At 47.4% G+C, this 265,798-nt stretch overlaps 3 protein-coding genes and 1 non-coding gene across 8 annotated transcripts; 2 read left to right on the top strand and 2 right to left on the bottom strand.

Moving 5' to 3' along the window:
- Nucleotides 1-35,972: 35,972 nt before the first annotated feature.
- On the top strand, nt 35,973-151,521 carry FGD5 (FYVE, RhoGEF and PH domain containing 5). The gene is made up of 21 exons (XM_060023110.1): nt 35,973-36,071; nt 44,184-46,869; nt 84,910-85,042; nt 100,776-100,834; nt 100,947-100,977; nt 119,066-119,226; nt 119,497-119,653; nt 120,270-120,357; nt 122,015-122,065; nt 122,650-122,708; nt 129,754-129,825; nt 131,349-131,417; nt 135,176-135,259; nt 136,767-136,846; nt 139,077-139,176; nt 139,493-139,630; nt 140,650-140,779; nt 141,525-141,655; nt 144,194-144,322; nt 149,156-149,310; nt 150,232-151,521. Exons 1-21 carry the CDS (start codon nt 36,059-36,061, stop codon nt 150,266-150,268), a joined length of 4,563 nt encoding a protein of 1,520 aa, XP_059879093.1. The 5' UTR covers nt 35,973-36,058; the 3' UTR covers nt 150,269-151,521.
- On the bottom strand, nt 148,243-148,345 carry LOC132433047 (U6 spliceosomal RNA). The gene has a single exon (XR_009521085.1). It is a non-coding gene; the product is annotated as a U6 spliceosomal RNA (small nuclear RNA).
- An 11,653-nt stretch (nt 151,522-163,174) lies between the features above and the next one.
- NR2C2 (nuclear receptor subfamily 2 group C member 2) lies at nt 163,175-240,533 on the top strand. Of its 4 annotated transcripts, none has more exons than XM_060023107.1 (14): nt 163,175-163,412; nt 213,679-213,789; nt 221,558-221,758; nt 223,832-223,934; nt 226,193-226,372; nt 227,255-227,402; nt 228,156-228,249; nt 231,208-231,341; nt 232,295-232,472; nt 233,565-233,686; nt 234,370-234,509; nt 235,766-235,903; nt 237,285-237,390; nt 240,359-240,533. In XM_060023107.1, the coding sequence occupies exons 2-14, from the start codon at nt 213,718-213,720 to the stop codon at nt 240,531-240,533; spliced, it is 1,791 nt and encodes a 596-aa protein (XP_059879090.1). In that variant the 5' UTR covers nt 163,175-163,412; nt 213,679-213,717. The 4 variants fall into 4 exon arrangements, with proteins under 4 accessions (XP_059879090.1, XP_059879087.1, XP_059879089.1 ...); XM_060023104.1 differs by lacking the exon at nt 163,175-163,412 and adding an exon at nt 177,200-177,285; XM_060023106.1 differs by lacking the exon at nt 163,175-163,412 and adding an exon at nt 178,240-178,703.
- Nucleotides 239,455-262,302, bottom strand: MRPS25 (mitochondrial ribosomal protein S25). 2 transcript variants are annotated; one of them, XR_009520935.1, is made up of 6 exons: nt 262,047-262,302; nt 257,387-257,493; nt 249,521-249,608; nt 246,557-248,887; nt 242,996-243,059; nt 239,455-241,886 (listed from the first exon to the last, which is right to left on the bottom strand). XR_009520935.1 is itself a non-coding variant. In XM_060023108.1 (4 exons), the coding sequence occupies exons 1-4, from the start codon at nt 262,178-262,180 to the stop codon at nt 248,695-248,697; spliced, it is 522 nt and encodes a 173-aa protein (XP_059879091.1). In that variant the 5' UTR covers nt 262,181-262,302; the 3' UTR covers nt 246,171-248,694. The 2 variants fall into 2 exon arrangements, 1 of the variants encoding a protein (XP_059879091.1); XM_060023108.1 differs by lacking the exons at nt 239,455-241,886; nt 242,996-243,059 and having other exon boundaries at nt 246,171-248,887.
- Between the last annotated feature and the right edge of the window lie 3,496 nt (nt 262,303-265,798).

Genomic DNA, 265,798 nt, shown 5'->3' with positions numbered 1-265,798 from the left:
TATATTTTCCATCCTTTGTACTTTAGTCTATATTCTACTGACCTGACTTTCAGTTTACTAATGTTCTTGTTAACTGTGTCTAATATGCTGATAAAACTTATCCCTTGAGTTCTTGATTTCATTTATTCTATTTTTAAATTCTAGAATGTCTAATTGATTATTTTAGAATTTTATTCTCTGCTGAAATTCTTCATCTTATCTCCCATTTTCTTGTATATATTAATCATGGCTACTTTGATGTCTGTATCAGATATCTCCAATATCTATATCCCTGTAGATGTTTCTCATAGTTTTCAGTTAGTCCTTGACTTTTAAAATATTTGATGTTTTGTGCATGCCACACATTGTATATGAGAAAGTATAGAGATTATTTGAGGCTCTGGATGATGTAATGTTCCTTAAGATAAGATTTACCTTTGTTTTCAACTGTCAGTTCAGGGTCTTTTGTGGTCCCATATGAATTTCAGGATTATTTGTTCTAGTTCTGTGAAAAATGCTATGAGTATTTTGATAGGGATTGCATTAAATCTGTAGATTGCTTTGGGTAGTATGTCCATTTTAATATCAGTTCTTCCAATCTAAGCACACAGAATATCTTTTCATTTCTTTGTATCATCTTCAGTTTTCTTTATCAGTATTTTATTGTTTTCAGAGTATAGGTCTTTCACCTCTTTGGTTAAGTTTATTCCTAGGTATTTTATTCTTTTTGATGTGATTTTAAATGGGATTGCTTTTTTACTTTCTCTTTCTGTTATCTCATTATTAGTGTATAAAAAATCAACAGATTTCTGTATATTGATCTTGTATTGTACAACTTTACTGAATTCATTTATTAGTTCTAATAGTTTTTTGATGGGGACTTTAGGATTTTCTTTATATAGTATCATGTCATCTGTTCCAGTTTGGATGCCTTTTATTTCTTTTTCTTATCAGATTGCTGTGGCTAGGACTTCCAATGTTATGTTAAATACAAGTGGTGAGAGTGGGCATCTTCTCTTTTTCCTGAATTTAGAGGAAAGACTTTCAGCTTTTCACTGTTGAGTATGATGATAGCTGTGGGTTGTCATAAATGGCCTTTATTATATTGAGATATGTTCCCTCTATACCCACTTTGATGAGAGTTTTTATCATGAATGGATATTGTATTTTGTCAAAATGTTTTTTCTGAATCTATTGAGACGATCATGTGATTTTTGTCCTTACTTTTGTTAATGTGGTGTATCACATTGTTTGATTTGTGAATGTTGAACCATCCTTGCATCCTTAGAATAAATCCAACATGATCATGGTGTATGATCCTTTTTACATATTGTTGGATTTGGTTTGCTAATATTTTGTTGTGGATTTTTGCATCTATATTGATCAAAGATATTGGCCTGTAATTTTCTCTATTTTGTAACATCTTTGTCTGGTTTGGTATCAGGGTAATGGTGGCCTCATAGAACGAATTTGGGAGTGTTCCATCCACTTCCATTTTTTTTTGGAATAGTTTGAGAAGGATAGGTATTAGTTCTTTATGTGTTTAATAGAATTCACTTGTGAAGCTGTCCAGACCTGGACTTTTGTTTGCTGGGAATTTTTTAAATTACAAATTCAATTTTACTACTAGTGATCGGTCTGTTCGAAGTGTGTTTCTTCTTGATTCTGTCTTGGCAGGTTGTATCTTTCTAGAAATTTTCCCACTTAGAAGATTCAATATTGTTACATGTCAGTTATTTTCAGATTGATGTATGGCTTCAGTGCAGTCCCAATCTAAACTTCAGTAGGCTCTTTTAGTAGAAATTGACTAGCTGATTAGAAAATTTATATGGAAATGCAAAAGACCTAGAATAGCCAAAATTTTTTGAAAAATAGCAAAATTGGAGAACTTTACTTGATTTCAAGATTTTCTATAAATTTACAGTAATTAAGACTAGTTTATTATCAGCAGAAAGACAGACATATAGATAACTGGAACGGAATAGAGTCCAGGATCAGAATCATGTGCATATAGTCAGTTGATGTTCAACAAAAGACAGGGTAATTCAATTTGGAGGGGTAGTCATTTCAACAAATGGTGCTGGAACAACTGAATATCCATATGGGGAAAACATAGAATTGATCTTTGCAGCAACAATAATTAATTAACAATAATTAATTCAAAATGGAGCATAGATGTTAACTTAAACACTTCTAGAAGAAAACATAGGAGAGGAAATATTTGTGATTTTTGAGGCAGACACAGATTTCCTATAACAATAAGAAATAATGAAAATAAAAATAGAAGAAAAAATAATGGACTGTCCTTCACCTAATTTAAAAACTTCTGTTCTTTGGGGGGGAAAAAACTTTAAGAAAAAACACATAAACTTGTAGAAAAATATATAAATTTCTAGAATAACTAAAGAACTCTTACAACTCAAGAAGAAGAAGACAAACAACCCTATTTTTTTTAATGGACAAAATATTTAAATAGATATTTTACAAAATAAGATATATAGATGGTAAAAAAAAGCACATGAAAAGATGCCTAATATCATTAGTCTTTAAGGAAATGCAAATAAAACCCACAAATGAGATACTACTAGACACCTCCTAGAATGACCAAAAAAAATTTTTAACTGAAAATACCAGGTACTGACAAGTATATGGAGCAACCAGAGCTGTCATACTGGGTGGGCCAAAAGGTTCGTTCGTTTTTTTTCCTGTAAGATGGCTCTAGTAGCACTTAGTTGTCCTTAACTTCATTCAAAACAATTTTGTTAGATTGTATGTGACAGCCATGATTGTATGTGACAGCATTTACAAAAAGACATCAAAATTGGTGAATTTTTTATTTTATGCACATAATGTAACTTATGCCTCATTTGCTACTGAGAATCTTTCTTTTAGTTAAGCACCAATCTGGCAGTACCATATGCAGCTTTGGTAGGAAGTGGACAGAGAGGGAGGGCGGCATACAGTGAAAAGAGTGAATGAAAAAGGAAAAGGAAAGAGTTAGAGGAAAAGTTGTAGTCATTATTGGCATTTAGAGACTTACTGCAGGCCCCTCAAAAAACAAATTGGTGAATTTTTGTGTAGCCATTTTAATATTGAAGATGGGGGGAAAAAAGCAACATTTTCGGCATATTATGCTTCATTATTTCAAGAAAGGTAAAAACGCAACTGAAACACGTGAAAAGATTTGTACAGTGTATGGAGAAGGTGCTGTGACTGATCGAACGTGTCAAAAATGGTTTGTGAAGTTGCCTGCTGGAGATTTCTCGCTGGACTTTGCTCCACGGTCGGGTAGACCTGTTGAAGTTGATAGCGATCAAATCGAAACAATAATTGAGAACAATTAACGTTATACCATGCAGGAGATAGCTGACATACTCAAAATATCCAAATCAAGCAATGAAAATCATTTGCACCAGCCTGGTTATGTGAATCGCTTTGATGTTTGTGTTCCACATAAGTTAAGCAAAAAAACCTTCTTGATGGTATTTCCACATGCGATTCCCTACTGAAACATAATGAAAACGTTCCGTTTTTAAAACAAATTGTGACAGATGATGAAAAGTGGATACTGTACAACAATGTAGAATGGTAGAGATCATGGGGCAAGCAAAACGAACCACCACCAACCACACCAAAGGCTGGTCTTCATCCAAAGAAGGTGATGTTGTGTATATGGTGGGATTGGAAGGGAGTCCTCTATTATGAGCTCCTTCCGGAAAACGAAACGATTAATTCCACAAGTACTGCTCCCAATTAGACCAACTGAAAGCAGCACTCGATGAAAAGCGTCCAGAATTAGTCAACAGAAAATGCATAATCTTCCATCAGGATAACGCAAGACTGCATGTTTCTTTGATGACCAGGTGAAAACGGTTAAAGCTTGGCTGGGACGTTCTGATTCATCCGCCGTATTCACCAGACATTGCACCTTCGGATTTCCATTTATTTCAGTCTTTACAAAATTCTTTTAATGGAAAAAGTTTCAGTTCCCTGGAAGACTGTAAAAGGCACTTGGAACAGTTCTTTGCTCAAAAAGATAAAAAGTTTTGGGAAGATGAAATTATGAAGTTGCCTGAAAAATGGCAGAAGGTAGTGGAACAAAAGTATGAATACGTTGTTCAGTAAAGTTCTTGGTGAAAATGAAAAATGTCTTTTATTTTTACTTAAAAAAACAAAGGCACTTTTTGGCCCACTCAATACATTGCTCGTGGGATTGTCAAATGGTACAAGAACTTTGGGAGTCACTTTATTGAAAAGATTTCTCATAAAGTCACACTTTTTTTTTTTAACATCCCTATTGGAGTATAATTGCTTTACAATGGTTTGTTAGTTTCTGCTTTATAACAAAGTGGATCAGATATACATATACATATGTTCCCATACCTCTTCCCTCTTGCGTCTCCCTCCCTCCCACCCTCCCTATCCCACCCCTCTAGGTGGTCACAAACCACCTAGGTGATCTCCCTGTGCTATGCGGCTGCTTCCCACTAGCTATCTATTTTACGTTTGGTAGTGTATATATGTCCATGCCACTCTCTCACTTTGTCACAGCTTACCCTTCCCCCTCCCCATATCCTCAAGTCCATGCTCTAGTAGGTCTGTGTCTTTATTCTCGTCTTACCCCTACGTTCTTCATGACCTTTTTTTTTCCTTAGATTCCATATATATATGTGTGTTAACATACGGTATTTGTTTCTCTCTTTCTGACTTACTTCACTCTGTATGACAGACTCTAGGTCCATCCACCTCACTACAAATAACTCAATTTCATTTCTTTTTATGGCTGAGTAATATTCCATGAATGGATAAAGAAGATGTGGCACATATAAGTCACACTTTTTATATGACCAGAGGAAGGAGCCAGGTTGAGGAGTGGGCTGCAGACCCCAATCTGTGAGGAGTGGCTGGAGGGCCTGGGATGGTTCATCCTGAACCCAAAGCCTCAAGGAAGCTCATCACTGTCTCCATCTCAGCAGGGCTGTCCCAGGGCCTGAGACCGTAAAAGAGAAGTCAGACAGTTTTCAGCACCTTTCCATTGAAATAAGGTGGTGTTTCTTAGGCTGAAACCCAAAAACATAGTGAGAAATCTGCCTCTTTGTCCAAAGACCAATGGGAGCAGAGGTAGAGCCAGCAAGGTGTCCACTCCTCAAGATATAAACATCCACTGAGAGCAATTCTGGTTCTTGTCAACATGGCAAACTGGCATGGACTGCTGGCTGCTTCCCTGCAAATCAACCCCAGAGAAACTGTGGAAGCAAAAGAAAAGCATGGATACCAAGACCTAAATCCTTTGAGAAAACCCCAGAAGGCTAAACATGTTTTGCAGTGGTTTATGTGGGTAATGTGGGTGGCTGCAGCCTGAGGAGGACAGGAGGTGGAGGTGGCAATGGAAGATAGTGTGGAATCCTTTCAGCTCTGTCCTGCGTCTCCTCAACATAGCTTTGGGACAGTCTTCACCTGCTTCTTCACTGTAGCAACAACAGCAATAGGCCAGGCCACTAGTACAGGTGCAGGTGGTGATATTGAAGGAGTGTAAAGGCCTTGTCCGTTAGGATGTTGATGAAAGCTGGTGCTAACTGGCCAGGTGTCAGATGCTGACTGACCAGGTACCTTTGGTCATTCATGCCTTCTCCCGTTCCCCTCTAGACTTCAGGGGCTTCTGGTTACAAGGCAAGGAAAAGCCCCCTTAGATGGTGCTGCTTCCCCCAGGGGTTTTTAAGGTCATAACTTATCCAGAGGATTTGCCTGGTGGGGCAACAGCAAATCTGAGTATTGAAGTTCTGTGGCATGTGTGGCTCATCCCTCTACAACTCTGACGTAATGGGACCTGTCCTTTTATACTTCCCAAAACACATAATCAGAGTAGCTGACATGATCGAGGAAATTTGAGCTCAAAGGCCAAGATAACTAAATACATAAAAAGAATCATTTACTGCAAAAGAAGATGAGAAACTGGACAAGAAATACCATTTGAAGCAGGACTGTTGGTAAGACCAGAAAAAAGTAAGCACAGTCAGTATACCTAAGTACATAGGGAAATGTATTAGCAATATGAAATAAGTAAAAGAAATCACACAAAAAAAGTGTAAATTCTAAGTTTAAAAAGTATGATAGTTTGGGCTTCCCTGGTGGCACAGTGGTTGAGAGTCTGCCTGCCAGTGCAGGGGACATGGATTCATGCCCCGGTCCAGGAAGATCCCACATGCCGTGGAGCGGCTGGGCCCGTGAGCCATGGCCGCTGAGCCTGCGCGTCTGGAGCCTGTGCTCCGCAACGGGAGAGGCCACAACAGTGAGAGGCTCGCGTACCGCAAAAAAAAAAAAAAAAAAAAAAAGTATGATAGTTAAAATAAAGAACATGTATAAGATAAATGGTGAAGAACCAATTAACAGGTTGGAAGATCAAACTGAGGAACTCTCCAAGAAAGCATCAGGAAAGGCTGATGATATATATATATATATAAAACCCTTCGAAAAGATGTGGAGGATAAAAGTGCCAAAACCCAGATTATAAGAGAAAGTAACATGAGAAAACCATAATTCAAAAAGAGTCACGTACCACAATGAAATGTTCATTGCAGCTCTATTTACAATAGCCAGGACATGGAAGCAACCTAAGTGTCCATCAACAGATGAATGGATAAAGAAGATGTGGCACATATATACAATGGAATATTACTCAGCCATAAAAAGGAACAAAACTGAGTGAGGTGGATGGACCTAGAGACCGTCATACAGAGTGAAGTGAGTCAGAAAGAGAAAAACAAATACCATATGCTAACACATATATATGGTATCTAAAAAAAAAAAAGTCATGAAGAACCTAGGGGCAAGATGGGAATAAAGATGCAGACCTACTAGAGAATGGACTTGAGGATACAGGGAGCGGGAAGGGTAAGCTGTGACAAAATGAGAGAGTGGCATGGACATATATACACTACCAAACATAAAATAGAGAGCTAGTGGGAAGCAGCTACATAGCACAGGGAGATCAGCTCAGTGCTTTGTGACCACCTAGAGGGGTGGGATAGGGAGGGTGGGAGGGAGGGAGATGCAAGAGGGAAGAGATATGGGAACATATGTATATGAATAACTGATTCACTTTGTTAGAAAGCAGAAACTAGCACACCATTGTAAAGCAATTATACTCCAATAAAGATGTTAAAAAATAAGAGAAAATAACAGAAAATAAAAGTTGAGAGGAGGGACTGTTTGAAGAAATAATGAAGATTAATATACCATCTTTAAGAAAAATGAAAGACTTTAGAATGAAAGGAATAAGAGTACCAAATGGAAGAGATGAGGAAAATCCCAGACAGAAACATATCAGAGTGAAATTTGAGAAAATAAAATTCTAAAAGAAACCAGGTAGAGAAGGAAGACCACCTACAAAGGAGTAAGGATCAGACTGACATCAGATTTTTCACAGCAACACGAGATGCAAGAAGAATGAAGTGATATTTTTTAAAGACTTGAAGGTAAAGTACTTAAGGGTAAGAGTAGATGAACTAAAGGGACATGCTCATGTGACAAAATATTTAGCTGTTTAGGAGGTAGAGTAGGTAAGTATACTGATAAGGTAAGAATTAATAGGAGACACAAATGGAAGGAGGCCGAGTAGGAAGAACCATGAATCTGTCTCCCCACCTGGACCACAATTGCCCTGGACCTGATGGCTTCAGTGGTGAATTCTGTCACACATTTAAAGAATCAATAGTTCTCAAACTTTCCCCAAAATCTGAAAAGGGAACACTTTCTGACTCATTCTATAAGGCCAGCATTACCCTAATACCAAAGCCAGACAAAGAAATGACAAGAAAAAAAATCCTTATGAACATCAATGCAAATCCTCAACAAAACACTAGCAACAAAAAGTTTAGCAGCATAGCAAAAGGATTATACACCATGACACCAAATGGGATTTATTCCTGGAATGCAAGGATGGTTTGACATATAAAACTCAATCAATGTAATACACCACATTAACAGAATGAAGGAGAGGGAAACCCACATGATCATCTCAATTGATGCAGAGAAAACATTTGTCAAAATTCAACACCCTTTCATGATAAAAACACTCAGCAAGGGCTTCCCTGGTGGCGCAGTGGTTGAGAGTCCGCCTGCTGATGCAGGGGACACGGGTTTGTGCCCCAGTCCGGGAAGATCCCACATGCCGCGGAGCGGCTGGGCCTGTGAGCCATGGCCGCTGAGCCTGCGCATCCGGAGCCTGTGCTCCGCAACGGGAGAGGCCACAACAGTGAGAGGCCCGCGTACTGCAAAAAAAAAAAACAAAAAAAAACACTCAGCAAACTAAGAATAGAAGGAGACTACCTCCACATAATGAAAGTCATATGTACAGAAAACATATTCAATAGTGAAAGATTGATAGCTTTTCCTCTAAGGTCAGGAACAAGGCAAGGATGTCTGCTCTCACCACTTGTATTCAACATAGTACTAGAAGTTCTAACCAGAGCAATTTGGCAAGAAAAATAAATAAAGAGCATCTAAATTGGAAAAGAAGAGATAAAATGATCTCTGTTCACAAATGATATGATCTTGTATGTAGAAAATCCTAAAGCTTCTACCAGAAAAAAAAACCTTTCAGAACTAATTAATGAATTTATCAAAGGAATGGGATACAGTCAAAATGCAAAAGTGTTGCATTTCTATACACTAACAATGAACAATCTGAAAAGGAAATTATAAAATCAATTCCATTTACAATAGCATTAAAAAGAATAACATGCAGCACTTAGGAATTAACTTAACCAAAGAGGCGAAAGACCTATACAATGAAAACTATAAAGCCTTGCTGAAAGAAACTAAAGACATAAATACATGAAAACACATTCCATGTTCATGGATTGGAAGACTTAATATGTCAGTGCTACCCAAAGTAATGTAAGATTTAGTGCAATTCCTATTACCCCAATGACATTTTTCCAGAAATAGAACAACCCATCCTAAAATTCATATGGAATCTCAAAGGACCCCTGAATATCCAAAACAATCTTGAAAAAGAACAAAACTGGAGGACTCACACTTCATGATTTCAAAACTTACTATAAAACTACAGTCATCAGAACAGTGTGGTACTGGCATAATGATAGACATATAGACCAATGGAATAGAGTAGAAATCCCAGAAGTAAACCCTCACATATATGGTCAAATGATTTTTAATGAGGGTGCGAAGACCATTCAATGGGGAAAGAACAGTCTTTTCAGCAAATGGTGCTGGGAAAACTGGGTATCCACATGCAAAAGAATGAAGTTGGACCATTCCATAACACCATACTAAAAAATTAACTCAAAATGGATCAAGGACCTAAATGTAAGGCCTAAAAAAATAAAACTCTTAGAAGAAAACACAGGACAAAAGCATCATGATATTGGACTTGGCACTGATTTCATAGATACGGCACCAAAGGCACACGTAACAAAAGCAAAAATAGACAAATCGGACTTCATGAAAATTTTTAAAACTTTGTGCATCAAAAGACAGTATTCACAGAGTAAAAAGTCAGTACACAGAATGGGAGAAAATATTTGAAAATCATCTATCCGATAAGGGATTAATATCCAGAATATATAGAGAATATCTAAGAGAACCTCATTCAAAATTGAACCAAGGACCTGAATAGTCATTTTTCCAAAGAAGGCATACAAATGTCCAATAAGCACATGAAAAGATGCTCAACTTACTAATCACTAGGGAAATGCAAATCAAAACTACAACAAGATACCACCTCACACCCAGTAGGAGAGGTCCTATCAAAAAGCCAGAAAACAGCAAGTGTTGGTGAGGATGTGGAAGCATTGAAATCCTTGTTTACTCTTGTTGAGAATGTCAAAGGGTACAGCTGCTATGGGATAGTATAGTGGTGCCTCAAAAAATTAAAAATAGAATTATATATTCCAGCAATTCCACTTCTAGGTACATACCCAACAGAATTGAAAGCAGGGTCTCCAAAAAACACCTGTACACCCATGTTCATAGTAGCATTATTCACAATAGCTGAAATGTGGCAGCAACCCCAGGGCCCATTGACAGGTGATGGATAATCAAAGTTGTGGTCTGTACACATGATGGAATATCATTCAGCCTTAAAAAGGAAGGAAATTTTGCAATATGCTACAGCATGGATGAACCTTGAGGACATTAAGCTGAGTGAAATGAACCAGTCACAAAAACACAAATATTGCATGATTCCGCTTATATGAGGTACTCAGAGAAATCAAAATGGTAGAGACAGAAAGTAGAGTGGTGGTTGCCAGGGGCTGTGGGGAGGGCAATGGAGAGTTAGTGTTTAACGGGGACAGTTTCAGTTTTACAAGGTGAAGAGAGTTATGAGCATGGATGGTGAAAATGGCTGCACAACAATGTGAAAGTATTCAATACCACTGAGCTGTACACTTAAAAATGCCTAGGATGGCAACTTTTATGTGTATTTTACCTCAAAAAATTATTTTTAATCCTGCAGCAAACATTTTTCTTAGTGGAGACACTGTAATGCATTCTCCATAAAGTTAGGAACAAGATAAGGATACTACAGTCAACAGCACTGTATTAGAAATCCTGAACGCTATGTGGAAAGAAAGAGAAATAAGAGTGTCATAGTCAGTTCAGGCTGCTCTTACAAAATACCGCAGAGAGTATGGCTTAAACAACAGACATTTATTTCTCATCCTCTGGAGCCTGGAAGTCCAAGGTCAGGGTGCCAACATGGTTGGGTTCTTAGTGAGGGCCCTCTTCCTGGGCTTGGCCTTACTTGGTGTGTGCGCACAGAGAGAGATCGCTGGTCTCTTCCTCTCACAGGGGCCCCAATCTCCTTAGGGGACTCCACCCTCATGACCCCATCTAAACCTGCTTACCTCTAAAAGGCCCACCTCCAAATACCATTGCATTGTGGGTTAGGGCTCCAGGGTATAAACTTTGGGGAGAAACACAAATGTCCATAGCAAAGAGATACAAGAATGTGAAAGGAAATTATAAAAACATCCATTATTTGCAGGTGATTCAGTCATCTGCATGGAACAACCAACCAAGAATCAATAGACAAATAACAACTAATATGGATTCACCAAGATGCTGGACACAGGAACAACACATAAAGTCAACTTCTCACAGTGAGAAGCAGTGGGCCAGGTTGCACGCACAGCGACGTGGGGGTCATAAACACACAGCTCGAGTGGATGAGAACCAGCATGAGATGCACAGCACAGCGGCATTAATGCCAGGAATAAACTGAGGCAGGAGAAAGACAGAGCAGGGGGTTTACATGAGAGAGGATGGGGCGTCTCTGCTGAGAGCCCAGGAGTTCTCTGGAAGATGCAGGATAAATCCAAGGCTCCCAGTTGCTGAGGCCCCTGACATCCTTCCCCCAGAACCTGAAAGTGTCTCCCCCTTCAAAAAACAAAACCCTGTGCTCCTCCCGTGCAAGCCTTTGGACAGTGGGCAAGCAACTTTGGTCCCTGGGCCTCCACTTCCCCCTCTGTAAAGTGGGGATAATTACAGTAACAACCTTCCAGGTCTGTGGATGGATTCTGTATGATAATGCAGAGGAAAGACTCAGCTCATGCTCAGCAAACGTGAATGAGAATAACTATTTATTAATAACTAGGTGATTGAAGAGCCCCCACCCCATGCCAAGCTCCAGTGCAAGGCCCACTGCTGGCTGTCTCCCAGTCTCCAGCTCCATCAAGGGTTAAGGAGCTTGGCTGGCTGCTGGGGAGCACGAATAAAGCACCAGCCCAGCAGCAGCTCCCTATCTCTGAGCCATCTCCTCCCGCCCCACAGCTCGAGACTGCGGAAATGAAAGCCCCTCTAGGCAGAAGCTCCTTCGCCAGCTGCATCACAATGACATTCCCCACCAGGGAGATGGGGATAGGCGCCCTCCCTGGCTTCCCCAGTTCTGGGGCTACAGGGACGGTGAGCTGCCCTGGAGCTGTCAGCTCACATGTGGGAGAGAAGTTGGGTCGTTCTGTTCCTGGCCCTGTGGGGTTGGAGGAAAGCGAAGTGGGGAGGCGGGAGCTGGGAGGGGTGCTGACAGGTTGGGGAGGACCCAGTGGGTGCACCCCAGGCACTTGGGGTCTCAGAGAACCAACACATGCTGCCAAGGACCTGCAGGTGAACACCCACTAGTGAGCTGTGAAAGCCATTTAATGAGTTGTGTTCTGCATTTTTAAAAAGAGAACTGGAATAGAAAATAGGGTGCATTGCAGATAATAAAGCCACAAGCTTTATTTCAGTCACCTTGAGTGCAGTGGCCAAAAACTGCACTCAAGGTGGGCCTTGGGCCAGAGCCCACTTGCCCGGGCCCGTGACCTCGGATGCATTGTGCCACCTTCCAGGCCTCTGTTTCCTTATCTGTTCGTGGAGAAGAGTAGCACCCACACCTCGGTCATTGTGAGAGACGAAGGAGGGGTTCGGGAGAGCTCAGGGAATGTGGAGCCGCCATGGCTGTTGGCTCTTTTAATCCTCATGTAAAATGTCTTTCTTCCCTGGGAGATGGGTCACAAAAAGCTGAAAGCCACTGGATTTGAAGACTGGGACAGGACCTGTCTACAGCAAGAATTCGGGGTGCAGGGGGGCTGCTCTTAGTAAATCAGAAAAGAGGATCCTGAGGGGAAAAGGAAAAGCCAGAGTCCCCAGAGGCAGGTCCGTGTGTGCACAGCCCTCCACAGCCTACACCTCCCGCCATATGTTGAGGATGACTTTGCCCAATCAGAAGCCCTCACCCTGTGTTTCCTTTGGTCTCCAAATTAATGAACTTCTTGCAGACTCTGCACTGGGAGCCGTCCTCATATGCCCCCGTTAAGACCTGACATTAGGCCCAGGAGGAAGGGGCTCTCATTCTCTCCAATTTTTAAAAAAATAGACTCTGTCTTTTAGAGCAGTTTTAGGTTGACAGCAAAACTGAGCCCAAAGTACAGAGAGTTCCCATTTACTCCCTATTCCCACCCGGTCCCCACCACACACACAAGCACAGCCTTCTTCACCATCAACATCGGCCCCCAGAGTGGTGTATTTGTTACAATTGGTGAACCTACACTTACGCATCTTTATCACCCAAAGCCAGTAGTTTACATTAGGGTTCACTCTCAATGATGCACATTCTGTCGGTTTGGACAAAGATGTAATGATGTGTATCCACCATTATAGTGTCACACAGTGTAGTTTCATTGCCCTAAAAATCCTCTGTGCTCCACCTGTTCATCCCTCCCTCCCCTCAAGCCCTGCTGTCCGGGGGTTTTCCTTTTCCAAAATGTCATATAGTTGGAATCATACAGTTTGTAACATTTTCAGATTGGCTTCTTTCACTTAATAATATGCATTTAAGGTTCCTCCATGGCTTGGTAGCTCATTTCTTTTCTTTTTACTCTTTGTTATGTCAGTGACCCTGCTGTTCAGAGTTTAACTATGGTATTAATGCTATAATGTACTAATGCTTTTTATTTTTTAAATTTATTTTTAAAAAATATTTATTTGGCTGCGTCAGGTCTTAGTTGTGGCATGTGGGATCTTTGTTGCTGTGTGTGGGAGCTTTGCTGTGACATGCAGGATCTTTTACTTGTGGCGTGCAGGATCTTTAGTTGTGTCATGCAAGATTTTTCTTTTTTTTCTTTTTAGTTGCAGTATGCGGGATCTTTAGTTGCGGCATGTGTTCCCTAACCAGGGATCAAACCTTAGCCCTCTGAGTTGGGTGTGTGGAGTCGTAGCCATTGGACCACCAGGTAAGTCCTGTAGCTCATTTCTTTTTAGCACTGAATAATATTCCATTGTCTGGATGGACCACAGTTTATTCATTCACCCAAGAAGGACTTAGTTGCTTCCAAGTTTTGGCAGTTATGAATAAAGCTGCTATAAATATCCATGTGAAGGTTTTCATTTATGTTTTGAAAATATAAGTTTTCAACTCATTTGTGAAAATACCAAGGAGTGTGATTGCTAATTCATATGGTAAAAGTATGTTTAGTTTTGTAAGAAACCACCAAACTATCTTACAAACTGGCTGTACCGTTTTGCATTCCTACCAGCAATGAATGAGCGTTCCTGTTGCTCCATATTCAGTGGAGCATTTGGTCTTGTCAGTGTTCTGCATTTTGGCCATTCTAACAGGCGTGAAGTGTTATCTCATTATTGTTGCTGTTTTTTAATAATTTCCTTCATATAATCATAATCTAGTATTTATTTATTTATTTATTTTGGGCTGTGTTGGGTCTTCGTTGCTGCGTGCAGGCTTTCTCTAGTTGCTGCGAGTGGGGGCTACTCTTCGTTGCGGTGTGCGGGCTTCTCATTGTGGTGGCTTCTCTTGTTGCAGAGCACAGGCTTTAGGCTCTTGGGCTTCAGTAGTTGTGCCACACGGGCTCAGTAGTTCTGGCTCATGGGCTCTAGAGCGCAGGCTCAGTAGTTGTGGCACACAGGCTTAGTTGCCCCGCGGCATGTGGGATCTTCTTGGACCAGAACTCAAACCCGTGTCCCCTGCATTGGCAGGAGGATTCTTAACTACTGCGCCACCAGGGAAGTCCCTGTTGTTTTAGTTTACGCTTTCATAATTTCATATAATTTGCATATAATTTTGAGCGTCTTTTCATATGCTTATTTGCCATCTGTATATCATTTTTGGTGAGGTGTCTGTTCAGGTCTTTTGCCTATTTTTTAATCAGGTTGTTCATTTTGTTGTTACATTTTAAGAGTTATTCGTGTATTTTGGATAACAGTCCTTTATGTGTCTTTTGCAAATATTTTCTCCAGTGTGACTTGTCTTTTCATTTCTCTTGACATTGTCTTTTGCAGAGCAGAAGTTTTTAATTTTAATGAAGTCTAGCCTATCAGTTATTTCTTTCATGAATAGTGCCTTTAGTGTTGTATCTAGAAAGGTATCACCATACCCAAGGTCATCTAGATTTTCTCCTGTGTTATCTTCTAGGAGTTGTATAGTTTGCAGTTTACATTAGGTCAGTGATCCATTTTGAGTCAATTTTTATAGAAGGGTGTAAGATCTGTGTATAGATTTTTTTTTTTTTTTGCACATAGATGCCCAGTTGTCCCAGCACCATTTGTTGAAAAGACGGTCTTTTCCCCATTGTGCTGCCTTTGCTCTTTTGTCAAAGATCAGTTTATTATATCTTTGTGGGTCTGTTCCTGGGCTCTCTTTTCTGTTCCACCGATCTGTCTGTTCTTTTGCCAGTACCATCCTGTCTTGATTACTGTAGCTTTAGAATAAGTATTGACCTTGGGTAGTATCTCTGACTTTGCTTTTCTATTCTCTTCATTTTTTAGAAGTGGAAATTGAGACACCAAAAAGTCAAGTAACTTGCCCCAAAATGCACAGTAAATGGCAGAGCCAGGATTTGAACTCAAGCCTTTTGACTATAAAGCTTGTGCTTAGGACAGAGATTAAAACACTGGAAATGGGAAAAGAGAGACAGAGGGGAAAAGAAAAAAACAGGGAAGGAGAGGAGAATGTCAGAAAAAATAAAAAACAACAATTTTCCCCACAAATACTAACCTGGGTCTCTCCTCCTCCAAAGCTGGGAAGAACAGTCTGGGGGCAAGGTGGGTGCAGGGAGAGTGTGGATGTGTTTTGAAGATCTGGAAGCCAACAGGATTTCCTAACAGATTGGATTTGGGCTGAGGAGAGAAGAGGGACAGTGGACATGACTCCAGTGTTCCGGAAGGATGGAGATGCTATTGCAGTTGGGGAGGCTGCAAGAGGAGCCTGCCTGGGGGTGGGGATTAGGAACTGGTTAGGTTTGTGTTCATTAGAGACGCCCTGTAGTCACCCAGGTGGAGAGGACTGATGCCACCTCCCCCAGGTTCCCGTGTGGCATGTCACCTGTGCAGGTGAAAGAAGGAGGAAGGAGACCTCTTTGCTCAGGGAGGAGCTTTCGGAGACGTGAGACACTGGAGGTGCAAGCTGTAAAGGAGGTTCCAGAAAGGATCACATACCTTGACAGTTGGGGTATGATCAGATCCTGGGGTTTCCCAGCCTGAGACCCGGGACCCTTCTGCAAGCTGGCCTGGGGGTTGTGTGGGGAGGGAGGTCAGGAGGGGACTCCCCGAGGATGGCTGGGATTCTCACCTCGCTAGTACTTTCAAGGACACTTGTCAGCTGTGTCACCAGTTGTAAGCAATTCATTTTAGGTGGAAGCAGACAGGGCACAGGGTGAGAAAGGTACTCCTTCCATCCTCTTCCTGCCCTCCCGTTACATCAAGGAGAGTCTTGGGTGGGTGCTACGCCATCTTTAAAACCTCTCTGACACTTGCTAATCTCCCTTCTTAACCAAGGGACGGGGTCTGAAGCTCAGGGCCTTTGCAGGCAACAGTGTTTGGCTAGAATTTAGCAATGTCGCTTTACGTTCTGTCTCTCCAGTCTACTGTGACCTTGTACGTATGGCAAATTAAACAGTGATCGAAGTTTCTTTTAAATACATCTAAGTTGAAAATGTGAATGGGTCTAGTAATGGACATTCAATAAATAAACGTGGCAAACATCATTGAGGTGATGTGTAAATACCCAGCAATTGGGAAACGTCTCTTAATTAGTGTGTTTGTAGGGTTGCTGTGAGGTTTGTCATTTTGTTTGGGGCACGTGCTGTGTCTGCCTCTGTCTGTGATATTTGCTCCCTTCTTCCTTCTCATCACCTGGCCGTTTCCTCTAGGAAGTAGGAACAGGTGGGATCCAACCTTTGCTCCCCCCACCGCCAACTTCGCTGGGCTCTGGACCTTCTGAGAGCCTCAGGTCCGTGTCCTGTGGTCCCCAGTCCACTGGGGGGCGTCTCCACATGGCGCGACCTGCCCACACTCACACTGACCTCACTCCTTCCACCCTGGTGCTTAGGGGTCCGGAGCAGCGCTGCGTAGTTGCCCGTCTGCCAGGGCTTCCCGCGTCGAGGCCCCCCTCTGCGGGCCATCTGTCTGCCCTCTGCCGCTCAGCAGCCCTGGGATATGGGGACCGACACTGAGAGGTGACAGGGCTGGTGAGGTCCCCTGGCAGACGGGCAGCTGATCCAGGGTGACACTGATAGTGGTGCCGGGCTGGGCCCCCAGGCCTCAAGAAAGAACCACGTGGGAAGGGCGGGGGAGATGAACGGAGGTGGGGGCCTCAGAACTGTGCCTTTCCCAACCCCGTGGCTACGGGGGTGCCATGCCCCTTCTGCTTGCAACCCCCAGTGGTAAGGGGCTCACTCCTCCTGGCCGCCTGTGCCCTCCCTGCTCCACTCTGCCTGAGACAAAGCTCCTCTTCCTCACCCTGTGAATCCAACGCCTGGCGAGGTCTGACGCTGCCCTGTGGACCCCCAGACCTGCCTGCTGCCCTGCTCTGGGATAGCACCTGGGGCCTCTCTGACCTCTACAGAACCAGGAGGCTTTTCTGAACTCCAAGGTCTGTGACTGTAGCTGGAGAAGCTCTAAGGTGGTTTGCAGAATAAAATGAGGACAGGGCTGCGGCCACTTGTCGATGTGTATATTTCAGGCTGGTGGGCTCTGCGTCTACTTAGCCTCCCCCCACTCTGCCCCTACAGCGAGGCCAGCCCGGGGCACTGTTTCCAAGGTCTGGCTCTTTTAAATTTAGCTGCAGGAAAAAGCAGTTTGTGCGGGCCTGGACCACGGAGACAATCAGCAACAGGAAAAAGTCATCCGAGGGGAGTTTTCAGTGAATTATGGAGGCATTGTTCCTGCGCCCAAGGAGCCGGGGCTGCTGGTCCAGCCTCGCTGACCCAGCCCAGGCCTCTGGGGCCAAACACTGCCTGAGCTGCGTCAGGACAACACAATGTAAGAGTCTGAAGGCCAAAAAAAAAAAAAAGAGCAGAGGAAGAAAAATACTGGAAATTCCCTGTGTCCCAGCGATGGAAGAGCCTTTCTTGAAAATCAACAGCGAGGGAAAGGTTGCTGCCCGCCCAGGCGGGGGGCCTCAGGAACAGGAGGAAGTCACAAGCGATATTTTGAGATATTTTCAGTCTGGTGTGATGCCGGTCGATTTTCCAAAACATGAGGGCCTCATGCTGGGGGGGAGAGTTGAGGTTGGACAGGGGTTGACCGGGGGTGGGGCCAGGCTCAGGATGGGCCAGGACGAGGACATAAACAGAAGCTGACCCAGTTGGAGAGCTCTGGTGTCCCAGCTGGCTGACATGCAGGCCCCTCGAAGCCCTGGGAGACCCAGGGGGTCTCCCATTGATCTAGAGGCCCTTTTGGCTCTCACCTTGATGAGAGGATCACAGATGAATACTGGGATCCCCTACACAGAAAGCCTGATAGGTGGCCAGGCAGATTCCACTTGCTCACCTCTTCCGATGGGGCGCTCACTACCTAATATCAGCCTAACCCACTTCTGCATGGCTCAGCCTGGGAGAAACAATAGCAATGCTTCTGGAGGAGACACAGTGGTGAACAAAATAGACAAAAATGTGTGTGCTCATGGAGCTGACATTCTAGTGAGGAGACATAGACAATATACAAAATTAATAATGTTTATAGCATGTTAGAAATCATAAGCACCATGAGAAGATAAAGCAGGGAAAGGAGCAGGAGGTGCTTGAGATACAATTTGAAAAAATAGGGGGTTAAAGAGAAAATTCCTCTTCACTCTCAGCTGGGACCAGCCCCCACCCTGCCCCTGGGCCCATAGCCCATCTGCTCCTTGAGTCCTGGGATAGCCTTGCTCTGCTCCAGGCTGAGCAGGGCCAGCTACTCATGGGAAGGGAGCTCCAGCCCCCTCCTCCCCCCTCTGCAGCGGGTCAGAGCTGAATGCCTTCCCCAGAAGTGGGAACAGCACTTTAAATCCCTTCCCTCTATGAATGCACCTCTGTCCCAATTTAGCTGTTTTAGAAGCTGTCCCCCGTTACCTCCCTCTGAGCCCCCCGACTTCTGACGCCGTGAGCGGCCAAGAAGCCGTGCCTCCTCTGTCCAAGGTGCTGTGCGTGTGCCCACCCAAGATGAAGGATTTGCATTTATTCCTCTTGCTTCCTCTTGTGGAATTCTTTTTGGCACAGAGGTGGACCACTTATGAGGCAAAGAGTTAATAGTAACATACAAAGAGTGCCTAAAAATACACAACAAAAATAGAGGAAGGAATACAGGCAAAGACTCTGACCAGGCAATTCGCTCCAGAAATGCAAATGGCCAATAAATAAATGAATGCAGAGCCGCTCCGCGCTCAGGCAGTGGTGGAGACACAAACAAAAAGAACAGTGAGATGCCATTTCTCTCCCATCAGACTGGAAAACAATATTAAATATTGATAACATCCAGTGCCAGCAAGGCGGGGGGCAGTCAAGCAGTTTTGACACTGCTGGTGGGAGTGTGAGTTGCCACAGTCTTTTGGGACAGTAATCTGCAGTTTCTATTAAACTTTAAAATGTGTGTGCCCTTTGATCCAGCAAAACCATACAGACACATAGGTGTTAGGTACAAGGGTATTTGTTCGAAAAAAGGCACGTACTAAGTGTTGATCAATAGGGCAATGCTTGAATGAATCCTGGGACATTCATTCTATAAAATATTTGGCAGCCATATGTATGGACCTGGAACCGTGTTTGTGTATATTACTGGACAAAAAACAAGTTGCAAAGTCAGGTACATGGTGTGATCTATTTTTGTAAACATGTTTTGAAAGAGCAAAGAGTAAAATGGAAAGAACTATTCACCAAACTGCTAACATTGTTTACCCCAGGGCAAGAGGATCGTTAAGGGCAAGATTGTTATATTTTTATGTCACTTCTGTATTGTTTGACTTTCACAGTCAGTTTTTATAGCTCCAATAATTTAAGTAGTAAATACTTTTTCTTAAAAGCCATTTTGAGAGGTTCTTATGAAGGTCTGCCCATAAGAGGAGGTCATCGTCTCTCTGCCGAGCTGGGAGTCTGGCAGACCCTCCAAGGAGTATTCCGGTGTCCACGCCTCACCTCACATGAGCAGGCATCCCGCTGCTCACTGAGCCTTGTGGGTTCTCCCTGCCTCAGTTTCCCATATCTGCCTCTTCCGTGCCTCATGCTACCTTCCCTATTCTGTGAATAGTGCTGGTTCCAGAAACTGTGTCGAAGGGACTGGGCTGGGTTTCCTGATCCTGGTTAAAGATTTGGGAGACCAGGACAACAACTAGTTTCCACCTTGCATGCCAGCTCTGAGCAGTGGCAGAGGCTGCTATGCAGAAAGGGATTCTGAGGCCGTTTCTAGGCTCCACTGGCAAGGGTGCTGTGATTGATTAGCAATGTCTGCTCTTGTCAGGGGACTGGTCAATGGAAGCACCAAAGTCACTGATGGTCCATGCTTGGTCTAGGCCAGTGATTCCCAGCCTGAAACATGAACAGGAATCACAAGGGATCTCGTTAACACGCAGATTCAGGTCCAACAGGTCTGGGGCAGGATCCAAGAGTCTGCATTTCTAGCAAGCCCCCAGGAGATTCGGGGCTGCTGGTCCGAGGACCGCCCTTTGGGGAGTGTAGGTCAAGGATCTTTGCAATCTCCATTCACAGCTACCTGATCTTCTCCCCCAAGTTTTCACACATTTGCAAACAGAAGTGATCAAACCCACCCCCACTGTCCAGCACTTTATTTATTATTTATTTATTTATTTATTTATTTATTTATTTATTTATTTATTTTTGGCTGTGTTGGGTCTTCGTTTCTGTGCGAGGGCTTTCTCTAGTTGCGGCAAGCGGGGGCCACTCTTCATCGCGGTGTGCGGGCCTCTCTTTGTCGTGGCCTCTCTTGTTGCAGTGCACAGGCTCCAGACGCGTAGGCTCAGTAATTGCGGCTCACGGGCCTAGTTGCTCCGCGGCATGTGGGATCTTCCCAGACCAGATCTCGAAGCCGTGTCCCCTGTATTAGCAGGCAGATTCCCAACCACTGCGCCACCAGGGAAGCCCTGTCCAGCACTTTTTATATCCATCACATCTCTGATTCTTGGAACAGCCCAGGTTATTATTATCTTCCTTGACGGACGAGGAACAGGAGGCCCGGGAGGGGAAAGAAGTCACCCATGGTCCCCCAGCCACTGGTGGCAGATTGATCGCCCACCTCCCTCACCCCCAGCCATCTCCTTTCTGGAGCCAGAAACCACCCAGAAAGACCCTGCTGCTCCCTGAAAGCCCTGTGTTCCGTGCCATAAATAAGTCCCCGGCTGCACCCAGGTCCCTCCCCTTCCCTGGGCAATGTTTCACAGCAGGCTGGGGCTGGATGGGAGGCTTGCCGACAGCATGAGTTATGGGCTCCGGGAAGCCCATTCGTCACTGAAGGGAGAGAAGTTAACTCGAGCTTATTAAGTCTACAAGTTTATTATTCACATTGATCACCCAGCAGACAGCACCTGCCACCCCACCCTGGAACCGCAGTGCATTCTGATCACAGGATGGTGTTGTGGCTAGGGAGACTCCCGAGTCCCCAGGAAATGCAGGTGGAGCACAGCCACCTCCGCTGCCCCTTCAAGAGGCAAGGAGGGTTTCTCATCAGTGGCTTGTCACTCGTCTGCTCCCCACACATCTGCCAGCCCGTGTTTTGGGCCAGGCTCTGAGCCGGGAGCTGGGACGCCAGGGATGCACAATCTGACCCCGTCTCCACCATCACGGCAAAGGAGGCAAAGGAGGTGGGACAACCTGGTGGTTGGGAGCCCAGCCTTGTGGTCTGCCCGGTTTGATCTCCAGTTCTGCCACTCAGCAGCAGGTGACCTTTCATTTAAGTCCTGTGACTTTTCAGAGACTCCATTTGTCATCTGTAAAGTGAGGACATGCTCATTCATTAGACTAATATTTATTGAGTCCCTACAGAAGCGAAAGACTTGCTGCCCTCAGAGAATTTGTGTTTGGAGATGGAGACAGGCATAAAGCAATTGAGGAACATAAATAGAGTCATTTCAGATAGTGGTGAGTGCCAGGAAGAAAATAACCTGGGTCGCCCGGTGGAGAGTCACTAGCAGCGTTGAGGGGATATGGGTGGGGTGCCCTGGCCTCTCCAAGAAGGTGGCGTTTGAGCTGAGACCTGAATGACGGGCAGGAGGCAGCCAGGGAGAGAGCTGGGCCAAGGGAGAGGGAGAAAACTGCAAAGACACTAGCCGTGCTCGGGCAAAGATGTGCACGGGGACAAGAGAAGAGGCCGGGGTACCTGGGAGTTCAGTGAGACGGTGGGGAGGAGAGAGACGGGGGCCAGCAGCTGATGTAAGGACTTCAGATTTCATTCCACTGGCTGGTTTTAGGTTAAAAGAGTTGTTAGGGATATACCCATACTTGACCTCCCTCCATGGCTGTTATGAAGTCCAGTGGACACTGGGTGCCACGGTCTGATCCCTGTTTCAGGACAGTGCCCCCTGTCCCTCAGCTGCAGTGATAATGGCTCCTAATGGCTGACAGCTGCTGCCCCTCTCCTGGGCATTGCCCTTGGCTGCCACCCTTCTCCAGGGCCCCCTCCCCTCAAGGTGGGGCTAACTCTGTGGTGCTCTTGGCACTCCAGAGCTGCGCCGAGGCCAGTCTCCAGCCAGGGCCACAGCCTCGCTTGGCGTTTTGCCTTTGCCCTCCCTGTATCCCTCACTCCTGCTGAGAGCACTTCTTCAATAATTCACATACACCTGGATCCCTGACTTGGGCTCTGCTTCTAGGGGCCCCAACCTAAGACACGAGGATAGATCCAGCAGTGACTGTAAAGGCTGGACCCAAGGCCTGCCATGCGGTGGTAACTCAGGGTGAGCACCTTGTCTGGTTTCACCAAGTCATCCATGGTTTTAGCACTGAAAGTCCTGCCTTCCAGGAAACTCCTTGGTCCTGGGCAAACCAGGATGGTTGGTGGCTGGTAACTGCTTGATAAGGTTCATTCATCCATTCAGCAAATACCACTTGCTGTGAGCGTGTGCCTGGTTCTGTCAGTGGAGCCATGGCAAGGTCCAGCCTCACGGAGCTCACGGTCCAGCTGCAGGAGGCTGGCAACATCATCAGAGGCTTACTCAGGCCTGCAGGTCAGGAGATCAGTCCTTAAAGGGGGAGGAGTTGCCACCCAATGAATGGGGAGGGGTGTTCAGGAGAGCACCCACCTCGGGGAGCTGATGGTCAGGAAAGCCCAGAGCTTCAGATCTCCAAATGCAGAGAGAGGCCACGAGAAGCAGGTTCTGGGGTGCCACCAGCCATGCCCTCAGCTGCTCCAGGAAACAGGAAAGCCCAGAATGCCTGCAAATCAAAAACTTCTTTGGGGAGAGCCCTCTGGGGCCACTGAGGCTCCTGGGCCATCAGTCAAGGCAGTTAAGACAGGACTGGGAACCTCCCGTGAGCCCCACGATAGCCCAGACAAGTGGACCTAGTATCTCCATTTTACGGACAGGGAAACCGAGGCTTAAAGAGGAGTCATCACTTGCCCAAAGTCACCCAGCCAGTGAGTGGTGCAGCCTGGGAGGGGTCCCAGGGCTCTCAGGCTCCACAGCCACTAGGCCACCTCATTAATTCCAGAAGACGAGGAAGGCATTACAGCCTACATTTGATTCATCCCTTTCAACACTCCCCTTTCATCCACTCTCTGATTCTAGGGGGAAGTGGATGAAAGTGCAGGTCCCAGAGCCAGCCTTTCTGGGTCCAGACTCCAGCCCCATCATCCCTCTCTGCGCCACAAGGGCCTTGTCTCTCAAAGACGGGATCACAAGAGCACCTCCCTCCAAGGCTTGTTGTGAAGATTAAACGAGTTAATATATGGACAGCACTTAGAGCAGAGACTGGCACACTGTCTCAGCTATTATTGCTATTTTTATTACCATGATTTAGTACAAGCAAGTCATAAAAATAAAACATTGGAAACAACCTAAATGTTCAGTAGTAGAGGAGTTATTAAGCAAACCATGATTATCTATTTCAGTGGACACAACATTGATTAAGACAGGTGGCCTTGGCACAGAAATAGACAACTAGACTAAGAGAACAGAATAGAAAGTCCAGAACTAGACCAACATGGGTGGCATCACCAGATTTATGACAACGGAGACACTGCAGTGGAGTGGAATAAGGATGATGAATTTTAAATAAATGCTGCTGGATTGGTTGAATATGCACATGAGGGAGAAAAGATCCTTGACCCCTACCTCACACCATACACCCATATCTGCTTCAGTGAACTCCAGGCAGCCATCATCTTGACCAGAACATTGGATCTGTGTAAGTTTCCCTAGTCCTGCACTTTGAAGAAGGTAACCTTATGAGAAAATGTGAGAACTTGGAATAATAAAGCCACTTCAAGAGCATGCACAGACACTGATGAGGAAGGCAAGGTGAATTTCGGTGGCATCAGTGGCTTCATGTGAATGAAAATTTTGGTTGTGATGGTTGTCCTTTCAGTAAAGTGACAGACAGTCCTTTATTTTGAAGTTTTCTCACAAAATTCACCCAGTCCAAGGTAATCACAGGAGTAGGAAGATGAAATTTAGGCAACAAGTAGTCAATAAGAAAGTTCCGATTTCCTTTGGAGAAAAAGGAAAACATGTTTTGTTGTCCCCCGACAGCGAGATGGAAAAAAAATAAAATAACCAAGGGAAAAGTCACCCCACGCTTTCCTTGTGGCCGTGGGCCCCCACCACCGTTGGCGCCGCGAGGAAGTCGAAGGTTGAGTGAGCAAAACATGTTTTCCTTCGGCAGGACGTCTGTAGGAACTGTTGGAATCAATTATTGGGAAACACAAAAATAAAATAAACTTCAGCCTGTGGTAAACATTACCCCTTCTTTCAGGGATCAGGAAAACAAAGGTCAGGATTGGGGTCAACATGGAACAGTGGGCCAGCACGCCAAGCAGGAAGCCACGACCTGGGCTTTGGTGAGGCCTGGCAAGGCGGGAGCCTTCCTGAGCCTCAGTTTACCCAGCTGCAAATTCATGATCAGGTGTCCATCTCACAGAGCTGGGAGAACTCACTGCTCAATGAATGTGTACTTGGCTCCTACTCTGTGCCAGGCTGTGGGCTGGGCACTCGGAGGTGCTGTTTTTGCAGTGCTGGTGTGCACAGGGCCAGCTTCACGAGTGTGTGGCCATCACAGCCACATGGGGACCCACACTCAGGAGGGCCCCGTGCTTGGTTTAAACCCCCATGTTCTACTGTCACCATTTGGAATTCTTAATTTTTAGACGAGAGGCACTGCATTTTCGCTTTGCACTTGGCCCCACAATTGCACGGCCGGTCCTAGCTGTGATGCTTTTCGCTTGCTCCCTGAGTGTGTCTGACCCCCCAGGTTCCCTCCAAGGCTTGGCACAAAAAGGGTGCCCATAAATGGGGTTGAAATGAATGTCAGAGGAAAGGCCGGGGGTTATAAATACTGCTCTACCACCCGCCCCACATGTGCCCTGGTCACAGGGAACCCCTCAAACCCTCATCAGTGCTGCGACTGCCACTGTTTGGGGGGAAATCATCTCCATTTTGGTTGGGGAGATCCTGAGTTAAGTGCAATGGGAAAAGCACCAGCCGTGTGGTTACGACAGACCTGGGATCACAACCGTCTGCTGCTCGATGCCTATGTATTCCCAGGCAAATTTCTGGGCCTCAGTTTCCTCATCTGTAAAATGAGTATAATCATACCTGCCACACAGAGTGCCTGTGGTGATTAAACATAACATGTCAAGCACCACAGCTCCACCAGTTTGAGGAGGCACCGAGCCCACATCTATGTAGGCAGGAGTGTCTGCAACCTGAGGGAGGCAAATCATCCTCGGACTTTAAGAGTTTGAGTGGACCCCAGAGCAAAGTCTGGATGCTGCTGCCTGTTCATTAGTAAAGTGTGAACAAATTTTATTTATAGTTAAACATTAAACTGTCAAGTCAGTGAGGTTAGACCTTCACAAACAATAAAAGACATCAAATTCTAACTGATGGCCTGCTTTGTGCCAGATACTTCTTCACTAGTAATACTTAGGAATAATATCTAACATTCTGAGCGCATGTTACATAACAGACACCGGGCTAAGCACTGCAGGGTCATCATCTTACTTCATCTCCCCTAGTGGGCACGTGCAGTAGCTGCTAGAAATGCCCCATCTTATAAATGAGGGGGATACCCAGCGGGACAAGGACTTGCCAGGAGCTCAGGGCTGAGAGACGGGGCGGGGGTTGGGGCTCAAACCCCAGTGTGTAGTCCACACCTTCGTCCCAAGCTCTGAGCTGTCAGGCTCTGTCCCCAGTTCACACTGTGAGATCATCAGAATTTGTCAGACCATGTGCTGAAGGTCCCCTCCCTCACACGCTGTCCCCTCCCTAGGGGCTCCCCTGAGCTGGAGAGGATCAGGCTCCAGCCTGTAGCCCCCCTGCCAGAAGGCAGCTAGGAGGCAGCTCCCGCGGGGTACCATGCGTGCTGACTGCAGCCTCTTCTAGAAGGATGGAGACCCCCAGTTGTGGGGCAGTGCACTGGTGCCCAGGGTGCTGAGTGTTTTCATGGTGTCGGATTCATTTCTCTAAGTGTCTGGATTTCAGGTAGAGGAAGCTCACCCCAGAAGTTGATGGTGTCCATGACAGGCGGTCACATTGCCTCTGGGTCCCTCCGCACGGGTGCACACGCGCTTATTGAGCTAATTAACATGGTCCTTGCAGAGCCACTCCCCCCACCTCTGCCACCAGCCGGCAGAGGGGCAGAGCTCCATTCCGGAAAATAAATCAGGAGTCAGGCCTGGTGGCTCATCCAAATGCCTGTTTTAAAATCGCCAGCCTTGCTGGTGCATCCTGGAAGGTGACATTGCCACCCGCATTCCGCAAAGATGTCTCACAAGGGGAGGAGAGCCCTGTGAGGACATGAGCTCCCTGTCCCTGGGGTAAGTCAAGAGCAGGTAGGAGGTCAGAGGTCAGAGAATGGAATCGACTGCCTGGCAGGCCTTCCCAGGGCTGCCCCAGCTTGGCAGGGCAGGGTGTGGACATGCTCATGCCCCCTCAGACACTCCTCCACACCCTGAGATTATCAATGGACAGGCTCTCAGCTGATGACCCAGTTGGAACTTCAGGCTTTTTGGCTGGAAAGGATCCCTGTGCTCCTCCCAGCCCAGTCTCCACTCACAGTGCGGCCTCCACAGCCTCAATCCCGTGTTTTCCAAAATGAAGACTCTCCACCTCGACCTCAGGGAGGCTTAACTCACTGGGCCTGGAATGGGGTTTTGAAGTTCGCGCTTTAACCAGTGCAGAGGGTGCTTCAGTCCAGGAAGTTTGTGTTCACCTACGTTAACCCAATGATGTGGCCGATGGCAGTGGCCTTGACAAAGCCTTGGAGATTTTTCAGAAAGTCAATCACCTTTTCTCATCTGTGTGCGAGGCCCCTTTCAGCTCTTCGGAAGACTAAGGAGAAAGGCACAGGCCCCTGGGTTTCCCCTCAACTCCGCCCCCTCCCAGCCGTGTGGTCTTGGGCTCAAGACTTTGCTTCTCTGCGCCTCAGTTACCTCATCTGAAAAATGCGGATAATGATACATCCCTCCCCGTGCACGAGTCCCCTACACAGTTCTTGGTGATTGTTAACATTCGTGAACAAAACTAGTTCCTTACAGGGCAGGCATTTAACCCTTGCTCCCCTCACCTCCAACCAACTCCTCTTGAGAGCTGCCTTCCTGGCCGAGAGACCACATCTCTTCAGACTGTGGAAGTGAGCAGGGGTTTGGTGATAAGGCCCAGGAAGGGGGGCCTCTGTCAGTATCGTCCCTTCGGTACGCAGCAGATATTAGAGTGGCTCTCACTGTGTGCCAGGCTCTGCTCCGGGCGCCCTGCCCTCCCTGAGCTGTCGTACTAGGTGGGGAGACGGACATCACATAGGGAAACAGATAAATCCTGAGACGATCTCAGATATAGGTAAGTGCAGGTGAAGAAGAGACACTGGGTGAGGGGATGCTGAGGGACTGGAGGGGTGGGGTTGCCTCTGAGAATAGGTGACATTGGAGACCTGGCGGATGAGGGGGTCAGCCCAGCCACGTGAGCATTTGGGAAGGCATTTTAGAGAGCAGGACAAGTCCCAGGGGCCGGAGGGAGCCGGGCAGGGTCTGGGATGGAGAGGAAGGCCGGTGTGGCCGGAGCCCAGGGTGGTGGGAGATGGGGTGGGGAGGGGGCGTGGTGAGGCAGGGAGTGTGGGATCTTGGAGGCCACAGCGAGGAGAGCAGCCTCTGCCACAGTGCGGGAGCTGCGTCCACCGCATCCTCCTCGCAGCAGCCCTTGGGCGTCGGAGGGAGGGAGGCTGGGTGTGTCCTGGTGCGCCGTCAAGGAAAAGGCTGGGCCCCTGAACAGTGGCAGCACTGGGGGCAGGTCATGGAGTCCCCGCCCTGCCCTGCTCCCCAGCACCAGCACAGATGGTGTCTCCCCATGACTTAGGTCTCTCCAGGGTCCTGGGCAAGGTCCCCCCAGGAAACACACCATTCAGAGTCCCTGTCACTCTGCATGTCCGCACAGCCAGAGGCAGGTCTTTAAACATGCGAATCAGAACATGTCCGGCCTGCCTCACCCTCCTTGGCTCCGCCTTGCTCTGAGGATAGACCCAAAGGCTCTCTGCTCCCCCCCTCGCCCGCCCCTGTGCCTCGCTGATCCCCAGATAGCACACCTGCCGCCCCGCTGCCCGAATGCTCCCCTCCCCCACCCGCAGCCCTTGCAGGTCATTCCCTGCAAGTCTCTAGTCTGCACGGACATGTGGGCCTATTGACCTCCTGACCCCCATCTACACACTCAGCCCATGAGGCAGGAGGTTGTCGTTCGTGTCGTTGTCGCTGCCATCAGGGCATAGAACAGCTCATAGCACAAGCGAGTACGCGCTGGACGAGCGGTGAACTCAGCGGACGCTCACAACAGCCCCGCGCTGTTTCCTGTTTCACAGGTAGAGAAACTGAGGCTGGAAGGTTCAGTCACCTGCCCCAGGTACACAGCCAGCACAGCCAAGATTTCAACGGAGACAGCTGACCTCAGACCCCACCGTGTGCTCGCGGTGTGGCCACGCCTTTGCCCTCGGAGTTGAACTCCACGTTGACATCCATCCGATGGGTATGAAGTCCCCAACCTGCCCTGCCCTCAGAATGGTGGTGAGACTTGGAGGATGTCACCTGTACAGTGCCACACCCACGAGGGGCTGGTAAGAAAGGGCCTCAGCCAGGCCTGACCTCAGAAGGGTTAACATGGCCTCTTTGTCCCATGGTTGCCATGGGGACAGTTCCTGTCCTTCAGGAAGCAGGGAGAGCAGTTTCCTGTTTTGAAGAAGGCTCGAGGGCTGTTTTCCTCCAATCAGCCTGCCCAAAGAGGGACAGGAAGCCTAGCGCCGGGCCACCCCTAATGCTGGGTGTGTGGTGGAGCCATGCCCACGCCCAGCCAGCCAGGAGGGGCCGTTGTGGAAATGCGGCCTCAGGAAAAAGCCAAACGGGCAGCAGAAGGAAAAAAAATGGCTGGCCGGAAGAGGGCGGTCACTTCCTCCACAGACCCTGGATCCCACCCAGTGGTGATAAAAACTCCGAGTGGCCCTGCCCAGCCTCAGACTCCCCTCCCCCAGAGCTCAGCCCTTCCTTGGGGAGTCAAAGGCCTGCTGCACAAAGGCTTTTGAGGCCCCTGCCTGTCCCTCTCACCCATCCCTGCACACTGGACACATCAGCCTACTGGGCCACTGACCCCCAGTTCCCACTCCCACCCGCTGTGTGGCAGGCCCTTTCCTGCTCCCCTCTGCTTGTGTGATTTTTTTCCAGGGTGCAGAGCAAAGCTTGCCTCCTCCTGGAAGCCTTCCTAGCATGCGTTTGAGCCCTGCGATCGTGGGTCAGGAACATTCATAAATTTAGACCTAATCTCTCTTGGGGTCCCTGCCCCAGCCTCCTTGGGCCATCCTACCTCTGGACTTGTCCCTCTGGCTCCCCTCCCACTCCGGCTACAACACGGGTCTGGCCATGTCACTCCCTCCCCCAGAAACACTCTAAGGCTCCCCATCACCAGCAGGGTAAAGTCCAAACTCTTTGGCCAGCCATTGGAGAGCTTGTCCAGAGCACACTTCTCACCTTGCCCCAATCCTGCCCTCCTCTTCCATCCCCACGGGCTGTACCCTCACCTGGAACGGCAACCCTACCCCTCCACCTGTAAATGACACTGTAAAGCCCAGCCCAATGAGCCCATTCAATCTTCTGCCTTCACCCCTAGCTCTACTGTGTCACTGTTAGCTGACCCAGACCCGTTTCTCAGACCAAGCCATGAGCTCTTCAAGGACAGGAAAGGGAAGAGAGAGGGGAAATAACATCCTTTCATCCTCACCATGACCCCGAGAGAAAGGTCTCATTGTTCCCATTTTACAGAGGACAAAATTGAGGTGCACAGTGGCAAAGTGTCCCTGCCCCCAAGGCCACAGAGCCAGTGACTGGTGAAACCCCCCCCCTCAAGGCCACAGAACCAGTGACTGGTGAAACCAGGGGCCTTCAGGACCCCCGCTTCTCCCTCTGCTCGTGCCTGGCCCGGTGTGTGCAGTGGGGTGGGGGTGAGGGCCCGGTCTTTGGGGCACAGGAAGGGAGGGGCGGCCTTGCTAAGCCGAGTCCACCCCGGCAGGTGTCTGGCTCAGATCTGCCCACCCCTGGAGCCAGGAAGGCAACTCAATTACTTTCCAGGGGGAGATAAGCCCTGAAGCTGATGATGTCGCAGCCGTGGCGTTGTGGGGTGAGCAGTCCAAAAGCACAAAGAGGCTGCAGAGCCGGGGTCATTTCCGTTTTCGTAACATGCATTTTATCCCCGGAGACAAAAGGCATAGAGCTGCTCCTCGTGGAAACCGGGAAACCAGGGGGACTCTGCTATAGAGAGGGATGCGAAGGTAGCTGGTCTTGGGCCCCAGCTTTATGGAAGCGCCCCCATCTCAGCGGTAAACAAAACCCCGATCGTTCCCCCACCCCGGGGCCAGGAAGCAGGGTCCAGGCTGCCTCCCCGTGCTCCTGAGGGGTTCCCCTGTTGCCCCCTCTCACCCATCCCAGTATACAGAGGCTGCTCAGTAAATGCTCTCTCCCATCCCTCTCCTGCTCTGATCGTGGGGTGTGCGTGGCCCAGTTCCCGGTGTACTTTGTTTGTAAGCATTTATTGAACACCAACTCTGTACTAGATGTTTAAATGATAATGATCATTTCTTGAGCACCTCCTGTCTTCCCCTCTCCCTTCCTGGATGCTTTAGATAATTCATCTCATTTAATGAGCAGACACTATTATCATATCCTTGACAGGGCAGCAGCGTGTTGAAGTGGGTAAGAAAGCCAGCCCCAGAGCCAGGGTGGAATCCCCACTGTTCACTAGCTATGTATCCCTGGGCGAATGCCTCAGCCTCTCTGTGCCTTGGTAGCCTTGTCTGTAACACAGGGGTAATAACATTGCCTACTTCAGGGGCAGGAGGAGTTTGTTTGTTGGGAGGAGTAAATGAGCTAATATATGCAAAAGACTTACTGAATGCACCAAATAAGCGCTCAGCAAATACTAGCTACCAATGGGGAAGCTGAGGCTGGGACCTGCCCTCCCGCCCAGGTCACACCCAGGTCAGTGTGGCTCCTGACCACTGCACTCTACCGCTTGTCTGGGAGGCTTGGCCGGGGAGCTCACAGAGCCTGGGCGCTCTCTGTTTCTGGAGATCACATCCAGCTTTGGTGCTGGCTCTGCACTTTGCCGAGGCTTCAGGCAGGCGGGAACAGGGAGCTGAATTTCAGTGGTTTTGATCTGAGGTGACTTAAGTTGTATGCAGAGCTCCACATCATTCCGACTTGGGCCTGGATGTCAGGGGGTGTGGATCCCAGCACTGGAATCCCCTGACTTACCGTAGGATCCCAGGCCAGTTATTTTTCCCTCTGGACTCAGTTTCCGTGTCTGTCAAGTGGGCATAACACCTACCCTGGGTGGCTCATGTCTGCTGAGAGGAGCAAGTAAGATGGTGAGTGATTTGGAAAGCATGAAATCTAGGCAGACTTTGTGCCCATCACAGAGAAATCAGTGTAGCCTGGTAGTTAAGAACATGTTCTCAGAGTGAAGGGGGGGTGAGTCCTGGCTGGGCTGGAAGGGCAAGTCACTTCCCCAGTCTGGGCCTCAGTTTTCCCAAGTGTGAAATGGGGAGATAAGAAACACTTTATAGGGTTCTTGGGAAGAGTATGTGTGTGAAAGGCTCAAACCCAGAGAGATGATGGGTCATCACCCCCCACATGGTTATTGACCGCATCCCTGAGCTCAGTGAGTGGTTATAGCTCAGTTCCATAAGGACTAAGCAAGTCCAACCACCAGTATCAGATCCTAATGTTTGGAAAGCCCTCTGGTCTTTCCCATCCATTTTCTCGTATTGGGAAAAGCAAACAAAGGAATAAGCGTTTCAGCTTCATGGCCCATCACTCCACACCACCGTGTGGTTTCAGCTAAACAAGTTCAGACCTGGGTTTTTTTTTCCCAACTGCCCTTGGTGCTATGATCTTTTAAAGTAGACTTTGCTTAGCCTCAAATCCCAAATTCAACAGTCATGGCAAGGTCTTAGCCAAGCACTGAGGTCCCTTCCTGCCCTCCCTGCTTCTTTCCACAGGCCCTACAGCAAAGGGTAAGCTGGCCGTTGATTGAATTATCTGAGCCTCCCTCTCCTGCTCCTGCCTTGGGGGTCCTAGGTTCTTTGGGTTTTATTGCTAATTCCCGGAAATGATCTCAACTCTTAAAACATATTTTCTTTTTGCATCAAATATTGAAATGATTGACCCACTCACTCATTTGTACCCATATTCAAACGGACACCTCCCACCCTCTGTACCTCCACCTCTGTCACCTCCTCCAAGGCCACCATCTCCACCACATCCATCAAATCCATAACCTCCATGCACCTCGTCCTCCACCACCTCCGACTACATCACGCCTTCCACCCTAACCATGATGTTCACAGCTACTTCTATCCTGTCACCACCTCCCCCTCCCCCTCGTCCTTCGCCTCCAACACGACCTTTCCTACCTCCGCCATCACCTCCATCATCTTCTCCACCGCTTCCACGCAGGGATCCATAAAGTTTATGAAGGGCCTAAGTAACACAAATTCTGCCATTGATTTCCTATTTCAGAGGCAAAAGGTTTTCCCCGCAAAAGGCTGGACGCTTAAGGACTCTGTAGCGGTTCAGAGACGCATAAGTCCTTTGAAAGGATCAAATTCATTTCTGAATTTGGAGAAACTGAGGTACACCCTAGGCCCTTGCCTGAAATGCACATAATCTGATTCTATACTGTGGGCATTAAAAGATAAAAACAAGACAAAACCTACAAACTTGGTTAGGTATATGGAAGTGCTTGGTGAGTGTGAAAACATAAGATTTTTCATAATGACGGGGAACAAGAGTTTCACCTCCCCAGAGCCTTTCCACATTATCTAACTGAAATGTATTGATTCCTGTCTTCAGTATGTGTGCATTGAACATCCTCTGTGTCAGGCACCAACTGGCTCATGAAACAATTCAAATCAGACCTTCATACAAGTTTTATAGTTTTAGTGAGTACCTAATATGCACCAGGAGTTCTGCTGGGTGCAGGCCCCCAGATATCCAGAAACCTACCCACCTTCCAATAATGTATTAATAAGGAGACAGAGGTCAGAGGATTAAGTTCTCACCCCAGTGAGAACCTGGGGAAGTCTCTTCTCTACTTCTTTGGACTTTGGCAGCACATCTGGCCAAAAAGTAATGGGGTGAGTTATCCAGGGCAGTGTTTCTCCAGATGTATAAACAGATCACCTGGAGGTCTTGTTAAAATGCAGGTTCTAGTTCAGTAGGACTGGGGTGGGGCCTGGGATTCTGCATTCTTAAGAAGCCTCTGAGTGCTGCTGTTGCTGGGCTCCACAGACGATGCTCAGAGAAGTGTTTCATCTGTGCAATGAAAACATATGGTTGTCTGGGACTGCCTGGACCAAATGCTGGACCGAAGGCATCTAGGTTCAGGGAGGACAGCCAAGGCTGCGAAATGTCTCGTGGCCATTTGGAATTCTGCCTCCTCACAAGCTCCCAGCACAACTGGTCAAAGTCACAAAAATTCTAGCCTCTGCCACCTTCAGTCCCAGAAAACCAAAGTGATCCCAAACAATAGTCTGAACCTCTGTCCCAGGCCTTTATTTTTGTGGACAACACATATTTTTTGAAGACCTACTAAGTGCTGGGTTCTTTATTAGATGCCAGGGCTGCAGCGGTAAGCAGAGCAGACACAGCCCCTGCCCTGGAGTCATCACCCTGGCATGGGGCCATTTCTGGGCCTCTTGTCCCCAAATGAGGGACAGGAAGGGATGGTGGTGGTGCAGGGGGATATGTTCCATGTCCCCCCCACACCTACTCCCACATAGTAGATACATTGGCTGAATCGCCTGAATGAATTGAGATGCCCCAGCCCCACACCCTCCCACAGAGTGCTGGCGTTGCTGCGAGCCTACACCCTGGCACGTAGTGGGCTCACAACCAAACTACTAAATGACCAAGCCACACCTTGAGCTGGGTCCTGGAGATGCAGACATGGGACAGCCAGGGCAAGAACAGTCAGGAAAGCTCATGTGAACTCTTAGTTTACTCGGTTTCCTCAAATGTAAAATGGGAAGAATTTTGATACCAGCTTCATAAAGTTGTGGTGAGGCTTAAATGAGTAAATATGCAGGTACAGAGCTTAACACCTTGCCAGGCACACAGTAGGTGCTCTATAAGTATTGGCTGCCAGTTATAGATGAGAGACATGACCCTTGCCCTCAGCCTTCAATAGCTGATGGAAGGAAGCCCTTGGTATGGCTTTCAAAGCACGCCTCACCCCAACCTTCTGTGCCTCTTATCAGATGTTGCCACCCTCTATTTCCCTGCCTTGCCAAACCCCTCACGGCTCTTCCATCAGGCCATGCCTTTTCACACATCTAAGTCTCTGCCCAAGCTACTCCCTCCATCTGAAAGGCCTTTTTTTTTTTTTTTTTGCTGGAACCCTCTCCACTCAGGGGCCACCTCTTGAGTTCCCACAAGCTCCTGTCCCCATCCCAGCACTTGTCCAGGGAAGCAGAACTGCCTATGTTTGCGTGGCCAATCCAACGGGTGCTCAAGGGTGAAGGCTTGAGTCATCCATGTCACCCAGCACCAGGCCTGGTCCCAGCGAGGTGCTGGCTGGTGAGCGCTGAGTGGACAAAGGCTCCTCATCTACCAGGTCTCCCTTTCAATGTCACCTCCTCAGGGAGACCTTCCTTGATCACCTGTTCTCTACTCCAGAGGTTCTCAAACTAGCTTGCATCGGAAGGACCTGAAGGATTTGTTAAACATGGGATTTCTGATTCAGTTAAGTCTGGGGCGGGCCCTGAGAATTTGCATTTTTAAAAATTACTCTGCCCCACGACCCTGTTTTATCTCCCTCAAGGCACCCATCGCTCTCTGAAACGATGTTTATTGCTTATTTGTCTTGTGTCTCCACTGACATCCCATTTAAGCTCCACTAGGGCAAGAATTTGGGGCTGTCTTGTTCTGCGCTCAGCACGGTGCTGGGCCCAGGACTGAATGAACGCCCGAGGTTGAAAATAAAGTGATAGACGGTCCGCTGGGCGAAGGGACCAGGAAGTCCCCAGAAGCCCAACTCGCCAGCTTCACCCCGCCCCTCCCACCCTCGTGCCTTGAACCTCGTGCAGCTCCCTGAGTCCCCGCGGCCATGGCCCCTTTAAATGTGCGCGGGGACGCCTCGCCCCTCGGCTCCCTCGATCCCTGACAGAGCAGAAAGGGGAGAGAAAAAAAAAAAAGTCTTCCTCTCCGGGAGCAGGAGGAAACGTCTAGGAGGGGGCGGAGGGGCAGCGGCGGCAACGGCGGCACGGGCAGCGGCGCGGCGACCAGAGCGCAGCGCGCGCGGAGCTGGGAGCCAGGAGCGGACGCAACACCGCGCGCTGTCCCGGCCGCTGCCCCCGGCCCCGCCCCCGGAGGCTCGCGCCCTGCGTTCGCGCCCCTTCCCCTCCCTGCCCCCGCCCAGCCCCGCCCAGCCCCGGAGGCTCGCACCCCCCAAGCCCCCACTTGCCCTGCGCGCTGCGCGAAGTCCGGCGCGCGCCGGGGGCGGGGCAGGCGCCACGGGGTGCGGGCCCCGCGGGGCGGCCATGGAGTGAGGCGGCGCGCGGACTCGTGCTCGGAAGGACGGACGCACCGACGGGCGGTCCCTGGCTCCGCGCGCTGGAAGATGAACAGAGCAGGTAGGAGGCTCCGCGCGACCTCAGGCGCCGAGGGACGCGCGCGAGGGGCCCCCGCCAGGCGCTCCAAGTTGTAGCCCGCGGGGCGCCGGGAGCGAGCTGCCGAGAAACCCCCGACCTTCCCACTCTGCTCTGCCTCGGCCGAGGTATGGGCGGGTCACGAGTGCCCTCGCCGAGGAGGACGAGAACATCGGGGGCCGCTGCCCCTGTCCGAGACGCCCAGCCTCGGGGACGCACCCTCGGTCTCGGCGAGGCCGCACCCTGGCCACGTACGGCCGTATCCCGCTCCCACCGCGGTCCCGGTATTGAGGGTCCCCTCGCAGCGGGGAATGACGCTCCGTTCGCAAAGGCGACTTGGTCGCGACCCTAAATTCTCACTCCTGCTCCTCGGGGTCCCCGCCAGGCCCTCGCTGGCCCCTCAGAGGCCCCTCCTGGCCCACGGGAACCGTCTGAGGTCTTCCCCACTGCGGGGTCTATTCCTGGTCCCTCGCTACTCCGAGGCGCGCCCTTAGCGGATTCTTGCTCCCTTCTCTCTTCTAGACGCCCAGACTTGGAGCTCGCTCTCCGAAGGAACTAAAAAGCCCTAGGTTATCACACACACACACACACACACCCGCAGCGCACCCCAACCTCCTGCAGTGCTGTGGCCCGGGGCCGCCTTTGTGCCTCCCCCAGGGGACCGAACGCCTAGGGGACGCCAAGGCTGAGCCGCACTCCAGGCGTTCCCTCCCAAGCCCTTGCTTCTCTGCTCTCCATATCTGCCTTTGCTAGGCCAGGGATTCCGTGAAGTCCAGAACGCGTTTGACAGTAGATAATGATCCCTCCAGAGGAGTGCCATTTAACAGGTTTATTAACGGAGAGTCAGAGATGGGCGGTGCCTGGAACCCAGTTCTCGGGTTCCTGACTCCTCCGCGGGGAGGGCAGAAAGTTTCCTCCTAGAGGTGAGTTTGCAAGGCAGCAGCCCCAGCTAACTTCATTTGCCTGACAGGGAGCGATTACTGCTCTTTTAATATTTTTCTCTTAGAATTTAGCAGAAGGCAGCTCTCTCTCCGACCAACACCCTTGTCCGAATCCGTACTCCAAAACACACATCCCTGAAGAAACAGGAAGCCACCATTTTGGCTGTCTTAGAACCATATCCTGCTGCCCTGAGTATGTGTAAAAAGTGTGTGTTTGTGTGTGTGTTGTGGGCTTTTTCTTTGTATAATCTTTTTGATGAAAAAAGTCATTGTCTTAGGAGTGAGGTGCAGATGGGAGACGTTTGGCTGGATTGAGCTGACAAAGGAGAGACTTGGGGGCCTGGGAGTGTGGTAGCCACCTCCCTGTGTCCAGGCCCTGTTTTGCTGGGCGTGTACGCACCTGGACAGTGAGTGAGTGTTGGTCGCAGGGTAGGAGGTGGGAGTGGGAGCAGGGATTCCCCTTTTGAGTAGTGGAAAAGGCTGGGGCAGGGTCTCAGCGCCCAGCAAGCCACTCCTTGTAGGAAGGAGGTGGACTGCTGCCTGATCTGGCACAGCCTGGACAGAGCCAGGCTAGCTCTTTCCTACACTCCTAATAAAACTCGCTTAAAACAATGGTGAGAGCCGATCCGGTATTCCCACGTTTCCCTGCATGAGGCTTGGGCAAGCCCTCCCTTCTCTGAGAATCTGGGGGATGGAGTGAGCCGGAATACACGTAAAGGCAGGTTTGGTCCCAGGAAATCTGCCATCCAGTCATTTGCCTCCAGCATAAACCTGGTTACTTTTGCAGTGTGACGGCAGTCCTAGACCTCATATAATGATTTCTGTGTGCCAGGCTCTGAAGTTCCCGATCATGCAGCATAGTGGTTCATAGACTCCATGGGACTGAATCTCGTAACCACCATCCTCTTAGTTATTGTGACACAGCTAGTGTGTGGCAGAGCTGGGGTTGGAGTCCAGGTCTGTCTGAGCTGGGGACCCATGCTCTTCCCGCGCTGTCGTGCATCACTGGACTAGCCTAACAGCAGCCTAATTAGAAATCATCAGGCTTCGCTGGGACATTCCAGCAGGCACCCAGCAATGAAAGTTAAATTAAGATGCAATTGGAAGGTGAAATTGGAAGATAATTACTCTTGGAACATACGGTTATGAGAGTTCCAGGGGGAGTATGGTGAACTGCAGTTGAAACAGACACAGGGGCTGAAGATGGGAATGTCAGGGGACGTCATCAGAAAAGCCATGAGTTTAAAAGGCTGTTGTCGGCCAGAGCAAGCAGAAGGCACTTACTGACTGGTTGGTGCAGTCCCCTCACTCTGCACATGTGGAAACTGAGGCTCAAAGAGGGGAGGGGACTTGCCCAAGGTCTCCCCTTCAGTTAAAGGCAGAGCCAGGAGTGGAGATCAGAGCTCTGACTCCCAGTCCAGTGCCCCTCTCGGTACCTCTTCTGATTTAAACTCTGCAGAGCCGGCAAGGGAACAGCAACATGGATGTGTGAGTGGCAGATATTTAATTAAAATGGAGAGAGAAAATATAAACTGGTACCAGGGGCCTGGCTGGGGATGATTTCTATCACCAGAAGCTCTTAAAAATCTCTTCCTCCTGTCACTGTGACTCCCCACCCCCAGTTAACTCTTGGCCTCTTGGCTCAAAGGGTATTCTGCATTCGAGTCATCCTCAGGTGTAGCAAATTGCCAGGAGGTTTTGGGAGTTGGTACCTCAGGGTGGGGAGGCTGTGCCCCCCCAGGCTCTGTGTTACAGAGAGAGAGAAGGTTCATGCAGCAGCCAGAGGGTCCAGCAGTTCCGTCCATGCTGGGTTCTGGACAGTCAGAAAGTTAAGCTCAGCCCAGAGGAGGAAAGCCCTGCTCTGATTTATCCTGTAATTGCCCCATCCCTGCCATTCTCTAAAGCTCAGCCAAACTGGACTCTTTACTCCCAAAGGGCTTGCATCTAACTGTCTCTGGGCCTCTGCACATTCTGTTCCTTCTGCCTGGAACACCCAACCTCTTGTTTTAAAATGTTTTTAATTTAATTTTTATTTTATATTGGAGTATAGTTGATTTACAGCGTTGTGTTAGTTTCAGGTGTACAGCAAGGCAGTTCAGTTATACAATATATATGTATCTATTCTTTTTCAGATTCTTTTCCCATATAGGTTATTGCAGAATATTGAGTAGAGTTTCCTGTGCTATACAGTAGGTCCTTGTTGGTTATATATTTTATATATAGTAGTGTGTATATGCTAATCCCAAACTCCTAATTTATTTTTTCCCACACTTTTCCCCTTTAGTAACCTTAAATTTGTTTTCTGTGAGTCTGTTTCTGTTTTGTAAATAAGTTCATTTGTATCATTTTTTTTGGATTCCACATATAAATGATACCATACAATATTTGTCTTTCCCTGTCCTACTTACTTCACTTGGTATGATCATGTCTAGGTCCATCCATGTTGCTGCAAATGGCATTATTTCATTCTTTTTCGTGGCTGAGTAATAGTCCATTGTATACATGTACCACATCTCCTTTATCCACTCCTCTGTCGATGGACATTTTGGTTGCTTCCATGTCTTGGCTATTGTAAATAGTGCTGCAGTGAACGTTGGGGTGCATGTATCTTTTCAAATTAGGTTTTCTCTGGATATATGCTGAGGAAGTGGGATTGCTGGATCATATCCAACCTCTTTTTTGATTATTAAAATCCTCCCTGTCCTTCAGCATGCACCCTGGTGCTATCTGTCCCCTGGGTCTTCTCTGGGCAGAACTGGTCTGAGACCCTTGTACTGAGGGCAGGGGCTCTATGTGGTTCCTCTTTGTGAGGGAAGCAGGGAGGGAGCAGACCTGGAAGCTCTCACACTTTTCATTTTCTCTCCTCCCTCTTCTGTCTCTCTTGCTGGCTCCTTCTCATAACCTTTGGGCCACTGGGGCTCCCTCCTGGGCCCTGCTCTTGTCTCTGCCCCCGCTCAGTCACTTGGTGGGCTCACCCAGCTCATGCCTTAATCCTGTCTCTGTGATGGCTGCCTCCAGGCCTCTCCCGGGAACCCAGGCTGGTCCATCCGAGAGCCCACTGACAGTTCCTCCCGGGGCTGTGATAGGCAACTCAGATGTTACACGTGCCAATCGAAATTCTGGTTTCCTCCCCTGGCACCTGCAGCCTTCCCCAGTTCAGTTGGTAACAAATTCACTTTTCTGGTTGCTGTGACTCAAAACCTTCGTGTTGTCCTTTATTATTCTTTCTCTTACACCCCAAATCCAAACTGTCTGTAAATCCTTTTCTTTCTTTCTTTCTTTTTTTTTTTTTTTTTTTTTACCACTTCCACTGCTACAGCCTGGTCCAGGCCTCCATCTTCTCTGGCCTGGATTATCTCAGGCGCCTCCTCCCTGCTCTCCCTCCTTCCATCCTCACCACTTCTAGTTTGTTCATCACACTAGCTGGAGTGTGCATGGCCTTCTGCTCAAGGCTAAGCAGCATCTACACAGTGTTTTGTTTATTGATGTATCTAAAGAGTCTAGATGAGTGTCTGGCAAATAGTAGGTGCTCGATAAATACCTATTTAATGGAGTTGGATTAAAGAAAAGTGGATAGGAGCAAAGGAAAGCCAGTCATTCACTTTATGGTCACAGTTAGTCCTTCTAACTCAGCCTTATGTGAATTTCTCACCTGGTTAGCGGTCCCTGGTCTCCCTGGCCTCAGTTTTCCTGCGTTTTGCCCTTCTCTGCTGGGAGCCCTGAGTCTGCATTGTAGAAGAAATGCTCAGTGGCAGAAAGGTGAAGGCAGAGGTTCAAGGGAGTGGACCAGGAAGCAAGAAACCCCCAATTCTGGGACTTCCCTCGTGGTCCAGTGGTTAGGACTCCACGCTCCCAGTGTAGGGGGCCTGGCTTCGACCCCGGGTCGGGAACTAGATCCCACATGCCGCAACTAAAGATCCTGCATGCCACAAGGAAGATCTTGCATGCTGCAACTAAGACCCGGCGCAGCCAAATAAATAAGTATATATAAAAAATCCTATTATTAAAAAAAAAAAAACCCATTCTCCTGGGGCCCTGCTCTGGACTCGCTGAGTATTCCAGGCCAGTCACCCACCCTTTCTGTGCCTCAGTTTCCTCATCTTTCAATGAGTTGTCAGACGAGGCCTTTCTGACTCTGGCATCCTTTGATCTCAGAGGGGATGTGGATGAAACGCCCTGAGCTCTAGAGCTGGGAGCAGGGCATGGACACTGTGTACCTGTCACTCCTTAGGGGCTCCTGTGGGGAAGGCATTTTCTTTCAGGATCACGCCTCAGACACCCACTGTAATCTTTTCCGAGGAGATGGCGCCCACAGATCAATAGCTTGATTGGATGAAGGATGGGGGGCGGTGGGAGCGATGCAGCCTAGGTGACGGTCATTTTCCATGACCTCTGTCAGGTCTCGTGGTGCCCATGTGAAATACCACCTGTTAAGGATGAGAAGTGAGAGTCCCCACCCCCAAAGAATAATTTCATGCCAATGCCTGACACCTGATGTTGAGAGCGTGAAGCTCGTATACATCATATATCTGTGTAGAGCAAGACTTATACCAGGGGAAGATGTGGGGTAGGGAAGGACTGACTTTATTAGAACAATAATAGCTACTGCTTATTGAGAACACCTGTCTATGCGAAGTCCTGCTAATATATATCTTTTACTCTTCATAACAACCTCTTCATAATAGGTGTTACTGTTGAACCCATTTTACAGATGAGGAATCTGAGAGTCAGTTTCATAGCTTATATGTGGCAACGGCGGAATTTGAACCCAGACCACCAGGCTCCAAAGGCCCCTGTTACTCCACATTGACAGGTAGCTCTTTAAGCTCCAAATATTCGAGTTTGTTTTAAACTAAATTGGACAGAAATTTTTCTAAATTAGGATATATTTGATTGCGTATGGAAACAAAAAGTTGGGAAGTCATTTCTTTTATCTTGAAGACTCTGGGTTATTATCCGGATGCCAGTGGCTGGCCTGGGCGTTGGTGCGGATGAATGTAGGTGTGGGTTAGGGCGTTGATGCAGTGGTTGCTTTAGCCTTTAAAGTCTTGACAGCTGTGCCTCTTCTCTCCATTTCTTGCTGTTTGCTACCACATCTTACAACTGGCAGTGTTGCTGCTCTCCCTGCACCTCCACCCCCCACTAATTAGCTGTGTCCTGGGAAACCATACAACTAGGTTCATTAGATTTATGAGCAATGTACAGAGGCTCTGGAATCAGGCCCTTCCAGGACCAGAGTGCATGGGCTTTATAACCCTATTTATTGCTGTCCTGGGCCTTTTTTATTTCCTTTGGGGCTCCTCAGCTGAATTTTGCATAGCTGTGCCAGTTTCGGGGGGATGATACTGACTTTGGCCTCAGATATACTGAAACTGAGGGGCCAGTGGGACAATCCCATGGAGATGGGGTAAAATCAGTTAGAGCTGTGCTAGCTGGCCCCATAGCCACCACCCTCGCGTGGCCACTGAGCACTTGCAGTGTGGCTGGTCTGAATCGTGATGTGTTGCAAGTGTGAAATATACCTTAGATTTTGAGGACTTAGGACAAACAAGAGTGTCACATACCTTGTTAATGACTTTTGTGTATTGATTACATGTTGATGCAAACATGGTTCATTGATCACATGATAATGTCCAAAATGATAATATTTGGGATATATTGAGTTGAAAAATGTACTGTTAAAATTAATTTCACCTGTTTCTTTTTGACTCTTTAATGTGGCTGTGAGAAAATTAAAAATTACGTGTGTGATGATAAATGGGGCTCACGTTTATATTTGTCAGACAGCCCTGGATTAGAGATGACCAGGGTTAGATGCTGCAAGGATTGAGCTGGGAGTCAAATGTGTGGGGAGGAGGAGAGTTTGCTGACAGACCTCCAGACCCTGTGCTCAGTCTTCCTTCTGTCACAAGCCGGGCTGGCATGCTGGGGCTGCTTTGTATCACACCCAAGGCTTAGTGGGGATGGAACTGGGAGTTGAGAGTGGACTGAAGGAGGGACCTGTACATCCTAAACCTGGGCAGTGAACAGCCAGGCAGTGCTTTTGAAGTGAAGTTGGCAGGATGGAGTTGCATTTCATGAAAATCTGCATTCCTCACCCTGCCTGCAGTGTGGACAGGGGCTCGGAGGCACGGCAGGAGGTGTGAAGGCATGGGCTGGCTGTGGCAGGAGAGGTGCTGAACTTGGAAGTGGGCGACTCCTCCCTTACTCCTTCCGCTTGTCCAGGTCCCTCCAGTCCTGCAAAAGTGAGCTGAAATTTCACCTTCTCCGAGAGGTCTTCCCTAGCCATGGCAACTCGTGCTTCCCTAACTCCTGTCACACGTGCATGTTGTGCGACATCTTTTATTCTGCCATGGCTGATAGATCCTCAACATCCACAGGGGATAAGGCCTTTTGCAAATATCCCATGTTGGAAAATACCATATAATTTCTCCTGTGAAATTTGGAGGCAGGGCAGTTAGCTGGAAACCAGTCTTGAAGCATGTAGAATTCAGAGGTGACCCTCAGAAGAATCATATGCCACCATCCCAAGCCTGTGGTGTATCATTCTGGAGGGAGGGAAATATTCAGTCATCATATTCCAAGGGTCTGTGGCTCAGTCCTCCACTTGTTCTGTTAGTGTTGTCTCCCTGATTCAATTGTGAGTCTTCAGCAGAGGTGTTCTTCTCTTCTTGGTCCTAGAAGCCTCTGCCATCTGCAGTGCTGCGTATATAGATAGAAGAATGAATGAATGGTGGAATGACTGTGGGCTCCACGAGGGCAGCAGGGATCTGACTGTTGGGACCAGCAGTGTCTCATGGGCCGGTGCACATCGAAAGCATTTACTGCGTCGTTGTTGAGTGGATGAGTGCAACGACCTGGACACCTTTATTTGAGGAGCACAGGGTGTCATTCAGTTGGGCTCTGTTAGCTGGCCTGTGCATAGAAGAAAGATCTCTTCACCTTGTTTACAGAATGAATCTTTATTGGAAGGTCGAGGGATTTTAAAGATGTTGGTGGAGGGTGTAAACCTGACAGAACATGGTAGATTGGGTTCACGTGGGTTGGGAAACCATCTTCGGTGTTCTCTTGTGAATGGTAAGTAGGAGACTCTGAGTGGAAGGAAATAATGGTAACTGTACCTTCTCTCTCTCCTTTTCTTATTCTCATCCTTTAGATTCACCCAAACCACCAGTTGCTCCTAAGCCGAAGGCTGCCAGTTCCCTCACGCCAGTGACGGCACCCAAATTCTCCTCGTCACCCCGGCGCGAGTGTCTTCACAGTCCCAACTCCATGTCCAGGGGGCCGAAACCCCCCATCGCCCCAAAGCCCAGGCTGGCTACCCCCAGTGAGTGGAGGGCCAGCATCTACATGATCAACAGCTTGAACAAATGCAGCAATGGGAAGCTGCCCTGCGTAGACAGGGGGCTCTACGACGAGCACCGGTCCACCCCGGAATGCTCCGAGCCCGAGGCAGACGAGGATTACATCGTGGCCCCCGGGGCTCCGGCAGCAGAGGACGGACCCAGGGATGGGGGCTCCGTGGAGAATGCAGTCACGGTGCCTCCAGAGGCCAGCGGTGGGGAGGAGTGCCAAGAGAGAGGCAAGGAGTGTGAGCAGGAAGGGGCAGCAGCTGCAGAGGACTGGGCAGCCCCGGCTGAAGCGGTGCTGGGTGGAGAGGACGATGGAGGCGTCACCCCCACTCCTGAGAACATGGAGGTGGAGGACTGTGCCTGTGCCCCGGGGGCAGAGGAGCAGAAGTTCACAAGTGACGATGAGGAGAAGCAGGTGGAAGAACACAGCGTGTACAGCCTGGAGGACGGGGGTGCTGGGGATGGAGAGGCGGTCCTTCCAAGCGATATCATTCTAACTCACCTAGATGCAGAGGACCCAGCAGCTCGTGGTGAGGAGCCCAGGCTGCCTGTGACACCCGGGGAGTCAGAGGAGGATGGTGAGGAAGGCCGCACCAACACAGAACTGGGGGCATCAGACGAGTGTGTGGGCTCTGACGGGCCCCCTGAGCGGGACGCTGCCGATGGCAGCGAGGAGCCCCCAGAGAACGAGGGGTTGGCCCCCGGTGTCCCGGAGGCGGAGGTGGCGACAGACAGCCCTGACGTCTCCCAGGAGGCGTGTGAAGATGCCCCAGGAGGTGGTGGCCAGGATGGTCAGGATGAGCCAGCTGATCAGAAAGAGAAACCTGACACAGAAGCAACAGCAGTGGTCACCCAGGAGGCAGGAGGGGACCCTCAAGAAGGTGAGGACCCTGTGCAGGATGAAGGAGCTGAGGAGAGCTGCCAGATCATTCCTTTCGAGAGGGACTGTGTGGACGACTTTGTGGCTCCACTCTTAGGACGTCCCTACGAGTTCTTCCCAAGCGAGAGCACCTCTTTCTGTAGCGAGAGCTGCTCTCCTTATTCCGAGTCAGCACAAAGCTTAGAGTCCGAGCAGGAGCCGCGGTCAGGGGAACGGGCGCAGCAGGACCCCGTGGCTGGGCCTGGATGTGGCTGGCGTGGCTCCCTGCAGGGTGGCGCCGGGGAGGGACCCTCTGTCCCTGACGTGGTGGTCATGCCAGAGGAGGAGGATGCCGTGGACGACGCACTCGCCAACCCCTATGAGATGGGCGTTGGCCTGGCGTGCGGGGTGGACCCTGGGGAGGAGGAGAAGCCTGAGGCACAGGCTGCCTCGGGCACCGCGAATGGCTGTGGATTGAAGGAAGAGGTGAGCTCTGATGCGGAGGGCAGCCTGGTCCCCATCGACAGGAAGAATGTCACCACGAGGGCCAGGCCCCACTCCGGGAAGATGGCTGGCTACGTCCCAGAAACTGTCCCGGAAGAAACGGGACCGGAAGCTGGCTCATCAGCCATTGGCATTGGGGGTGTCACCAAGGAGGCGAGGAAGGCGGTCCTGTCATTGGAGGGGAAGCCGCTGGACGTCGGCAGGGCCTTGCCAGCAAAGCCCAGAGCCTTCACTCTGTACCCGCGATCGTTTTCCGTGGAAGGCCGAGAGATCCCCATGTCCCTGTGCCGGGAGCCCGAGGCGTGTGGCCTAGACGGCCACGGGATCAAGAGGAAGGACGACAACCTCTCTCTGCCCTGCGTGATTGGCTCCTCTGGCAGCTTCTCTCAGAGGGGCCACCTCCCATCCAGCGGCACCTCCACCCCGTCTTCCGTGGTTGACATCCCGCCCCCTTTTGACCTGGCCTGCATCACCAAAAAGCCCATCACAAAGAGCTCCCCCTCGCTCCTGGTGGAGAGTGAGCCCCCGGACAAGCACACCAAGAAGAAGAAGCCGTCCTTTAAGCGGTTCCTGGCACTGACGTTTAAGAAGAAGACAGAGAGCAAGGTGCACGTGGACGTCAACGTGTCTTCATCCAGGTCCTCCTCAGAGTCCAGCTACCATGGGCCGGCCCGGCTCCTGGAGATGGACCGGAGGAGCCTCAGCAACTCCCCGCAGCTCAGAGCGAGGACCGGCAAGCTCCGGGCTTGCGACTCGCCCTCCTCCCTCATCTTCTACAGGGACGGCAAGAGGAAGGGCGTCCCCTTCAGCAGGACGGTGTCCAGGGTGGAGTCCTTCGAGGACCGCTCCCGGCCTCCTTTTCTGCCCCTGCCCCTGACCAAGCCGCGCTCCATCTCGTTCCCCAACGCTGACACTTCGGACTACGAGAACATCCCGGCCATGAACTCGGACTATGAAAATATCCAGATTCCACCTCGGAGGCCCCCAAGGGCCGGGACGTTTACGAAGCTGTTTGAAGATCAGAGCAGAGCCCTGTCCACAGCAAACGAGAATGACGGCTATGTGGACATGAGCAGCTTCAACGCCTTCGAGAGCAAACAGCAGAGTGCAGACCAGGAGGCAGAAAGGTACCGTGAAATGACATTTCCTTTGCTGTTCGCCAGGTGTAACTATCCGAGAGGCAAGCTTAGGCGTAGGGGACAGAACGGACTTGCTTTTTAGCCTCAGGCTCTGTTTCTCTCTAGCTTTGTGGCTTGGGGTGAGTGGCTTCAGTTACTTCATCTGGGAAATGGATTTGTGCTACCTCTAGGCAGAGTGTTTGAAAAGATGAGAGTACCTAATCTGTTTGAAAGTATTTGGCTAAGATGCCAAATATAGTGCCCATGTGAGTGTATGTATTTCTATTATTTGGGGTACATTTCTCATCTCCTAGGTAGATGGCTTTACTAGTCCCTTCTGGGAAAGTCACCAAAAGAGAAGGTTCTGGAATCTTGTCAAACTAAACATCTTTCACCATCAGGAAAATACCCTAAATTGAGATTGAGACCTTTTTATTGTGTCAATATATACTCTGTTCAAAGGAACTAGAAAAGACAATTTATTTAAATTGTTTAAAGAGCTAAGGGTGCCCTGAGCTAAATTTCTGAATAGAGGTCTTTAAGAGGTACGTCCAGGCTGATTTTTTTTTTTTTTTTTTTTTGGACTCAGTCACCTTGGAAGTGAGCGTGAAACACTGCAATTATTGACAACAGTGGCGGTTTTCTGACCCCACCTTCCCGAGACTGACTGAATGTCCTGTTGACCATCCCAGGTGGATAATTGCCAAATCTTGCTGTTTTTTATGCACCATGGATGCAACTTAAAGGCACTGCGATTCAGCCTCAACCATTTACACGCTTGGGGGCACCTGATCTGAATTAATGAAAAGTCAGAATGGTGGTGATTTTAAAGGAAACCCTGATTCTTTCCCCTCGTGTGCAGTAACTCATCGCAGCTGGGTACAGCTGTTGCTGCTCGGAATTCCCAGGGGACCTGCAGTAATGAATAGATAAGAATGATTTGCAATTAGCATTAGCTTTCTCTGGAGTGTAGACACTAGAAGTGTTTGTGTGGTTTATTCTCCTGAATTTTTCACGTGGTTCCCCACACTGGCTCCATCTTCTCCCTGCCCCAAGTCTGGGTAAGGCTATGAATTGGTTCTTCCTAGGTTTGTTTGCCAGAGCAAAGGTAGACATCAGTGCCACCGGAGGGATCCAATTTAATTTGGAGAATGTGGATGTGTGCGAACTTTAAGAGGGTGGGAGCGGGAGAGCAGACAAATTCATTGCGTTAATAGTTATCAGCGGGGTTTGACAAGACCCAACCCTAGCTGAATGCTTCCAGCACTAATGAAAATAGAACCAGGCTTTGAAACCATGAAATCTCCATGCTGGGAAGGACCTCAAAGAGCGTACGGTCAAACCTCCCATGTCTGATAGGTCCCTCTCTTAACTGGGTCTGTGCTTGAATTCCTCAAGCCACAGGGAACTCACCACCTCCCAGAAGTGCCTCGTCTGTTGCTAGGTACTCTGATTAAGTTTTTCTTTCTGCCTGAGGCAAAAGCTATCTCTCCCTAATGTCCCTATCCCACTGAGACAGAAGCTATTCTCTCTAATATCCCTACACCACTCATGCTGGCTCTTTCCCCTCAAGCCAGGCAGCTGAGCTCATTTCCTCTTTTGTATGACTGTCCTTCGGAAATTGAAACCTGCTTCTGTTGAATCACAGAATTTCATAGCTGGAAGGGAACTTCAGCCAACATTTGGTCCCGTTACAGAGGAGGAAACTGAGGCACAGAGAGGGAAAGAGACTTGCCTAAAATCTCTAAGCAATTTAGTGGAGAAATCAGTGTCAGGACTCAGATTTCCTGACTCTTGGTTCAGGAATTTGTAGTGCATTATGCTGAAGGATGCCAGGTCTGGTTGTTCAGGCTGCCCACTGCACAACCCCAGGGTCCCACTCACCTTTTCGTCTAATATGCTGCCCCTGGGGTTGTGCAGTGCACAGGCTACTTGGCCATATGCAAAGGCCTTGTTGCCTTGATCTGTACTTAGTCCAAAAAACAAAAAAGCTCCCTTCATCCAAACTATAATGACATTAAGGGAATAAAATACCCAAGAAAATGCTAATACTTACCGTATCCTGACTGCTTACTGTGCCAGGCACCGTGCTAGTGCTTTCCCTGTATTATCTCACATTTGGTGCTACAGCCTAGGGCCTTGGCCTAGGGTCTGACTCAACCGTCAGACTCTGAATTTCAAAAGCACTGTTGCCCCACTCTGAATTTATTTCCCTGAAGGTCAGACTGACTGGGATGAATCTCCCGTGCAGGAACCACATCCTCTTGGATATCAATCAGTGAGCAAAGCTTTCTTCCGCTTCCCTGCATGAAACAGATGGAAGCAGAGGGAGAGAGACATCCCCACCCTGGGCGGGAACACGTCTGGGCAAGGGCGGCTTCAGATACACAAAATTGAGAGGCAGGGGGAACTGCCACGGGGTGAGGAGCCATGCTTCTTCGCCTGAATAAGGGCTTTGAGAACCGAGCGGAGGGGTGCCGCTGACCTGAGACACGTGCCCAGGGGTGCTTGGGGTTGGACAGGACAGGACGAGAGGGTGGGAGACAGTTCCTTCCTCCTTCCGCTGCCTGTCCTGCCCCAGACCTTGCTTCAGTGTGAAGATCAGAGGCAGAAGCCAAAATAAATACTGACAGTCCTGAAAGAGCGCAGGACAGTGCTGCAGGACATGCGGGTTCAGAGCCCACCCCGTCACTGACTTGCTGTGGGATCCTGGAGGAGGCTGGGCCCCGGTCGCTTCTCTGTAAAACGGTAGGATTGGAGCCCATCTGTACTTCTCAACCACCTGCGCTATCACTCACTGCTTGTCTTTAAATCAGTCCATGTTTTTTACATTAAAAATATTTAAAAAGGAAATTGTATGCCACTGTTGGGAAATGGAAAAGCAGTATTAGGTGTCATAAATAGAAGAAGGCAATTGTAAAAGTAGGATACAAAGAGAAATTAAAATAGCACGGGTAAAGTCTAGCTTGAGGTTATTAGTTGCCAAGGCTGTGAGCGGGAGGTTGGTCCCTTCGTTAAACAGGGAGAGGTGTTAAAGGCATCCTGGCACCACACGGAGACTTTCTACTTGGCATAATCAGAAGGATTCAGGTGGATTGAGAAGGGAATAACTCTCTCGTGGTGTGATTCAATGTTATTTAAATCCGAGTCCTTTTTCCGCTGACAGTGCCTCCCTTCAAGAAATGTTTTGAGTATGTAATAGAATTCCGAGAGCCCTTAGAGATCCCTAAATCTGAGCAGCAGCTCCGGGTCTGATGGATGATTATAAAGTTTCTTCTACACAGTTACTTCCTTTGAGATTTGTATACACAGATAATAGCATTTTCGAAGCTACAACAATATTCTTATTAACCGTTTTCTATCTCATAAAATAAAAGCGTATACATTGTTACCTATGTACAGTCCTCACTCCCCCACCCCCGTATGTAAAAGAGGTTTCGTTATCCTTTAGTTTAAAGTGCATCCCCAAAGCATTCTTTTTTTTCCTGAATTGACTCTCATACGCACAAAAAATGTTTTCAGTCCAACACTCATCCTTTTCAAATAGGGTGTTTTATGTCCTCAGTCAGGACTCTTGGTTGGGGAACCCAGTCTTTACTTCTGAATATCCCGCAGGACCTCAGTATGTTGGTTATGCACTAGGAGCTTAATAAATGCATGTCGATGAGTCGGTGATTTTGAGCTTCACTGGGGGAAAGAACTATCATTTATTAAGTATACTCTGAAACACAGTTTGGGGTGCTTTGTGTACGCTTATTCAGTATCCATTTGATGCAAAACACCACACACTGCTTTGTCCTGAGTGTCTCATTTAAATCCCCATAATTGTAAGTTTGCTTTTTGCATGATGATGAGTCCCCTTTAATCACTCAGTGTTATACCTCAACACAGATCGCTACCTCAACACAGATCCCCGAGGCCCCTTTTCCCCATTTCATCATGAAAACTTTCAGACTTACGGGAAAGTAGAAAGAGTTTAACAGTGAGTGTCCATACGCCCACCTCCTAGATTTTACATTAAGGTACTGCTGCACTGGCTTTTTCTCATCCCTTTCCAGCGCCCTCTCCAACTCTTGATGCATATTGTTGCTGATGCATTTCTGGTGGCTTATGTTTACAGATGAGGACACGGCAGCCCAGGGAGAGCCTGTGAGGACACGGTGGCTAAGCGTGCAGGCTCCTGCCAGGCTGCGTGGCTTTCAGTCTGCCCTCCACCACTTCCTGTGACTTACCTCTCTGTGCCGCAGTTTCTTTACCTGTAAAAGGCGATGATAGTAGTACTGGCCTCACAATGTCATTAAGACGAAATGAATTAATGCAGCACAGAGTGAAATGTTCACTAGGCACTAGCTGTTATCGAGTGACATGATCAAGGTCACACAGCAGTGGATGCAGGTGGGGAATCGGGTCCCTTTCACTGAGGGAGTATCTCTCTGTCTCTCTCACATACGACTGTTCTGCATGTGTTTGACTCAATGTTCAGGACCTCCCATCCATAAACCAGGACCAGGGGTGAGCTTCGGTGGTGGCGTGTGGTGTCAGCACTGCCTCTGCCTTCTGTGTGAGATGGAGTTGGGGCTGCAGGCAACAGCCTAAGCAGCCTTGAATCGGACCCAGGACCAGGGCTTTTTGATTCCGTAATCTCGCTAGCAGAGGTGCCTACTCTGTGACTCTGACTGTAGCTATTATTTCACTTGTAACTCAGGATTAGTTAGGCACCTTAGGAATTTCCAGTTCCTATTTTTCCAGATGAGAAAACTGAGGCCCAGGGAAGTGGTATAAACCATCCTCTGTCACACAGGTAGTAAGTAGCCAAACCAAGCTTCAAACCCCAGTCTTTCTGCCTCTCGACCGAATGCTCTTTCCACGTCCTATTTTCTTTGGTTGAAAAATGCCACGTTAGCTGGTGGTCTCCATCCAACCGCTGTGAAGTGTCTTTGCTTGCGGGAGTTAGGCTGGGGTAGCCTTGCTTGTTGGTCCAGAGGAGAAGCAGAAGGGCACTCTCTTTTCTCAAGGCTGGTGGGTTTACTTCTCTCTTGGCAACTCATCAAGAAGACTGACAGCCTCTCCTGGGACTTGCTAATGCAGTGCTTAGATGTCTTTCCCTCCCTCAGGGCCTCGGGGGGACCCTGGCCCTCCTGTGGCCCCTTGTGCCCGAGGAGCAGCCAGGAGGAGCTCTGGGTTAGAGCAGCTGTCTGTACCGCTCATAAGGGGAGCTTCAGACGATGCAGCCCCGAGCAGCAGTGCCTTCCAGAGAGAGCTGTGGATGGGCCGAGGCCCAGCATTTCAGGCTCTCCTCCAGAGCTGTTCCCTGTTGGAATGCAGCTCGAATTACATGCTTTGTGGAGTTTGTGGATTGGCCACGTGATACAGCGCGAGATGAGGACCCGCAGTGGGTGCATCCAGGGGATTGAATATTTTGGCTTGCCGATGACGACCATTCGAGAAATGAGCAATTCTGAATAGGAACTGTGCTAAGTGATGTGTGGGAGGAGGTGGAGAGGTGGACCCAGTACCGTCACTGGCCTCAGCGCAGGTACAGTTGGGTGGTTGGAAGAGGACTTAGACCCAAGTCCCTGAAATGCAAGATCGGAGATGCTCAGAACCCAGAGACTAGGAGTCTAGACGAGGGTGGGATAGCTTCGTGGAAAAGGGGACATTTGAACAGGCACTGAAGGAAAAGTAGGGTTTCCACATATGGAGGTAGAAGAAGGTATGAGCACAGACAGACACACGCAGGACTGTGGTTTTTAGCAGGTGAAGCTGCAGTGAAAATAACCTAACCTTAGTTCAGCATGTCCTTCGATATCTTTATTCTGGAAAACAGTTCCCATCATCTGCAGACACGGAGACTGCATCGGGGAGACTGGGTTGAAAGCCTCAAGTGCTAAGCTTGCACCATCTTTTTCTCGTCCCCAGTTGGTGGTAGAAGGTTGCACTGGCTCAGCCAATTCCCTCACTGGCCAACCACTAAACATCGGCTGCTGTTCTTAGCACTGGAGGGTGACGGTTCCTGCCCTCAGGGTGTTTCCGTCTGGCTGGGGAGAAAGGCAGACCGAGGTCCTTAGAACCTAGCGTAATAAAGGTCCTGTTAGAGGTCCATCCAGACAGCTCTGAGGAGGGGCAGCGGGGAGCCCTCACTGTCTGGGCTATCCGCGGGTATTGCCAGAGGCACAGCAAGGTGTTCATGATGGAGACACACAGTCGGGGAGGAGCACAAGCCTGGGCAGGAGTCGGGGGTAAGAAAAGACCATGAAGTGTTGAGGTGGAGTCAGTGTCCACGCCTGCGAGGTGAACTTGGGAAGGCAGCCTGGGGCCCAGCTGGGAAGTGCCTCACATTTCGGCTCCATGAGCCTGTCTGATATCCCAGGGCAGCGGGGAGACCCTGGCTGGTTTTCAGCAGGGCAGGGCCGTGGTGGGGATGCTGCATTGCACTGGACGCCTTGTTGGCAGGATAGAGAGTGGAGGGGATGAAGCAACGGGAAGCAGGGACATTAGCCAGGAGGCCATTGCGCCGGCCCCTGCAGAGGAAACGAAGACCCCGTGGGGCAGGGAGTGGGACGTGTGGTGTTCCGTCTCTAGAATGCGCACAGCAGCCCAGTCCTCCAGTGTCAGTTCACTCCAGGGCTAGCTGTATCTGCCTTTGCCTTTCTCTTCTTAATCTGTTGTTTATCTTTTACAGTCTGTCTGGTCCCAAATAGAAAGGCTGGCGCTGGTTTCCAATCGAAGACATAGCAAGAAATAATAAGAATTTAGTCCCTAAAATAAAAGTTAAAGGATACAAGCCGAGTAACAAAGGTGGGGGAGGTAATTGTACGGACAATCCAGACCAAGGACAGCGGCTGCAATTAAAATTCTGAAATCCAGCACAGACTCTAGCATGAGGGCCCCTCCTTCTTACCTCCCTGGCCCCCAGCATCTTTAGAATGCAGTAGATGTTTCGGTGAAGTGACTCCCTGAGACAGCAAAAGCTGACTTATTTTTTTACAACCGTGGACAGTGCTGCAGCAACAAAAATATGCATCCTTGTAAAACAAAGGTGATTTACGGCCTCAGCTACACATCCTTGAGTGGGTATATGGCAGAGTTGCAACCAGGCCTCCTGCTGGCTGATTGCATTGGTGCTGAGAGCTGCGTCGCTGGGCTTTGGGCACAGCCCAGCAGTGGTGTTCCTTGGTATCTTTCTATTGGTCTGCAAGCCGGGAGCTTTCCTATTATTATTACGTTTTTGACAAATGAACTCATGCAGAGCTTTCATTAAGTTTCATTGAAAGGACCTGGAAATGCCATAAAAATTATTATAATCTCAAAACCATCACATTCCTGTTGCGTGCGGCTGTGCTTCTTGTTGAAATTGACTGATGAGAATATTCAGTTTTTAATTTTCTGACTTAAAATAAGACCATCTGCAGCTGTTTCTTTTAGCAATAATTTTTAATTAAACGCAATAAAATTTACATGGAAGGACCCTAATAAGAAAATTGTGTCAGGAACACACTGATTGGAACATTTATTAGCATGAGATTAAAGCCCCAGCTATTTTTTTTTTCCTCACAGAGCTATAATGCAGATGAAATCCTGATTAAGTGTTAATCACAATGTGGTTTTACCTTCATAAAGTCAGGGTTTCCCTCTGTGGGAGGTGTGAGAATAATTCTCACTAATAGCAGACAGACTTATTGCATGGGTTCTTTGGTGAAATGTCAGCAGCTGGTCTCCTTGACCAGCTGAGCCCCAGAGGAGGCGTGGAGTCTTTGTTCCAGCCTGAGTGTAGATGGTGCTGACATCCGGGGCCTCAGTCTTCCGGCCTGTGGACTGGGGATAAGCGTACCATGCAGAGGATGCAGCCAGAGAGCAAAAGTCATCTCTGTAGTTTGTGCATTTCTTCACTGAATTCATATCAAGTGAGGTTATTCTTTTGTGAAAAAGAAGAAAAAAGAGCAGAGTGATAGAAAGTGACTGGTGGAAGGTACGGTTTAGACAGGGTGGTCAGGGAGGGCTTCTCTGAGGAGGTGACATGGAGTGAAACCTGAATGGTGATCAGGCCTCATCAGGGGGATGGGCGTTCCAGGCAGAGGAACGGCAGGGACAAAGGCCCTCAGGCTGGAGGCCCTTGGGGGTTTGTGGAGAGGCCAGGAGTCCAGCGTGGCTGGAGAGCAGAATGCAGTGGGGAGAGTGACCAGGGATGGGTGGGTAGGGGCCTTTGTAAAAGATTTGGATTTTACTTTAATAAGACGCCATTGGAAGGAAGTGTTAGGATCCAAAATGTTGGAGTTATCTGAACTCTTTAAGACTTGTATGTTTACAGTCATCAGCAAATAATTTGAAAATGCAGCAAAGAATATTTGCTATTGAGAATGGTTCTGGGAGTATAAGGAGGTTTGAATTTGGGCCCCAGCTCTGCCCCTGGCTATGTGATTTTTGAGCATCTGGGTCTTGTCTCTCTCCCACCTGTGATTGCTCTGGACCGGCTTGGAGCCAGCGGTTCTGAGTCCACACCTGCGTGCTCTTTACAGAAAATGGTGGTGGTCCAGGGAGCCGAGAGGACACGCGCCCAGCGGAGGGAGGCCGAGAGGTGATAAGGCTGGGAAAATTCCTGAAAACGAATGTGCTACATTTGGACCTGTGCTCCCTGCATAAACTGATTTGATCTGTGAGCCATAGGGAGCTATTGAAGGTTTTAGCGTAAGGGAGTGTCATCAGCTAGTTCTCTAGCACAATTATTGTCAGCCATGAGGGGTCGAATGGGGGAAGAGAAGCCCCACCAGTAAGGTGTCTGAATATCAAGGGATCGAGGCATGATGACAGGCCTCGCTCTGCAGCCTCTGTAATGTGATGGCCCCCAGTCACGGCGGCTGCACAGTCACTCAGAGTAGAGTGACCCAGGGCTCTGGCTGCCTGCATCTCCCCAGCGTGGGGGTCTCAGGGTGCCTGACGGCGTGTAGGCAACACAGCTGACAGGACCAGAGAGGCAGCAGTAGGGCCGGAAGAGAATGAGGTCGAGTCCGGCTCTGCCCCTGTCCCATCTGAGCCTCAGTCTTCTCACCGGTTCCAGGGGTATGATGGTCGCTTCATCACTGAGCTGTCCTGAGGAGTCAGAGATAATACTCACACAAGGGCTTTCTCAGGTATTAAAAAATAATACCATCAGCCTTGGCCTTTGCTGCTGGGAGCTGTGTGCACCACAGCTGATGAGGCTTTGCTGCGTGTTCACTAGATGCCAGATACTGTCTCAGACCCTTTACATGTGTTAACTCAGTTAATCCGAAACACCCACTTGCCACATAGATACTTTTTTTAAAAAAATTTCCACTCAGCAGATGAGGAAACTAAGGTACAAAGAAGTTCAATAAGGGGCCCAAGGTCATACAGCTGGTCAGCAGCAGAGCCAGCATTTTAACCCAGGCAGTTTCCAGCAACTGTGCTTTCAACTATGCTGTGAGGTTCCCTCTCACTTCGTGTGCATCACTACATTTAATTTGTTAGATGTCCCTTTGGGAGTAGTTATCCAATTTCACTTTTTTTAATAGAAGAGGAAACGGGGGTTCAGAGTGGTAACATGACTTGTAAGCCAGTAAGTGATGGAACCAGGACGGGAAGGAAGGTACCTTTAGGTATAAATTCTTCCCTTTTTCTGATTCACCCCCTTTGAGAACTTCCCAACTGGAATCGACCCCCCTCCGGATGTCAAAGGTGAGGACACACAATGGGGTATGAATCTTTAGAACGGAAATGTCCTTAGTGTAGGCATTCAGAATGGACAGTATAATGACTATCCGTTGCTTAGATCCACATGTCCAGGGGATGATGTAAAAACTATATATAAAGAGAGTAGTGCACACTGTTGCGTTAGTAGTCAAAGGGATGATATTGTGCAGAAGGTTAACGCTTCCTTAGATTGCCTAGCTGGGCTCAGGAAGGGCCATTGGGGAATTTATCATCCATGCTCACAGTACTCCAGGTGAACAGGACAAAAAACTGATAATAATTTCTGAGTGATGAACTGATGTTTCATCCGGCTCCTTGACAATGTCCCAAGACTGTCCGGCCTCCCAGATATGAAGGCAGCCACTCAGCTGCGTGCAGGGACTTCTGAGCTTGCAGCTGAGAATTGCAGTGTTTCCCTCTCTTGGAGAGGCCTCTGTCTTTGGCTGTTTTCCTGTAAAACGAATGTCTTAGGGTTGAGATTGTTTTGGGGGATGATGTGGCTGGTCTCTATGTAAACAGACCCATTCTCTACATGCGTGGGGTTGATCTGGAGCCCTGAATAGGGCCCAAGAGAAGTTTCTCTAGGTCAGGGCACGATCCGAGAACTTGACATTTCAGGCTTGCTTGCATGATTTTAATAAAGAAGACAAGATACACACATATACGCACCCCCCGCCCAAAAAAAAAAACCCAACCAAACAAAAGCAGAATCTGCTCAGAGACCTTAAGGCCTGCTGTACTGTTAGGATGAGAGTTCCCTACACTTAAAGAGGTGTCCAGCAGGGTTGTCCTGTGGGGTCGTGAGCCTTCGTCATGGTCAGTAATTAAGCATCAGTGGAAAGGATACAGGAATTGATCATGACTTACACAGGCCAGGAAATCTGAACTCTGGGGGTCATTTTTGGCTGGGCAGGTCGAGTCCCAAGGAAGCAGCTGCTAAAAGGTGTCCAGGCCCCGGGACTGGAGAGGCCCCAGAAGACTATAGGAAGACTCAATAGCAGCTCTGAGCCTGGTTCCAGAAGGCACCTCCTGTTACGGAGAAACATGTTTTTCATACCCCCTGCCCACTGCATCCGAACCCTCTGAAATGCTGAAGAGGCAGTACCTGGGGGGTGGTAGCCCTTGGGGTATGGCCTGCCTCAGGGGAAGGCAAAAGGCCCCCTCTTGGAGCCAAGGGCCCAGCTGCATTGAAGCAGATGGGAAGGTTGGTTATTTGGTGCCCCTTGGGGGGGCTCCCTCACACACTTCATCTCAGTGGTTTTCAAACTTTCTGTTGCAGCAGGATCCTTTTTTAAATGAAATCTTACTCGGAACCCCAGCATAGAAGGCAAAGCTTTATTATTATAACTCTCCTTCACAAGTTCAAAATTTTTAATACTTCATAGGAAGTTAATTTAACAAGATTGTCATAATGAATAGAAATCTTGGAAATTGGGAATTATGGATTACAGTGCTGCTCTTATGGCCTAATGAGGGGTGTTGTTTGTGCAAAGTGGTGGGTGTATCATGGGTGTAGTATGTGTTTTCTAGGGCAGATGGCTGGGTTCAAATCCCTAATCGACGAGCTACTAGCTGTGTATCCTTGGGCAAATTACTTAACCTCTCTGTGCTTTAGCAGCCTCATCTGTAAAAGCAGGGAGGGTGGTGCTGCCAACCTCAAGTGATTGTCTCAAGGTTTGAGTAAGTTAACACTTGCAAAGACTTTAGCTGGAGTCTGGTCCTTGGAAGTCCTCAGTGCACTCCAGCTGTTGATACTCTAGCAGTGTCTGTACCCATGAAATTCCAAGCAGATATTTGTGAATCCTTGCCAAAAAGGGCTTAGGGTTTCTGAGCAATGCAGTTTGAAAACCCCACCTCATCCCAGGTACTCTGGGCAGGCTTCTTTGAGTAAGTGCTATCTGTTGAATATACATAGTTATAAGTCATATTCACTGAGAATGTGATCAGTGGTTTACAGACCCCTGTGCAGGGGAGGTGGAGAAATGGTGGTTTCTGCCCACCTTTCAGAAGCAGGGCTTTTGTTTTGTTGAAGGGAAGGTGTAGCAGTTTGAGAAGCAGTTTAGGGGTAAATAACTATTGGATCATAAACTCCTGGATTATAATAACCCCCTCACCATCTGGTTTACAAGAATGGCAATGAAATTAATGATATGAGTGGGGAAAGGAGGCAACCCCCAGTGGGTTCCACTGTCTGCCAATACTTCACATACCTCTGTGCACCCCACTGCTTTATACACATTATCTCATCGATTATTGGCCCCATTTTACAGGTAAGAAAACTGAGGTGCCCAGACATCATGTGGCAGAGGAGGCAAACAGACAGGGTCTGAGAATGCAGAGCACAGAGCTAGGACCCACAGGGTGGGCACACGGAGGGGTCCCAGCTCCACTGAGCAGTGCTTGCTCCTGGCAAGAGTTGCGCCCACGTTAGGAGACTGATTCGCCCTCACTGTGGGTGTGTGCAGAGGGGCTGGCTGAGCCCCTGCCAGAGAGGCTGTCCTGCGGATTCCTTTTGTAGGTCAGAAAGCTGGACGTTCAGAAAGTCATGAAACCTCGATGTGGCAGCCACATACGTGTGCACTGCGCTTTACAGTTTACAAAGCTTTTCCAGGCCTGTTAGCTCCATCGATTCTTCCAACAACCTCTGTCTAGAGTAGGCAAGACACCAATTAAAAGCAAAATTTAAGCAAAGACCTGAAAGAGGACAGAAGGTAGTCAGGCAGAGTTGTTTTCTTTGTGGGGCTTGCGGTTAGCCATTTTCCTGGAATGTTTTCCCAGTGTCCTCGACTGAAAAATGGGGACAGTGGAGTGACAGGTATCTGATGGTAACCCACACCAAGTGCTTGTTGCAGGGCCTGGCATGAAGTTGGTTCTCAGTGAATGCAATTATGGTTATTATTATGATTGTACTGAATATGAAGAAGGGATCTGAGGAAAGGCAGGAGGAGAAGGTCCCTGTAAGACCGAGGGTCTGGAAAATGCCAGGGAAGAGCAGAAAAGGAGCTGGAGGCTGGAAGAGTATTGTACAAGGTCACGTAGCTGGCAAGTGGCAGAGCCCAGCCATAGGGCTCAGGGGTACCTGCTGCGAAGCCGCTGGCCACATGTTCCGTGATGAATTGAGCTGAGCAAGGCTGGTCCCGGCACGGACCCAGGACAGGCAGTGTCACGTCCTGGGCACACTTGGAGCTGCTCTGGGTGATGACAGGAGGAAGGAGGTGGTGTCACAGGCTAGGGATTGTTCTGGGCCTGCACTCCCCTCCTGGGAAGCTCCTTGCAGACGCTACATCTGGTTTCCAGGGAGGTCCCTAGTCCAAACCCAAGTTTCCTTGCCGGCCTGAGGCCAGAGGTCAAGGCTGGGTTTAGAGCCATGGAGTGAGTCAGTGGCTTAGCAGAGACCAGAATTTAGACAGCTGCTCAGCCTCTGTGATAAGGAGCCCCTTCCTCTCCAAACCCAGTCTCAGACCCCAGGAGGTCCTGAGGTCTCATCCAAGGCCGACCAGCAGCACTGTGCTGAAGAGACATTTGTGTGTTGCAGCCTTTGCCCCAATTTCTGGTCTTTCGTTTACCCTCCCCTGTTCCCAGTGTTGGGGAGGGAGGTCCGGGATACCACCTGGCTTTACAGAGGGGGAAGCCGAGGCCCAGAGAGGGGGCTCGGGTCCTCCATTCCTCCTTCCACTGGATCAGTTGCCACCCGCGTAAATGCATAAGGTAATGATGGAAAGGAGGACGGTGAGGGCGTGCAGGAGGGGCATGACACTCTGATGAGGGAATTTCAGACACTGTATTACGTGCTTGGATAAGATTCTGGAACAGAAAGCCTTCTTGGTGTTCCCCAAACCCCAGCAGGTAAGCACTGCCCTCCGTCCCTCCCCTCCCCAGGGCTGGTCACTTTCTCTGCTGTGCCTCTTTGTAGAGTCTGCCCACCTGTGTTGACTATGGAACTGTCTCCTTTACTAGACTGTGGGCCCCTCCAGGGCATCACCACCGCAGCTCATCCCTGTGTCCCTGGCACTTGGCATAGAGCTTGGTACCCAGATGATGCCTCAATAAGTATGTTAAATAAAGGGATGTCTTCTGGAGGCTGAAGGACACTGTTATCTCCGAGGGACACCACCAGATCCGGCTTCCCACAGATTCTTCCTGAGCCCATCAGTGCCCTGGGTGCTGGGACAACAGGAGAGACAAGGCTGGCTAACAGTCAGCTTGGGGACTCAGACAGGAAATGCCTGACTGCGCAGTTAATTACTTAAATTCACCTGTTCTGAGTGCTCCAAAGAAGTGCGGGCAATTCTGAGAGCTTCTGACAGGTGCCCTGATCTATTTGTGGCTGGAGAAGACCTCTGAGAAAATGAGACTGGGGCTTTTGAGTCCTGAACTCTGATGAGGAATTAACTTGATAGAGGAAGTTGATAGAGGGAGAGGGGCGGGGAGGATCCTGTGAGGAAGGTCATCTTGCCCATTTTACAGATGAGAAAACTGTGACTCAGAGCAGGAACCTTATTTGCCTAAGGCCACAGGGGTATCAAGAGGAGAAGCTGGGGTTTGCATGCAGGTCCGTCTAACTCCAGAGCCCTTACCCTCTCTCCTGCTGGCTCTGCTCTGAATGAGGATGCTCCAGCTGGCCGTGGTGACATCACAGTGTGCTGGGCCAAAGCCCTCACTTCCCACGGGAAGGCTGGCCTGTGCACACTCACTGCTCTCCTCCCTTCCCGCACCTGGGAACTCACCACCCCGCGGCCTCACCGCTGGCTCCTTCCTTTTCTCATTTGTTCTGCATCTCATCTGTCTTGGCATCACCTGTGTGATCCGGGTCTCTATTCCCTCCATTGTACAACGAGAGGATCAGGTAACCAACTTTCTCAGGCTCCTCCTGAGTCTGGGATTTTACTACATATAATTTTTAAAATTAATTAATTTATTTATTTATTTATTTTTGGCTGCATTGGGTCTTCGTTGCTGTGCGTGGGCTTTCTCTAGTTGCGGCGAGCGGGGGCTACTCTTCGTTGCGGTGCGTGGGCTTCTCATTTCGGTGGCTTCTTTTGTTGCGGAGCACGGGCTCTAGACGCGCGGTCTTAAGTAGTTGTGGCACGCAGGCTCAGTAGTTGTGGCTGACGGGCTCTAGAGCACAGGCTCAGTAGTTGTGGCGCATGGGCTTAGTTGCTCCGCGGCATGTGGGATCTTTCCCGACCAGGGCATGACCCTGTGTCCCCTGCATTGGCAGGCGGATTCTTAACCACCGCGCCACCAGGGAAGCCCCTAGTACATGTAATTCTGACCTTAGGAACCATTTGTGAGCCTCACGTCTGGAGAGAAATATTCATCAATTTAAGGAGCATCCACTGGTCATCTACTACGTGCAGCCCCTGCAGGATTGAGAGCTGGGGGTCACAGGTGCAGCTTTGATTGTGGTCTCAGGGTGAGGGGGGGAGCGGGATGCAGATGCATAAACAGCTGACTGAATGCGATTATAAGTGCAGTGGGAAAATGAACAATGTTCTGGCAGCACAGAAGGGGCAGCCAAGTGCATTGAAGAAAAGGCTTCCCTGAGGAGTTTGCAGGGTTCAAATTGGGCATTTGAGCTGGGCTTGAAGAGTAAGCGTTTGCAAGGTGAGGAAGTGTGGGAAGGGCTTTCCAAAGAAGGCACGGCATGTGCAAAGGCACACAGTCAGAAAGAGCCTGGAGTGTCCAAAGACAGGACACGGGCACGGTGGCCAGACTGTCTGCTCAGGGAGTGACTGAAAGCTTGAGGTTCTGAAGGGCAGCGGGTCTTGTATAAATGACATCCAGCCTGGGTGGACTCAGCTTCCCACAGAGATGGAGACAGGCTGGGACTACTTGTGGGCTGTCTGTGAATCATCACGTCAGAAGTGGTTGATCATGGTTATTCACAAAGCTGTTCACATGGTCCACAGTTTGGTTTGGGGCATAGAGTCCTGCATCTCTCCTTCTGAGAACCAGAGCCAGCCCAGGATATCTGGGCTCTTGGGCTCTCTGCCTCTTGCTGTGTAACCGTTTGTTGCTTTCTGCTCTCTAGACCTCAGTTTCCCTATTTGCAAAAATGAAGGTAATGGTGAAGTGGCTTCTGAGATGACATATATAGTTTTCTATTTCTAACTGCCATCACAATTTACCACACATCTGTTGGCTTAAAACAATGCCCATTTTTTAAATCTCACAGTTCTGTAGGTCAGAAGTCTAGTAGACTGGGCTGGGTACTCCCCTTAGGGTCTCACAAGGCCAAAACCAAGGTGTCAGCTGCCCTGGGCTTTTATTTGGAGGGTGTGGGAGAGAATTTACTTCCAAGGGCACTCAGGTTGTTGGCTGACCTCAGATCCACATAGGACCGAGGTCCCTACTCCCTGCTGGCTGTCGGCCGGGGCTTGTTTTTGCTCCTGGAGGTGGCCTGCATTCTTTCTCATGCTTTCCATGGAGCCCCCTCCAGCAACAGTGGGTTGACCCTTTCTCATACTTTGGATCTCTGACTCCAGCACAGAAAGTTTTCTGCTTTAAGGACTGCTGTGATTAGATTGGGCCAGCCAGATAACCCAGGATAATTTCCCTGTTAAAATGTCTGTACTCTTAAATGCATCTGCAAAGTCTCTTTGCCATGTAATGCAAAATATCCGTAGGTCCCAGGATTAGGAGTTGCACATTTTTTTGAGGGCCATTATTCTGCCTGTGACAGTCCACCCTCTGACCCCCAAAGATTTGTGTCCATCCCAAATGCAAAGTTCACTCCATCCCAAGGCCCCCAAAGATCTCACCCCATGACAGCATCAGCTCAGCAAATCTCATCTGAATCTCATCAGCTCAGAAATCCCAGACCTCATCATCTAAATCCTCTCATTGGGTGTGGGTGAGGCTCTGGGTATCATCCATCCTGGGGAATAATTCCTCTCCATTTGTGAACTTAGGAACCTAAAGAAGTTATCTGCTCCCCTAAAACAATGATGGGAGCAGTTATAGGTATTCCCGTTCAAACAGGGAGAGAATGGAAAATGGAATCATATGACATTCCAGGGAACCTCATATCCGTCTCCGAAAACTATGGGGAAAAACGCAACAGCACCAGCCCCCCAGACCCACACCCTCACCTCTGCAGTGGCTGACTATATTTTGGCCCTGTCTTCGGGATGTTGGGAGAATACATTTGCACAGCTTTGTGTCAGTTGGTTAGGAGCAATAGGGAATTTAGTTGAAATACAGCAAAAAGGATTTAGGTAGGACTTGAGTGATGTTTGATGTGAGAAGCGTTTGTTAACATGTGTTTCCAGCACTCCCCCTTCCCTTCCCTCAACACCAGGAAGTGGGAAACGTACAGATTCTCACATTAGATCTGTCACCTTCTAGCTGAGTAGAATGAGGACATTCATTTCACCTCTGTGCGCCTTAGTTTCCTCCGCTGTGAAGTGGCGCTATTACCATGTACCCCATAGACTTGTTGTGAAGGTCCAGTGGGAATAATATGTGAAAAGTGTTTTGTTGACTTGGAACTGTTTGCAAATAGTAGCCGTATTTGTGGTCTGGGCCCTGCTGTGCCCTGGGACCCCTGCCCCAGGGAGGTTAGACTGCCACGGACCTTCTCCTCATTTGGAATACCCCTTCCCCACCACATGCCAGTCTGATTAATTGACCGGTGGTTAGAGGACAAGAGGTGCAGGATCCCACCTTGGGTGGCTCAGCACAGGGTCACAGAGGTCACTACAATGGCCAGAATTCTGGCCACAAGGAGGAAATTGTGCTCTTGGGGTAGTCCAGTGGGAGAGAAATTTGACCAGTTCATTTTGGTTCAAAAACCATTTTTAAAATGCTTTGTAGAAGGTGACATGCACTTAAAAAAATCAGATCTGCAGCAGAAAATCAAATCTCACACCACTGAACCTGTTCTCCAGCCCCTCCCTAGATGCTTTATGGTGTGCATTCAGGGGCACGCACACACGCTCCCCCGATCCTTGACTACTTCTAGGCATAAGTGGAAGTGTATTGAACACACTCTTCCTGACCCTGGTTTGTTACTTTAGACGTTGTTCCCTATCAAGGCACATACATCTGCCCCCGTTGTTTTTAATGACTGCAGGGAGCTCCAGTATCTGGTCACCTATTGATGGATAGCTAGGTTGTTTCCAGTCTTATACGCCTCTGAAAACACTACAGTTAATAACTTTACATACACATGTGCACACTTTTACAAACATACGTGAAGGTTTAAAAAAAAATTAAACAAAGACAATCCCACAGTACTGACATAATCACTCCTAGCACTGGGTTGTACTTTGTCCTTGTCTTATGTGAATATATCTAGCGTTCAACGAGGATGTACTCATGTTGTGCGTAAACTCTCTTATCTTGCTTATTTTATTTAACTGCATATTGTGAGTATTTGCCTACATTATTAAATAACTTACTGAATTACTAAAACTGGCGAGGAGACAGTCTGTTGGGCTTTGCGGATACAGTAGTACCAAGTGATTGCACAAATGCCCCATTTGGAGCTCCATTTAGGGCCTTGGTGATATCTTGCTGCGTTGTACCGCACACTCAGGTGAATGTATTTGTAATGAAAGCTTTTTTGGCGTTTGGGGTCATTTCCATAGGAGAGACGGTCGGGGAACGGGTGTGCTGTGTTGCCTAGGTGCTGTCCAGAGGGCTGTGCCAGCGGTCGCCTGGGCCTGCCCCGTTGGTCCCATGTAAGACGGGAACTGAGGGATGGTTGTGATGATTGTTAATAAAAGCGAGACAGTGCGAGCTGGGTGGGAGGTGCCGCGTGTGCAGGAGGGGTGGCGGCCTCTGGTACCGAGTGCCCAGGCGGCTGGGTTAAACGCTGCTCTGCCCTGACTGGGATCAAATTACGGTCGGTGTGAATCATTCAAGATTCTGAGACTCAGAAGGGGCTGCTGGAGGGAGGAAGGAAATGAACAGGCTTAGTTAAGGAGAAGACATATTTTTTTAAGATAAGATTTCAGAAAAGATAGAGGAAAAGTCAGGCACCAAAGAGCATGGTTATAACCCACAACTGTCCTTTCTCCCTTATCCAGAGGACAAGGGGCGGGGGGATGGGGGCCCCCAAGTCATCTCCCATGGATCTGGTTGTGAAAGGAAACACTGTCACCAGGCACCAGACAGTGTTGACCTCATGGGTAAGATTAAGGGGTACCTGCCCCCCAAACAGCGGTCTCCTGCTGCCTTCCCACAGTTCTCAGTCACCTGAGTGTGCTTTTCCTGGGGCTTTAGAACCCCTCCCTCACCTACCCCTGCAGTGTGCCAGGGTCCCAGACATCCCCCCCACCTACCCCCACAGTCTGTTAGGGTCCCAGACCCTGGCTTTCCAGTCCTTTTCCCCAAAGAGGACTCTCAGGCGGTTGCTAAACTCTGGGCGTTTGGCTTCCATCTCTGCTTGGCGCAGCTCAGCCTGACAGTTAAGTCGGGTGAGCTTTTTTCCTGGAGAGGCATCTGGCTCGGGCAGCTGCAGCTTTCTGGGATCCAGAGAAATATCTCCACATTGTAAACCCACGTTGTCCTCAACCATGGAGCAGTGTTCGCAGCAGCCCCGCTGCCAGTTTCCCCACAGGGAGCCCCAGGGAGCTTCTCCTTTGACCTCCAGCCTCAGCATGGCAGGCAGCCCTCACCTGTCAGCTGGAGACCTGCTGCTCCCTGGGGCTGGGAAGTGCTTTCCTGGAGGGCCAGGCGTTTCTAGGAGTGGCGTCCTCCCTATCGCCAGAGCGTGGGTATGGCGGTCACAGAGGCTGGCCATGTGCACTGACCTGAGGCTTGGGAGTCCCGCGTCTCTTTCTTCGACCCGGCTCTTCCCAGCGGCCCCAGAGCCCCCTCAAGGCCCTGCACACTTGTCGGGACCCATTTCTCCCAACATCTCTCTGCTCCATCCCTCAATCGGAATTCCGTCTTGTCCCATTACATATCCTGAGCCCTTGCCCACGCTGTTGCTTTTTGCCCAGCTGTTCTGTCACTCTTTCTGCAGGTTCACATCCTTCCCAAGGGCACGGTTCAACCTGTTTTAAGTACCACCCTCTGCTTGAAGCCTTCGTTGTATCTTTTGGCAATTAGTGGTGTCTCTGATGTCATCTGAATTTTCCCAGTAGCTTCTCCCTCCTTCTCTTATGGCTCCTAGAACTTTCTGCCGCCTTCCCTGTTTTGGAGCTGTGTGCCTGTTACTGGCTGTAGCTCCCCTACAGCACGAACTCCTGGTGAGCAGGCGCTTCTCCTCCTCGTCCCGTGTCTGTCAGGAATCTGGCGTGTGCAGTACCATGTGTGGACGTGAAGATGGGTGGCTGCTGGGTGGGCAAACAGATGGGTGGGTACTTGGTAGGAGGCTGGGTGTCAAACACTGGTCCCATTGTCCATGGTGTCACCTTGTCCAAGACGGATTGCCCCCAAGACCTCTGTGCTGTTCTTTCTCCCCACCGTCTTCCTCCCCACTATTAAAATTTTTAAGAAAGAATTCTCTTTTTAAGAGTTAGTTATATTTATCAAATGCAGTCTTATGTTTCTTATTCTTAATTTAAAAATCCTGAGAATTGAATACTTGATATTTCTTCAAGAAAACAAGAATCTAAATCAAGTTGCCTTTTTCTCATGTTTGACGTTTTGCTTGATTTATTTATTTTCTTTTTAGACTCTGCCTCTCTATGAAAGGGAGGGGCCCTGTCCAGAGCTTAGCACAGCACCTGGCACACAGCAGGGTCTCTGTAAATGTGAACTGCACAAAAATGAACTGAGTTGTACTATGCTCAACAACCAAGGAACTCTTGGGGTCTCTGCAGCTTAGAGACCGTCCCCTGCATGTGCTACAAGGGAGTTTGAGCTGGGAGGAGAGTGAGGCTGATGTGCTGTGCCAGAATTCCTCCCTGCTGTGGTCTTTTCCTCTTGGCCTTGAAAGCTGGGACTGGGCTCCCCCTTCCCTTTGTAGACGCTCTCTTGAGGGCTGAGTCAGACCTGGCTGCAGACAGCCCTCCACCCCAGGGCTCTGCAGCAGGCATTGCCTGCAGAGCGCCATGTGGATGCCAAGCAGCTTGCCCGCCCTGACTGGGGATGTGCCTGGTCCACCCTGCCACCCCCAACCTCCCCGTTGATGAGGTCACAGCCAGCCCCTCTCCATCAGGACAAAGTACCAGTCGGGTGGCTGGAAGGAGCACAGGTCTCTTGGGGTCCACAGCTGTGCGTACCCAGAAAACTCTTCTAACGTCCTTTGATCCTCACAGCAACCCTGTGGGTTGGAAGGAAGGGATTCCCACCTGACAGATGGAGAAACTGAGGCTCAGGAAACAGAAGTGGCTTGTCCAGGGTCGCACAGCTAAGGGAGCTGGGATTTGAACCAGAGTCTCCTGACCCTTTTAGCTATAGCATGTCTCAACTCTTACTGTGACTTTAAAAAAAAAAATTAAAAATGCAGGTTTCCAGGACCTGCACCCTGAGATTCTGATCCACAAGGTATGGGGTGTGGCCAAGGGATCTGCATTTATAAGAGACCTTCCCCCAGGTACCCCAGTGCACCTTAGAGAAACACTCCCCTAACCGTCTGACTTCTCCTTAACTAGCTGCATGAGGAAGTCTCCTCTCCCTCCGTTAGGTCCACTCCTGAGGGCAGGCAGGCTTGGGACCTGGCTGACACTCCTGTATTTATGTAAAGGAAAGGACAAGGGAAGGGTCCCTTCGGGAGGGCCGGCCTGGACAGGTAGATACAGGTCGCAGTGCGTGAGCATCTTGCCTTTCCATGAGACAGACTTGGTTTAAAACTCTGGCTACACAGTTTCATAGCCGTGTGGTCTGAGGTTAGTGGTTTCATGTCTCTGTGCCCTAGAGCTGAGAGCCCTGCTGCATTGACTTGCTGAGGGAACTAAATGACTGTCTCTGAAGGGCTAGCACAGTGTTGTGCTTGAATACAAAATCTCCTAAATAGGCCACATGCCTGTCTCCGTGCCTTTGTTTGTGCTGTTTTTCCTTCCTGGAAAGTCCTTCCCTCATCTGTCCTCTTAACTGGATAGTGCTGGTCTGGTCAGATGCAATAGCCCGTGACTGGTGTTTCATTACCTCCTAAGGTGTGCAAGGAAGTCCCTACGCCTGAGTTTTGGAGTAGCTAGGAAAAGACAGGTGTCTGCCTCAGCCCAGGTTCCAACAGAAATTCTGCCTTAGATCAGAAGATGCCTAGAACTTTTTGTGTGTGTGTGTGTGGCGGGGGGGGTTCCTTTTCTGTCACTTGTACATGTCAACAAACCCCTCCTGATTCCCCTCATCCCACCCCAGGTCCTTTCCATGGTAAGTGTTCTGAAGGCAGACATCAACTCTCCTCCTCCACCCTGTGGATTGGGGTGGACTGCAGGAAAGGTTTCATCCAGCTGCATTCTGAAGTCATCCTCAACTTGCCAGCCACATCAACCCATAACTTATTTTACTCTGGGAAGTTTGAATTAAAACTAATGATGTTAGTCAGTTTGGGGCTGGAAAGGACTTTCAAGATGCGGACGCCCTGCTGCTCACTGGACGCTTCTGTTCTCAACAAGCTGGTGTTTGAGTACCTCCAGGAACAGGGTTCTCGTCCCCCACACAAGGCTGTGGCAACATTGCACTTTTATCTGTTAGTTCTCTTCCTGCTCTCAGAGGTTCAGGAAGTTTCTCGGAACCAGGGAGTCTGGGAACAAGCGATGCAGGTGGGATGAAGGTAGCAGGACTCCTGAGGCTGGGATGTGAGAGGGTTTATCACAATGGGTTCCCAGACCCTGGAGTGGGGTTACAAGGTGGGCTTCATATCAGAAACAGCATGGTTGAGGAAGACCATGGAGCGGCGATCACCCAGCCTGCTCTTACAGACTCTACAGTAGGAACACTGCCTTGATGCGCTTTATGTTCAGATGCTGTGGAGCTGAATGAAGTTCCCCAGCGCCTCCCTGACTAGTGGCGGAATGAATCCAGAATCTGGAGAGGCTAAGACTGAAGTTGGCAGCCAGGTGGTCCAGCAGGTAGAGAGGAAGGGTGAGGGGATGAGGAGTTGGGCTGCTCGGAGGTTGGTTTGGGGCTGGGATAGATACCGAGGACTGTCTATCGAGAACTCAGCCCGCAGGCCCTGTGGTTTCTTTAGATAAAGGCGACCGACTCTCTTTGGAAAACTCTTCCCTGGTCGATGGTACTTCTAGCTTATTTCACATAAGACTTTTCACCTGAATCACTAACTAGGGGCAAACTTATCATTGAACCTGGGTGTGCAGTTTGACCTTCATGTGGAAGAATATGTTTCAACTGGCCTGGGAGCTCAGGGCCCCTCACAGAGGACTGAAAGACCGATTCGTGAGGATGGGGCTGAGGGAGGAGGGCGCCATGCCATGCCATCCTCAAGGGTTCTGTTTTCCAGTTCATTGCCTCTTTTCCGGCCCTTTCTTTCATCCCGAGCCAGAATGGCCTGTGTGATGGTGGTTTTCCCAGCGTTCCACTGTTGTAGTGTCTGTCCTTGGCGTGTGAGGGCGAGGCTGTGCCAGCTGGCGTCGTAGCACAAATCTCAGAACCCATATTTCAGAGCAGTTACACACACACATATACACACACACACACACACACACAGAGCAAGCTTAGCTGCATGGTTCATAAATACTTCCAGACACCAGGCCACAGGCCTCTAAAACTGCTCACACGGTACCAAGGGTCTATGGGGCTGGTTCAATGTCAGGAACCACCACTGCCATCCGGGGAACAGGCGTTGTCATGCATGGGGGAGACCTTTCTCAGCCTGGGCCAGGCACACATTCTAGTCTCCATTTCTCCTCTCTACTGTGGGACCCTGGGCAGGTCACTGGGCCTCTCTGGTCCTCATTTTCTCCTCTCTTAGTTGGAGGTGATGATGCCTACCTTACAGGTTTGTGGGGAGAGTCCACTGAGATGAAAGATGCGGAGGTGTTTGTAGACTGTAAAGTGCTATGTGGATCTTAGCTGGGCCGTGAGCAAGTCCTGTGCAGCCCATTTTTAGGCATAGGGTGTTAGGTTGAAGCCTCAGTCTTGTCATCCGTGACGTGGCATGGTAACACCCACTCAGCGGCCCGTCTTTGGGAGTCAGTGGGAGGTCACGCAGGGTAGGTGCTCAGCCGGGTCCTGGTGCGCAGGAAGCTCTCGCTGTAGCCGTAACGTTAACTCTGCCCGGAAGGAGTTTTCAGAGTTTATCATCAAAGATGAGATTTGGGAACGATTTGCTTGGGAATGCCGGCTTCTGTCTTATACACCGAACATATGTCAGTTTGGTTTCCTGCCCACTGTCTTATTTGATCTCCCAGCAATCCAGGAGGTGGGCAGAGCAGGGATTTTTAATTTTTAGAGGTGAGAAAACGAAAGCACAGTGGAGGGAAGTGGCTTTCCCTAGGGTCACAGAGTGAGTTTCTGACAGAACAAGAGTCTCCTGACTCCCAGAATCGCCCTTCTAACTTTGAACTGTGTTGAAGTTGGAAATCCAACCCCAAAATGCGTCCGTGGTGGGCTGTAGCCTGGAGACGTGGGTCTGCCCTGGATGGAATGTTCAGTAAACACTTAAAAACAGCAACAGTAACATAGCTACTACGTCCCAGGCACTGTCTTGGGTGCTTTATATATATATGTCAACTCACTAAATCCTCTTAAAAACTCAATGACATCGGTACTGTTATTCTCCCCCATTTCACAGATGAGAAAACTGAGGCACAGAAAACTTGCTTGAGGTTGCAAGGCTGGTAAGTGGCAGAGAACCAGGTTTTGGAAACCCAGATGGGCTGGCTCCAGAGTCTGTGCTCCTAACCAGCTTCCTCAGTTCTAGGACTGAACACGTGGCAGTGAGGGTAGAAGGTGCTGCTATAGAGATGAGCGAGGTGCCCCTGCATTGCCCTGCAGACTTGCTGTGCGGCCAGGGGCAACCACCACCCCTAGCTTTCCTCTGCCCGCCAGTGGCAGGGGAGCGTTGGACTGTCCAGCTCTAGCCATGGATGGCATTTCTCCAGGTCCCAGGGAAGGCCTGGGGTGTGGAGTGGCCAGCCAGAGCCCCGGGCCAGCCATTGTGTGAGGGGCTGGCAGGCCACCGGGCGTGGCCCCAGCACTGCCAGCACCCCCACCCACCCACCCACCCACACCCACCCCCCGCCAGCCAGAGGAAGTGCCCGTGTTTACAGGAAATGCAGGACAAGGCCTGGGAGGTGGGTGGAGGAGGAGTGGAAGATGTGTCTTGGCCTGGCAGTGGGGCTGAGGGCGGGTGCCCCTCTTCCCGCCCCAAGGATGAGGCCTTTCATTGCTGTTGAAGGGAAAAGTCCCACTTCCCAGGCAGTCCTGCACCTCCCCTGCCTTTTTCCTCCAGGACGCCACACCCTGCAAGCCTCCAGATCCCTGGCCAGCCCACCCCTCCTCCCAAGGGAGGCTCCTGGGAGCCTGAAAAGAGCACTGAGCTGGGCGACAGGAGATCTGCCCCTAGTCCTTCTGCTCTGGACTCAGTCTCCCCACCTGTTAAATGGGTGACTTGCTGCAGCGCTAACAAAGGCACAGCAACACTCACTGCCCTGGTGTAGCCCGCAGCCCAGCTGTGAAAGGAAGGAAGGGCAGGCCAGCCCCACTCAGCCCTGTGACCCAAGAAGTGCAGGGTGGCCTCACTTTTGCCACAGAAATGTGCCTGAGAAGTGTGTGTGAATTGAAATTTTGTGAAAATGGGCCCTGGGTTGATTATACTGGAAGCACGGATTATTATTATTATTATTATTATTATTATTTTGTGGCTGTGTTGGGTCTTTGTTGCTGTGCACAGGCTTTCTTTGGTTTCGGCGAGCGGGGGCTACTCTTCATTGCGGTGCGTGGGCTTCTCATTGCGGTGGCTTCTCTTGCTGCGGAGCATGGGCTTTAGGCGCGTGGGCTTCAGTAGTTGTGGCTCGCGGGCTCAGCAGTTGTGGCTCGCAGGCTTAGTTGCTCTGTGGCATCTTCCTGGACCAGGAATGGAACCTGTGTCCCCTGCGTTGGCAGACGGATTCTTTTTTTGTTTTTTTTTTTGCGGTACGTGGGCCTCTCACTGTTGTGGCCTCCCCCGTTGTGGAGCACAGGCTCTGGACGCACAGGCTCAGCGGCCATGGCTCACGGGCCCAGCCGCCCCGCGGCACGTGGGATCTTCCTGGACCAGGGCACGAACCTGTGTCCCCTGCATCAGCAGGCGGACTCTCAACCACTGCGCCACCAGGGAATCCCCATACGGATTCTTAACCACTGTGCCACCAGAGAAGTCCCACACGGGTTATGTTTAAAAGCCTGAATAAGAACTGGAAGGGAGACTAGCATTCACTGAGTACGTGCCAGGTTTCAGGCACTGTTTTTGTTGCTTTTACATCCCCGATTTCACCCTTTGAGAGACAGGGGTTGTATTTGGGGCAGGAAGACCTGAATTGAAGTCTTGGGACTGCCTCTCACTCGCTGCGTCACCCTGAGCAAATCCCCCAGCGTCTCAGAGCCTCAGTTTTCTCATCTGTGAAATGAGGATAAGAGTTTATTGTTTCCCACACCTCCCTGTCGGGCCCATGGACTTGCCTGAGCCCACGCCTCGCCCTTCCCCCGCTCCCACTGTGTCTCCTCCCGCCGCTTCTGCCAGGTGGCCAGGGTGAACTCTCCAGGGAGCACAACTGCTCGGGTCCTTCCCCTGGCTAGAACCTTTGCTGGCCCCCATCCCGCCCAGGATACACAGTCCAGGGGCATTTGAGAGCCCGCTGCCTGGCCAGCCCCTTGTCCCAGCCCTCCTCACCCAACAGCACGCAGACCCCAACGTCTCTCCCTTCTGTGCCTTTGCGCATTTCCCGAGATCTCTCCGCTAACGTTCTTTTTCCTGTCTGTCTCGTGTTCAACCTTCAGACTGTCTCAGGTCTCCCCTGGCCTAGAACCGCCCCCCTACCCCCACACACACACCCACACGCACAAGTTTAGGGCCCCTTTCCTGTGCTCGTAGCCCTCACCACCCTTCTTGTCCGCTGCTTGTCCGTCTGTGTTCCCGCTGGGCTGTGGGTGCCTCAGGGGCAGAGAAAGGGGTATCTCCTCCCTCTCTGTGTCCCCCGCTCAGGCGTGGGGTGGACGGTCAGCACGTGTGAGGTGTGTCGGGCAAGAGAGTGCAGGCAGCAGGCGCTCCATCTGCAGGAAATTGCTGTGTCTGTGCTTGGGGGCAGCTCTGACCGGGGGATGCCCCATATCCGTGTCTACTCACAGAAGCACACACGGATGCACGCACGGATCTGGCTGGAGGTGCTTCCCCTGGAGTCCGTTGAAACCAGCAGGTTAGTTGAGCACCTGCTGTGTGCAGAGTTCAGCCCTTGGGGCTGGTGAGGTAGAGGAAACTGTGCAGAGCTAAGACCACAACCAGGTGAGGGGAGCCCCTGGGTACAGGGCCGTGTAGAGGGGAGCAGGCCCTCTGCAGGGAGGCATGTCCAAGCAGGGGCAGATTCTGAAGCTTATTAATCTGGGGAGTCTCTTTAAGATGAAGAATGTACAACGAAGGATAGAAAATAATCTGCAGAGCCTATGCAGGTGTGGGGCCTGAAGCCTAAGCCTCACTAGTTCATGGTAGACCTGCCTCAGTGGTCAGGGAAGGCTTCCTGGAGTAGGAGGTGAGGTCGGAGCTGGGTCTGGGGCGAATCCATCGGCCTGGAGACACTGGGCGTCTCCCAGGCATCTGTTCTCGGCCAGCAGCCCTGCCCTCAAGAAGCCGGGTGAATTCATAGGCTCTTACAGGCCTTTGGCAAAGGATGGCATTTCTCTGGAAATGTTTCTTCCCTGTTTGGGGGAAAGGAGGCTGGTGGAGTGGGCACAACCACAGATGAGCCATGTGACAAGAGTATGTGCGATGTTGGATGTCTGGGTCCAGGCCTGTTGCCCTTGCCTGTGTCACCTTCCCTTCTGGGTCTCAGCCTTGGGGTGTCCGTCTCTGTCTGGACTCCGTGTCCCCCATCCAGGCGTCCCACTTTGTTCCCACGTGACTCGCTTGTTCACGTGTCAGGAAGGCCCCGCCTCCTACCCGCCTTGTGCCGACTGCACTGAGGACCCCCAGTGTGTCTGGGCACGTCTTGCACGTTTTCACGTCTGTCTCCCCAGCACAGAGGGGGCAACAGTGAACCAGATGAGTGAACATGTCTCATGAGTGGGCCCAGGTGCGGATCAGCTATTTGTGGTTCTGTGTGGGAGAAGCTGAGCGAGGGGCAGAGCAGAGTGGGCTTGGGCGAGTCCTTCAGCCTCGCAGAGCCTCCGTTTCCCCAGATGCAGGATGGGGATGGTAGTGGGGCTTGTCCCACTAAGTGGCTGAGAGGGTCACAAGGGATGATCCCTGAGGCATGTGCAGCTCCTTGCCTGACACACGTTAGCTGCTCCTGCTGGTGGAAGCAGTGGTTACAAGGACAGGCTCTGAAGCCGAGGTCCCTGTGTTCAGATCAGATCCCAGCTCTGCACATATCGTGTCCCTGCTTATTTCTTCATCTATAAAATGGGCACCTTAATACCTACAGGATACAGTGATTGAGAAGCACTTCTCAAGTGCCCGTCACGTCCTGCACTCAAGATCACTGGCTTCTGCCTCTCCTACTGTTGCTGCTGCTGCTGTTGTTATTGGCTGGCTGTGTCCATGTGGCAGGGAAGGGTGGGAAAAGGGGCTTGTTTGTTTCTCAGACCACCACGCACACAAGCCGCAAACACCCTCTCTCATAGCTCCTGGCAGCTTCAGATGTGGTGTGCCATTCTAGAATTATAGCGCTCCTCATGAATCTGCAGCTGCTGGGGGTGCAGCCGTGGTTCCCCTGCCCTTCTCATCTCCCCTGTGCTCTGGCTTCTGAATCTGGAGCAGAGATGACAGGACAAAGATGTGTCCGAGTTCGCTCTTGCTTTGGGCTGTTGCTCAGGAGTGAGGGCTGTGGAGCCCATCTTACAGATGAGGAAACTGAACGCATAGAATCCGTTGAACCTGTGGGTGAACCACATCCAGCTCGTGGGGGTGCCTCTCCCAACCCCCCTCCTTCAGCTGTATTTGAAGCAATATAAAGTTACGGCCTAACTAGCAAAAAAGCTCATCTATCCATTAAGACTCCACGCCACAGCATCCTCGGTGGTCGCAGTGCCTGCCAGTGCCATTTCCACCAGAGGTGTGAGCACCTGCTGTGTGCCAGGCTCCTGCCGGATGTGCAGAAGTGGAGGGGGCCTCACTGACAGGCTGATGGAAGTCAGAAGAATAGCTGCATAGGACGGTCACTCAACACGTGCTCGTCATGTACCTACTATATGCCATTCATGGAATGCACAGAAACGCATAACGAGCCCATGATTCCTGCCCTCAGAACTGGTGGCTGACAGGGGAGCCGATACAGGGACACAGATTTCTGCAGCCTCAACATGTAAGTGGTGAGGGGAGCCCCATCCGGCTGGAGCCTTGGAAGAGGCACAGAGATGGGGAGGTACAAAGGTGTGTGAGGGTCAGGCAGGTGGTGGTTTGGCCACATGTGACGGCTGACGGCAGCAGATATGTGGCGGGAATCACCGGGACAGAACTCCTCAGGTTTGCAGGGGACCCCTTTGGACACAGACTCACAGAACATCATGGTGGAAGGGGCCTTCAGAAGTCCTCCAACTCTCTGATTTTACAGATGAGGAAACTGAGGCCCAGAGAGAGGAGAGGGCCCACACAGGGTCAACAGCAAGCTGGTGGCAGAGGTGGGATTAGAACCCAGCTCTGTGAGACCTCGAGGAGCTCTGGCTGATTAATTCGTCTCTGACCTGTAGCTCACACTGATTGTAGTCAATCTACCTGCCAGACACTGTGCTAAGCAGTCCACCCGCCTCATTCATACACACCGTCTTATAAACCCTGGGCGGGTAAGTGCTGTATCATCTCCATTTGACAGATGGGGAAACTGAGGCAGGTAAGCAGCTGACCTTGGGTCGTTGGGCTGATGAGTGGAAGAGCTGGGTCCTGACCTTAGGAGGTGGAATTCTGACACTGTGCCCTTTAACATTATCCTCTCCTGTGGCCCCAGAGAGGGCCACAGTGCTGGGGGCAGTGGTCAGAGCAGGGCCAGGGCCATGTGCCAACAGCGTGGCTGCTGCTAAGGGCCAGAAGCTCAGGACTCTTCCTCTGCTGTCCTCGCTGGTGGCCCGAGTTGCATGAGGCAGATACTGTTACTGAAGCCGGGGTCAGAGAGACCATTACACTGGGGAGACTGGGACTGTGGCTTATGGTTTTTCTCTCGTATGTTACCTCTTTATATTAGTCTGTCATTTCATGAGGCTTCTGCAGACCTCCCAAAAGTATTAATTTTTTCTCCCTGGACCTCTGAACCTCAACTGATTTTCTGAAAAGAAAGCCTTCATAGTCACAGTTATGTGACATAGTCACACTCTGAATAGGAAACAGGCAGTGTTTGTTTGGGGCGGGAGGAGGCTGAATTGTAATCAAGGAGAACAAAATTCCTCGATAATCCCTATAGAACCACTTCAAACCCACTAGGAAGGCTAAAATAACAAAGACAGACAATAGCAAGTGTTGATGAGGATATGGAGAAATCAGAACCCTCAACGCTGCCAGTGGGAATGCAAAATGGTGCGGCTGAAAATGGTCTGGCAGTTCTTCAAAATGTTAAACGTAGAGTTACCACGTGGCGCAGCCATTCCACGCCTGGGTATACCAAGAGAAATGAAGATGTATGTCCCCCCAAACACTTCTACATGAATACCCCTAGGAGCACTGTTCATACAAGCCAAAAAGTGGAAACAGTCCAACTGTCCGTCAGGAGACGGACGGATAAACAAAATGTGGCACGGCCATGCAGTGCAATATTATTTGGCCATTAAATGGAATGAAGTACTGATACATGCTAGAACACGAATGGACCTTGCAAACATTGTTCTGAGTGAAAGAAACCAGACACAAAAGGACAAATGGTGTATGATTCCATTAATATGAAATGTCTAGAATAGGCAAATCCATAGAGATAGAAAGTAATTTAGTGGTTGCCAGGGATTGGGGAGAGGGAGGAATGTGATGGATGGGTAAATGGTACATGGTTTCATTTGGGGGTGACGAAAATGTTCTAAATTAGATAGTGGTGATGGTTGCACAGCTCTGTGACTATACTAAAAAGCTCTGGATTGTACTCTTTGAAAGGGTAAATTTTATGGTATATGAATTGTATATCAGTAAAGCTATTATAACAAAAAAACAAATCCCTGTAAAAAACCATTGAGGCTGTGCTTTAAGCAGAGGGGTGTGGATGTGACAGGACAGAGAGCAGGGATGCACTTCTGTTTTTACTTAGTGAAAAATGGAAATTGAATTTTTTAAAAAGCCTCTCCTTCAGTCATGTTTCTGGGAAGCATTACAAGCACTATCCCTTGGCTGACCCTGGGTGTAAGATGCATTCTCTCCAAGAAGGAATGAAACAGAGAGGAGAAGGCTCCAGGCAGCAGCTGCTCTCAGAGCCTGGCCCCCAGGCCATCAGATGCATGTGGTCCGGTCTCAACGCGCAGTTTCACGTCTGTGGGTGTCTTGTTCTCCATCTCCACTTTACAGGTGTGGAGGCCCACCAGGAGGACCATGCAGTGGGTTAGCAGTGAATGCAGGACTCCCCCGTCTCTGACCCCCATCTTCTTGGGCAGTTTCCACTGTCTGAGATTGAAAGTTTCCAGTTACAGTGCGGGTGGTATCCAAGAAAATCTCATGTGCCTTTGAAGGAGGGGGATCTGTGGGGGGTCAGTTTTGAGTGACGAGGAAATATCAGGGCAGAAGATGCAACCTGGGGAAGGTCTGGAGGGACGTTTGAGTGACCTCTGCAGGTGCTGAGGGATGGGGGAGGAGACACAGGACAAGATGAAATGTCTGAGGATTTGGAAATCCCTGATTTCGCGCCCAGCCCTCTCCTCCATCCACTTCCGTGCTCTTCCAGCTGCCCTGCTAATTAATTAGGATAGTCATATTGACCAAGTCCGTCCTCCTGTCTCCTCCATCTCAAACTTTCCAGCTCCCAGAGATCACAGCCCCGAGGCCCCCCTGCCCCTCCCGCCGAGCTGGCGAGCTCCGGGAAGGCCCCAGCCTATCTCAGAGGAGCCAGAGGACGTTACATCTGCAATCTGGCCTCCTCCATGCATATGTCACTGCACCGGCAAGGGTGGAGCGAGGGGCCAGAGCACCCACTGAAGGGCTCCCAGTGAGGAAAGCGTTCCCTTTTTATGAGTTATGAGGCCATTTTGGCTGTGCTCAGGGTTATGGCTCCCAGTGAGTGTCACATGGGACGGCATTTAATGGGCAGAGCCGGACAGCCCTGGACCAGGTTACAAAGTTCTCTTCCCCGCATGTGGGTGCACATGTCCTTTTATGACTCTAGGCTGCTGGAAAGGACTGTGCTCATTTGGAGGGTCATTTAAGGTCACGAGCTCTGGGCAGCTGTAATTTATGTTCCCTTTAAAGCACAAGTCAACCCAGAGGGAGGGAGACCAGCTCTGTGAAGACTAGTCTGGGGGTTTAGAACTTGGCCCCTCTGCAGGCTGGCCAAAAAGGACCTACTGTGTTCTAGGCAATGGCTACTTTTACTATCATGTTCTTATTAAAGCCCACAATGAACCTATACAGTCATCCCCACTTGACAGATAAGAAACAGAGATGGTGGGTGGCTTGCCTAAGGTCACCCAGTGACTCTCCTTGATCTGATGCCAAAGTTTTATACCACTTGGTCTCTAAACCTACAGTGCTGACCACGTGGCATTTTGTCTGTTTTCCCAGCATGTGTCATTACCCTTGATTTACAGATTAAAAAAAAAAAAAACAACTGAGCCATGGAAAGTTGAAGTAACTTGCTTAAAGTGGTAGAGCTGGGATTCAAACCAAGTGTTCTGACTTCTGAGCTCATCCTCTTAACTAATACTTTGCACTGTGCTTTCTGTGAGGCCAGGAGAGTGCTTTAATCATCTTTGAGGCCTCCATGTGTTTGCACTTTGAAGTAGGTGCTAATTTGTGTTTGTTGAATGAGTGAGGGAGTGGATGGATGGGAGGAAGGATGATTGCGTAGCTGGATAGCTGAGTGGGTGGATAGAAGGCTGGCCAGATAGGTGTGTGAATGAATGGATGCAGCAATGGATGGCTAAGTAGATGGGTAATTGGATAGATGAATGGGTAGAGGAGTGGATGGAGAGGAGGGCGGTAGGGAAGAGTGGCTAAATGGGCGAGTGGATGGAAAAGTGTATAGATGGGTGAGTGAGTAGACGGGTAGGTTTTGGATCAGAGGGCTTTCTCATATGTAATCTATTGGTATATTCAAAGAAGGTGTCTAGACACACAGACGTAGAGAATGGACTTGAGGACACGGGGAGGGGGGAAGGTAAGCTGGGATGAAGTGAGAGAGTAGCATGGACATATATACACTACCAAATGTAAAATAGATAGCTAGTGGGAAGCAGCCGCATAGCACAGGGAGATCAGCTCGGTGCTTTGTAACCATAGGGAGGGTGGGAGGGAGACCTAAGAGGGAGGGGATATGGGGATATGTGTATACATATAGCTGATTCACTTTGTTGTAGAGCAGAAACTAACACACCATTGTAAAGCAATTATACTCCAATAAAGATGTTAAAAAAGAAAAAAAAAAGGTGTCTAGAGACAGCACCTCACCTAGTTATGATTATAATGGGCATTTTGACTGGAGAGGCCATAGAACAGACAATGTGTTTGTTCACCACTGTATTACCAGTACCTACAGTACAGAGTCTGGATGACCAAAAAGCAAGCAGATAGGAACCAGATAGATGAAAATACAGACCTTGCAGCCTTCCTTAGAGCATACTGTGTAGAGGACCCACCTCACAGGTCTATGTTGACAGACTAGGGCAATGGATGGGCTATGTGAGGGTTCCCAGTCTGTCCTCCGAGGGAGGAAGTGGTTACTCACCCAGGACACGAGTTCTCCAGGGCCTGGCAGAGCATTTGGGCAGAAGTTATTAAGAAAACATTTGGAGGTGTTTATCTTCCCCTGTATTTGAAGATCAGCCTGGTAGCAAATATCATCAGGGGTCTATAGAGGCAGTTCTGTCTTGATTTGCTTATTTAACAAATGACTTTGGTCCAATATAAGGTCTGTCACTACAGCTTCCACTGAATCCGTTAAGGCCTCGGATTATACTTGCTCTTTTATGTTGTGAAAGCATGTTTTTTGTTTGTTTGTTTGTCTTGCGGCACGTGGGCCTCTCACTGTTGTGGCCTCTCCCGTTGCGGAGCACAGGCTCTGGACGCGCAGGCTCAGCGGCCATGGCTCACGGGCCCAGCCGCTCCGCGGCATGTGGGATCTTCCCAGGCCGGGGCACGAACCCGTGTCCCCTGCGTCGGCAGGCGGACTCCCAACCACGGCGCCACCAGGGAAGCCCTGAAAGCATGTTTTTAATAGCAGTTTGTCCCCGTCTGCTGTGCTCACAATCCCTCAATAGGACAGTGAAATAAATGAGCCAGAATATCATCAGAGAACCCAAACCCTTGTCTCCTGACTTCCCTTTTAGATCTTTCTAGAAAACAAGTGAGAGGAAGAAGGAGAATAAAAAGAGCCTGAGCCACATTTCTAGCCAGAAGCTAAGGTTGGATTGAGGGTCAGCAGTAACCACGTTTGTCTCTAAGGTCTGTGCATCTTCAGTGGAGGGCAAGATCATTTTAGTCAAACGTGTTATAGGTTAATTATTGTATGGTTTATCTTAAAGTGTTAGAAGAATACATACTGTGACTTCATGGGTATTATCACTCAGGATGAGGTCAGAATAGTTCAGATGTTAAAAACGAGCTGACATTAGACGACAGTCGGTCAATAATGGAACAGCCGTGCACAGCCAGGCCAAGTTGGTAAGGAGGAGAGCTCACATTTATTGAGTTATTAAGTGTGGGGAACTGTTCTGAGTGTCTTGCATTATTTAATTCATTGAATCCTCCCAGCAGCTCAGTGAATTGGGCACTGCTGAGGCTTAGGGAGGTTAAACATGGCCATTAAGTGGCCGAGCCAGGGTTTGAACCCAGGCAGTCCCACCCAAGAGTGAGCTCTAACCGCTGCACTCTGCTGCTTCTCAGAAGGGAAATAAAAGAAGAGCACAGACAACAAAAGCAAAGCTCCTTTTGCCCTTGCAACCTGAGACCCAACCCTGCACGTCAGTGCACCGAGGGAACCCGACTGGGCCTCTGTTTTCATGTCTCTAAAGTGGGATCAGGCATAGGCAGGGGCATCTTCCGAAGCGATGGGTGTTGGTCCAGATTTGCCCCGTGACCTTGAGCCAGCCTCTCCGCCTCTCCGGAGGTTTGGTGTCCATGAGCTCTCTCCCCAGTGTCACCCATGGCTCTGCTCCGAGGAATCCAGCCCTTGCCTGGTTTGAGGCAGAGCCCCTGGATGCCTGGTGGAGTCTGATGCTGGGCAGACTTCATGGCAGCATCAGGGCCCAAGGATGCCCACTTCCCCAGCCCCAGGTTGAGTGGAGCCTTGCCTGGCAGGCTGGGCTGTTGGGGCCAAATCCCAACAGCACTGGAATATCCCCGAGCAATTTGAGCAAGACGGTGACAAGATCAGATTGGATTTGAGAGGGTCCCTCTGGCCGCTGGGTGAGCAGATCGGAGGGCAGTCGGGGGGAATGGGAGCCAATAGGAAGCAAGTGTTACAGACATCCAGGCAAGAGATGGCTTGGACCACAAGGCTGTCATAGAGATGCCAGCAGAGTCGGGGAAGATTTGAAGGTGAATTTGGGAGCGGTTTAATATTCAAGCAGTGGCTGGCTGTGCGAAGATGCTCGGGTTTCCAGCTTGCTGCCTGGGAGGATGGAGACACCCTTTACCCGGCGGGAGGCTTGGCTGGGAATCCTTTCCGCCTTCACAGCACGTTCTAGGAAAGGCCTGCCGTATACCTGCTTTTCCTTGATAAGGAGGAGGAATGGTCCCGGGGCTTTTCCTTGATAAGGAGGAGGAATGGTCCCGGGGCACAGTTAACTGCTCCCTGCCTCACCATTCCTGGCCATCCTTCACATGCCTAATGGGCTCCTGCTGGGGCCTAATGTGGCCATTCCTCATGGAGGGAGAGCAGGGCTCGGCTCCCTGTCTGAGGACATGCACAGCTCTGGAGGGAGGGGAGCTGTAGCTCAGTGAGACTGTCCACGCCATCACTTTCTTGAGCATGGTTCTGAGCTCCCTCAGCAGCTGCAGCGTTCCTGACCTCTGGGCCAGGGGACAGCTCCTTAGAGGAGGGAACTGGTGGCCCCAGCAGGAGGGGAGGCTCTCGCATGCCTTTGTACACCTCCATGGTATATGGCTTGTTGCAGAGTACTTGTTTGCTCTCGTAGTTTGAAAGAAAAGAACAAAGTAAATCTTGAAAAAGAGCAAGAAAGAGGAGTGGCCAGAAGGGTGTGCAGTTGGATGGCAGAGCGGGTTGTGGCGCAGCTTGGATCAGGGCTGTGCCTCTGCAGACAAGTGCACAGCTCCAAGCCCTCACCACTCTCACACACACACACACACACACACACACTCGCACTGTCACACACACACTCACACTCTCACACACACACTCGCACTGTCACACACACACTCACACTCTCACACACTCGTACTCACACACACACACACACACACACACACACTCACACACACACACATGCAGCAAGAGCCCAGGCAGGAACAGGCTGCTGATCTTTCTAGCCTCTTCGCCAGTGTGTGGACCAGGGGACGCCCATCCTGCTCCAGGCGGACCCTTGTTTCCTGGGCTCCAGGTGTTCTGGAGAGAGGTGTCCATGGTCTGGCTCCTATCATAGTCAGGAAGGAGCTCCAAGAAGGGCCTCTACTTGCACTGCAGCCCAAGACTCAGTTTCTCCTCTCCTGATGTACCCACCCCGGCCATGCTTCCCCCTGCCTGGACCAGACCTGAGGCAAGGGCCCTGCACCTGCCCGCCAAAGGCCTGGGCTAGAGTTGGCAGGGCCACTCCAGAGGATGGAGGCTCCCTCCCTGCCGCCCCTCCTCCGTCTGTCCATCCATCCATCCATCCATCCATCCATCCATCCATCCATCATTCCCAGAGGGCAGGAATCAGTATTTGATAAGAATTTAGTAAGATAAGATGCCTGGATTTTTAGCATGAAGAGAAGTTTTGTGAGAAGTTGTCTGGGACCACATTGCCAAAGGCAGGAGGGAGCCATTGAAGGTTCTTGAGTAAGAAGGGGATGTGGCCCAATTTCTGTTGCAGAACAATCACTGTGCTGTGTGGAGAGGGAGGCTGGGAGCAAGCAGCAGAGCAAGGAGGCTGTTGTGATGGGGCCAGAGCATCCTCTGTGAGGAAGGTTTAGAAGGCAGAGAAAGGAGGGTTCCTGTGCTCTAGGTCGGCTTATGTCCCATGCCAGGCTCTTTGCTGCCTCGGTGCCTTTACACGTGCTGCTTCCTGCCTGGAACACTTCCCCTCCTATCGCAAGGCTCCTTCTCCTCCTTCTGGTCTCAGCCTCAGAGGTGCCTTCCCTGACCTATCTCAACAGCCCCCCTCCTGTTACTCTCTGTGAGAGCACATCCTTCTCCTTCACGTGTCACAGTGTATGATCATATATTAGCTTTTCCCTTTTTGAGGACAGGGACCATATCTGCTTTATTCACCGGTGTTTTACCCACTGCCTAGCTGTGTGCCGGGCATAAAGCGGGCAATCAATGAATACTTATTGAATGAATGTATTATTTAATCAGTTAATGACATTGGCTACACAATAGTCATAGTTATGTAGATATGAGATTATCACACCTGAATAAGCTTTCTACATACTGATCCTCACAGCATCTGCCAAGAAAATGAGAATAGGAATCATTATTCCAGCGTAGCCTAGGTGGAAACGGATACCCTGAGCTGTGTCTTGTCCATGATCTGGCTGGCAGCAGGGCTCGGGCGAGGGGCTCGAATGCACATCCCAGACTCTGTCTGCCACATCATTGCATCCCTTCTTCAGGCCCAGAGGACACGGCCACCTTGAGGACTGACCCTGCCACCCAACCAGGCCAGTCCAGACTGCCAGACTGATCAGAATGAACATCTCTTGCCCTCATAGTAATTATTTGTACCTTCCTTCAGCATCACAGCCTACCTCGTGTCTAAGGGAGACAAGTCTGTCTTGAACAGCATGTGTAAAGGTACTGAGGCAGCAAAGAGCTTGGAATGTTCAAGGAACTAGTAGGAGAACAGACTGGCTGGAGTGAGGGCAGGAAGGAGGTTCTTATTCACTTCTGGGTCCTCATGGAAGCACAGAGCACTCATTAACGGCTCATGACATTAGTAGGGCCCCTGGCCTGTTCGCTTTCCCTTTGTTGGACAGGGAGCTCTAACCCTCTCTCTCCTCTGCTCTGACCCCAGCGCCTACACAGAGCCCTATAAGGTCTGTCCCATCTCGGCAGTGGCCCCCAAGGAGGACCTCACGTCGGATGAAGAGCGGGGAAGCTCGGAGGAGGAGGACAGTGCTCCAAGAGACCCCAGCCTCACCCACAAGGTAGGGCTCCCCACCCCAGGCCGGGGGCCGGTGGGAGGTGGGCGTCAGAGATGTGACAGTGGAGAGAGGGTCCACTCCTTCCCTTCTCCGTGCGGAGGGAGCTGTTTTCAAACAGCTGACGGCAAGGTGGATGCAGAGGCTGAGTCACAGGGCGGCTGGGGCTGCGGCCTGAAGGCACGTGGCAGACACGGGGGCGCTGATGCTGCGGGGGTGACTGCTGACATCCTCCTGGGTCCCAGGAAGCCTGGGGATGAAGCGGAATAGAGCCGCCTGATTTGAATCCAAACAGGGCTGGATTCCAATGACCTTGGTCCCCTGGGCAGCCTCAGTTACCTCGTCTGTGAAGTGGGAATTGTGAGGGTAAGATGAGTTAAAAGGGTTATGAGCAAGTTTCGTGAAGTGAAAACTTCAGAATGAGAGCTGGTGTCCCCGTTCCCTGCAGTGATGCTGAGGGGGCGGGGCTCAGAGAAGGGCTGTTACTTCTCTGGAGGCAGATGGCGAGTTGCGGCCCAAGTCACAGTGGAGGCCCAGACCTTCGCACTGGGTGTCGGGCATTGGGTGTGACGTGGTTACCTCTGCTCGGCCGATCTCGTCCTTCCCTACCCCTTCCAGGAGGCACGGGCTGTCTCCCGTGTTTCCCGTTTGCAGAAACTGTCAGAGCGGAAGAACTTGCCCAGTGCCACATGGCTGTTACTAGTGTCACCCAGGAGACAACACAAGGTGCTGGGGGCCAGGAATTCAGACCAGGAGGACACCCCAGCTGCACGGAAGGTTGAGGCCAGCCTGAAGTTCTCCCCCTCCCCCATCTCGCGGGCCCGCTCCCGTCTGCCATCTGCCAGGGAGGGGCCGGGGTGGCAGAGGAAGTGCCCTTGGGCCCCTGTTCCTGGCTGTCTCCCACTCTGGGCATCTTCCCCTCCCAGCTTAGGTGAGGTGGGCCCCTCTGATTACAGACTCTTCCTGTGGGAGCACTTGGTACAGGTGCCTGGCCCCTACCAAGCATTTTATAAATGGGCGTGTCTTTGATTTCGTTTCGTACACTCGATTTCTTTTAAAAATTCACTCTCCTGTCTGCCCATATACACAGTGCTGTGGGAGCGGTGAAGGGGGCTTTCCCACCGGCTCGTCTGCACCCGCTTCCCCTTCCCTCTCTAGATGGCGAGCTGTCTGCTGGGCACTCCCAGCTTCCTCGTCTGCTCTTTCACTCCTTACAAACACTTTGAAGCCGGTACCGTTGTCTTGTTTTGCAGTCGAGGACACAGAGGTTCAGAGAGGTTAAGTAACTTGCCCAAGGCCACACTGCTAGTGGTTGAAGGGGTTGGACTTGAAAACGGGTCTGACTCCAAACCCAGTCTTGTTTGTTTGTTTTTCCACTGCAGTCCCGGTAGCCTCCTCTTATCTCTCCACTTCCTCCCCTCACCCAAGAAGAAGCTATTGGCTCCTGGAGTGGGGAGAGGGTGACAAGGGAGGCAAGCTTTCAGTGAGTGGTGCCCATTTAGAGATGATTTTGGCTTTTCTGGGCATCCCTGGGGTCATGGAGCCTGGGAGCAGAAAGACATAGCTGTCATCGGGGATTTGGTCCTTTCTCTGAAGCTGGGAGCTGGGGCTGGATCCCAGGCCCAGAAGAGTTGAAGGGCTGAGAGGGCAGTGGGGCCCATGTGCAACTTTCTGTACCTCGTGATGATTTCCGACCAGTCACTGATTTCTCTGTTAAACCTTCCTCTGGGACCACCTGCATCTCCCCCTCCAGCTGTGTTACCACTGGCTGGTCACTTCCCATCCTGAGAAGGACGGTCCTGTCATCCTGAGAGCACAGAGGGAGAAGTGTGGGTCCAGACTCCTCACGGCAGGTCAGTCCAGTCTCGGGAGCCCAGCCTCTTCAGCTGCCGAGCGGACTGACTGCCACCCCTGACCCCCCACCATGCTCTCTTCCTCCTTATGAGGCCTTCATGATGTAGCAGAGGTAAAATGGCCTTTAGCAATCAGGTTCTCTTTGCCCGAGGCATGCTGTGCTAGATGGTCCTCATCATGTATGAAGTCATCACGGGGCAGGGTTCCGTGCCCTGGGACACTCATTCCTGGTCCTTGTGCCCTTATGGACGTAACCGGTATGCAGTTTGGTGTGTATCCTTCTAGAACTTTTTCCCTGTATTCACCTACATATATCATCATTATGCGTGGAAAATGGATGGTATTGTTTGTGGAGTTGTGATTTTTTTTTTTCTGTAAACCACATCAAACTATAAGAAACGGGGGTGGAGGGGTAACTCGGCCGGGTTCATTCACTAGTATCTTAGAGATGTTCCCACATCGGTACAGGGAGCTCTAACTTAATATTTTCCTGCCCTATAGTATTCCAGTGTCTGGATGTGCTGTCATTTACTTTGCCCTCCCCTTGCTGAGGGACATTTACAATGTCTCTTTTTTCTGCTCAGTGGACAGCACTGCAGGGCACCTGTTCATACCCCTCCTTACACACACGTTTTTGCAGAGGGTGGATCCCAGGAGGGGATCCGAGAACACTTGCAGTTTCAATCAGTCTTCATACCTGCTGCTAAATCCCCTGCCCCAGTCTGTTACAGACACTCTCTGGCAGCCCTCAGGGTGGAAGGGCTCCCAGATCGCTGGGAGCTTTCCGGACTGAGCAATCTTTCCTGGCTCCTTTCTGCTGCAGATGGTTTGGTGGGGCAGGGGTGGGGAGGAGGGGCATTTGCTTCTTATTCTTTTGCCTTCCATTCTCTCCGAAAATTCTGTTTCTCAAAAGGCAGACCTCGCCTCCGTCTTGTCCTGGGGGAAGTGGGACCCAGATTACCATCTCCAACCGTCTCAAAGGGGCAGACCTGGACCAAGTGTGCGTGATCATAGAATTGCCTCCCCGGGGCCTTGGGAGGCGTGTTTGGGGGTGTAGTGGTGAGCCCCACCCTTCTTTCAGTGTGATATGGTTTATGTAACAATAAATTAAAAGTGCTGAGCCCCACCCTTCCCAGATGTTTTGGGGTGACCGAGTCAGGAGGGGAGAGGATTTTGGAGCAGGACAGGATGCTGGGCCCAGCTGGTCCACCCACCTGTCTGACCTCTCTCTCTCCCACTCGCAGACGTACAAAGGGTGTGGGTTGAAGGAAAGAGGGGGCAAAAAAGGAGAATCAAGAGGGACCTAAAAATAGATCTAGCAATGAAAGGAGACATTCAAAGGCGGGCTGGCGAGTTGCCCCTCCCTGACAATGCGCCCGGTTTTCAGGCTGATGGCGACTTTTCAGGCGAGATACCAGCTCCCCTGAGACCAGCCCAGGAGTTGGCAGCCCCTCCTGGCTACCTCCTCCCTGGCCGGGCTCCCGCTGTCACCATGGACGTTGTTTCCTGGCCGGGTCCACCCCTGAGCCCAGCCCTGTCCCCTGGAGCAGACCCATCCTGCCTTCACGCCCTCCCTGGTTCCCGCCCACTCAGGACGTCCCCTCCCTGGCTGCACCCAAGGTCCTGGCGGCCTGGCCCGGGCCTCCTTGCTGACCTCGTGACCGTAGCCTTGCACCTGTGGCCTTGCCTGACCATCTGCCTGGGTTAAAGGATCTGCGTGGGGAATTCCCTGGCGGTCCACTCGTTAGGACTCTGTGCTTTCACTGCCGAGGGTGAAAGTTCCCTCCCTGGTCAGGGAACTGAGATTCCACCAGCTGTGTGGCACAGCCAAAAACCAAACCAAACCAAAAACAAGGATCCACTTGAACCCTGGTCATTTCCACTGGGCGAGTCTCCAGCCTGTGTTAAATGTCACACTGTGCCTTCTCCATGCTGGAGACCCTGAACCCCCGTTCCGGCTGCGCGTTGGCTCCACTGCAGACACGCGCTCCTCTGGGCCCCGGGGAGGCCATTCCAAACCTGCTGCAGCTTCCTCTCCTGCAGCCTGTTCTCCTTCCCAGAAAACACTCTCCTGTCGATGTGAACTCCCCCCCTTCTGCACCTCTTCTCTCTGTGTCCTCACCCAGTTTCACCCGTCCCTCCTCTTCTTCAACAGAATTTTATTTATTTACTGAGTACTTACTGAGCACCTACTATGTGCCAGGCACCCTTCTAAGGGCTGAAGATCAGCCACAAGTCAAGACTCTGCTAGAGTCTACATTCTAGAAGGGGATGAACAATGATCCAGAAAACTCCCAAGGTGGGCTTAGGTGGTGAAAGTGCTATAAACAACGAACAAACAAAGCAGACCAAGGTGGCGGAGGACAGAGCACTGGGGGTGAGGAGAGGGAGGAAACTTAGACAGGGAGGCTGGAGAATGCTGGGGTTTTTTTTTTTTTCCATTTTTAAAAATTTTGTGAAAATACACATAACATAAAATCTTCCATCTTGACCTTTTTTTTTTTTTTTTTGGCGATACGCAGGCCTCTCACTGTTGTGGCCTCTTCCGTTGCGGAGCCAGGCTCCGGACACGCAGGCTCAGCAGCCATGGCTCACGGGCCCAGCCGCTCCGCGGCATGTGGGATCTTCCTGGACCGGGGCACGAACCTGTGTCCCCTGCATTGGCAGGCGGACTCTCAACCACTGCGCCACCAGGGAAGCCCCATCTTGACCATTTTTAAGTATGTGGCCGTAAGAACATTCAGTGGCCTTAAGAACATTCACGTTGGGACTTCCCTGGTAGTGCAGTGGTTAAGAATCTGCCTGCCAATGCAGGGGATGTGGGTTCGATCCCTGGTCCAGGAAGATCTCACATGCCATGGAGCAACTAAGCCCATGTCCCACAAGTACTGAGCCCGCGTGCCACGACTGCTGAAGCCCTTGCGCCTAGAGCCCGTGCTCCGCAACAAGAGAAGCCACCGCAATGAGAAGCCCGCACGCTACAAAGGAGAGTAGCCCCCGCTCGCTGCAACTAGAGAAAGCCCGCGCACAGCAACGAAGACCCAACAGATCCAAATAAATAAATAAATTGAAAAAAATGAGAGAGAAAACAGTAAACTTACATTAAAAAAAAGAAAAACAAAACGTTCACCTTATTGTGCAACCATCCTCACCACCCATCTCCAGAACTTTTTCATCTTCCCAAACTGAAGCTCAGTATCCCTTAGATAGCAACTCCCCACCACAGTCCTCCTGGCACCCACCGCTCTGCTCTCTGCTTCTGTGATTTTGACTGCTCTCATGCGTGGAATCGTACAGTATTTGTCTTTTTGTGTCTGGCTTATTTCACTTAGCAGAACGTCCTCAAGGTTCACCCATGTTGTTCCAGGTGTCAGGATTTCCTTCCTTTTTAAAGCTGAATAATATTCCATTATGTGTACGTATCACATGTTGTTGCATCGATGGATGCTTGGGTTGCCTCCACTTTTCCACTGTTATGAATCAGGCTGCTGTGAACATGGGTGTACAGATATCTCTTTAAGACATTGCTTTCAATTCTTTTGTCTATGTACACAGTAGTAGAATTGCTAGATCACATAGTTAATCTATTTTTAATTTGGGGGTGGAACTGCCATACTATTTTACAGCTGCCCCATTTGACTTTCCCTCCAGAGATGCAGGTGGGTTCCAGTTTCCCAGAGAAGGCCTTTGTGATAAGGAGGCACCCTTCGAGCAGGGAGCTGAACGTTGTGAGGGAGGAGGAAACGGGAAGGTCTAGGGACAGAGCATTCCGGGCCAGGAGCAGCAGCGCAGAGGCGGGGCGGGTGGTGGGAATGAGCCTATACAGCCGAGGTCAGCGTTGGGGGAGCAGAGGAGAAGGGGGTGGGCTGGACGGGTTCTGCAGGACTTGGCTCCGCCCACAGACATGTTCCTCCCTGCTGTCCTGCCCCCCTTGCTGCAGTCATTCGCCCTGCACACTGTCCACCTCAGATCCCAAGCCCCTGCTCTGGTGGTCTCCCTTCCCGGGGAGCTGCCTCGGCTTCTCTGGCTCCGTTCTCTCCTTGTTCTCTCCCTACTCCCCTGACCATCCTCTCTGCCCACGCCTCCATGTGAGGCGTTGACGTCCCAGGGCCTGGGTTCCTCCAGCCCCGCTATCCTCCTGTGTCCTCTGCTTAGGCAGCCCCTTCCGGGCCAGCGGCCAGCCCTTCTCAGATGTGTTCCCAGAGCCGACCTTCTGCCCCACCCCTCCCTGCGACCCTGCACTCCATCTACGAACTGCTTTTTGGGGCCCTTCTTGGAAGCCCTGCAGACACCTCAAACTCAACACATCCCAAGTTGAACTCGCCATTTTCCCATGCTCCCCACCACCCGCCCGCCTTCTTCTCCACTTGAGTTTGCTATTCTGGCGGTTGGCACCAGATTTGAAAGATTTTAAATCCCTGGCATTTCATCTTCTGTTGCCATGTCTTAATTATGGATCAAATGAAATTCAGCCTCGAAGGCTACAGAACGAATCAGTCTGTTCTGTAAACCCACCCCAGGGCCTTTGCACTTGCACTTGCTTCCACTCTAGATGCTCTTCCTGCCCTTTGCACTGCTGGCTGCAGGTCTCAGATGAGATGTCACCTCCTCAAAGAGGCCTCCCCTGCTCACCCTGCTCATTCCTGTCATTTCCTTTCTCATGCTTATCCCAAGCTGTGATTATGTTCTTTATTTTTCTGCTTACTTGCATATTGTTTGCCTTCCCCTTTCACAGTAGCTCCAGGAAGGCAGAGACCATGATTGTCCTATTCACAGTTACGTCCCTGCTGCCTGGCACATAAAATAGTACTGAGTAAATATCCTCCAAAAAACGAATAAGTAAGTGAATGCATTTAGACTCAGTTCCTGCGTTTAAGTAAGGAAAACAAACTTCGATGAACGACAGTTTAATAAACAAAAACACTCGTTTGGTCCTGTACCATTTACAGTGCACAGCGAGGGATGGAGTGGGGAACCAAGCCTGCCTGTCACCAGCCCCACAGCAGCCACACAGAGGGCACAGCAGTTCAGCAGAGTAACGCAGAGACATTTTCAGGCAGTGTTGAGCGGAGGAGGACGAGGGTGCAGACTCTCAGAACCCAAAGGGGAAGGGAGAAAACAGGAGCTCAGAGGTCCGGGAGGCATCTTGGGTACCCGCCTGTCTCACACCCCTTGTTCAGGGCCCTGGAGGGCTTGAGGCTGTCAGGAGCCAAGAAGCTGGGGATGGGGGCCGTTGGGATACCCTGGTCCCGTGAGAGCTTATTCTGTGGCTGGTTTTCCTCTCTGCCAAGTCTCAGATGTGCCCCCCCTTTTTTAAAAATATTAATTAATTTATTTTTGGCTGTGTTGGGTCTTCATTTCTGTGCGAGGACTTTCTCTAGTTGCGGCAAGCGGAGGCCACTCTTCATCGCGGTGCGCTGGCCTCCCACTATCGCGGCCTCTCTTGTTGCAGAGCACAGGCTCCAGACGCGCAGGCTTCAGTAATTGTGGCGCATGGGCCTAGTTGCTCCGCGGCATATGGGATCTTTCCGGACCAGGGCTCAAACCCGTGTCCCCTGCATCGGCAGGCAGATTCTCAACCACTGCTCCACCAGGGAAGCCTTCAAACGTGCCCCTTTGACCAGTTTAGAATTCGGGCCACAGGGTCACACTCGCCCTCACTTTCTCCTTCCCAGCTTCGTGATAGTCGCTCTCTGTGCCTGGTCTACAGCCCTGCTGCTGAGAGTTGGACATGTGGACCAGCAGCACCCCAGGCCCCCCTACATTTGTCCAGTCAGGATCTGCATGTTTACAGGATCCCCCCGCGGTGGCTCATATGCTCACTCAGGTTTGAACTCTGGTCTGTATGTCAGCCGTCCAGTCTGTATGGAGCACCCACAGTGCCCCCAGCTCTCTGGGGTGCCTGACCGTGGGGACTTACTGTCAGGCTGGAGACTGAGAAAGCTCCTTATGTGATAATCTCTAAACTTTACATTTTATACACTTTTATGAGGGTTACGTCTGACAGTTTTTTACAAGACAAAGGCTGCTCGTGAGATGGAACAATTATGGGGCAGCCATGGCGGCCTCAGCTTTGTGACCTAAACCCTGAGCAGTGTGACTATCCCAAGTCTCAAAAGTCAGGACAATCAGGGAGGTTTCCAGGAGGAGGTGAGGCATAAGTGCTCTGTGAAGGAGAGTAGGATGCGGCTAAGTAGAAAGGAGAGAGAGGGTACGTGGGAGGCCAAAGCAGGCAGCACAAAGGCATGCAGCCGCGTCACCGACTGGCTTCTTGACTTGTGGCTGGTCCTTTCCCGAACTGAAGTGAGATGCTGAGGACAGGAAGCCTGTGTCTCGTACGAGCCGTGTGCTGGCCTGTTCAGTGAGAGCTGGCCTGGTCACAGTTACCACCACACTCAGGCACCTATAAGCTGAGAGAGCTGACAGAGGCATTTAGAGGTCACTTCATTTTATTTTTTTATTGTGGTAAGAACACTTAACATGAAATCTACCCTCTCAATGTCCATCGAGGGATGGATGGATAAACAAAGTGTGGTCTCCACATACAATGGAATGTTATTCAGCCTTTAAAAGGAAGGAAATCCTGTCACGTGGTACAACATGGACAGACCTGGAGGACATGGTGCTCAGTGAAGCAAGGGAGTCACAGAAAGCCAAATACTGCCTGATGCCACTTACAGGAGAGATCTAAGACAGTCAGAGTCATAGAAGCAGAGAGTAGCATGGTGGTTGCCAGGGGCCGGGGGCAGAGGGAATTGGGTGTGGAGTCTGTGATGCACAAGATCCCTTCGTCTCACGGGAGGGAAGACTGCAGCTCCTGGAGAGGCCGCTGCTCGCTCGTGGCTGTTTGGCACGTTGGCGGCAGAGTCAGGAGTAGGCGCCAGGTCTCCTGATGCCTCATGCGGGGTGTTCCAAGATAGCGTACTGTCCTCTATTACAAACTGCATCCAGAACCAAAGATTCTTTGCAACTGAAAGTTTTCTAGAGTATCTGGGCCAAACCCAGATTCACACCAGCCTGTGCTCAGGAACTAGAATAAGGCTGGATGTCAGCAGGAAGCGAAGCCTACCACTTGGTCCTGGGGGAGGAGGGGAGGAGGGGCTGTGTTTGGTCCCTCCTTCTTCCCGCCTTGTCCTGCAGGTGTTGCCTCTCCTTTGCCCTCCTCATCCCTCCTCTGCCACCTGTGGGAACAGAGGCAACAGCTGGGATGAAAGATGAGCCGTCTCTCCCTGAGCGCCTGTCTGAATTTTCGAGTGGCCGCTGAAGGCTGTGCTGCGAGCCCCGGTCTGCATTCCAAGGGGGAGGTGGCCACTGTCAGTGCAGGTGGTGCCCCGAGGGGCCTTGGAGACAAGCGTTCTCCTGGGGTCCCTGCCACCCCGTGAGTGTGGCTCTCCGAGCACGTTCCCTGCTCCAGCTGTGGCCTCGGGAGACCCCAGGAAGGCCCCTCGCTGGGACCCTCAAAGTAGCAAAGGCTCATTAGGAGTATTTCCCCAGGGCTTGAAGCAGCCCTGGACGGCAGCCCCTTCCCTCTTTGCGGATGTGCCCCTCCGCCCCGCCCACGGGATGTGCGGCTGGCAGACGTGGAGCATCGGGGGCCTGCCTTGGTGCTCTGCCTCACTGGGGTGAAGCGTGTAACCTAGAGACACTTATTCGATCACAGGGAAGTTCTGGACACAGGCATCTGTGTGAGCCAAAAGGCCCCGAGGAATGCAGGTACGTGCCTGGAAAGGGTCTTTAGGTGGAGTCACAGGTGCAGGGTAGGACTTATTTGTGCCTCAGTTTCCCCATCTGTGAAATGGAGGTAATAATAATAGTTCCTCGTAGTTTTTTGGGAAGATTCAGTGAGGTAATTCATGTAAAAAGCTCAGAGCCATGTTTAGCACATACTAAGTGGTCAAGAAACACTAGCTGTTATATTATTAAGTACGTATTGTTATTATCCCTCTTTTACCGATGGGGCCCAGAGAAGAGAAGTAACTTGTCCAAGGGCATAGGTTTAGGAAGCGCTGAAGCCCAAGACTTGAGCCCAGGTTTTCTGACCCCAGAGCGCAGGTCTCAGCATCAAGCTGAACGACAAGTTCTTTCTGTAAGTCCTGGAGAGCCACTTGGGACTGCAAGTGACAGCAGGAGGCAGTTCCCACAACCTTGTGTGGATTGGAGTAGGTCCAAGGCTGCAGCTGTCGTGAGCTAAGAGGGGAGTTCAGCTGAGGGTGGAGGGGAGCTCGGGAGCTTAGGTCCCCACCACCTCAGAGCAGGGCACTGAGCGGGGACGAGGCCCAGGTGGGTGGAGCAGACATACAAGTAGGTGAAAGTCGTCTGAGAGGGAAGGGAGTCTCAAGGAGGTGAGAGGCTGAGGGTTATGGCGTGGAGGGTGGAGTTCCCAGGTGACCACAGGCCAGGGTACAGGTGTGAACTAGGGAGGGGGCACTGAGCCAGGCACCAAGATGTCAGGACATGGGGCTTGGCCCGGAGCTGGCAGAGATGAGGGTGAAAGGAAAGAGGCAGCTGTTTAAAGGCAGAGCAGGTATCAACCCAGGAGGCCTGCAAGCAGGGAGAGAGGTGACAAAACAGGAGCTTTGGAGGTGGCTTCTTCCTCTTCTGCAGGACAGGACGCTGTGGAGAGATGGTGTGACCCCTGGGAATACATAGGGCCATGCTGAGGGCCAGGCCATACAGCCTGGGGCTCATTACCCTACTTCTCACAATAACCGTAACGGTGATTGTTATTATAATACAGTGGCAGTGATGCCTCCTCTTCGGATCTTCACTGAGAATGAAGAGCTTTTCCGTCCACAATCCTACATAATCAGGGTGACAGCCTCTAAAACAGCGGTTCTCAAAACCTTTTGGTCTGAGACCCCTCTAACCTCATAAAAATAATTGAAGACCCCTAAGAGTTTTTATTTCTATAAGTTATATCTATCCATAGTTACCACGTGAGAAAGTAACGCTGAGAAAAACTTAAAACATCTATCTTTTAATTCATTTAAAAATAACAACAATAGACCATTATATGTTAACATAGATAGCACTTATTATGAAAAATAGTTGTTTTGCAAAATATTGAGCGACAAGAGTGACCAGGTTTCACATTTTTGCGAACAGTGTTAACTTCCGGCTTCATAGGGGACGCCTGGATTCTTCTCGGGTTCCGTCTGTTGAAAATGCTGTTTTGGTCAAGTTTAGTGAAAATCCAGGCTCACACAGATAACGTAGTTGGGAAGGGGAGGCAGAACCCTGGGACTTCTCAGAACAGACTTGGGGAACCGCTGTTCTAGAAGGGGCCTAGGAAGCCCCGTCTTATAGCTGGAGAAACTGAGTCCCAGGCAGAGGACCAGGACTCCTAGCTCTTTCTGGGGTCTGTTCAGCCAGGGGGGTCCCTAAGGGAGGACTGTTCCTCCCGCCCTGCGCTGCTCCCAGAATAGCCAGCACTGAGCCGGCAGGTTTGCCTGGGGCCTGGGGAGGAAGTGCGGCTGGGCGGCCCAGGGGAACAGGGGAGATAAGCCGCTTGGGCTTGGACCTCGGACAGAAGGGCGGCTACCTGATGTAACCCTCACAGCGCCAGCCTGAGAAACGCGATAGCACGGGCCCAGCCCCCACACACCGGGGAGGAACCCTGTTCCCAGAAGTCTGTCCCTGGACACTGCCGTCAACCGCGGAGTTCATTTCCTGGTTAAACAAACATCTATATTAAATGGCCCGGCTGGGCAACGCCCAGGAGCAGCTTCTGAGGAGAGCCCCAGGCACATGGCCCGCCAGGCCTTCTTCTCTGGCTGGCGAAGACACATCCATCATCAGCAGAGTCACTAAAGCGGGACAGCCTGTGCATCCTGCCCAGAGTCTGCCCGTCTGGCTGGAGGGCCTGGGAGGGACGTGCAGAGTGGCCCGTGCACAGAAGTCCCTCCCGACAGCTTCAAGATTGTGACAGTGGTAATGAGGACAACTTCAGAAGTTCGGAGGGGTGGGGCGGGGACACTCCATCCATCGTCTCATCATCTGGTCCTTGCAGTGGGGGAACACTGACCCCCATCTTCCCGATGAGAAGACAGGCGTCAGAGGAGGGCTTGCACTCGGTCAGATAGGTGCTCGTGGCCTGGCTGGGGTGTGGATCCACGCGTCCTCGCTTCCGGCACCGCTCCCGTTGCTGTGTGCCGTGGTGGGTGCTGCTCTGCGGGCTGGGAATCAGAAAGGGCTGTGGCGGGAGGACTAGCCTGGGTGCCCTGGAGTGCTGGACTCCTGCTGCCTCCTTCACAGTGAAGGTGAAGAGCAGTAGGTGTCTCCCAGCTTGAAAGCCCACCTCCTCCAATGAGCAGAGACACGATTTACTGAGCACTTGCCCAGTGCCAGGCACGCTGCCAAGTGCTTCAAGGTTGGAGCTGACGACCTGGCTTTGAATCTTGGCTCTGCCACTTACTAGCAGTGACTCTGGGCAAAGGGTAGGACTTAACTTGTTGCTCAGTTTCCTCATCTGTAAAATGGAGATCATAATAATAGCATCTACCTCCTAGGTTGTTGGGAAAATTCAGTGAGATAATACATGTGAAAATCCTAGAGCCATACTTAGCACAAACTAAGTGTTCAATAAATGCTAGCTCGTATATTATTAGGTAGGTATTATTATAATTATCATCATCATCCATGTTTTACAGAGGGAGCTCAGAAGAGAAATAACTTGTCCAAGGGCATAAGCGTAGGAAGGGGTGGAGCCCAGGACTTGAACCCAGGCCTTCCGACCCCAGAGCACAGGTCTCAGCATCAAGCTGGATGACAAACGAGATTTGACTCACAGGCCCCTGGAAGATTGGACGTCATCTTGATTCTCGTCTTCATCTTATAGGGCCAATTTCCTGACCCCGGTCCTTTCTCTACAAAGTAATTCTCTTTACGGGAGCTTGACCACAGGGTTTTCTTAACTGTTGAGGCCTGTCCTGGCAGAATACGTTTCCGTTGTGAGGGTTTTCTTTACGAAGTCTTTTTGCGTGTGGTACTCTGCAGGAATCCCTGCTTGGGAAGTGAGCTGCTCTTGCCTGCAGAGCCCCACGCTAGCCCTGTGGATGCACAAGGCAGACCGGGAGTCATGATGCGGTACCCGTGGGAGGGTGAGAGGCCAGGTGAGGCTGGAGGCCTCTGCAGGCCTCACAAGTTTCCCTCCTGCTCTGTGGATGGTGTAACAGCATCACCCACCACAGAGGCGGCAGTGAGAGGCAGGAGGAAGACTGACCGTAGGCCCAAGTTTTGCTGAATTTGGGTGGCCTTGGAGAGACTGAAATCTCCAAAACACTGTGCTCTTAGCCAAGAAGCTATTAGGGACACACCAGCTAGGGAAGGGAACTCGTTTATTGAGCACCTACTATGTGCTGGGCACTGTATCTCAATTCCATCCGTTTATTCAAACGTTTCTTGAACATCTCCCGTGTACAAGGGTAACATTAGGTAGTGTGACTGCTATAAAGAAAAGTACAGCAAGAAACAGGGTTCGAGCAGAGGTTCTCATCCAAGGTGAGCTCTTGCCCCCCAGGGGACATTTGGCAATGTCTGGAGACACATTCAGTTGTCACAACTTGGAGTGGGGCTACAGCTGTCATCCAGCGGGTAGAGGCCATAGATGCTGTTAACAGTCGTGAAGCATGTGGGACAGCCCTTGCAGCGAAAGCTGTGTGGCCCAAAATGTCAGTGGTGCCAAGGCTGAGAACCCCGGAGTAAGACTGACTCTGGGAGTTCTCTGGGTCGGGTGGTCATGGATGGCCACGTTGAGGATGTGACTTTTGAGCAGAGACCTGAAAACGTCAGAAAGTAAGAATGAGAAGAAGGGGCTTCCCTGCTGGCGCAGTGGTTGAGAGTCCGCCTGCGGATGCGGGGGACGTGGGTTCGTGCCCCGGTCCGGGAAGATCCCACATGCCGCGGAGCGGCTGGGCCCATGAGCCATGGCCGCTGAGCCTGCACGTCCGGAGCCTGTGCTCCGCAACGGGAGAGGCCACAAGAGTGAGAGGCCCGCGTGCCGCCAAAAAAAAAAAAGAATGAGAAGAAGATCTGGGCAAGAGCATCACAGGCAGAGGGAACAGCAAATGCAAAGCCTGAGTTAAGAGTGCATCATCCCAGACAGCAGTGTGTGAGACCGGGTTGGTCATTCTCCATGTATTTCAGGTGAAAAAGCTGAGGCTCAGAGGTCATGGTTTGCCAGCCGTGACACAATTACACGATGCTGGAGCCAGGATTGGTACTTAGGTGTGCTTGATTCCACGGTCCATTTGCTTTCCTCTGCCTCAACACTCCTCAATCAGAGGAGTGGCTCAGCCTCTACTCTGCAGTTGAGGCCTTTCCCTACTTGACCCTGTAAATTATTTGTTCTTATTCCATCCCTGGGCACCTGGTTCTGTTCCTCAGGGTACAAAAAGCACAAGCATAATGATAGCGGTTAGCTGTGTACTGTTTACTGTGTGCCAGACACTGTTCCAAGTGTGAGATGCAGATATGGATACAGATACAGAGAGGTCTCTATCTGTATATATACACACTCATGTAATCTTCACAATATGCGTGTGTGTGAGATACCATTATACTGCTGTGCCCATTTTACAGGTAAGGAAATTGAGGTACAGAAAGGTTAAGTGACTTGTTTAACTAGTACAAGGGAGAAGCAGGATTTGAGCCCAGACTGCCTGGTTTCCGGAGTCCGTGCTCTTAGCCACAGCCCCATGCAGCTGCTCCCTCAAGAGGCAGTGCGTTTCTGGCCACTGGAGTAGATCATCGCATCTCAAGTTTAATAACACACAGGTTCAGCAGAGAACGGCCTTCAGAGGTCACTCTACTCACACCTGGGAAGCTAAGGCCCGACCTCGGAAAGTGACTTATGCAGGGTTGCACGGGAAGGTGGCAGGAGACCGGAAACCAGGAGCCATGCGTCCCGTCAGTGCCCTCTTCTCCGCGGCGGCCACCCCGCCCAGCCTCGCCTGCACAGGCCCAGTGTCTTTCCCCATCTGTCCTGTCACTGCCCCATAGTGTCTCTGCTCTTCCGGATACACCGCGGTGTGTCTGATATCCGGCAGGTTTGGGGCCACAAGGGTTGCTCGTGGCGGAAGGCCCGGGCCTCTGCCTCGGCCCCCACTCATCCTTCCTGTTTATAGACAAAATCTCAGTTATTGTCGAATCTCACAGGTGCGGAGGCTGGGGTTCAGATGGGTTAAATGGCTCACCTTCTGAGGTTAGCCAGGAGAGTCAGTGCTTCCCAAGTGGTATGAACATTCATTCATTCATTCATTCCCTCGTTCATTCTTTCAGTAACAAAAGAGGACCAACCCCAGGCTGGGCACTGTCCTGCAGAGGTGCACTTCCCGGTGCCTGCCTGCAGGGGGAGATGTAATCGGTGTCCTGAGAGGGGGCTGCCCAGAAAAGACACCTAATCCCGCCTGTTCGGGGAGGGGATCAGGAGTGCTCCTCGGAGGAAGTGATAGACATCATGGCTAAGTCTCCAAGGATAACTGGGAGGTGGCCAGGCAGAGAAAGGAAGAGTACACTGAGGTGACAGCATGTAAAAAAGCAAGGAGAGCTCGCTTGGCACAGAGAACCGCAGGTTGTTCAAAACCTGCCGGGCTGTGGGCAGAGTCTGCGTGGGTGTGAGGGCGGCCGAGCATGCAGGCCGCAGCAGGCACTGGGCTGAGCACTAGATGCTGTTAATGTCCACATTACAGATGAGGCAGCCGGGGTGCGGCGAGGCTGAAGATCACACAGGTAGTGAGTGCCGGGGTGGCCTGAGAAGCCTGTGGAATTCACCTCCGGCAGCGTGATGGTCCTTCTATAAACCTGACTGAAGCTTGTGGAGCTGGGATTCCCCTTCTACTGCCCCCATGGGTACCGTCCCTCCTGATGGCTCTGTTTCCTCCCACAGGTGGACGGACAGTCCAGAGCCCACGTCATAGCACAGGAACTGCTGTCTTCAGAGAAAGCGTGAGTCCCCAAGCAGCTGCCTGTGGCCTTGAGCTTGTTAACAGAACATCACCCCTCCCCGGCTTCTACAGAATGAGAATTAATGCACACTCAAACCTCTTTCCCCCTGCAGATACGTGGAGATGCTCCAGCACCTACATCTGGTGAGTTAATCACTTTAATTGTCCAAAACGAATCGCCCTTTTACAAGGCTGTGATATAAGGGGCAGAAAAGCAATGAGGAGACAGAGGTGCTTTCCACAAGCAGAGGCACCTGTGCACCGAAGCTTTTCAGGGAAGTCTGTCTCCTGCTTCGTGTGCTTCAGGGGGCGAAGAGCACACTCTTTCCATGGAGCTACCCTCTGCCTGAGTGGAGGGTACATAGGGGACGTGCTGAGGTTTCTGGAAGGATGTTTGCGGTCTCCTCGACCCTCTCATTGAAGAAGACAGAAGGAGGACAGATGTAGTTCTGGGTCATAGCTGTGTGTGTGCAAGTTCAGGTGTGTGGGGTGGGGACATGCATGTGCGTGTGTGTGTGTACAGGTGTGTGCGCTCATTGTATGTTTAGGTCTATGTGGAGAAGGTGGTGTGTTTGCACAAGGACCAGGCAGCTGGGGTATCAAGAGACTTTCTCAGTCACCTTGGTATTGGGACAATAACACCTGAGCCGGTGGGGTCAGGGGAATCCTCTGGATTTTCAGAGGAAAAGAGGCCAGACTGGGGACTGCCTGGATTTCTGGCACTGCCACCCTTCACAACCTGCCAGACTGCCTGGAAGGTCTCCCTGTGCAGTCAGTTCAATTCAGTTCAGTGAACGTTTTTTGGACACTTGCTGTGTGACAAGAGCTGGGGATGGAAAGTCGGATCAGACAGGTCCCTTCTGCAGGGGCAATCTGGCCAGCGAAGGAGACAGATTGGTGAATGAGTAATTATCCAGAGCAAAGGGGAGTGACTGACAACCTCAGGGAATGTAGGCAGGCTTCCCGGAGGGGGTGACTTTGGGGCTGAGTCATAAGGAAGGGCAAGGGAAGAGGGTGCAGCAAAGATGTGGGAAGTGAGGGCATCTGTCCCATAAAGGCCCTCGTGACCGCTCCCTGCTCGGCTGGGCTGTCTAAGCCATCTGCAGTCTCCTCGTAGGCTGGCACCTGGTCCCGTGCTGCTTTGATTCGTCTTTGTGTCTTTCCAAGAATGTCAGAACTGGGAATGTCCATGCTGAGCGTTTTGTCGGTGGTGATGCAAAGGCCAGTGCCCCTCGGTGGCTGAGCCAGGAGGAAGCCCCAGGTCTCCTGACTCCTGCTGCGCTGCCGTCCTGTGTTAGTCACGTGTCCCCTCTGCCTTTGGAGCTCTTCGGGGCAGGGGCCTTCCTGCCGGCAGCGGAGCACCAGCACCAAGCCAGGTCTTTGGTCGAATCCTGCTGAGGTCCCTCTCGGTGACATCACCCTGGTGTCGTGTTGCCATGTGAACAGAGGCACCCAGGTCCCCGGGAGAGGGGGGCTAGAGCACTGCTCTGGCCCTGCACTCCCAGCCCCTCATTTTTGCCCTTCAGGCTGAGAACTTTGTGTGGGTGATTAAACCCAAAAGCCCTCAGGTGTGAAGCGCAGTGGCCCCAGCACGGCAGGAAGCATCACTCTCCCTTTTGTAATGCTTCTCCCTTGCTTCTGAGCTGGCAGCTTGACAGAGGGGCTGCGCCTTTTTGTTTTATGACTTTGTTAAGAGGGTTCTAACTGGGAAACTTCCATCTCTGTTTGCACTGCTTCCTGCCAGTTGGAAAGATGCTGAAGCCGCTGGTAATCCATAATAATATCCTGAGGAGGGGAAAAAAAGAGCCCATAAAAAAAAAAAATCGCAACTCAGAAGCTAGTTGTGGGAAATTGTGGCCTGGAGCTACATTGTGATGTTAGTGCTTATGGGGATAGAAGTGGCAGAAATGCCCCAATGTGACTCCAAGTCCTAGCCAGGGACACTAGTCCAAAGGAGACCACAGACTTTGGGACGTTCTCCACCACTCCCCTCCCTGGGTCTGTGTCTGATTGCTAAGGTTGGCAGGTACTCTCAGAATTTCTCTGTGGAGATCCGCTGCTTTTGAAATTCCAAGGCTGTCCGGTGGTGGGAAGGGTCCAGCTGTGCATTTTAAACCTCCCCAGCTAGAACAGTCCTCGACTCCATCGTGCTTTTGTTGAGAGGGCGACAGAGATGGCCTCTGGCCTTCTGTGTTAGGGATTCAACTTTGTGTTTGTCATATGGTAGATAGCGCTACCTCAGGGATTCATAAAATTTCTGGTCATCCAGAAGTGCATTCTCATGGTCAAGATCTTGTTTTTCTACAGCCTATTAACTAAGAATGGATTTTACATATTTTAAACACTTGTGAAAAAAAAGGCAAAGAAGAGTATATGACTGAGACCATATGTGGCTCACAAAGCCTGAAATACTTATCATGTCTTTACAGGAAATTTTGCTGACTTCTGGTTTAAAGACTTGCTCTATCCTTCCTTGAACCCAGTCATAAATGTATTCATCCACCTGCCCACCTGTGTGTATGATCAATCTCTCATCCACTCATCTAGCCAGGCTTTCACCCACTCATCTGTTCTTCCATCTGTCCATGCATCTAATGATATGTCCATCCACCCATCCAGCCAGCCAGTCATTCATCAAACTCCCTGTCCACCTATTCATCCATTTGTCCGTTCATCCGTTCATCCATCCATCCATCTATCTATCTGACTTACCCGTTCCTTCTGGACAGAACATCACAGGATGTTTACAACACCGTAGACACTGAGATAGGCCTTGGATCCCCAAAGAGGGAAAAGGCCCCCAACCTGCCCTTGAGTAGGTCTCCTTTTTCTGTTGAGGGAAAGGTTGGAGGTGGGGAGGAGAACTATATATGTGAACAGTTGTGCTACTCTGTGGTAAGTATAATTTGTGCAAAAGTCTGCACGAGCATGGGGGGCAGAGAGGCTTATTCCCCTTTGGGGTATCCAGGAAAGTTGGCGGAAGAGGTGCCACTGACATGGACTTTGAGGGAGCCACCAGGCCAAGGTGGTAGAGGAGGGCAGGTCGTCAGCATAAGAACACTCACAGGCCTAAAGGAACGTGATATGTGTGGAGAACAGGGCACCATCACACGTCGTTAGAACATGGATACGTTTGGAAAGGCAGGTTTCCAAGTGGGTCAAGTGATGGGTCCAAAACCAAGGTTAGGACCAAACTGAGATGTACCTAAAATGCCAAGCTAGAAGCCTCCTGCTTTTCCTTGCATATAATGAGTCATTGGAGATTTTAAACTGGTGTGGCCCCTAGACACCTTTAATTCTCTTGTTTTGTCATCTAAAACAAATCCCTCTCCTAGTGTAACCAAAAGTGCGGTCTGGCTGCTCGCCACTCAAAAGCCAATTAAGAGGCCGCGTTGGTGGAAAGTTTGCTTTATTTTGGATGCTGGCAACTGGGGTGGGCAGTGGCACAGTGCGGACGCCTATCCAAAGGCCGACTACCCACCACTGACAGTCGGGGGCAAGAGCTTTTATAGACACAGGGAGGGGGCTACACGCAGAAACAGCACAGTCAGCTCTGACAGTCATCTTGAAATTGGTCTTCAGTGGTCTGACCAGCAGCATCTTGATTGTATTAGGTACAGTTAATCTTCAGTTCCAGGTTCGGTTTGTTTCCATCTCTTTGAGGCCAGTTTTCGGAATTGTGGCAGCTTATGTCATGGCTACAGCCTGGTCATGATGTAATTCACTTCTTCCACCTGGTGGGCATTTTAGTATCTATAAGACAGCTCACAGGATATGGCTCAGGATATTATCTATAGCCCTTAAGGAACTAAAGGTCCTTGACTATGTTTAATGACTAAACTATTATTATTTGGTCTCCTTTGACTGTTTTCATTTGTTTCTGCATTTTCTCATTTCTCTGATTAAACTTATTCTTTGGCCAAAATTTTTCCACAGACAAAAGGCAGACTGAGGACGTGGGGTAGGGGGTGGGCAAGGACCATAGGGTCCTGCTCCGTGTCACTAGCAGTTGCAGAAAATTCCTACCATGGGTCCCTCCTTTGGGCCGAAGCATTGTAGACCTGTGCATAAGCCAGTCTGCTGACTGGGAGAGGTGACTGTGGAAGCTGTCGCCATCTGAGACCCCAGGAGGAGGTTCCTCACCCAAGAGGCCCTATGCGATCTGATCCTCATCCACGTCTGCGCCCTTTCCTCTGACCACTTTCTCCTTCCTGCACCCCAGCCTCACTGGCCTTCTTGTTGTCCTTCAGGTGCTACAAACGCAGTCACATTGCATGGGTTTTGCACTTGTCCTTTCCTCCACTGGCATGTCCTGCCCCTGCTCTTCTCACAGCCAAGTTCTTCCTTCTCATTCTGGTCTCAGTTCAAGTGTCAGCTTCTCAAAGGTGGTGCCCAAAACTTAGTGGCATAAAACAACCATGTTATGATGTTCACAGATTTTCCGGGCCAGGAATTTGGACAGGGCAAGGTGGGGAGAGTGTGTCTGTCCTCCATGATGTCTGGAGAAGACTAAAATCAAGGAGTGACTTGATGACCAGGGGCTGGAATCAACCAGAGGTGCCTTCACACCAGCAGCTGCTGCTCGGTGCTGGCTATTGTCTGGGACCCCAGCTGGGCTGGCGGCCAGAACACTTACTGGTAGTCTCTCTGCCTGGGCAGGTTTTGGCTTCCTCACAGCATGGTGGTTAGATTCCAAGAATGAGTGTCCCAAGAGGGAGCCAGGAGGAAGTACGTGACATTTCTATGATGTAGCCTTGGACAAAGCCAGGTCATAAAAGTAGCACCACTACTACCACACTCTGTTAGTTGAGACAGTCACAAAAGTCCACCTTCGCTCAAGGGGAGGGAACATAGTCTTCACCATTCAGTGGGAGGAGTATCATGAATACAGGATGGCTGCTGTATTCTAGCCATCACATCTATGTCCCAGGCAGGAAGAAGGAAATGGGGGGAATCAAAAGGTTATGCTCCTGGCTGAGTTAGTCTACTTGAGACCAATTTCCTGAAAGCCTCGCTGGACAACTTCTGCTTTCATCTCATTTGGCACTCCTAGTTGCAAGGGAAACTGGGTCAACTGGGAGTCATTCGGTCAAAGTTGGGTTCAAGTCAGCAGCTGTATTTCTTGTGTGTTTATTCTGGGGCCCAGTCTGAAGGTACAGCAGGTTCTTCGGGGGAGGCTATTCCCAGAGTGATGGTAGGAGAGCAAGTAGAAACACCAGAGGGCTCCTAAAATTCACGCTCACAACTGGCGCATCGTTGCTTTTTCCCACGTGGCTTTGGACAGAGCAAGTGTCATGGCCAGGCCCAGAGGCAAGGGACAGGGATGTGCTCTCCCCTGCGATGAGGCCGTGACAAGGGTGGGGATGCAGAGAGGGCAGGGAACCGCAGCTCTCCTGTCTTCTGTGCTCCCTCCTGCTTCATTTTCTTTTCTTTACTGCACCTTTTACTATCTGAAATGATCGAATTTATCTGTTTGTTTACTTGTTATATTGTGGTTTTGTTTTCATTCACTTTCACATACTTTCTAATTCCCTTTGTGCTTTCTTCTTTGACCCATGGGTTATTTAAAATTATTTAGTGTCCACATATTTGTGAATTTCCCCCGTTTCCTTCTGCTTCTGATTTCTAATTCCGTTGTGGTTGGAGAATGTGCTTTGTGTGGTTTCAGCCCTTTTAAATTTATTGAGACTTGTTTTATGGCCTGACATATAGTATATCCTGGAGAATGTTCCGTGTGTACTTGAAAAGGATGTGTGTGGGGGGTGTTCTGTAGATGTCACTGAGGTCAGGGTGATGGTAGCGCTCTTCAAGTCTGCTGCACCCTGTGATTCTCTGTCTCGTCTTCCGTCCGTCCCGGAGAGTGGGATGTTGAAGTCTCCACCTGTGGGTGTTGAGTCCTCCATGTCTCCCTTCAGTTCTGTCTGCTTCGCTTCGTGCATTTCAGGGCTTTTAGGTGCTTGCTTATTGTCTGCCTCTCTCACTAGACTTGGAGCTGCTTGAGGGCAAAGCTCTTGTCAGATCTCATCCCCAGTGGTTTGTGATGCCTGGGATGCTGTCAGTGCTCAGTAAATGCCTGATGAATAAATGATGGCGGGGTCAGTTCTTACCATTTCTTCAATCAAAATTATTTCCTGAGCAACCTCCTGTGGGGTGGGTACGGGGGACTTATGGAGGAATGACAAGCGGGAGGGCCCTGCCCTCCAGGAACTGACAGTCCAGGAGGGAAGTGGGCATGAAGGAAACAATATTAATACAGTGGTGGGGGGCACCCAAAGGCTGCAGGGGCTCAGGGGAGGTACCCGCCCCAGGCCTCTGGGGGTCCAAGAAGGATTCCCAGAGGAAACGTGTCTAAGCTGAGACTTGAAGGATGGGGATGAGTTAGCTGGGTGGGGAGCAGTGAGGAAGGCTTGCACCTGGCAAAGGGATCAGCATGTACAAAGGCCCAGAGGCCAGCTGGAGAATGGTGTGATTGGGAACGGAAAGAAGTTCAGCCTGGCTGGAGCGTTGTGAGTAAGAGAGCGGTGAGCGCTGAGGCCAGCACAGCCGGGGCAGAGCCCGGAGAGCCCGCGAGGCATGCTTGGGGTTTGGGTTTGATCCGCTGAAGGTCCGTGGGAGGCCGTTGGGTGATTCTAGCAAGAGTGAGAGTGGGCTGCGGTGCTGCAGGCAGATTTGAGGACTGTGTGCCTGGGACTGGTGGGCCGTCGAGTGTGGGAGGGGGAGGGCAGGCTCCAGGCTGACCCCAGATTTCTGGCTTGCTGACTTGCTGACTCACTAAGACAGCAAGTGCTGGAGGGGGTCAGGCTAGGCTTGGGGGCAGATGATGGGTTAAGTCGAGGGAGGGGGTCTTGGGGAAGGACGTGCTAGTGGTCAGCTGGGTGCAGGATGTGCACCAGAAGCGGTCAAGTGTAGAGAAGTTAACTGAAGCTCCAGGAGAGGCTCAGATTTCCCCGAGGGAGGGTGCAGTGTCAGGAGAGGGCTCTCAGGGATCCTGGGAGGAAGGAGGTGCCCTGGAGGGGGGAGCCTGCCGACTGGCAGGCTTTTATGAAGGGGTGAAAGGACTTTGGGAGGGGTATTAGGCAGACATGGTACAGAAGGGCAGGGAGAGGCTCATGGATCCTCCCTGTGCCCCTCCCACTGACAGCACCGCCTGCTTTTCTCAGCGGTGGTAACCGCTGGAAAGGGTGTCAGGGGCGTAAGGAGCACCCCAGGACACAGCCCGACTTCTCAGACTGCTCGGAGAAAGAGGAGAGTCATTCAGAAGCCCTTCCTTATCAGCACGTAGGAGTTTAATTTGGCTGTGGCCTCGGTGCTGACATGACTGGGGCAAACAGAGGATCTAGAGGGACTTTTCGGCGACTTTCTGAGTTTATTCATCTAAATTGGTGTGCTGTCAGTTTGGCCCCCCTAGTCCCTTCTTTTCTCACCCAGCCATAGAGCATTTGTTGAGCTCCTATGTGTGCTTAGCAATTTACATACGTTAGCTCATTTAGTTGCATATAGTTTGTGCTCAGTTAATATTTCTCACATGGTTGGATGGATCCAGAACTGAGTCCCAGAGAAGGTGAGTGACTTACCCAAAGTCACACAGCCAGTGAGAAGTGGAGCCAGGGCTGTTTGACTCCAGAGCCCTGAGAAGGGGGAGGAGACAAATAAATGTGGAACAGTCCAGTAAGGTGGCAAGGAACCCGAGGAGGGAGGAGTCAGTGTGAGTGGGAGGAATGAAGTCAAGGAAGGCTTCCTGGAAGAGGAGGTGTTGAGATGGACATGGATGGGCAGGAAGTAGAAACAGGCCTTTTGGCAGGTAGCAGCCACAGAAACAAGTGTACAGATGGGAGGGCTTGGGGAGTGTAGGGTGTACAGGAAGAGTCTGGAGAGCTGGTCTTCAGGCAGAGCCTGAATGCCAGGATGTGTCGTGTTTCAAAAAGGAGACATAGGAATTTGGGAGCCCTGAGGACTCCAGCAGGGCAGATGTAGTGAGGGAGTTGTAGGGAAGGTTGGTCTGGTGGGTTTGGTGGGAGGGGGCGATGCTGGAGGACCACAAGTTTAACCCAGACTAAGCCCCCAGACGGCCTCATGCTGGGGAAGTTGATGTATAGCCAGGAAGATTTGCTGTTTTTCAGGGGCAGGAACGAGGCTGTCTCTTACTTATTTTTGCAGCCCCTGCCCACTAAGAAATACTTTTTAATCAAGTTGGCGGGGGTTGGGGGGGTTCTGTTTCTCAGTCTTTGCTGGCAGAGAGCACATTGATCTTTGGGAGAAGCAGAGAGAAGCAGATTTCAGTTGCGTGTGAGAAAATGTGCTCGCTTTCCCCCTGAAGTGCCGGGGGGGTTGGTGAGCTCCCCATTTGGGGAGGTACGAATTCGGTGGCTGTTGGGGGCATCTCAGTAGAGGAGTTTCCTGTGCTAGGCGTGTGGCTCTTCCCTCTATATTTCATTCAGTTCAGGAAAAGAAATTGCTGTGTGACCTTGGAAAGTCTCTTTCTCCTTGATGCCTCACCCTGAGATGGCTGATGGGACTCAGACATTTTTAGCCATGGAAGCTTGTTTTCAAAGGAATTTCACTCAGAATGCCAGTATGAAGAGTGGATGAAAGTGGAGGCACTTTTGTTCAGAGGCAGGTGGAGGCCAAAGTCGGCTCTGACTCCACCTTCCTTGGCCCTGGGTCTCCATGGAGTACAGTGTGAGAAAGACTCATCTACATCAGTGGTTCTCAAAGTGTGGTCCCCGAACCAGCAGCATCAGCATCACCTGGGAACTTGTGGGAGATGCATAGTCTTAGATCCCACCTCAGAACCTCAGATCTGCTAAGTCAGACACTCTGGGGGTGGGGCCTGGCCATCTGTGTTTTCAGAACCCTCCAGGCAGTACTAACATTTGAGACACACAGATAGGTGATCCTGTAAGTTCCCTCCGCACAGGCCCGGGGGCTTTAAAAAACTATGGATGCTTGGGTTCCACCCTTAGAGGTTTGTGTTTAATTGGTCTGGAGTGCAGCCTGGTCATGGAAACCAGTGGAAACGCTCCCCAGGTGATTGCAATTTGCACCTGAAATGGAGAACCCAGTGGGAAAGTAGCAGACATTTTGCTTTGTTCAGCACAGTTGTGAACAAAGCCGGGTCAATCCAAGGGTGAAACAAAAGTGGGTAGACACAACCTGCTCTCTGCTTAATTGGAGGGAAGATAATAGAAACATGCGGAGCAGGTAAATAGCCTGACAATGCAAAACCTTGTAAAGCCATTACTTTTCAGGCTGGGATACAGGTTACACTGCCCCAGGTATGCAGTAGGTGCCTGGGGCATAGTTGAGGCCACGGGATAAACACGGCACATTTATTAAGAGCCTCCGCTTTGCTCTCGATGTGAAATTTTAAATTAATTAAATTGGGTATATTTTGGAGAATAATGTAAAATATGCATTCATTTTTAAGCTAAAATATGAGACTTCAGAGACATTCTGAGATCGGGGTGGCTCCCTTCAGGCTGTGACCCCGGATTTCTGGAGGCCCTAGGACACTTGAGAGTCCCTTAGACTGATTGCGGAAGTAACCCAGGAAGGCCTCATGATGGAGGTGGCGTTTGAAAGCAGCTTTGTATAACCGAAACTAACACAGTATTGTGAAGGAATTATACTCCAATAAAGGTCTATTAAAGAAAGAAAGAAAGATGAGCAAGATATGGATCAGATGCTGGAGGCACAGAACAAACACACGGAGGCTGGGAAAGAGGATTCTTATAAAGCAGCAGTTCTCAAAATGTGGCCCCGGGACCAGCAGCAGCAGCGACATCAAGGAACGTGGAAGAAATGTTAAATTATCCAACCCCTCGCCCGACCTGCTGAATGGAAACTCTGGGGCTGGGGTCCAGCAAGCTGGGTTTGAATAAGCCGGGCAGGAGATTTGGATGCACACTCTGCTTGGAGCCCCACTGGTGTAAAGGAATGAGCGTCAGCTGCAGAGACCAGCGCGGCCAGCTCCTGAAGGGCCGTCAGCGACCGGCCAAGCGGACTGACTTGGCTGTGAGGGCAGGAGAGGCCGCGAGGGGTTTGGAGGAGCGTGAAAGCAGTGGGGAGCTCTTGCGTGTCCTCACTCCCCCAGGGGCCTCAGAGAACTGTTTTGCTTTTTTAAAAAATGTCTTGTAACTTACCTACAGGTAAGTGCACACATCTCAAGGGTGGGGGTCAAATTTTTAATACATGCCTGTGTGTGCACTTGTAACCACCACCCAGGTAGACCATCCCCATCATCCCAGAAGGTACCTTGTGCCCTGCCCTAGTCGACGTCATCCCCCCAGAGGGTACCACGATTTTACTTTCCATCACGTTCAGTTGGTTTAGCCTGTTCCTGAACCTCATCTGAATGGAATCATGAATTGTGTATTCCTTTTGTCTCTGGCTTTTTTTAGCTCAACGTAATGTGAGATACATACCAGTTTTCCGTGTATCAGTGTTCTTTCGTATGGATCTCCCACAGTTGGTCTATCTATCCTCCTGTTAAACATCGTTTGGGTTGTTTCCAGTTGAGGCTATTACGAAGCTGCTATGAATGTTCTAGGGAACTCATTTCTCCTCAATATTTACCTAGGAGTAGAATTGTCGGGTCATAGGGTGAGCATAGATTTGGCTTTATTAGAAGCTGCCAAATAGGTTTACAGCATGGTCGAAGCAATATATACCCCGACTCGCGATGTGTAGGACTAGCGCTTTCTCCATGCACTGGCCGGCATACCCACACTGTCAGTCCTTTCACTCATGGCCATTGTGCTGATCGTGTAGTGGTTTCTCATGCGATTTCAATTTGCATTTCCCTGATGATTAATGAAATTGAGTATCTTTCCTCTGTTTACTAGCCATTTGGAAATCCTCTTTTGAAAAATGTCCTAGGCTTATTTTTTAATTGAGTTGTCTGTCTTTTTCTTTTTGATTTGTAGGAGCTATTTAAGTATCCTGGACACGAGTCCATTTTCAGATATGTGTACTGTGAATAGTCTCCCAATCTGTGGCTTCCCTATTCAGTTTTTTCAACAGCTTAATTCAGATATAAATCTCATAACCATATAATTCATCTGTTTAAAGCATAAAATTCAATACTTTTTAATATATTCAGAGTTATACAGTCATCACCACAGTCAATTTTAGCACATTCTCATCACCCCAAAGAAACTCCATACCCCTGAGTTATCACCCCCCTCAGCCCTAGGCACCCACCAGTCCAGTTCTTTCTCTATAGATTTGCCTATTCTGGACATCTTATATAGACGGAATCATACAATTTTTGGTCTTTTGACACTGGCTTTTGTCATCTACCTTAATGTTTTCAAGGTTCATCCATGTTGTAGTGTGTGTCATTGACTCATTCCTTTTCATGGCTAAGTAAAATTTCATTGAGTGGATATACCATATTTTTGTTTATCCGTTCGTCAGTTGATGGACATTTGGGTTCTTTCCACTTTTTGACTGTTATGAAAATGCTGCTGTGAACATCCATGTGCAAACTCCTGCATGAACACGTTTTCCATTCTCTTGGGTATATACTTCGGAGTGTATATACTTTGGAGTGTATGCTGGACCATATGGTAACCTTTCTTTAACCTTTTGAGGAACTCCTAGACTGTTTTCCAAAGTTAGCTGCACCATTTTACATTCCCACGGTTGTAGTATGATGTTTCCAATTTCTCCACTTCCTTGCAGCACTTGTTATATGTCTTTTTAATGATAACCATCCTGGTGGGTGCAAAATGGTATCTCATTGTGGCTTTGATTTTGCATTTCCCTGACGACTAATGATGTTAGGCATCCTTTCATGTGCTTCTCGGTCATTTGTATATATTGTTCGGAGAAATGTCTTTTCAAATCCTTTGCCCATCTTTCAATAGGTTGTCTTTTTATTGTAATTCTGTATACAAGTCCCTTATCAGATACATGATTTGCAAATATATCCTCCTGTTCTGTAGGTTGTCTTTTCACTCTCTTGATAGTATCCTTTGAAGCATAAAAGTTTTAAATTTTGATGAACTCTAATTGATCTATTTTTTCTTTCCTTGCTTGTGCTTTTGGTGTCATAGGTAAGAAAGTTTTGCCTAGCCCCAAATCACAAAGATTTACTCTCATTTTTTAAAGAGTTTTATAGTATTATCTCTTTTTTTTAAAGATTTTTTTGATGTGGACCATTTTTAAAGTCTTTATTGAATTTGTTACAGTACTGCTTGTTTTATGTTTTTTGGTTTTTTGGCCACAAGGCATGTGGGATCTTAGCTCCCCGACCAGGGATCGAACCCACCCACCTTGTACTGGAAGGTGAAGTCTTAACAGCTGGACCTCCAGGGAAGTCCCGTATAGTATTAGCTCTTACCTTTAATCTTTGATTTTGAGTTAATTTTTGTGTGTGATCTAAAGAAGGAATCCAAATTCATTCTTTTGCATATGGATATTCAAATATCTCAGCACCATTTGTTGAAAAGATTATTCTTCCATTGAATTTTCTTGGCACCCTTGTCAAAAATCAACTGACCGTAAATGTGAGGGTTTATTTCTATTCCATTAATATAAATGTCTGTCCCTCCATCATTACCACACAGTCTTGATTCTTATAGCCACATAGGAAGTTTTGAAATCAGGAAGTGTGAGTCTTCCAACTTTGTTCTTTTTTTAAGGTTGTTTGGGCTATTGCATCTCCGTATGAATTTTAGGGCAGCTTGTCAATTTCTGTAAAAAAGGCAGCTTGGGTCTTGATAGGGGTTGATGTGAATCTGTCTTTGAACTCGGGAGTGCTGACCTGTTAACAATATTAAGTTGTGAACATGCGACACTTTCCATTTACGTAGGTCTTCTTTAGTTTCTTTCAGTGATGTTTTGTTGTTTTCAGTACATGTTCTATGCCTCTTTTGTTAAATTTATTCCTAAGCATTTTGTTCTTATCTTATTTACTTTTAAAATTATTCTTAGACTTTTTAAAATAATTTAAAATAATTTTAAAATAATTCATGGGACTTCCCTGGCGATCCAGTGATTAAGGTTCTGTGTCTTTCCACTGCAAGGGGCACAGGTCCGATCCCTGGTTGGGGAACTAAGATTCCGCATGCCTCGTGGTATGGCAAAAAATAAAATGAAATGAAAAGTAAAATTTATAGAAAAGTAACAAGATTAGGAGTAGTACACAGAACAACCAAATTCCATTTTTCCATATTCATCTTCTAACGTGAAGTCCAATTTAACAGTTTTTTTCTGTATGGTTAGTACTTTTTGTATACGGTTTAAAAAGTCTTTGCGTGCCCCACAGAAACATATTCAGGGTTCCAAAGTATCCTCCGGTGATTGGAGGGTCACAGGTCAAATGAAATCATGTGCCCTGGACAGCTCACGGCTTCTGCCAGGGCGCAGTTATAACGTAGGTGGGTCAAGGTTGATGTTGGTGTACGTTTGGACTCATGGGATTCCAGTGCGTCCACTTGACTTCTGGCAGCACCATCAGTGGTTTGACCACTTGCAAGGAGCAGGACATTCTGGCCACCCACTAACTGTTTAGCCCAGAGAATGGAGATGCCATGTCACCCAGAAAATGCAATGAGTGGTTTGGAGAAGGGGAAAGGAGCCAGGGGACCAGGCCCCTGAATGTGAGGTCCCTGCATCCACTGCAGGCATGTCCAGAGCAGGGTCCTGGGAACCCCGCGAGCTCCCAGGAGACTCGTCTGGGCTCCAGAGGCATAGGCCGTCCTTGCCTCTCTCCGAGGCTGCCCCAGGGTCTCTGAGGTTGGGCAAAGCCCTGGCCAGGATTCTGGAGATCTGGGCTCCAGTCTCCCCTCCTTGACCTGAGCAAGTCACTTACCTGTCTGGGCCAGTCATAAGAGGAGGAATTGGCGTGAAGCAGCTGGAAGAGCCAGGGTTCTGGAGTCAGGCTGACGTGGGCTCAAATCTCACCATCTGGTGGCCTTGGGAGAGTTACTTAATCCTTCTGGCCTAATTCCCTTATTGGTAAAATAGAAATAATAATAATGCAAGCGTTCGGTAACCATCAGCGTTGCTGTTTGTTGAGCACCTGCCCTGGGCTGGGTGCTCAGGGCACAGAGATAAGTACCACTCAGTCTAGGGGAGAAGCAAGGCCCAGAAATGAATCTTCCTAAAACATGACAGAAGGAGGTCTGCACAAACCCTGTGCAGAGGTACGTGTGTCCGCATTTAGCAGAGGGGGAGATTGAGGTCCATGGTGGTGGAGTGACTTGCCCCAGGTCACATGGAGGCAACCGTCTAGATAGACAAGGACTCGTCCTCGTTCTCTAGAGCCCTCGAGGGTTGGGACAGGAACTCCACACAGAGCTGGGGAGGCACGTATGTGAGAGGGTAGACCGAGTCAGGAAGGCCTCCGGTGCCCCAGGGGGTTGGGCTGGACCCTGCAGGCATGGGGTCCAGTCACTTTGTACTCCTTACCGACTCTGGTCCGTGCACTCTCTCCCACAATGGCACCATTGGGTCCTGGCCTCTCCCCTGTTCTGGACGACTGGAACAGCCTTCTCACTGGTCTCCCACTCCAGCCATCTCCAGTTTGTTCTCCCAACAAAGTGAACTTTTAAAGACAGATAACCTGGTCACTTTGCTCCCCTGCTTAGCACCTTCAGTGATTCCCCACCACCCCAGGATGAAACCCAAGTCCCTTAAGCCTGCTGCAGGGCCCTGTGGGGTGGGTCCTGTCTGACCCTCCAGCTTCATCATGCTCCAATCCTGCACGCGGCATGCGTGCACACACCCACGGCACGCAAACCACACCCAGCTCGGTTCCTCCTCCACCTCAGGGCCTTTGCACGTGCTGTCCCCACACCTGGAACACTCCCCCTCTTGTCTCAGTGTGGGCATTGCCTCCCTGGTGCTAAGCCGGGTCTCCTTCCCGTGGTCTGCACAGCCCCTGTGTTTTTCCCGTCACAGCAGTTACACCCCTACTGCTTTTCCCCTAGATTGCAAACTCTTTGACGGCAGAACAGCGTCTCTCCTGTTCCCACTGTCCCCTCAGGGCTTGGGGCAGAGCAGGCGCTCAGGATATTTGTTGAGTGATAAGGAGATGAGGACCACGGATCTTCTACCCCCTTCCTCCCTCTGTGGTGGCTGCCAGGCCCCCAGGTGCGGTGATGGCAGAAACCGTTCAGGGAGCAATGGATGGGGTGGCGGGCCCTCGCGCTTCCAGCCGATGCGAGTTTGCAGAAAGGATGTCTGTACGGTTCCGATTGTGCTCCAGTTCAAGGAATGAGTCATGCTGTTGGTGGCCGACCTGCCCATTGGGACTGAGTCAATTGAGTGAGAATTAATTACAGATGAGAAGCCAGCTTGCAAAGCCATTAATATTTAAGCTCCCTGGAGTGTGATGCAAATGCAGCCATCAGCCTTGTCTTTGCTTGTCCTTCGTGTTCCCACTCCCTCTCCCTCTCCACCCCCTTCTGTGTACTGTGGTCTGCGTATCAGGGTGACCCTATTCGGGTCTTGGCTCCCCCGTGACTCATTCTCCTTTTCTGGTAAATAAGGGCGCTGCAGTGCATCCATCAGCAAGTATTATAAAACACCTCTGTGTCGCATGCTTTGCTGGACTTCAGAAGCATGGGAGGAAACCAACAGATGTGGCCCTGCTCTGAAGATGTCATATCTAAAATTGAACCATTGCTGCCGCAGGAATAGCGCTTTATAGTTTACAAAGCAGTTTCAAACATCAGGATGAGCCTCTCAGGAGCCTCACTTTGTAGATACCTGGTGGTACTGTTATCCCCATTTTCCAGGTGAGGAGACTGAGGCTCAGATAGGTTGACAGCTTGCCCGTGACCTCTTCTGGGGTAGCTGGGCTGGAACCTGGCACTGAGCCGATAAGGGGGTGTGTTAAAGTCCTCTGTCCACCAGCTGCCAGGCAGGAGGGGTTATCAGCCTCATCAAGCACGTTTTCTCTCTTTCTGTGGGATGCCGCAGCTGAGAAGACCCTGCAGGGCTGGAGACTGGGTCCTAGTGAACACAGAGACGCCGAAGGGAGGAGTGGGTGGGCCCTCCCATGCCAGGTCAAGGTCAACAGAGAAACCTCCCCTCCAGGTTCAGGATGACCCCAAGTGTCCCAGAGCCAGCTGTGGGCAGAAATAAGAATTCAGTAGCACCACCTGCTGGCTGCCATCCCCACCTAGCTGCCCTTTCATTGTCATTCATACTTTCTCCATCCTCCTAAACTTGCTTTCAGGAAAGGCTCTGGTAGCTCAGGTACAATGCGATTCGGTTTCTAATTATGGCTCAAGAGTGTGGCCTCCACTCAAGGACACACATTCTCTCCACCCAGTTTCCGACCTGAGTGTTGGGGCTGGCTAGGGCCGGCCTCAGACAGGACCAACTCATCCCCGCTCCTTGGGAGTGCAAGCCAGGGTGGCCGCCCTCCCCGTGTCCCTCCTGCCGTTCCCGGACGCAGGACGGGGTGAGGTGTTGAGGAAGTGGGGACCTTTGCAACCTCCACATCTGCTGCCCTTCCTGGAGCACAGTGGCCTCTTTACAGATGTTCCGGGGCAGCCAGAGAGTCTCCCCGGGTCTCTGCCCCTCCCGTTCTCTGTCTCGCTCTCTCCATCAGCACCCCTCCCTCTGCTCTCTTTGCTCTCTTCGTTCCCTCTCCACCTTTGCCTCCGTCTGCCCCATCCACCTCCCTGCCTCTCAGGCACTTTCCCTTTTCAGATCTCTATGTAAAGAAACTTTTCTAACAGTAAAAACTATTCAGCAATGGGGTTAACTGTCTTGCCCATAATGAGTTCCCCATCAGGGAGGCAGTTGAACAGGCAGGGTGGTCGTCCTTCCTGAATGTTGACAAGGTGACGTCACCTTCTGGATTTGGGCCGGACCATGGCTGCTGATGCTGAGATTCACCTGATGTGCATTGCTTCAGGATTCAAGGTGGTTTCAGGATAGTCCATGTATTTAAAACCGTAGTACTGGGTCTCATGTAAGAGCATGTTTATTTGAAGATCAGACTTCTTTTTTTTTTTTTTTTGCGGTCCTCTCACTGTTGTGGCCTCTCCCGTTGTGGAGCACAGGCTCCCGATGCGCAGGCTCAGCGGCCATGGCTCACGGGCCCAGCCGCTCTGCGGCATGTGGGATCTTCCCAGACTGGGGCACGAACCCGTGTCCCCTGCATCGGCAGGCGGGCTCTCAACCACTGCGCCACCAGGGAAACCCAAGATCAGACATTTTTGTTGTGAGAAAGAAGTCGTACATTCTTTATAATCTTAATGTTTATTAAATTTACTTTAATTTTTAAAAAATATTTATTTGGTTACACTGCGTCTTTGTTGTGGCAGGCAGGCTCCTTAACTGCAGCTCTTGGGCTCCTTAGTTGTGGCTCACCAGCTCCTTAGTTGTAACATGTGACATCCTGAGTTGTGGCAGGCGGGCTTCTTAGTTGCAGCTCGCAGCCTCCTTAGTTGCAGCACATGGGCTCCTTAGTTGTGGCATGCAAATTCTTAATTGCGGCATGCATGTGGGATCTAGTTCCCTGACCAGGGATCGAACCCAGGCCCCCTGCATTGGGAACGCAGAGTCTTATCCACTGCGCCATCAGGGAACTCCCTAAATTTACTTTAATTGTTAAAGTATGTAATCATGATACAGAAATTTTAGAAAACAGAGGCAACAAGGGAAAATAATCATTCCTAATTCTATACCCCTGACACTGTAACTGTTTACATTTCATCCCCTTTCAGCTTTTTCCTTTATTCATTTTTTACACAGCTGTGTTAGGGTAGGAAGACAGCTTTGTACCCCTTCCTGATTTCTTAGCACTACGCATGAATGTTTTTACAGTCATCATCTTCACCATTTTTACACCAGGGAGCAGATGCCTATAGTTTCTTTAGACTTTGTTTTGAAAGAACAGCCCATGAACCTCTTCAGAGATGGGTAATTGTAAAGCAAGAGCTGTATATTTCTTCAGAGAAGGAATTACCCAACTTCTTACCCATCTTGTAAAAGAAGAGTGTGCACCCAAGGTCCCACAAGGAAGGGGAGGAATGAGCATGCTTTAAACCTACTCCATACTGGGAGCCGTGGGGGGCTCTTTGGGCATCAGTTACCTGTGATCACCAGGTGCGTGTTGTCACCCCCATTTCACAGGGTCTGAGACACAGGTGTGAGGTCCCGTGCCATCAGTATGTACCCAGGGCTCCAAAGCCGCGGAGGAGCTGCCTGGGGGACTGTGCTCAGTCCAGTCGACTCATGCATAACAGGCCTCTCGGGGTTTCAGGATTTCCATGGAGCTGTCATGGGGGCCTTGGATGAGTTGGACCAAGAGGGCAAGGACACGCTGGCCAGGGAGGAGCTGCGACGTGGCCTGAGTGAGCTCCCACCCATCCGCGACCTTCACCAGGGGATCCTGGAGGAGCTGGAGGAGAGGCTGTCACACTGGTGAGTGGCCCCGGACCCCCGTCCCCACCTCGTTGCCTTGGGGAATGCAGGAGGTGGGGTAAAAATCCCACCATGTGAAATGGTGTCTCCATTTGACTGGTGGGGAAGCTGAGACACGGAGGGGTTAGGTCGTTCACCCAAAGTAAAACAACCGTGGGAGAGTCGACCTGGGATCCCCACCGGGGATGCAATGCCAACCTTCACCGTCCAACACCGTGTGGTCACAAGGCTGAGTTCTTGCTGTCCTGTCCGCCCCCTCCTTGGCTGCAGGGAGAGCCAGCAGAAGGTGGCTGATGTCTTCCTGGCCCGGGAGCAGGAGTTTGAGCACCATGCCGCTCACATCCAGCAGTTTGATAGGTACCTGAGTCTGCTGGGTGAGAACTGCCTCCATGCCCCCCGGCTAGCAGCTGCCGTCCGAGAATTTGAGGTGGGTTGTCGGTAGTCCAAGAACCCGCTAAGGATGCAGGGGTGGGGGTGGGCATGGAAGGGCTTAATGCAAATCAGTGGGGCTTCTTAGTGGGGCAGACGGGCAGACCTGGGGGTAGGGAGGAGAGGGTGACCCAGCAGGAGGGGAAACCCAGAACATCCCCTATTGGGCCATTGATGACAGCTCCGTGAGCACCAGCCATGGGGAGAGTTTTAGTAGCTGTTTCTCTGTCCAGGAGAGAAGCACAAAGCAAGCTGGGGCCCTGAGCCACCGGAGGGCCCAACAAATGACCACCAACTGGGGATCCAGTTACTGGGCAGCAAAATCAGGGACTTTGTTCTACCACTAACATTAGGTGCAAAGCAGGGTCTGGGAGCGATGTACAACTGAGTGTAGCACAGTCTGTGAGCCTGAAAGAATGGAACTGTCAGAGTGGGGCGGTGCTAATCTGGGAGGACACCCTGGAGGAGGGGAACCTGGTTTTGGAGATGCTCAGCCTGGCAGGAGAAGACATGGAGGGAACATGTGTGGATGGGCTCATGTGGGATGCCGTAAGCCCGGAGACCTCAGGCAGGGGTCTCTGATGGAGTTTTGTTCTCCTGTCTCTTGGGAGCAGCAGAGTCAGCAAGGAGGTGGCCAGAACGTGAAGCACCGGCTGCTGAGGGTGGTTCAGCGCCTGTTCCAGTACCAAGTGCTCCTCACAGGTGGGCCTCACAGGAGGTCAAGGTGTACCGAGCTGGTGTGGGGAGGGGAAGCACCTGCAGAGGGGTGGGGGAGGCCTGGCAAGGTATGCGATGAGACCTCCCCTCCCACTGTAGCAGGAAGGGGTGGGAGGAAGGATGCCGTCACCCCCTGCAGAGGTGCCAGGCCCAGCCACCACCTTCCCTCCGGCTGAGCTTTGGATCCCCTGCTGCCACGTGGAAACTTGCCCGAGTGGCCACCTGCTACGTCTCCCTTAAGCCTCTCCCGTCCTAACACACAGGAACTCATACCTTCCCCTGGGCTGCATTTCCTCCCTGGCTCAGTGGGTCTCATTTCCCTAAAGCTGTCTTATCACCAAAGCCCTCTTGAATCAGCGGATGTTTTCCCCCTTGGACCTGCTGGCCCTCTCTGTGGCTTTGCCGCTGACCACTTCCTGCTTCTCGAAGCCCTTTCCTCCCGGAGCTTCTGTGGTATACTCTCTCCCTGCCTCCCTCTGACCCCTCTGACCGCTCCCTCTCCATCTCTACTGGCCACTCTCCATGGCCCCGTAAATGTCAGTGATTCTTGGGGCTCTGCCCCAGGTCCTTGTTTCTTCCTTCTATACAAACTTCCCTCAGGAGTGTCATCCCCTCCCCTACCTCTGCCTGCCAGAAACACTCTTACCTCTGTCCTGAGCAACTGCCTTCTAAATGGACAGAGACCCCTGGCTCAGGAGCTGGTGCTCTGGTGGGGAAGATGGAACTACACACATAGAGACAGGCATGTAACTCCAGGGACCAACCAGGCTGTAAGAAAAGACATTAGGGCCAGGAGATGGAGGATTTTTTCATCTAATTCAACCAGTATTTATTAATCACCTACTGTGTACCAGGCTCTGTGCTAGATGCTGGAAAGGTAGAAGTGAATTAAACAAACTCTGTGACGCTATGGAGCTTATACTCGAACAAACAAATAAGGAAATAAAAGTATAATATGTCCGTGATAAGAGCTTTACAGAAAAATAAAGCAGATTAAGGACATTCAGGGGAACAGGGATGCCGTATTAGATCCATCCCTCAGGGAAGACCTGTCTGAGGAGGTAACATTGAACAGAGATATCAGTGAAGTGAGGACATGAGTGATATGAAGATCTGGAAGAAGAGAGTACCAGGTGGTGGAAATAGTAAGTGCAAAGGCCCTGGGGTCTGAGCAAGCTTGGCACGTTCAAGAAGTAGCAAGAATGCCTACATTGCCCCACTAAACGAGAGGCATGGAGAGGTAGCTGGAGCAAGACCAGCCCGTGTCGAGCCTTACACGTGTAAATGTGTTAAGGGTCTGACACATTCCCACTCTACCATGTTGGTGGCCACATCTGTCTCCCCCAGCCGACTGTGTGCTTCTTTGGCATAGCACAGTGCCAGCCACACAGCAGGTGCTGAATAGATATTTGTGGAATGAGTGAATGAATGACTAGCGGTGGTGGGCGTGATGCTGGTGGTGATTCTGGGGGCCCAGTTTTGTGCCAGTGTGTTCTTGTGATGGGCTAACAGAAGAGAAGGTGGGCACCTCATTCTTCTGGAAGTCTCATTCCGTCTCTGGAGACAGAGGGGCTCCTGTTGTGGACACGAGGGACTGGCCTCCCCAGGGCAAACTGACTCCTGGCTCTTGTTCTGTCTGCAGACTATTTAAATAACCTTTGCCCGGACTCGGCTGAGTACGATAACACACAGGGTAAGTCCGGTGTGAACCCAGAGGAAGGGGATACATTCCTGTTTTGGTCCCTCTCCCCAACTCTGGACTCTACACCAGATCCCAGGCACACAACACAGCCCCCTCCCCCCAGCTGGGTGTGCAGGGGACGTGAGGCCTCCGGGGCTGCCAAGTGACTCCCCTTCACCTCAACCATGGGAACTCCCTGGGATGGGCTGACGTCCAGTCAGAGGAGGAGAAGGAGGTGATCAGAATTCAGTGATAGGAGGTAGTGCCAGGTCTAAAAATCTCACCCAGACTCCCTGTTTCCTCCCAGTTCTGTGTGGCTGTCCCTGCATGCGACCTGCCGGGGCAGTCCCTATTTTAACATATTCTAGTTACAGCCAAGGAAACTGAGGCATGGGGTGGTCACGTGACTGTCAAGGTCACTTAGGTGGTAGTGGCCAAGCTGGGATTGGGCCAGTGACCTGACCCGGCCATGGGAAGAATTGGTGCCACCCATACACAAGGCCCTGCAGGGATCCTGCGTGGGGAGAGGCGAGGAGGTGGCAGCTAGCCCGGCCCGCCCCAGGAGGCCCAGCCCTCGGCTCTGCTTCTTTCTGTAGGTTCGCTGACCCTCATCTCCAAGGTCACAGACCGCGCCAATGACAGCATGGAGCAAGGGGTAAGTCCAGCCCTGGGTAGCTTCCGTTGGCTGCAGGTTCCAGGAGCCCCTCCACCCTGCACAGGTCTGCCTTGTGATACCCCACTTCTTGGTGAGGGGCGCAGGCAACCATTTATCTCATGGGATATTGCAACAAGCCATGGGTTCTGGCGCTGACATGTGCTGTGTGACCTCAGGTACTGTGTGTCCCTCTCTGGGTCTCCAGTTCACCATTTATTTGAATAGTGAGGGAGGCTGCAGACTTGCACAGACCTGATAAGTAGTGCCCAGACTGTAGTCTGAGAACATTTGCGTTAGCACCTGGAGTGGTCTGTAAACTACAGATTCCTAGGCACGCCTTAGGTCTTCCCAGTTGGAACTTCTGGGATAGGGTCCAGAGATAGGCATTTTTAACAAGCACCCCAAATGAATGGCCCACAAAAGTTTGAGAGCCGTTCATCCACGAGAACATGTGAGCTCTAAAGCACACCTGGTTCTGACAGTGTATAACTCTGCATTCGGGAGGTGATCAGATGCTTACTGCGTTTCTGTCCAGGATGGCCAGTTTTATCCCACCTCCCAACTCTGTTCCAGTGGTTACCACAGTTACTTGTGTCCACATATTTTCTGCTCCTCTAAGCAGTAAATATGCTAGAGCTGTGTGTTAAGAACGATTCTGAGGCCGAGTCCTAGGCCAGTGGGAAAGAGTTCAGTGATCGGTTAGTGATGTCTTCCACAGGCAGAGGTGGGAGTGATGGTGGTGTGTATGCCGAGCTGTTGCTCAGCTTTGCTGTGGCAGGTATGCAGAGCATCCGTGTAATCAGTCATCAGCAGATAGAAATAGGGGAAAGGAAATAACGTCTCTTGGACCCCTGCTGCATGTCACGTCTTGTGTTGGGGTCTGGAGATGCAGAGCTAAGACGTGAATCCCAGCCCTTGAGAAAATCACAGCTGAGTGGAGCAGTAAATACGTGGACATGAAGAACCATGATAAACATCGTGAGGGAGAGAGAGAAAGTGCTACAAGGTTCAGAGAAGGGATTCATCTCTCCAGCAGGGAGATCACTGAGAAGCAGTGATACAGGAGGAGCCCACACAGGGAGGAATGTGCGTGTGCCATGAAGGCAGAGGGAGCAAGGGTGGTCCAGGAAGAGGGCCTGGCCTGGGCACAGGCATGGAGATGGGAAAGTGCCAGACATGTCAGAGTTCAGAGGGTCACCCAGCGTGGCTGGAAGATGGGAACAGCATAGGTGCGGTCGGAAAAGAGTCTGAGGGGAGAAGTCAAGGTGGCTGGTGGAGACGTGTGCAAGTGTGGAGGCTGAAGACAGCTGGGTGCGAAATCCAGGGGGTCAGACACGCTGTTGTCATCAGCACCCACCCCCCTCCGGTGTCCGTGGGCTCCCTGCTCTCTGGCATTTTGGCATTTTGTACATACAGTGAGATTTCCCTCGCTGTAGCCAAAAAACAGAGGTGCTTTGGAGTCGGCGCCCTGTCGTGACGTAGCAGCAGATGGGCTGGGCTGCCTACACTTCCCTTTAGGAGGGATATGCCTCTGCTTCCAAAAGGGAAAATCTAGGTCAGGAAGGGCTGTGTCTTCCCTCCTGTGGTGAGCTCCTGCACATGGCCCCTGCCTGGAGGAACAACTGGAGTAGCCCACGGCCAAACACCCTCCTGGCTTTCTCCAAGGGCCAGGCTTGATGCTACGCCAAGATGCAGGCTGGCTGTTGTCTCTCCAGCTGCCTGTGGACACTGCACCAGGCCTGCTCTGGACTAGTGGCCTCCACCTCACGCCTGCTGGGATCGGGCTAGGACTCTGCCTGAGCCATGGACGGGCAGGTCCAGATAACCCAACCCCGACGCAGAGCTCAGTGGCTGTGAGTGTTCCTGAAAGATGGACTGGGGCTCTGCCTCCCCCTCCCCCCTGGTCCCCCTCCAGCTCAGGCCTCATCACCTCCCAGCTCTGCCATTCCATTCTCCATCTGGCAGCCAGAGTGATCCTATTAAAATATGTTTGATGGTGCCAGAACCCCTTTTTGCAAAGTCTTCCATGAATCTAGATGGCCTTCAGTAGAATCTGGAAAGTACTTATTGGTTGTGAGGACCAGCGAAGGCTACTTGGAGGAGGGCAGCGTTCGTTTGGGGTTTATGCTCACATCAAACCATTACCACAGTTCCTCACACAGGTCATAGCTGGAGGTATGGTTTCCAGGAAAAGCCAGATCCCACCACCCCGCCAATCCAAAATGGGACCCACATACCATCCAACACACAGTGTGAAACACCACCATCCCCACCTCTCCCCAGCCCCTGGCTACCACCATTCTGCTTTCTGAATAGAGCTTTTTCGGGAACAGTTTTAAATGTATAGAAAACATTGAGAAGATTATACAGATAGTTCGCACGCGTGCCACAGTTTCCCCTGTACGAACATCTTATATTAGCGTGGTACATTTGTTACAGTAAAGAACCAATATTGATGTAGTATTATTAACTAAAGACCATAGTCCATTCAGATTTGCTTAATTTTTGCCTAATGTTTTCTCCAGGTTGTCATCCACGATATCGCATCACTTTTATTTTTATTTTTTTTGTTTGTTTTGGGTTTTTTTTCACACACACTGTATTTTATTTTACAAGAGATAGATAAACTGACACCAAGCATTGTAAATGGGTGACCACAACAAAAGCAAGCAACAATGATTGCAATTACCGAACATGAAACACACTCACACTATGTCATAATAGTGACATTCAGTCCAGGAATCCTCCACTGTAACAGCTCCTTTACTTTGCAGTGAAAATTGATTTGTATATTTTTTGCCTCTGAGTCCTTGTGGGATTTTTTTTTTATTCAAACAGAAAGTCACAAAAATTATAATCATCCTCATCAGTTCACTCAGTCCCATGTAATTAATTTCTTTTTCATTCTTGATCTTTTGTTAGCACTTTTATGAACTCATCAGTTTTCCATTAGAGTTCTGAAAATGCTTACTCTTCCAGTTCAGCAGTATGGTCAGTTACCAGAAACCTTTACTTGTCAGAGTCTTTTCCATGAATTCCTTGAAGATGAAACCCTTTTATAGGAACATTTTTGCAAAAGCATCAGAGTATACCCAGAACTGTCTGTAAATGACAAAAGACTTAAAAATGACCACGGTTAAAGATTTGATGAAAGTTCGTAATAATGCAATTGACAAGGAAATTTAGTTGTTTCTGAGATATACATTTTAAAGTAATAACTAGAATTATGACTTAAACATTATACCAGAACATATAAGATTTTTAGATATTTATCACGTCACTTTTAGATGTCACGTTTCCTTAGGCTCCTTTGACTGTGACAGTTTCTCAGGCTTTCTTTGTTTTTGATAACTTTGACAGTTTTGAAGAATACCAATCAGTTATAGTGTAGGATGCCCTCTGTTGGGATTTGTCCGATGTTTTTCTCATGATTAGACTAGGTTTGTAGTTTAGGCGGAAGATCACAGAAAGTACTGTTCTCATCATAGCATATGAAGGGTACATACTGGCAACCTGTTGTATGACTGTTGATGTTGACTGTGATCACCTGGCCAAGGTTGTGTTTGTCGGATTTCTCCATGTAAAGTTCCACCCCCACCTGCCCTGTCCGTACTCTTTGGAGGAAAGTCACTTATGCACAGCCCACATTTAAGGAGTGAGGAATAATGCTCCCTCTCCTTGAGAGCAGAGTATCTACCTAAATTATTTGGAATTCTTCTGCAAGGGAGATTTGTCTCTTCTCTCTCATTTATTAATGTATTCACTAATTCTAAATAAATTATTTATATCAGTAAGAATTCACGTATATTTATTTTATGTTTGAGTTCTAATCCCATCTACTTTATTTTATTTCTCAAATTGTTCCATCTTTGGCCATTGAGAACCTGGCCAGTTGGTTCCTGTGCCTCTTTCATATACCCCCATTGATGTGGGTTTGGGTGGGGATTTTTATTTTGTTTATTTATTTTTTGAGCACTTCCTTACTTTCTGGCACTACTGGATGGTCCAGGATCATGTTGTATATTTCCTGCCCCAGTCCTAGAATCAGCTATTTCTCCAAGGAGGCTTGGTTCCTTTAATTGGTTAATGGTATTAGAAACCAAGATCTGGGCACCAGGTTTGCTCATTGCTATTGGGGTATCATTTCTTCTAGATTCTCTTAGCTATAGAGCAAAGTAATAAATGTGTATATACCAACCTGTGTATATACTCATATTTATAGCTATTTCTATATATAACCACCTGTATTAAGCTAGATATGAGTTCTTACTGATGTCTTCAACTCTGATTCTTACCAAATGGATCATTCCAGCCTCCTTCCCTGGCTTATCTGTAAATTTCCACTCCAACAGGGAGAAACCTGGCTCCTGCCATCCAACATCCATTTATTTAATTGATCAGTTTACCTTCCTTCTTGAAAAATATTTTTCCTGGGTATAGAAATATGGGTTGACCAATATTTTCTTTCAGTACTTCAAAGATGCCATGCCACTGTCTTATGGCCTGCCTAGTTTCTGATAAGAAATCTGCTGCAATGTTTATATTTATCCTCTTTATGTAAAGTGTCCCTTTTTTACTAGCTGCCTTCAAGATCTTCCCTTTACATTTGACTTTCAGAAGTTTGACTATGATATCTAAGTATGTGTGTTTTGGAGGGGTGTGGCATTTATCCTGTTGTGATTCTTAAACTTCCTGGACCTGTGGTTTGTTGTTGTTCATTAATTTTGGAAAATTCTCTTGGGTGCCCTGTTCTTCCTCCCCACCCCCACACTCTATTTTCTCTTTGTGTTTCAGTTTGGTGAATCTCAACTTACCTATCTCCAAGTTCATTCATTCTTTCCTCAGCTGTGTTCAGTTTGCTGTTAAGCCTGTCAAAGGAATTCTTCATTTCTGATACCACATTTCTTATTTTTCACATTTCCGTCTGTTCATGCATGCTGCCTACCTTTTCCACTAGCTCCTTTAACATATGAATCATAGTCATTCTAATGTCCCTGTCTGATGGCTCTAACATCTGTGTCACCTCACATTCTGGTTTTCTTGAATGCTTTATCTCTTGAAAATGAGTTGGGGTTTGTTCTTGTTTTTTGTGTTTGCCGTAATGTTTAATCAAATACCAGACATTATGTGTAGAAGAACTGTAGAGACTGGGGGAAATAGTGTCTACCTCCAGAAGTGGACACGCTTCTTTTTTACTCATGCCATTCATGTCGAGGGTGGGAGTTGCATCAATCCAGTCAGTAGTTGAGCTGGGTTTAGGTTTTGTTGTCACCATCCTCGCCTTCAGAGCCCCACAGACTTCACGCTCCTCCAGAAGGGGGCTGCTGTTACCTGATGCTGTGTGTTGGGCCTGAGGTGCTGGAGAGTTTTTCTCATGTTCCTGCTCCATCTTTGGAGATCTCCTTGTTCTTGCCCCTTCCCCTTCTCAGGGGTAGACCACTGTTTCCTGTTACTCCGTGCTAGGCTCATAGGTCACAGCTCTCCTGGACAAGCCTCAGTCTTAAGTAGGGCCTGTGAGCCAGGCTCTCTCAGCATTCCTGCCCCTCCTCTGCATGGTGGCAAAACTCTGCTGTGTGTCTGTGGCGGGTCTTTGACAGGTTTCTGCTTTGTGTTGGTGCACAATCCTGGGCCTGAGAGGCTACCCACCTCTTCTTGGAACAGATGTCTTTTGCTTCTGCCCTTTCCCCAGAAGCAGTGGGCGGCTCTTTGCCTGGGCTCTGGGAGTGGGAGGGTTGCCCCACCTCCCCCAGTGACTGAAGGGTTTTGTACCAGAGAGGGGCCTGTGGAAGTGGGCAGGGTTTTATTCCAGCCCCCAGTGGTAGCCTGCTTGCCTTCACCACCAAGAGGGGGTTCTCTCTGGCCCCAGTCTTCCTTATAAGTATCTGGCAGAAACTCCTGGAAAAGAGCTTGCAAGTGACTGCAGATGCGCCTTGTGTCTGGGGCTCCCTGTTATTCTGAGTTGTCCCACCAGTCCACACCTGACCTTTAAGAATCTATCAACATTTTAGCTGCTTTCTTCTCACCTTTTTTATGCCGGCCACCTCCTCCCCCATGTGTTGCCAAAGGCAGAATAGCTCGTTCCTCTTGTGTTTCCATGGTGGGGCTGTGGTCCGTCTTTGGGACTCAGTTCACCCAGTGGCCTTGGGACCCCACCCCTCCCATAGGCATAAGAAGAGTTATGCTTTTGCAGATGATATGGCTTTTTCTCCCTGTTAGGTTGGGGGCATGGTTTCCTTGCAGCTCCTACATGATAAGCGGAAGTGGAACAACTTATATACATTTCTAATGGGTAGGATTTTATGCCCTAAACTGGGGACAGTGTCAAGGCCTGAAATTCAAGACAGTTTCTCTACACACAATTTTCACCTTGTTCATTGGCTTTAGAAACAACCCTGCAAAAGGTTAAGGGGCATGTGCCCCATGGGTTAGGTGCTTGTCATTTCTCATTTTACGGGATGGTGTGCATAGGCCTGGGGGCATGTCACCTTACGTATTGTGGATTCCCAGTGAGGTACCGACAGGGAGCTCCCGGCACACTTGTTTTTCTTGAGGGAGTACAGAGCATTTCCTCCACAGGTGCTACGGTTTTTTCGTTATTCTCTCTCAGGCCCTGCCCGCCCCCCACCCCCACAAAGGACACAAGCCCACAGAGCCAGTCCGGCCTTGGACATCTGTCACCTCTGGGTTATTGAGGTCCGGATGCTCCAGGCGTTACAGGGGACACAGGCTAGAGTAGGAGCAGAGGCCGGGAGACAAACAGGTATCGGACGACACAGTGAGGCCACGTGACCATCTCCACGGCCTGCAGAAAGATGGCAGTGTCAGACCCCAGGCCCAGAGAGACTAGCCTGCTTGTAGGCAGTCCACACAGGTGGCATCCTGCAGACCCAGGCTCAACTCCTGGTCCTGCCACCGACAGGAGGTCAGATTGGAAGCAAGTCCCTTCTGGGCTGCATTTCCTTCTTTGAAGTGGAAACAATGCCAGTCCTTACAGAGGAGATGAGGCGTCCTGACCATCTCCCCCTCGCCCTGCTCCCGCCCGCAGGAAAACCTACAGAAGCTGGTCCACATTGAGCACAGCGTTCGGGGCCAAGGGGATCTCCTCCAGCCAGGAAGGGTGAGTGCCACCACTGCTGCCAAGGGCAAGGGCAAGGGCAAGGGGCAGCCTGGCAGGCAGGCAGGCGAGGCCTTGATAAGCCCCATTGTTCAGCTGGGCTGGCCCCAGGCAGGCCTGGCTGCAGGTGCCTTTCACCCAGGAGGGTGGGGGGAGGGCAAGGGCTCTGCTGGGCTCCCCAGGCCCCCCAGCTGCCTCCCCTGGGCTTTTCCGCTTTCAGGGCCTTTAAAGAAACAGTGCCATTTGGGTTCCGTGTCCCTCTGAGAAAAAGAGACACCAGTATTCTTAGTTTAGTCCAGTTGCTGGGAAATCAGGGAAACCATCTCTCAGGAACCCCAACAAAGCATTTTAAAGGTAACATTTTTGGGGATTCCCCTGGTGGCACAGTGGTTAAGAATCTGCCTGCCAATGCAGGGGACACGGGTTCAAACCCGGGTCTGGGAAGATGTCACGTGCCACGGAGCAGCTAAGCCCGTGTGCCACAACTACTGAGCCTGCGCTCTAGAGCCCGCAAGCCACAACTACTGAGCCTGTGTGCTGCAACTACTGAAGCCCGTGCACCTAGAGCCCATGCTCTGCAACAACAAAAGCCACCGCAGTGAGAAGCTTATGCACCACAACAAAGAGCAGCCCCCGCTCGCCGCAACTAGAGAAAGCCTGTGTACAGCAGAGAAGACCCAGTGCAGATAAAAATAAATAAATAAATTTAGAAATAACATTTTTTAAGAGACAAATTTATCCACTTTAAGCTTCCAAATGGAAAACATAAAACTCAGCTCAAGGGCTTCCCTGGTGGCGCAGCGGTTGAGAGTCCGCCTGCCGATGCAGGGGACGCGGGTTCATGCCCCAGTCCGGGAAGATCCCACATGCCGCGGAGCGGCTGGGCCTGTGAGCCATGGCTGCTGAGCCTGCACGTCCGGAGCCTGTGCTCTGCAACGGGAGAGGCCACAACAGTGAGAGGCCCACGTACCGCAAAAAAAAAAAAAACTCAGCTCCAGAATAGTCAAAAATATGTTTATTACCTGTTCCAGTCCATGAAGGACAAGGAACAAAGAATGAGAGATTGCACTTAGGTGTAAAGTCACACCTAATGTTTTGGCCCGAGTCATCAGTTTAGTGAATATTTATTAAACATCTCTTTGTATCCTCCAGAATTGAGGGGGCTGTAGCAACTGTTCACAGGTCTTCAGCCATTTTAGCAAACTTTCAAAGGCTCTGTTCCAATTGGACCCCTTGTGGTAACGAACCAGCAAGCGAGTCATTGTCTGGAGCACTCTGTGGCCGGAACGGTGTCTGGGGTTGGTGTAATTCAAGGTGGATGCTCCTGAAAGGCCAGGTGCCTGTCCGCAGAGCTGCTCCACCAAACACGGGGCACGTCTCCTAAGCTGGGAATTCTCCCACGAGTTGCTCTCTGGTACTCTGGGAGGTGCCGTAATTTGTTTCCCACTAAAGGGCCTCCCCCCACCCGTCTCCAGGACATAGGGGGGTGTCAGCCTGACCACGGAGGTCTGCTTCTCTCCCCACAGGAGTTTCTGAAAGAAGGGACACTGATGAAAGTAACAGGGAAAAACAGACGCCCCCGACACCTGTTTCTGGTAAGTACCTGGCCCCCATCCAGGCCCCAGGACTGTCACGTTCTGTAAAGTGTTCTGGGGCAGTACTCAAGGACAGCTGCAAGCAAAGGGGAGACTAGACCAGAGCCTAATCCTTAGGGTGCGGATCATTCTGAATAGCCGAGCTTTCCAGAAAGCTGAGGGCTTTACAATCCATCCCTAATGTATTACTTGAATGATTTTGAGGGGAATGTTGCCAAAATTTAATTACCCAGGTGCCCATCCTAAAACCAAGAAGTTCTTAAACCGGGAATAGCTGTTCAACTGCCTTATCTAACAAGCGAGAAAACTGAGATCCAGAAAGGAGGGTTGACTTGGCCGGATCTCCCTGCAGGTTGGTGGCAGAGGTCCAGAAGGGAACCAGGGTTCTGACCCGAGCCCAGCCCTTTCTCCACTGTGCACAGGATGGGATATACGTAACATTGTTGATGATTTACCGCCACAGTCTGGAACACCAGGGAGTGTCCAGGCCTGGGGTATAGTAACATCAACCTCAGTGGCTACTGAGCTACAAGCAGCTCTTTGCCCCAGTCCTGAGACCCAGCCCATGCCCCCCCCGCCCCGCCCCGCAAGTAGTTTTGCCTTTTAAGTTCTTCTCTCTGCTGGATGTAATTTTTCTCTCTGCTCCTTCGCCGTTAGCCGTCATCTCTTGTTACTGTCAGTTGTGGCTGCCCTAACAGTCTCCTTACACTTTGTTACAATTGTGTGCAGAGTAAAAGGAGAGAGGCTCTGAGTCAGTGTGTAGGAACAGGCCGACAAAGAAAGGGCATTGGAGGAGTGGGAACAGCATGGGCAAACGTAGAGGCGGGAGGAGCGTGGTGTGTCTGGAGGACCTCTGTGAGTCTCGTGGAGTCATTGGCTGCAGATGGGGTCTTCCACTCACGAGCTGGGTCTACACCAGGCCTCAGATAGACCCTCTGCCACTTGGGGACTGAATTCCAGAGAGGGCTCATGGTCCTGAGCAGGGGAATCCTGAGCCTGACCGAAGCGGCACGTCTGCGGCTGCCCATCAGGGTTTGGGGAGCCTCTGTGGCACGTGTCCCAAGGCCCCAGCCCGACCTCAGTGGGTCACTCCACTCCTCATAGAGCACAAGGGGCGCTGAGCTTAGAGGCTCTTCTCCCTCTGTTCCCTCCTCGCAGCCACCTGTCACCTCCCGTGAGAACCCCTCCCTCTGGCTGACTGGTGCTGCAGTGCAAGGCAGGCAGCGTGGTCCTGGACCACTCATAGAGCCCTGGGTGCTCGTGGCGTTGCCATGGCAACAGGGGCTCCAGGGGCAGCCGCAGGGAGGCTGGAACTGCTGTGGTAGTGACACAGGAGGGTTCCCCATGGTGGGCGGGGTGTGACCACCACCAACACACTACCCTGCACACACTTGGAGGCACCCTCATTTACTCATGACCCTGGCTCTGCCGCTGATGAGCTTTGTGATCCTGGGAGGTTGTCTAGCCAGTCTGTGCCTCGGTTTCTCCTTCTGTGAAATGGGGATGATAATAACAGCACCTGCCTGAGGGAATTGCTGGGGGATGAATTGAGATCATTCCGGGGGCTTAGCCCAGCACCTGGCCTGCCCAGGAGTGCATGTGGAATGCCCAGTAGTTCTTGTCAGTGTTAGAAGAACAGAGCCAGAAGGGGCTTTGAAGGTTCCTCTGACCCAGGGGTCGGCCTGCTGCCTGTTTTGTTCAGAAAGCTCTATTGGAACGCAGCCTCACGCATTCTTTTATGATTGTCGGTGGCTGCTTTTAGGCTGTAGCAGCTGAGTTGAGCAGTTGCGACAGAGACCATCTGGCCCACAAAAACTGAAATATTTACTATCTGGCCTTTTACGAAAAAATTGCCAACCCTGGTCTATTCCAACTCTGTTTAGACAGTGAGGCCCAGAGAGAGGAAGGGTTTGCCTGAGGTCACACAGCAGCTCAGTGCCCAGGCCGGGTCTCCCGCACCACCCTGGCCAGAAGCGCCAGGAGAGCTGGTGGCAGGAAAACTCACCCATTCTGTCCCCTCAGCAGACTCTGTCTGCAGGGAGAGGAGTGTAAATCCTGAGTTCTTGCTCCATTTCAGACCCCGAGATGCCTTGTCCTGTTCTATCCTCAGGACACCCCTAGTCTGCCTTGGCTCCCACGCATAGGGGCTCACTGGGGACCACTCTCAATGTTTGTAGTGATGTGGGGGTAGGGATGTCCTCCGCTTGGCAGGTGAGGAGGCTGAGGCTCAGAGAGGGCAACGGCTTGTCCAAATTCACAGAGCTGCTGCAGAGCAGGGTCAGGACTGACGGCCCACAGCCCCACCCAGAGCGTGACATCAGCTCTTCAAGCTGTAAACTTTTAGCCAAACAGAAGCACTCTCTCCGGAGGAGAAGTGACTTTCCTTATGTTTCTTCATCTCTGCCCTTCTTCAGGGCAGGAAGCTTCAGTTGTTCATTCAACAAATATTAATTGAGCACCTACTGCACTGCTGGAGGTACGGCAGTGAATAGAACACACCAGCTCCCTGTCCCCAAGGAGCTTCCCCCTTCCCTCCCTTCCTTCCTTCACTTTGCTTGGTAGAGGCTTAATTAATTAATTTTAAATATTTATTTATTTTTATTTTTGGCTGTGTTGAGTCTTAGTTGCGACACGTGGAATCTTTGTTGTGGCATGCGTGATCTTCCATTGCGGCGCGTGGGCTTCTCTCTAGTTGTGCGGGCTTCTCTCTAGTTGAGGCGCGTGGGCTCAGTAGTTGTGGCGCACGGGCTTAGTTGCCCCACGGCATGTGGGATCTTAGTTCCCCGAACAGGAGTTGAACCTGTGTCCCCTGCATTGGAAGGTGGATTCTTTACCACTGGACCACCAGGGAAGTCCCTGAGGCTTAATTTATATAGAGTTAAATGCATCAATTTTAAGTGTACGTGTTAGTATGTGTTGACAATTGTATATCATCGTGTGACCACCACCTGGGTCAAGGTACAGAACATATCCAGCCCCCAGAAAGTTGCCCTGTGCCCCTTGTCAGGCACCTTCCCCCACCCCCACCCCCGGCAACCACTGGCCTTGTTTCCATCAGTATAGATTAGTTTTGCCTGCTCTGGAGCTTCATATAAATGTTATGAAGCAGCATGTACTCCAGAGTCTGGCTTCTTTCCCTGGCATGTGTTGGAGGTTGAACCCTGTCATCAGGCATGTATCTGTCTGCTCTGTGGTTACTGTGTGGCTGTGAGGTGTGGATGAATCACAGTTTCTGTGTCTAGTCACCTGTTGATGGACGTTTGGGTTGTTTGCTTTTGGGGCTGTTATGAATAAGCCTCTAGGAACATTCCCATACCTGACTTTTTTTTTTTTTTTTTTTTTTTTGTGGTACGCGGTCCTCTCACCGCTGCGGCCTCTCCCGCTGTGGAGCACAGGCTCCGGACGTGCAGGCTCAGTGGCCACAGCCCACGGACCCAGCCGCTCTGCGGCATGTGGGATCCTCCCAGACCGGAGCACTTACCCATGTCCGCTGCATTGGCAGGCGGACCCCCAACCACTGCTCCACCAGGGAAACCCCCCATACCTGACTTTTTGTGGGCATCTGCATTTGTTCCTCCTGGGTGTCTATGTCAGAGTGGAATTGTGGGGAAGGGTGTCCTGTTTCACTCCAGAGTGGTTTTGCTCTCCTGTGTGGGTCACGGGGAATGCAAGATGCCTCTGCTCAGTGATGCTCCAGGACACACCCAGCACAGCCTTCTGGGGCCAAGACATGTCTGATGGGGTTCCCCTCTCCCCAGATGAGTGATGTGCTCCTGTACACGTATCCCCAGAAGGATGGGAAGTACCGGCTGAAGAACGCATTGGCGGTGGCCAGCATGAAGGTAGATACCTGGGGTGGGTGCCCTGGGGTGGGCGGGGGGACCCCAGGGGAGGCAGAGACACAGCCCTGCTTGTGGAGCTCACAGACCAGCGGAGGTGAGGGAGCCTGGGTTGTGAGTTACAGCAGGATTCTGTTGTAGGTAGTCCAGGGAGAGTGAGGCTGAGGGAGGCCTCCTGGGTGGGGGAGCTGAGTCCCTTAGAGTGGATAATATTTGGACAAATAGGGAAGGGAGAGAAGGAGGGGGTCCTAGGAGGAGGGAAATGCATAAGGAAAGGCTTGGAGGGAGGAAACAAGCAGGTGTTTTTTTTTAATTGTGGTAAAATATGCATAATATAAATTAACCATTTTTAAGTGTACAATTTGACAGCATCAAGTACATCCACGTTGTTGTACTGCCACTGCCACCATCCACCCCAGAACTCTTTTCATCTTTCCAGTGTGAAGCTCTGTCCCCATTAAACACTAATTCCCCATCCCCCCTCCCCTAGGCGCTGGGAGCCACCATTCTACTCTCTTGTCTCTGTGAATTTAGCTACTCTGGGGACCTCATATAAGTGGAATCATATGCGATGTTTGTCCTTTTGTGACTGGCCTACTTCACTGAGCATAATGTCCTAAAGGCTCATCCATGTGGTAGCAAGTGTCAGAATCTCCTTTTTAAAGCTGAACAATACTCCGTCGTATGTGTAGACCACACTTTGTGTACCCATCATCCATCCATGGACACTTGGGTTGCCCTCACCTTTTGGCTGCTGTGAATAATGTACATGGGAGTGCAAATACCTATTCAAGTGGCAGGTATTTCTTAAATGTGAGAGAGATGCCAGCCCAGCTGGACATTCTCATGGGTGAGCTTGGAGAGAAGGGAAAGTGACACAGCTGTGACCTCACTTGCTGTAACTTGGGTCCCGAATACGGGGCTGGTTGGGAGCTGAAGGGGATTCTCAATGAGTAGGAAGTTTTAGGAAGTTAATTCCAGCCCAGCGTGGGGACAGGGTCAGAGGGGCGAGCACTCAAGTGGGGGAATTGGGTGTGGGTTGTCATTTGGGAGGGAGGAGGGACGGGAGGGAACATGCTGTAGGGACCCTGCAGGGGCTTTCCCGCTCCTGAGGCTCCTAACCTGGAGAAGGGGAAGGGAAGCACCTTGTTCAGCTGGGAGGCGGCTTCCCTTTTTGAACCAAAGCTTCTGCTCAGGAGTCTGTGGCGGAGGCCGTGAGGGAGGGTGGCCATTGGACAGGTACTTGTCCAGAACGATGGGTTCTAAGAGGGATGCTCGTAGCCTTCCTGGGTGTGGGCTGGTGGCCACAGAGTTGGAGTCGGCAGCCGAGCCCTCACCGCATGCCTGTGCGCACACACACACACAAACACACACACACACACAAACACACACTCCTCCATCTTCCACGTAAGAAAGGTTTGCCCTTTACAATGAGGAAACTCAGGCTCAGAGTGGGGCAGTGGCAGAACCCCTCCTGCCCCCATCCTGAGGGGCCGCTGTTGGTTTCCAGGTCAGCCGCCCTGTGATGGAGAAAGTGCCCTATGCCCTGAAGATCGAGACTTCCGAGTCCTGCCTGACCCTGTCTGCAAGGTAGGAGGAGAGGAGAGGAGGGACGGTCTGGGGCAGAAGGGGCAGGATTTTGCTGGTGGGAACATTTGGAATAACAGGTGCTGGAAGTGTTGTCATTTTTATTTCAGTATCCTTTTGGGTAAAGGACTTTTGTCTTTTCATTATTTCTTGTCCTTTTGGGGATCACAGACCTCTTGGAGAATCTGGTAAAACTATGGCTTCTCTCCCCAGAAAAAAAAATGAGCATATACATAAAACTTTACATAGAATCTCGGGGGTTTCCAGAGCCCGTTGCTTAAATATAAAAATATCTCATCGTTGTAAAACCCTAAGGATTATTGGGTCTTTGCAGCAGTAAGAAAAGTTACATCCAATGAAAAGTGCGTAGTGCACCTTAGTTTACAAAATGGTCTGCGTTTAGGCTTCCAGGTCTGGAGAGCAAGAGAAAAATAAGGAGTGAGCATTCATCATTTTACTTTCCCTGTTTGGGGGTAAGGCCTTTCTATCAGAGATGGCTGTTTTCTTTAGGCCCTCGAGCTCTGCCCCGGGGACCCCTCCTCGCTGGCTTCTGGCAGAGAAAGGGCTCCCCCCTCCCTCTTTCGGGGCAATGCCAGGTCAAGCCAGGGTGTGGAGGAGGGGCTCAGAAACCAGGGAGCGGGGGCTCCTGCCAGGGGCCTCTCTGGGCAGAGTAGGGGTACAGAGTTTCCCAGGTTGGAGTGTCTTCCCTCCCAGCCAGCGTGTGACCCGGGCGGCAGCAGGTCCCTTTGTGGGCGTGGTTCTGGGTGTGAGATGGGACTTCCGGCCTGACACACACGCTCTGTCATAGATGCGCTTTCCCGTCCTCAGTGCCCAGTCCTGTGCTGAGGATACAAACTGTCTAAGCCTTGGTTTGCTCAGAAGAGCCCACTTTACGGGTTGGAAAGTTATGACCTAGCAGAGCATAACTGCTGTAATAGTAGTGATGACAAAGGTGACATACACTGGGCACCTGCCAGGTGTCAGGCGCTTCCTCGGATCCTCAGCACCACCCTGAGGTGGGGCCTGCAGCTCCTCCCATGTGCAGGGAGTTGAGGCCTAGAGAGGGGTTCCACATCCATGTGAGGCAGAACTGGTGTTCAAACGCAGGACTGTGTGAGCCAGAGCACTTCTCCACTACTATCTACTGCCTGAGGGGGAAAAAGTAGCCTTGGAGATTCTAAGGAGTGACCCCTCCATCTGGGGAAGTGAGGGAAGGCTTCCTGGAGGAGGTGATGCCTGGGTGGGTTTCCATGGCCTCTCCTCTCCTTATCTCTAGGTAAAATCAGGGGCATGAGGAGGCCCAGGGTGTGGTTTCATTTTGCCCAACCGTGAAGTGAGGGTAGTGACAGGCCACGCTTAGCCCTTCAGGTGGGGCTGCCTGTCTCTGCTAGGCAGAGGCACTGCCCTTTGGCCAGTGGCCTCAAGGAGCCACTGTCACTGTCAGACCAGTCACCTTCCTGCTAGCCCCAGTTACTTCATGCTGAAGCTTCCAGGGGACTCATGCATCTCCTTTTAGGGATGTGGCATCTGGCTGCCCACCACCCTCCCTCCCAGGCCAAACTGGTCCCTTCTTCTAGTTTGAGTCCGCACACTTAGTACAGGGTGGGAATGACATCTAGGGGGCTCTGTGAGAATTTCCACTCTGAAGCTGCTCTGGGGCAGCTCAGGCCAGGTGTGGCTCTCACCACTCAGGAGACCCCGCCAGGCTCGGAGCAGGGATGGGAAGTCTTCGTTTTGGATGAGTGAGTGGGAAGTTGTGTGGGAAACTGAGGAGGAAGATGGAGAGAGTGGGATGGTGACCGTTGCCAGCATTTATCCACCCACCCTCGCAGTGGTACCTGGCCCTCATCCCCCTGCCAGCCTGCCCCCCTAAAGTGTGGGACCCCTTGCTTTTGCACGGTGCTGTGTCCTCGACAGAGTCCTCCACACCACACGTGTCATTTGGTCCCTACAACAGCCCTGGGAGTTAGAGGAGCAGTGTTGGATGTTCCCTTGTTACGGGCAGAGCCCGAATACAAGTAACATTTGGGGCCGCCTGCTCGGAAGCAGAGGTGCCGCGGTGCAAGCCTTGGCCCGTCTGGCAGGTGGCTGGGCTGGCCAGTGGGGTTTCAGGCGTGGGGGAGAGAGGCTCTGGTGTGGGGGAGGGGCGGGGCCACCAGGGCGTGGTCCACCCCCAGAGGGCAGAAGGCAGAGCCCTCGTGCACCCCTCGCTCACTCCAGCTCATGCCCACAGCTCCTGTGCAGAGAGGGACGAGTGGCACAGCTGTCTGAGCAGAGCCCTCCCTGAGGACTCCAAGGCCCAGGCTCTGGCTGCCTTCCAGCATAGCGTGGAGGTGAGCGGGGTTTCTGGGGCACCCGTCTCACAGACCTGGGTTTCCCTGGGGCCCCTGCACACCCACGAGGCCTCGCATCTCCTTCCATCAGGGCCCTGGGTCCTCCCCGTGCCCGGCTCAGGATAATCACTGTGCAGCCCAGAGCCTGGCACCTACGGCTCCGTTTGTAACTGAGGTCAGCTCCCTGGGGGTTGCAGGGGAGCCTGTAGAAGAGGAGTCCACCCCGCCCACACACGTGCACACCCCGTACGGGGTAGGGGGGTGTCCATCCAGTTGGTCTCCTGACCCCACTGCTTGTCCGATTCCGCTGTTCCAGATACGGGAGAGGCTGGGGGTCAGCCTGGGGGAGAGGCCCCCGACCCTAGTGCCTGTCACACACGTGATGATGTGCATGAACTGTGGCTGTGACTTCTCCCTCACCCTGAGGCGCCACCACTGTCACGCCTGCGGCAAGGTGAGTCCCCGTCGGGGGCCGTGGGCGTGGCGGCGGCGTTGGGTGGGGACCGGGGGGCGTCCAGCAGCTGCTGCGTGTCGGGCCCAGAGTGGGGCATGTTCACACCAACCCTGTGAAGTTAATTCCCCTTTTACTGATACCCTCCCACCAGGACTCCAGATCCCAGGCCCATCCCACTACACCAGCAAGCTCTCAAAAGGAAGTCGTAGCGGATGTGGTGGTTTTCCTGGGATGAAAAGCATCCTGTCACGGTTAAGGGCACGGGCTCATCAGAAAAACAGATCAGCTTACAGCATGGTGATGATAGTTAGCAAAAGTGTAGTGTATGTTTGAAACTTGCTAAGAGAGTAGATCTTAAAAGTTCTCATGCAAGAAAAGAAAATTGTAACTGTATGTGGTAGATGGATGCTAGCTGGACATTGTGGTGAGCATTTCATCGTACAGTCTCCCTTGATATCCACAGGGGGTTGGTTCTAGGATCCTAGGATCCCCGTGGCTACCAAAATCCAAGGATGCTCAAGCCCCTTATGTAAAATGGTGTAGTAGCTGCATATAACCTACGCACATCCTCCCGTATACTTTAAATCACCTCTAGATCGCTTATAACGCCTAATACGGTGTAAATGCTATGTGAATCGTTATAAACATAGCATGAATTCCGTGTAAACAGTGGCCAGCACACGGCAAATTCACATTTGCTTTTGAAATTTTCTGGAATATTTCTAATGTTTTTGATCCACAGTTGGTTGAATCCAGGGATATGGAAGCCACAGACATGGAGGGCCCACTGTATATATGTATATTGAATCATTACATTGTACACCTGAAACTAAAATAATGTTATGTATTTTAGAAATTTTTAGAAAAGAAAAACAGATAAGCACCTGCACAGAAACATAATTACTGTGCTCAGAGCACGGGGCCCTGGAGGAGGTGGGAGCGAGTGGGCAGGGGGCGCGGACGCGTCGCTGTGTGCGTGCTGGGAGGGTGAGACCCTCTGACATGCATCACCCCACCAGATCGTCTGCCGGAACTGCTCAAGGAACAAGTACCCTCTGAAGTACCTCAAGGACCGCATGGCCAAGGTGTGTGACGGCTGCTACGGGGAGCTGAAGAAGAGGGGCGGGGACATCCCAGGCCTGATGAGAGGTACCGGGGACCACCCTCCCTTTCTTCCCCACGTGGCTTCTCCCAACCACCTTCCTGGGGAGGCTCTGAACAAAAGCAGCCCTCAAGGAGGAAACCATTTCCGCAAACGTTGGTTCTGTAGAAAGTGCATAGGTGTACCCAGGGGAAGGGTTCCATGGACAGCTAAGTTTGGGAAACGCTGGGTCCACGCGTCTGTGGCGAGGACGGTTGGCCGGCGCTCACGTCTGCTCTGCATAGCAGCCCTCTCTGCAGGCCTGTGTTCCGTGGGGCCTTTTTGCAATAAGGATGACGAGATGGAGAGCAGAGGCGTCATGGTCGCGGAGGGGCTGAGGGTCCTCCAGTAAAGGAGCCCGAGGCAGCTGAGCTGGCCTGTGAGAGCCCTTGCTCAGGGGACAGGCTTCGGCAGAGCAGGGTCAGCTGGAAGGAAAGCAGGTGGATCCTGGGCCTAAAACCAGACTCCCCCTCCCCCACCCCCCAGGGCCACCTGAGGCCATCGGAGAGGACAGCCCAGCCTCATGGAGACTTGGAGAAGAGGGGCTAGCCAGCACTCAGGGAAGGCCTGCCCCCAGCCCCGCCTTTGTGTTAGCAGAGGGGGCTGTGCCCGTCTTCCTAGTCACGCTGAACCGCCCCAGTGAGGCTGGGTCCCATCTTGGGAGGGACGGGAGCCCAGATTTCACAGACACGTGGCTTCTGTGCCCATCCACGTGGACTCTCACCTCCCTTTCCGGCGCTTGTCTTGATGTAGGGCGGCCCGTGAGCATGAGCTTCCCCCTGTCCTCCACCCGCTTCTCGAGTAGCGCCTTCTCATCCGTCTTCCAGAGCATCAACCCCTCAGCCTTCAAGAAGCAGAAAAAAGTCCCTTCGGCACTGACCGAGGTGAGGCAGGTGGGGCTACCTGCATGGGAGGCTGGGGATTGAGACGTTTCTCGGTCCTTCTCAGTGGACAGGGACGGACCCCCCACCCAAGCCGGACCAGGCTCTTCAGGACAAAGAGGATCCCTAATGGGAGGTGTCCTGACTCACGCTAACAAAGGCAGCCCTGAAGCACAGGCCCGTCTCCTGGGTGACCGAGAAGACACCTGTTGGTTACAGAGGACAGGAGCCCAAGTGGTTGTAGGTGGTGCTAGGAGACATCTCTCCCATCCTTCTCTGCACCTGTCCCCGCAGCCTAGACCTAGTCCCCAGGGTTACTGCACAGATCACCCGGGCACTTGGGTCTAAAGCTGTTTGTCCTGGCTCAGGTCTCCCACGTCAGCCCTTCCCTGCCCCCTCCCCCCGCCCCCGAGCTTTGCACCATTCTCTCACCCTGGGGGTCCCACACGGGCTCAGGTGGTGAGCCTCCTAACGGTCGTGGGGCTCTTTGCAGGAAACCTCAGAATTAGCTAAACTAAATTCCATTCTGGAAACAGGACCAGATTACATGTCTGTATTCTAATCACAACCACAAACAAATGTGTGCCATGAATATACATGCTGTCAAAAGAAGAGTGATCAGCTGTTTCCAAGTTTTTTCATTAATATTCATTATTGAGTAGCAGGTGGTAATAAAAAAGTGTTGGGGATGCAAATTTTAAATGAGTACAGTTCTGTCCATTAACTTAATTCCTTTTGCATTTTAAAAATCTTGTAAATAACACATAGGCGATAAAAATTTTTTCACAGCACAGAAGACTATATGATAAAAAGTGAGTTTCTCTCCCTCCCCAGACTCCTTCAGTCCCACCCCTCAAAGGTAACCACCATCAAGTTTCTTATGGACCCTTCCAGAAATTTTTGTGCATATATATAATAAAGATAGACGATCATAGGTCCTTTTTTTTACCCAAAAGATGATATACTGGGTCCTCTGTACATTTCTTCCAGTTAATTTATCTTCAGTATTATTATTTCACAGTAGTTCATACACATAAATCTCACACTTCTTGCATTGTGTGGCTGTCTCATCATTTATTTAACTAGTCCCTTTCCACAAATTGAGAAAAGATCACCCTCTCACTCACACTGTGGTGTCTGCATGAGCTGAGCTCATAGAACCTGAGTGTTCTGTGGGTGCAGAGTTCGAGAACCGTTCTCACTCTTTGGGTATCCGGGCACTGTGATCCTGGTGCTGTGTGGATCTGCCCCAGCCAGGTTGGCAGTTTTTGCCCAAAGTGACAACCTTTTTGTTATTCAGCAAAGACTACACCGTGGGCTCTGCAGCAGCCCCAGAAGAAATGGGCGCCCGTCCCTCTCCGCCCTCTCCTCTTCCCCCAGGAGCTCCACCTTAGCAGTGAGATCTGCTTCCCATGGGAAGGTCTGCAGGAATGCTGCCTCTGGAGCATCTGTCAGGGAGGGAGACCGCAGAGTCGGTTTCCCTGATGTGTTCTGTACATTCTGCCTTTCTCACTCTGGAGCTGCTCCAGCAGGTCAAGTGTGGGGAGAGAAGTCGAGTCTGGTGTTAGAAGTCCTAGGACCCGGAGAGGGGCAGGTTCCTTTCCTGGTACTTCTCAAAACACCCGGCTGGTTGTAGCTTCCTCTCCCTACACTGAAGTTAGCTGACCTTCAGAGCATTTGCTGAGAGATCTGAGTTCTTACCCTCTCTTCAACTAAGTCAGGATTTGACCTTTGGTAGATCCCTCCATTCCTCTGGGCCTCAGTTTCCCCACCTGTAAAATGAGAAAGATGAAATGATTTCAAAACCTGGCTTTATTGCTCTCATAGTAGGGTGAATATTTATGGAGCACTTACTGTGGGTCAGGCACTGTACCTGACAGGTACCCGTCTTATGTCACTTAATTCCAGTTTTACTAGTAAGGACACTGAGACTTTGAGGACGTAAGTGGCCTGACATTACCCTTCTAGTAGCTGGTAGAGCCTGTGCTGGAGCCCTAGATTGGTCCTACTCCAAGCCTGTGTTCTTAGCCCCCATTATGAAGCCTGTTCAACAGACCACAAGCACTACTACTACTACTTAGAGGAGTTAACAAACTCATTAGGCAGGAGGTCATAAAACCTTTCAGATGAACGGTACAAAAGGGATCCCCTCTTAAATATAAGAAAGAAATAAGCTGAAAAGTATAAGAATCAATTTTAGAAGGAAGAAACTTTCCCCCAAATATCTGCAGTTTTGTAATTTGGGGGCTTGGGGGTTGAGGGCAGGGAACCAGGAATCTGAATCTCCACCAGGGGGCAGCACTCCTGCAGGCAGTTTTTGATTCCAGTGTCTAGGATCCGCAAATCCTGTCAGTAAATCCTGTCTCTCAGGTATGGTACCGTTTTGCTGCCTTTGAGGTGCTGGGTGGATCCCGAGATCATCCAAGTCTCAGATTCCAAAGCAGTATAAACACCCTGCCAGCGGGTTCGCAGTGTCATTTTGGCTCTGTGTAAACCGTGTCTACTACCTGGTGCCCTGACCGCCCTGCTTCCGTCTGCCAGGTGGCCGCCTCCGGAGAGGGCTCCGCCATCAGCGGTTATCTCAGCCGTTGTAAGAAAGGGAAGAGGCACTGGAAGAAGCTCTGGTTTGTCATCAAAGGCAAAGTGCTCTACACCTACATGGCCAGTGAGGTAGTGTGGTTCCTGCTTTCTCTCCTCTCCCGTGAGGGCCCGTGGGTTAAGCTTGTGCCTCAGACTGTCTATGTGGGGTGTGCACTGTGCCTCACCAGAGGGCGGTGTGAGTCTAGCATCTGGTTCCCACGTCAGTTCCCACGTCGGTCAGGTGTTTACTGAGGGACGCCATGTGGATATGCAGCCATGCGTTCATTTCCAATCTGAGTAATTTACTGTTTCTTTGTGGGGCTAAGGCGGTACAGCAGGCAAGCCTGTGCAGCACAGCATTTGGGTATCACAGCCCCAGCATCCAGGACAAGCTGGCACTCCCTAAAAGAGAGCGCCTTTGTGTTCTCCGCTTCAGTTGTTTGAGACAAAATTCAGCAGCTTGGAGGAAGCTACCATACTTACTTACTTATTTATTTAAGGTTGCATCAGGTCTTAGTTGCGGCATGCTGGATCTTCATTGCAGCACATGGGCTTCTCTCTAGTTGTGGCGCATGGGCTCCAGAGTGCTTGGGCTCTGTAATTGAGGCGCGTGGACTCAGTAGTTGTGGCGCGCGGGCTTAGTTGCCCCATGGCATGTGGGATCTTAGTTCCCCAACCAGGGATCGAACCCGCATCCCCTGCATTGGAAGGCAGATTCTTAACCACTGGACCACCAGGGAAGTCCCACTTCTTTACTTTTTGTCTGTGCATTTGTCAGGGAACTATATTGCCTCGTGGTAACTCTTCTGCTAAGTAAAACTCAAGTTTATGTATATATATATATATATATATATATATATATATATATCATGGAACATCTTACATTTACGTCTACTAAAATATCAGAGTAAAATATCAGCCTTGGTCAAGCCTGCTTCTGGAGTAGATAGGTGTGAGCTTGGCTGTACAGCAGGGGGCGCTCTGGTCCTGGCCCAGGCTGAACCTGTGGGATAATGTGAAAGATTTCTGTGTCCAGGCCCCACCATCTGATGGTTTCCACAGGCAAAATCCGCTTTGAAAATGGGACTTAAATGCATTCTGCCCAGCTGCACAGGGTAGGTGCTTTACCCACAAGGATGTGCACATCAGCACAGGGCTGGCCCTTCTCCCCTGACCACAGATGCTGGCATCCAGGCAGAAGGCACTGCCTTCTTCCTGGCATAAAGCTTCCCTCATGAAGGGCCTGCAGCTGCGCCGGCTGCAGTCAGCCCCATCTTCAGGGATCCCAGAGGCCAGGAGGGACGCAGACACACAGAGGGGACCCACTGTGGGCCTGAGTGACTCGGGCACTGTGTGAGGCAAGCCCTCCCCTGAGGGGGCCTTTCGCTTATGGGTCCACAGATGGGGCTCTCCGTGCTGAGGAGAATGTGGATCTTTCTGGAACAATCTGAAATGTGCTGCAACCCAGAGCGGCATCTTCCTAAGGAGGCATTCCACAGGACACTCGCAGGGGCCCTCTGAGAACTGGGTTCTGAGAGAACCCTGAGTAGACAGTTTGTGGGACTTCCTCACAGTAGTGCTTTTGAGTCTCTAACGAACAACGGCGTATTGTGGGTCCCCAGGATGTGGAGAGTCCCAAGGTGGCCTGACAGCAGGCCCTTCCTCACAGAGCATCTCATGGAAAACACACTTGGGGAAGAAATACTGGCTTAGACAGATGAACAAAGGCTAGTGATAATTAACCAACCACCAAAGAGAGTGGATCCTGTTTGAGAATGGAAAACCCAGAGGCCCCGGGTCCCGAGCAACAGTTGTCATGGAAGTGAGAGTGTGGGCTAATTTTAAAAGACGGATTTAAGTATGCTTCCAAAGCCACTTCTTCAGAGAGAGGAACTTGTACAGTTTCTCACTAAGCCTAAACCAATGACAGGACCAAGCTTTCAAATTCCATCAAAGAAAAAAATTTGATAAAATGGATAGCCAGTTTTCACTGTCTACACTACCATGAGCCCCGTCATGTACCCTGAGGTAACCCAAACCAGATGTAACTTGCTGTCAGTAACAGTCCTGGGAGAGAGTGACTATCAGAAATACATAGGAATCTTTTAAATTTTTTCCAATATTTTATTATTTAGTTAATATATTTATTATGTTTAAAAAATTTCAAATATAAAGAAATGTTGAAGGAATTTTACAGTGAACGGTCTTATAACCATCAACTAGATTATACAATTAACATTTTATTATACTTCCTTGAACAAATATCTATTCATCTCTCATCCGTCTTACTTTTTGATGCTTTTCAAGTATACTTCCTCCTAAGAGTTCAATATTTCTGTATCTTTTTTTTCTTTTGAGGTACAATCTATATATAATGAAGTACACAAATCTTAAGGATACTATCTGTTGAGTTTTGACTAATGAATATCCCTGTAAATCCCCACCTCACCCCTATCCCCAGAGGCAACACACTGTTTTGATTTTTTTCCTACCGCATATTAGTTATCTCTTTTAGATCTTCATACAGATGGAATCATGTGTGACTTTTTCCACTCAGCATGTTTTTGAGATTCATTCATGTTGTTGCATTCAGTAGTAGGTCATTTCTTTTATGACTGAGTAGTACTCCATTTTGTGAATATACCAGTTTGTCCATTCACCAGTTGAAGGACATTTGAGTTGTTTCCAATTTGAGGCGGTTATGCATAAAGCCAATTTAAACTTTTGCATACAGGTTTTTGTGTGAAAATAGTTTTTATTTCACCTTGAGTGAATACCTAGGATTGGAATTTCTGGATCACAGAAGGGTATATATTTGGCTTCTAAGAAATTAGCAGACATTTTTCCAGAATGGTGTAGCATTTAACAGTCCCTGCAACAGTGTAGGTAAATTTGGGAGTTCTGGTTGTTCCATGTGTTTGTCAGCACTTGGTATTGTCAGTCTTTAATTTAGCCATTCTGGTGAGGGTGTGGTAGTATCTTAATGTGGTTTTAATTTAGATTTCCCTAGTGACTAATGATATTTTTCGTGTGTCTGTTGGCTATATATATTTTTTTCTTTGAGAAGTGTCTGTTCGGATCTCTTGCCCATTTTTTAGAGTAGATTGTTTGTTATTGAGTTACAGGAATTCTTTCTGTACCTTGGCTACCAGTCTTTTATCAGATAGATGTTTTGTGAATATTCTTTCCCAGTCTGTGGCTTGTCTGTTCATTTTTTTAAATGAATGAATCAATCAATCTTTTGGTGAACAGAAGTTTATAACTTTAATGAGGTCAATTAATGTTTTCTTTTTTGGCTGTTGCTTTCATGTCCTAAGAAACTTCCGACTACTGTAAGTCACAAAGTTGTTTTCCCCATATTTTCTTTTGAAAACTTTAATGTTTTAGCTTTTACATTTAGGTCTATCTCAAATTAATTTTTGTGTATGGTGTGAGATAGGGGCCAAGGCTCAATTTTTCCCCTGTGGATATCCAGTTGTTCCAGCACCATTTGTTGAAAAGACTTTCCTTTTCTTATTGGATTATTTTGGTGTCTTTATTAAATATTAAATGATGAAGTGTGGGTCTATTTCTGGGCTCCCTATTCTGTTTTACTGATATATTTACCAAACCTTATGCCAATACCATACTGTCTGTCTTATTACTATAACTTTATATAGTAAGCCTTAAGTCAGGTCATGTAAGTCCTCCAACTTTGTTCTTTTTAGAGGTTTCAGTACAATTTTGAATTTAATTGGTAAGGGTGAGCATCCTCTTGCTTTGTCTCAATCTTAAGAGAAAAGGATTCACTATTTCGCTCTTAAGTATGATGTTACTGGTAGGTATTTTATAGATGCCCTTGGTCAGATTAAGGAAGTTCCCTTCTATTCCTAGTTTGCTATGAGTTTTTATCATGAATGGATGTTGAATTTTGTCAAAAGTTTTTTCTGATCTAGCAGTCTTTTTTTTCTTAAACATCTTTATTGGAGTATAATTGCTTTACAATGGTGTGTTAGTTTCTGCTGTATAATAAAAATATGGAACGCTTCACAAATTTGCATGTCATCCTGGCTCGGGGGCCATGCTAATCTCTGTATCGTTTCAATTTTAGTATATGTGCTGCCAAAGGAGCACTGATCTAGCAGTCTTTGAAAATTGATTCCCTTTTAGACACAAACTCTACTCCCCCCCTCCTCCCACAATCATTCTAATGTGCTTAACTAATTATATATCTTTGTTTATATGTGATTTTATAAAGTTGTATTCTTTATGAACATGTATTTTTACATAAATATGTGTGTATAAAAATATCTTTATATATAAAAAGCTCTTTCTTTTTCCACTAAGCACTGTGATTTTAAGATTCATCTGTGTTCTCTGGGTGCATCTCACTAAATTGTAAGCAGCTCTATAGCACGGACACCCTGAGTGCTCCATATTGAAGCGCTGTGAAAGAGGACGTGGGGGGATGAGTACAGAATACGTTAACGAGGGTAACACTAGAAATCTGAGTCACTGATAAATCGAGTCAGTGGAAAGAATGTGGGGTTTTAGAAAGTGGTCTCGAGTCCAAACACTGGCTCTGCCCCTTACTCGCTGGGTGATCTTGGGGAGTTATTTACCTTCCTTGAGCCTCAGTTTCTTCTTAGAATGGGGGTGACACCTTCTGTGATTGGTACAAAGATTAAACAAGATAATATGAAAGTGAATGTGCCTGGGCCCTAAATGCTGTCACAAAATGTTAAGTTTCTTTTCCTCCTTGTGACTGGTGCTGGCGGGGAAGTGGGAGTGAAGAGTATGTGTGTGATAATTGCACCGTTGCCAGAGATGCCCCACACAGAGGGGCTCGTCGTGCATGTTACATTGGAAGCATCAGTGATTGCTAAGCTGCTGACTGGGTATCTTGCCGTGTTTAACATCAGTTTTCCCTTGGCCTCCCTGCAGGACACAGTGGCCTTGGAGAGCATGCCCCTCCTAGGTTTCACCATTGCGCCAGAAAAGGAGGAGGGCAGCAGCGAAGTAGGACCTATTTTTCACCTTTACCACAAGAAAACCGTATTTTATAGCTTCAAAGCAGAGGATACCAATTCGGCTCAGAGGTACCAAAATAACTAGTCGTGCGTTTCCTTGCCTGTCTCTCAGAAGGGAACGAGCTGTCGCCCTGGGCTTTGGCTTCTGTTCTTCTCCATCCATCCTGTCCTTTCAAGTCCCCTCGGGCCACAGCAGAACAGCAGATTTAAATTCACAGGCAGACCTCAGACATATTGCGGGTTCCAGCAGAACAGCAGATTTAAATTCACAGGCAGACCTCAGACATATTGTGGGTTCGGTTCCAGACCTCAGACATATTGCGGGTTCGGTTCCACCACAGTGAAGCGAATATTGAAGCAAAGCAAGTCACAAACTTTTTGGTTGGCCAGTGCGTAAAAAGTTATGTTTATACTGTAGTCTGCTACCTCTGCAATAGCATTACATCTAAAAAAAATGTACATACCTTGATTTGAAAAAAGTTTACTGCTAAAATATGCTAACCATCATCCGAGCCTTTAACAAGTCATGATGTTTTTCTAATAGTGACATCAAAGATCACTGGTCACAGGTCACCATAACAAATACAGTAACAATGGAAAAGTTTGGAATATTGTGAGAACTGCCAAAATATGATACAGAGACACAGACTGAGCAAATACTGTTGGAAAAATGGTGCTGCTAGACTTGCTGGACATAGGGTTTCCACAAACCTTCATTTATAGAAAATGCAGTATCTCTGAGCACAGTAAAGCAAAGCACAATAAAATGAGGTCTGCCTGTATTATGACTCATTCACACAGGTGTGCATTGATTCAGCAACCTTTGCACTGTACTCTAGGCGTTTTGCTAAATGCTAGGGAAACAAATATAGTAGGACACGGTTGCTGACTTCAGGCTAATAATAACGTAGTCTCATCATTCATGGGTTCCGTGACCAGGGTTCCAGGCAGAGCCTCAACACCAAGTGTCCCCTCTCTTCTGTGTTGCAGGTGGATCGAAGCCATGGAAGATGCGAGTGTGTTATAGCAGTTATCAAGCACGTGGACTCAGAGTACACTCTTAGGTTGATGCGTGGACCCTTCCAGAAGCCAATCTGTGTCTCCACTCATCTGGACACACATCTCGATTCAGCATGGGGGCTGACCTTGTTTGCTGTAACCCCTCTCTCACACCTTCACAAGTGGAACCCTTAAGGGATATTTATGGACCTTTTCTGTCTTCGTGTTTTCCACCCCCGCCCCAGGCATAAACTATTTCCTTTTCCAGTAGTGAGTTAAAATTTAGTAACATGAAGACGTGGAAACCAATAGAGAAGTACATTTTAGAAATGCAAGCTTTTTAGTAGAAACAAGCTTTTACAATTTTTACTCCTGGTAAACATGATGACCTTTCACGTTGTTGATGTCAGTGCCTCAGGTGAAATGAGAAACAACCAGCAAATAACAGCTACTCTCATCAAAAGCACTTTATTGTTTTACTGAGCAACAACCTCCAGTTTTATTTTTTCCAAGGGATTTACTTAAGTAAATGGTAGATGGAGTCCTGTGGACTAATCTGCCACCAGTACTGGCTGTGGCGCAAGGAGGCGACACCAGGAGGGTCTCCCTTACCACGGAGGGTGCAGGGCCACGTGGCACTGGAGCACAAGGGGAGGACTCTCTCCTCCAAGTGCCCGCCCGCCCACTCGACCTGCAGACCGACAGGGCTTCCGAAAGGAGATATTCCTTCCTCCCCACGGCAGTCCCAACACCAGAGTAGTGCGGGAAACTCCGCTGCTGGCAGATCCGGCCCCCGCCCCCAGAGGTCACTGCAGACCCTCCGAAGAGACAGAGGTCTGCTTTAATTTATTGTGTGCCTTCCTGAGTTTACCCCGCACAAGCTGACGTCGTTACGCTTGTGAGAACTCTTCTTGTTTTCGACACGGTGATCCTTCTGCTGTATTCCTGAAGCCTTGAAAGAGACAAAAGGAGAGAAAACAAGATGCAATCAGAAGGTGAATTCGTGGTCTTGGCCAGTGGCTCTGGACACAGTGAGGGAGCACAGAAATAGTGGCTTGAAGATCCTCTCTGGGCGCCTGGGGCTCAGTCACCTCCCCGCTGATGACTGCTGCTCACGATGCTGGACGTGTTTTTACATAAAGCAGAGTGGTGGGGGGACTCCTTGTTACTCTCATCGAAATAAAAAACCATCATCACACTTTCTGATGTCCTGTCCCCATCTTCCTGCTGCCCTGTCCCCTGAAAAAGGCATTTGCTGACAAACATTTTGTAAAAAGCACCATCTCCAGGAGTTATTTACATTAAATATTTTTAGGGGAATTTTTTTTTCTAGTTTGCAGTTCTTTTAAAATGTTTGGTCAAACATTTAATTAATGATTCAAAGTAAGTGATTAGAGAGGCCTTCTTATTAATTTTTGAGGACTTTCATTTTCATCATCAGACATATTGAAATGGGCCTTCTAGACCCTTTGAGCCTTTAGAAAGCACAACAAGACTTCAGCACAAGGAAGTGGGCGCTTCTCCAACCTGCCCGTGCCACTGCCCATTGTCAGCTTCTGAGCTCCGGGTAGAATTATGTCTGGAAGTCATCTGGAAGGCCTCTTTTACTGTATAACATCCTACTTCTGATACTCCGTAAAGAAGATGTGATAGGGCTTTTATTCTCAGTGAATAGTTAACCCTGAGAAAAACACCTGGGTTGTAGCTAAAACATACTGGTTGGGTTTTGTCAAAGAAGTAGCCACAGAGGTCCTGCACAGCTCGCGTGTGACTGGGTGAGGATCTGCCTGGTTACCTGGGCCTTGTTTTCACCTGGCCTCCCCATGGTTCTGCGTGGACTCATTTCATCCGATTTCTACTGGTTGATTTGGTTCATTGTCCCTCCCCTGCCCTTCTCTCTGGCCAGCTCGTCTTACATGTTCATGTCACCGTCTGTCCACTGGGTGAGCCCAGAGTAACTCGGGCCCAGAGGCTGGAGGAGTAGTTGCCCAAGGCCCCACGATACCTGCTCTCCCCAGGCACAGGGAAGCCCCTGGGCACATCCCCAGCAGAGGCTGTGTTTCTAGAGAGGAAGCTGTGCTGTGGCTTAGAAACCAGAACACACTCCAGGAGCCCTGAGCCCCGGTGCCTTCACCTGTCACCCGGAGACCCTTCCAGCTTCCCAAAGAGATCAGGGGACACAGCGCACACCGGGCATTTGTAGAAGTGGACCGAAGGCTGTGACACTGGAAAGCAGGTAGCACTTACTTTACACTCTGGTGGTTTCACAGCTTTCCTGAGACTGGATGTGTCTCTCCAGTCTGGACTCATAAGCAGGAAGAACTCTGTTCGTTGTCACTAACGCAGAGCACACTGGAACATGGTAGTGACCTGGGACACTGATTGAGCTCCTGGGTCCTAATAAGTCTTCTATTAATACATGTCAGAAATATACTCTGAGTTGTTCTGCTGAGGCTGATAGATTCCCTGACCACTCGTTCTCTTTTGGATGCAGCCTGGGCAGGTGAGGCGTGAGGGGCTGGTGCCCAGGTGGTGTGCTGGTGTGCACCGACCCTGACGGCCCTGCTGTAGCCCCAGAACCAGGTCAGAGTCCTTTTCCCATCTAGTTCAGCCTCTCGTTTGATTGACAGTATAAATGGCATCACTGAACACTGAGGCTCTACGTGGGGACTGAGGCCACCTGGGGTGGGAGTGGTAGGAGCTGATGGAACCCGAGTTTCTTTCTTTTTTTTTCCTTTTTTAAAAAAATTATTTTTATTTTTGGCTCATTGGGTCTTTGCTGTTGTGCGCGGGCTTTTCTCTAGTTGTGGTGAACAGGGGCTACTCTTCGTTGCGGTGCGTGGGCTTCTCATTGGGTGGCTTCTCTTGTTGCAGAGCACGGGCTCTAGGCGCGCGGGTCAGTAGTTGTGGCATGAGGGCTCAGTAGTTGTGGCTCGCAGGCTCTAGAGTGCAGGCTCGGTAGCTGTGGTACACAGGCTTAGATGTTCCGTGGCATGTGGGATCTTCCCAGACCAGGGCTCGAATCCGTGTCCCCTGCATTGGCAGGCGGATTCTTAACCACTGCGCCACCAGGGAAGCCCCCGAGTTTCTTTCTGCTGTGGGGCAAAGTCAACCACATGCTGGAATATTCTTCCCTTCACGGATTCAGCCTGTGATATGCGGCTGCTGTGAGCAGGGAAACTTCTGTGCTTCCACGTATTAAGTGTCAGTCAAGAGGACAAATGTATCCACACTAAGACGTCTGTTTCCAATAGCAAGTAAAGGGAAACCAACCTCACGCTGGTTTAGACAGTTAGGAAATCAGCTCAACAAGAAGTGGGAAAGCAGGGCAGGTTCAGGGCTAGAGAGTATCCCCCAAGCTCCAAGCTCTTTGGGTTACTGACCTGTCGTCCATTGTCAGCTTGATTCCAGGGCTGGTTCCCAAGAGGCTGACCGGTGACCGCCCCCAGTGATGCGAGCTACCGCTGGCCTATTCACAGCCCCCAAGGAGGGGGCCCAGCTCCCTGTAGCTTCTTCTTAGAAGCACCCAGAAGACCCTCCACACGGCTCCAGGACCACACATACTGAGCTGTCACTGCCAAGGGCACCACTATGACTGGCAGAGACCAGTCAGCTGGGGGAGAGGGAGCTGGTGGAGGCGGCTGGGGGGATTCACCCACAGTGGCCACTCTCTGGACCACATCTTCTGGAAAGAAGACTATGGTTTGGATTAGTGTAGTGCACGGGCTGTGCCTTGCCATGGATTTGGGGGATGTTCTGTGATAGAGTAACTTACACAGCCATCATTGGGGCATCTATTATATATTTGCTGAATATTACTGTAAGTGGCATTGGGGAGGCTGGTTTGATGTTATTGGTATTTTAAGCCCCTAATAAACACAATTATTAAATCAGCAGCCAAACAGCACTGATCTCTCATGGGCTCGTAGAAGACCTTTGTGTGATTAACAACAAATGATAGCAAACATCTCGGCACGAAGGGCTCTAAGCACCTTAACCCCGCTCCTCCATTTAATTCTCCCAAGGGCCTGTTGAGGTGAGTTGTTTTTCTATTATTATCCCCATTTTGCAGATGAGGAAACTGGGGAATAGAAATGTTAGGTCGCTTGCCCGGGGTCACACACTCACAGTTGGCAAACCCATGCTTGTAACTGCTCCCCTGTGGTGCCTCCCTCGAATGTGTGTGAGCTGATACTCGGCAATTTTCTGACACTTGCAACATGAAGTCCCTCCTAAAATCAACAGAAATCTCTAACTGCCCAGGACCAATCAGTAGGACCTTTTTTCCAACAGTATAACAAACACAATGTTGAGTCAGAGAAAAATTGTGCATTTTTTTCTCCAAGCAGAATCCTTAGATGTTGTCACGTAAGGTACCATCCATGTACATAATCCAGTGTTTTCGATATACTAATTGCAACAATGAATACAGTTCTGTTTTTTCTGCAATCATATGCACAAGATTTACCTCAACTTAAAATGGGGATCTGGATATTTAAAACCCAAAGTACACATGCTTTAAAAATAATTTAACATTTCACATTTCTAGGGTTATTCAATAATTGACATGTTAGAATGCATACTCAAATATGAGGGATTTTTAAGGTAAGTAACCTTGGGGATTCAGCCCATTTCTCTCACATAATGGAATAGCTTAGAATTCCTATGATGGATTTATAAATAATAACCTAAAAATTGATCAATTACTTGCTATTCTCAAACCCTTTATGAATTTACGTCCTGTGGTGAAAAGACAAGCCCGAAGGTTATAGTTAACACGTGTCCTATGAGAATGGACAAGAAGTCTTATTTTGGGAAGGAAGCCATCATATCCTTGCCACACCAGTTCCAAGGGGAAGAGAGCACGTGTTCACAGAACACTTCTGTGTCCAGGGGGGTTGCACCCCTAAGGGAAGGGGGCTATTTCCAGAAGTGAAATCAAGCCAGTGCAAGCAATGCACAGCCCGGGGTGTGTTGGTCATGTGAAGCCAGAGCAGTGTGTCGGGGTGACAGACCACAAATGTACAACTTGCTGCAGCCAGAACCTGGGCCACTTTACCAAGGCTGCCCCCTTGGGGTGCAGCGGGGAACAGCAGAGGGAGAGCTGGCCCTGGGGACAGCTGCATAGGTTCTGTGGTCTGAGACGGCTGCCCCACTATGCATGTGTGGGTGGCTTCAGGCTCTTCCCGCGGCCCACCCCTCTCCTCTGGGGTGCCCCTCTCTAGGTCTACAACTGCCCTCAGGAAACTGTGGACAGGCAAGTTGGGGATCCAGGGTTGGGAGGGTCTGGGAAGGTTTTCAGAGTAAAAACTTAACTTAGTCCGTGGGCAGGGACCTCAGCTTGTGGCCGGCCAGGCTTGGAGTCTGTGGTACCAGTGTACAGGGTCTATCTGCAGTGTATAGTCAGATCCTGAGCTGAAGAAAATGAGACCCGAGAGTGTCTGAAATGATGTTTTAGGCACAAGGGCTGTCACTAGTTATCGTCAGACAGGACTGCAAGGCACCTTTTAGAATTCCACACTGTGCCAAACGTTATCAGGAGGAATACACTACTAAGGTAGTCAACATCTGAGGGGAAACCAGCCTAACCGAGCCAGACGCCGGACTACAGAGGCAGTGCCCAGCATCACAACATCCCCTTCCACCAGATCTCTCTCTGGAGAAGCTTAAGGCCCCGTGGCCACCCTCACAATGTCCTGGTGATCTTGGAGTGATTTTGCAGACGAGTTCTCTACATGGTCTGGGTCTTTTCGGTGCACAGATAATTGACGATGTCTTACAGGGAAGGGCATTCTGTGTTGACAGAGCAGAATGACGGCGGGCATCTTCTCTACTTTGATCATCTTTCAAGGGTGCCGTTAAACTAGAGCCAGTGTAGAGAGCAAAAGAGAGGCTTGGACAAGAGAAAATCTGTATTAAGAAAGCACAAGACAAAAGAGAAAAGGAAGAAAAAGAAAAAAGGAAGAAAGCACCATAAATGAGTTTCTTTTATTCTTGTTTTTCAAACTGGACAGTATCCCCCAAGTTCCAAGTGAGTTATGGAATCAATGTAATGGGTCACAACCAGGACCCGACCCCTGCCCCACACACCAAAGAGCGGAGTAGAAGGCAGCAGAATATTCCATCATCCTTAAGGACCATTTTATGACATTTTTGTTTCAATCAATCATACGTTTATGTATATACTATATGTGATATGCTGCTTGTTGATAAAAATGTATTTATACTTATAGATCACGGTCAAAAAATTTTTAAACCACTAGCCTAAGAGTATCAGGTAAGGAAAAAAAAATAAAGAGCACAAAGTTGCAGTCAGACACATAATGAGCCAAAGCAGAAGAACTAAAGACACATATTCAAATGTAATGACACTTCCAGTTTTATTTTTTGAATGCTTCAAAATATTACAAAGAGGAAAACATATAAAATTCATGGAAAAGCTACCCAGATTCTTTCAGTTATTCTGGAAACTGACTTTACATCCTGTGGTGAAAAGACAGACTTTGCTGATTGAAACTCTGATACGCTCATAAACAATGACTTTCCTAATACAGAGAAATGCTGATTTACCTAAGTCATTTCTGAAACGTCTGTGAACAAGTCAAATTTCACGTTGAAACCTGAGTCTCAAGAAACACCTAGATAATCGCGAAACATGCATTTCTTGGCTCCTCCCAAAACCTACTAAAAGGACAGTAAATGAATAGAGAGATATAACCTAAAGGACAAAGAAAATCCAAGAGGCATAGGGTATGGAAATGGTCAGCTCATTTTTGGAAGATATAACATGTGTGGACAGTGGCAGCTAACTTGGCAGAGGAGAAAGCTAATACCATAGTGACCCCTGGGAGAGATGCCAGTGAGACATATCAGCCCCTGCCTCCGGAGAGGCTTGGAAGCCAGAGGCACCGTATCTGGGAAGGCCATGGTGGGACTCAAGGCCATGGTGGGACTCAACAGGAGCACCAGTGGAGTCTCTGTAAGGAGTCATGAGACCCTCATCCCCTGACTCCACCCTACAGACAAGTGACTGCCCTGGAAGGAGACAGGAAACACACACACACTTTGGATTCAACTTTTTTTTTTTTTTAATTTTATTTATTTTATTCTTGGCTGCACTGGGTCTTTGTTGCTGCGCTCGGGCTTTCTCTAGTTGGCAGTGAGTGGGGGCTACTCTTCGTTGAGGTACACTGGCTCTAGGCGCGTGGGCTTCAGTAGTTGTGGCTTGTGGTCTCTAGAGCGCAGGCTCAGTAGTTGTGGCGCACAGGCTTAGCTGCTCCGCGGCATGTGGGATCTTCCTGGACCAGGGATCGAACCGGTGTCTCCTGCACTGGCAGGCGAATTCTTAACCACTGTGCCACCAGGGAAGTCCCTGGATTCAACTTCTAAACGGGGGGCTCCTGTTTCCTGCCTGCGAAGTTCCCGCTCCTTGAGATGAAAATGTGTGCTCAATAGAAGGAATCAAAATTCTTGAGTTCAACAGTTTTTTTGTTGGGAGACTACCCCTGAATGACGCTCTAATCTGAAGGTGGCTGAAAAGACCCATTATGAAGGACTTTCATTTGCCCTGACTGAGGAGTCTGTATTTTATCTGATTAGTCCAAGGTCCTAAACTGGTTCTGAGGCCCAGAACCATGCTTAAGAGACGCTGCTTGGCCTGCACAGTTTAAAAACCATTTGCAAATTGCTAACATTTTAAAGTTAAGAAATTTTTATGTTTACAAATCTGGATTTCTGGTTTCTCTTGAGAAATCTGAGATGCGTCATCTCTGGACCACATTCCAGGAGCTGATGAGGGGCTCTACCCCTTTAAGTGGGTACTGAGCTCTCCAGGTGTCACTACCACCATTTAACATACTAATTGTGTTTGTATCAGTTTATTAACCTCCCTTAGATTGTCTGCCAGACTCCTACACCCTCCCCCAAGGCCCCACCTGAGGCGTCTGAGGTTTTACTTCAGCCCTAAGCAACGCAGAACTATTAAAGACCTTCATAAATAGAAGAGGGCTAGGAGAGGCTCTGTTTCAGCAGCAGCACAAAGGGAGCAAGGATGAATGAATGAGGAAGGCAGCTAGTTAGACTGGTTAGGAAGGCTAGGAAACTACACAGCGGAACTACACAGCGGCGTAGAGATGAAGATAAGACCTAAACTAGGGACCAGTAGAGGAGGGGCCAAACTTGAGGGTAAAACCAAGGGGATTTGTTGTTTAGACCCTCAGTCTTAACAGTGTAACCAGAGGCTCCTGAAAGCCAGAAGCCTCAGGCAGCATCCCATCTCTCCCCAAGGGAAAGGGCAGGATCCAAAGCAAAGCACTTAAGGGAGAGGCTTTTCCAAAGAACTTCTGCTTTGAGGTGCATTCCCTGGCCTGCAGTGAACAGGCTGTGGGGTGGAAATAATTTCTTTAAGAAACTCAAGGAATGCTACTATTTAACTTATAGACTTCATCAGTGAAAGGCTGGTAGTCCCAAGTGGGTTAGCTCTTGAGGTGGTGCTGGGTTAGTAAAGAACTCCAGGCCTGGGCTTCCCTGGTGGTGCAGTGGTTGAGAGTCCGCCTGCCGATGCAGGGGGCACGGGTTCGTGCCCCGGTCCGGGAAGATCCCACATGCCGCAGAGCGTCTGGGCCCGTGAGCCATGGCCGCTGAGCCTGCACGTCCGGAGCACCCGCAACGGGAGAGGCCACAGCCTAAACACTGAGAGTCCCAATTAGACGACATTTAAAAACAAGACATTCTCCTGAGCATATTCTAAAATGGGACTAAGGGCAGGTGCATTTTTCTGATAATCTGATTTTCTATCATGTTTCCAAGATACCTGAGCCAAGTACAACGTACTAAGGCATGGGAAGCCCCAGGTCAGAAACCAAACGGTCATAACTCTCAATAAAAGCCATTCTGGAGGGGCTCAGGACTCACTCTGGCAGTGTTCCTGTGTTCCAGAACCATCCATCCACCGCAGGGTCGGTCTTTCTCTTCCTGGGAAGAACAAGGGCCATTGATACAGAGGTTGAGACCTCCGCAAGTAACCTTCTACTGTGACAGAGCTTGACTGTGACAGAATCACAGAGGTGGGCAGAAGAGGGTTTTCTTCCTTTCGAAGTCCTCAAGGACAAAAGAGAAGAAATAAGCAGAAATAACTATTAATAAACGTTCCACCACCTGCTAGCCACGTGACTTTGGAGAAGTTATTCTTACTCTGTTAAAGGCCTCTGCCTCTTCAGTTGTAAAAAAGAGAAAAAAGATAACACTATCTACTGCACAGGGTTATTATGAAGATTAAACAGGATAATGTGTAAGTGTAAGGAATGTGCAATCTGGTATTCAATGATTATGTCTCTTCAGATACCAAATTCATAAAAAAAAAAGGCTAGCAACAATTACGTGAGGTTTAAAAGTTTATTTTATAAACATGTCAATTATACAAATGAGAAACAAGTTTCAGAAACTGATTACTGTATATAGTAATAAAGCATAAGCTATTATAGAAAAACTGACATATAGATGTACGTAAGTACTTACAAAGGTAATTATTGTCTTCCTAGTCTATGAAAATAAAAAAAAACATTACTTATGCTATCACAAAAGCCATACCCTTACAGGTAAAAAAAAAAATCTCTACTAGATAATAGTAATTTTAAAAATTTAGCACATCTACAACTATTTAGTCAAAACTTGGTTTTCATTGACTCAACATTTATCATTTAAATGCAAATTCAAAATAAGCTTGGATGGCAAAAAACATTTACTCTGTTAGGTACAAAATGAAACCGCATGATCTAGTTCCTGCTCTCAGTTAATGACTGCAGAACAGACTGCGTAAGTGTTGTGAGAAAAAAGACCTGCCCGAGGACCAGAGGAGGGAACACCTCGATCTCATTCACAAGTACTGTGTAGGGAGCTAGAAGCCCCAGGCTCATATCTCAGCTCCAGGAAGTCACCAAAACCTTTACAGAGTTCATCTGTAAAAATGGGATGATGATATGAACAGTTTACCATATACTGTTGCTGTGAAAAGCATTCATTCAATAAATGCCCACTGCAGGACTTCCCTGGTGGTCCAGTGGTTAAGACTCCACCTTCCAACACAGGGGGTGCGGGTTTGATCCCTGGTTGGGGAACTAAGATCCCACATGTTGCACAGTGCGGCCGAAAAAAAAAAAAAGGAAATGCCCACTTCATGCCCATTCTGTACTTCAGTACTAGGTACTGTGTTAAGGGCTGAGACAGAGCAGGACAAGGCACATTTCGATACAGGGCTCAGGATGGGTAGGTGCTGAGGCGATGCACACACAAGGGCTGGGTACTGCTGGATATATCATTCCCACTGAGCCACTGGCCCTGTCAATGAGTAATCTTCAGGCATAGTTAAGGAGTTAAAAAAGATTCTTTTAAAAGGTTAAACAAAAAGTTTTGTCTCTTTTTTCTGCCACACATTTTTGGAATTAGATCAGTGATTTGGGCCTGTAGTGTGCATCAGAATGATCTGTGGTGCTCAGTACAAGTGCTGATACCAGGCCCCACCCAAAGCTTACAGTTTCAGACCCAACGGGGGGCCTGGCAGTTCTGAAGTACACTCTGCAATTAAGAACACTTTATTTTAAAGGCTGATAAAACGTTAAAAGCACTGTTAATGCAAATGTGGATACATCATATTAACAGTCAAAAAGTATAGCTAGTATAACACAAAATGTATAATATTTTTGTGATTATAAAGTCCATCAAGTGTTACAAAGCCATTTAAGAGTTCTCACTAAAAGCTTCTACCAAAAACACAATGGAACAAAAAATAGCACTATGGCAGTGGTGCCCTCAGCTTGCAGAAGCCTTTTACCTGCTGATACTGTTTGCAATCTGTGTGTGTATGTACATGTGCTTCTGTCCTTCAGGGGACGAAAAGAGCTCAAGCCCATCAAGATTGTGAACTTTGCTATTACTTTTAATATTGAACAACTAACCTTTTAACCCAGTGGTCCCCAACCTTTTGGCACCAGGGACCGGTTTCATGGAAGACAATTTTTCCACAGAAGGAGGGGTGCGGGGTGGTTCAGGCGGTAACGTGAGCGACGGAGAGCGGTGGGGAGCGGTGGAGAGCGGCAGATGAAGCTTCGCTTGCTCACCCACCACTCACCTCCTGCTGTGCGCCCGGTTCCTAACAGGCCATGGACTGCTACTGGTCCATGGCCCAGGGGTTGAGGATCCCTGTTTTAACTGGAAATTTTACTGAATACTACTACAAACAAAGCAAACTGATGCAGCATGGTTTACAACATAAACCTTAAGGTGAAAAGGACTAGATTAGAGCCCTGGCTTCACTTTCTGCACCTGTAGCACTGGGAAGGTTGCTTAACTTACCTGGGTGTCAGTTCCTGCGCCTTAGTAAAATGAAATAACAGTGCCTTGCTCCAGAATTGCTGAGTATTAAATGGAGAAAATTAAGAAAACTATAAGCCATCATAGAAAGATTAACTATCTTTAGTATTCATTTAAAAATCTAGAACAATTATAATTTGCCAAAAAAACCCTTAAAACGCATTTAAGTGTGTATTTTAAAACTATATCTGTAAGTATTATATAACATTAAAAACAATTTTTGGGAAAAAAAGTACACAATTACAAAGCAGTCCATGTTTACAAGGATTTACCATCAAAGCACTGTGTTCCCTTAGGCATATCATTTGACCTCTCTGGTCTCATCTGCCTCTCCTGTAAAATCTTTCTGCCAGAAGAGGATTCAACCATATCATCTCTGAGACCCCTTCCAGCTTCAGGATCTGTGGTTCACCACGACATTATAAATTTAACTCTTTTCTCCACTTACTTCCCTGCAAGGTGAAAACAAGGAAGGAAAATGTTTAAAGCATTTCCTATCAAATAAAAATTTTACAAGATTATGGACAAAATACTCAAATCTGGGGTCACACTGATAAAAGCCCAAATGGCCACTGTTTAAGAAAAAAGCTTAAACCATCCACCTTGGAGTCAGTAATCATAATAAAGATGAAAAGCGCAGGAAAAAAATCAATTAGCAGAGGATCTTCGGCCTACAGAGAAAGCATGGTGATCAAGGAGTCTGGCCTAAGCACTTCAGGGCATCCCTGATAAAACAGTGGTCCACACCTTCCAAAGCAAGTCAAAACCACTTCAAAGAGAGAAGTAGCTAATGAAAACCTACAACCCAAGATTCATAGGCTCAAGAGAAGCAATTGTATTTATATAATTTAAGCAATCCTGCAAAGAGTTTTTTAATACACATTTAAGCATGGTTTACTCGTTTCAAATCGCGATACTCTTTATGCACTTGACCTGATACTCTCAGAAACTGGTGCCTCCTCGGACCATCTATACCGAGTAGGGCACAAACAGTTCAATACCCACCCAACAAACCACCCGCTTCCGACCTACAGGCTGTCCGCTCTCTCATTGCTTCCTCAATCAACACAGAGGTTTCAGCTCGGCGGGGGCCGGGGTGGAGGACGTCGCAGCGAGAACACAGCCCCTACCCGGCCTCGAGGAGCTCGCGGGCCCCTGGGAGGGACGGGGTGGCCCCTGAATAACGGTACCCGGCGTTCCTGGCCTTCGAAAACGACCAACCAACCCCTTACCCCGACGACCTCGGCATTTAACCTACATGGTGGCCCTGCAGCGGTGCGGACCCAGCCGGGGCAGACACCCCGGCGACTGCGCGAAACCCTGCGCCCTGCGCCCGCCGCCGCCGCCGCCGCCGCCGGGCCGCCAAGGGGCCGGACGGAGCAGCGCGACCGCCGCGTTCCGTTGCGCGCGCGCGCCTCAGCCAATCGCGTGCTCGCCCGCCCCCCGCGGCCGCAGCGAGGCTGGCTCTGGGAAGAGGAAGAAGAACATTCGCCCTCCTCCTACCAGCGCGCGGGCGGCGGCGGCGGCGGCACCGGGGTCACGAACTCTGACCTTTCACTGACAAAAACAATAACAAACCCCTCCTTCCCCGCGACCCCGGCGGCGCCTTCGGGCCCGCCCTCGCCGCCCCACTCCCACCTGGGCGTCTCGTCTCTCGCCCGCTGACCTGCGAGCCCGCGGCCCGGGGCTCCCGCCAACCGCCGACGCCGGGAAGCCGGCCTCCCCGCGCCCTGCCCTCCGCGCCGGGGGCCGCCCGCCGCAGACACGGGACCTGCTTCGAGGTCGCTTTGGCGCCAAATCCTGAGGTAAAATTGAAAAAAGGCCGGGGCGGGCTCGGGCCGGCGGCGGAGGGGGCGGTCCTGGCGCGCGGACATGGAGGCGCCGCGGCGGCGGCTGAACCCGACCCTTTTACCTTTGCCACGGGGCGGCGGCGCCGGCGCCAACCGCTTTGCATAGTGGGCCGGGCCGCTCCCCTCCCCTCCCCGCCCGCGGCCGGCGGAGCGAGCGGGCTACCCCTGTCCGGCCCGGCCGGCACGAGGGTGGGGGCGGAGGGGGATGGCCGCGGCCCCGCCTCACAGTTGGCCCTCCGCCAACGCCGCCATTTTGTTCTCGGCGGAGATGGCTCCTGCTGGGCCACGCTCCCCTCCTCCTCCTCTATCGCCTCCTCCTTTCTGCAGTCCCTCCTTCTCTCGCTCCCCGGCTCCTCTACCCTCCGCTTCCCGCCCGCAGTTGGCGGCCGCTGCGGCCCAACCGCCGTTTTTTCCTGAAGGGGAGGGTGGAGGAAAGGGAGGAAGGCGGGTGCGGGCGCGAGCTTGTGAGCGACAGCTGGGTGGGCCAGTTGGCGCCCAGATAGGAGGGCCGGGGCCCCGCGGCGCCGCCCCCCGAGGCTTTGCTGACTGGATCTGTCGGCAGGGGGCGGTCCCCGCGCGTCGCGGGAGCCCTGGCGGGGTGGGAGCAGAAGCCGGGGCGCGACGTGGGGCCGGGGCGCGACGTGGGGCCAGGGCGCCGGGGGCGGGGCGGGGGTGCGGCCGGGTGAGCGTGAGGCGCGCGGCTAGGGCCCGGGCGCGTCCTCCGCGTGGAACGCGTCCAGAATGAGTGCTGTGGAACAATAGTAATAAAGGTGTTGAAGCATCCTGAACCCAGGGCGCTGGCTCGTGGGAAGGGCTTTTTGGAATCTGGACACCTTAGGGCTCCTGCCCGTATGAGGCTCAATTTCATCGACTGTGAAATGGGAGGATGGGCGTTCTTGCCAGGCCGGACCTCCCTTCTCAGATCGTTTGAGGGGCTCAACTCAGAAAATGGAGTCCAGGCTACTTTCCGAACCTCAGAGTAATGGAAAAATGGTGTTGTTGTTGAAAATGGAGTGTGGAGCCACCCGGAGTGGAAAGCCTAAGGATATTGAGGGCTTGAGAGAACAGAGGAGAATCTGGAGTGTTCTCTTATCATTCGTTGATTACATACGTATTTGCTTAGTCTGGGGCACTGGGGATACATCCAGAGAACCAGCTAGACCAGGCCCCTGCCCTCCTATAATTGGGGGTAGGGTGAATAGACAATTAAAGAGGTGATTTCGGAGAGTGGTAAATCCTGTGAAGTAAGTGAAGTGAAACTGGATGTGTTGAAAGCCTGACGCAGCTGCGATTGAATGGTCGGGGAAGGGCTCCGTGAGGACGTGATGTTTGAATGGAGGAACCCAAGGAAGGAATAGCGTGAGAGAGAAAACAGCAAATGCAAAGAAAGCCCCAGGAGGGAAGGCGTTTGGTGTGAGTGAGGCTGGAGAGCTCGTTCGTTGTCCCGTCCATTATTCCCCTCTACCTCCAGGCTGAGGTATGTGAAATATGACAAAGGTGATGGAGAATAAATCTCTAATTTAATAATCAACGAGAGAGTCGAGGAAAATATAGCCGTGAAATGAATACCTGTTGAATACATGACTTGGTGGAAAGCCTCAGAAAATCACTTTACTTCCAGATTCAAATCCTTTGTCATTCCCTTGTGTTCATCCTCAATTCCTCAAATATTTCCTGAACCCCCCTATTACCCAGGCGCTAGTTGACTAAGACATTGGTGGGTGTCAAGTATGTGAATATAGTTCTATACACCTGAGTTCTGTTCTCTCCCTCTTTCCCTAATACATCTGCATACATACACATACCCACACAAATGTTGTAGGCAGAAGCTAAATAGTGTTGTGGGTAACAGTGCCAATATTTACTAGCCCTGTGATTCTGAGTAAGTTATTTAACTTTTTTGAGGCTCATTGTCCTCATCTGGACAGTAAATAGAACCTTCCTTCTAGAATTGAGGATTAAATGAGTTTAATGTAAATAAGGAGCTTAGAAAAGTGACATATAGTAAATGCTCACAATTGGAGTTATTGTTGTCATGAAGCACTAGCTGTCTGGTAAAGACATTGATTGGACTGGTTAAGTGATGCAAACAATGAGATTTTTAGGCAGTGTGGTGTAGGGGCAAAACACTGCATTAGAACACTGGGGTACTAGTTTTGGCTCTTCTGCTTTCAGCTAGTCACTTGGCATCCAGACCAAAAGTTTATTTAGAAAACAAAGTAGTGTAACTAATACTATTAACAAAAGTGTGGGGTGCTTTACAGTTTACAGAATTCTCTTACAGGCATTATAGTGTTAAAGCCCTAGCAGGATATAATGGTAGAGGTCCTTTGCCTGCTCCCTATTTTAAAACCTAAGACTTTACGTCATTTTCTTATCCCTGTATCCCTAGCTCCCTGTGCATGAAACACACTGGCCTGCCTTCAGTTTTCTTGAAAGTGTGGCTTACCTTTACCCCAGGCCCTTTCAGATGATGTTCCCTCAGCCTGCAGTCCTCATTTGCCCCCTGCCCCCCCGCCCCCCATACACCTTAGTCCTGCAGATGTCAGCTTAAGCATCGCTTCCTCAGGGAATCGCTCTCTGATGCCCAATGCCAGTCTAGATCAGATTCTTTTTCTTTACATTGTGTTCTTTTCCTTTTTTTTTTTTTTTTTTTTGCGATACACGGGCCTCTCACTGTTGTGGCCTCTCCCGTTGTGGAGCACAGGCTCCGGACGCGCAGGCTCAGCGGCCATGGCTCACGGGCCCAGCCGCTCCGCGGCATGTGGGATCCTCCTGGACCGGGGCACGAACCCGTGTCCCCTGCATCGGCAGGCGGACTCTCAACCACTGCGCCACCAGGGAAGCCCTTCTTTTCCTTTTTAACGTTTATCTCATTTCATAGTTACACTCCATAATGTGATTGTTTGATTGATACCTGTTCCCCTTACCTTATGAGAGCAGGAATCATTTTGGGCACCATTATATTTCCAGCACTTAGCAGAGTGCCTGGCACTACTTGTTGAGTGAATGAATAGTTTATAATTTATGATATCACTGCTAACTAAGTTGCTGCTCATTGATGGTGCCTTTTTATGTGGGCTTGTTAGCAATTCAGAAGCAGTGCCAGCAATAAAATAAATATCTGTTATGGTATTTGGATGAATTCAGGAAGTGGTTCCTCACAGATATGGCACTGCCTGCAAACTTGAATATGGGTAAGATAACCCACATAAATCCTTTTTTACACACTTAATATGTTGATTTATGGGCGGTCTTTTTGAGACAAGAAATAGATAATTTAATAATTAGTTGTATTACAAGGTAAATTACATGAAAGTTAATGAGTTCGCATGGAACTCATTAGTAAACAGCCAAAAATAATCATGCCATTTACTTTAACTGAAAAATCAAAGCACCAGTGTGATTTTCTTGAAATAAAAAATGCTGGTCTTATTCTATCACAGGAGATCAAAGAACAGAGAAGAAGACTTAATGGGTTTGCAGAGAGTTGGGAGTACAGCCTCTGTAGCCATTAATTTAAAATAGTTATCTTGGGCTTCCCTGGTGGCGCAGTGGTTGAGAGTCCGCCTGCCGATGCAGAGGACATGGGTTCGTGCCCCGGTCCGGGAAGATCCCACATGCCACGGAGCGGCTGGGCCTGTGAGCCATGGCCGCTGAGCCTGCGCGTCCGGAGCCTGTGCTCCGCAACGGGAAAGACCACAACAGTGAGAGGCCCACGTACCGCAAAAAAAAAAAAAAAATCTTTCCAAAGATAAATTGATTCATGCAATGGAATTATTGAAAATCACCTTGTGATTGCTTTACCAAGTTTAAAAGCACATTTTGCCAGGTATATATCAAGCTTCTGCTTAAAAGCATGGTAAATAGAAAATTTTTGTTGACTTATATAATACAGATTTTACAAATAAAGTGTTGTGGTATTTTTAAAACAACAGCCACCCTTTTATTTATTTATTTTTGGATGTTTCTTTTCTATCCTGTTGAAGGATTTTTTGGTATCACTTGTTCAATCCAACACTTTTGATTCCTTGAACTACCTAATTCAGGGTAACCAAAGAACTGATAGTTTAATGAAAAAGCTAAATATATATATATATTTATATGTATGTGTATATTATCTTATAACATTAAATTACTTATTTATTGCTTTCAACAGTTGTATTTATGGTGACCTTGAAGTTTTGTTTTCATGCACATGCCTTTACAGAAAGAAGGAAAACCTATGTGTAATAACGTCACTTCATGAGGACTTCTGGGAAGTTTTAGCATGTGTCTCCAAGGAGTCAAGTGACAGTGTATCGCCTGTCTCTGGAACCTTGAGTGGGTAGCCTCTCTGAGACTTATACATTCCCCAGTTGTAAAATGGGGAGGCGGGGAGCCAACACTGAGATTTGGGTCAGAAACAGGGACCACTTGTTATCCAGATGGCATAGAGAGCAAGGCAGGTGGGCCTGTGTGGATCAGCCCACCTTCAACTTTGGCCCTGAACACTGGCCTCATGTGTCTAGCTGCCTGACTGTCTCCATGTATTAAGGGCTTTCATTTGGGATTTTTATCCCTGAGTTTGCTTACCTATGTGCCATGTGCTCCTTTAGTCCCAAAGCACCTCGTAGAGCAGATACTAGTCCCCCTTAATCAATACTGCATAGGGGGAATTTGGGAAGGAATCAGTCTTAAGGCTCATCAAGTCTAGCCTCACACCTGATGCAAAACTCACCTGTCAGAGGTTAGTTTATCTCTTTTCACTTTATTGCTGGTTATGAGCAGCTTAGATGTAGACTTTTTCTCTCCATGTATTATTATCTTTAACCTAATCTGTCACACGTTGTAAAAGATATGCTCTTACCTGTTGGAGTTTCACTTGCCTCAACCTAATAGGCCTGGGGGCTGAGATTCTCTTTGTGACTCTGTCCCATCCTGCCATTCCTTCCCCATATCCCTTGTCACGCACTGCTGCTACTTGCTTCCCATTCTTTCTTCAGGTGCCCTGAGTGCTAGAGCTTTAAGCGGCAGGGGCTCTGTACAAAAAGGCAAGACTCCCTGGGAACAGTCAACTAGCATAGCTCACAGTGATGGTGGGGGGAGTGGATAGAAGACATTAAAGTCCAGATCAGGGCATTGGCATAGGGTACTGTTAGGGGGACAGAAAGAGCAGATTCATACCCCAGCATCTGGGAGTCTTGGAGCAGAGGGATGGGAAGGGAATTGTTAAGGATGGGAAAGGAACAGGCTAGCTCAGATGCTCAGCTATCTTTCTGATTACCCCTGGGCTCCAGGTAGCCTATAATCATGAAACCCAACCTCAGGGACAGAGTGTGATACCTCTTCCACTCTAATAAGAGGCCTGAAGTCCATAATAGGAGGTGAAACCTTTCATTCCAAAATTATCGACAGTAACCCTGATGATTCTAATCCCTGGAAGTGTTAACATGTTGATAGGGGGGAATTTCTGCCAATGATAGAAGAGCATATCATTCTCTCACTGGATTAGTGGAAGGTACGAGAGACGGTGTTGAGGCCTGGAAAATGAAGTGAATGCTATTCAAAGAGTGGGGAGAGAAATGAGAGGCTGGCAGGGCCAGACACAAACTTGAAGGTTTTATGGTTTTACTGGGAGCCACCTTACTTACCTTTATTGTTCATGTTTGAATAGAAGCTACGCCAAAAAAAAAGTTTCTTACCTGGCTGCCCATACATGCACCTCCAATAAAAACTCCAATAACTGCCTACCTCTATGTGGCAGGCAGGTCTCCACTGAGAAAGATAGACAGCTGAGATTGGATGGCTCTTAAGAAGTTAAACAATGCCAGCAGGCTTCAGGATGCATTTCCCCTGGTGGTATTTATTGTACAGTGAATCTGATTATGTATTATTTGTAGAACATTACAGAAATGTCATTTGTACTGCCCTCATTCTCTTTCTCTCCACTCATCCATTGCTTCTGCAATAATGCTTCCTTCTACTAGGTTGATGAGGTGAATAAGCCTGGAATTACTGAAAAGTCACCTTTTACCAAGATTAAAAGCACAAATCTCAAAGTGCATGTCAGCCTTTGGCTGAAAAGAGTGGTAATTAGGATATGTTTGATGACATAATTAATACAGTACAGATTTTTTTTAAGAAATTTTAAATTTATAACATATGTCTCTTTTCTGAAGAGGTAAAAGACAGTTTTTTAAAGTAGGAAAATTTTCAAAAGGCATGTACAGATCTTCCTTGACTTATGATGGGGTTATTTGTAAGTTGAAAATATATGTCAAGGGGACTTCCCTGGTGGCGCAGTGGTTAGGAGTCCGCCTGCCAATGCAGGGGACACGGGTTTGAGCCCTGGTCCAGGAGGATCCCACATGCTGCAGAGCACCTGGGCCCGTGCGCCACAACTACTGAGCATGCTCTCTGGAGCCCACAAGCCACAACTGCTGAAGCCCGTGTGCCACAGCTACTGAAGCTTGTGCGCCTAGAGCCTGTGCTCCACAACAAGAGAAGCCACCGCAAGGACAAGCCTATGTACCACAACGAAGAGTAGCCCCCACTCGCTGTGACTAGAGAAAGCCCACGCGCAACAACAAGACCCAACGCAGCCATTAATTAATTAAAAAAGAAAATATATTCGAAAATGCATTTGATATACCTAACCTACCAAACATCGTAACTTAGCCTTGTCTACCTTAAACATGCTCAGAACACTTACATTAGCCTGCAGTTGGGCAAAATCATCTAACAGAAAGTCTATCTTATAATTAAGTATTGAATATCTCCAGTAATTTATATTGAAAGTGAAAAACAGAACAGTTGTAAGTGTAGTGGTTGTTTGATCACGTGGCTGACTGGGAGCTGTAGCTGGCACTGCCCAGCATCATGAGAGAGGATCGTAACTTTATACTGCTAGCCCGGGAAGAGATCAAAATTCAAAAATCAAAGTACAATTTCTACTGAATGCATATCACTTTCACACCATGATAAAGTTGAAAAATCGTAAGTCAAGCCACCCTAAGTCAGGGACCATCGGTACAGGAGTGTTCATAGGAACACCAGTCATAAGAGCTCCAGACTAGAAACAGTCTAAATGTTCATCAGCTATAGAATGGATAAGTAAATTGTGGCATAGTCATATGTTGGAATACTATACAGGGATGAAAATGCACTGACTGCTCATGGTTATCACAACAATGAGGAAAAGAATCCAGACACACAAAAAATATATTAACATACAGCTCAAAAACAAGCAAAACGAATCCATGATAGTGAAAGTCAGGAGAGAAGGGAAGTAAGGGACTCTGAGGGCGTACAAGGGAGCCTTTTAAGGTGCTAGTAATGTTCTATTTTCTGATGTGAGTGGTGGTCTCTGAATGAAAATTCATTGAGCTGTTTCATTTATGATTTGTACACTTTTGTATTTGCATGTTATACTTCAGTAAAAAATTTTACTTTAAAAATGATGATAAAATTATCCTCACTGTTTGAATCAATATGATTATTATGTAGGTAAAATTGTAAGGGAAAGGTGTGTTCAAGTTCTAAAGGAACTGTCATGTTACTGTCCTGGTGGAGCTAGATCAGAAATTTCTGTGAGTAGTACTGAAACATCAATCATATATTTAGGAATTAGTGGTTATATAAATGAGTTATTAAATCATCAAGCTTATTGATGGAAGCAGCTTGTTCCTTTGGATAATTAATTGGTCTCCTGTCACTCTTTAAAATTCTCTTCTCTTGACTTCCTCTTCTGGGAAACTATTTTGAAGGGCGCTGTGGTGCAGAGGTTTTATTTTTTATTTTATTTTTTATTTTATTCACTCATTCATTCATTCATTTATTTGACTGCGCCGGGTCTTATTTGTGGCATGGGGGTTCTTCATTGTGACATGCGGGATCTTTTAGGTGCCGTGTACGGGATCTTTAGTTGCCGCATGCAGGATCTAGTTCCCTGACCAAGGATCGAACCTGGGTCCCCTGCATTGGGAGCACAGAGTCTTAACCACTGGACCACCAGGGAAGTCCCTGGTGCAGAGGTTTTAGAGTCAAAGAGACCTGAGTTAGAATCCCAGGTTTACCTCTTTCCAGCTGGATGACTTGGAACAAGTTGATTAAACTTCTGAGTCTCCGTTTTTTTCTGTCTGCATTGGTGCAGCTAATAATACCTACTCAGAAGGTATGTTAAGGATTAAATGATGCCTAGTTTGATATAAGGCACGTTGTAGGTTCTCAGAAAATCTGTCCTGCTTTCCTTCCATCCGTCTACCCCTGGGTCACACTAATAGAAACAAAGAAGGTGCGTTTCACCCTTACACTTGGGCCCTTGGTGAAACAGGAAAGCTACCCACACTCTACAATGATATTTTAGGAAAGGTCTCCACACACAGACCTGTAGCACTGCTCTGGTAGCTAGGAACTCCATGTAGATGAGAGCCACTTCTCTTCCCTGCAAGTCACTGCTCACGCATCTCCCCAGCGCCCACATACCATCGCTGCCCCTTTCTCGTAGCCCAGACTTGTAATATGGAAGAAACAAGTTTCCTGTGGGGGCAGGATATCACCTTACCCAAAAGGTAAGTAATCTTTGAGTCTAACTAGTGTCAGGGTTTCTGACAGACAGGATGTATATCTCAACTTGACCTTAGAGACATCCCCGTAAGCATCTTTTATGTTGATGAACATCTACTAAATTATACTAAATCTGTCACTTGATTTCCATTTCCTGTTTTCAAGTCTTGATCTATGATTTCAAGTCTTGAGCTATGTATTTCTCATTTTTTAATTCTTAGGCTATTTATATTTTTGTTTTTATTTTCCCATGAGTATAAAGAGAATTCTGACAATCTTAGCATAGTAAAACTTACACTGAATACCTTGTGCCTATCAAGAAGTTCTGTACCCAGTAGTATTTTGCAAATAGTTATTCGGTATTGGTTTATTTTTAAATATTTGTGAGATTTATCCTAATTCAGCCATTTCATTTCACTCAGTTGTGCAGTTTAATAGAATCAGTTATAAATGCTGTATGAGCATATAATGCATATACATATGTAGTTAAATTTCATGTGGATCTTATGTCAAAATGAGAGACATATTCCTAATTATAATATGCATTTTACAGTTTGTTGTTGCTTTCAAATGTCTTTGAAATTTGTGCTAGTAGTAGCTCCCATGCATTGCATGCCTGCTGTGTGCCAGGCACAGTGTTAGGCCCTTTACATTGTATTAAGATCTATTCTGGGCTTCCCTGGTGGCGCAGTGGTTGAGTGTCCGCCTGCTGATGCAGGGGACACGGGTTCGTACCCTGGTCCGGGAAGATCCCACGTGCCGCAGAGCGGCTAGGCCCGTGAGCCATGGCCGCTGAGCCTGTGTGTCCGGAGCCTGTGCTCCGCAACAGGAGAGGCCACAACAGGGAGAGGCCCGCATACCACACACACACACACAAAAAGATCTGTTCTTTTTTTTTTCCTTATTAATTTATTTTATTTATCTATTTTTGGCCGCGTTGAGTCTTTGTTGCTGCGCACAGGCGAGCGGGGGCTACTGTTCTTTGAGGTGTGTGGACTTCTTATTGCGGTGGCTTCTCTTGTTGCGGAGCATGGGCTCCAGGCGCTCGGGCTTCAGTAGTTGTGGCGTGTGGACTCTAGAGCACAGGCTCAGTAGTTGTGGCGCACGGGCTTAGTTGCTCTGCGGCATGTGGGATCTTCCCGGAACAGGGCTCAAACCCGTGTCCCCTGCATTGGCAGGAGGATTCTTAACCACTGCGCCACCAGGGAAGCCCCATGTATTAAGATCTATTCTTAATGATAACTTCATGCAGTTCAGTATCAGAGAAATTAACTTAGTGCCTGCCAGAGCCTCTAAACCCAGTATATTTGTTTAGAAGAGAAACTACCAAGGCAGTAAATATTTTGAATGTTATATGATTATGGGCCACGTAATACGTAAATAAGGATGATGTGAATCAGTTGATTGTGAAGGGAAAGGTAGGCTCACCCATTCCTGTCAGTGAAGACAGAGTTTCCTTGTCCCAGGATTTGTTTATTGTTATTTGAGACATTGGCCTCTCAGCCTGCCCCTGTGGAGAGCATAGCTGGGCTGTTCTCTAACTCACTGGGATTCAGGTGCTCCTGGGCCGAACCTAGCTTTCACTGCAGGTCACTGGGGTTTGTAGCCCTCCGCTGAAAAGTTTGCAAAGTTTGGTCAGCTGTACACTTTTCGTAAGTCTGGAAGAGTTGATTAAAGTCACCATTGTGTTCTCTGTATCTTTGCTGTTAAGAGTTATATTGATCTACTTGTATTTGAAAGAATTTATGTTATAAAACCTACTGCCACATGAGGCCAAGCAATAATAGTTTTACTTGCGCCATTCTGTGGTCTGTATGACAGTTTTTATATACTGTGCCTTGTTGTCATTTCTGTGCTATACAGCAAGGACTCACTAGTTCAGGTTAAGTTTAAGAGTCTGCCTGCATCCATAGTCTTTGTTGCCACCACTTTCTAACTGGCCTCCCATAGACCGTCCTTTTCTATCATCTCCACACTGTCGCCCAAAGGATTTTTTTTTTTTTTTGAAGATCCAGATGTGATCACTACATTTCCCTACCAAACTTCTGATAGTTCTCATTGTCTACAGTGTCAGCCTCTCTCCTCCCATGACCTCTCCAACAATCCCCACCAGATTGCCTGCTGTTCCTCTGCTGTGCCATTCTCATAACCTGCAGTTTGAGCTCTGCTTAGAATTCTCTCCCATCCGCCCTCTGTTTGCTTGCTAAATTCCCACTTTCCTTCAAGACCAGTCTAAACAGCTCCTGTCCTGTGAAACTGTCATTGCTCTCAGAGGTGCTTCTTCCTTCGGACACTCTGTAGCATCTACATGGCACAGCTCTTAGTAGTTTCCTTCTTAAGTTCTTCAAGGACAAGGACTTTCTCCTCCTCTTCCTCCTCTTTTCCTTCTTATTGTTGTTACTAATTCTCAGCAGCCAACTTATTGCTTAGTTATTTTTAAAGGGTTGATGGTGGTTGAACTTGATTAGTTTAAAACCACCATAGGAAAATATTCTGTAGTGTTTGTTGTTGTTGTTTTGTTTTAACTTAAGGTACTTGGTTTTATAGCTCTTTGGTTAATGAATTGGGAAACATTGTGGTCGTTGGGGGCAGTCCTTCAGGGTTAGGAGCTGAGTGGGTCAAGCACCAGCCTTTGAAGACTCAGGTTTCTGTTCCCAGAGCTGCTTTAGTGTTCAGTCCAGAGTACTTATGAATACAGTGCCTGGGGTATAGTAACCACTCAGTAAGTGTTAGTTACTCTTTACATTAGCCTGCTCAGCTCTACCAGCAAGGCTGTTTTGAAGTGCTTTGTCTAGTTTGTACTGGCAAAACAATAGGATTTTTTTGTTTTTCAAATGCAAAATTATATTGTGCTAGTGAATATGTAGACACGACCCACTGTTCCCTGGAGCTTTTCATTCTTGAAGGACACCCCCTCATTGATAACCACCTCCCAGTACCCTTTCCAAAGCTTTACCCTTCCTTCTCACTATGTGTCTCAGCCTATGGCTGCGGTAGCCAGTAAAACAGGCTCTCGGGTGAATCTTACTCCCTGATATCCTGACATCCAGACACCCATAGTCTTTGTTAAATGTTTTCCCTCCCTTCTTAACATCACCAGAGGATGTTGTTTTACTTACTTCTTACATTGTGATACCTTAAAACTTGGAGGATCAAGCACCTCTTTTAGGGAAACCCAATAGAAAGATATGCCTTTCTAATACTTTGTTATTTCTGTACTCTAATACTCACTAATATTTCCCTAACAATATTTTTGTAATACTCAAGTTCATGTATTTCTTGCATAAAACTGCAGTTAACAGCAATAGAAATGCTAATAACACCTAAAAGTGATAAAATTAATAGTCACAGCTGCATATTTGGGTTTTATTTCTTAATATAATCTATTTGCTATCTTCATCCATTTGATTCTTTAGAGAGCTCTTACTTACTGTTTTGAGAAAAAAAGATTAGAACTCTGGACTTTTCACATGCAATAGTTGTGTTTTTAACAACAGTTGATTGACTTTTCTGGTACATGTGAAGTGATGCTTTTTTCCTCTATGCCTTATTAGTTGGAATCAAACTGTGAGTAGGGGAAAAGACCAGTGTTTTTCTGTGCTTTTTCTTCTAGAAACAAAGAAAAGTAAACAAAAGTTAAAAGTCTTGAAGACTTATTAAAAGAATAAATAGCCAGAAACACTGCCTCCCCAGTCTTGGTCCTAATCCTGTTCTTAGAAGATGATTCACTGGCACTGGTGACCTGGTATCATTATAGCAGTTGATGCAGTATGTACTCTTAGAGGATATTGATCCTTGAAGGCAGGGCCGATTTCTTTTATATTTATATTTATATATTTATATATATATAAATATATATATATATTTATATATTATATTATATATAAATATATATTTATATATTATATATTTATATTTCTTTTATATTTGTCACTCAGGGTTTCCCATTTCTCTGTCATTACCATTTTGCCAATAAAATAATCTGAATAATGATAATAGAAGTGGCTGTCTAATACTGGATAGAATAACGTAGAAAGTTACCAGAGAGTGAAAAAGTTTATAGACATCAGTGCTTATAAATATAATACTTTAGGTGAGAACTATAGGAAAGTGTTTTGTAAAGTTGCATTGCAGAATAGTCCAGTTTGTGATTGAGGAGGGGCCAAGCAAATAAACTGTGTGTGCATTTTATGCATTACACACTTGGAAGGACTATATAGATTTTTTGTATACATGCTGAAAATAAATTATACAAGAGCTTTAAACTCCTATTAACCATAGGATCTGTGCAGTCAATAATGAAGTCTTTGCTTTGTCCAGGAATTAGGTCCAAAGTGGAATCCCTTTATCCTGAATTCTTTGTGGTAGAGTTAATTGGAAAAGGTTTAGGGACTATTCAGGGGATCTTTATGTCATGACCTGAAGAGACCAGGGGGTGTGTTTCATCAACACTGCTTGCACTCAAGTGATTCTGACCCAGGAGACTAGCATGCTTTTTGGACTTTAGATGAACTTCCTCAATTTAAGGCAATTGATGGCATAATTTTTCTAATAATATAAAGCTGAATTATCTGGGTTTCTAATTTAATGAGGACTTAAAAATATAAATTGATAAATTTATGAGTACCGTGTTCTTAGCCCACTTTAGTAATGCAGTCTCCTTACTTCTTTTCTTACTTTGTTAGTGATAGTGTTTGCCTTTAAACCCATGAGTGAGGTGTGTTAGCACCTGGGCAGGGTTTTGCTCCTTGCTTGGTCACTAGTAACAGAAGTACAGTTGCTGATAGCAATCTAATGCTCTGTATTGAAGTTGATCTTACACCTTTCTCAGATAGCCACCTTCTTATTCAGCACACTGTGACAAGGAGCTATCCAAAAAGGTGCGATTCCCACCTGCCTGAGAGGTGAACTGAGCTGTTAGAACCCAAGAGAACTGATAAAGTTCCAGATTCATCTTGTCTGTATTTACCAGGGCAAGTCTTGTTTCCCAATTGAAATGTTACTACTGATTAATATTAGTACCTGTAATTGAAGAAGCCGGTGCAGCCTATCCAGATATGCTTAGTCTGCTAGCTCGTTGTCTGTGGAGGGCAAAATCTGCACCAGGTGGTACCAAAAAAGGATTTTGATTACTGATGTTTTTCAAGTAGGCTGGTTTCTCTCCACCTGATAGAAGTTGCTACATCTTTCCAAACAGGTTCTCTAATGATCTTGCTTCACCATGGCTACAAATATGGAGGGGCTGGTTCAGCACAGAGTGGGGACCCAGCAGGTGGCTGAGGTGAGTGACAGGGGCTAGCAAAATAGCTGGCACCCTTGCTTTTAAAAGGAAAAGTACATCAGTGTGTGCTGTTCTTTCAAAACAGTCCCAATGAAGTCAGCATGTGAGCCAGATCCAAAGCAGGATGCTGCCATTGAAGAAAAATGAAAATGACAAGAACATTTGCTCCTAAAGTTTCTTTGCATGAATAGGGTGGCCTAGCTGCATACGATGAGGTGACTTTAAACATTTTACTTTGAACAAAAACTAAGAGTCTAATGTTGCTTGTCAAGCTTGTGAGTATAGTTTTAAGTCAAAGGCTCTTAGTTTCTTGCACAGTTGATACTCTGTTAATACTGTGTATGGTGGAAAGCGGATTCTGTGCATTCTACAGTCATTGTTGACCTTCTTCCATGTACTGGGGATTTTGCTAAGTGCTAAGAAATATGGAGGTGAATGAGCCATTGGTCCTTCCTTTAGTGTTCTCTGGGCCTGGTTAAGGAGTAATTATAAAATGGTAAGACGTGAAACTCCATGCAAAGAAGGTAATCCTGGAGGTGGGTCTTGCATTGCAAGTAATCATTTGTTAGGCAGACCTAAGGAAGCAGGGTTGGAAACTGGCAGATGCTGAGGAGGGTATCCTAAGTCAGAAACCTATGCAAAGACAGGACAGAGACATGAAGTAGCTTGGAATGTTCAGGCAACTCGAGGTGTAAAGGAGGGAAGTAGGGCCAGATCTTTTCAGTCTGTACCAGGCCCTCTGCAAGGGCTTCAGTCCTGAACAACCTTTTGAGGTTTGGTGTGATCGCTAATTCCCATTTAATAGGTGAGGAAACCAAGGCTCAAGGACAAGTAACTGGCCAAGGGCACACTGACCCAGTTCTGTTTCACTTCTTCCAGAGCTCCTCCAATAAACCATGCATCATGCTGCAAACAGGAGCCATTAGAAGGATTCAGATTTGTGTTTTTGAACCAATAATCGTATTTCTAAGGTGAAGACACAGATTTATCAAAGGATGGACATTTAAAGAAAGGATTTTTTAAAATAAAAAATAAGTACACGAATGCCAGTTTATACCAGTAAAATTGGTGAGCAGACTTTTCAGATTTTAGATCAACCATTGACTTTAAGGCAGCAGTATAATAATCATCCCTTTCACCCGGCAAATAAGGGTTAGTGTTAACTGAAGATGAAAGCAGATAGATTTTACAAATTTTTAAATATATTTTTGGAAGAGCTAAAGAGCTGTGAAAGTATTGGGGTTAAAATGCTTGTGTTTATAGTTTGTCTTAGGAACAATTACCTTGAAAATCACTGTTGGCTTTTCAAATATTTAGGGTTATTTTGCATTTAATACAGTTTCCAGTTGAGACTGACTTGGAGACTAGTATGTGGATCACTGCCTTAAGAAGTCATCACTAACTCTTTAGGAGAAGAGGTTAGTATAGTAAGTAACCTATAGTACTGACCTATAGTAATTTATAGGATAATACAAGTTTTGTGTATGTATTCAGAAAATTTCCTAGGTAAAATTTTCTGTCAGATGCCTTACTTCCATCAAGAAATGGAATTTCATGTGTTAACTTAGTGCAACTATTGTTTCCCATGGCGAAAAGCACATTTTGAGGAGACATCCAAAATAGTAGGAGGCATTATTAATTTGGAGAACAAAAGCAATCTTCCTATTTAAAATATTCCCTAGATTTCCATGCTGTTATTTTGAAATTTCAAGTTTGATGACTTTAAACTACATGTGGTAGCTGTATATAATATTAAATCAGCGAAATGAGTAAGAGAGCCTACAGTTCATCATGTTGGTGCTAAACAATAATTGAGTGGGAATGAAGTTTTTAAATTAGGGGTTATTAGCAGTCATTTGGGGACAGTTGTTTATTCAGTCAGCAGACAGTGAAGAAACATACCTCTTCCCTGCCTGTTTGCCAGAAGCACACACAGGTGAGTAATAGGACTGGGGATCTGCTCACCAGAGCTCAGTGTTGCAGGGATCAGGCATGAGACAGGCTACACCAGAGGACAGGCTCTCCATAGTGGAAAGGGGGCTCTCTAGCGATCAGACAGATTGGGGTTTAAATCCAGGTCCTGCCATTTGCTATCTGGGTGACTGCCTTGTTCCTCAGTTTTCTCATCTAGAAAATGGGAGTAGTACTAGAACCTATTATCTCATGGGATTGTTTTGAGAAGTCATTGAAATAAAAACATATAAGGAGGGCTTCCCTGGTGGCGCAGTGGTTGAGAGTCCGCCTGCTGATGCAGGGGACACGGGTTCGTGCCCCGGACTGGGAAGATCCCACATGCCGCGGAGCGGCTGGGCCCATGAGCCATGGCCGCTGAGCCTGCGCGTCCGGAGCCTGTGGTCCGCAACGGGAGAGGCCACAGCAGTGAGAGGCCTGCGTACCGCAAAAACAGAAAACAAAAAACAAAAAAAAACGTATAAGGAGCTTTAGCAGGTCCCACGCTTTTGCTCCATAAATGAGATAGAGCAACATTGTCAATAGTGTAAATGATTTTCTTTCAAGTCCCCAGGACAACCTTTTTCCCTATGGACCAGATAAGTCACATTACCAAAATAAGCTACAAAAGTTGGATCATACAAACGAACAATTTGATGTCCTATAATGTGCTCCGATTTATTCAGTTATTCACAGAGACAGTTTAGTATAGTGGTCAAGAGTATAGACTCTGGAGCCAGATGGCCTGGTTTAAATCCTGATCCTGCCACTTGCAAACTGTGTGACCTCTCTGTTTTTTGGAATTGTTTATGAAGAGCTAATATTAATTCTTCTTTAAATGTCTGGTAAAATTCAGCAGTGAAGCCATGTGGGCTTGGGCTTTTCTTTGCAGGTAGTTTTTTAGTTCCAAATTTAGTCTCATCACTTGTTATAGGTCTGTTCATATTGTCTTTTTCTTCTTGAGTCAGTTTCAGTAGTCTGTGTCTTTTTGAGAATTTGTTTGTTTCATCTAAGTCATCTAATTTATTGTCACAACAGTTGTTCACGGTATTCTTTTATCCTTTTTATTTCTATTAATAAGGTCAGTACCAATTTCTCCTCATTCATTTCTGATTCTATTTAGTAATTTGAATCTTTTTCTTGGTCAGTCTAGCTAAAGATTTGTCAGTTTGTTGACCTTTTCAAAGAACCGCCTTTTGATTTCATTGATTTTTCTCTATTGTTTTTATATTCTCTGTTTCATTAATTTCCACTCTCATCAAAACCACAAGGAGATAACCATTTTACATCCACTAGAATGGCGAGGGGTGGGGTGGGGGGAAGGTCAGATAGCAAGTGTTGGTGAGGATGTGGAGAAATTGGAAACTTCCTATATTACTGGTAATAATGTAAAATGGTGTAGCCACTTTGGAAAACAGTCTGGCAGTTCTTCAGAAAGTTACATATGAAGTTACCACATGACCCAGCAATTCCATTCCAAGCTATATTCCCAAAAGAAATGAAAACATACGTCCACACAAAAACTTGTGCACCAATGTTTATAGTAGTAGTATTCAAAATAGCCAAAAGGTAGAAATAGTCAAATGTCCATCAACTGACAAATGAATAACAAAATGTGGTATATCCAGACAGTAGAATATTATTCAGCTATAAAAAGGAATGAATTACTGATGCATGCTACAGCATGGATGAACCTTGACAGCATTATACTAAGTGAAAGAAACTAGTCACAAAAGACAACATATTATATTATTCCATTCATATGAAATATCCAGAACAGGGAACTCTATAGAGATAGAAAATAGGTTATAGTGGTTGCCTAGGGCTGGATTTTGGAAGTGATACCTAAAGAGTACAGGGTTTCTTTTTGAGGGGATGAGATTTTTCTAAAATTTTCTGTGGTGATGGTTGCACATATGTGTGTATATACTAAAAACCATTGAATTATACACTTCAAATGGGTAGAATGTATGGTAGGTGAATTAGAGCTCAATAAAAGTATTTTTTAAAAACAATACATAACAGCAACCAGATGCCACTACCAAAATTAAGAGGTATTTTCCAAAATAAAAGAACAAAAAGAAATGGAGAAAAAAAAAACTAGAGGGATTTGTGACTTCTACTTTTTAATTAGAATTATATACTTTCTAAAACAGTAAAGCATGATTACATATGCAGTATATACAGTTTGATTCCAGTTTTGTAAGGTATTTATTTCTCAGATGTATCTGTAGCTACATAATACAGTGTGCCAGGTGTTATGCTCAGCTCATCACCTCATTTAATACTTCAGTTAACACTATAAGGAAAGTATTATTTTCCCCACTTTAAGTGGGGGAAACTGAGAGGTAGAGAGATTACTTTGCCATATCTGAGTGACTTAAGAGCCTAGACTTTTACACTACACAGTAAGTTCATTTTTTATTTTATTAAAAACATTTTTTCTTCCAATTTTTTTTTTAATCAGTGTTAGACATTGCCCTTTTTTGGGAGAGAGGTTTTTTTTAGTTTTAATTGTGGTAAAATATAAAATTTGCTATTATAACCATTTTTAAGCATATAGTTCTATGGCTTTAACTACCTTATTCTGTAACCATCACCACTGCCCATCATCAGAACTTTTCATCTCCCCAAACTGAAACTCTCTACCCTTTAAACACTAACATCCATTCCCTCTTCCCCTCTACCCCTGCAGTATTTTATTCTTTTTGAGGCTATTGTAAATGGAATTGTTTACTTAATTTTTTTGAGCATCATTGTTAACGGTGTAGAAATGCAACTGATTTTTGTGTTGATTCTGTATCCTGCAACTTCGCTGAATTTGTTTATTCTAGTGTGTGTGTGTGTGTGTGTGTGTGTGTGTGTGTGTGAGACATCTTTAGATTTTCCTATGTGGAAGATCATGTCATCTGTGAATAAAGATAATTTTACTTCTTCTTTCCCAATTTGGATGCCTTGTACTTATTTTTCTTGCCTAATCATTCTGGTTGGAACTTCTAGTATATTGAGTAGAAGAGGTGAAAGCAGTCATTCTTGGCTTCCTGATCTTAAAGGAAAATTTTTCAGTCTTTCATCACAAAATGTGATGTTAGCTGTGGGTTTTTCACAAATGACCTTTATTATGTTGAGATAGTTTCCTCCTATTCCTAGTTTGTTGGATGTTTTTATCATGAAAGGGTGTTGAATTTTGTCAGGAATAAACCCCACTTGGTCATGTGTATAATCTTTTTTTTTTTTTTTTTTTTTTGCGGTACGCGGGCCTCTCACTGTTGTGGCCTCTCCCGTTGCGGACCACAGGCTCCGGACGTGCAGGCTCAGCGGCCATGGCTCACGGGCCCAGCCGTTCCGCGGCATGTGGGATCTTTCCGGACCTGGGCACGAACCCGTGTCCCCTGCATCGGCAGGCGGACTGTCAACCACTGCGCCACCAGGGAAGCCCAGTATCATCTTTTTAATATGCTGCTGATAACAGTTTGCTTGTATTTTGTTGAGGAATTTTGCATTGGTATTCGTAAGGGATATTGATCTGCAGTATTCTTTTCTTGCAGTGTCTTTGCCTGACTGGTATCAGGGCAATGCTAGCTTCATAGAATGAGTTTGGGAGTGTTCCTTCTTCCTCAGTCTTTCAGAAGAGTTTGAGATGGATGGTGTTAATTCTACTTTAAATGTTCGGTATAATTCACTAGGGCTGCTCCAGGGCTTTTTGAGGGGTGGGGAGGCTTCATTACTGATTCAATCTTCTTACTAGTTATAGGTCTACTCAGATTTTCTATTTCTTCATGATTCAGTCTTGGTAGGTTGTATGTTTCTAGGAATTTGTCCATTTCATCTCAGTTATCCAGTTTGTTGGTATACAGTTGTTCATAGTACTCTTTTAAAATCCTCTTTATTTCTGCAAAATCAGTAATAAGTTCATTTCTGGTATTAGACATTTTTTGACTTAGTATATAAATAAACTTTAGTTTTCATTCAGTTCCTCACACGCCCATATCTTCCCTTCATTCTCCCAATAAAAGTGTATCCTCTTTGCATAAATTAATGTTCTGTTACCTAACTATGACATTATCACGTATACTTCCTAGTATCTCCAATATAGTTGTAGAACCCTCTGAATACTATTCTTCATACAAATACATCAGAGGAATTTTCAGTTTCCTTTATTTTCCTGTGAAAACATTCCTCCTAAAGTCCTCTGACCTGCTCCAGTCCCTACTGATTGCTTTTTAAGCCTGCTGCACAGCTGTCATCCTTTATTTGTCTCTTGTTTGGGATTCTTTCCTTGAATTCATGGTTTTTTTTCCTTTTTTTTTTAAAAATGTAAATAACATGGTCCAGAAACGTCCTAAGAAAGAGTGCATCAGAGATGAATTGTTTTTAGATCTTGCATATCTAAACGTGTCTTTATTTACACCCACATGCTTGAGTGATAGTTTGGGGATAGAAATCTAAGTTGAAAATAATAATTTTACCTCAGAATTTCAAGGCATCATTTTATTGTCTTCCAGCTTTGAGAAGGCCATTTACATTCTTGATTCTCTTTAAGTGTCTCTCTCCCTCTTTCTCTCTTGCCTTTTCTGTCCCCTACCTCCATGGTTAAGATCTTTTCGGGGCTTCCCTGGTGGCGCAGTGGTTGAGAACCTGCCTGCCAATGCAGGGGACACGGGTTCGAGCCCTGGTCTGGGAAGATCCCACATGCCGCGGAGCAACTAGGCCCGTGAGCCACAACTACCGAGCCTGCACGTCTGGAGCTTGTACTCCACAACAAGAGAGGCCGCGCCAGTGAGAGGCCCGCGCACCGCGATGAAGAGTGGCCCCCGCTCGCCGCAACTAGAGAAAGCCCTCGCACAGAAATGAAGACCCAACACAGCCAAAATAAATAAATTAATTTTTTTTTAAAAAAAGATCTTTTCCTCATCCCTTTTGTTCTGAAATTTCATAGTAATGTCTCTTAGTGTAGTTTTTCTTTTATACATTATACTGAGCACTCAGAGGGTCCTTTCAATCTAGAAACTCACGACCTCCTGTTCTATGAAATTGTTTTACAGTAGTTCTCTGATAATATCTTCCCTCAGTATTTTTCCAGTCTCTTTCCAGAACTCCTAATTAATTGGATACTGGAGCTCTTGAACTAATCATTTCTTCATTTTTTCTCTTCTGTTTCTAGCTCTTTCTGCTGCTTCTACTTTCAGGGAGATTTCCAACTTAGATCTGTCTTCAGGTCTTACCAGTTGCTTGAGCATATTATTTAACCTTGCTGTGCCAGTGTCCCCAACTATCAAATGGGGTTAATGATTATACTTATTGTAGAGGATTATTGTGAGAATTCAGTTAGTGTGTCTAAAGCATGTCACATAGTAATAATACAGTGTGGCGAGTAGTCACTGCCCAGCTCCTGCTGCTGTTGCTGCTGTTGTTTCTTCAACATTGTTTTCTTCTTTGCTATCTTATTTTTCATTTTAGAAACTTTTTTCTGTTTTTCTTTTATAGCAACTTTTTTTTCTTTTATTTTCCTTTCTTAATTGAAATTTTATTGGTTGTTTTGAGCATCAGTACAGAGACATTTCAGTTTGTACGCAATTTGTGACATATGTACCGAACATCTAAAAAACCATGTAGTTGTCTTTCTTAAAGTTATTGCAGCTTAAAATTTGGCAGCAAATTTTTCTGTAAGAGGATATCAAGTACCAGTATCTTCAAGTGTTGATAAACTGTTACATTTTAAGTCCCATTAATTCACAATTTTTAATATCATATACATACTCCAATTTTCAGTCTTTCACAGCACATTAACAAAGTTACTAGGAAGATGGACTAGCATGATGAAAGATGTTACAGAGAGCAGGCAGTTCTAACAGGCAGGGCCAAGATCAAGGGGTGGTTTTCTTTAGGAAACAATTTTACTGAAAACAACATGAGAACAGAAGTAATTTTAAATGTTCAAGGCGTATTAAATGCACGACTGGGACTTCAAGTTGTCATTTAGTATGATTTGTATAATAGGAAATGAAAAGGACCCCCATCCATGGCATGTTAAGCTGAACATCCAAGACAATCAAAGCCTCCTGCACTCAATTACCCCACTATTTTCTGGTTGTATCGAAAAATAAGCAACAGCAAATGACTCACCTCTCAAAAAAAAAAAAAATTGAGTCTTGAAAAATTGGATGTGGTGGGATTTCCTCCTTAGAAATGTTTCTAGATATACTTTAAAAAAACCTTGTGTTTACGAAATAGTTGATAACGTTATTCCTCCGCGTTGTACAAGAAGTGAGACAGGGACCACTGATAAGACTTAGTGTGTGATATTCATCAGACTTGGCTTCTTTCTCTCCTGCTTCATCAGAGGCTGGACTCTCCCCCTTTCAGTTCTGTTTTCTGCAAGTAAACTTTCTTTAGTTTCTTGGTTCTTGAGCCACTTTGGCCTGTTTTCCCTTTGCTCCCCTGTTCTCGTTTCCCTTTTTGGCTTTGTTTCCACTTTTGCAGGAGCAGGTTTAGCTGATAACCTTGCCCATCTCTTGGGTACCTCCATCCCTGCCCCTTGGGGAGAGCTGCCCTTCCTTTGGGTGGAGCCTGGGCCACTCCAGATCCCCGAGGAACTGGGCCCCCTGCGCTGTCCCTTCCTGCCCTCTTCCGCCCAGGCCTTGCAACCCGACGTGGAGCGGTGGGAGAACCAGACCAAACCGTGTGGCAACTTTTTGTTGTCTCATGTATGCAGTAGTTTGTCCTCTTTTTGTGAGGGTGATAATTGCAGTTTTTTGCTGTTTTTAGTTTTCTTTTGCTGCTTCCATAAGTGTTGTTTTATCCAAGTTCCTTCTTGTTTCTTTTAGTTCCTTTACTTCATAAGGAAGCTTTTCTCAAATGGCTAATGATCCTTATTGTTGGTTCACATTTTAAAATGAAGCACTTAAAACTGAAAACAAAAACAAATGTTTTTTGTACAGGAGTAAGGCTTGTCAACTTTTGGTTTGATTTTACTTTGGGGTGATTAGATAGGCACCCACACATTTTGTTTGGAGGGTGCTCCAGGTGTCACTATCCATAGGTTTCTTTTCTGGGGCCATTCAGGTTTTGGAGGCAAGAATTCTTTGGGGGTGGGTGTGATTTATGCCTTTTCTCCAGTATTTTTATTGTTGTTGATTTTAAAGTTATGGCACAAAGTGAGGGTTTGAGGTTCAATATTTAATCTACTCTTTGCAAACTGAAGAAGGGTGGCTCCCTCCTCGCTGTGAAGATGTTTTGATGTCTCTGGTCTGGGGCCTGGTAGCTGCACTTTCCCTGCAAGGGAATGAGGAAGTGGTGGTCATGTGATGAGTCACATGGCTGCACCACAGGTATTCAGCCAGCCTCTGGTTTTCAGCCTATTTCTAAACCCAGCTTTCTGTGGAACTGAGGGATCTTACTGAGCCCTTCCAGGGTTCTGGGGGTGGGGGGGGGGGAATTAGCTTGTTTCTCATTAGTATTCCCCTCTATAGTCATTTGGAGTTCAGCTTTGTTCATCCTGCTGAGTCAGTTTCCACTCCACCAACTACTTTCCCTGTTCCTAGCGTTTGTTAGTATTTGTGATCCACTGTCATCTCCTTGACTATTCTTTTTGTCCTTGTGGATCTGTACATTTTCTTAATCCTTTACTCATGCTTAAATGTGATTTGTTAAAGGAATAGAGATAATAAATGCATGTGTTTGCTATGTTTAACTGGAAGTAAGGGAAAGTCTTACTAGTAAAGCAAATTAAAGTTGTTCACTGATAGACTTCAAGGTACTTCATAAGTATGCACTTATCCATTCAACGAGTATTTAAGGAGGGCTTACTGTGTGCCGTGTGCTAGACATTGTTCTAGTTTTTAAGATACTCGGCTCTCATGAAGCTTCTATCCTATTGGGAAACAACCAACATCTAAACAAATGAAAAATGTCAAGAGAGCAGTAAGTGCTATAAAGAAAAGTGAAGAGATAGAAAGTGATAAGAGTATTATCTAAGCACATTCAGGGAAGACTTCTTAGAAGGTGACATAAATTTTTTTAAAAATTATTTTTTAAAATTTTTGGCTGTGTCAGCTCTCATTTGTGGCACGTGGGATCTTCGTTGAGGCATGCGGGATATTTTGTTGAGGCACATGGGCTTCTCTCTAGTTGTGGTGTGCAGGTTTTCTCTTCGCTAGTTGTGGCACGCAGGCTCCAGGGCGTGTGGGCTCTGTAGTTGTGGTGCGCAGGTTTCAGAGTGCATGCGCTTTGTAGTTTGCGGCACGCAGGCTCTCTAGTTGAGGTGCACGAGCTCAGTAGTTGTGACGCGTGGGCTTAGTTGCCCCGTGGCATGTGGAATGTTAGTTCCCTGACCAGGGATTGAACCCGCATCCCCTGCATTGTAAGGCGGATTCTTTACCACTGGACCACCAGGGAAGTCCCAGAAGGTGACATTTAAATGGAAACCTGAATGAAGTAAGAGAAGTGATTCAGATAAGAGTATCAGGGCGTGGGGTAACATTCCAGGTAGGGGAGAGGGGAGCGTAGGGGAGAGGGGAGCTCAACGTACTGAGCGTTGGCACAGTAGAGGAACCATGAAGAGACCTGTGTGGCAGGAGTGCAGGGGGCGAGGGACAACGTGGTGGGAGATGAGGTCAGTGGGGTAGGTAGGGCCAGGTCTTCTTGGATTATATAGGCTATGGTCAGGAATTTGTATTTTATTCTATGTACATTGGGGAGCCATTGGAGAGTTAGAGCAGGAGACTGGCCTGTCTTTGAGGGTTGAACTAGGAGCCTGCTGATTGTGCAAACTGCTGCACTCAGACCCTGACCTGACAGACCATACTCTCTTCATTGAAGGTGGGCAGTTTGAGGTACTCCCTGGTTTTAAACCATGGCTACCCATAGTCCCTGCTGTGGAATTACCTGCGTGGCCATGTCCATAGCACATTACCCCTGGTCTCCTTGGTCTACAGCTGATTCAGCCAACCTGTATCCCTGATGGACTGATTGAGCTGATAAGATTCCTACTCTTAAGAATTGGAAAACAAGCATTTTTGTTTTTACACGAAATATGCGTTTCTGGAAAACCTTGTGTTCTACACACTAAAAATAACAGAGCTGGGCTTCCCTGGTGGCGCAGTGGTTAAGAATCTGCCTGCCAACGCAGGGGACACGGGTTCAAGCCCTGGTCTGGGAAGATCCCACGTGCCATGGAGCAACTAAGCCCATGCACCACAACTACTGAGCCTGTACTTTAGAGTCCACGAGGCACAACTACTGAGCCCGCACGCCTAGAGCCCGTGCTCCACAACAAGAGAAGCCACCGCAATGAGAAGCCCGCGCACCACAATGAAGAGTAGCCCCGGCTCGTCGCAACTAGAGAAAGCCTGTGCACAGCAACGAAGACACAGCACAGCCAAAAATAAAAATAAATAAATAAATAACAGAGCTTATGGAAAAATAGCATTCAGCGTGGCCCAGAGCACTAACAAAAATAATAACAATCCTAATAAAAATGCTAGTATAATTAAAAAGACATGTTAAATTCCTAATAATCAAACATTAGAGTAAGTATAGGATTTTGTCTTAAAAACAAGGTGAAAGCTTTATGGAAGAGGATATAAGGAGGAAGGGTTAAAGATGGTGAATTATTGAATAAATGCGTAAAGATTAGGGAGAACCATGCAATGAGCTTTTCCAAGACACAGAACACGTGGCCAGAATGAGACAAGAGGATGAACCTGGTTATGAATAGGCATCGTGCATGACACTGAATTCCTGTTAGCTTAGATGCCGATGTGCTTTGCATTCTGTGGCTCTACACTGTGATACAAAACATTAAGGAATTGGGAGCAGTCACTTGTAAATCAGTGTGATTTCAAGTGTTATACTGCCATCATTTCTCTGTTTACAATTTTGTAGAATCAGAATCGCATTACAGAAATAACGTTGCAACAGAACATACTTTGCTAACAATGATACCTGTTGAACCCTTACTATGTGCCAGGTACTGCACATAAGCTCTGTATCATCTTGCTTAATGTTAACATAATGCCTGTGAAATGGTGCTCTCACTTTTCATAGTTAAGGAAGCTAAGGCACAGGAGAGGGTTAAATAACGTGTCTACTGGCATATGGTCAGTAAAAGGTGACATTAGACCCTGGAGTTAAAAGATCATACAGTGTCAGGGCTTGAGGTGATGCCATGTGTAAGCCCAGGTTGTTGCAGAACGTAGAAGCAGAGAAAGGTGGTCCTCAGAGAGAAGCCGGAGAGTGACTCTCAGACTCTCAGAAAAAAGCAAAGGGGGAGTGAGCAGGTGGCCTGAGAAAGAGATAGAGAAGCTGCCTCACAGCTCTCCCCTTCCCAAATAGCACAGTCGTACATCCTGAGACTGGGTTCTGTGAGTGTCCTTCCAACAAATTTCCCCTTTCATTTGAGTAAGTTTGAGTGTCATTTGTAACTAGTCACTGACAAAAGCACCCAAACCCTCCCAATTCTATTTAATATGTATCTGGCATGTCCCATTTTGGGGATATAAACTTCAGTTTTCAGTAAGTAGATTAATTTGACTCATTTTCCCTATGAAATTGAATAAGTTATCTCTTGGGGTTCAAGCCCATGGCTCTCAGATACGCACATGGATTGGTTTTGGGTGGGGAAGGTGCTGTGGAGAGGGGGAAAGTCAGGAACAGAGGGAGAGGGCTTGAATTAGCTCCAGTGTTTTGTCTTAGTTTCTCTTTGAAGGGTCAAATGAAATCTACTCTGAAGTAACAGTGTGTGGCTGTCGTCCTGAATTTTATGGAGCCATTTCCTTTTGTCTATGACTTTACCACCTATGTATATATTGCTACATGCTTTTTCATTTTTAATTAATTTTATTTTTGGCTGCATTGGGTCTTTGTTGCTGCATGCGGGCTTTTCTCTAGTTGCGGCAAGCGGGGGCTACTCTTCGTGTGGTGCTTGGGCTTCTCATTGCGGTGGCTTCTCTTGTTGTGGAGCACAGGTTCTAGGCGTGTGGGCTTCAGTAGTTGCAACATGTGAGCTCAGTAGTTGCGGTGCACAGGCTATAGGCGTGCAGGCTCAGTAGTTGTGGCTCACGGGCTGTAGAGTGCAGGCTCAGTAGTTGTGACGCATGGACTTAGTTGCTCCGTGGCATGTGGGATCTTCCCAGACCAGGGCTCAAACCCGTGTCCCCTGCATTGGCAGGCGGATTCTTTTTTGTTTATTTATTTGTTTTTGCGGTACGCGGGCCTCTCACTGCTGTGGCCTCTCCCGTTGCGGAGCACAGGCTCCAGACGCGCAGGCTCAGCGGCCATGGCTCACGGGCCCAGCCGCTCCGCGGCATGTGGGATCTTCCCGGACCGGGGCACGAACCCGTGTCCCCTGCATCAGCAGGCGGACTCTCAACCACTGCGCCACCAGGGAAGCCCAACCTTTCTTTATTACATGAATAAACATGTTCTTTTTTGGTCTTTTTTTTCACATGCATGTCATCCAGTTGTAATCATCCTGTGCATACAACTTTGTATCTTTTGATTTCACAGAATGTTAATTTCACAGACTAAATGTCATCATCCTTTCCACAGGTTACTACATAGCCTACGTGACCATCATTTTTCATAGCTACATAATTTTGTATCAAGGGAGCATAGCATAATTTACTAACCCATCTCCTAGTTTAGGACATTTAAGTTGCTTTTGACCTTTCTGTATTATAAATTAACACTGATAAATATATCCATGCTTTACCAGTCAAGGAATCTAATAGCAAATAACATCAGAAACCAACTGTTGGTGATGTAAAGAGAAATGAGATTTTTAAAAAACATTGACTTAAAATATATGTGAGGATGGATGGATGGATGGATAGATAACTTACTTGACAGAGTTACCAGGAGAGGTGGAGAACTAGCTTTGCATCTAGGAACTGCACCCAGATCTCACTGAAGAGCTGGTCTGAAGCTGTGGCTGCACACCACACCCCAAGGCCAGACATGGGGCTTCTGCTGCTAGTGCAAAGTCTCCACATCTGATCAAACCCCTGCCCTCCTCCAAGGGAGGCCAGACCTGCAAGTATCTGGCATTTTCTGCCTCTACAGTTGGAGATGGGCTCTGCCTTATCTGAACCCCTGAGAGAGGAAATTCCATATTCCCTAGAAAAATAATTTAGGATTACACACTGATAAAGCCATTTCTGTATTTAGGATAGTTTGTGTAAGGTGGTTTCCTGAAAGTAGAATTACCAAGCCAGAGGGCATGAACAAATTTTTTTGATGAGAGGAGCAGACCTGTTGACCTCAACAGTTGGGCCTTGGAGCTTTTTGCTTCCTTAGATTAATCTTTCCATTAACATGTCATTTACTGGCTGTACTTAGTGAATAGAGTGTTATGTTTCTTAGGCCTTTAAGTAGTTGTTGAGGTGGAAGGACTTTTAGTCACTGCTTTAAAAAAGGATAATCATCTTTTTTACTCTTGATTAATTTTTCCCCTTTCGGTTGGGGTGCCTAGGTTTGTGCTAGAATCTGAAAAATGGATGGCATATTCTTTTAACTTAGATTGTTTTAAGTTTCCACTCCACAAACTTGTGGAGTGGAAATTGATTACTTACGGCAGTGTGAACTTATTTCTTTTTAATTTCCTTCCTCTTTCAATCCCCTCCTCACCTCCTACATAAAAGTAAATATCCATATATTTCTTCCTACTCTTCCCCCAGGCTTTGATTTGTTTTGTTTGGTTTAGGGTGATTGACCAGCATTCACTCCATGTCAAACAGGAGGCAAGTGCTCTTATCTCCCAGCCCCACCTCTCTGTGACCTCCCCCAGGAGCTCCCTTTCCTCTGTGGCCTTGGGGAAAGGGGGGAGGGCTTAGATTTGAAGCCATTCCACAGTCTCTCATTTGCCCTGACTACCCGTGTTCATCTTCTTACCAGAATAGGAGGCTTTGGAGGCTAGAGTTCTGACCTGTATTCACATGCCTGTTACGTGTTGGGTGGATGTAGTAAAATGTTAAAGGAGCCTGGTGCTGTTATTCTTATGGGTGTTTTTATATGTAATGCAGATGGTTATGATGTTGCCTTCCCTTTCAATGAAGGAGGAACTTGCAAAGACCCCATGTCTTTAAAAATATTGACTTAATGTACTGTGAAGTTGAAAATGCTATATGCAGAATGTGGTATTTCTGAGTTCTCCAAATCTTCCCTTTACTCCTTATAGTTTTAAAACTGTTTTGAGTTGGTTGTACTCCAAGGTAACGTTCTCCTGAGCTCTCAGTTCAGGAAAGGTGGTCTGGGGTGGGGGCCAGCATTTAGTAAAGGCAACAATCTAGGTGAAGGGAGTACTTGGTAAAGCAAAGTTACATCTTCCCTGGAAACAATTAATCATATTATTAGACAAACTGCCTCAGCAGCTGGTGAAACAGCAAGAACATGACAATTTTGCTTCCTTAGTTACAAGGAGTGATAGTGTACTTGACCTTCAGCAGAGCAGGGTCATAGAGAGGGCATCTTTAAACAGCTCTGTCTGGTTTTGGTGAATGGAATCTGCACTGGCAGTTTGAAAGCACATGCCGATGAGTTCCCCCACCAACCCTGGCTGTTTTGGTTGGACTCTGGCTGGGCAAGTTGCTGAGAAAAAATGTAAATAAAGCTGCAGAGAGCCACTGGCATGGTAAGTGTAGTGTTCTGCAAAAAAATAAGACTAATTTTGAAGCCTTTTCTCGTTCTGTTTCTGGAGGCAAGTCTCCTTGTAATGCAGTATATTTCATAGGCAGTTATTTTTATAGCAGGTGGTAAAAAGCAGTGGATTTAGATGCCTAATATGTATTTGAAGGAAATCAATTTAGTGTCTATTGCTATGCTTAGCACCTAGCAAATTATTTCTTCATGGGAACTTGTATTTGAGTGTGCTGGGTAGACCCAAGTGGAGCAAGAGCTGTTTGTTTGTGGTGGTGGTTGTTGTTTTCAGTAGGTTAACCTGCCTCTGAACAAAGTATGTGAACCTGTTCTTAAATACCTCTCTGTTTTATATAATTGGGGGTAGTAGTCATTGATTTTGGATCTTTGTTTTTGTGCCAAGAAATTTAGGGCTGTAGTTTTATCTTTTTAAACATACTATCAACTTGAAAATTTTCAAACTGGTTAATCAATTCTGATTTAAGTGAGGTGGATTTATTAATATTGAGGTTTGATTCTTCCACTGGCGTTAGTATAATGAAGAGCTGCCCTTGCCACTCAACAGGAGTAATTCTTTAGGAACATGGACACTGGCAGTATAAGGTTCTGGTCCTTTGTATGAGGTGAGCGGCCGAGCACTTTCAAGACCAGCAGCCTCCTCTGGCTTCCTCCCTCTGTGGTACAAGTTGCTGCACAAAGAGAGGTTAACTCTTTGCCCATTGACCCTTCACCACACTTATTATTTGGTGGTCCTTTGAAATAAAAATAAAAGGAGGGTGTGGTACATTTCAGTTCAGGCTGGAGGTGTCCCCTGCCTGAAGCCCTTTACCCACTTAGGCAGTTGTTTACATTGTTCATTATTTCACTAGGAATGTTAAGGAGAAGTGGAAGTTCCTGATTGAGATCGTAACATGTTGAGTCTGCAGGATCTGTTATTTCCCCCACACACACAGGGTGTGAACTTTGTTGCCCTATTAATAACCCATGGGAATGTTGCAGCCAAAAATCAGAATCAGAATAAATTATAGATTTAGAAACTTAATTTTTGCTTATTAGCTGAATGCTTTGGGCATTCTGTTCAACCTAGATGTTCATCCTTTACCGAATGATTGCATGTTAACACAGAAATTTTTCCTAAAAATTATTCCCCCAAAAATGCTGCCAAGGCAGTGGCATGTTATGGTGAAATAGAGAAGGTTCTCACTCCAGGTTAAAAAGGTATGTACTTTGCCATCAGCCACATATACTCGTGTGTCAGTGGAGGCAATATGCCTTGGTTTATTTATATGATAAACTGCCAAGGCAGGTGTTGTGCATACCTGCAGGATGTTTAACTAGCAGATAGTTACAAGAGTGGAGTAAAACAAAAAGAGGTCTAGGCAGAGTCCCAGCATCAGGACTGTAAAAAAGACGACTTCTTTATTCTTGAAGTTAAAAAGTACTCATTCCCTAACTAGTCATTTTGGGCCTGATATGTGCCTGGCCTTAGGAGTAAAAGGAACTGTTCCTTCCTGCCCTCTGAGGTAGACTTGAGCAGGTACTATGAGGGGCCCTGTGGAGAGTGCTAAGATACAGGCACTCTGGGAGCCCAAGCAGGACTCGTGCACCAATCCGGGGGGTCAGAGACAGCTGACCAGACGAGCTGGTCTTTCATAAACTCTTTAGACAGTAAACATTTGTGTGTTGGGTAAAGCATGGTTAACTTTAGAAAGGATGTGAAATGGAAGTGCCGATTTTACCCTTTAAGTGTGAGTCAGACACCATGCCCTGGAAGACCTGTATCCAAATGTATTTTCACACTCTGCTTGCTCATGTTTTAATTGAGTCCTTTGGAGTAGCTGTTTCCGTGTCAAAGTGCAAGCGCTCTGGCCAGGTATAATACACACCTGGGTGTTGCTGGGCATTTACACTTCACTGTGAACTAAATGAGCGTGTCCTTTGCAGCTGGAGCAAATTGAAGGGGTAGAAAGTAAGCTAAGGCAGAGGGCCAAGACCTACTTCAGGCACTGAAAAGGTAGGCAGGAAAGGATGGAAAGGAGATGCTTCTGCCGGTCAGAAATGCATCTAATATTTTTATGTCATTGACTTTTTTTTTTTTTTTTGCGGTACATGGGCCTCTTACTGTTGCGGCCTCTCCCGTTGCGGAGCACAGGCTCCGGACGCGCAGGCTCAGCGGCCATGGCTCACGGGCCCAGCCGCTCTGCGGCATGTGGGATCTTCCCAGACCAGGGCACGAACCCTTGTCCCCTGCCTCGGCAGGCGGACTCCGAACCACTGCGCCACCAGGGAAGCCCCTGTCATTGACTTTTTATCATTGTGCTAAATGATATTCAACAGAATGCTTCAGGAAAAAAAGTGGACTTCCTGCTTTGATGTCTGTTCATAATATTAGGCTCAAAGTTCACACAGCTGCAAGAATTTCTGGGAGATCCCATCAAGACATCACTTTGCCTTCAAGCCAGATCATATCTAAACTGCCCGTGGTGCCAGTAGAACACACCTTCTTTCTAAAGGCCACAGGAGTAGGGGATCCCAGGTATTTTCCCACTTACCTGTCACTTCTGGAGTTAAGCATCCTTCCCTTGAATCCCAGGGATATTTAAGACTGTTCACCCAATCTAAATTTATTACTGAGGGACTTCCTGGTGGTCCAGTGGGTGAGACTCCGCGCTCCCACTGCAGGGGGCCCGGGTTCCGTCCCTGGTTGAGGAACTAGATCCCGCATGCATGCCGCAACTAAGAGTTCACATGCCACAACTAAGAAGACTGCGTGCCTCAACTAAGACCCGGTGCAGCCTAAATAAATAAATAAATATTTTTAAAATAAATTTATTACTGAGCCCATCGCCAGCATGACCCTTGCCCCCTCTCAGCAAATCTGTGGAGGTCTTTGGGATTCTCATATAAAAGTAATCATAAAATTTGCAAGCGTATTCCTTAACGTTGGGGCAACCAGAGTCCAGGGGGTTTAAACTGGAGCTCAGGCAGGGTAAGAAAGCTGGCAAATAGTCTTGGCACCCAACCCGCACTTCCTCCCCTGTAGCTGTCCACCCACCGCCGCAGTTGCTGGAAGGCAGGGCCACTTCTGGTTGCTGCGCACACCCAGTGCGCAGCCCCAGGGTGGCACAGGGTCAGTGCTTAGCAGGTTCCAGTGAAGCGTGGACAAGGGTCACTTTGGCCTACTGACTTAGAAAGTTTCTCTGAGTCCCTGTGAAATACTTTTTGAATACTGTTATTCTTTTAAATAAAGTTTTTATTGTATAACATACATAGGTTCACAATTCATAAGTGTGTAACACAGTAAATTATCATAGAGGGAACATTCCCATGTAACCACCACACAGGTTAAGAACAGAATTTCCTGTCCTCTCCCAATCACTGCCCCCACTCTGCTCCCTAAAAATGACCTTTTTTTAAAATTAATTAATTAATTTATATTGGCTGCACCAGATCTTAGTTGTGGCACGTGGGATCTTAGTTGCAGCATGCATGTGGGATCTAGTTCCCCGACCAGAGATCGAACCCGGGTCCGCTGCATTGGGAGTGCGGAGTCTTACCCACTGGATCACCAGAGAAGTCCCAAAAGTTTTTAATTTTGACAAAGTTCGTTTTATCTTTGGTTTCTTTATTTTGCTTTAAGTGTAATAGCTAAGAAATCATTGCCTAAGGCAAGGTCATGAAGATTTACACCTGTGTTTTCTAATTTTTGTGTATAATGTGAGGTATTCTTTCTTATAAAAAGAAAATAAGAATTTTCCATTCAAGACGCATCTCACTAGTACAATTAATCATGGTAACAAAGATATTTATATACTGTTTATAACTCAGGCTTTAGAAAAAATTTTCAGAAGTTTGTGATAGTATTAATAGTAACTATGTGGTGAATAGAATTAATACTTAACATATTATTTACTAACCCTCTCATCAATCCCATAAAGTAGTAACAATATGTCTATGTTGAATTTGAGAAAACCGAAGTTTAGAGGGTTTAAATGACTTTCTCAGGGTGACAGTATGTGTTTCAGAGCCTAGGTCTATCTGATTCCATAGCCTATGGGTACTCAAATAATGTTGATTCCTTTAAAACTTCTAAAAAATAAAGTGAGTCAGAAAGGCAGAATATTATTCTATCAGTTAAGAATTCAGAATATCTGAAATGGGTGGAATTAACTTGCAGAGTAATAATAGACTCAACCAGAATTCTAAACGTTCATTACTAAAGAAGGATTTAATGCCTATGCACTGATAAAATGACTGGCCAGCCTTTTCTTCTTAATTACAAATAAACAGAGCTAAGAAATATATGTACATGGATGCTGGGAGATATATTCTGCAAGATTTGAGCCTCATCACACCCTCTCTAAAATGGTTTGTGCCTATTCTGCGTATCTCTTAACCAAGAGAAAACTAATATATACGAAGCATTTTGTAAACTAAAAGTCACTATGAGAATATTGCATTCTGTTGTCTGTTTTTTTTTTGAGGTATGCGGGCCTCCCACTGTCGCGGCCTCTCCCGCTGCGGCACGCACGGGACGCACAGGCTCAGCGGACATGGCTCACAGGCCCAGCCGCTCCGCGGCACGTGGGATCTTCCTGGATTGGGGCACGAACCCGTGTCCCCTGCATCAGTGGGCGGACTCTCAACCACTGCGCCACCAGGGAAGCCCTCATGCTGTGCTTTATAAAATTGAGATATAATTCACTTACCGTAAAATTCACCCTTTTAAAGTGTACAGTTCAGCAGTTTCGCAAGGTTGTACAGCCATCACCACTGTCTAATTCTAGAACATTTTCATCATTTCAGAAAGAAACTCCAGGGAATTCCCTGGCTGCCCTGTGGTTAGGACTCCACGCTTTCACTGTGAGGGCGTGGGTTCGATCCCTAGTCAGGGAACTAAGATCCCACAAGCCACGCGGTGCGGCTAAAAATAAAAGAAAGAAACTCCATATCTATTAGCAGTTATCTCCCCTTTCCCCCATCCCTTCAGTCCCTGGCACCCACTAATCTACCTTCTATCCCTATGGATTGCCTATTCTGGGCATGTTAGAAATGAAATCATACAATATATGGTCTTTTGTGACTGATTTCATCCATGTTGTAGCATGTATCGGTACTTCATTCCTTTTTATTGCCAAATAATATTCCATTGCATAGACATACCACATTTTCTTTATTCATTCATCAGTCTATAGATATTTGATTGTTTTTACTTTGGGGCTATTACAAATAATACTGATGTGAACATTTCTACACAAGATTTTTGTAGAGATATGTTTGTCCTTCTCTTGGGTATATACCTAGGAGTGGAATTGTTGGTTTATATGGCAACTCTGTGTAACCTTTGAGAACTGACCACACTGTTTTCCAAAGATGCTGTACCATTCTGTATTCCCTCCAGCAGTGTATTAGAGTTCGTTTTCCCACATCCTTGCCAACACTTGTTATAGTCTCATCTTTTTGATTGTAGCCATCCTAGTGGGTGTGAAGTGGTATCTCATTGTGGGCTTAAATTGAATATCCTTAATAACTAATGATGTTGATCATCTCCTATGCTACTGGTCATTTGTATATCTTCTTGGGAGAAATTTCTACTCAATTTCTTTGCCTCTTTGTTTTTTTTTAAATATTATAATAGTTCTTTATAGTCTATATGTGCATGTCCATGTATCAGATACATGATTTGCAAAATTTTTCTCCCATTTTGTAGGTGTCTTTCCACTTTCTAAAGGATGTCCTTTGAAACACAAAACTTTTTAATTTTGATGATGGCTACTTCATCTAATTTTTCTTTTGTTACTTATGCTTTGATATCATATCTAGGAAACCATCACCTAATCCAAGTTCACGAAGAGTTATACCTATGTTTTCTTCTAAGAGTTTTATAGTTTTAGCTCTTACATTTAAATCTTTGATCCATTTTAAGTTAATTTTTTCCCATTTTTTAATTGTAATAAAATACATATAAAATTTACCATTTTAACTATTTTTAAGTATACAGGTCAGTGGTATTAAATACACTCATAATGTTGTGCAACTTTCACCACTATCCATCTCCATAACTTTTCATCTTGTAAAACTGAAACTCTATACCCAGTAAACACTAATTCCCATTGCCTACTTTTCCTAGTACCTAGGAACCACCACTCTACTTTCTATTGCTATGAATTTGACTACTCTCAATACTTCATATAAGTGAAATCATACAATAGTCGTCTTTTTGTGACTGGCTTATTTCACTTAGCATAATGTCCTCAGAGTTCATCTGTGTTGTAGCATGTGCCAAAATTTCCTCATTTTAAAAAGCTGAATAATATTCCATTGAACGCATATACCACATTTTGCTTATCCATTCATCTGTACATGGACACTTGGGTTGCTTCCACCCCTTGAGTATTATGATCAATGCCGCTGTAAATGTGTGTACAAATCTCTCTTTGAGGCACTGCTTTCAACTCTTTTGTGTATATCCCCAGAAGTGGAATTGCTGGATCATATGGTAATTCTAGTTTAATTTTTTAAGGAACCACAATCCTGTTTTTTGTAGCCGCTGTGCTATTTTATATTCCCACCAGCAGTGCACAAGGGTTCCAATTTCTCTGCATCCTCACCAACACTTGTTATTTTCTGGGGTGTGTTTTTTTGGTTTTGTTTTTGTTTGTTTGTTTTTTGATAGTAGCCATCCTAATGGGTATGAGATGGTATCTCGTAGTTTTGATTTTTATTTCCCCAATGATTAGTGATGTTGAACAGGCTTTCGTGTGCTTATTGGCCATTTGTGTATTTTCTTTGGAGAAATGTCTGTTCAAATCTTTTGCCCATTTTTTAGTCAGGTTGAGTTTTTTTTTTAATGTTGTTGAGTTTTAGAAGTTCTTTATATAATCTGGAAATTAATGCCTTATGAGATACATGATTTGCAAATGTTTTCTCTCATTCTGTAGGTTGCCTTTTTACTCTGTTGATATTGTCTTTCGATGCGCAAATTTTAAAAGTTTTTATGAAGTTCATGTTGTGTGTGGTTTTTTTTCTTTTGTTGCCTGTGCCTTTTGTGTCATATTCATGAAATCATTACCAAATCCAATGTGTGATACTTTTCTCCCATGTTTTCTTCTGAGAGTTTTATAGTTTTAGGTCTTTGATCCATTTTGAGTTAAATTTTGTGTATGGTGTGAGGTAAGAGTCCAGCTTCATTCTTATGCATGTGAATATCCAGTTTTCCTAGTATCATTTGTTGAAAAGAATGTCTTTTCCACATTGAATGGTCTTGGCTCCCTTGTCAAAAAATCATAACGTTATATGCAATGATTTATTTCTGGAATCTTTTTTCCTTTGGTCTGTATGTTTGTCTTTATGTCAGTACCACAGTTTTGTGACTATAGCTTTGTAGCACGTCTTGAAATCAGGAAGTGATCCAGCTTTGTTCTTTATCAAGGTAGTTTTGTCTATTTGGGATTCCCTTGAGATTCCACATGAAGTTCAGGATGGATTTTTCTATTTCTGCAAAAAAAGAGAAATCATTGAAATTTTGATAGGAATTGCATTGAATCTATAAATCACTTTGGGAAATATTGACATCCTAGCAATATTAAGTCTTCCAACCCCATGAACATGGAAAAGGTTTCCATTTATTCTTTAATTCCTCTCAGCAATGTATTGTAGTTTTTAAGGTACAGATCTTTTACCTTTTACTTCTTCTTTTCCAATTTGGATGCCTTTTCTTTCTTTTGCTTGCCTAATTCCTCTGGCTAGAACTTCTAGTACAATGTTGAGTAGAGGTGGTGAAAGCAGGCATCCTTGCTTTTGTTCCTTATCTTAGAGGAAAAGCTTTCAGTCTTTCACCATTGACTGTGATGTTCACTGTGGGTTTTTCATACATGGCTTTTATTATGTTGAGATAGTCTACTATCCTAATTCCTTGAGTGTTTTTATCATGAAAGGGTGATAAATTTTGTCAAATGCCTTTTCTTCTTCTATTGAGATGATATTGTGGGGTTTTTTCCTTCATTCTGTTAATGCAGTGTATTACAGTGATAGATTTTTACGTGTTGATTCATCCTTGCATTTCAGGAATAAGTTCCACTTGGTCATGGAGTATAGTCTTTTTAATATGCTGCTGATACAAGTTTGCTTGTATTTTGCTGAGGATTCTTGTATCAGAGTTCATGAGGGATATTGGTCTGTAGTTTTCTTGTAGTGTGTTTGCCTGGCTTTGGTATCAGGGTAATGCTGGCCTCAAATGAGTTTGGAAGTGTTCCTTACTCTTCAGTATTTTGGAATAGTTTGAGAATGCTTCTTTAAATGTTTGGAAGAAATGACCAGTGAAGCCTTTGGGTCCAGGGGTTTTCTTTATGGGAAAATTTTTTTTATTATTATTGATTCAGTCTCCTTAGTAGTTATAAGTCTCTTCATGTTTTCTATTTCTTCATGATTTACTCATGGTATGTTTTGTTTCTAGGAGTTTGTTCATTTTGTCTAGGTTGTCCAATTTATTGGCATACAATTACTCTTTCTTATAATGTTTTATATTTCTGTAGAATTGTTAATAATGTCCTCACTTTGATTTCTGATTTCAGTAATTTGAGTCTTCTCTTTTTTTTCCTTAGTCTGTCTAGCTAAAGATTTGTCAATTTTGTTGATCTTTTCAAATAATCAATTTTTAGTTTCATTGATTTTCTGTTTTCTATATTTCTGTTTTCTCTTCTCCTGCCAGCTTTGGATTCAGTTTGTTCTTTTTTTATTCTAGTTGTAAAAGTTAGTTTGCTCATTTGAGATTTTTTTTTTTTAATGTAAGTACTTAGAGCTCATAAATTTCCCACTTAACACCACTTTTGCAGTGTCCCCTAAGTTTTGGTATGTTGTGTTTTCGTTTCCATTCATCTCTAAGTTTTTTATAATTACCCTCGTGATTTCCTCTTTGATCCATTGGCTGTTTAAGAATGTGTTATTTAATTTCCACAGATTTGCAATTTTTTGCAGTTTCCTTCTGTTGGTGATTTCTAACTTCATCCTGTTATGGTCAGAGAAGACACTTTGTATGGTATCTGTCTTTTAAAATTTGTTGAGATTTAATTTGTGGCTGAACTTATGGCCTGTCCTGGAGAGTGTCCCATGTGTACTAGAGAAGAATGTGTCTTTGTTGTTTCTGAGTAGAGTGTTCTGTATAGTGTGTTCAATCTAGTTAGTTTTTATTGTGTTAAGTCTTCTATTTCCTCATATATCTTCGGTCTAGTGGTTCTGTCCATTACTGAGATTGGGCTATTGAAGTCTCCAATTATTATTGCAGAACTGTCCATTTCTTCCTTAAGTTCTATCAGTTTGGGCTTCACATATTTTTCTGGTTATTAGGTGTGTAAATGTTTGTGATTGTTATATCTTCTTGCTGTGTTGATCCTCTTATTAGTATCCTTCTTTGTCTCTTACAACCTTTTGAAATTTAAAGTCTATTTTGTTTGATTTTAGTACAGCTACCTCTGCTGTCTTTTGGTTTCTATTCGCATGGTCTTTTTCCTTTCATTTTCAGTCTATTTGTATCTTTGGCTCTAAAGTGAGTCTCTTATAGGCAGCATACAGTTGGAACACAGTTTCTCTATAATATTCTGCCGTTATCTCCTGATTAGAGAGTTTAATCCATTTGCATTTAAATATTTACTAATGAGGAGGGACTTCTGTCATTTTGCTCTTCGTTTTATATATGCCTTACAGCTTTTTCTGTCCTTCATTTCCTGCATTCCTGTCTTCTTTATGTTTAGTTGATTTTTTTGGTATTGAAATGTTTAAATCATTTCTCATTTTTTTGTATATATTCTATAGCTGTTTTCTTCATGGTTACCATGGGGATTACATATAACATCCTAAAGTTACAGATTCACTCTAGTTTGAATTTATACCAACTTAACTTCAATCACACAGAAAAACATTCTTGCTTTACAGCTCTGTCCCCACCCCTTTCAGTTGTTGTTGTCACAGATTACATCTTTATGCATTGTGTGCCCAAAAACATAAGCTAATAATTCTTTTAAATACATTAGTCTCCTATGTAGAAAACAAGAGTTAAAGTCACAACAGTACTAGCTTTTACACTGATAATTGAGGGGTTTTTTTTCTTTAAATGTATTTGTAGAAAATAAAAAGTATAGTTGTAAACCATCACTACAATAATACTAGCTTTTATAATTGCCCACGTACTTACCTGTATTGAAATCTTTATTTCTCCAATGTCCTAGTGTTTTTTCCTTTCACCTTGCAGGACTCCCTTGAGCATTTCTTGCAGGGCAAAGCTAGTGATCACAAATTCCCTTACCTTTTGTTTATCTGGGAATGTCTTGGTTTCTCCCTCTGTTTTAAAAATATGTATTTATTTATCTGTTTATTTTAATTGAGGTATAGTTGATTTACAATGTTGTGTTTCTGGCGTACAGCAGAGTGATTCAGTTTTTTATATATATATTCTTTTTCATATTCTTTTCCATTATGGTTTATTACAGGATATTGAATATAGTTCCCTGTGCTATACAAAAGGACCTTGTTGTTTATCTATTTTATATATGTAAATATATGTAGTATATATATGTGTGTGTGTGTATAGTTTGCGATAAAAGAAATTTTCACGTATTGAGATACAGGGAAGTCATTCTGGCTTATGCATGAGTTAACCTGAATTTTATGCTAACTAAAATAGCCTGTTTGTGGCGTATCAAACATACGTTGTACATATGCTTTAATTATTAAAGAAAAGGGCACACTGACCAGAAGTAAAGAATGTCCATGTCAAAAATAAAGATTCCTCTCTTCCTTAGGTGCCAATGCTGGGCCTTCTTTGATGATAAAACTCCCTTCCCAGGTGCCAAGGCCATGCTGACTTACTGATCACTGATCTTTGTGGGGTCTTTTGTTTTTAAACCTTGAAGAAATGTAATGTTCTTTGTTCTGACAAGATATAAAACTGTGCTGGAAACCATGCTTCTCCAGAGGAGCTTCTCAGACTAATCTGGGAAGCTGGCTTTTGGGCTTGTCCTTAGTTTGGCTCAAATAAAACTCTTCTTACTATAGATTCTTTATTGATTATTTTCATTGACACTTGTATCTGCTAATCCCAAACTCCTAATTTATCCCCTTCCCCTTTGGTAACCATAAGTCTGTTTTCTACGTCTGTGAGTCTGCTTCTGTTTTGTAAATAAGTTCATTTGTATCATTTTTTTTAAAGATTCCACACATAAGTGATATCATATGCTGTTTCTCTTTCTCCTTCTCACTTACTTCACTTAGTATGATAATCTCTAGGTCCATCCATGTTGCTGCAAATGGCATTATTTCATTCTTTTTTATGGCTGAGTTGTATTCCACTACACACACACACACACACACACACACACACACACACACACACACACACACACACTGCATCTTCTTTATCCATTCATCTGTTGATGGACATTTAGGTTGCTTCCATGTCTTGGCTATTGTAAATAGTGTTGCTGTGAACATTGGGGTGATGTTTCTTTTTGAATTAGAGTTTTCACCAGATACATGCCTAGGAGTGCGGTTGCTGGATCATATGGCAACTCTTTCTTTTAGTTTTTTAGCAAACCTCCATGCTGTTTTCCACAGTAGCTGCACCAATTTACATTCCTACCAACAGTGTAGGAGGGTTGTCTTTTCTCCACACCCTCTCCAGCATTTATTATTTGTAGACTTTAAAAAAATTATTTATTTATTTTTATTTTTGGTTGTGTTGGGTCTTTGTTGCTGCACAGGGACTTTCTCTAGTTGCGGCGAGCGGGGGCTACTCTTCATTGCAGTGCACGGGCTTCTCATTGTGGTGGCTTCTCTTGTGGAGCACAGGCTCTAGGCACGTGGGCTCAGCAGTTGTGGCTTGCAGACTCTAGAGCGCAGGCTCAGTAGTTGTGGCGCACAGGCTTAGTTGCTCCAAGGCATGTGGGATCTTCCCGGATCAGGCCTCGAACCCATGTCCCCTGCATTGGCAGGTGGATTCTTAACCAGTGTGCCACCAGGGCTTCTATTTGTAGACTTTTTAATGATGACCATTCTGACTAGTGTGAGGTGATACCTCATTATAGTTTTGATTTGCATTTCTCTAATAATTAGCGATGTTGAGCATCTTTTCATGTGCCTATTGGCCAACTGTATGGTTTTCTTTGGAGAAATATCTATTTAGGTCTTCTGCCCATTTTTTGACTGGGTTGTTTGCCTTTTTCTGTTATTGAGTTGTATGAGCTGTTTGTATATTTTGGAAATTAAGCCCTTGTCAGTCACATCATTTGCAGGTATTTTCTCACAGTCCGCAGGTTGTCTTTTTGTTTTGTTTATGGTATACTTTGCTGTGCAAAAGCTTGTACGTTTTATTTTTGTTTTTATTTCTATTGTCTTGGGAGACTGACCTCAGAAAACATTGCTACGATTTATGTCAGAGAATGTTTTGCCTATGTTCTTTTCTAGGAGTTTTATGGTGTCATGTTTTATATATGTCTTTAAGCCATTTTGAGTTTATTTTTGTGTAGGGTGTGAGGGAGTGTTCTAACTTTGTTGAGTTACATGCGGCTGCCCAGTTTTCCCAACACCACTTGCTGAAGAGAGTCCTTTCTTCATTGTGTATTCTTGCCTCCTTTGTCGAAGATTAATTGACCACAGGTGTGTGGGTTTATTTCTGGTTGATCCATATGTCTGCATTTGTGCCAATATCATGAGATTTTGATTACTCTTGCTTTGTAGTATTGGCTGAAATCTGGGAGGATTATGCTTCCAGCTTTATTCTTTTTTCCTCAGGATTGCTTTGGCAGTTCTGGGTCTTTTTTTTTTTTTTTTTGGTGGTACGCAGGCCTCTCACTGTTGTGGCCTCTCCCGTTGCGGAGCTCAGGCTCCGGATGCGCAGGCTCAGCAGCCATGGCTCATGGGCCCAGCTGCTCCGTGGCATGTGGGATCTCCTGGACCGGGGCACGAACCCGTCTCCCCTGCATCAGCAGGCGGACTCAACCACTGCGCCACCAGGGAAGCCCTCTGGGTCTTTTATGGTTCCATAAAATTTATAGGAGTATTCGTTCTAGTTCTGTGAAAAATGTCATGGGTAATTTGATAAGCATTGCATTAAATCTGTAGATTGCTTTGGGTAGTGTGGCCACTTTAATAATATTAATTCTTCCAATCCAAGAACATGGGATATCTTTCCATTTCTTTGCATTATCTTCAAATTCCTTTATCAGTGTTTTATAGTTCTCAGCATGTAAGTCTTTCACCTCCTTGGTCAGGTTTATTCCTAAATATTTTACTTTTTAATGCGATTTTTAAAGGGTTTTTTTTTTACGTTCTAATATTTCATTGCTAGTGTAAAGAAATACAACTGATGTATGTATGTTAACCTTGTATCCCTGCTACCTTGCTGAATTCACTTATCACTTCTAGTAGTTTTTATGTGGAGTCTTGAGGGTCTTCTGTATCTTAGTACCATGTCATCTGCGTATAATGACAATTTTACCTCTTCCTTCCCGTTTGGATACCTTTTATTTCTTTTTCTTGTCTGATTGTTGTGGCTAGGACTTCCAAAACTTGTTGAATAGAAGTGGTAAGAGTGGTCATCCTTGCTTTATTCCAGATTTTAGCAGGAAGGCTTTCAGCTTTTCACCATTGAGTATTATGTAGGCTGTGGGTTAGTCATAAATAGCTTTTATTATGTTGAGATATGTTCCCTCTATTACTTGGCAAGAGTTTTTATTATGAATGGATGTTGAATTTTATCAAATGCCTTTTCTGCGTATATTGAGATGATCATGTGGTTTTGTCTTTTCTTTTGTTGATGTGTTGTATCACACTGATTCATTTATGTATGTTGAACCATTCTTGTGACCCTGGGATGAATCCAAGTTGGTTGTGGTGTATGATCTTTTTTATGTATTGTTGGGTTCAGTTTGCTAATATTTTCTTGAGAATTTTTGCATCTGTACTCATCAAAGATATTGGCCTGTAATTTTCTTTTTTGGTGGTGTCTTTGTCTGGTTTTGGCATCAGGGTGAGGTGGCTTTCTAGAACGACTTTGGGAGTGTACCCTCCTCTTCACTCTTTTGGAAGAGTTTGAGAATGATTGGTGTAAGTTCTTTTAATGTTTTGTAGAATTCCCCAGTGAAGCCATCTGGTCTTCGACTTTTGTTTGCAGGGAGTTTTTTAAATTACGGATTCTATTTCACATCTAGTAATCAGTCTGTTCAAATTATTTCTTCTCGATTCAGTTTTGGTGGGCTGTATGTTTCTAGAAACGTGTCCATTTCTTCTAGGTTGTCCAATTTGTTGGCATATAGTTGTATTCTTTTATGTTTTTTTTTGTATTTCTGTGGTATCAGTTTTTACTTGTCCTCTTTCGTTTATTTTGTTTATTGGGTCCTCTCTCTTTTCTTTATGGTGAGCCTGGCTAGAGGTTTGTAGATTTTGTTTACCCTTTCAAAAACCCAGCTCTTGGTTTGATTGTTCTTTTTCTGTTGTTTTTTTAATCTCTGTTTATTTCCTCTCTGGTCTTTATTATTTTCTTCCTTCTGCTGACTTAAGGTTTTGTTTGTTCTCCTTTTTCTAATTCTTTTAGATGGCAGGTTAGGATGCTTATTTGAGATTTTTCTTGTATTTTGAGGAAAGCCTGTATTGCTATGAACTTTCTTCTAAGGACAGTTTTTGCTGCCTCCCATAGATTTTGTATGGTTGTGTTATCATTGTCATTTATTTCAACATATGTTCTGATTTCATCGTTGACCTATTGATTTTTTAGCACCATGTTGTTTAGTCTCCATGTAATCGTTTTTTTTTTTTCTCATTTCTCTTTCTGTGGTTGATTTCTAGTTTCGTGCTGCCATTGTGGTCAGAAAAGATGCTTGAAATGATTTCTATCCTCTTAAATTTGTTGAGACTTGTTACGTGTCCTAGTGTATGGTCTATCCTAGAGAAAGTTCCATGTGCACTTGAAAAGAATATGTATTCTGGGTTTTTTTGATGTAGTGTCCTGAAAATATCAATTAAGTCTAACTGTTCTGTTGTGTCATTTAGGATCTCTGTTGCTTTATTGATTTTTCTGTCTGGACAATCTGTCTACTGATGTCAGTGAGGTGTTAAAATTTCCTACTATTACTGTGTTCTCATCAGTTTCTCCATTTATATCTGTTAGTATTTGTTTTATCTATATAGGTGCTCCTATATTGGGTGCATATGTTAATGAGCATAATAGCCTCTTCTTGTATTGATCCTTTTATCATTATATAGTGTCCTTCTTTGTCTTTCTTTATGGATTTTGTTTTAAAGTCTGTTTTGTCTCATATGAGTATTGCTGCCCCTGCTTTCTTCTGATTTCCGTTTGCATGAAATATCTTTTTCCATCCCTTCACTTTCAATCTATGTGTGTTCTTCACTCTAAAGGGTTCCTTGTAGGAAGCATATTGTAGGCTCTTATTTTATTATCCAGTCTACCACTCTGTGTCATTTGATGGGGGCATATAATTTAAGGTAAATATTAATAGATATATATTTATTGCGATTGTAAATGTTTTCCAGTTGATTTTATATTTCTTCTTCGTTCCTTTTTTTTGTTTTTCCTTTTGTGGTTTGATGGTTTTCTTTTATATTATGCTTGTGTTTTCTTATTTTAGTTTTTGTGAATAATGTTTTTGATTTGTGGTTACCCTGTTTTTCAGGTATGCTAACCTATTACTGTTATCTACTTGCTTTAGACTGGTTGTCATATAGGCTCCAAATACATTCTAAAAAAAAAAAATCTACAATTTCTTACTCCCTTCCCCACATTTTATGATTTTTATGTCCTCTTTTTTTTTTTTTTTTTTGCGGTACGCGGAGCTCTCACTGTTGTGGCCTCTCCCGTTGCGGAGCATAGTCTCTGGACGCGCAGGCTCAGCGGCCATGGCTCATGGGCCCAGCTGCTCCACGGCATGTGGGATCTTCCCGGACCAGGGCACGAACTCGTGTCCCCTGCATCGGCAGGCAGACTCTCAACCACTGCGCCGCCAGGGAAGCCCCTATGTCCTCTTTTATATCTTCATGTTTATGCTTTTGCTGTTCATTGTAGTTATCACTTTCACCTCCCAAATTTTTTTTAAATTTTTTAATCTGCATACTGGCTTATTTAAGTGATATACTTTTCAATTATGTTTTTTTTAAGTAATTTATTTATCTATCTGTCTATTTATTTTTGACGGTGTTGGGTCTTCATTGCTGTAGATGGGCTTTCTCTAGTTGCAGCAAGTGGGGAGTACTCTTTGTTGCGGTGTGTGGGCTTATTGCAGTGGCTTCTCTTGTTAAGGAGCATGGTCTCTAGGCACGTGGGCTTTGGTAGTTGTGGCATGCAGACTCTAGAGCACAGGCTCAGTAGTTGTGGCACACGGGCTTAGTTGCTCTGCGACGTATGGTATCTTCCCAGACCAGGCTCGAACCCCTGTTCCCTGCATTGGCAAGCGGATTCTTAACCACTGCGCCACCAGGGAAGGCCCCAATTGTGGGTTGTTTTTTTTTTCTTTCCTATAGATTCTTGCTGCTGCTGCTGCTGCTGCTTTTTTTTTTTTTTGCTTCTATCTTATTTAGAGAAGACTTTTTTATATTTCTTTCAGGTTAAAAGTTTAGTATTGCTGTATTCTTTTAGTTTTTGCTTGTCTGAGAAATTCTTTGACTCTCCTTCTATTCTAATGATAATCTTGTTGTGTAGAGTATCCTACGATGCAGGTTTTTCCCTTTTAGGACTTAGAATTTATCTTGCCACTCCCTTCTGACCCGCAGCATTTCTGTAGAGAAATCACTAGATAGCCTTATGGGGGTTCCCTTATAAAATTAACTCTTTGTTTTTCTCTTGCTGCGTTTAGAGTCCTCTCTTTATCTTTAACTTTTGCCGTTTTAATTATAATCTCCCTCACTTTTGAAGGATAGTTTTGCCGGGTATGGTATTTTGGGTTGACAGGTTTCTTTTCTTTGAGCACTTTGACTGTATTGGCCAACTGCCTTCTGGCCTCCAAAGTTTCTCCTGAGAAATCTGCAAATAGTCTAATTGCAGGTCCTTTGTATGTGATAGTTTGCTTCTCTCTTACTGTTTTCAAGATGTTCTCTTCTTGTCTTTTGAAAGTTTGATTATAATGTCTTGATTTCGGTCTCTTTGAGTTCCTATTACTTGGAGTTTGGTGGGCTTGGATGTTTATGTTCATGTCTTTGATCAAATTTGGGAAGTTTTCAGACATTATTTCTTCATATATTCTTTGCTCACCCCCTTTTTGTCCTCCAGACTCCCACAATGCTATGTTGGTCTACTTTTTGGTATCCTGTAGGCCTCATAGGCACTGGTCAGTTTTCTTCAATCTTTTTTCTTTCTGTTCCTCAGACTCACTACTTTCTATCAAGGTAACTGATTCTTCTGCTTGTTCAAATCTTCCTTTGAATCCTTTTAGTGAATTTTTCATTTCAGTTATTGTAGTTTTCAGCTCCAAAAAATTTTTTTTGGTTTCTTTCTAGGTTTTATATCTGTTTATTGGTATTTCCATTTTGTTCTTACATCGTTTGTTGAGTTTTCCACGTCTTCCTTTAGTTCAGTCTTTGTCTAATACATTTGACATGAGATCTTTTTCAGGGATAACTTACATTGATTTTTTTTTCCTTTGAATGGATCATAATTTCTTGTTTCTTTGTATGCCACGTGGTTTTGTTGTTGTTGTTGAAACAACATTTGAATCTGGACATTTAAATCTAATAATGTGGTAGCTGTGGAAATCAGATTCTCTCCCTTTCCAAATATTTACTGTTTTTTGTTACTTTATTGTTTTTGTTGTAAGCTGTTTTCCAAGGAGCATCCTGACATGTAAACTTAACGTCTTTTCTAGGGTCTTTTCTGAACTTGTGCCTTTCTCTGAGCATGTGTATTTACTTTCTAATTGTCCCTATATATGCAGTTAGTTTTGAATGTCCTTGTCTTTAATGTCTGGTTCCCAATAGAGGATAAAGAGAAAAATGGGGAGGTGGGGGAAGCAGTCCAGTCTTTTAAGTCCCCTGGAAATCACTTCAGCAGAAATGGAGGGGCTTGCAACAGTAGGAAGAAGTACAAAGACAATGGATACCCCTTCTTTGTCTGCACCTGTGGGATCAGAGGAAGCAATCATTGATTGGAGCACAGATCCCCAGTATTTGGAGGACAAGGGCCCTTTTTGCCCACCCTGGCTCCCACAAGCTGTGTGCAAGCTGCTTCTGGAACATGTGCACAGGTGCCTGTTATAGGGTAGATGTGGGGAATGGGTAGCTGCTGCTACTGTGCTAGGAGCTGGAGTTGACCAAAATTAACTGCAATTTATGGTCCAAGGCTTCCCCTGGAAATTGCAAGCCTCCAGTAGACTCCTGAGTTCCAAAATAGTTACATCAGACAGATTCCACTAGTGCAATTGTGGTCTAGGTAGGGAAAGAGATTCCTGGTGCTTCCTACTCCACCATCTTCCCAGAATTCTCTCTCTTGAGTTAATTGTTTTCCGTATAGTAGGAGGGAGGGGTCCAGTTTCATTCTTCTATGTTGTGTCCAGTTGTTCCATTACCATTTGTTGAAAATACTGTTCTTTCCCCATTGAATTGGCACGCCACTTTTGTCAAAAATCATCTGACCACATATGGGAGGGTTTATTTCTGGGCTCTTTGTTCTTTTTTGTTGGTCATTGTGTCTGTTTTTATGCCATTGCCAACAGTTTTGATTACTGTAGCTTTATAATAAGTTTTGAAGCCAAGAAGTGTGAGTCCTCCAACTTTGTTCTTTTTCAAGATTGTTTGGCTATTCTGGGTCCCTTGCATTTCCATGAGTTTTAGGATGAGCTTGTCAATTTATGCAATGTAGACAGCTAGAATTTTGATAGCAACTATATTAAATCTGTTGATCAATTTGTGTAATATTGTCATCTTAACAATATTAAATCTTCTGATGAATGAACACAGATGTCATCTAGGTCTTCTTTAATTTCTTTCAACAGTGTTTTGTAGTTTTCAGTATACAAATACTACACTTTTGTTAAATTTATTCCTAACTATTTTCTTGTGTTTGATGCTATGGTCAGTGGGATTGTTCCTTTAATTTTATTTTCTGATTGCTCTTTGCTAACTTATAGAAAGATAACTTATTTTTATATGTTGATCTTGTATTCTGCAACCTTGAAACTCATTTACTAGCGCTAATGGTTTTTCTGTGGATTCTTTCAGATTTTCTGTGTGCAAGATCGTATCATCTGCAAAAAGAGATAGTTTTTCTTCTTTCCAAATCTGGCTGCTTTTGTTTCTTTTTCTTTCCTAATTGCCCTGTCTAGAACTTCCAGTACAGTGTCAAGTAGACATGGTGAAAGCAGACATCTTTGTCTTGTTCCTGATCTTAGGAGAAAGCTTTCAGTCTTCCATCACTAAGTATTATGTTAGCTGTATTTTATAGATACTCGTTATCAGATTGATGGAATATCAGTACTTCTATTCTTTTTTTAAATATGTACTTTATTTTATTTTTGGTTGCATTGGGTCTTTGCTGCTGCAAGCAGGCTTTCTCTAGTTGCAGTGAGCAGGGGCTACTCTTCGTTGCCGTGCACAGGCTTCTCATTTCAGTGGCTCCTCTTGTTGCAGAGCACGGGCTCTAGGCACGCGGGCTTCAGTAGTTGTGGTGCGCAGGCTCAGTAGTTGTGGTGCACAGGCTTAGTTGCTCCTCAGCATGTGGGATCTTCCCAGACCAGGGCTCGAACCCCTGTCCCCTGCATTGGCAGGCGGATTCTTAACCACTGCGCCACCGGGGAAGCCTAGTACTTCTGTTCTTATTTTCGTGAGTGTTTTTATCATGAAAGAGTGTTGAATTTTGTCAAATGCTTCCTCTGTACGTTGAGATGATCATTTGGCTTTTGTCCTCTGTTCTTGGGTGTGTTATATTGTTTGATTCATATGCTGAACCAACCTTGCATTCCTGGGATAAATCCCACTTAGTCATAGTGTATGATTCTTTATATGCTTCTGGATTCATTTTGCTAGGGTTTTGTTGCAGATTGTTGCATCTATATTCATAAGGAATATTGATCTGTAGTTTTCTTGTGATGTCTGTCTGGTTTTGGTATCAGGTAATCCTGGCCTCATAGAATGAATTGGGAAGTGTTGCTTCCTCCTCCTCCTCCTCTTCTTCTTTTTCCTTTTTTTGTTTTTTGTTTTTTTGAAGTTTGAAAAGCATTGGTTCATGATATACTTTTATTCAAGGAAAAATAATATCTGCTCACTTCAGGTGCCCAAGTGACCATTCAGAACCTTGAACCTTGACTTTAGTGGGTATTGACCTTGTGTTATTGATGAGCTTTTTCCGATTTCATCCCAGTGAGGATGGGAGGTTGCCAGACTCTTTCACAAGTATTAATCCCAGTAGTTTCCAGTGTAATTCTGGTCGTTTGCCATCCTCAACAGTATTGTGAGAGCCTGTCTTCTGGAACCTGTCATCTTAAAGGAGTGCTTTATAGCTGGCCTTAGAGACAGTGAAAAAAATTCAAAGATGATCTCTAAGAAGTTATTTTGGTAGCTTTTTATTTTATTGATGCTGTGCAGAGCAGACCTGAAAATACCTTTCATTTTTTTCTTCCATTTTCAACATTAGAAACAGCTATTGTAGCTGTTTCTTAGGATCATTCTGTGGAAATATCTCATTGATTCCTTTGTCATCGAAAACTATACAATTTTATCACTCAAAAAGCTACAGTGAAAGCAAGAGGCATGGTCCTCAAACCACCACTGGGCATCTTTCTAAGCCCCCTTGTGATGCAGCCCTCTTCTCACCTACAGGTACCACGTACACAGACTTCTCGGCCGGAATCTCCAGGGATGACCAGCCCCTCCCCGCGCATCCAGATAATCTCCACTGATTCTGCGGTAGCCTCACCTCAGCGCATTCAGGTACCTGCACCAGTCCCACTTGGTTCCAGCCACCTGCCTGAGGGCAGACCTGCCTTCCCTGAATCGTTTCTGAAAACAAACCTGCCTAAGGGTTTCACTAAGGAGCTGTGCTTCTTAGGCATCAAGTATAGTACAATCTCACTTATTTTTTAAAAGATAAAAGAAGAAAGATTTTACATTTACTAAGCTGACTTACTTTCAATCTAAAAGTCTGAACTGTCACTTCAAACTATTGGAATGAAGTACCATTTATTACTTATGTGCTTCAAAATTGAGAGGTAGTATGTCTTAGTCGTTAAGAGTGTGGACCTCCACTTGAAGTCAAATCCAGTGCCCCATTTTATAGCTTTTCTAATGTCTCACTGTTTCCATTTAGAAAATGTACATAATAGTAGTACTTATCTCATAAGGTTATTAGGAAGAATCAGTGACTATTGCTTGTAAAATGCTTGAAACGGTGCTTGGCACATAATAACATTCGGTATGTACTAATTATCTATAATAACTATTATTGCTAGTATTGTTGTTAACTAATTGATGATATTCACTTATGGGAGGTTTAGTCTTCCCAGGGCTCTGAACCTGCCTCTTTCCCACTGAACAAAAAGAAGGTACATGTATCATGATCAACAAGCAAGAAGAAGGGAAAATTATTGATGAAACACATACATTAAAGATTCATATACACTACCAAATGTAAAATAGATAGCTAGTGGGAAGCAGCCGCCTAGCACAGGGAGATCAGCTTGGTGCTTTGTGACCACCTAGAGGGGTGGGATAGGGAGGGTAGGAGGGAGGGAGACGCAAGAGGGAAGAGATTTGGGAACATATGTATATGTATAACTGATTCACTTTGTTATAAAGCAGAAACTAACACACCATTATACTCCAATAAAGATGTAAAAAAAAAAGAAGAGATTCATAGTTATCTCAAAAGGCCAAACCAAAACACATGCACGGAAATGAACGGCAGAGAAAACTCTAGTTATGTAACGTAAGTTTGAGAGAATAGCAGGTGGACAGGTATTTGAGTGAATAAGTGAAGGATTGCTTTCATTTACAGTTTCTTTATTTTAAAACTCAGTATTAAGTGAGTAGTATGCTGTAATAAGTAGATGACTTCCATAGTGTTCACCCATTCTTAAAAGTGATTTTATGGATTATTATAAACTAAGCATAGAAGAGTTCTAATAAGTAAAGTGAAATGAGTTGATAAAAATTATATTTCCATCATGTCCGTATTACATAATATTTTATCATAAATAACGAAGTTCATACACTTCTTTTCTTCACACCAAGTAGGAAACACATATCTGAGTGTCTAGAAATTCAGAAGTAATTGGTCCAACGTTAATGAGATTTTACTATTCCTCAGAATTAGAAACTTTATATAACTAAGTTATTTTTTTCTCTTTTGCTTTGTTCTTATTTGCTGATTGTGACTTGAAAATGAGTCCTTTATAGTTTTATGTAGCAGGTGTTAGGATCCTGCCTACATAACTCTCCCAACTCTAACTAACTAGGAACTAACTTTGTACGTTTAACCATGGATGTTATATTATGGTTTCACAACCATCTGAGGGCAGATGAGAACATAGAAAGTTCTTCCAGAAAACTCCATCGGTAGCTAGTTTGTGTTTCAAGAGAGGGTATACAGCCCCCTGTATTGGTATAAGAAGGATCTTTCTGTTTTCCCGAGGGGTATTCAGGCATCCCATTCCGTACAGTGGGGCTGTTCCCATGCCCTGGTGCTTGGCCCATGGTTCCACCACTGTCCTGGCTAGAATGCAGTAAGATTCTTGAGCAGCAGTCTTGTAGAATAGATCTTTGGCGTTGAGCTTTCAGTTTCTTTAGGGAAGATAACCCATTAGCAAGAGTTTTATGTAAAGTAAGTATAGTTGAAAATCTTTTCATTGTGTACTGTCAATAAAATTAGACATACCTTGGGACTCCCCTGGCGGTCCAGTGGTTAAGACTCCATGCTTCCACTGCAGGGGACACGAGTTTGATCCTTGGTTGGGGAACTAAGATCCCGCATGCTGTGCTGTGGGGCAAAAAAAAAAATAAAAAAAAAGAGACCTACCTCGGTGCAACAGAACTGACTGTTTTTCAAGGTTTGGTTTTTTTGAAGGAAAGTTATAGGTCATAGGTTGGTTTCTGGGTTCTTGATGTTGGTGCTGTGGCTTTGATGAAGTTTTCATTTCTAGTCCTGACTTCAGTAATGGATCTCTGATCCCCTGAGGTGTGGGGAAAGAATACATTTTCTGATATTTTAATGAATAACAGTGCTCTGAACTCAAATAGTGGCTTGTGTGATAAGGTTGGGAGGGAAAGATTATTCAGTAAGGATGGCAAGCTATGCAATATTTAGGAGCTTTGGCTCTGAATGGAACAGATTTTAGGGTCAAATCTTGCTTCCACTCAGCACTGTGACCCTGGGAAACGTTTCTGTAACATCTATAATTGTAAAGTGACAGCAGTAATAGTACCTGTTTTATAGGATTGTAAAAGGATTAAGAGATACTGCCTATAAAGCTGTAGGAAGTAGATGTCAATAAATGTTAGCATCTGTGTTATATAATTTTTTAATGTTTTATTTTCATATAAGTTCAAACTTAAGGAAAATAATACACATAAATCCTGTGTCCCCTTTACACAGATTCACCAGTTGTTTGCTGTAACATTCTGGATGTATGTATAATGTGTTTTTTCTGAATCATTTGAGAATAAAGTGGAGACATCATGCCTCTTTGTCCTGGATACTTCAGCATGTATTTTCTCTTACATAATTACAATACAGTTATCAAAATCAGTAAATTTAATATTGAAACATGCCATTATCTAGTCCATAGTCCATATTCTAAAATTTCATCAGTTTTCCCAGTTAAATCCTTTATAACTATTTTTCCCATTCCAGGATTTATTTTTGTTTTTAATAATGATAGCAAAGCCGGGCGTGGTGGCGCGCGCCTGTAGTCCCAGCTACTCGGGAGGCTGAGGCAGGAGGATCGCTTGAGCCTAGGAGTTCTGGGCTGTAGTGCGCTATGCCGATCGGGTGTCCGCACTAAGTTCGGCATCAATATGGTGACCTCCCGGGAGCGGGGGACCACCAGGTTGCCTAAGGAGGGGTGAACCGGCCCAGGTCGGAAACGGAGCAGGTCAAAACTCCCGTGCTGATCAGTAGTGGGATCGCGCCTGTGAATAGCCACTGCACTCCAGCCTGGGCAACATAGCGAGACCCCGTCTCTTAAAATAAAATAAAATAAATAAATAAATAAATAATGAAAGCAAAAATTAAGGTGTCAGTCAACACAAGCCCAACATATCTAGTTGTGCAGACCAACAGAGGGCTGATCTGATGATGGACTTGTGTTCATCAGTATAATGTCATCCTAATGGCTGCAAAAGGGCTTTGGGGCCAAGTGCGAAGGGTGGTGGTCCTCAGAGCAGGAGAGGTAGCCTTGTGACTGGGGTTGAGAGCTGTTGTTTTTTGGGGTACAGAGGTCTAGGGCAGAAACTATGGGAGGAAGGAGATGGAGATAAGAAAAGCTGTAGGAGAACACCTGCTTGTCTGAAAATGAAGCTTAGTCGGAGCCATGCCATCACAAAATCTAGCTTCTCAGTAAATTTCATGGGTTTTCATCATATGTAGTCTTTTTAGGCCAGTGGTTTTCAAACTGTGTTCTTTACTGTTTCCCAGATTACACAAACATTATGTTCAAATTTCATTTTTTAGTCCAGCTTTCAAAGCAATTAAAGTAGATTAAAAGAAAAATACACTTGAACATGTCACATACCAAATTTGACATGCTGGAGGTCACTGGTGCACTCACTTGTAATCTGTGTTCATTCCCTTTGGGGCAGATCTTGGCTTAAACCTTCTTTTGCCATCTCCGTGGATTTTAAGGTTTTCCAGAGCTATTCCTCCACACTCCCCATTTCACATTTATGTTTTCAGGAGAGCATAATTATACTTATTGTTTGAAGGAAATGTTTAAATTTGAGCTTATAAAATACATTTATATAATACAGTGCTTTTTTATCTACTTTATTTTTTGAGGTTTCACATGTTACTAGAAAAGACTTCTGCTGTCTATATGTTTTTTAATAGTTTGAAATCCTTACTACATTCCCCAGGGGACTGCATCTTGGGCTCTTGTAGCATCCTCCTTCCCTAGGTCTCTCTTCCACCAGCTCTTTATTTCTGCACACCCTTCTTGAGCAGCCAGTACCTGTTCTCTGTCCTTTCTCCATCCGCAACCATCTGATATTTCCTTTCTTGCTCTGATATTCTAGTGGCCCCTCTCAGGTACTTGTAGGAGTTGTCTGTTTGTACGTGCTGACTGGGTAGTAGTTGCACACTGTAACAAAGTCACACCATACAGAGTAAAAGACGAGTCTCCCTCCCTCCCTCTTCATGGAGTCACTCACGTCTCTCCCAAGAAAAGCCACTGTTACCATATTGCATATTCATTCTTTCAGAGATGGGCTGTGCATCTACACCTGCAAGCATACATGTAAACAATACAGCATATTTTTACACTCCTGTCGACATTCTGCCCACACTGCTCTGGACTTCACTCTCTTTTGGAGGTATTTCCCTGTGGTACAAATAAGCTGCCTCTTTCTCTTGAGTGGCAGTTTGATATCCCATTTTTTGGATGCTGCAATAAATAACATTTTACCTGCTTAATTTAAGACATGTGAGAGTATTTCTGTAGGATCCGTTCCTCAAAGTAGGATTGCTGGAAGGGTGTGTCATGTGTAGTTTGTTTATTTTGTTTTTTTTTTTTTTTTAAGAAGGAATGTTATCTTTTATTTATTTAGTTAGATTTGGCTGCATTGGGTCTTCTCGTTGCTGCACGGGCTCCCCTCTAGCCTCAGCGAGCAGGGGCCACTCCTCACCGCGGTGTGCGGGCCTCTCATCGTGGTGGCCTGTTGTTGTGGAGCACGGGCTCTAGGCGCGCCGGCTCAGTAGTTGTGGCTCACGGGCTCTAGAGCGCAGGCTCAGTAGTTGTGACGCATGGGCTCAGCTGCTCCACGGCATGTGGGATCTTCCCAGAAGAGGGATCAAACCCGTGTCCCCTGCATTGGCATGTGGACTCAGAACCACTGCGCCACCAGGGAAGTCCCTTATGTGTAGTTTTGACAGTAGTTGCCAGACTGCCTTACAAAGAGGTTCCACCAACTTATACTCCCACCAGCCTGGTATGAGAGTGCCCATTTCCTTACACACTCAGCTATATATTTTGATATATATATGTGTGTTTGATACATATATTTGTGGCCCAGAATGTGGTCTGTCTTAGTGAATGTTCCATGCAGGCTTGAGAAGAATGTATATTCTGCTGTTGCTAGATGGATGAGTTTACACATGTCAGTTATATCAAGGGGGTTGCTAGTGCTCCTCAGGTCAACTATATCCTTATTGATTTTCTGCCTGCTTGATCTGTCAGTTGCTTACAGAAGAGTGATGATAACTCCAACTATAATGGTTGATTACTCTATTTCTTTTCGGCAGTCCTATCTTTTTTTTTTTTTTAATTTAATTTATTTATTTATGGCTGGGTCTTCTTTGCTGCGCACAGGCTTTCTCTTGTTGCGGTGAGCGGGGGCTACTCTTCGTTGCGGTGTGCAGGCTTCTCATTGTGGTGGCTTCTCCTGTTGCGGAGCACAGGCTCTAGGCACACAGGCTTCAGTAGTTGTGGTGCACAGGCTCAGTAGTTGTGGCGCACGGGCTTAGTTGCTCTGTGGCATGTGGGATCTTCCTGAACCAGGGCTCGAACCTGTGTCCCCTGCATTGGCAGGCAGGTTCTTAACCACTGCGCCACCAGGGAATCCCCTTAAAGGTCTTTTGGCCATTCACTTGGAAGCGATGATGTGCTGGGACTCGTGTCCAGCCTGTGGCTCTCTGGTCTTGCATTCACTGGGCCCTCAGCCTGCAACCCACTCTGTCACAGCTCTGCACGGCTTCCTCTCTTGCCTCATTTGGGTCTTTGTCCACCGTCACTCCCTCAGAGAGGTCTTTGCTCTTGAAGCTGCCCCCTTGCCTCCTTCCCCATATTTTGTTCTGTCCATTATCCTGCTTCTTTGTTTCCTCTGTGTTTCCTTCCTGCCTCTTCATGTCAGGGTGCACAGTCTGTCTTTCCTCTAGCAGGCGAGCTCCCCGCCGTGTTCACACTTCCATCTCTAGTACCGAGAATAGTGCTGGTCACCTAGTGGGTGCCCAGTAAACACGTGTTAAGTAATTGACTCTTTCCTTGCTTGTGTCATTTTCTTTTGAACCTACCAGCATTGTTGGATTTTCCGTATTGGACTGTTGGCAAAGCTGTAGGACTCTGTGTGAGTTTGCTGTCTGAACCTTGGGATGCCATGACCCAAAGCAGTTCTATCAAGAGGTGGCGCAGATTCCAGATATGTTGTCCATAAATGTGCTGTAGGGAGCTGGGGTACAACCAGAGACACAGTATGTCTCCCCTTCCCAAGGCCCAGCGCACGCACCGCAAGAGTCCTGTCTGCAGTGAGGGCCTGCTGGGGGTCCTCAGGGAAAAGGTGGCCCCATGCTCCAAGTTGGGCACTTGGCCTGGAAGAGAGACAGGAACGGGCTAGAACAGCTTCAAAGAACTTCACGAGCAGGAATAAGAGAAGTTGCTCTAACGTAGCAGCTATCTTAATTGTGACTGATGCACTTAGGCAGGGATGCAGGGAAGAGGTGAGCTATGGCAGTGGGGCTCATGACTGGTGGCCGTCCCTGGAGAAATGAGGCTCAGGGCTTCTCCGGAGTCAGCGCCCACTGCCTCCAGGGCTTCCACAGTCTTTTATTCACATCTTCTCTCCATGTGCCAGGCCCTGTGCTGGCCCTGGGGATGCAGCCCTGAAACAGGTGTTATCTCTATGCTTAGAGACCTCAGAGTCAAGAGGTGGGAGAAGTTGGATGTGTGTCAGCAAGGGACTCCCTGCATTCTGTCACTGCAAGGCAGAATTATTTATAGGACCTTCCCTTCAGAAATAGCCCTTTAAAGCAGCCATTCTCAGGTTTTGGGGTTTCAAAAAGTTAGGGTAGGGAATTCCCTGGCGGTTCAGTGGTTAGGGCTCCACGCTTCCACTGCAGCGGGCCTGGATTCGGTCCCTGGTCGGGGTACTAAGATCCCGCATGCTGTGCAGCATGGCCCAAAAAAAAACAAAGTTAGGGTTGCCCACATTTCTTATTATGCCTAGGACAAGAATTTTTTTTCTTGTTTTTTTAGTTAAACCTATCATCTACTATTTATTACTGTCTTCATTTCATAACAGAAAGGGCCTTTCTTTGTCCAGGTTTATTGAACTGTAATTGATATGCAGCACTAAGTTTCAGGTATAGAACATAATAACTTGATTTACATATATGGTAAAGTGATTGCCACAAGTTTAGTTAACATTCACCATCTCATATACATGTAGAAAAAAGAAAAAGGAAAAAAGTGTTTTTTTCCTTGTGATGAGAACTCTAAGGATTTACTCTCCGGACACCTTCAAGCTGACCACCTTCATACAGTTTCCCTTCCCTCCACTTCCAAAGGGCATTTTAATTCTAAAAGTAGGAGGGATGATATCATTCTAGAATAAAATTAGCTGTATGAAAACCAGTTTCTGAAAAGCTCCCTGTTGTTTTCTCTTTCCCATTTCACCGGCACTGGTGAAACTGTCCTGGACCAGCACTGACTCCGGGCCGGCGTTGGCAGCCACTGCACATGCTCCGTGAGAGCAGCCTCCGTGTTGTGTCTTGTAGATCGTGACAGACCAGCAGACAGGACAGAAGATCCAGATAGTCACCGCAGTGGACGCCTCCGGATCCCCCAAGCAGCAGTTCATCCTGACCAGCCCAGATGGAGCTGGAACTGGGAAGGTGATCCTGGCTTCCCCGGAGACCTCCAGTGCCAAGCAGCTCATATTCACCACCTCGGACAACCTCGTCCCTGGCAGGATCCAAGTAAGACCTGTTGACAGGTGTTTGTTTCAGCACTTCTGCTACTGTACTTGTTCTTGACTCTTACCTCTACCGTGGAGGCCAAATCCATCTCTAGTGGGTCCTTTGGGGACCTGCAAACATGGTGGGTTGCTGCCTCGGCTAAAGTAAAAAACCAGCAAATGAGTGGCGAGGCCCAGAAGGCAGCCGCTGCAGTGCTCAGATGGATGGAATTTGAGCCGGCAAATCAGCGGTCCCACAGGAGACTCACCTGAGCAGTTGGCATGAGCCACTGGAGAATGGTTCTCAACCAAGGCCACGTGGTGGCAGCCCTTGGCCTGTGATGCTTTAGGGGCACCACCAAGGGGTGACCACAGTCAGATGAGGACCGACTTGTTCTCTTACCTCGGACTAGCCCGGCTCTTTATTCTGATCTTGTTCCTGTGAACTGCTGCCTGTGGGCCCCTCCGTTCTGCCTTGGTTCTCCCCGCTCTGGCAGGCGGGATGGGGTTGGGGCAGGTACAGGAAGGAGGAGAGCAAGGGCTGGAAGAAGATCAGGGTTATTGGGAAGCATTGAACTTCCAAGTCCAACACTCAGAGAAGCAGGGACTCAAGGCCAATGTCCCATGGTGGCCAAGCATGGAGCATGTTTAGTCCAGGTCAGGGTGCAATCCATGGTCTTGTTTGGTTCTGGTTTTTAAGTTTTTTAAAAATTTGTGGTAACATATAAAATTTACTATCTTAATAGTTTTTAGGTGTCCAGTTGAGGGGCATTAAGGACATGCACACTGTTGTGTAGCCATCACCACCACCCATCCCCAGAACTCTTCATCTTCCCAAATTGAAACTCTGTCCCCACTGAACAACTCCCGTTCCCCACCCCTCAGCCCCTGGCTACCACTATTCCACTTCCTATGGGTCTGACTACTCTAGGGACCTCACATAAGTCAAATCCTGTAATATTTGTCCTTTTGTGACTGGCTAATTTCACTGAGCACAATGTCCTCAAGGTTCATCTGTGTTTTGTCTTATGTGTCAGAATTTCCTTCATTTTAAAGGCTGAATAATATTCCAGTGTATGTATAGACCACGCTTGGTTTTTCCATTCATCTGTCAGTGGACACTTGGGTTGCTTCGACCTTTACTGTGAATAATGCTGCTAAGAATCCATGTGTTTTGCAGGGAGATTTCTACTATGGAGAAAATTCAGGAAGGAAAGGGTTTTTTTCCTTCCGCTGCAGCTGGGTTCAGAACACCAATATGTTCAGCTTCCAGAGCTGTACTTTTGAGACACCTCATAATGCCATTAGTAAATACTTCCTAGTGTACATTCTGATCATCTGGAATCAGAGTTCCTCCCTGCTTGCTTCGACTCCTTGTTTTTGAAAGGATGGCTGGTGATTCTCTTGCATGTCTTATAAGAGGTCATTGCACATAATGATGTCTGTATATATTCTCACTGTACATAAATCATTTTAAGGCTTATTGTTAGTACATGATTTAATAACAGCTATTTTTCACTTTTTCATGTTGAAACCAGTTACATTACTCTTCAGATGAGCAGCACTGTGGGTCACCTAGAAAGTCACCTACAAATGAAGGAGAAATAGCAGGTTTCAGAGGCCACCTATCCTAGTCCCTCCACTGCCAGCTGCCTCACGAGAGAGCTAGTTATTTAGTCAGTAAAGCTTAATTACTTCTCTGCCAAGTAAGCCTCTCTGTGTACTTTCAAGCTGTTTCATGAAAATAGAGAAGCAACCAAAAAGACCTCGAGTATCTTCATGTTGGAGCATCCGCCTGTGAGTCCCCACACGGCCCCTACTCCTAGGTGGTTGGGGTGGCCAGATAGGAGGGTAGGTCCCTGAAAACCAGTGTCTGACCCTGGACAAGCCCACCGCCACCCACCACCGCTCAAGGGGCTTGGTCCAGATGAGCGGCCACGCCATTCCTGGTGGCATATTCAGTTGTCACATGGCATTTTCCCAGTTCTGCCCAGAGTTCTTAGAAACCTGAGATTAGGAATTCACAGTTCAACATGACTTTGCTTAGTGCTCTGGTTTTTCATCAGCACTCTGCTTATTTCCTGATTCTTCTTAGATCGTCACGGACTCTGCTTCTGTGGAGCGTCTTCTGGGGAAGGCCGACGTCCAGCGGCCCCAGGTGGTAGAGTACTGTGTGGTGTGTGGCGACAAAGCCTCAGGTGAGTAACCAAAGGCCATGCTGGGTGCACATCAGGGGCCAACATCATGCACCAAATCTGGGGCGGGGGAGGGTTGTAGGTTTCAAAACATGAACTCCACTCTTCTTATTGGGGTGGTGATGTAAATAAGCAAATCAGTTTGTCAGATTATAAGAATCAAAAGGAAAAATCAAGAAATTATTTCTGTGATTTGTAAATCTTGGTTGGGTGTCAATTATTTTTGTACTAGTAAGAAAGAAATTGGGACTTCCCTGGTGGTCCAGTAGTTAAGACTCCGCACTTCCACTGCAGGGGGTGAGGGTTTAATCCCTGGTCGGGGAGCCAAGATCCCACATGCCACGCACCTGCCCCCCCCCCCAAAAAAAAGAGCAATCATTTCATTAGTCTGGTTAATATCGGCTCAGTTCTTTGCTGTTTCACAAGATGTGTTTGTTGTCTCTCCCTCCCTTGTCCTAACTGTAGCTGCCTCTGTCATGCCCCCACTGTAACCCAGTGTGATAAATAGGAGGGGGCATGCGATTCTGGCTGGAGTCCCAGGGTCAGGAAAGGCCTGAAGTCACATTGGTGACCTTGATGGTTGAGTGTGTGCTGTCAGGTAAAGCAGAAGGGTGTTCCAGCTGGCGGGACCAGGGCCTGGAGAGTTTAGTGTTCCAGCTGGCGGGACCAGGGCCTGGAGAGTTTAACATCCATACCCACCATGTCTCTGGGGAAGCACTCCTGGGCTTCCATGGTTAGGAGGTGGGTACAAGGAGACTAAAGAAGATGTCTGGCCCCAAAGCTCAGACTTCAGCCTGCTAACAGTGGGAGCCATAGAGGGTAAGTGATGCTAGGGACACTGACCTGAGTTCTGAGATGACCACTTGGTTCTGCTTTATTCTGTGGTCACTACATTCGTAGGAACTTTGGATACTTTGTGGTCCTGGTTTTAAAAAAAAGAAAAAAGTGCTGAGCCAAGCCTCTTAAGAGGAAGACAACCCCAGGCAAGCACCAGCTGAAGGCCGGAAGCTCCAGCCCCGCCCGCTGATGCCTCAGGTGCTGTGCTCTCGCCCCTTCTCTGAAGCCCTCATCTGCCCCAGCAGGCAGGGGCCAGCGCTGCCTCTGTCCTCATCACCCTTTTGTTCAGATCTCTGGGCACTGGATGTGTTCTTTTCTAGTTGCTTCCTTACAGGCCTGTCTTCCCCTCCAGAATGTGCTCTTTTTTTTAGAGCAGGAACCGTGTCTGACCCCTTCATCTCTATATCCGCATCTTGTTGCTCAGCAAGGAGAGACATTCTGCAGACTTTCGAACAAGTGAATGAAGCATGTGCATAGCAGAGGCCACAGAATCTGCTTGGCTTACCCTTCTGCGTGTAAAGCTCATGACAGGCTTGCAGTGCCATTGCCTCCAGATATTAGAGATCACTCTAAGGCCTAGAGAGCCCAAGGAAATCCACTGCAAGCAAGGAAGAATGACGTCCACAGAGTCATTTCAGCATGACTCTTCTTAAAGGCACACAATTGAGACCCTCTAAGTGCAGAGTTGGAGAACGGCTCCACGTGCCAAAGCTTAGGGCTTAGGGCCATGGGTTGCTCTGCAGCCGCCGTCCACAGTGACCCTGTGAACCCTGACCCTGCAGTGTAGTTGTGACCCTGGGTTACATGAGACCAAACCAGGAGAGCATACGCGAGGACAGTCCCAGCTGGGAACGTGAGGAAGGGTAAACTCACGTACAGCTCTTTTTAATGTGGGAGGGAATTAGAACTTAGAGACCCCCAAAGTAAACAAGCTTAGAAAAAAGAACTGGCGGCCTTCCTTTGGCCTGGGCTCACACAGTCACGCCCCCCACCCCGGGTCAGTCTGGGGCCCAGGACGTGACGCACACAGAGGGAGTAAATGCAGGATGAGACTCTTTGGGCTAACAAAACACAAGCTTGTGTTTGCTCTTTGACACTCTTGACGGGACAGGGGAGCTGAGGGCCTTCACCAGGCAGGTCTGCAGAGCCGGGCCCGGTGAGTACAACGGATGATGCAGCCCAACCATCATCCGCGAGCTCCTGCTGTGCACTCGGAGCACCGAGGTCATGCCATTTACCAGCGGCCACATAACCTGTCTGAGCTTCCATTTGTCCATCATGACCTCACAGGGCTACTTTAAAGATGGTAGAAAAATGTGAAGGCCCTGGGTGCCATGCTTAGCACTCAGGCCTGTGGTTGGCCCATGGCTGCTGGCATCTGACCCTGCACACCAGTCCCCGATAGACTTACCTTTCTCTTTCAGGCCGTCACTATGGGGCTGTCAGTTGTGAAGGCTGCAAAGGTTTCTTCAAAAGGAGCGTAAGGAAAAATTTGACCTACAGCTGCCGGAGCAATCAAGACTGCATCATCAATAAACACCACCGGAACCGCTGTCAGTTTTGCCGGCTGAAAAAATGCTTAGAGATGGGCATGAAGATGGAATGTGAGTAACTATTAAAAAACCACGTGAGTTAATAAGGAGGGCAAAAGTGAGGTTTCCATGCCTGGCCTTAAAATACTCTTAACAGTATCTGCTGAGGCTTCATTTTGGTTCACCTTCAGGGTCAGCTCAGTGATGCGGCGCTGATACCACTAGGATTGGTTGGTTTCCACAGTGGGAACCTAGTCCAGATAATTTGGGAGGCAGCATGTGGAGTGGGATGAACACAGGCTTTGGGGTAAAGCTGATACCACGTCAGCTCCAGCCCTGCCCCCAGGAGCCGGGAGGCCTTGGGAAGTCATGTGGCCTCTGAGCCACAGGTCCCCATCCATGAAATAGCACCCTTGCCTTCCTTACATGATGTGTCTGGGGTCCTCTTTTCTTCTGCAAAGGTCTGTTTTCTTCATTTGTTTCTGGCATGTGTTCTTGCTCTTGTACCAGATGCTGAAGGAAGAGGTCACTGGTTTCACGTAAAATGGAGCCCCACTGACAGTTAGCAGAAGCTGTCCAGCTCGAGTTGGGCATTAGGATGCTTCCTTTTCCACGTGGGGCATGGGCAGCTCTCTGTTAAGGGCCCACCTGAGGGGGTGTTTCTCCTCCTGGAGAGAGTCCTGTGAGCAGCAGGAAGTGACAGAATGATACCCACACAAACGCCACTCGGTCCTTTCTTGGCCATGGCACCCGCCATCTTGAGCTCCTTTAGATTTGACAACACTTTGGCTTTGAGCCTTTCTCTCCTTTGGCTGCAAAATCCACTGTGGAAGTTGAGCCAGGCGTGTCTAGCACCGAGCTTATCCCGACAGCAGTGGGCTTAGTCAAGAGGACTCCTACCTCTCCCGTGAAGGATGTGGTTTTTAAACATGGGTATTTCTGTTGTGATTTAAGCTGTGCAGAGTGAACGGAAGCCCTTTGATGTGCAGCGGGAGAAACCAAGCAATTGTGCTGCTTCAACGGAGAAAATCTATATCCGGAAGGACCTGAGAAGTCCTCTGATAGCCACACCAACATTTGTGGCAGATAAAGATGGAGCAAGGTCAGTCCCTGTGTTGACGAAGGGCGACACTGTAATCAGCCTTTGGAGCTGATTAGGGGAAGCACAGATATTCCTTGGAAAGGGGGCTTATGTGGCTCCCCACCTGAGGGCCACAGCCTTGAGTCTTGTCTTGCCTTATCCCACCCTTTTTGGAGCCACTCTAGTCACACCTCTGTCCAGGCCTGAGGATGGTTGATTTAGGATGGGGTCAGAATGTCTCCTCTCCCAGGTGCTGGGATTATGTGCTGTAGTTCAGGCATCATTCTTGCAGGAAAACAGTTGTTCCATCACTCAGGAATGGGGCTTTTTTGCAGTAGAGATAAAAGGCCTAAGACCCAGGTGTGGTCTAGATGGTGCCACAAGTCAATTTATATGTGTTTTTTTTTTAATGTAATCTATCAAACTTAAAGGAACAGAAAGAGGGAAACAAGAAATCCAAAATGTATCATGGCAAGCGCTAGAGTTGGGAATGCCCTGGTGATACTCTGAGATCAGGTTAGCATTCCTGGCACAGCAGTGGACGTGGAAGCCTGGGGGTATGTGCGGTCTGTGTCATCCTGTCTCAGGCTGCAGACCCGGCTCTGCACATCTCATTGTAGAGAGAAGGGGGTTGGTGAGTCACTCGGTGGCTGAGTCTAGTGAGCTTTTCTATTGCTCAGCCTTGCAGATGTAGACGGGACAGGTAAACGCAGCCTGATCACACTGTGCATTAAATGTTGGAAGCTACTCTGGGTTTCTTTATGTCTTAAATAGACAAACAGGTCTTCTTGATCCAGGGATGCTTGTGAACATCCAGCAGCCTTTGATACGTGAGGATGGTACGGTTCTCCTGGCCACAGATTCCAAGGTGATGTTCTCTCTTCATGCCTTCTCCACTTTTATGTCTCAGTGCAGGCTGCTTCTCTGAATGTGTGCACCCACCTTCTTCTTGGCCTTCAGACTAAGTTGAGGCCGTGGCCTTCTGCATCTCCATTTACTTCTGATACAGCCGTGCTGTGATTCGTTTCAGGGATGCCAATGGCTTTTTGGCAACTCAGTCAGAGCTGGCTGGTCATGGTCACTTAACATGTCAGGGTCTAGAGTTCAATTTGGTGAAAATTCTGTGGTTCACTTCTAAGATTTTCCCCCCTAGTGACGCGCATTGGCAAACTACGGGCAGGCTGAGGAAGAGCTCCTTATCCTAAGATGGCCTTTTGCAGGAGTCCCTGGTTCCTTTTTATTAGATGACCTGCAGGAAGAAGTCCAGCCAGGATTCTGGCAGCTCCAACCCGGACAGAGCAGGTCAGCTACAGGGAATCCAACTTGCGGACAGAGATGTTTGTCATCTCAAGAAAGAGACAGCTGGCTGCCTCCCGTGGAGATACGTGAGGAGAGGGGGTTTTATCCAGGCAAGGGAGCCCATTGCTTCTCTCACCTTATTGTCCCTGATATAACTCGAGCAACGACGAAGCGGCGGCAGCCCCACTGAGCCCCAAAGTCTCTGCTCTGGAAGGAGCGACTTAGAACAGCGCTGGCGTTGCTGCCGCCCTCAGAGCCAGAGCTGGGCCTGCAGGCTCCCCTCTCATCTGCTGTCATGCACATGTGGCACGTTAAGGAACGTCCTCTTCTGGGAAAGGAAAGGCAAAAATGAGAGCCGATGGACAGCTGCCCTCCACCCATTGGTCCCTGGCTGGGCTTTGAGCCTGTTGTCCTCAGGCGGTGGTGATGAATCATGCCTGGCTCATTGCCTTAACCCGGCAGACGTGCAGGACAGTGACTGACCACCTGGTGGGGTGGACACACCGTAAGCCCGAAAGTAAGGCCTGAGCACCCCGAACTCCTGATGGCAGGGGGTTGCGCAGCCCCTGTCCCGTGTGCCACCCGCACAGAGGCTGGTACTGAGCCGGCCACCCCATGCCCTCCCGTCCCCACCCCAGCGCCCACCAGGCAGGGGTGTTGGGAAACCTGCGTAAGTTAATTTGGTAAAGCATGCAGTGCCCACTGCGTAAACGCTGGCTGCTAGGAGTTGTTGTGGTCGCTGCACCGAGGAGAAGGAGCACCAAGCTGTGCGGTGGTGAGTGAGCTGTAGTGAAGGCAGCAGCTGCAGGTCATAGCCAGGCCCTGCCCGCCGCTCCTCCAGGACGTGGAAGTGACAGGACCCACCCCAGAAGCTTGTCATGAATAATAGAACATATGCAGAGCCCCTTAAAGGTAGCTATTTTCAGAAGCTGATTTTTAAACTTTTACTACGAAACAGTTATACATTCAAAATCATTTACTTTGAATAAATACAAAGATACCACAGTGCTGCATGCTCCCTTCACCCAGTCTCTCCCGGAGGCCGTGTCTTGCAGAGCCATAGCACAGGATCAGGACCAGGGCAGGATATGGGGACAGGGGTGGGTATCGTTCTTTTTCTTTTTTTCACCCTTCAACTTTTTCCCTTCAACATATCTATCATGACGACCTACATCTTTCACCAGCTGCATGATATTCTGCTGTGGTGGTTCTGTGATTTATTAACCACATCTCTGTTTATGATCTTTTCTACTGATTCTAGTTTTTCATTTTTATAATCAAGATACAGCAGACATGTTTATATACGTATCTTGGTTTATTTGTTTGAGTATATCTTTGGCTTTCTTTTTTTTTAGTTGAGATGTAATTCCCATACCAAAAAATTTACCCTTTTAGTGTACAATTCAGTGGTTTTCAGTATATTCACAAGATTGTTACAACCATCCCCTCTATCTAATTCCACTATCTAATTCCAGAGCATTTTCATCACCCCAAAAAGAAACCCTGAATCCATTAAGCAGTCACTGCCCCTTCTTCCCACTCCTGACCCCTGCCAGCCACTCACTTTCTGACTATGGTTTTGTCAATTCTGGACATTTCATATAAGGGGAAATCATACAATATGTGGCCTTTTGTGACTGGCTTCTTTCTCTTATCATAATGTTTTCAAGGTTCATCCATGTTGTGGCCTGTATCAGTACTTTATTCATTTTTATTGCCAAATAATATGCCATTGAATAGCTATATCATGTGTTATTTATCCATTTGTCAGCTGATGAGCATTTGAGTTGTTTCTACTTTTTCCCTATTAGGAATAATGCTGCTGTGAACATTGTGTACAAGGTTTTCTGTGCACATATGTTTTAATTTCTCTTACATATGTACCTAGGAATGGAATTGCTGTTGTCATATAACAGCTCTACGTTTAAACTTTTGAAGAATGTTTTCCATAGCACCTGCACCATTTTACTTTCCTTCCAGCAGTGTATGAGAGTTCCAATTTTTCCACATCCTCGTCAACACTTGTAGTTATCTGTCTTGACTGTGACCATCCTAGTGGGTATAAAGTGATATCTCATTGTGGTTTTTATTTGCATTTTTAACTAGCTTATTTGTCTTTTTCTTATTAAGCTGTAAGAGCTCTTTAGATATTCTGGCTACTAAACCATTATCAGATGTATAATTTGCAAAAATTTCCTCCCATTCTGTGGGTTGTGTTTTGTGTGTGGGGAGAGAGAGATTGTCTTTTTACTTTCTTGATAATGTCTTTTGAAGCACAAAAGTTTAAATTTTGGTGACATCCAGCTTATCTGTTTTTGTTCTGTCATTTTATCGCATGCGTAGGTTTGTGTAACTACCATCACAATCAAGATACAGAACTGTTTCATCACCAAAAAGCTCTTCCTCTCACTGCCCCGTCATAGCCGTACCCCCATAGAAGCTGTTTTTAAAGCAACATTAAACCTTCATTGCCCTGAGAGTCTGGTATATGTGTTCATCTTTAATATTATTATTTTCTGATTAACAGGCTGAAACAAGCCAGGGAGCCCTGGGCACACTGGCAAATGTAGTAACTTCCCTTGCCAACCTAAGTGAATCCCTTAACAATGGTGACACTTCAGAAATGCAGCCAGAGGACCAGTCTGCAAGTGAGATTACTCGGTACGAACCCATGAGGGTGGAGGCCCCTCCTGACATACACACAGGCATGGCGTTGTGAGGGTGGGTGGCAGCATTTTGACACCCACCCTGTATTTAATCAAGGATTGCAAAATTGTCCCAGTGCCCCTGCATGTCTGTCTTCTTCCAAATTTTAACTATGGGAATGTGGATGCATCTTATTACATGACATAAAACTGTCTAAAAACTCTTCATTCCAGATAATAAACTAAATTGAGTAACTCAGTGGAAGCAGGGGAAGAGATGTTACTTGTATTGGTCACTGCTTATGGTGCCTAAACATCAGTAGTGCATCCCCTTTCCCACTTCTGTTTATCTTATGTATCTTTTTTCCAAGTATTGAGTTTAGAGCTTAAATCGATTCATCAGGGTAGACAGAGATGAGCTGTTAGATGGCACCAGCTGGTCCAGACACCTGTTCCCGCTGCCAAGGGTGTGTTCTCTTTGCAGCTGGGCCGCTAGGTTTGCTCCTTTCCTATTGGGCCGGCCACTCCTGCCCCTCTTGCCAGGCCAGGCAGGTGCATGGCCGGGGCCACTCAGGTGCACCAGTCCTCATGTTCACTTGTGGTCTGGTAGAAAATTAAAATCTGGATCCAGTGGAAAGAGGATGGGATTTGAGTTAGGTCGAATTCTGGTTCTACCACTTACTAGTTGGGTGTTCTTGGAAAAGTTAGCTTTCACATCTGTAAGATGGAGAGAATTCTACCCTGGAGAGTAGTTGTGAAAAACAAATTACATGTGAAAATAAATATCTAGCTTAGCACCCAAGGCACCATGGAGACAGCATGTGGAAGCCGCCGCCCCTCCTCTCAGCATGTCAGAGTTAATTATCTTTTCCCCAGTGTGTTGTTCCTTAAATTACGTCTCAGCTAGAGCTCTTCTCCTCATAGAAGCTGTGGACTCACAACACTTGCTTGCTATGTTTTTGCTCGCAGGGCATTCGACACCTTAGCTAAAGCACTTAACACCACAGACAGCTCCTCACCTCCAAGCCTGGCGGATGGGATAGACGGCAGTGGAGGAGGGAGCATCCACGTCATCAGCAGAGACCAGTCCACACCCATCATTGAGGTCGAAGGCCCCCTCCTTTCAGACACTCACGTCACATTTAAGGTGAGTGTGTGTAGCTGGGAGAGGAGCTCTGTGCCCAGGCTGGTCTCAGTTAAAAAAATGAAACCTTGAAGTGAGCTCATTTTTCATACGGTTGTGTTTGATCAGGATCTTGTGTTCCAGAACAATGTTCCCATTATGAAGCATTTTCACTGTCTTTTGCTCACTTGGCTGTTTGGCTCTGCCGGTAACCCTGAAGCAGGCATGGCCACCTGTCACGGCCAAGACAGGCTGATGCGGGCTGCTCTGCCGTCCGCCTTCCCATGATGACCTGGCTTCAGCATAGGCTCAGGCAGGCCCTTTGTCTGTTCCAGCAGGCGTTCCCAGCCATTGGGCCTGACCTCTTGCCCTCTAGAGCCACAGAAAGTAGATCTCAGATATACTTGAAGACTGGGTCAGGTCCCCACAGTCTTCCCTGCACTCACCTCCCCGGCCTCACTTCTCCAGGACACTGCCAGCCTCCCTGAGCCCCTGGTCTCTAGGTCTGCAGATTGAGTCTTGAGTTCCCCTCGTATTCTCCACTAGAGAGATCTGGCCAATCACTTAGGAAGACTGAGTCCCTGCCATAGTTGTCCAAGGGTGCCAAGAACACAGGTCACCAGTGGGATTCCAGCTTCAGAGGCATTCAAGCCTCTTCTAGACAGTGGGGCTCCCGGAACCCAGCCCAACATCCTGGTGGTGGTGTGTCCTCCTCCTGCCATCTGGGCTCCTGCTCAGCTCTCATTCACTGTTCCCTGAGGCCACCTGCCAAATCCCTGCTAGCCTGTGGAGCCGACCCGTCCCCGACTTTGAGTTAGACTTGAACCTATGGCTCAAAATGGAATTGCCTTAGAACAAGTACCAGTGTAGTTGAAGCAGAGTTGAGATGTATGTCTTTGTGAGGATAAGCTGGGAGGTCCCCGTCCTCCCACATTCTAGGGGCCATCAGACCCTAGTTCACTGGGCAGGACCCCACAGGGAGTCAGTGCCGGCCCCCCTGCAGAGGACATATGTTTCACAAGGATGCTCTGCACGGGGGCTTCAGTGTCAGAGACTGGTGTTGACGAGCTGCCCCTGTCACTTGGTCACCCCCGTGCTGTGTGCTCTCTCTCGCAGCTCACGATGCCCAGCCCGATGCCCGAGTACCTCAACGTGCACTACATCTGCGAGTCCGCGTCCCGCCTGCTCTTCCTCTCCATGCACTGGGCCAGGTCCATCCCGGCCTTTCAGGCACTTGGGTAAGTGGCTTTTTTCTCTGTGTGTATCCTTGGGCAGGGCCTTTCCTGCTCTAGGAATGGCCTGGAAGATCTCTGAGGGCCCTTCCAGTTTGTTCCTTTGGCCCGATTTGCTTGTTAAATACAGTTGGTGGACTGGTAGCAAGGGGACAACCTTGGTGGCCAAGGCTGCAGTGTTCCTCAGACCTTTATTGTGCCTTCTCCATGTGCCTTGGACTTGGTGCTAGGAGCAGGGGATGGACTGGAATGGAAGGCAGGAGTCGTCCTGTGATCTTGAGACAAATACAGGGTACTGCGTCTGGGGGCTTCTGAGATGAAGACAGATTGTCTCGAGGTGCATCAGCCGTGCTGTCTTGAGCGTAGATTCCCCCCTCCTCCCTGCTGCAGCCCCAGCTCCTCCCTGGCAGGCTGGGTGTGTCTCTACCTTTTGGAGCCCACCCTTGGGCTCTCAGTCCTTTGATCGCTGCAGCCTCTTGTGACAGAACCATACCAGGGCTGTTAAGGGAATAGTTTCTCCTCAGAGGGACTTCAGTTAAGGCAGTCACAGACAGTGGTGTTTGTGAAGAACAATCCTGGGCATTCCATAGGCCTTCAGCAAATACATGGTGACACAACTTGTTTGGGACACGCGGGGGCTTGGAGGAGTGCCACCGGCCCCCGCACCCACCACGCCTCTGTGTCCCCAGGCAGGACTGCAACACCAGCCTGGTGCGGGCCTGCTGGAACGAGCTCTTCACCCTCGGCCTGGCCCAGTGCGCCCAGGTCATGAGCCTCTCCACCATCCTGGCCGCCATTGTCAACCACCTGCAGAACAGCATCCAGGAAGGTAGGGCAGGGGCTGCGGGTGAGGACGGCTCCGTCTCAGCTGGCCCTCCGCATAGCCAGCCTGTGTCCCACAGCGTCCCTTACCCGTCAGAATGTTTAAATTTCTACCCGACTGCCTTCTTTTCATATAATGAAGAGGAAAGGAAAAAAATAATTGGGAAAAGGTGCTGATTTCCGACATACAGACATTGAGTGATGTTTGCAGAACAGTCACAGCTTCTGTTTTCAGCTTCATTGACAGGTTGCCCTTTCATGTATCTCACAAATCCTCACAACCCTGTACAGTAGAAACTGTTATGTCAGGGTTACATATGGGAAGACCAGGTCCCAGTAAGGTCCCTGGCTTGCCCGGGATAAAGCAGCAAGTGGAAGAGCTGGGGACTGGGGCACAGACCTGGGTCATGTGACCCCCTAGTCCAGAGCATGAATGAACAAGTGAGTCTCTTATTATGAGATCTGTGCAACCACCTGACATCGGGTGGTTAGGTCCCAGCCGTATCAGGGCTGGGGAGTAGCCGGGGTGGTCTCCACAAGCTGCACATCCGCAGCACACTGAAGACACTGTCAAGGGAGCCCACGCTGCCCAGTGTCTAGACTATCCCTACAGATCACACTTGCATCTGAGGTGGAGTTGAATTGCTTTTTCAATCAGTCATCCCAGTGTTTGAGACCTAGGAGTGTGAGTCACCTAGTCACACCTTCGTTTTTCTAGTTATTCCTTTGGAATAGTTATATAATGGTGATTTTTAAAACCCTGTAACATTTTATTGAATTTTAGGTTTGTTCGCAAACGAGCTTTAGTTTTATTTTTAACTGAATATAATAATACTGCCTTCAGCAAGATACTGTCATGAAGACTAAATCAGACAACGGATAAAATTATTTTGACAACTAAAAAATGCCAACGTGTTCAGGTTGGCAAATATTTATTCAGTGCCTGCAGAGACTTGGAAAGAATTGACCTTGATAAGAACTGGCATGTGGGCCTTCAGCACCTGCAGGCCAAAGGTGCTGCCCAGGGTGGGGCCGGGGAGAATCACTGGTCTTGGAGGTCGTTACTGAGGCAGAATATTAACAGAGTGGAATCTGAGTGCCTGTTGTCATTTCACCTATAACTGGAAAATGAGGCTCTTGAGATAACTGGTTTTTCATTTAAAAGTGAAATTATTCTCTCTTTTCAATATGTGGCCCCTCAAAGAAGCTCATGTTATTGCTCTCATTAGCCTTTCTCAGAGGATCTGTGATGTTGATTTCTAGATAAACTTTCTGGCGACCGGATAAAGCAAGTCATGGAGCACATCTGGAAGCTTCAGGAGTTCTGTAACAGTATGGCGAAGCTGGATATAGACGGCTATGAGTATGCATACCTTAAAGCTATAGTTCTCTTTAGCCCCGGTAAGATATGCAGTGGTCACGGTCACTCAACGACGGTTTTCCACCTGTGTCTACTGATATTTCTGAACATGAGCATGTTTGTCAGGTTATCAGCAGTGTAGAGAGAGCCCTGCCACACTGTGTGTGACTGAATGTTCCCGTAATGTGTGCTTTGCTAGCTAACATAAATACATACGTTCTTTTAAAGTCCTGTCTTTATATTCCCAAAGAAATATGCTGTAGTGCCGGGTAACTTCATATGCTAAATAGATATCATCTGTATCCTAACTAAGCCATTGGCTAAATAAGACTACAGCAAACAAAATTGAGTACACATTTGGCCCTCTGTATCCACGGGTTCCGTATCAGTGGATTCACAACCGTGAATCAAAAATATTCAAGGAAAAATATATTCCAGGAGTTCCAAAAAGCAAAATTTATTTTGCCACGCACCAGCAACTAGGTAGAACTATTTACATAGCATTTATAATGTATTAGGTATTAGAAGTAATCTAGAGGTGATTTAAAAGTATACGGAAAGATACGTGTAGGTTATATGCAAATACTATACCATTTAACGTAAAGGACATGAGCATCAGTGGATTTGGTATCCATGGGGGGGTTCCTGGAACCAATCCCCTGTAGATACCGAGGGATGACTATACTACCACCCAGTGTCCTTTTTTTGTTTTGATTTGTTCTGTTTTGCTCTTTGCTAATTTTTAGGTATGTTAGCACTTATAATCCAGTACAGATTGAAACTGCACAAGTTTACCCACAGTCTCTGTAGGGCAGTAGCAGCAGCAGCTGCAGGGCATGCCAAAAGGTGTGGTCACAGCAGATGAAGAAGAGGCAGCGGGACTGTTGGTGGAAAGTAAGGGTCGACCGGGCTGGCCTCACTCACTCCCCGTCAGCTCTTCTCTCTGAGCCACCTGAGAGGCCACTTGGTGACTGTTGTCCTTGACAGCAGGGGTGGACCCAGCTTAACCTCTCTGTCCCACTGCCCTGGTCCCCTACTCATGAATAACAAAATAGCTAATAAAAGTGGGAGACACTATGTGATTAAATATCTAGAGAGCAGATGATAATTTCTAATTTCATGTGGTATATGTTGTCTGGAGTAAGGAAGGAAGCCACAGGTCTAGAACCAGCCCCAGTGGGGCTGCTGAGGCTGGTGTGAGCACCCAGGGGCCACACCTCTCCTGGGAACCTTCAGGTGTGGCAGAGCACAGAGGAAGAGCCAGTGTTCTAGCAAGAGTATCCAAACTAGACCAGCCTTCAGAGCTCAATCTATTGCACTTGAGAAATTTGTCAGAAGTTTTACTAAAAATAAGTACTGAGACGTCTGCAAATGAGGCTTTCCAAATACAGAAGACAATTTGGGGTACTTTTATTTTTTCAGATCATCCAGGTTTGACCAGCACAAGCCAGATTGAAAAATTCCAAGAAAAGGCACAGATGGAGTTGCAGGACTATGTTCAGAAAACCTACTCGGAAGACACCTACCGGTGAGGCACACGGGCACGATGGGGGCGAGGCTGGATCTGTAGCTGCAGATATCAGTTACATTGGCCTTCCCATTGCTGGCAGCCTGGTAGAGCCTCCATTTGATCACACTTTAATTCTTGCATTTTACGGCTGAAAATGGAGTGGGGAGGGTCAGGAGTCCTAGGCCATCCCAGTGTTGCTGGGTGACTGGGTGAGACCTTGGGTTATTGCTCTTTAATTTGAGGGGTTGGGAGCCGTGATCTCCTTTGGGGCTGATGTTGTGTGTGAGATGAGTTCTTACGGAGACTCCGCTTGTCCAGAACAGTCGGCAGCTCTGCCCGCCTGCCCCGCATTCACTGAGGAGACGGTGCTAGACAAAAGGGTTTCCTTGACAGAAGCCAAATCTGACCCCTAGAAAGAGTGACTGGGTTGGACAAAGTAGTAATTTAATCCTCACATAAACTGATTTTTTCAAGTTCCTTTATTTGGGTGAAAATTTATGATGTTTGGGCAGCAGGAAAAAAATGTTATCTGTATGCCTTTCTCATGCAGCTTTGACCAGGAAAGTTGTTCTGAAATAGGGCAGAATGTGCTGGCAGGCTTTCCCTCCAGCTGAGGAGTGGAAGAGCTCTTTCCTCGTGACCTCTTCTAACCCACTGGAGGCTATGTGAACTTCTGGGGCCTGTCAAGCATAGTGTTTCCCTCCCCACCTTCCCCCATCATGTCCTCTGCAGACAGACCTCAGTCAATAGGTGCCCTGTGGGCCTGAGTGCCCCAGCCCCAGGGGGACAGTTTCTCTGGTGTGACTGGGGGCCTGTGGCGGGCCTGGCTGGCAGAGAGCCTGCCTCTGCTTTAGGCACGCCGCCATGGCCAGACACAGCTTTTGCCAAAGCAGGATCCATTTTCTACTGGAGTCACTGAAGACCTCACAATGAATCTAGAATGGTTTCAGTCTCATTGCATACAAAGTGGTAACACACCCACACCAGAGCTCATACAGCCAGGCGTGTGGGCGTGCTGTCCCCTGAGGAGGCTCTGGGCCCAATCCACACAGAGCCTGTGGCCAGAAGAGGCTGAAAAGGCTCCTCTGGGGCTGCTGGCAGAGCACCAGCACACAAGAATTGCCTTGACAATGGCAGCTCTCTGGCCTTTGAAAGTACATGTTTCTGAAAAATTCCTGAATCACTACTCCTGGTCCAGTCAGGGACCCTGGGGGAGAAGAGGGCAAGCCAGGTAGGTGATTTGGGGCCAGAAATGAGAGCAGGGGCGCTCTCTCATAGCACTCGGGAACACTCAGTTCCCAAAGAAAAGGCCCTAGAATGGTTGCGTCCTGTTTATACAGTCATTGCTTTACTCTGTCCCATCCTTAGGCCTTTTCTCATGCTGTTTGTTCCTCCTGAAATCCTCTCCCATCCTTTGCATCTCTGCTGATAGGAACCTTAGCCAGCGTCTAAGGCCCAGCTAGATATCCTCCCTGACTGGCCTTTGCTGACTTCCAGAGACCCTTCAGCCTGTCGGCCCCTTGGCACCTTTGGGTGCCCTGCCAGACACCATGGCTGGGCAAATGGATGATGGTGCTGGAATACTGCTTTCATAATACAAATATATTTTCCCCTTTCAAAAATAACGTTCAGTGTAGAAAAAATTAGAACATTCTGGAAAGCAAAAAGAAAACTTTTAGCTCTTTGTAAATACCACTTCCCTGTTAACGTTTTATGTATTTACTTCCAGTAATTTCTTAGTATGTGCAACTGGAATCAGAAAATAGAAAATAAGGTTTCGTGACCTTTTTTTCACTTAATATTCAGTGGGCATGTATACATTCTTCTAAATCATTTTCCATGGCTAAGGAGATGCCATAATTTCATCATTTCCCTACTTATGAAAATATCAGTCGTTTCAAGACTGGGCTGGCCTGCAGTTTGCGTCCTGGTGCCCACCGCTCTGGGTGCTGGCTATGGAAATGGCCCATCCACGAGATGCTTCAGATAGTGTTCAGTGACCTGCCAGGACAGGGTCATGGTGTGCCCTCCCGGGGTTCCTTCCAAATAAAAATCTTATTGCTTTATTTTTAATTACAATGCTAAAAGAACACTGGAAATTAGAGCAATATAGAAAAAGTTTTAATTGATATAATCACTTCAAATCCCAGTACCCAGAGGTCAACCATTAGCATTCTGGTGACCATCCTTCCAAGTACTTTATTTACACACATACGTACAAAGGAATATACGCAAGTGAGGTCACGCTGTACTTGCTGTTTCACATCCTCTTTTTTTTTTTTTTAATTTTTGGCTGCCTTCGGTCTTCGTTGCTGCGCGCCGGCTTTCTCTAGTTGCGGTGAGCGGAGGCTAGCTACCCTTCGTGGCGGTGCGCAGGCTTCTCGTTGCGGTGACTTCTCTTGTCGCGGAGCACAGACTCTAGGCGCGCAGGCTTCAGTAGTTGTGGCACGTAGGCTCAGAAGTTGTGGCACACGGGCTTAGTTGCTCTGCAGCATGTGGGATCTTCCTGGACCAGGGCTTGAACCCACGTCCCCTGCATTGGCAGGCGAATTCTTAACCGCTGAGCCACCAGGGAAGCCCTCACATCCTTCTTTTAAGTTTTTATTCAGCTGTATGTCATGGAATTCTTATCAGTGGATATAGACCTTTATTATCCTCTTTAATGAATATGTAGTGATTCATTATATGGAGGCACCATACTTTATTTTAACCTACCCTCCACTGACAGGTTTTCAGATTTTTCATTTTGGTGGGGCTGAGGAGAGTCGTTATAAACAATGAAGGGAACATATCTGTACATAATCTTTGCACTCATGATAAACTCCTACAAGAGGAACTGTTGAAATCAGAAAAGCAAGGGTGGGACAGTGAATGTGTTTGTTTGGTTCAGTTCCGAGCAGTGCAGACAGGGCCCCTGGGAGCCTATCCAGGGTGAAGTCTGAAGTGCAGCGAACCCCCCTTTCTCTAATGACCCTTCCTCTTACAGGTTGGCCCGGATTCTCGTCCGCCTGCCAGCACTCAGGCTGATGAGCTCCAACATAACAGAAGAACTTTTTTTTACTGGTCTCATCGGCAATGTTTCAATAGACAGCATAATCCCCTACATCCTCAAGATGGAGACAGCAGAGTATAACGGCCAGATCACCGGAGCCAGCCTATAGCGCACACCTCACACCTGCCGAGGAGCACAGGATCCGCCCAGGACCGCTCAAATACAAAGAAAATAAGTAGTGGTATTTTGGTATGTGCAAATATTTCCAGTATCTTAGCTATTTCCTACCTGGTTTCTTCTTATCTGTTAATCCCAGACAGTAGCAACTAAAAGACTAGTAGGATCCTTTCCTGCCATAAGAAATGTTTTAATGCCTTTTGATGAAGCAGATTTTCGAACAATCTTTTAACTCAGTTTTTATTTAGAAATTCTCAAAGGGCAAAAAAAAAGCAAAGTTTTATGTCAGAGACTAGTTAAAGAAAACTAAAAGAACCTAAGAGAACAACAGTATGTGTGTATATATTAAAAACGTCCTTGGAAATAATAGCTACTAATTACCAGGGTAATGATATTAGCACTTTCTAAGCACTTCTTATCAATGTGTAATGTTAGCAACATCTTGCCTGTGTGCAGGGCAAATGGAAAACTGTGTATGTCTTTTGCCGAAATACTAATGATTTCTGTGAAAATGCAATAGGGTTACAGGAGACAATCATTTATGCTTAAGGAAGGAAGGCGTCATTCCTAACTGTACGCACATGTTGCTGGTGTAGAGCTAAATTCCCGGGAATGAATGAAGATGCAGCTTATTGTACGTGCAGTCAGGGGGAGTGTGGTGGCACAATCGTGGTGACCTGAATTCGAAGCTTCCTCAGCCAGAGCTGATGCTTGTCAGGTTCCCTGACCTCTGGTCCTGGTCTGTGACGGGCATCTGCAGGCTCCTCTGAACTCGGGCCTCTTCTGGTGACTGGTTCTCAGAATTGGATTAAACCAGTAAGATGTTAACTGCCAATTCCTGCAGCAACTGAAAACATCCACGAATCACCTCCATCACTTACAGCAGTTGGAGCGTTCTGACCAAAAAGTGCAAGGTGAGCATTCTGAACCCTTGCCGGGACCTCCCGACTACAGTGTGGCGGGGGGTTGCATGTTTTTCAGGTGGAGGAGTGCGAGGGCTCCCTTCTCAGCAGTTTCCATCCCAAATAACCCTTGGGAAGGGCCTGTGTTCCTGCACTTCGGTCCGAACTGGGAGGTGGACTGTGGTGCGGGTCTTGCTGCCTGCCCAGGCAGCAGGTGTGGTGGAGCTGAGTGGCATGTTTCTCAGTGTCTCCAGGCTCAGCACCTCTGTCAGCAGGTCCCTCAATGATCCTGGCGTACCACGCACTTGGGTTCCCCCGGTTGTGCCAGCAGACGAACTCTGGAGCGTTTTACATGATGGATGTAGAAGCAGGCTGCATGCTCCTTAAAAACAACCTTTAATCACCAAAGTTATCATCTTCTTTCTCCTTGTAAGTGATAGTGACTATTGTTTACAAGAACAGAATGCGGTTATTGGGAAGTTTAGTCGGAGAAAAGCGCCCATAGTTCCCCTGGTTGTGAAGCAGCAGCTCACATTTCCATTTGGGAAAAGTAGCAAGGCTGCCTCAGGTACCTGTACTTTCTTTCTGTGTAGCCCAGATTAAGAAAATACAGTGTGAGGCTAAACTTGTATTTCTGGAACCTTTTGATCAGATGATACCCCAAAAGACCCCAGTGCACTCACTCCCCTGCCTCCAGGCATCCACGGCCGTGTAAAGCTGAGGAGAGCAAGGTGGGTGCCGGGCTGCCGCCACGGGCTTATGGCAAGACGGGACTCTATTCCGCAGTTGGCGGCGGCACTTATGGAAGTCATTAGTGGGAATCAGTGGGAACAGTGTCTCCAACTTGGAAATTCCTGTTTGGATCTGATTATGTCATTTATCGTTCATGCCTTGGGAGCAAATTTTGGAGAATAGTGGGGGTACCTGTTATAAAATAATGGGAAGGATTTAATTTTGACAGCTTAAATTTTTGGTTTTCTAACTTTGAAGTGATTTAAGTTTCAAAATTAAGGCAAAAAGTGGCTAAGGATTTTCGCAGAGGGTATTTTGTAGCACTTGTGTGCATCTTACATAGCGAGTTGCCTGTTTTTCTGTTCTTTTGACTTTGGATGTAAGCATGTCTGTTGATCCTGTAGCAGCTCCCTGGGAACACGTATTGTGTCACACATCTTTCAGGTCTGAGCTCTCGGTGATGGTGAAAAGGTCCACACTGGCCGGCTGCCCTGGGCGTCCTGTGTCTGTGAGGCTTTTACACTCAGGTTGCTAAGGTATGAGGGCAGCTTAGCCAAGACCTAGACTGAAGTCTCTGCTGGGAACAGAAGGTGGTACCAGCAGGGAGCCAGTGAACACCTGGATAAGCATATGCCCCACTCCAGCAGGACAGCTCGGGAGAAAAGCTGATTCTAAGCTGGTCCTGCTCCCTGAGTCCCTTCACTGCTGATGGCTGATTCTAGTGGACCATTTTGGGCTTTGAACACTCCTCATTAGTTTCCTAGATCCCCTTGGCCTTACTTTGAAGTGGACTTTTCCGTAAAAATCAGCTCCACACTACCTGAATTCTCGCCACTCCAGATCATCTCAAGCCTTTGACAGCAGGTCCATTCTCTCTTGTCAAACTGGTTAAAAGAAACCCAGAGTCAAGAATTATTTAAAGAGATTGCAAGTAAATATTTGGGCTCAACTTTGACCAGGCTTTTAACCCTTGTTAGTAGTTTTTGAAACTCTGATTTAGTACAGTGAGACCAGCCCTGAGTAGTCTGCATCTGAGTGAAATAAGCCAGGATCAGGATTCTTTGCCACGAAAATCCTGGCCCAGCCACCCCTCCCTCCGTGAGGAAAGTACCTAAGGGAGGTGGGGACAGACGTACACCACTGCTTCTTGACGAAGTGGGCTCTTTTCCATCGGTATTTCAGATAATGTTGGACAGTTATCTATTGAAATTTGTGGAGTTCATTACATATAATCATAAAACAGGACCGGAAGAGATGTAGAAAAAGACCAAATTACTCAAGCAAATATTTTCCATGTTATTCCTTGAAAGTATTTTTAAGGAAGTATGTTACCACCCTTCTGATTTGTGTGTGTGTGTGTGTGTGTGTGTGTGTGTGTGTGTGTTTGGGGTGGGGCGGGGAGGCTACCTTATTTATTGTCTAACCTCTGCCTTGAGGCTGTGGTCAGGGTTCTTTTGTTGTTTGAGTTTTTATATTTAATTTCAGGTGTAGTCACTTGTAAGATGTTATGTAATCGCCCTCAAGAGGGATCGTTTTCTAGCCTGTCAGCATCAGTATTAAATGCAGACTCTCTCCCAAGGTGGTGGCAATGGACACGGCTACCAATGGCTCCCTGATCGATGTGGCGGCAGCACCCTCGCTGGGGCACAGGGCTGTAGCCACACTGCATACTGGCTTTCTAGCTTGTTTGGGGGTAGCCACGGCAGGGAGCCAAGAACTAGAAGGGCTCTCGTTGTACCTAGTGCTCTTTATCCTGATCCTTTGAGGGAACACCAAGCAGAGCAGTCTTGCTCCCAGCCCTGCCCTCTGCCTGACAAGCAGCCTTTGGATGGGGATCCAAGTTCCAGGGCCTGATCAGATTAGAGCCTGGAAACGCATTGCCCACTTTCCAGTGGAAGTGGCCTTATGTGCAATGGGGCTGAAGGTGACATTACAACTCTTCTGAGTCCAGGTCATGAAAGGCGGCATCTTCTGATGCTCACCTTTATTTTGGAGGATGGTGCCCTTCAAAGCCTGCAAAGGCCGGAGAAAGCAGGGCACACACTCACATCCTTCACTGTCCCACTTCCATTCTCCATAGATTGTGCGGCTCTTGGAAAATGTCTTAACTTTGATGTAAATTTGCAAAGCTAGCTCCGCATCATGACCGAGTGGGATGAGTCTTTTGTACACAGAGTCCTGGGCCTCCTCACCTGTGCCTCCCACCAGCAGGCACTTCTGTGTGTTCAGCCCTGGGGTCCCTTCGGCGGCATTGTGTGTGTACAGATTTATAGGCTTGTGTGACTGACTGAATGTACATGTGTTTATACCTTCTCTATATGTACAGTGTATATAGCGTATGTGTACATAGATGTATATATTATGTATACAGACATGTAGCCACGTATCCAGACTTTCCTTTTGTTTTACAGAGAATCTATGATAGAGTTTCTACAGTAAATTGATGTGGGTGTTCCATGGTCCCCTCAGCAGGATGGATTTGCTGAGACTTTAACTCCATTTTCCTTTGGGTGAGCCTGGCTGGGAAAGGCCCTGAGGTCAGTGTCCACTCTGCACCAGGGCAAGTTCCAGACAGAAAGGCCCTGGCAGGATAACATTGCTTTCTATTCTCTAGGAAGCATGAATGTTGATGGCTGATTTCTATGGTATACAAATTACAAATCTTAAATTATCTAACTGTATATATAGCATGTGAACGAAATCCACTGACCTTATTCCTTTCTATGAATTATGATTCTAAAATTTTTAAATTTCAGATAAAAATTGCATTTTTATACAGATGTATACCCTTAAAGCTACAAATGCCAAATTTTCCTTGTCCAGGTCTATTCTGAGGAATTTTCCCATTAATCGGGCTTTAACTGAGATATAGCACTCAGGAGCCAGGGCCCAGCCCAGCAATAGTTGCTCATGCACCTGGTAAGCAGAGACCTGAATGGTGGGAAGGTTGAAAGCTGGCCTGCTGAAAGAAATCACTGGATAACTGCAAAAACTCACGTAATCCACAGGTTACTTTTTAAAAAAAATAAGCTTACTGAAATGTTTGAAAATACTTCATTGAGACCACAGTACTCGGTGCCTTTTGTGAGATGGTGGGTCGTTTAGCCTTCAGCTTCCCATAGCTTTGATGTGACAAAAGCTCCTGCTACTTCACTGGCCTCATCCCACAGTGATTGTTCGACCTTTCCCGTGTCCTTGCCTGTCGTGACAATCGCACTATTTGAACGTGGCTCTCCAGTTAAAACAAGTGGAAGCCTGACAGTCTCTAAATGAATCTTTAAAAGTGTTCCTTTGGGGCTATTTACCTTAACTTTAATCTAAGAATAATTAAACTGTGAGTTTAAAAAAAGTATCTTGGGGGTGAGGAATGTCTGAGATATTTTTAATGCCCAGCTATACTTTCAGTTAAGAAGCCAATAATAATTCTGAAATGCTGGGAAAAAAGGCTCAGCAATATTTATCGATTGACAGACTGTGATAAAGCTTAACACTTGGATAACAATTAGAAATGGTAGTCTTTACATTAAAAATGGCTTTTCTTTAGGAAAGTGTAGTCAATTATCATTTTAACAACCAGAGCACTCATGGATTCTAAATGCTGCTGCCACACACAACTCAAGTGCTGGAGTATTTTTCTACACTCTCTCCGTTCTCCCAATTATCTTGTAAACCAGTGTTCAACTAGTTTTATAACTGAAAACTGCACATTTTCATAGTACAAACCATAGTTTTTACCTGTAGTTTGGAGCTGTCTGTTAAAATGTAGCTGCACTACCAGCCCTTTCAAAAGAAGTGTGTTAAAGGAAAATTTGGGTGTTAGATTTTTGGGACCGTTTCTGTAACCTCTGCCCTTCACAATATAGAAAATATTGTTTATGCCATCACATTTTAATTCCAGGTTTAAAATCTGTCGAAAGCTGTATAGCTTGAAATCAGCTATGTTTATGCGATGGCATTTAAAAAACAGCATGTTCTTTTTAAACTGAATTTTATATCTAATCAATGTCTTCAGTCTCGAAGAATTTGCATTGTTGTGTTTGTATATAGAGTATTGCAGTGCATGAGTTAGCTTTATGCATTTTATTAAATGCTGTTTCAATGTGGCATTATTGTTGTGGCTTAATACTACTACCTAAAAGAGGTTTATACTATTAAAGTGAATTAAAAACTAATGTGCATCCTGCTCATTTCTCCTCGTAATAGTAACATCGGTAATGCCTGACCCCCAGAGGCACCCAGAATGCTCTGCCTGAACCCCAGGTAGGTGGCAAGGAGGCACCCTGGTCGTCAGACCCCTACAGCTTGCACCCCACCTTAGCCTTGCCCAAAAGTGACTTAGCCCTTGATGGTCCATTTGATTGGTCCACTGGATTGTAAATACCTTTAACGAAAATGCTGGCGGGACCATCCCCTCTGCGTCCTCCCAGTGGAGCCACTCCTTGGTATGGTGTCCAGAAGCCACGCAGACTTTCCTGGAGCAGAGCAGAGCACAGCTTGGGCCTCCGGACGCACAGATCGCTGGCACAGACAAATGTGCACAGAGCCAGGCCTCAAACCGGCAGACGCTTCCTGTAAGGATATTTGCTATCCAGGGTAAAAACGTCTTCTTAAAGTTTCAGAAGTTTAGAACTTGCTCATTATGTCATCTGACCTCTCATTTTACAGATGAGGATTCTAAGGTCCAAAGTCAGATTCATGGCAGAACCCACAGGCAGCCAAATAGCTTTAAGTGGCTTTGCCAGGTAGAACTCAAGATGAGAAGAAAACTGGTCACTTCAGTAGAACAAGGCCAAAAACCATCTGGTGAACACTGCTTATGCAGACAGAATTAAGAAAATGTGTCAATTACAAGATCCTCATATGAGAGGACTGGGATTGACATATACACTTATATAAAATGGTAACTAATAAGAACCTGCTGTATAAAAAAATAAAATTAAAAAAAAGATCCTCACAGCAATCTTCTCTACTAATTTCTTCCCATTTTTGTAAATTTAAACCCATCTTTTTACCACTAATAAAGTAGGAAATAGATGACAAAGGAATAATGCCCCCCAGTGGTGTTTATCTCCATGCATGTTACCTGCTACCTATAAAATAGTCCACACAAACAGTAACAGCAGCACCATCGTGTCAGGCACTGGACATTTATTCTCTCTCTAAAGAGGGGTCAAAAACTAGCTTAGTTCAGGGCGATCCTCCTATTTAGCAACCCTGGGGGCGCCCTGTGGACCATGGAGGGAAGGGCCATTTCCGTAAGTCCTTCTGTCTCACTAGCTCTGGAGACAAGGCCAAGAGGAAACAACTCTTTCTGAAAAGCCCAGTCAGCCACTGTGAAGGCCATGGCTGCCACCAGCTGGGAGCAGTATCAGAAACATGGCAGGAACTGAGACCAGCACCCAGGGAGGGATTAGGATGGGGGACAGGTTTTTCTAGCCGCCCTCGGAAATGGTGACGGGGGAGAGAGCACCAAAGTGTTGAATTTCAGTTAAACAACCCTCATAAGCCTGTGGTCATTCAGGACAGCTACCCATTATACATCAGACCCACATGCCCACCTCCCCCCAACCCCAACGTTTACACCATCACCCCGAACACAGGTCTGGTACAAAATCACATAACCTGAGCACCATATGTGAAAGGAGCCAAACTTCCCCCAATTTAATGAGGTAGTCTGCAACACTTACATAAAACATCCCAGTCGCACACTGGGACAAGGACTACCTTTCTTCCCATCTCACAGGGAGCTTTTGGCTTCAGCCCAAGTCCTTCACTCCTAATCTTAAGGTGACCCTAGAGGGCCCTGGTGTCTCCTGAGGAATGAAACCAATACAACTGAAGTGACAGCAACATCAGTGTCCTGTGAGGAAAGAACTCCCAGGCAGACCCCCAGTGACACCTCACACCCTCTTCCAAACCTCAGTAAATGAAGGCTGACCAAGCCAGAGGGTAGCGCCCTCCACCAGGGGGCGCCCTCTCCTTGCCAGGGAGGCAGGTCTGAGCCTCCACTGGGACCTCTTGGCCTCTGGCACAGCCTCGCCCCAGTGGTCAGTTGGCTTTAGTTTAAAAAGCGAGCGCTGCACACAGGCTTGCCCTGGGATTTCTGAAAAATCCCAAAGAGCCTGACTGGAGAGGACGTCTATACCACCAGCCAGACAGCTCCGGCCAGACCGCGACGCGGCAGTTCTTCATTATTCTCCAGAGCAAGGCCTGGAAGAAGAGTCGAAGCCAGTAGAGACCAGGAAAGGGCTGCAGGACTGAGACGAGATGTCACCAGGCTGCGGCCTTACACCTTCCCTCCCTACAAAGGCCTATCAGACTGGATTCATGCCACACTGCTCAGTGATCCTGAAGCATTTATTGCCCTGATGGCGCAGGGTGTTCACTGGGCAGCTTGGCTACAGCCCAACTCCTCCCCTCCCCCCCATACACTTTTACACAAGTGTGTAAAGGAGACCCTTTTATTGCAAAGAGATTTTCAGTCTTTCGGGGAATAGGACCAGGGGCTTTTCTGGGGCCTCAGTCTTGGGCACTGGCTTTCAGAGCTGCTTTGTACTTCCCTGTCATTTCCCTGGGCAATGGCACCAGGCCCGGGCAGGGCACCTGCCCCTCCACCTCACAGATGCACTCCCGCAGGCAATACTTTCGGGGGCCAAAGTGGGCTGGGTGAGAAAGCTGTTTTTTCTCCTGCTCCTCTCTCTCGAGGGTTTCCCTGCCAAAGAACACAGACAGCAACAAGGCGTGGGTGACACAGCTCCAAGCTGCTGGGAAGTGGGGGACTTCTCAGCCGTGAGCCCCAGCATCTGCCAGGGAGACCTACGCTGCTCCCTACTCCCCCCGGGCCTCCGGGGCTTGGGAGTGCGCAGGAAGGCCTGCACCCTGGTGAAGGGTAGCAAGGGGTGACCCCAGCTCTGAGGACAGGCAATCAGGACCAAGGGGCCTGAAGTGCCTTCGTGCGCTTTCTCAAGACAGACTTTCCCATCTTCCCTCCCTCCATTCATGGGAAGAAAAGGAATGTGTCACAGCAGGCCCTGGGGTTGGTCACCCACTAGCTCCAAGCTGAGATTCCCCAAGAGGGACATGGTCACAGCCACAAGGGCGCACATTTCAGATGCCTCTCAGCTTCCCGTGGACCCAGGAGGAAAGGACCATCTTTGTCTTCACGGTGCAGGGAGCTGCAGCTCAGAGGTTCAGGCGCACAGACTCCGGCCCACTCTCTGGTCAGCATCCGAGGCTCCTGCCAGAGTCCGCCCTCTCAACACCCCTCCCAGCACGCCCATCTCCTCCCTCTCAAATCTCTGGGCCAAGACGTTTGCACCTCTCCAGGTCAAGCCCAACAACTCACTCATTCTTCCCCAGAATCTTTTTGATGTGCTCCATGATCTCCTTATTGCTCTTGGTCTCCACGTCCACAAGGACTTGCTCCCCGGAATCTGGAAACAGGAGGAAGAGGGAAAGAAAGCTGAGAACACAGCAAGGCACTCCCTGGCCTCAAATGGTGGTGATTTGGGATTTGCTTTTAGAGGAGAAACATTTTAATGGTCAAACAAGTGTTTATGTAACCAATTATGCTGCCCTTTTTCCGTATTTCTTTAGATGTGAGCACACATAAACTTTAGGTATGTACAAAAGCATGCATACTATTTTAAATAGAAACTCCATGTTCATGGATAGAAAGATTTAATATTGTTAAGATGGCAATCCTCCCCAAATCAGTCTATGGATTCAGTCAATCCCTATCAAAAATCCTAGCAGGTGTTTTTGTAGAAAACTGAAAAATTGAGCCTAAAATTAATGCAGAGGACCCAAAACAGCCAAAACAACCTTGACAAACAAGAAAATGGGCGAACATTCACTTCCCAATTTCAATTTTACCACAGGCTACAGTAATCAAGTCTGTGTGGTACTGAGCAAAAGAACAGCCTAGAGCAATGGAACTGAACTGAGTCTAGAAATAAACTCTTACTAAATTTATGGTCAACTTATTTTCAGCAAAGATGACAAGACAACTCAGTGAGGAAGAAGAGCATATATCTGATAAAGGACCTGTAGCCTGACTAAAGAACTCTCACAATTCAATGTCAAAAAGACAATCCAAAGAAAAAATGGGCAAAATATCTGAATAAACATTTAACAACAACAAAAATGGATAATAATAAGCACATGAAAAGATACTCAATATCATCAGTCATTAGGAAAATACAAAATAAAACTACAGTGAGATATTAAGGTGGCTAAAATTTTTTTAAACACAATACCAAGTGCTAGTGAGGATGCAGAGTAGCTGGAACTTTCCTAAATTACTAGTAAAAATGCAAAATTTTACAGCCACATCAGCTAGTGAATTAAGACACACACAAAAATAATTAAATGATTGGAAAGGAAGAATTTTATTTGCAGATGTAATGACTGTGTATGTAGAAAATCCTAAGGAATTTAGAAAATAAAAACTTCTAGAAATATGAATTACCAAGATTGCAAGACACAAGGCCCATGTACAAAATCAGCGGTACTTCTACAAAGTTGTTTGGTGCTAACCAAAGAACTGAAAAATGAAAATTTTAAAAATACCATTTACAGTAGTCACAAAACATACTCAATATTATTAAAATGTCCAGGGACTTCCCTGGCAGCGCAGTGATTAAGAATCCACCTGCCAATGCAGGGGACAAGGGTTCGAGCCCTGGTCCAGGAAGATGCCAAATGCCACGGAGCAACTAAGCCTGTGCACCACAACTACTGAGCCCGCGTGCCTAGATCCCATGCTCCGCAACAAGAGAAGCCACTGCAATGAGAAGCCCACGCACCACAACAAAGAGTAGCCTCCGCTCGCCGCAACTAGAGAAAGCCAGTGCATAGCAACGAAGACCCAGTGCAGCCAAAAATAAATTTATTTTTTTAAATGTCCATTATCCTCAGTGATCTATAATTCCGAACAAAATCCCAGCAAGCTTTTTTTCTAGAAACTGGCAAGCAGATTTAAAGTCAGAATGGAAATGCAAAGAACCTACAAGGGCCAAATTAATCTTGGAAAAAAAAGGGGGGGTGGGGAACAAAGTTGGATTTACACTTCCTGATCTTAAGACATATTATGAAATACAAAAACCAAGACAGTGTGCTATTAGCATAAGGACAGACATACAGCTCAGTTAAAGAGGATGAAGAGTTCAGAAATAAACTCGAATAGCCAAAACAATCTTAAGAAAGAAGAACAGAGCTGGAGGAATCATGCTCTCTGACTTCAGACTACACCAGAAAGCTACAGTATTCAAAACTGCAAGGTACTGGCACAAAAAAAACCAGACACATAGACCAGTGGAACAGAACAGGGAGCCTAGAAATAAACCCACGCATTTATGGTCAATTGATCTACCAGAAAGAAGGCAAGAACATACAATAGAGAAAAGACACTCTCTTCAATAAGTGGTGCTGAGAAAACTGGACACCTACATGTAAAAGAATGAAATTAAAACATTTTCTAACACCATCTACAAAAATAATATGGATTAAAGACCTAAATATAAACACTAGCTACCATAAAATTCCTAGAAAAAACATAGAACACTCTTTGAAATAAATCGCAGCAATATTTTGGGGGGACCTGTCTCCTAAAACAAAGGAAATAAAAGCAAAAATAAACAAATGGGACCTAATTAAATTTAAAAGCTTCTGTACAGGGGCTTCCCTGGTGGCGCAGTGGTTGCGAGTCCGCCTGCCGATGCAGGGGACATGGGTTCATGCCCCGGTCCGGGAAGATCCCACATGCCGCGGAGCAGCTGGGCCCGTGAGCCATGGCCGCTGGGCCTACGCGTCTGGAGCCTGTGCTCCGCAATGGGAGAGGCCACAACAGTGAGAGGCCTGCGTACCGCCAAAAAAAAAAAAAGCTTCTGTACAGCAAAGGAAAACATAAAACAAAATGAGGGACTTCCCTGGTGGTCCAGTGATTAAGACTCTGTGCTCCCAATGCAAGGGGCCCAGGTTCGATCCCTAGTCAGGGAACTAGAGCCCACATGCTGCAACTAAGAGTTCGCATGCTGCAACTAAAAGTTTGTGGCAACAAACACCTGGCACAGCCAAGTAAATAAATAAATACTTCACCTGATTAAAAGATGGGCAGGAGAACTGCATAGACATTTTTCCAAAAGGAAATGCAGATGGCCAACAAGCACATTAAAAGATGCTCAAGATACCTAATCATCAGGGAAATGCAACTCAAAAAACCACAATGACATATATCACCTCACACCTGTCAGAATGGCATTCATCAAAAAGACCACAAATAACAAAGGTTGGTGAGGATGTGGAGAAAAGGGGACCCTTGTACACAGTTGGTGGGAATGTATACCGGTGCAGTATGGAGGTTTCTCAAAAAACCAAAAATAGAACCACCACATGACCCAGCAATTCCACTCCTGAGTATATACCCGAAAAAAACCACACTAATTCAAAAAGATACATGCACCCCAATATTTAAAGCAGCATTATTTATAATTGCCAAGCTATGGAAGCATCCTAAATGCCCATCAACAGATGAATGCATAAAGGTGTACTATACACACACACACAATGGGATATTACTTAGCCATAAAAAAGAATGAAATTTTCCATCTGCAGCAACATAGATGGACTTGGAGGGCATTATGCTAAGTGAAATTAAGTCAGACAGAGAAAGACAAATACTGTATGATAGCACTTATTTTTGGAATCTAAAAAATACAACAGACTTGTGAATATAACAAAAAAGAAGCAGACTCACAGATAGAACAAACTAGTGGTTACCAGTGGGGAGAGGGAAGGAGGGAGGGGAAACATAGGGGTAGGGGAGTAAGAGGTACAAACTATTATATATATATTTATTATATATAAAATAAGCTACAAAGATATACTGTACAATATGGGGACTATAGCCAATATTTTACAACAACTATAAATGGAGTATAACCTTTAAAAATTGTGAATCACTATATTGTACACCTGTAACTTACATAATATTACTGTACATCAATTATACTTCTTTTTTTTTTGCTGTGCCATGCAGCTTGCAGGATCTCAGTTCCCTGACCAGGGATTAAACCCGCTCCCTTGGCAGTGAAAGCACGGAGTCCTAACCACTGGACCTCTAGGGAATTCTCCCATTTTAACCAGCTTAAAGTGTAAAATTTGGTGGTTTTTAATGCCTTCACAATGTTGTGCATCCATCACCACTATCTAGGTTCCAGCACTTTCTCATGACTCCAAACAGAAACCCTGTACCCATTAAGCAGTCACTTCCTATTCCCCACACCACCCCAGCCCCAGCCCCTGACAACCACTTCCTATCCCTATGGCTTTGTCTGTTCTGGACACCTCACACAAATGGAATCATACACTATATGGCCTTTTGCATCTGCCTTCTTTCCGTTGGCATGTTTTCAAGGTTCATTCGTGTTGTAGCATGTGCCAGTACTTCATTTCTTTTCATGGCTGAATAATATTCCACTGAGTGAATATACGGATTTTGTTTATCCATTCATGGTCAATTTTTCTGACAAAGGTGCCAAGGAAATTAAATAAGGGGAAGCACTGTCTTTCAACAAATGGTGCTATAACAGCTGAATATCCCAAATCTAAAACACCTAAAATGAACCTCAATCCTTATCTCACTTAATACACAAATAACGAGATCATAGACCTAAATGTAAATCTAGGACTCTCCCAGTTTTGAAACACAGGAGAAAAATCTTTGTGACTTTGGGGTAGGCAGAGATTTCTTGGACAGGACATAAAAAGTACTAAACATAAAAGAAAACAACTGATAAGATGGAATTCATCAAAATTAAAATTTCTGCTCTTCAAAAGACACCATTAAAAAAATGAAAAGGCAGCCACAGACAGAAAATATTCACAATACATCTCACAAAGGAACCGAATACAGAATATATGAACAACTCAACAAGAAAAGAGCCCCCACTTTTTTTTTTTTTTTTTTGCGGTACGCAGGCCTCTCACTGTTGTGGCCTCTCCCGTGGCGGAGCACAGGCTCCGGACGCGTAGGCTCAGTGGCCATGGCTCACGGGCCCAGCCGCTCCGCGGCATGTGGGATCTTCCCGGACCGGGGCACGAACCCGTGTCCCCTGCATTGGCAGGTGGACTCTCAACCACTGCACCACCAGGGAAGCCCCCCACTTTTTTTTTTTTAATGGACGAAAGATCCAAACAGACTCTTTACAAAAGAAATAAATGAATGGCCAATAAGCACATGGAAAGATACAGGGAAATGCAAATTAAAATGTCAAGGAGATATACAGGCACTGGAATGGCTGAAAAGACTTATGTGATGACAAGAATGGCCCCCAAAGATACCCCCACCTAGTCCCCCAGAACTTGTGAATATGACACCTGACGTGGCCAAGGGGCCTCTGCAGAAGAAATTAAACCTAAGGACCCAGAAATGGGGAGATTCTCCTGGATAATCTTACAGTCCCATTAATCACAAGGTCCTTAAAGTTGGAGACCCTCCTGGGCTGTGGTCAGAGGGATGTGTGACTGTTGGAGAGGGCCAGACACGAACACAGCTGGCTTCGAGGATGGAGGAAGGGACCACGAGCCAAAGCATGTAGGGGTCTCGGGCTTCCCTCGTGGCGCAGTGGTTAAGGATCCGCCTGCCCGTGCAGGGGACACGAGTTCAAGCCCTGGTCTGGGAAGATCCCACATGCCGCAGAGCAACTAAGCCCATGCACCACAACTACTGAGCCTGTGCTCTACAGCCCGCGAGCCACAACTACTGAAGCCCGCACGCCTAGAGCCCATGCTCCGTAACAAGAAAAGCCACCGCAATGAGAAGCCCACGCACCACAAAGAAAAGCAGCCCCCACTCACCGAAACTAGAGAAAGCCCACGTGCAGCAACTTAGACCCAACACAGCCAAAAATAAGACAGAAAGAAAGAATTTAAAAATAAATAAATTAAGAATGTGGGGGCCTCTAGAAGCTGGAAAAGGCATGGAAATGGATTCATCCCTAGCGCCTCCAGGAAGGAAGGCTCTGCGAACACCTTGATTTTAGCCCATGTTGGACTTCAAACCTACAAAACTAAGATGAGAAATCTGTATTGCTTTAAGCCACCAACCTCGTGGTGATCTTACAGCAGCCACAGGAAATGCAGATGAGCAATAGGACCAGTTTGGGTGAGGATGGGGGGCCAGCAGGACCCCTCACCCTGTGGACTGCAGAGACAAATGGCATAACCATTTTGGAGGCCTGTCTGGGTGGTTTCTAAGGTCACGTGCCTATTCTGTGGCCCAGCAAGCCCATCCTGAGCCTGTGCCCAGGAGAACTGAACACCTAGGTCCACAGCGACATGCACCTTCCCAAAACCACCCTCGGCAGGCAGCCGCTAACACCCACCTCGAGCAAGACCCTCCTTGCAGGAGTCTCTGAGACCCGCTGCAGCAGCAGCAGAGCCAAGCCCACCCGGCTCTCCCAGGTCCACGTCCAGGACCTGCCGCTTCTGCCCAACGCGCAGCCAGAGCTTCCTACCGACCAGCCCCGACTTTCTCATCTGAGGCGTCTCCTGGCCAGACCTCCTTCCAGAGATGTCAGACGTGCTTTGCCATCTGAAGACTCCCTGCCTGCCCCCCATCTCCAATAAACCTCATACTTGTAGCTCTGTCTTGGCATCTATAGAAAACCCAAATGTTCATCAACAAATAAATGGATAAACTGTGGTATGTTCTGATAATGGAGCACTATGCAGCAATAAAAATGAGTAAGCTACTGATACACATAACGTGGATGAATCTCAAAAAGACAAGTGAAAACCAGACACAAAAGAACGTATACTGTGAGATTCTATATTAGGTTCTGAAACAAAACTAACTAGTCTATGGTGAAAGAACTGCTAACAGAGGGAATTCCCTGGCGGCCCCAGTGGTTAGGACTGTGCTCACTGCTGAGGGCCTAGGTTCAATCCCTGGTCGGGGAACTAAGATTCCACAAGCTGTACAGTGCGGCCAAAAAAAAAAAAAGAACTGCTAACAGTGGTTGCCCCTCTTGGGACTGGGAACTGGAAAGCAGTACTGGGAGACTTTTTGGGTCTTCACTGGGAAACAGTGACACAGGCCCGTCACATCTATCAGAACTCATCACTCCATGCACGTGAGACCTGTCCATTTTATTATGGGTAAATTATACCTCAATAAAGTTAATTTTTTAAAACGCCAACACGAAATATATACACGAAATTGCCAACGACCACCATTCTCCTCGCCATTCTCCTCGCCTCCACCTTGCTCTATTTTTCTTTTCTCCATAGCACTCATCTTCTAACAAACCATGTTATTGAGTTTCTTGTTCATTCTATCTCCTACTGCTGGAATATCATCTCTACAAGGCTAGAGATCTTTCTTTGTATGGCCCCCTGACACCCCAAGCACCTAGAACAGTGCCTGGGTCCTAACAGGAACTTGATACATATTTGCTGAACGAATGAAAGAACATCATCATTTTCTTTCCTGACGAATTTCCCAGTCTATACTTCATTTGATTCTCATAACTGTGTAAGGAAGATGTTTTGCCTTCCCCTAGAAATATGTAAGTGGGAACATTACTCGCTCAGGATCAGAATGACTGAGTAGAGAGTTGGGCTAGAATATATGGTCTTCTGACTTCCAGGCACTGAGCCCAATTTAACTGAATACATCTTCATGTTTGCTCCTCACAGGGACAGGAGAGCATCATGTAAATGCATATGGTCCATAGAGGACACACGCAGGCACATACACTGTTCAAGAGAATGTGGCCAGCACTGAGAGACGTGCCCTGAGAGAAGGGAGAGTCCAATCTAAGGTGTAGGTAAGGTTTCCTGAGTGAAATGGTGCCCAAGCTGAGTCCCAAAGGATTTATTTTTTAATTAAGCAAAGAAAAGTAGAAAGGGGATTTCCAGCAAAGGAACCGACATGAGCAAAGGCAACAAAGCACAGTGCAGCAAGGGAATTTGGAAAGACTAGCCCATATGACATGAGGCTATGTAGGAGATGTGGCAGCAACAGGAGATGCGGCTGGAGAGGGACAGACCAGATCTGTGCAGTCACTGTGTGCCAGGTATAACAGCCAAGGTGACAGGACCAACGTAGGTTTACAAGTGCTCCCATCTCAGCCCCCGCTGACTGCCACACAGGAGGAACACGGGAGGCAAGTCAGGCCTGGGCCATGGCAGAGGGCCCTGCGCTCACCTAAATAGAACCGCAGGAAGGGTGTTGGCGTCATGTTCTTAAACATCATGATCTGTACCCAGGGGTTCTTATACTGGATCTGAGGTATGTTGAAAAACACGAATTTCCTGCAAAACAGAAGAAATTAAACCCATGAGAGTTTTTAACCTAAAATTGTATGCACCTGTATGTTCTTCTAAAGAGAAAGTCCAGAACTCTCATCAGATTCTAAGAGGACCCTGCCCCCCCGCGAAAAGGTGGAGGTAGGAAAAGCAGGTCTCAGGAATCCACTAACGTGTTGTCTGAATGTGGGTGTTGGGACTCTTGGTTTGTCATTTTAGGGAAAAGAAATCTATATTCCTACCTCATGTTGCATATTAGCCTAAAACTCACCAAAACAGAAGTATAAATATAAAAATGAAACCATGAAATGTCCTTGGTCTTGATTGGTGTGACAGCTGCAGTGTACTCATATGAGAAGCTGTGTATCTACAGGTGAGCACTTTATGTAAATTATACCACAATTTAAAAATAAATGAAACCATGAAAACAAACATGGGGAATACTTTTACAATCAAGGAGTGGAGAAACCTCTAAACTCAGAAGGTTTAAAACACAGATAAATTTGATTACATTAAAACCTTTGCAAGGGATTTCCCTGGTGGCACAGTGGTTAAGATTCTGCCTGCACCTTTGCAATTAGTCTCTTGATTAAAGCCTCCCCAATAACCCGAATTTAAATGCATTCTCTGCTTCCTGCTGCCACCCTGCTCCCCATACCAGACGATGGAAAGGTGCGAGTGGTACACGGGTAGAAGCGTGGTTGCCTGGCTTCACCACTTCCCAGCTGTATATAACCCAGAGCAAGTTACTGCTGTGTGCCTCAGTGTTTATGCCAACGTGACGGCAACGCAGGACAACCAGTCCAGATAGCAGCTTGTAGTTTAGTCTCAAGAAGAAAAAGATAGGATCAACAGAAGGTCTGACTGTGTGACATTTGCTTGGGGAGATGTCCATAATTGGGGCAGAATCTGCAGTTAAAACAAAAGCAATGACAATAACTCCAGGGAAAACAAAAAACTGCAAAAACAAAAAGGAAAAATAATCAAAGTATTTGACTCAACTGTGTACAGTGTTTACAAAGTCATAATAATTGAACAGTGAATACTGATTTATCCAAAATTCTTAAATGACTATATTGGGAGGATGGGGGGGCGTCGAGTAGTATGCATGTGCTGCGGTAGGGAACAGCAATGCTTCTTGAAGAGCTAAATCCTTGCCTTCCACAGTGACAAGTCAACAGATAAAGCCTAAAGCTAAGAAAGTAAGGAGCTCTCTAAGTATGGTATTTAACTATATGGGAGTAAAACTCTAATCAAATGGTTAGAGTTGAAAGTTGTTGCCTCTGGAGGATATACAATGGAGAAAAGACAGCCTCTTCAATAAGTGGTGCTGGGAAAACTGGACAGCTTCATGTAAAAGAATGAAATTAGGGCTTGCCAGGTGGTGCAGTGGTTAAGAATCTGTCTGCCAATGCAGGGGACACGGGTTAGAGCCCTGACCCGGGAAGGTTCCCGCATGCCGCGGAGCAGCTAAGCCCGTGCACCACAACTACTGAGCCTGCGCTCTAGAGCTCACGTACCACAACTACTGAGCCCGCGTGCCACAACTACTGAAGCCCTGTGCCTAGAGCCCGTGCTCCACAACAAGAGAAGCCACTGCAACGAGAAGCCTGTGCACCGCAACCGAGAGTAGCCCCCGCTCACCACAACCAGAGAAAGCCCACATGTGGCAGCGAAGACCCAACACAGCCAAAAATTAAAAAATTTTAAAAAAATAAATTTATATATAAAAAGAAGAATGAAATTAGAACACTCCCTAACACCATACACAAAAATAAACTCCAAATGGATTAAAGACCTAAATGTAAGACTAGGCACTATAAAACTCTTAGAGGAAAACATAGGAAGAACACTCTTGGACATAAAACACAGCAAGATCTTTTTTGACCCACCTCCTAGAGTAATGGAAATAAAAACAAAAATAAACAAATGGGACCTAATGAAACTTAAAAGCTTTGGCACAGCAAAGGAAACCATAAACAAGACGAAAAGACAACCCTCAGAATGGGAGAAAATATTTGCAAACGAATCAATGGACTACAGATGGCCAAGAAGCATATGAAAAGATACTCAACATCACTAATTATTAAAGAAATGCAAATCAAAACTACAATGAGGGGGCTTCCCTGGCGGCACAGTGGTTAAGAATCTGCCTGCCAAAGCAGGGGACACAGATTCGAGCCTGGGAAGATCCCACATGCCGCAGAGCAACTAAGCCCGTGCACCACAACTACTAAGCCTGTGCGCCTAGAGCCCGTGCTCCACAACGAGAAGCCACTGCAGTGAGAAGCACACACACCGCAACGAAGAGTAGCCCCCACTCCCCAGAACTAGAGAAAGCCCACGCACAGCAACAAAGACCCAACGTAGCCAAAAATAAATAAATAAATAAATTTTAAAAAAACAACGAGGTATCACCTACAATGAGTATCACCTCACACGGGTTAGAAAGGGCATCATCAGAAAATCTACAAACAATAAATGCTGGTGTGGAGAAAAGGGAACCCTCTTGCACTGTTGGTGAGAATGTAAATTGATACAGCCAATATGGAGAACAGTATGGAGGTTCCTTAAAAAACTAAAAATAATTACCATATGACCCAGCAATCCCACTACTGGGCATATACCAAGAGAAAACCATAATTCAAAAAGACATATGCAGGTCTTCACAACTAGAGAAAGCCCGCGTGCAGCAATGAAGACCCAACGCAGCCAAAAATTAATTAATTAATTAATTTTTAAAAAACGGCCAGAAAAGTAAACTGCCCTGGGTCACATGACCAGTAAGTCAAACAATCAGGGCTGTGAGCATTGGGCTCCATCACTATCAAATTCACCTGGATCCTGAGGCACAAGGCTGGACACAGAACTCAATAAATTCCAGCAGCTGTTACTTCTCCCATTGCATCTTAAGGGCAAGAACACCTGGCAGAGGTGAGGAGGAACTTAGCTCTCAGACTCTGAATAAGGCAGCTCCCCACACACCCAGCAAATACCCTAAGACTTGCTAGCCCGGCGCTGTACTGGCCACTGGCACTTGGAATGGAGGGCCAGATGAAGTGCTGAGGGCACATGAACAAGCAAAGAAAGGCCGGTGGGGCTACAAAGAGCAAGTCTGACAGGCTCAAACCCGAAGGGCACCGGTGGGACAGTCAAGCCCTTATCACTAGGAACAGTGAAACACAGAATGGCTGTTTGGCTCCTATTTACCCAGAGAGTATGAAAATACTTGAGCATGCGAGTATGTGCAGGCCTATTTTGATTGGCTGACCATTTAAAAACCAAAGATTTACATAAAAATCTGAATTTCTGGCTCCTTGACAGGTCAGAAATTCTCCATGGAGCCCAAAGAGCTAAGATGTAGCCAAGCAGTGAATGGCCCCGTGAGGCAGGGCACGTTTTCAGTTTACTGCAGGCCCATCCAGACTGTCTCTCTCCTTTGTTTGTACCTGCCTGGCCTCTGCCCTGTGACTCCTGGTGCGGATGGATGGATGGATGGATGCAAAGTTGGTTACGCAGGAGTATCTGGGTGCCTATTCAGCCCTAAGACTGAGTCTTCTAGGAAGCCCTCATCCCAGCTGACCCCACGCAAGTAGGTTCAAGTTCTTGCGTTGACCTGTGGAAAGCAAACGGCTAGGGGGTAGCTGCTGGCTCTCCTGAACAGCCCTGCACTGAAGGCCGCGCCATGGTGGGACCACCCTCCACAGGGAGTTGCTCTCCAGGCTCACTCTGATCCATCCCACACACCCAATCCCAAAGTTTCTGTAAGACAGGCCTTGAATTCCCAGCAACAGCACGAGGCACTCAGTAAATTTATGCCTAACACCTGAAAAGCCCAAAGCACTGCTGCTGCCTCGAGGTTCAGTTCAAACCTTTCACTTGCAAGATCCATTCAATGAATCCCGACTCTGCTGCGGGCTGAAAAGCATTAAGGAGTTGGGGCGGGGGCCGCTGCGCAGCTCACAGTCCCTTCACTCTAAGGGTCACGAGTCCTTCGAGAACGAAGCCCCCTTTCAGAACCGCCCCCTCACCAGCTGACTATGGTACCCTGGACAAGCCAGTTCCTTAACCTCCTGCGTTCCTTCATCCCTGGAGTGAAGAGAACAGCGAGGTTTATGCAGAAATCAAACGAGCTAGTGCACGAGGAGCATTCAGAAACGCGCTGCACGTACGAGTACTCAATAAATGCCAGCAGCTGTTACCCCTGCCACTACACCCCCAAATCGGCCCTGAGACATAGGTATCACCCCGGTCGCAACACTGAGGAAAAGCAACTCTCCCAAAGCCAGCAGGTGGAAGAGCCCGGACCCCAGCGGGTCGGTCGCCCCGGGCTGGTCTCCACCCGGACCGCGCGCCGCCCGCGGGGCACGGGTGGCTGAGGAGGCTTCGGCCTCCCCGTCAGCGCCGCCCCCACCCGGCGCGACGAGGCCCTGAGGTCCTCTTCTGCTGTGGAACCCCGGGGCAGCTGCCCGTCCGTGCAATGGGGGCCCTGGCGCCAGCGCAGCGCCGGGTCTCAATGACTCGCAAGTTATTGGTGGGACCCGGCGGCTCGGACTGACCTGGCGCCCTCGCCCAACTCCCCGTGCGTATTGTAGTTCACCGTCATGACCTTCACCGACTCCTTGAACACTATGTCCCCCTGGCCCAGGTACTGCAGGGTGCGGAGTATCGGGAAGCGGCCCTTCATGGACATGGCGGCTGCGGCGGAGGGGCCGGACCGCCGGCCGCGAGCCCAGCAACGCGTAGAGACCAGCTAAACTGACGCCGCCCGGGCGGCCCTCTCGCCGCTTCTCCTCAGCGCCGATTTCCACTTCCCGCGCAGACTCACAGGAGACGCTTCCCGGCGGGCAGCGCGCGCGCCGCGGAGCGGCCTGGGACTTGTAGTACTGGCTGGCAGAGTTTTCCTTAGGCGGGGGCGGTGGGAGCCGGCACGTACGCCTAAGCGTTAAAGCTCCTGTTGGAACGTTAAGGTTTTCACGATTTGTGAATCAAGTCTTTCTCCCCTCCGCCAGGGGAAAATATTTTATATAGGCTCAAACTCAATCATTCAGACAACAAACTTACAGTAGGAAATAATTCAGGAGAGCTGAGTTTGAACACCAAGTCGGCTAGTAACTTTCTGTTCAACCTCAAATATGTCAGTTTTGCTCTCTCAACTTCTCCAGTTTTAAAGTGAAGGGTTAGAACTAAGCAATTTCTAACATTGACTTAAAAAAAAAAACAAAATTAAAAACCTGACTTGCAAAAAGGAAAAAAAAAAAAGGAGATTTTGGGATCCACTCCTTTCTAGTTTAGCCACTTGAGAGCTCTGGACCTCAATTTCTTGAAAAGCAAAAGGTGGATGAGATGCATTTCCTACTGATCTGAGAACGTTCTCCTTCACTTTTGAAGGATAATTTTGCCAGATATAGTATTCTAGGTTGGGGGTTGGGAGGCATCTTTCAACACTTTATTTCACTCCACTCTCCTCTTGCATGGTTTCTGATGAGTAGTCAGCTCTCTTTTTTCCACTATAGGTAAGATGGTTTTTTCTTCTGGTTTCTTTCAAGTTTGTCTTTGGTTTATAGAGTTTGAATAAGATATACCTAGGTGTATATTTTTGGTATTTATACTGCTTGGTGTTCTCTGAGCTTCCTGGACCTGTGGTGTAGTGACTGTCATTAATTTTGGAAAGTTCTTGACCATTATTACTTTAAATATTTTTCTTTAGTCTCTCGTTTTTTTTCTCCTTCTGGTATTCCAATTATGCATGTTTTACCTCTTCTGAAATTGTCCCATAGTTCTTGGATGTTCTATTCGGTGTTTTTGGGTTTTTTTCATTCTTTTTTCCCTCTGCTTTGCAGTAGGGAAGTTTCTATTGACCTATCTCCAGACTCACTGATTCTTTCCTTGGCTGTGTCAACTGATGAGCTCATCAGAGGCATTGTTTGTTAGTCTTTTTTATTTCTAGCATTTCCTTTCAATCTTTCTTAGAGTTTCCTTATCTCTGCTGACATTACCCATCTGTTCTTGCATATTATTTACTTTTACCACTGGACTCTTTAACATATTAATCATTTAGTTTTCTATCTGATAACACCAACATCTGTGTAATATCTGAATCTGGTTCTGATATGTGCTTTGTCTTATCAGACTGTGGGGTTTTCCCTTACCTTTTTTAGCACACTTAAAATTTTTTGTTGGAAGTGAGACATTATTGGCTGTATTAGGTAATAGGAACTGAGGTAAATAAGCCTCTACTATGAGGGGTTATGTTATTCTGGCTAGAAGTAGAGCTGTGTTTGTTTGCTGTAGCTGTAGGCCCCAGAGGCTTCAAATTCCTCTAGTGTCTGTTTTTGTCTCTCTTGACTTTGGGCTTCCCTAGAGTCTGTGTTTTGTAGCTCTTTTAGCTGTAATGCATCCTTATACTGGAGTTCTGTTGGTGTGGTAGTAAGGTGTGGTAGCAGGGAAGCATTCTGTAATTTTATGGTGAAATTTCAGTATTTTAGTGGGTCTGTGTCCTTGGGCTATGACCTTCCTGTCTCTGAATCCCCCTCTGTGATAAAGAATAAGAAATATGTTTGGTCTTTGTTCCCAGCTCCTGGCCAGAGCTCCTAAAACTCTTATAATTTCCTTAATGATAAGAGTGATAGGAGCTTCTTTTGTCATATCTAATTTTTGTCCCTGTTCCTGAAACAGCTCTGGAAAGATGAAGGTGAAAGGAGTGGCTTTTGTTATTCATAACAAGCCCCTTTCAACCTCTGACCTCCAGGAAGGTAAGGGGCTAAGGGTTGAGTTAATCGCTAATGGCCAAAAGATTCAATCAATCACGCCTATGTAATAAAGCCTTCATTATAAAAACCCTAATTTAGGGAGTTGGAGAGCTTCCAAGTTGGTGAACACACCATGGTGCTGGAGAGTGATGTGCCCAGAGGGGGGCATGGGAGCTCCACACCCCTTCCTATACCTTGCCCTATGCATCTCTTCCGTCTGGCTGTTCCTAAGTTGTCTTCTTTTACAATAAACCAATAATCTAGTAAGTGAACTGTTTCCCTGAGTTCTGTGAGCCATTATAGCAAATTATCGAAACCAAGGAGGAGTTGTAGAAACCCCTGATTCATAGAAAGTCAGAAGTACCCGAGGCCCGCACTTGTGATTGGCATCTGAAGTGGAGGGGCAGTCTTGGTGGACTGAGCCCTTAACGTGTGGGATCTGATGGTAACTCCAGGTAGACAGTGTCAGAATTGAACTGAATTGTTGGACACCCAGCTGGTGTTGGAGAATTGGTCGTTGTGGAAACCCCACCCGTCCCGTATTGGGCTTCCCTGGTGGCGCAGTGGTTGAGAGTCCGCCTGCCGATGCAGGGGACACGGGTTCATGCCCCGGTCCGGGAAGATCCCATGTGCCGCAGAGCGGCTGGGCCCGTGAGCCATGGCTGCTGAGCCTTCGCGTCCGGAGCCTGTGCTCCGCAACGGGAGAGGCCACAGCAGTGAGGCCCGCGTACCGCAAAAAACAAAAACAAAAACCCCGTATTTAGTGTCAGAAGAGTGTGTGAGTAGAATGTATAGAAAAACATGAGTTTTCAATTTTACCCTCCCCACACTTGGATGAGACAGGAAGGCTAGAGGGGACTAGTGTGAAATGCCCTTCCCCACGTGGGGTTAGACTCTGGTAAACCTCCCAGCCCCCCAACAGGCCTTTGTTATGGAGAATGCTGAGTTTATTTTACAAAGGTAACTCTTCCCCCTTTCCCTGCCAAAGCAATTAGCTATGAAAACCAGGTGGGGTTCTAGGATGTAAAACCCGAGAGTGTGGGGTGTAGTTAGGCTGACCCCCAGGGGTTTCTTACTCCCATGCTAGTCCACACTCAGCCTCCAGCAATTCAGCGAGTTTTCCTAGCAGCTCTGGCTCCAGTGGCTTCTGCTTCAGGTAAGCAGATCTTGGCTGCGATTCTGCATTCACCTCTCCACATTTCTAGGTGGCAGTAGGCCCTGCAAACTCAGTTCTCTGATGGACCCAAAGAGTCACTGACTTTCAGTTTGCCCAGCTTTTCTTTGTGGTAAGGACAGGAGTGACAACTGCCAAACTCTTTGTATGCCTGAGCTGAAGCCAGAAGTCCTTTCTGAAGTATTTTTTAAAACCTGCTAGGCTACTGAAGAGTTTTAGTCAGAAGAGCTTTTGACCTTAAAGTTCAGAGGAGGTGCTTCCTATGGATGAAATATCCTACCCCATGTGAGAAACCTCAGTGTCCATACACGAAGCAGGCCAGGGCAGCTTGGGTTTTGGAGGCAGACAGACCTGGGCTGGAATCCCAGCAGTGTAACCCTGAGCA

The sequence above is a fragment of the Delphinus delphis genome, chromosome 10, assembly GCF_949987515.2.
Source record: "Delphinus delphis chromosome 10, mDelDel1.2, whole genome shotgun sequence".
NCBI classification, from domain to species: domain Eukaryota; kingdom Metazoa; phylum Chordata; class Mammalia; order Artiodactyla; family Delphinidae; genus Delphinus; species Delphinus delphis.
Note: the sequence above shows the minus strand (reverse complement) of the source record. Positions and strands in the feature narration are given on the sequence as shown.

Coding starts and splice junctions, on each gene's coding strand:
- FGD5 (XM_060023110.1), top strand. Junction 120,358..122,014: donor GTACCAAGTGCTCCTCACAG/GTGGGCCTCACA, acceptor TTCTGTCTGCAG/ACTATTTAAATAACCTTTGC. Junction 139,177..139,492: donor CCTTCCAGCATAGCGTGGAG/GTGAGCGGGGTT, acceptor CCGCTGTTCCAG/ATACGGGAGAGGCTGGGGGT.
- NR2C2 (XM_060023104.1), top strand. CDS start 177,226: ATGGCTACAAATATGGAGGGGCTGGTTCAGCACAGAGTGGGGACCCAG. Junction 227,403..228,155: donor GCAGATAAAGATGGAGCAAG/GTCAGTCCCTGT, acceptor TGTCTTAAATAG/ACAAACAGGTCTTCTTGATC. Junction 232,473..233,564: donor ACACTCACGTCACATTTAAG/GTGAGTGTGTGT, acceptor TCTCTCTCGCAG/CTCACGATGCCCAGCCCGAT.
- MRPS25 (XM_060023108.1), bottom strand. CDS start 262,180: ATGTCCATGAAGGGCCGCTTCCCGATACTCCGCACCCTGCAGTACCTG. Junction 257,494..262,046: donor GAGTTGGGCGAGGGCGCCAG/GTCAGTCCGAGC, acceptor TCTGTTTTGCAG/GAAATTCGTGTTTTTCAACA. Junction 248,888..249,520: donor AAGATTCTGGGGAAGAATGA/GTGAGTTGTTGG, acceptor GTTCTTTGGCAG/GGAAACCCTCGAGAGAGAGG.